The sequence below is a fragment of the Mastigoproctus giganteus genome, chromosome 7 (assembly GCF_048544385.1).
Source record: "Mastigoproctus giganteus isolate SK-2022 chromosome 7, ASM4854438v1, whole genome shotgun sequence".
NCBI lineage: Eukaryota > Metazoa > Arthropoda > Arachnida > Uropygi > Thelyphonidae > Mastigoproctus > Mastigoproctus giganteus.
Genome location: NC_143581.1, coordinates 26,117,089 through 26,405,446, shown reverse-complemented (window position 1 = coordinate 26,405,446; position 288,358 = coordinate 26,117,089). Strand labels below are relative to the sequence as shown.

Sequence of the window (288,358 nt, the reverse complement as noted above, 5' to 3'; positions counted from 1 at the left end):
CTGTTGCACATGGAAGACTGCTGCACAAATTGGAGCAGTGTGGCATTGGAGGCAAGTTGCTGCTATGGATAAAGGGGTGGTTGAGGGGGAGAAGACAGAGAGTGGTAATCAATGGACACTGCTCATCGTGGACTAATGTTATTAGTGGAGTCCCTCAGGGTTCAGTATTGGGGCCTTTATTGTTTTCTGTATTTATAAATGATATTGATGATGGTATATCAGGCTTAATGTCCAAGTTTGCAGACGATACGAAGGTTGGCAGGGTTGTCAAGGACACTACTGACACTATGCTGCTGCAACAGGATTTGGAAAGGTTGAGCAGATGGGCTTCGAGGTGGCAAATGAAGTTTAACATTGACAAATGTAAAGTACTACATATGGGAAACAGCAACCCCAGAGCAACGTATCAACTCTGTGGTACTACACTGACAGTGGTAGAGAATGAAAGGGACCTGGGGGTGGTGGTGCAGGCAGATATGAAGTTCTCTGAGCAGTGCAGACGAGCTGCAAGAGTAGCTCATGGTGTATTGTCAATGATATATAGGAATTTTTCTAGCAGGGATAAGGAGGTGATTATTCCCTTGTATAAGGCAATGGTCAGGCCACACCTAGAGTACTGTATACAGGCCTGGAGGCCTCATTTCAGGAAGGATGTAGAGCTGCTGGAACGAGTACAGAGAAGGGCAACTAGATTGGTGAATGGGACAAAGGGGTTCTCTTACGAAGAAAGGCTTAAGTTTTGCAAATTACAGTGTCTGGAAACTAGGCACCAGCGGGGTGATCTGATAGAGGTGTACAAAGCCTTGAATGGTTTGAGCATGCTCAATGCTGATGGGATTCTTCCTCTAGCTCAGAAAAATCACCTGAGAGGGCATAAATTCAAATTGAGGAAAGACAGATGTAGGATAGATGTGCGGAAATTTGCCTTTAGCCAGCGGGTGGTTGGTGGGTGGAACAGACTTCCATCCCTTGTCGTGGAAGTTGATAGCCTAAATAAGTTTAAGGCTCAGCTGGACAGGTATTTCGAACGAACAGAGGGGTGAAGTGGAAGTGGTTATTTTTATTTATTTATGTTACTTTTTTTTTTTTTTTTTTTTTGGCTGATGCTGCATAAGCTTGCTTTCTTGCATCAAATGCCTCTACTAATGCTAATGCTAATGCTAATCTACCAGCTAGTGTTAGTAAGTATTAGTATTATATTATGTGTTATATTATATTGGTATTAGTAGTGGTGGTACTGGTTAGTATTAGTAGAACCATGCATTGAAGGAGTGGGGGAGGCTGGACTCTTTGCTCTTGAAACTAAACAGGTTTCCCCTACTTTGAGGCTCCAATAAACAAAGCGATAGTATTAGTAATATATTAGTATTATATTATAGTATTGTATTACTAATGCTATTTTATATTAGTAGTGGCAATAGTGGTGAAGGTAAAGAAAGCCAACATGAGAACCACGGCAAACTTTGGGAAACTTACTGGATAAACTGGCTTGCCACTATCACACTTCAGTGCTGCTCACTCGATAAATAGACGGTGGGTGTTAAATCGGTCTGGAGAAGAAGTTGAGACAATATATTGATTGACAGGTAGGCATGACAAATGATGTACTGACTGGTGTGTGAACACAACAGATGATATCGGTTTGGTCTTACTTGCCCTAATCTCAGAAGCACTAATGGTCACTTGCCCCAATGATAACTTGCTGTAATTGCACTTGCTCTAATGAATGCTTCCATAATTGTGAAAAAAGGTCAGGTTACCCCACTTGAATCCCATGGGAGCTTGAACCCCTTCCAAAGTAGAGGGGTAACCTGACCTTTTTTCTTTAGAATCATGGGTGGACTAGTGGATAAATTGTTTATTAACAAAAAATTATTTTTATTACTTTATTTTTATTTTGTTGTTATTTCTGTTTATTTTTAAAGACACTTGCACAGAACATTTTTACAATGTCAGAACTTTCCACACGACTCTGTTCATGATTCAATTAGTTTAAAATAATCACTGCACTGAAAACAGTACAGTTTCAGCCTTATTAATTTAGTTTTCATCGAAAAATCTTGGTAAACACCCAACGTCTGTTTACCAAGCGAGAAACACTAAAGTGCAGTTGCAGAAAACCAGTTTGTCTGGCAAGTTTCTCGAAGTTTGCTGTGGTTCTCGTGTTGGCTTTCTTTACCTTAGCTGCTTGAAGGAAATGAGGAGGATGCCAAAAACTTTGCGCCTTTAAGCAATATCTCTTACTTGGTATAAAAAGTTTAGCAGCTCCTACAATTATGTATCCAAAATACCTTTCATTTAGGATTTGCAATTGATATCACTTGGTCTCACTGTAAAGAATGAATTTGAAACTGAGTTCCAATGCAGTCACCTTTGCAAAGGCAAGATCCCTTTCCTTGAACTTTGAAGTAGTAATACCTTTAAATAAATGCCACATCAACATGCTATAATCACTGCCATCTAGTCATTGTTTTATTTGAAAATTCTTTATGCACGAAGAACCACTGTGGGTAACTAGAATAAGAGTATTGTTTTCCTTTGTTGCCAATCTAACATGCTGGTATAGAAAAATGCTCATCTAGTAAATCCACATATGTTCTACTAGTGTGGTCTTAGTGTGAGTGAGTGACCAACCCACAAATTCAAGTGGAAAGTTACCTGGAAAGTTAAAATTACTCAATTAAAAATACACATTTTGATTTACTGGCCTACCCTATCTGTTCTGTTCATTACACACATCAAAGGCATTTGGCCTATAACATACTCCTGTCATTTTTGTTTCTAAAATGCTTATGGCAGCCAGAACAAAATGTTCTAATCAAGCACAGCACTAGTTGTAGCCTAACAGGATGAATGCAGTAAGATTCCATTTGGTTCCCCATATTAGCATTAGCATTAGTAGAGGCATTTGATGCAAGAAAGCAAGCTTATGCAGCATCAGCCAAAAAAAAAAAAAAAAACCCACTTCCACTTCACCCCTCTGTTCGTTCAAAATACCTGTCCAGCTGAGCCTTAAACTTATTTAGGCTATCAACCTCCACCACAAGGGATGGCAGTCTGTTCCACCAACCAACCACCCGCTGGCTAAAGGCAAATTTCCGCACGTCTATCCTACATCTGTCTTTCCTCAATTTGAATTTATGCCCTCTCAGGTGATTTTTCTGAGCTAGAGGAAGAATCCCATCAGCATTGAGCATGCTTAAACCATTCAAGGCTTTATACACCTCTATCAGATCACCTCGCTGGTGCCTAGTCTCCAGACACTGTAATTTGCAAAACTTAAGCCTTTCTTCGTAAGAGCACCCCTTTGTTCCATTCACTAATCTTGTTGCCCTTCTCTGTACTCGTTCCAGCAGCTCTACATCCTTCTTGAAATGAGGCCTTCAGACCTGTATACAGTACTCTAGGTGTGGCCTGACCATTGCCTTATACAATGGAATAATCACCTCCTTATCCCTGCTGGAAAAATTCCTGTATATCATTGACAATACTCCATGAGCTACTCTTGCAGCCTGTCTGCACTGCTCAGAGAACTTCATATCTGCCTGCACAATCACCCCCAAGTCCCTTTCATTCTCTACCACTGTCAGTGTAGTACCACAGAGTTGATACGTTGCTCTGGGGTTGCTTTTTCCCATGTGTAGTACTTTACATTTGTCAATGTTAAACTTCATTTGCCACCTCTCAGCCCATCTGCTCAACCTTTCCAGATCCTGTTGCAGCAGCATAGTGTCAGTAGTGTCCTTGACAACCCTGCCAACCTTTGTATCATCTGCAAACTTGGACATTAAGCTTGATATACCATCATCAATATCATTTATAAATACAGAAAACAATAATGGACCCAACACTGAGCCCTGAGGGACTCCACTAATAACATTAGTCCACGATGAGCAGTGTCCATTGATTACCACTCTCTGTCTTCTCCCCCTCAACCACCCCTTTATCCATAGCAGCAATTTGCCTCCAATGTCACACTGCTCCAATTTGTGTAGCAGTCTTCCATGTGCAACAGTATCAAAAGCCTTTCTAAGATCCAAGTATATAATATCAAAGTTATTCCCTGCATCCAGTTCTTTTGTGACTGCATCATAGTATCCAATCAAGTTGGTCAGGCAAGACTTCCCCTTAACAAAACCATGCTGTGTCTGAGCTATAACTGAAGTCTTGTCTAAATGATCCTGCAGTGCTTCTTTAACCAGTGCCTCCATTAATTTTCCTGGAACAGAAGTTAAGCTCACAGGTCTATAATTACTTGTGTCAGCCTTTGATCCTCCTTTGTGAATTGGGGTCACATTTGCACATTTCCAGTCTATGGGTACCTCCCCTGAGTCCAAGGAAGCTCTCATAATTATGGCTAAGGGTTTGCTTACTTCCTTTGCTGCTTCCTTTAATATAACTGGATAGATCCCATCCACCCCGGGTGCCTTTCTTGTGTTTATCTTCAACAGTTTCTCCTCCACTTTACTCCCAGTTATTTCAAGATTCTGTAGCTTACTGCTAGAGTTGAATACACCTCTGGCATTCCCCTTGCTGAATAACTCCTCATGTGTGAATGTCGATGCAAAATATTCATTTAGTTTGTTAGCTACCTGAGCAGGATCATCAACAGTTGACCCATCAATATCAAGTGGACCAATCTGATTCATCCCCTTCCTTCTAGAGTTTACATAAGTAAAGAACTCTTTGCTGTTTTTCTTTGCATCCCTTGCCAAGGATTTCTCGTAATCTGCCTTCGCCTGCCTAACCTCCTTTGTAACTTGGTTGCATATCAACTTGTATCTATCATAGGCTTCTGTGTAATGTGTTAATTTGTAAGTATCCCATGCATTTTTCTTCTCTGCCATATGCCTCATTAGTTCATCTGACATCCATTTTGGTCTAAACCTTGAACAATATTTCTTAGTTGGTATGTAAAGCCTAGTAGCTTCCAAGATAAGTTCTTTGAATGCTTCCCATTTTGAATTTGCTGTTGGTAACATCATCAGTTGGTCCCACTGTATAGAATTTAAATACTGTCTCAGTCCATCGTAGTCGCCTTTACGGAAGCAATAACCCTTCCCTTTACCCCTAATGGTAGTTACCTCTTTCAGTAAATCCCACTTCAGCACACTGTGATCACTGCCACCTAGTGGTTCATTTATCTGCCGATTCTTAATGCATGAAGAATCACTGCTGATAATCAAATCAAGAGTATTACTCCCTCTAGTTGCCTCCCGAACATGCTGATGTAGAAAACAATCATCCAATAAATCCACAAAAGCCCTGCTAGTGTGTGAGTAACCAGCCCCCAAATTCCAGTCAATATCTGGGAAATTAAAATCTCCCATTATAAGACTCTCTGATTTACTGGCCCACTCTATTTCCCTGTACAGTTCCTTATTATACTCATCAGAGTCATTAGGCCTATAGCACACTCCTACTCTCAATTTTGATCTCCCAATGCTTATGTCACACCAAACTGACTCAACACTGCACTGTCCAGCGATGTCGACTGGCTTCACTTCCTTGGTTTTTATGTGTTTCTTAACTAATAGCATAACCCCTCCCCCCCTTCCTATCCTGTCTATCCTTTCTGTAGACGTTGTACTCCCCAAATTGCATTTCTGCATCCCTTATATCTGTGTGACACCACGTCTCTGATATCCCAACAATATCTGCCTTTGATGTTTTGAGCAATATCTCAAATTCATCAAATTTATTTACTTAACTCCTAGCATTGGTGTACACGCAAGTATACCTGCACCTGTTTCTATTCTTAGCTACCCTAACACAACCCATGTGTTTACTTGTACCGCAATGGCTCCCAGCAGTCTCTGAAATACCATGCATCTTGTTTTTCAGGCTTCTGCTCATTCTAATAGAAGCAGTGCAAGAATCTCTTTCACCTCTGCCAGTGGCTACTGTCAATCTATTGGTCTTTGTCTCCCCCCAAGCTAGCAGTTTTCCGACCCACCTAACACTGCCTCGATAGCATCAGCATATGGAGGACATTTTCTATAAAATTCTAAGAAAGTGTTTACTATAGGATTACTAATGTCATTAAAGCCTATGGGGAACAAGCTCAATATTAAAAATTTCTTTTTTCTAACCAGATGTTTTCTCATTTAGTATCCCAATACATGTTGGAGGATAGTCTATGTTTGTAATTCGTATTTTAATGTTTTTTTAAAACTTAATAATAAGTTGCATTATCTATAAAAATAAAAACTTAAAATAGCTATTAAAATTGAGTGTAAATTTTAATGTGTCTCCATTATGGTTATCAGTTTTGACCTACATCATTATTTTTTAATTGGAGAAGTATAACCATAAAAAAAATTCTTTATGGCACATAGTGTTCATATAAAAAAAAATGCGTCACCTGCCCATTACTCATGTTAATTTTCTACAGCATTCTGGTTTCAACTTCTACTTTTCCCAAATCTCCAAAAATATTTGGGAAATTTTTAATTATTTACTTTTTGATAACAAAACCACTATTACTAAAGATTTTGTTCTTATTATATAATACAGTGTCAGAATAAACAATAAAATTTTAAAGTGCACTATTTTAAACAATTTCTTGCTTTTTTTTTTTTTTTTTTTTTTAAACTGACTGGTGACCAGCACATAAAATGCATATGTTGGTGCAATTTTATTTGATATATCAAACCAGTAGATAGCAGAAATATTTTTGAATTTCCTAATGAAAACTAATTTTGTTATAAAAGTTGGAAATGACAAAATAAAATTACTTACAGGAGCTGATTTGTTAACAATCTGATCTAGAAGTGCTACAATTGTTTGGGGTGCTGGTATTTTTTCATTGTCAGCTAATGCAGGGAGGTGATATTGGTAATTTTTAGAGTTGATCACAATAAGACTAGGAATTGGCAGTTCCTTCATAGCTACTGAATTAGCAATATCTGGTTGACCTAACCATCCAAAAATAAAGTGCCTTGATATAAAAAATAAATAAAATAAATTCATTAACACATGACATGAATACAACTAACATGAGCACATCAAACTATAAAGCAGAGGAAATAAAAATTATATTGGAACAATTCTTATAAACTATCAGTATGGGCAAGATCTGTTATGGTGATTCTTTTTCAGACCAGCACAATTTTTTCTACTTCTCTCTGAACCATTAAAGTATCTATTTGCTTCTTTCATCTTGTGTCATCTCAAAATAAATTTAGTGACTTCAGTTTTTTGAAATGTCATTTCCATAATAACAAAAAAATAATTTCTTGGTTCACAATCAAGAAAACATGTTTTGTAACTAGACTACATAGTACAATTCTGAAAAATGTACAATTATGTGGAAAAATTCAAAACAGGTTAAAACTTGAACTCATTTAATTTTAAAATAAATTTATGATATGTATATAAAAATGATATTTAACAAAATGAAAGTAATATTAATATTTTTATTTTCGAACTTTGTATATATGTACATGCCATTCTCTTCAAAAAATGAACTGTTTGAAGAACAAGCTATTACTCACTCATGATATAAATCCCTGTTATTAATAGCGATCGCCTCAAGTAGCTCACGAAATCTGAAATTAAAATTCATAAGAATTATTCTTTAATGAGAAAGGAAATTCTTTCTAATATTAATTTTTTTGCTAACTTATATGAAAAAAAAATATATATAGCAAAAGATAATGAGATATTCTTAAATTTTCTTCATTACATTAACTCAATATTAGGTATAACTAGGGATGCCAGACATCTTTATTTCCAACGACAATCCTTTATTTCAGCCAAACTGTTCTTGTCCTTTATTGAAATGAAAAAGGATGTAATTTGTCATTTATTTTCATTTTTCAATGCCCAAAAAGAATTTTTTGGGTATCAAGTTCACCAGCATTTTCAGAAATTAAACCCTGTAGTTAAAAGCACAGTAATTAAATGATTTCAAAGCATTTAATAATGCTGCATTCAAATATTTAGGAAAGAAATTTAATTTTAATGAAAATACCCTTTTTGAAACTCAGCAAATTAAGCTTTAAAAATGGTTGTCCTAACTATGACTCATTTGTTGAAGTAGCAGAATATTTTAAATTAATCCCCAAATAAGGCTAGCAACCTCTCACCCACTCTCATTTTTTAAAATTTATTTATTTATTTTTCCTAACCTGCTGAAACCTCATCAAATAAATCATTCATAAACTAAAGTTGGATATGAATGATTTATTTGATAAGGTTTCAGTACTGAAAACAAATTATGAAACTGTGTCAACCTCTGAAAAATTTAAAACTTGCTGGGGACTTCGGCAAATTCAGAAAGGATTTTTAGTGTAGTGAACTCCAAGTGGAGGGAGGGACAAAATAGATATTCAGTTTCACTCATAAAAAGTGAACTAATGATCTACTTCAATTTTTAAAGATACTTCAATTTTAAAGAAATTGTGAGCCGACCAGGCTAGCTGGGTGGGTAAAGTGCCTGCCTAGCAACCCAAAGGTCACGGGTTCGAATCCCGCTTCGGGCTTGGATCAAAGTACTGCAAAAACTTTGGGAGGTGCATTATGGCCACAGAAGCCGATGTGCCAACAACTACCAAAAAAATAATAATAATAAAATAAAAAAATAAAGAAATTGTTTAGATATTTCTGAGAAAATTATGCTGATGTTCTTAAGGCTACTCGAAGTACTACAAAATATCTTCAATGTGAATGATTTCTAGCTATTAAACCAGTACATTTTTTTCTTTTTTTCACCTACCTAAAATTACTTTAGCTTGATGTCAATTAAACTTGCATTAAAATATTTGGATTAAATATTAAACTAAACTTGCATTAAAATATTTGGATCAATTCATGCTTTTAATATCATCCATATCATTCACTATCCTTATATATCAATTCATATCCTTCTCCATAGAAAGCTATGGTTTACCATTAAATATTTTAAATTCTAAATTAAACTAAAATTTGCAAATATTTATAGTCAATATGAAAACTATAATTTTTAAACCAAAATCTAAAAAATATAAACAAAATTTTTAATTATTAACTACAAACATCATTAATTTTTCCTTTTTTGGGGTGGAAGGGGGTGGAGTGAGAGTTGGAGAGTAGCATTAATTATTTTTGAGTGTCCTTTAATTCAGTCACAGAAATCTGGCAACCCTAGGTATAACTGCCAGGGTAAAAAGTTAATAATGTTTTAGAATGGTTATTAATTTTTTCATGGCACAAAACATGATGATATACAAAGGGTACTAGGAAAGTTTTGCAATATGACGCAACAATGAATCACAGGAAGCTGCTTGTTGCTGCATGTTGAGACATGTTCATACGTGCATAGTAGCCGCCGCGCCAAGTCGATGGGCTCAGTTATTCATTAGTAGTGAGAGTGTAAAGTGCTTGCGATGGCATCGTGGTCACCAAATGAGATAAGGACAGTTTTGTGGTATAATTTCGTGCGTGGTTTAACCATAGACCAGTGCTTAGAAGAAATGACTCTTGCACTAGATGATGATTGTCCACATCCTACAACGATATTCAGGTGGTATAGAGAATTCCAAAGGGGAAATTTCACTCTGGAGGATTCTGAGAGGCCGGGAAGGCCACGAACGTCAGTTACGGAGGAAAACGTTACTGCTGTGAGGAAAATGCTTGACGAAAACAGGCGAGTGCCTACCAACAGATAGAGGATACTTTGGGCCTAAATGCACCAGCAATTCGTTCGATTCTGCAAGATCATTTGCACGTGAAGAAACTTTGTTCTCTCTGGGTGCCGCATCAACTGACTGAAGAGCAGATGACACGACGTGTGACTTGGTGCCGGGAGATGTTAAAAAAGTTTGATAAGGGACAATCTCGGTACGTGAACAACATCGTGACAGGTGACGAGACTTGGCTGTACTATTACGATCTGCCGACCAAGGCTCAAAACAAAGTTTGGGTCTTTGATGATGACGACACACCCGTAATTGTCAGAAAATCCCGATCTGTAAAGAAGAAAATGATAGCTGTATTTTTCAAATCGAGTGGAATTGTGGAACGTGTCGTTTTGGACAAGCAGAAGACAGTCACAGCTAAGTGGTATACAGAACAATGCCTGCCTAAAGTCATTGGATCTATGAAGAACCTGCAGCCAAAGTCAAGAATGGACACCTGGTACCTCCATCACGAAAATGCTCCAGCTCACCGTGCCAAAGCCTGCACCGAATATTTGACCACGACAGGACTGAAACTTCTCGAGCACCCTCCCTACAGTCCAGACCTTGCTCCCTGCAACTTTGCACTGTTCCCGCATGTGAAAATGAAGCTAAAAGGGAGGCGGTTTTCCAGTGATGAGGACCTTCTACGGGCTTGGGACAATGACTGTGCTTTACTCCCTACTGAAACTTGGCAGAACTGGTTTAAAGATTGGTTTCGGAAGATGGAGAGGTGTATTGAATGTAGAGGAAATTACTTTGAAAAAATTAAATAAACAAAGCTGTATTGCAAAACTTTCCTAGTACCCTTTGTATATGTTGGAACTAACAATATTAAACATAACAGATAGAAAGATTTACTTCACAGGTATAAGGCAATAGTCAGAAAAGCTGTGAGTTCAGGTAAAATTTGAAAGTTGGAATTCTGTATAGGTATGAGAGGAAGGCATACATGATGAGTTCTGTAAATCAGTTTGGCTGTGGAGAGGTTGTGCAAGGCTCATGACAGAATTTTCCCAGCATGAACAGTATGTGTTAACAGGAGGATCTGTTTTTACAGGCATGGGATAAGCTTAAATAGAAGAGGTGCAAGAATATTTGCTGATGCTATCAAAGCAGTATCAGTGAAGTCAGAAAATTAATAGTGTGTATGGGGGGGGGGGAACTTAGACTAATAGTTTAATGGCAGGCAATAATAAGCAGAGGCAAAATTGATTATCATATACTTCTAATGGGAAATGCAGCAGCCCACTCTGCTTAGAGTACTCAAGAGAAAAGTAAATATATGGGGTGTGTTAGGGTACTGTGGTTACATAGAGGCACACATATACTTGCTCCTACACTAATGAAGAACAAAATAAATAAATTTGATGAATTTATTTCATCAAATTTAATGATGAAAATAAAAATGAAAGTGGATGTATGTTAATGGGATGACTAATTGTGATGATTATACATACAACAGAGTTTGAAAATTTTTGCAATAGTTTAACACTGTTGTCCAACCGGTGGCCTTCCCATTGGTTTCATGTGGCCCACAAAAGTAATCTTCCATTTCCTAAAATATGTTAATGCTCTTCTCCACTAAAAAAAAAAAAAAAAAAAAAAAAAAAAAAAAAAAAAGGCCACAATCTTGACAAAAACACCTTACAAAAAAGTGCTTACTAAATATTGTGTGCAATTTTTCTAATTAATTTCACATAACTAACTAGAATTCCTTCTTTAAATTTTTCCAATATTAGTATGTAATGTTACAATTTATTAAATGTAAACAAATGGTTTACACTTTACGAGTTCCATCCCATTCTTACTTGTGTGCTTGTGTTTCATAAATTTAATCATTGTAAAGTTAAATCATTGTAAAGTTAATCATTGTAAAGTTAAAATAACAGTAGTAAAACATGCTGCAGTAGCAACAAAGAAGTGATGACCTTTGTAAATCTATTGTGATGCAGTAAGTAGACCTTTCAATTTAATTTTCATTGTCATTAAACATATCTTTAGATGTTTTTGTTAAAATTCTTTTAGTCTTATCAGTGTTATGGTAGGAACCTAAACACAAATGGCATAAACTAACACAAATTAAGGAATCCACATTTAGTGAATTTGTAAATCATACAAATTCACTAAAACATTACTTAGCTAACTGTTTAACATATAAGTAAATTCAAATGCCTGTAAATTCATTAGATTGTACTAAGGTTGTCACTTTCATTTTGCAGCTGCAGCATATGGGAACTTCCTACAGACACACACTTCATTTATTTAACAGTGTCAAAGTTTCTATATGTATAACTGCTAACATCATGCTGCTCTCAGAATACACCTTGAATTTTGTTAAAAATATCTTTGTGAATATGTTACATTTTTAACATATCCACAATAAACTTTCATTATTTGAATCTATTTTTAATAAAATATGTTGGTAAACAGCCACACAAGTCTTGTTATCAGGAATGCCCGGAAGGAATAGCCATCGGTGACTGTTTTCATTATCAGTGATTATGATGGACAACAGTGGTAATGAATGCCAAGTATGCATTTAAACCTATATTCTTTAAATAAGATAATATGTAACTTCATAAAGCAATGTTGTTGTTTGTTATTTGGTTTTTAGGAGCATTAGCAACTAAAGCCATATTGCTCCGGGATATGCGGTGGTCATTCCCTGACCTTTCCACATCCTCTGTATTTGGTGGTGACGGGCTCGAACCCCGGTCTAATCAAGAAGCGTGTGCTACGCACTGCTGCTCCTTCCCACCTGGCTACGGAGGCGCCTCATAAAGCAATTAAATGCTTCATAGTTGCATTAATCCAAAATAAGGTAGCAAAGTAAGGTAGTAAAGTCAAAAAAATTTTTGATGCATTAATAATTCAGAGAAGGTTCATATAAATAATTTATGTTGACTTATCACAAGATTTTAACTGTTATACATGACATTTTAATGGAAAACTTAAATTCTATATTTTATGACATCAGAAATCCTTTAAGTTGCTTTAAGGGTTATATAGCCAACAAAAATTTGCGAGTTTTTATGAACAGACTTAATATGGATGTATTCTCTCTCTCTCTCTTCCTTCTCCCCCATTTCTCTGTGTGCTTTGCCCTCTTCTTTTTAATTGTTTATCTGAATGATCTAGTTTTATGTTTTAAGGGCTCCTCCATTTTATTATTGCTATATGGCAACAATGTATCAATATCTGAAACTTTTTTCAGCTATTCATTTATCTAAAAACTTTGTCAGGCTGAATTATGCTAGCCAACTGAAATTTGACTGGCTGTCAACTAACAGTTAAGATTAAAATATTGTTAAATGCGAAGCCACAATGTTCACTAATCCTAAAAAGAAAAATGTGTATTCCAAATATGCTATATATAACTTTATTATACATTGAGTTCATAAGCAAATGGATTTAGGAATTTTGTTCACCTCTAATGCTCCTTTTAGTGCCCACATTGCACAAATTCCCAAGACTGGACTACAAAATGCTAAGCTCCATTCAAAGATTTTCAGTTTTGCTTAATAATGTAACCATATTCCATTACCTATACACTACACTAGTTCTTTCTATACTGGAATACATAGTGGTCCCAGGTGGCACTACTACCATTCAAGTATTGGAAAGGATACAGCAAAAATTTATTTGAGCTCTACTGAGAAATGATGGAGCCTCTACTTTTCACAGAAGATTTTATATATTTTACAAAGATTTTCCTTATTGCCATTATACAACAGACATGTTTTAGTAAAATTAAGATTTTTATATAAGCGATTACATTACAAAGTGACAGATATTGCACACAGAGCAGACTTAGTTTTTTAACATACCCAAAAAAAAAAAATAAATAAAAATTCTTATTTTAATCTATTTTTAGTAAAACATAAGACAAAGCTGGTCTTATAATTCCTGTCATCAGGAATAACTAGAAGGAATTAGCCATTGATAACTGCTTCCATTATCAGTGATTAGAGTAGAGGACAGTAGTAATGAAAGCCAAATATTTGTTTGCAATAACAGGCTGTTATTCGCTATAACTTGATGAACAGAAAGTGTTCTGATAGTAATTATCATGCATTTTATTTTAGTTGTTAGAAACAAAGTCTGTATCAGTGTGTATCAGCTTTTGATGGTGAAGCAGCACAGTCAAGATGTAAGGACTATCACACCAGAAAGGTATAAATTTCTTGAGTTCGCTTATTACTGGGAGTGAGACATGATCTTTATCTATGACCCAGAAACTGATAACTCCTATGATCCTATGTGGCCATCCCAGAGTATAAATAGAAAATTTATGATTATTTATTTTATTTATAAGAGACAAAGTGTCTTGTAAAAAAGCCAATAAGATAATCCTTGAATGCATTGCTTAAATGCCATATAATATTGTAAATAAATTATATTATTATGTAAATCTCACTTTAATCACCAGTCATTCTTCAGTGTATTATTTATTTACTTTTTTATGACTTTGTCTGCTTGCCACGCAACTGTATAAAAAATGCCAATTTGCAATAAACCATATATCATTATTATAAGAATGGATTTCATAAATATTCACTTGTACTGTATACATCTAAGTTGTATTTACCTGATCTGGAAGTAACTATGTTTATTAAACAATAAATTATTATCTATAATCAAAAAAAATAAAAAATAAATAAAAATTCTTAATTGAAATAAATAAAGCTTACTCTTGCATCTTCAAAGTTAAGCCTCCGATCTGATTTTCTGCAAGTACTGCAATGGCAATGTATTTGTCAGTTTTAATAAGCTGATGAAAATTGCCATTAGTCACCTTAAAGAAGGTAGGAAACCGTTCTTTATTTACCCAGCCATAGAGAGTAGTGTTGTCCGAGATTTCATCTGAAAAATATTAATGGCACTTCAAATACTATTTAAATATGCTTCATATGCACCCTATACATGTACAGAATGCATATGGTGACATATGAGAATTTATACAATCATCATTTAAATCACATTTTAGCAAGGGCATAAATTTGTAAGCCTTAGAGCAAAAGCGTTGCCATAAGACTTACAAGTCCATTACTATTAGCATGGAAATGGTACATAATGAAAAATACTTAAGTTTGCTTTAATTGTCCAATCAGCTTCATGTAAATTTCAGACCATTCTTACTGCAATTTTTAAAATAATTTGTGATTTTGGTGACAAAAATGTTGCTGAATAGTTAGTTAAAATTTCTATAAAGTTGTTTATAAATTTTGCGATGAAAAGTATTTTTTAACAATTTTCAAAGCTGGAGTTGTCCCGGCAAGGAGGTACTCAGAGAGCCAGTGTTGAGGCGGCAGTGGTGGGTAGGCACCTGCACAGCCCTCATCTGCCAGTCGCTTCTCCCCTAAGACTTCGCTTCTCCAGGAAGAAGTCGGAGTCACTTCCCCACCCTTGTCATTCACAACAACTGGAAAGGCTCAAATAGACGTTTTCATTAGTTCCTCAGTTTTAGGCCAAGCCAGGGTACTAGAAACATTTTTCAGTTACCATAAAGCTCTCTATTTGAGATACTACACTAACGACCATTCGTGACTACAGATCCTTCATCCTGAGTGCCCAGCACTCAGTAGTCGACTGATTTATTTCATAACAGCTGAGTTGACATACTTAAGTATATTGGAGGGGGGGGGGAGTTCATATACTTTTGAGAAAGCACAGCGTATATTAAAATTTATGAAATAAAATAGCAGTAATACTTTCAAACTTGTAACTCCTGTTATCCTTAAACACATATACCGCAGGATCAGACTGGGACAATCCTTCTGTTGATAAACAACGAGGAGGAGCTGTGTAGAAATACATAACTGGCTGGAATTCTTCAGCTATTCTTGTGAACTGATCCTGTAAATATAAATAAATAAATTTTCACTTTAGGCCACAATACGGCTATAGAATACAGAATCCTCTGGCTCCAGCCAGAGAAGTCTATATTTTGATATTTGTGGAAGAAATTGTATACACATTTATAGCATGCAGATATGAGAATGTAATGTGTATAAGTATTTGTTGCATACCTGGGTGCACAGTAAATAGGATTATGCAAAGAAACCCAATTAATTCTACACTTATTATCTAATTCCTAATTTTACAACTTACTGTCCACAGTTAAATTTACTGACATCAAACCAAATAGAGCAGAAAATAAGATATTTATCTATACTTTGAAAGATTATAGCGTTATAATCCATTTCTTTTTATTATGCTATCCATTTTTAAGAAGGTAAAAGGTTTCCATATAAAAACGTTTTCTACCATTCTGTCAGTATTGTGAAAGCATCTAAGAAAGTTTCATGTTCATTTTATGAATTATTTAAAGAGTTTAAAGTTTACTTTGCAGGCTATTTCTATTAAGAAATAACTAATAATTATTATGCTTCATACATCTTAATAATTAACTTGTTTTCAGCATACCATTCTGAAACCTCTGCTGGCTTCTTGGGGATGTAGATACCAGTTGTGCATGTGGTCAAAGCCATAACATTTTTATATGGCAACCATTAACACTCTTAAAAATGGATAGCTTAATAGGATTAAGCTATAACATTGCAACATATGGGTTTGATTTGATTTTGGGTTTACTGGTGGAACAGCAAACTAGGCTGTAATGGCAACATACAGGTAAATGTATTATTAGCTATTTTTCTGTTTGGTTTATTGTCAGTAAATTTAACTATTGACATAATGCAGTTGTGCAGGTGACTAAAGAACCATCAGAGGTTTTGGAACCTAATGCTGATAACAAAGGGAATTATCACAGCATAATTGTAATAACTACTTGTTAACTTAACTTTTAGTCTAAAAGAAATGTGTATGCACATGTACAGCAACACAAGTGAACAGCATTTGCTGTTGGTAACATCATCATCATCATCATCATCCTCAATTTGCTGTTGAATTTGCTGTTGGTAACATCATCATCATCATCCTCAAATTCATCAAATTTATTTACTAAACTCCTAGCATTGGTGTACACGCAAGTATACCTGCACCTGTTTCTATTCTTAGCTACCCTAACACAACCCATGTGTTTACTTGTACCATGTGTTTACTTTACTTGTATAGGAAGTAAGCAAACCCTTAGCCATAATTATGAGAGCTTCCTTGGACTCAGGGGAGGTACCCATAGACTGGAAATGTGCAAATGTGACCCCAATTCACAAAGGAGGATCAAAGGCTGACACAAGTAATTATAGACCTGTGAGCTTAACTTCTGTTCCAGGAAAATTAATGGAGGCACTGGTTAAAGAAGCACTGCAGGATCATTTAGACAAGACTTCAGTTATAGCTCGGACACAGCATAGTTTTGTTAAGGGGAAGTCTTGCCTGACCAATTTGATTGGATACTATGATGCAGTCACAAAAGAACTGGATGCAGGGAATAGCTTTGATATTATATACTTGGATCTTAGAAAGGCTTTTGATACTGTTGCACATGGAAGACTGCTACACAAATTGGAGCAGTGTGACACTGGAGGCAAATTGCTGCTATGGATAAAGGGGTGGTTGAGGGGGGGAAGACAGAGAGTGGTAATCAATGGACACTGCTCATCGTGGACTAATGTTATTAGTGGAGTCCCTCAGGGCTCAGTGTTGGGTCCATTATTGTTTTCTGTATTTATAAATGATATTGATGATGGTATATCAAGCTTAATGTCCAAGTTTGCAGACGATACAAAGGTTGGCAGGGTTGTCAAGGACACTACTGACACTATGCTGCTGCAACAGGATCTGGAAAGGTTGAGCAGATGGGCTGAGAGGTGGCAAATGAAGTTTAACATTGACAAATGTAAAGTACTACACATGGGAAACAGCAACCCCAGAGCAACGTATCAACTGTGTGGTACTACACTGACAGTGGTAGAGAATGAAAGGGACTTGGGGGGTGGTTGTGCAGGCAGATATGAAGTTCTCTGAGCAGTGCAGACAGGCTGCAAGAGTAGCTCATGGAGTATTGTCAATGATATACAGGAATTTTTCCAGCAGGGATAAGGAGGTGATTATTCCCTTGTATAAGGCAATGGTCAGGCCACACCTAGAATACTGTATACAGGTCTGGAGGCCTCATTTCAAGAAGGATGTAGAGCTGCTGGAATGAGTACAGAGAAGGGCAACAAGATTAGTGAATGGAACAAAGGGGTGCTCTTACGAAGAAAGGCTTAAGTTTTGCAAATTACAGTGTCTGGAGACTAGGCACCAGCGAGGTGATCTGATAGAGGTGTATAAAGCCTTGAATGGTTTGAGCATGCTCAATGCTGATGGGATTCTTCCTCTAGCTCAGAATAATCACCAGAGAGGGCATAAATTCAAATTGAGGAAAGACAGATGTAGGATAGACGTGCGGAAATTTGCCTTTAGCCAGCGGGTGGTTGGTTGGTGGAACAGACTTCCATCCCTTGTAGTGGAGGTTGATAGCCTAAATAAGTTTAAGGATCAGCTGGACAGGTATCTTGAACGAACAGAGGGGTGAAGTGGAAGTGGGTTTTTTTTTGGCTGATGTTGCATAAGCTTGCTTTCTTGCATCAAATGCCTCTACTAATGCTAATGCTAATGCTAGCATCAAGTAATAAAAAATTGATTTACATAAACACCACTTTGTAAAGCTGTTACCAAAATAGAATCAAAAGCATTCCAGAAAGGGTTTTTTATTTTTATTTAAACAATTATACTATTTACCATAATTACATATTTTATTTTTCAAAACCCTTGGCTATTGTTTCTACTGGCCACATAACTGCATGAAAAAATAAAAAATGGTGCCCTTCTTTTGAAAGTTATTTGATTGTTTTCAGAATATTTCCTTTTAGTGAGTTCTTTACGTTCTTTAGTTTGTAAAAAAAATTAATAAATAAATATCTAATGGCAGAAAGTTAGTGAGTAAAGAGGATGGTATGAGGCAGTTACAGTATGTTTGGTAAGGTACTGAGAAATTATTCCTAGCCCACAGATCAGTTCCTTTTTTCTAAAAGTGTTGTTCATGCACCTCTTAAGTGCTTAATGATTTCTAGGTAGATGGTCTTATTAATAGTGTGGTATAAATTGGTTATATAATATCAGTGTAGATACACCATAGTTTACCCATAAATTAAACTACTTAAGTAGTGTCAAAGGCATCATTTTTAAATGAATCTCATATTGTGGCTACCTTCCCAATGAGATACCAGATATTGCACTACTTCAAATAAGTAACGCTTCTCTAGTAGAGAAGACTAATGTTATTTATTTTCAGTGGATACCAGCACCTAGACGGCACAGTTTCAAAGCTGTTGGCCTATCATCGGTGGGTGGGCAGGTATCCAGATAATGCAAAGATAATATGATGGCATGTTTGCATTATCTGGATACCTGACCACCCACCGATGATAGGCTAACAGCTTTGAAACAGTGCTGTCTGGGTGGTGGTATCCACTGAGAATAAATAACATTAGTCTTCTTTACTAGAGAAGCGTTACTTAATCAAAGTAGTGCAATAACTAGTATCTCGTTGGGAAGGTAACCACAATACGAGATACAATTAAAAACAATGCCTTTCACACTACTTAAGTAGTTTAATTTATGGGTAAACTATGGTGTATCTACACCAATATTATATAGTTAATTTAAACCCATATCATATTATGCCTTTTGCAACTAATCTTCAAATATGGTATAAATTCATAATGGATTATGCCTTATAGTCAAGTTCAAGTTATTTGTTTTTTAGGAGCATTAGCAACTAAGGCCATATTGCTCCGGGGATATGCGGTGGTCATTCCCTGACCTTTCCACATCCTCCGTTTTTGGTGGGCACGGGCACGAACCCCGGTGTAATCAAGAAGCGTGTGCTACGCACTGCTGCTCCTGCCCACCTGGCTACAGAGGCGCCGCCTTATAGTAAAAAAATAATAACTTTAGCATAACTTCACTGCTGGACCTGTCAAACAATTTTTTTTTTCTTCCATGAAGATACAAGAGATTTTCATTCAGATTGATTGATTGATTGATTGGTTTGGTTTTTTATGGCGCATTGGCAGCTGTGGCCATAATGCGCCAAGACTAGGTAATATTTAAAAAGTTTAAATTCTCGGTGACCTAATTAGTAAGGCCACCATGTCGAAATATATAATAATGTAACAAAAGCATAAATTAAATACAATTAAAAACTTTTATTAATTTAAAATAGCTAAAAACAGCAGACACATTGTCATTGTCAGATAAAATCTGACTGAGTGTATACGGCTCAGTCAGATGGTTAAAAGCGGTAAAACGGATATTGCTAAAATCTGGACAGTCAATTAAAAGGTGTCTGATAGTTAAAGTTGTACCACAGGACACACACATAGGAGGGTCATCAGCCCTCATTTTCATTCAGAGGGTTGGCATTTTTTGTGGGTTATAAAGATAACATTTCACACTGTTACTATTGTCTTTAGAAATCCTGGTTCACATGTCAAATTTCAAACAGTTCTTTTGAAACTTTAATTTTAATTCCATATACCTAGTCCATCTGCTATTAAAATCATTAAAAGTATATTTACTTCAGAAAGGATTAAGCATGATACTGTTGAATTAATAAATCAAATTTGGGACACTTAATCCTAAAGTTATAGAATGCTATTTTGATGCAATTCAGAAACTCAATCAGTGCTAGATTCTGCATTCAGGTCAAACTTTATACAGACAGTTATGATTTATTCAACTTTAATGACCTCTTTACTGGAATATATTCAATTAAAGATCTAGTTTAGCTTAATACAGTGTAGATTATTACAATTCTGTGAAAGCTACAGCTTAGTTCAACATCTAAGCTAGCATTTAAATATAAACAGAGACATATATTACTTAATAATACACTGCCCAACGCTGATTCATACAACTCACACATAAAACTATAAGTTAATAATACACAATACAGAAAAAAAATATGGATGAGACATATAAGGCTTAATTTTAATCTCAAAAGTAGCAACTGCAAAGTTAAATAAATGCACAACTATTGGTTTCATTTGCAGTAAAAATATTAACGTACTTATGCAGTGAAAAAATAATGGATTTGAGGATCAATCTTTGTATTGATTCATCTTTGCATGGATTTGTCTAATGTTCGAAATGAATTGACTCCCTGACTATTATTGGCTTTCTGGTCCCCTGTCAAGACGAGATGTATTGTTCAGTTTATTTCATTTTCATTTTTAGTTTTGTTGGTCCAGTGTTGTGGCTAGTTTTCGTCTACATTATTAGTGATAATTTACATAATTTGGACCTAGTGCCATCAAGGGAGTGCTGATAAATTTTAATTAATTGGCTTATTCTAAAATATTTTTGTTACTTGATGTCATATTTTGGATTTTCTAAATTACATTAGGAGCATTCCTTCTACAATATTGTTTCATTATATATGATTTACTTTTACTTTCGCTCTACTGGTTTGCCATGCAAGTGGCATATGTTTATTTATATTTATTTTAGTTGCGGTGGATTATGCACTAATGAAGCCACTGAAGCTTGATACTAATTTTCTTTTCTTTTTTATCATAACTAGTTAAATTTCACAATATATATTTTTATATATATATATATATATACAGCAGACTCTCGATTTACCGGGATACTTCAAGACTCCAAATTAAAAAAAAAAAAAAAAAAACCAACCAAAAATCATAAAATTCAAATAATAACTAGGTATAAACAGATGTTTTGCAAGTCGACAAGCGACAAGAAGTGGCATTATAAGTAGTCATTGGGAGATTAATGTACCTATTATCTTGCAACCCCCCGCTTGTCTTCACACCTGCCACTCAAAAAAAAAAAAAAAAAAAATGTTTAGTTTGTTTTAGTACATCGTCTCAATTGTTGTGTTCCACTGCACCGCAAAAAGACAAATTTTGTTTCGTTATTTATGTCAGGGATGTTGAAATTTTTTTTATAGTAATTTTTTTTTTTTCTGTTTAAAAATCGCAAAAATTATGGATAAATGCAAAAGAGTTGCTCTTTCAGTTAAACAAAAACTTGAAATTATTCGAAAGTTTGAAAACTGTGCATTCGTTAAATCTTTAAGGGAACATTATAAAGTTGGTGACCAAACCATACGCAACATCATAAAAAATACAGGGAAGCTATTAGATTTAAAATCTAGTAGCTTCCCTCTAATAGCTTTCCTGTAGATTTAAAATCGACATCACAAAAAATAAAGGGAAGCATCGTATTGGACACGCGAGTAGTACGTGGTAAGTTTTTTTCATTTTTTTATCTATTGCCATATTTTTTACTTAGGTTGCTGAACATTTTTCAATATAGAAAGTCCCCGACTTACGGAACTATGGATTTATGTAAATTTATTTTTCACTCAATTTTTTTTTTTTTTTTTTTTTTTAGGATTGTAAAATTTAAAACAAAAAAAAAAAATAATAAGCAATCAATAATGACGATCACAGCATGCACAAATTGCACAAGTGAGATACGGAGTAACAAGCAAAAAAATAGGAAAGAAGAGAAGATTCTTACAATTTATTTATGGTTTTATTTTTTTATATGACTAAAGATTTCAGCGAAGGGGACACACATTTCACCATAATAATGTAAAAACCCACAGAATTCCAGATATCGGTATTTTCGCAAATGCAATAAGATCGAGTTTACTACCCGTTTATAATTAAATGCACTAACAGAAAAGCCCAATGACACGGAAAGTGCAAATTGTTTTTATTGTTTTATGGTCGTGACCTCCAGAAATGTGTTTTAGTAAAATGTGAGCTCACACGGGATGATAATAAGTGAGTTTTTGCCTTAACCCTGTGAAGTTCTTCACAGAAATTTTCACTTTGACCGTTATCATGGTGCCGACTAAGAAAATAAGTGACAGCAGTACTAGTAAATCTACCAAGAAAAGGAAAGCGATCAATTTGGATCAGAAAATTAAATTAATAAGAATATATGAGAATGGTCAAACATTAACAAGTATCACGCTGAATTCAGATTTGTCAGTAATAATCTAGTAGCAATATGTTACTATATTATTATTGACAGTCCCAAGTTACGTAAAACTCAATGAAGTAAGAAGTCCTGGAACGTATCTCTTATGTATGTCAGGACTTCTGTATTTTTGGATTAACCGGGATTTGTTTTTTACCATCTATCCTGGAAAATGGAGCGTCTACTGTACACACACACACAGTAGAAGCCTATTATGAAGTTTTCCAGGTAAGTGGAGGTTTAGAACTTCTTAGAAGGGAAAATGACCTAAAGGCATGAAATATTAACTACCCAAATAAAAATGAAAAGATACACATACATAAGTTATAAATGATTTTTAAGCACTATTTTCAGAATTTATAAATATTGTAATCTACCTATGGGAAACATTTTTAAACTGAGGATTTCTAATTGCTTAACATTCTGTTCATTAAACTCATTACCAAGCAGGAAGGAGGAACTCCAAAGTTCATGCTTCCATTTATAACCTTTCAAATTAGAAAAATATAATCAGTACAATTAATAAATTAATATTTGCAGCGTTAAAATAAAACTGCCAAGGAGATGATGGATAACTGGGGCCAACATGGTAGATAAACAAATATACGGTTTTATTTAGAGAATACTACAGAAAATAATCTACAGAAATAAATAAAAGTATTATAAATTCAGCTTTCAACATTCAGAACTGTTCAGAACCATCAGAAGTTAACAGCAAACGCTTAAAGTAGTCAACATTATCCAATTATGGATATCAATGAAAACAACTGCAATACGTCACTTCCATTATATCAAAATGTTTATACTAAAAAGATTTTAGGGCTAAAAACCTCAGACTATTGAAAATTCATTAATTGAACAAGTTAGTGCAGAGCATAATTTTAGACGGTATCCATCGGTAACCAAAAGATGCCATTTCAGCTACTTCGGTGATTTACTACAAACTAACATGACATTCGATTACGAAACATGATTAAAATGATGTTCGATTACCAAAATGTTTATACTGTTTAATATTTTTTTAATATAAAAATAAAGAATTTCTATATTTTAAAAACGTATTAAGTGGGAAAATATCGTTATAATAATACACTGTGTATTCTTTATCTTGTACTTTTTATGTGGGAAAGCTTTTTACCTGGGAAACTAATACATTACAATATATAGAGCTGAAATTGGGAACTAAAAACCAAACCTAGTACAGGGGAAAACTTCTTATGCAGGAATTTCTTATCCAGGTTCTACTGTATATATGTATTTATTATGCACAAATTTTGATTTGCCATTATAGTTAAAGAATGATACATTTGTGCCACTTGTATTATGAGTTTATATATCTTCTGTAGCTTGAAGCTTTACATCTACACCCTTTTGCAACTCTCATACTGTTGAGACTTATGACTCTTAAGTTGCCTCTTCCTACACTGAAAATACCCAGTTACTCACTGGTGAAGGCATAATAATCTTTGAAATGATTCATTTAAAATGGTACTCACTTAGAATAAACAGCAATATGCCATTCTTTATGGGAAAGTGCAAAGCTTTTATGCACAAGCTTCAATATGTAATTATAGTAACATATAGAATGATTCTTCTGTACAATAGCCATATATTGCATTACTAATAAAGAGTAAATATTAAATAAAAATATAACTTAATTATTTGATTAAAAATATTTAGTTGCATAATTCTTTTACTGTTTCATTTTAAAGTTCTGTATACTAAATAAGACGATGAAAACATTATGGAAGAATATACCTTTATTTCTTCCTTTTCTGTTGTTTTCTCCCCATCAACATACAAGAAAAACACTTTATGAGATTTCCTTGCATTTTGAAAATCATCACAACTGAGAAAATGCCGAACAGTAGGGCTGTAAGGAGGAGAAAAAAAAAACCTATGTGATATAGTTGGTAAAAATTTTTATTAAATTGTTCAAATAATATCTATCCATCTCTCTTTTCTATCTATGGAATGGCTACATAAAATACAAGAAATGCATATTTTGGCAAATACTTTACAAAAAGTACTTTACACACATTCACTGTTCTTTTGCTATTCTTTTCTGACATTAATATATATAGAGATACTTATAAATACAATATGAGCCAAAAGTCAGGATAATAAAAAAAAAAGCCAATAAAATATAATCTATTAAAAATTTTACAGTATAGCTCGAACCCCGGTCTAATCAAGAAGCGTGTGCTACGCACTGCTGCTCCTTCCCACTTGGCTATGGAGACGCCTCCCTGTTTTTGTAACAGTTCTTATGCAGGCAATAATATGTACATAAAATAAATATGCAAGTAAAACAAGCAACTACCACTTGGAAATATACATATGCAAGGTTTAATCAGAGTTCAGTAAATGTTGTAAAAAATTAATTTTATTCAATTATAAATGCTTACACTCTTTCTTCTTCCAGTCACATAGCTCCCTGAGAAGCTGTTGTGACCACCAACAAATTTCTCCAACTGCATCGATCATGTGCTCTACGAGCAGCATCGCAATATGTCATGCCCAGAAGTTCACTGATCCCATCCTTCCACCTAGTTGCACCTCTTCCCCCACGATTTTTCCTTCAATATATTCTTGAACAGAAAGTTTTCCCTTCTTACTACATGACTAAAAAACTTCAGTTTTCTTTTGTTGATGCTATGAAGAATTTTAGGCCTGCCAATTTTATTCAATACCCACTCATTTGTTCTTCGATCCAAGTAAGCAATATGCAGTATTCTCCTGTAACACCACATTTCAAATGCCCCAATTTTCTTCCTGTCAACTCTTTTCAGATTCCATCCTTTAGATCCATAAGCGGCAACTGGAAAAATTAATGAATCAATGATTCTCGGTTTCATCTTTAGGGGCAGATCTTGATCTCTCCATAATTTTGTTAGATCAGTGACCAATGTTTTAGCAATTGCCTGTCATCTCTTTACATTGCTTGAGCAGTCACTATTTTTATTTATTCTTGAACCTAAGTAATCAAATTCATCAACTTGTTCGATATCTTGCCCATTAACCTTCACTTTAGTGGAACCGAGATTATCACCAATCACCATAATTTTAGTTTTACACACATTCAGAAACAATCCTTTTTTCTTACTTGCTTCACATACTCTCCTCAAAGTTTCTTTAAGATGATCCTTAGAATTGCATATTAGCACAGTATCATCTACATAACAAAGGTTGTTTATCTTTAGTCCTCCAATTTTGATGCCAGTCTCTAAATCTTCCAAAGCTTCATGCACGATATTTGGCACAAAGATTAAAAATAAAAAGATGAGGTGACAAAATGCAGCCTTGCCCGACACCGTTACCTATTGTAAAAAAGTTGGCATTTCCCATGTTGGTTCTCACAGTTCCTTCCTGTTCCTGGTACAATAGCTTAATCAGCTGAATTATGGATTGGGAAACCCATATTAGTCATCGTTTCCCATAATTTCTCATGTTGAACACAATCAAATGCTTTTGCATAATCTATAAAACACAAAACAACTAGAACATTGAATTCTTTGCAATTTTCAAAATTTTCAATAATCAGTCATAGAGATCGGATCTCTGGTTCCTCTGCCCCTTCTGAAACCTGCTTGCTCTTCTGGCATTTCTTCTAGAAGTTTTCTTGAGATTCTGTTTAATATGATTTTAAGAAGAATCTTGCTAAAGAAACTTTTTACACTCTTAACATACTTCAATATAATCTCCTTAACATACTTGTTTTGGATGATAGAACATTTTTGGAAGTCTTCTTTAGTGAATACTTTTAGGCAGTTCACGTTTGACTAGATTTCTTGAATTGACTCAAACTGTTCTCCTTTCAAGGTCTGTTTTAATTTTGAATAGCTGAGAGTTACATGTTGCCAAATCATGCAAATAAAGTAAGCATGGCACAACAGGAATGTTTTTGTCCTCAAAAATTTTTGTTGTTCAAATTTAATTTTTTTTTTTTTCAGTACATGCAACAGATAAGAAAACAAGTGTTCATTCAAAGCAACTTTTGAATAGACTGACATGTAGCAATAAGTTAAAACTTGGTGCATGCATATTAAAAAGATGTTGTAAACTAATCTTGTAATCCTTGAATGCAAAGCAGTAGCTTTGCATTCAAGGATTTGGGCAAACAATCTTACAATTCTTGAATGCAAAGCCACTGCTTTGCATTCAAGAATTGTTTGTTTGTTTGTTATTTGGTTTTTAAGAGCATTAGCAACTAAGGCCATATTGCTCCGAGATATGCAGTGGTCATTCCCTGACCTTTCCGCATCCTCCGTATTTGGTGGTGACGGGCTCGAACCCCGGTCTAATCAAGGAGCGTGCTACGCACTGCTGCTCCTTCCCACCTGGCTACGGAGGCGCCTCAAGAATTATAAGATTGTTTGCCAAAAGTTTTGATCAAACCTTGTAGATTATATTCTATCATTCAGACTTTTCACTAATTCGGATTACTCCTTCCTCTCCTTAGACTGGGTCACTAAGGTTTTATCATATACCCATCCCATGCAATTTTAAAGATATTTCCTGCCAGAGGTGTCACTAAGAAATTTTTCGTGGAAATCTGGAAAATTCTTCAGTGAAGCAAGTATACTCACAGTATTCTGAGCATGAAGTTGAACAATCCATATAATGTAACACTTTTGAAATAAGAGAAATATGCTTTAGAAGGCACTAAAAAATGTCACATATCTTTCAATTTTCTCAAAAGTCCCTTAACAACTACAGTAACACTACCCTTCTGTACACTGTCAGCAATGCTTTAAAGGTGCATAATGATGCAATGCCAATTCTTAACTAGGGCAGCTAGAACACTAACTTTATTGGCAATCCATCTCACAGCATGGAGGTACAAATTTCAGAATTTGCAGTTGCAGAATTTTTTAAATAAATTCTTTAAATATTTCCTCCTCAGGAAAACTCATAAAATTTGTATATCTCTTTCAGAATGGAATCAACCTCATTGATGTACTTGGCATTTTTCAGCCAGAATTCAGGGGGTGAGGAGGAACTTCTCTCTGTAATTTGCTTTGTCTGAGTCCACTGAAGCCTGTCTACCATCCAGAACTTTTTAAAGTTTTCATCAACAGCAATAAAATTTGTTTATCTGTAGTTGCAATGGAGGAAAACCACAGATGTCTTTCAAAGATGTCCTTATTTTGCTTTAGTATATATAAAATCCCTATTGCCAAATTCAAAAAAAAAAAATAGTAAAGACAATGGAAGTGAAATAAAAGTAGGAAACCATCAGAAATCACACAAAGAAAGTCTCTCACTTGTTTATATTGTGAAGACCCAACCACATGGAAAACAGAGACACAAAGGGAGAGGGAGAGGGAGAGAGAAAGGGGTGACAGCAATGTTTGTGACATTATGTAATACTACCATTCATGCTAGTATTTACAGGAACCAGATTATATTGCTTTCATATATGCACAAAACACCAATCATGGGAAAAAACACTCAGGGAAAATTGTTTATTTATTCATTTGATATCATAAGCTACCTCAGTGAAAGTTTTCCATGAGACAATGACAAATGAGGTTTCTAAAAATGGAAGGAATGATGCTATGAAAAAATGCTTTCAGACGTTTTGAATATTTAAAAGGGCATCAAAATTCTCAATGAGAAGCCAACTTAATCATGTAACTGTTTCAAATACAGTGGATTCCGGTTATTTGGGCCACCGGTTAATCGGGGCAGCAATTTATTTGGGGCAAATCTTAAAAAACAGAAACCAATCGAGAAAATAGCCAGGGTTTACTTCGCTTAATTGGGACAAAATGACGTTTAATCGGGGCAGGAGACCGCAGCAATGGAAATTACCCTACGATTGTCTCCGATGGTACCACGTGGTTCGGTCGAAATTCTGGAGGTCACAACCATAAAACAATTAGCAGTCACCTGTTTATTGGTCTTTTCTGTTAGCGAAATCTATCATAAACGGACAGTAAACTCGATCTTACTGAATTTGCGATAATACCGACAGCTGGAATTCTGTGGGTTATTATGGTGAAATGAGTTTACACTTCCATGAAATCTTCAATCATATAAAAAAATTAATTTTTAGATCTTCTCTTCATTCCTATTTTTAAAGCTTTGTAGCTCGTTACTCCGTTCTCACTTGTGCATATCGTGTTACTTGCAATTTGTGTGTGCTGTGTTCTTTGTTATTGATTACTTATCTTTTTACTGTTTTAAATTTTAACCCCCACCCACAAATGTCAGTGAACAGGAATGTCAACTAGTTCGTATGTACATATTAATTATTATCACGTATATTCTTCCGATTTTCACGTATCATTTAATTTTTTAATTGGTAAGGTAATAAAGGGTAAATTTGTGCTTAATATATCTTTACTTTTATAGCCTGTGGATAATATTCCTCATATTTTATCTAATTAGAATCGCTGTGTAATAGAATTAAAATTCAATTCACAAACATGATCACAATGAGTGCTTACTACACATCATATGGTGAACGGTACTTTACTATCGTGAGTTCGTCGTAAAGTGATTTGATTGTACAGTGAACTAATTGTAAGGGGGGGGGTACATTGTATTTTTAACTATTTACGTGAAACTTCGGATAATTGGGGAAGCCACTTAATCGGGCCAAAATACACTAGTCCCGATGTGTCCCAAATAACCGGAATGGACTGTACCTGAAATGATTATCAATCAGGTTTTTTCTAAAACAAAAAAATTAAAAAACTGGGCAGATATATTATAAATAAAAATAATATATCATTAATAAAATATATTATAATTAAAAATATATTATAATATTATATTATATTATGAATATTTATATTTATACTATTATAAATAATTTATATTTATATTATATATTAAAAATAAAAATAATTTGGTTGTGCTTACGGCAATATCATCAATCACAGTGATTCATAAAGACAGCAGCAAATCTCAAAAAAATTAAAAATTCTGCATTTAAAAAAAGTCTGAAAAGTCAAAGGCCAAAAATGAGATGCCATAATAGTCATTTAACCCAAATTTTCATAGGGTTTGTGGTAGCACTATGGGTTGCTGCATGCTTATCTCTTATGTTCGAATTTTCTCATAAATTACAATTAAAGTCACCTCTAAACTTTCAAATATAAATACTTTTTATAAGATCTTGGCAATTGCTTCAAACTTTTAGTTAAGAAATTCCATGCACATTTATTTTAATGAAATAATATAAAAGTAAATAAATATCTCTTCATACCCAGTATGGCCACTTGACCAAAGAAGTTCACAACTTCAGAGTAACTGTTTTTTGTGTATTTGTTAAGAGTAATAGTTAAAAATGAGTCACACTTTTTTTGGTAGCAAATGAGGTCAATCTTTCAATGTGCATGTGTCCATATGCATTAGTCACAGTCCAAAAACTAATGTGGCTTGCTATTTTTTGATAGTGAAAAATAGCAAGCCACAAAAAAAAAATTAATTTCATAAATTCAATAATAATAAAAAATAATTGTCATAGCTAAAAGTCTGTTTGAAAATAGTGAAAATCACTATAAACTAATGAGGATAATAGGCACATAATTTTGATGGGTATGATTACTTAGGTGATTATTTTTATTTTTTTTCTAATGAAATACAATGAATTCTAGTAGAGTACTTTTAGATATGGAGATGGTAATTGAAGCAATGATTCCTCCATAATTACAGGTTTTCAAAAGTAATCTAACAATAAAAAGTAAAACATTAAGTAAACAAAATTTACCCATTCATCCTCCTAGCAAAGTCCACCATGTCTTCTCTTAACCTGTCTCCTTTGTACTCAATTGTTTTATGCCCTTTAATACTGAAAGAATTTATAATTCATTTAATAATACAAAATGTTTTATTCATCATGTTATTCTTAGCAAATATATCAAAAAAAAATTATTAGTATACAATGAATAAGAAACTGTCCTATGAACAGACATCTCAGAACTTCACAGAGAGAATGTGGAAACATTCTTTCCTAGATAATTTCTATGTTCTTGAAAACAAAAAAAATTTTCTTTGACTCTTTTAAAATTTTGTTAAAAAATTAAAAACTATGAGTAATGACTGTTAGATGAAAACACAGGTATATATAAAAAAATTTAAAAGGATTCCAAAAACAGCATTTGAATCATTTTAAAAGTGGGCTCAATGTTGAGAATGATGCATTGAATCAGAGAGAAAGTGCTCTGAAGATTTATAAATACAGATTTCATACAATATCAGCAGTTCTTCCTCGGGACTATCAGTGCATATGTGTATGCACATACATATACTGCAGAAGTTGATGACGAATGATGATGACAGAGGGCGCTCTGGTCGCAGAAGAGAACAGTCAGTGGATTTTTGGCTGCTGTAAAGGGATAAGTATTTTTGATAATTTTACCGTATTCTTCATTAATTAACATATTACATTGTGTTTTACAGAGATATTAAACAGGTTTAGTAACATTCGTTAGCTTCTTATTTTGAATTTAACTAGTGTTTTTTGGAAGTTTGGCGCCAACACTCCTGGTGTTGGCGCCAATATTGTTGAACTATCCGCCATATTGTAGTTGATAAGAAATAGTGTAATACGAAGCACTGTATTAGGAATCTGGTAGCTTATTATATAGTATTATCAATTAATCAAAAATATTATCTTATTAAATTTCATTGTTAATTAAATTGTATTTAAATGGAAATCATGACCCAGACTAGAGCTGCAAAGCAAAGATCACAGACTAGCGAGAATGCTGTGACTCGGGAGAGAGAATTCTCCAATGCATCACAGTCTCAGAAAATGCGCAAAATATGAAATGTTTGCTGAAACAGGACATGATCTAGCCAAGGAGGATGTCTTTGTGTGTGCTAGGTGTCTAGAGTGTCAAGAAACTAGGCGCTTACTCAGTGTTTTGATGGGAGTCTATGAGAGCTTGAGGTGTAGGGTAAATGCCCTCAAAGAAATTAATATGAGGGGCCCATCAAGCTCTCAGCTGCCCAGCTTATCAGCACAGCTCCCTCCTGTGCATCAGGCAGCACAGAGGCAATCTCCAAGGCAGAATGTGCTGGTCCCACAGGAACTAGTTATTGTTGTTGACTCTATTGTCAGGGAGATGGGGAATATACTATGCAAGAAGGCTAGGTGGAACAAGACCAGAGTATGTCTGCCAGGGGAAAAAATTGATGACGTTGTAGAGCAGATATCTTTTAAGGGCACAAAAGGTGATATTATTGTACATGTTGGAACTAATGACATTAAGAGATCTGCAGATTTACTCAACAAGTACAGGTTAATGTTGAAAAAAATGTCGCAAGTTAGGATTGAATGTGAAAGTGTCTGCAATTCTGCCCAGACACAATAGGAGGGAATATATGATGAGAGCCTTGTCAATCAATTCGGCCCTGGAGAGATTGTGCAAGGCTCAAGGCTTTGAATTTTTTCCACCCTGGTCTGTGCTTGCTGACAGGAGAGACTATTATTACAGAGATGCGGTACACTTAAATAGAAAGGGTGCAAGAATAATTGCTGATGCTATTGAGGCATTGGGTCGGAAAACTGCTAGCTTGGGGTGGGGGGGGAATACCCAGACTAAAAGGTTCACAGTGGCCGCCAGGCAGAGGCAAAAGTGATTCTTGCACTGCTTCTATTAGAATGAGCAGAAGCCTGGAAAGCAAGGCAATGGAGATTTCCAGGACTGCTGGGAGTCGTAGTGGAACAAGTAAATGCATCGTCTGTGTTAGGGTAACTAAGAGTAGAAACAGGTGCATGTATACTTGCATGTACACCAATGCTAGGAGTGTCGTTAATAAATTTGATGAGCTTGAAGTGCTAGTCAAGACATCAAAGTCAGATATTGTTGGGATATATATCAGAGACTTGGTGTCACACAAACATAAGAAGTGCAGAATTGGAATTTAGGGAGTACAATGTGTACAGAGAAGATACACAGGACAGGAAGGGAGGAGGGGTTATGCTGTTAGTTAAGAAACATAAAATCTAACGAAGTGCATCCAATTGATGTTGGTGGACAATGCAATGTTGAGTCTGTTTGGTGTGACACTGGGAAAGGAAAAATGAGAGTAGGTGTGCATTATAGGCCTAATGAATCTGATGAGTATAATGAACAATTGTGCAGAGAAATAGAGTGGGCCAGTAAATCAGAATGTCTAGTAATGGGGGATTTTAACTTTCCAGATATTGACAGGAACTTGTGGGTTGGTCATTCCCACACTAGCAAGACTTTTGTGGATTTATTGGATGACTGTTTTCTACAGCAACATGTTCGAGAGGCAATCAGAAGGAGTAATACTCTTGATCTGATTATCAGCAGTGATTCATGCATTAAGAATTTGCAGATAAAGAAACCACTGGGGGACAGTGATCACAATGTACTGATGTGGGAATTACGGAAAGATGTAACTACCATTAAGACTAAAGGGAAGGGCTTTTGCTTTCGTAAAGGTGACTACAGGGGTCTCAGACAGTTTTTAAATTCTGTACAGTGGGATCAACTGATGTTGAATTCTAAACGGCACTTAATTTTGGAGGCTACAAGGCTTTTCATTCCAACTAAGAAATACTGTTCAAGGTTTAGGCCTAAATGGATGTCAGATGAATTAATGAGGCTTGTGGCAGAGAAGAAAAATGTATGGGATACATATAAAATACCATGCGACACAGAAGCCTATGGCAGATATAAACTAGTCTGTAATCAAGTCACAAAGGAGGTTAGGCAGGCGAAGGTAGATTATGAGAAATCTTTGGCAAAGGATGCAAAGAAAAACAGCAAAGAGTTCTTTACTCATGTAAACTCTAGAAGGAAAGGGATGAATCAGATTGGACCACTTAACATAGATGGGTTGACTTTTGATGATCATGCTCAGGTAGCTGATAAACTGAATGAGTATTTTGCATCTACATTCACACATGAGGAGTTATTCAATGAGGGGAATGCCAAAGGTTTATCAAACTTTAACAGGGAGCTAAGTGATTTTTTAATTAACTGAGAGCAAAGTGGAGGAGAAATTGTTGAAGTTAAACATAAAACACCTGGGGTGGATGGGATCTATCCAGTTATATTAAAGGAGGCAGCAAAGGAAGTAAGCAAACCCTTAGCCATAATTATGAGAGCTTCCTTGGATTGGAGGTGTTCAAATGTATCACTAATCCACAAAGGGGGTTCAAAAGGTGACACAAGTAACTGTAGACCTGTTAGTTTAACTTGTGTTCAGGGGAAAATAATGGAGTCACTGGTTAAAGAAGCATTGTAGGATCATCTAGACAAAACTGCAGTAACAGTTTGCCCTACATAAACAGCTTCAAATTCTCAAATATCCACTGCCAATTGCTGATCTCCAGGTAATTTTCCAGTGAGACAAATGTAAAGTCGCTATCAATGCTTCTAAAATTCAGTCCTGTTTTATATCTCGCAAAAATCCCACTTCACCCCTCCGTTCGTTCGAAATACCTGTCCAGCTGAGCCATAAATTTATTTAGGCTATCAACTTCCAACAACAAGGGATGGAAGTCTGTTCAACCAACCAACTACCCGTTGGCTAAAGGCAAATTTCCGCACATCTATCCTACATCTGTCTTTCCTCAATTTGAATTTATGCCCTCTCAGGTGATTATTCTGAGAAGAAGGATCCCATTACGCATGCTCAAACCATTCAAGGCTTTATACACCTCTATCAGATCACCTCGCCAGTGCCTAGTCTCCAGACACTGTAATTTGCAAAACTTAAGCCTTTCTTCGTAAGAGCAACCCTTTGTTCCATTCACTAATCTTGTTGCCCTTCTCTGTACTCGTTCCAGCAGCTCTACATCCTTCTTGAAATGAGGCCTCCAGACCTGTATACAGTACTCAAGGTGTGGCCTGACCATTGCCTTATACAACGGAATAATCACCACCTTATCCCTGCTAGAAAACTTTCCTGTATATCAATGACAAGAAACCATGAGCTACTCTTGCAGCCCGTCCGCACTGTCAGAAAACTTCATATCTGCCTGCACAATTACCCCCAAGTCCTTTTCATTCTCTACCACTGTCAGTGTAGTACTACAGAGTTGATACATTGCTCTGGAGTTGCTGTTTCCCATATGTAGTACTTTACATTTGTCAATGTTAAACTTCATTTGCTACCTTTCAGCCCATCTGCTCAACCTTTCCAGATCCTGTTGTAGCAGCATAGCGTCAGTAGTGTCCTTAACAACCCTGCCAACCTTTCTATCGTCTGCAAACTTGTACCACAAAATTAGTCCACGATGAGCAGTGTCCATTGATTACCACTCTGTCTTCTCCCCCTCAACCACCCCTTTATCCATAGCAGCAATTTGCCTCCAATGCCACACTGCTCCAATTTGTGCAGCAGTCTTCCATGTGCAACAGTATCAAAAGCCTTTCTAAGATCCAAGTATATAATATCATATACTTGGATTTCAGGAAAGCTTTTGACACTGTTATACATGGAAGACTACTATACAAATTGGAGCAGAATGGTATTCTGGGTAAGTTGCTACAGTGGATAAAAGGATGGTTGAGTGGGAGAAGACAGAGGGTGGTAATCAAGGGGTGCCACTCTTCGTGGACTAATGTTATTAGTGGAGTCCCACGGGGTTCGGTGTTGGGTCCACTGTTGTTTTGTATATTTATCAATGATATTGATGATGGTATATCAGTTTTAATGTCCATGTTTGCAGATGATACAAAGTTTGGCAGGATTATTAATGACAGTAAAGACAGTATGCAACTCCAACTGGATCTAGATAAGTTGGGCAAATTGGGCTGAGAAGTGGCAACTGAAGTTTAACATTGATAAATGCAAAATACTGCATATGGGTAGCAATAACCCAAGAGAAACATACCAACTGTGTGGTACTACACTCAGAGAAGTGTAAAGAGAAAAAGACCTGGGGGTAATTGTGCAGTCGAATATGAAGTTCATTGAGCAGTGCAGATGGGCTGCCAGGGCAGGTCATGGAGTCTTGTCAATGATATATAGGAATTTTGTTAGCAGGGACAGGGAGGTGATTATCCCATTATACAAGGCAATGGTCAGGCTCCACCTAGAGTACTGTGTACAGGTCTGTAGGCTTCATTTTAGGAAGGATGTAGAATTGCTAGAACGAGTACAAAGAAGTGCAAGACTGATGAGGGGAACAAAAGGGTGCTCTTACCAAGAAAGGCTTAAGTTCTGCAAATTGCAGCACCTGGAGAGTAGGCACCTGTAAGGTGATCTGATTAAGGTCTATAAGGCCTTGAATAGGTTGAGCAAGCTGAATGCTGATGGGATTCTTCCTCTTGGCATAGATTCAAATTGAGGAAAGACGGAAAGACAGTTTTTTTTTTTTTTGGTAGTTGGCTGTGTTTGGTAGTTGCAGTACTTTGATCCAAGCCCGAGGAGGGATTCGAACCCGCGACCTTGGGGTTGCCAGGCAGGCACTTTACCCACCTGGCTAGCCCGGTCGGCGGAAAGACAGCTGTAGAATAGATGTGCAGAAACCTGCCTTTAGGCAGTGGGTAGTTGATTGGTGGAACAGACTTCCATCCTTTGTTGTGATGGTTGATAGCCTAAATAAATTTAAGGCTTAGCTGGACAGGTATCTGGAACGAATGGAGGGATGAAATGGGAGGGTTTTTTTTTTTTTGGCTGATGCTGCATAAGCTTGCTTTCTTGTATCATATGCCTCTACTAATGCTAAATTTTATTGTCATTAACTTTTCAAAAGATGCCAGTTAAAGTTGAAGAATTTTAGCATCTGAACTGAAGAATGAGAACTAAACTATTCAATGAAATAACTTCAAATCAATGTAAATCAGGATATGCACACCATAAGTGTTCAACTGAACACCAACCTAAAACAGCAGCCTGATACTAGCACAAAAACTGTAAACAGTAGTTAAACACCAGCACACCTTTTGCCTGCATGTGCTAGAAAAAGTATAATATCTTTAATATAAGTGTAATCAGTTAAGTAGTTAAGTGTAATCTTTAACGTAAGTGTAATCTCTTTGTGCACATCAGGAAAATTTCCTGCTCTTACAGTAAGCTTCTTTGTCAATACTATAGCCTTCTCATTATGGTCTGTGACAGCTTCTGTCATCCCATTAAATGTCTACAAAACTGGTGGCATTCAGTTGTATGAATATGCAAGACATATATAACATTTGCATAACATCTATTGGGGTAAATTAGAAGAATAAGAATTTCTATACCCTTTCAATATGATTAAAACTTATACACAGCAAAACAGTTCTGCATATAACACAAAGAAAATTTCAAACTAGGAGTGAATATTTCATCAGGCATTTATCCTACTTATCTCTGTTCCATTTCTTATTTTAGGCTTACACACCAAAGAATATATAATGCCATAGATGTCTCATAAGAAGCACTTTTCACATCCCCTGATTCTGGTCCACCTATCTTTAATACAAAAAACATTACTCATTTCCCTGACATTACAGGCTACCAATAAAACTAGATCACCTTCAAACAGAGCAATATGCACTTGACTATTCTTATCTGGGACCTTAATTTGGGGGGGGGGCATCACTTGACAGGTCACAAGATACTTGAGACCCTGACGAGCTCCCAGTTACATTTGTTTCTATGACAAGTACTTGAGTAGGTGTGTATTATAGGCCTAATGAATCTGATGAGTATAATGAGCAATTGTGCAGAGAAATAGAGTGGGCAAGTAAATCAGAGTGTCATATAATGGAGAATTTTAATTTCCCAGGGATTGAATGGAAATTGTGGGTTGGCCACTCACACACTAGCAAGACTTCTGAGGATTTATTGGATGATTGTTTTCTACAGCAGCATGTTTGGGAGGCAACTAGAGAGAGTAATACTCTTGATCTGATTATCAGTAGTGATTCTTCAGGAATAAAGAATCTGCAAATAAAGGAACCACTAGGTGGCAGTGATCACAGTGTGTTGAAGTGGGATTTACTCAAAGAGGTAACTACCATCATGGATAAAGGGAAGGATTTTTGCTTTCATAAAGGCAACTACGGTGGTCTGAGACAGTATTTAAATTCTGTACGGTGGGACCAACTGATGATGTTACCAACAGCAAATTCAAAATGGGAAGCATTCAAAGAAATAATCTTGGAAGCTACTAGGCTTTTCATACCAATTAAGAAATATTGTTCAAGATTTAGGCCTAAATGAATGTCAGATGAATTAATTGGACATGTGGCAGAGAAGAAAAATGAATGGGATACATATAAATTAACAGGTGATACGGAAGCCTATGACAGATATAAGCTGGTCTGTAACCAAGTCACAAAGGAGATTAGGCAGGCAAAGGCAGATTATGAGAAATCCTTGGCAAAGGATGCAAAGAAAAACAGCAAAGAGTTCTTTACTTATGTAAACTCTAGAAGGAAGGGGATGAATCAGATTGGTCCACTTGATATCGCTAGATAATCTTGTAATAATTGAGAGTAAAGTGAAGGAGAAATTGTTGAAGATAAACATAAGAAAGGCACCCGGGGTGGATGGAATCTATCCAGTTATATTACAGGAGGCAGCAAAGGAAGTAAGCAAATCTTTAGCCACAATTATCAGAGCTTCCTTGGACTCAGGAGAGGTACCCATGGACTGGAAATGTGAAAATGTGACCCCAATTCACAAAGGAGGATCAAAGGGAGACACAGGTAATTACAGACTTGTTAGTTTAACTTCTGTTCCAGACAAATTAATGGAGGCACTGGTTAAAGAAGCACTGCAGGATTTGTTTGTTTGGTTTTTATGAGCGTTAGCAACTAAGGCCATATTGCTCCGGGATATGCGGTGGTCATTCCTTGACCTTTCCGCATCCTCCGTATTTGGTGGTGACGGGCTCGAACCCCGGTCTAATCAAGAAGCGTGTGCTGCGCACTGCTGCTCCTTCCCAACTGGCTACGGAGGCACCAGCACTGCAGGATCATCTAGACAAGACTTCAGTTATAGCTTGGACGCAGCATTGGTTTGTTAAGGGGAAGTTTGTTTGTTGTTTGTTATTTGGTTTTTAGGAGCATTAGCAACTAAGGCCACATTGCTCCGGGATATCCGGTGGTCATTCCCTGACCTTTCCGCATCCTCCGTATTTTGTGGTGATGGGCTCGAACCCCGGTCTAATTAAGAAGCGTGTGCTACGCACTGCTGCTCCTTCCCACCTGGTAAGGGGAAGTCTTGTCTGACCAATTTGATTGATTGGATACTATGATGTAGTCACAAAGGAACTGGATGCAAAGAATAATTTTGATATCATATATTTGGATCTTAGAAAGGCTTTTGATACTGTTGCATGGAACACTGCTGCTCAAATTAGAGCAGTGTGGCATTGGAGGCAAATTGCTGCTATGGATAAAGGGGTGGTTGAGAGGAAGAAGACAGAGAGTGGTAATCAACGGACACTGACACTGCTCTTCGTGGACTAATGTTATCGGTGGAGTCCCCCCAGTGTTCAGTATTGGGTCTATTGTTGTTTTCTGTATTCATTAATGATTGATGATGGTATATCAGGCTTAATGTCCAAGTTTACAGACCATACGAAGGTCGGCAGGGTTGTAAATAACACTAATGACAGTACGCTGCTGCAACAGGATCTAGAAAAGTTGAGCAGATGGGCTGAGAGGTGGCAGCTGAAGTTTAACATTGACAAATGTAAAGTACTGCATATTAAAAGCAGTAACCCCAGAGTAACATATCAACTTTGTGGTACTACACTGACAGTGATAGAGAGTGAAAAGGACCTGGGGGTAATTGTGCAGGCAGATATGAAGTTTTCTGAGCAGTGCAGATGGTCTGCAAGAGTAGCTCATGCTGTCTTGTCAATGATATAAAGAATTTTTCTAGCAGGGATAAGGAGGTGATTATCCCCTTATATAAGGCAATGGTCAGGCCATACCTTAAGTACTGTATACAGGTCTGGAGGCCTCATTTTAAGAAGGGTGTAGAACTGTTGGAACGAGTACAGAGAAGGGCAACAAGATTAGTGAATGGAACAAAGGGTTGCTCTTACGAAGAAAGGCTTAAGATTTGCAATTTACAGTGTCTGTTGACTAGGCATCTACGAGATGATCTGATTGAGGTATATAAGGCCTTGAATGGTTTAAGCAAGCTAAATGCTGATGGGATTCTTCCTATTGCCCAGATTAATCACCTGAGGGGACAGAAATTCAAACTGAGGAAAGACAGTTGTAGGATAGATGTGCGAAAATTTGCCTTTAGCCAGCGGGTGGTTGATTGCTGGAACAAACTTCCATCTGTCATTGTAGAAGTTGATAGCTTAAACAGATTCAAGGCAGAACTAGACAAACATTTGGAGAGAGTGGATGTGTTTAAATGAGAAGAGGCTGTGTGTATTTTTTATTTTTTTTTGGCTGATTCTATACAAGCTTGCTTTCTTGCATCACGTGTCCTTCCTAATGCTAATGATAGCTGTTTTGATACTTATTAGTCTCTCACTACACAATGGATAACTTCTATTAGCAAACTTATGGAAACCAGCGAACACCATATAAGTCTAGGTAAGCAGTAAAATGGTGTATAGAAGAAAAGATTCTAGTTAAATATGTAATGAGATCTGTGTACCTTTAACCCCTAATACCAAGCAATATTTGCCCTACACAGAAAATAAGTAAAGTTAGCAAAATATAAATGCAAAGAATAAAGCAGTAAAAAAAAAAAAAAAAAAATATATATATATGTGGCAGGATTAAATTTAATATTTGAAAGTATAAATGGAGGGTTAATATAAAGTCCTTGTGCAGTTTTAAATTTTCATAACTTCTGTTCTGTACATGATAAAATCAATCTGTAAAAAAACATTAGAAATGTAATTTAGTGCAGTTTAGTATGTACTAAGAGTGATTACTTTATTTTATTGTAGTTTAGCAAACATTTTATTATTATTATTTTTATTTTTTTTTTTTTGCAAAATTAGGCTTGACCAAATTGCTTCAATAGAAGAGAAAGTAAATTGTGTGCTGTGGTTGGTCAAGCTAAAGTCTGTAATCACAGTACAAAAAAGATTTAGACCCCATTAACAACAAAGATGCACCACACAGGAATTCCATAACTAACTGGATGAAAAGGTTTAAAGAAACAGGTTCTGTCAATGATAAACCACGATCTGGAAGGCCTAGTGTAAGTGAGGAAAGTGTGGCATCTGTAGAACAATCCTTTACTGCAAGTCCACGGAAATCAATAAAATCCCAAGAATAAATGTATGTAAAACTGTAATAAATTCTTTCACTTACCCTTTTTACAGATTGATTTCATCATGTATAAAATGGAAGTTATGAAAATTTAAAACTGCACAAGGACTGTATAATGACCCTGTATATTATATTATATTATATTTAATTTGCATTGGAAGTAAACTGAAATGTTTTTTTAATGCTTGATAAATAAACATTTTACCAGATGAGAGAGAATTTAAAAAAGTAAACGTACAATAATATAGTAGGAAAACCATGAACTCCAAACTCTGTTGCAACTCCAGTAAACCTGGTACAATCCAACCGTCCAACTCTGATGTCTGTATCCACAAGACTCTGAGCTACTTGGTTCCATATAGGTTCAAGATTTTTGCAGTGACCACACCAGGGTGCATAAAACTGAAATTAAAAATGGTACCAAAATAAATGTGTTATATATATATCAGAATTATATATTAAAACATAAATGCACATAAAAGTTTAGAAGTAAAATCAACACTTCAAAAATTTAATGGCAGATATCTAAACTGTTTATTTTATTATTAATTTATTTTTTGACTAGACAAAAGCCTACACTGGTGTATTCTTAAAAAAAAAAAATAATAAAATATATATATATATATATATAGACACACACACACACAGCCCAACCATTAATATCTGGACACATGCCTTTAGACAAAAAAAAAAAAAAAAAAAAAAAAGAAGCTTTTATTGTGTCATTTAATATTTTGTGCTGAAACCTTTTGCTTTTATGATGGCCTTCAATCTTCGTGTCACACTCTCAACCAGCTTTTTATAAATGCGAGGTGATACGTTCTTCCACTCAGCCTTAAACGCAGCCACCAGTTCAGCTTTGTTCTTTGGGCGATCTCAACATGCACATACCCAACGATCCAATACATCCCAAGATGCTTGATACGGTTCAGATCAGAACTCTCGGCTGGTCAATCCAACTTTTCCACACCATGTCCTCAAACCACTCTGTTACAACCCGACCAGTATGGCATGGCATGATATCTTGCTGATACAGGTTTGCCTTCCCCAAAGCACTGCCATAATGTTGGAAGTGCATAATTGTCCAGGTTGCCCTGGTATTGCACAGCATGCATGGTTTTGTCAATAACGACTAATGGGCCCAAGCCAAACCATGAAAGGAGCCCCATACCATGACACTGCCTCCACCAAACTTCATTATTGGGAGGATACAATCAGGAAGGAACTGTTCCCCTGGCATTTGCCGCACCCAGGAATGGCCATCAGACTGCTTCATATGCACGTTTCATTCTGGCAGGTCCTCATTGCAGGTCCTCGTGCAGCTTCTCATTGTAGGGTCCGTGTAGTTTTTGACAGAAATTTAAATTTTCACCTAACACCATTATATTTTGTACATCATATCACACTAGTGGAAAAACAATTTGGAGGCATTAGTTTCAGAGTGGTATCTTGTAGATGCAAATCCATATTACTAGTTTGTTTTTTTTTAGGAGCATTAGCAACTAAAGCCATACTACTCCGGAGATATGCGGTGGTCATTCCCTGACCTTCCGTATCCTCCGTATTTGGTGGTGACGGGCTCGAACCCCGGTCAAGAAGCGTGTGCTATGCACTGCTGCTCCTGCCAACCTGGCTACGGAGGTGCCATATTAATAGTAATACATAATGTTTTATATATTATATCTAATATTGCATAAAATATAATGTTGATTTTAAAAACATGAATTAAAGATAGATGTCTTGCAAAATTCTCATTAATAATAATAAAAAAATACTATGAAACAAAGTAAAGTCAGATGATATTTGTATTTTTACTCAGTTGCCTCTGGATAAAATACATCTGGAAAATAATTGGCCACTCAATGTTTAAAAAATATTAATACCAAAATATCTTACAAGCTGGGAAATAAAAACTTTTTAATTGCCTTTATCTTTAGAATATAAACCCTGTATTGATGTGATTATATTGTATTTATTTCTTGGCCATTGTATGTCAGAATCAAAATTACTTTTGTAACTTTAGCCCTGCCCTACCATGTGGGATTATTAGTTGATGTTTTTCTCATATATGCCTGCACGTCTTACTTTACCAACGTCATTCATTTAAGGCATATGCAAGATGCTTTGTTTATTAGGTGAGATGGATGTCTTGTGCGATGAAATGTTATTTGGTTTTTAGGAGCATTAGCAACTAAGGCCATATTGCTCAGGAGATATGCGGTGGTCATTCCCTAATCAAGAAGCGTGTGCTACGCACTGCTGCTCCTTCCCACCTGGCTACTGAGGCACCGTGCGATGAAATGACTTTGACAGACAGCTGAGACTGATAGTTTCAAAGATTTCAGATATGCAGTTTTAAATCCAGACAATTATAAATTGCAGAGACCTCAGAAGTAATTGCAGGTAATGATTCCTATTCTATAAGATAATTAGGATATATCAAGGTTAGGACAATTTTAAAATCTGGATGCTGTGGTAAACAGAGAATAATTATGGTGGTACAGAACTGCAAGTGTGAAATCCAAGATTTTTAGAGTTCATTTGGAATTTTTAGGGCAATAAGAAGAATATCAATTTAACATATCAGCAAAGAGAGTGCAAGAAAGATGAGAAAGACCACCAGAGAAAGATGGGTAGTGGGAAAATACATTCTTCACTTTCAGACACTTGATATTTAGACAACTCATTATTTTGGACATTATATACTGTTACCTTTAATTGACTTTCATATGTGGTCCTCAGTCTTTTCGATGTTGATGAGCCAACAAACAAACTGATCACTACAAACAAACTGATCACTGCATTTGTGTGTCCTGTCTATGAACAGCTTTGCCACCTTGGTCTGTACAGCAAAATTTATTTAATTATTTGACAGTTTTAGTGCATCTTGCCCTTATTATTTTATAAGAATGTGTGGCAAAGTGAAAGTGCTAATAATAGTGATAAGAGGGGATTAAACTTGAAGCAAACCTTTTATTAAGTAGGCATGCCAGAAGTGGTAAATCTTCATTCTCACCCAAATCCCAGTAGTCTCAAGCCAGTCAAATGTGCAAGTCATTTGTGAAGAAAAAGGATAAAATTGAAGGCCATGTGTGAAATGCTGGAAATATAGTTGCCAATTATGTTAAAAAGGTGAGATAGTGTAATCCAGATAGTTTGAAAGATCTTTAAAATTATGGATTGAGGATCAATCCATAAAGGAAAATTTATATATATATATATATATATATATATATATATATAAAACAAAGAAACTCTCCAGTTTTTTGATCATTTGGGGTACAATTTTGAAGACTGAAGAAACAATTTGATTTGGGTGAAAGTTATACTAATTTCAGGATCTATGATTGCATTGATTGAATGAAAAAGAGAGTTTACAAAAAAAAAAAAAAAAAACAATCACACATGCATGTCACTCGCTCATTAATGCACAAGGTTATTATAAAAAGGAAGTCTGTGTTCAGTGACAGAATCTGGCACTACTGCTAAATTATTTTTGCCATCTGTCTCCTACATAGTAGAGAGAGTGCTGTCAACTATCTAGTGGCCAGTTGGCAAAGCTCTCCAGTGTCTCCATTCTGAACCAAACAGTAGGTTGGATGTAGTATCTCATTTGAGAATGCAAATGCATATCATTAAACTTTCTTATAGAATTTTATTTTTCAGTGTTAAAATTAGAATAGCATTTGATAAGTTCTTTAATGGCCACCATAAACTCTAAAACACTGATGGGTACCATTGCTTATGTTGAAGATCAGTGATCTAGAATGTTTACCAAATTTGACCCTGTGTTTTTGAAACTGTTTGGATATAGAACTGCCGATAACTTAAATAGGTGTGTCATTGAGTTCCTAAATGCAGAGAATGTTGTATACATTAAAATTCATTAATTAATGAAGAATGTTTATGGGGATATGACAGTCAATGTGAGCACAGTCAGGCAATGAGTTAAACATGTCAGTGAAGGTGGTAGTGCTGTCAGTAGACAGAGAGAGGATTAACTTATTTGTGAAGACATGTATTATAACCTGGAAAATGTGTACAAGAGTAGCAATAGACTTTAATGCATTAAAAACATATGAAGCAGTGGTGTGTTATTGAGTTCCTAAACGCAGAGAATGTTGTGTACATTAAAATTCATCGATAATTGAAGAATGTTTATGGGGATATGACAGTCAATGTGAGCACAGTCGGGCTGTTGTTGTTTGGTTTTTAGGAGCATTAGCAACTAAGGCCATATTGCTCCGAGGATATGCGGTGGTCATTCCCTGACCTTTCCGCATCCTCCGTATTTGGTGGTCACAGGCTCAAACCCCGGTCTAATCAAGAAGCGGAGCACAGTCAGACAATGGGTTAAACATGTCAGTGATAGTGGTAGTGCTGTCAGTAGAGAGAGAGAGGATTAACTGATTCATGAGTTTAATGCACAAGACTTTAATGCATTAAAAACAATTCTGAATAATCTAAGATACAGAAAATTGTGAGCTAAGTTTTTTGCTAATGCCAGGTCACAAGGAGTAGGGGTGCATGCATTTGCTGATCAGGCTTGGCTTGTGATGATCTTCTGGAGAAAAAAGAGACCATAGACAATTTTCCTGACAATACTGTCAATGAAGATGAGATCTGGATGACACCACTATGAACCAGAGTGAAATCAGTAGTCTGTGGAGTGATGATACAAGGATTCACTAATAAAGAAGAAATTCAAGGCTCAGCCATTTACTGAAAAATCATGTGCTTCATTTTTGGGACAAGAGAGCGATTATCCTTGTGGATTTCTTGGAATAGAAACACAATAAACTCAGCTTGCTACGGGAAAACACTAAAGAAGTTTACATGACTGCAAGGTTGAAGAAAGAGAAAAAAAGGAAGATTTCTTCTCCACCCCAACACCATAATGCTTGATCCCATATCAGCATCTTAAGGATAACCACTGGGTAATTTGGGTAAACTGCTCTGCCACATTCCCCCATACAATCCAACCCTACAGAATCAGACTTTCAACCGTTTGGCTCTACAAAGGATGGCTTTTGCGAAGAACGCTTCACTGATGATGATGCTGTCATTGTGGCTGTCAAGAAGTGGCTTTTGGAGGCTGATAGTAACTCTTATGTGGGAAGGATGAAGTCTCTGGTTCAGCAATGCAGAATTTGTATATAAGGTGGTGTGAATATATTGAAAAATAAAGACTTGGATAAACGTAATGTACAGTTTAAATTGGCATGTCTACAGTTGATATCCAAGAAAAAAATTTGGAGGCATATTTTGGAACAACCCCTGTATTACTATTTCTATTTATTTTATACTGTTATTTAATGTCTCTACAATTATGTATTCATAACTATAGCTCTAAATTTTCATTTATTATTTAATATGTGCATTCAACTGGTAGCCGTGTGTGTATTCATCAGCCATGACTTTCATATCCTTTACCACCTGTGCATTAACATTTAAACATTCAACTAATAAGATGTTTGAAAAGATGAGTCATTGTGACTCTCAAAGGTCAGTTATAAATTATTGAGTACCTGCCTTTAGTGCATGATGCATGGCTCAAAATATCCACAAATAATCACCACTACAAGTGAGACACACGTGAACTCTGCTCCACCAACACCCACTCTGAATTTACATATGAAGTGAAAATTAAGAGTAGAATTTTTAAAAACGAGCAAAAAATTTAGAATATTCATTAACACTCCTTTTAGATAAAACTTTAAATTCAAGTTTAATTTTGACTATTAATCAAACCTGCCTTTATGATCCAAACTCCTTCGTGTCTTACTTCCAGAAATCTGCAAGCAAAGAATAAATCCTAAATGTATGTATATATATATATATACACATTAAAATATATAAAATTCCTCATTACAAAATTTCTACATCATAAAATTACTATGTAGATACAAAATGTCAATGAAAATCAAAAATACTAAGTCTATACTAAAACACATGAAGAGAATGAAATAAATTTTAATTCTGAAAATACATTTTAATACATAAAGTTATTTTTATATCCCATTAATTCCTAAAACATAAACTGACATACATGAGCAACCTTTCTATAAATGAAGGTCTGATGGAATTTTCACAAGGTACCTGTAGGTTAGAGTCTAAAATATCACTGTTATATTAAAAAAACTTATATAAAAATCACAAATGAAAACTTTACTATTGAAGTATAGTGGAGAAAAATGCAATTATTGATCTGAAATAGAACAAACATTTCATAAATAACATGAAATGACTAATCCAAAATTTGTAACGACCCATACTAACTGCAATGGAATACACTAACTATATATGACCTAAACTTTATTAAAATAATATAAAAATAAAACAGGATAAAATTTTATGTAACAATAAAATACACTCACAACTGTAGAGTTAAAAGCGATAAAATATAGACAGAATTAAAATATACATAAAATATTACAAATTAAAAGTGATAAAATAACACCGTAGCTTTCAAAGGTGACTGCCTGCTTTATCAACAGTGGAGCTTTACTGTCATGGCATATCCTAAAATAACATCAGCAGGATCACAGCTCATGGCACATATTACTGTAGAAACATGGGAATTATCCTCCACATGTGCAGGGAAACCAGAAATGGCTCAGAAGCATGCCAGGCAGAACCGTTCATCCTGTCCAGTTGGTACTCAACATGCAGTGGCACATATGTCAACTGTAATATCATGTGATTCCTGTTGTATTGTCTCACAGTTCTGTAAGAATTTCAGTCCTTGAGTTTTGCTACAGAGATTCTCTCAGGTACAACAAACTAGGACTTGCTACTTGAAAGTTCAAACTGCTGATAGAAATGATATTCCAGTGACACCCATGAATCAAGTGGAACAAATTTCACTGAAATCATTTGGTCATTCTGCTTGAACCCTCAGTGTTGGCATAAAAAATGCAACGTACAAACCTGATCATACAATTTATTTGTGGAATAATGACTTACAGTATCTATAACTAATCTGTGATTCCAACTTTCATTTACATCACTCTCTATGGCAGAAATGAGGCATCCAGAAGATAAACAGTCAGGCTGTTGGATAAGATTTCTTTTTTTTTATGAAAACCCCAAACACGAGAGGTATTGGAACCTATGGTACTTAGTACTGTGCTTGGGTTGGAGATTGAGAAGACGAGAGAAGATATTTGTTGACATTAGACTTGAACTTCTGCAGACTGTAATTTTCAGGAAAGACACAAGAAGGAAGTTTGTTCCAGAAAACGGCAGTTGAATGAATAAACAAGGAAGATGAAAAGTTGGTTCTGTGAGTTTGAAGTTGGACAGTAAATGGATGTTGTCTGGTGGCAGCACGTGTTCGGACTGTTTTGAAAGAGAGAGTGGGAATAATAGAAGCCAATTCAGAAGAACAGTGCCAATGGAAGTATCTGTAGAAAAGGCATGCAGCAGAAACAGTACATCTATGAGACAGAGAGTGGAGACATTGTTAGAGATGAGTCATTAATTAATCTAAATGCCCTCTTCTGAATGGAATCTAGAAGCCTGAGAGAGGTTTTGGGGGCACTGTTCCAGATGTAGGAACAATATTCCATGGTAGGGCGGATTTGCGATTTGTACAGAGTGAACAGCTGTTTGGAAGAAAAGTAACGGCGAGAGCGAAACAGAAACCTGAATTTTTTAGATGCAGAGGAAGTAATATTTGTAATGTGCTTGTGTCAAGAGAGATTAGAAGTGAGGGTAATCCCCAAAAGAGATATATCAACTTGCCTAGAAATTGGAGTGTCACCAAAGATAAGCATAGGAGCAGAAGAATCCTCTTTGCGAGATATAAGACAAGACTGAGTTTTAGAAGGATTGAAATCAACTAAGTTGTCTTTGCCCCACTGGAGAATTACCTGGATGAGAAAATTTCCAAGCAGAACGAAAAACACCTTTGGAATAAGAAAGTGAAAAAAGGCAGCAAAGAACAGGAGTAACTTCAGCAGCATGGGTTTTGAGAACAAGTGGAGAAATACCACCAGGACCTGGAGCTTTCTTAGCATCAAGATTCGCCAAAACCCTTCTGACATCATTTTGACGGAAGACCACAAGATGCATTGAATGGAGCGTGTTGGGAGGTGTTTTACCAAAATCATTAATACACGAGTTGGAAAAAATGGGATGCTAGCAGATCAACTTTATCCTTGGCTGAAGTGACAACAGAACCATCTGGTTTTGACAGAGGTGGGAGCAGAGATGGGCAAAAGTTGCGGCCAATAGCTTTGGCAAGAGACCAGAATGCTCTGCTACCATTAGGGTAAGAAGCAAGTTTTCTACTTTAGCCTGTTCAAAATCTAGTTTGGACTGATTAATAACTGCTTTACAATTGTTGCGAGCTTTGGTGTAGGCAGAAAATGAAACTGAAGAATTGGAAACAAGCCAATTACGATATGCAACATTCTTCTCCTCAACGGCCTTAACACATTTATTGGAAAACCAAGGTTTAGATAAAGGACGAGCTTTTAAAGTGGAGTGTGGGATAAAGGATTCCATTCCTACAAGGATAATTTCACTGACACGATCCGAGCAAACATTGACATCAGAAGTTTTGAAACAGTAGCCCGACCCAAGGAAAAGAAATCTCGCAGGTCATCCCATTTTGCATTCTTGTAATGCCAAACAACACGAGGTTGGGAACTGCCATGAGATAAAAGCTCCATTGGAGAAGAGACAATCACCAAGTTGTCATCTGAGGTGCCTAAAAGACCACTCACTTCAACCGTGTACTTAGAAGGGTTGTTTGTGAGAAAAAAAAAAAAGGTGGGTCGAAAAACTGCTAGCTTGGGGGGGGGGGGATACAAGGACTAATAGATTAACAGTAGCCACTGGGAGGTGAAAGTGATTCTTGCACAGCTTCTATTGGAATGAGCAGCAGTCTGGAAAACAAGATGCAGGGTATTTCAGAGACTGCTGGGAGTCATTGCGGTACAAGTAAACACGTGGGTTGTGTTATGGTAGCTAAGAATAGGAACAGGTGCATGTATACTTGCGTGTACACCAATGCTAGGAGTTCGGTAAATAAATTTGATGAATTGAGGTATTGCTCAAAACACCAAAGGCAGATATTGTTGGGATATCAGAGACGTGGTGTCACACAGATATAAGGAATGCAGAACTGGAATTTGGGGAGTACAATGTGTACAGAAAGGATAGACAGGATAGGAAGGGAGGAGGGGTTATGCTATTAGTTAAGAAACATATAAAATCCAAGGAAGTGAAGCCAGTCGACATCTCTGGATAGTGCAGTGTCGAGTCAGTTTGGTGTGACATAAGCATTGGGAGATCAAAATTGAGAGTAGGAGTGTGCTATAGGCCTAATGACTCTGATGAGTATAATACGAAATTGTACAGGGAAATAGAGTGGGCCAGTAAATCAGAGTCTTATAATGGGGGATTTTAATTTCCCAGATATTGACTGGAATGTGTGGGTTGGTCACTCACACACTAGCAAGGCTTTTGTGGATTTATTTAATGATGGTTTTCTACATCAGCATGTTCGGGAGGCAAATAGAGGGAGTAATACTCTTGATCTGATTATCAGTAGTGATTCTTCATGCATTAAGAATCTGCAGATAAAGGAACCACTAGGTGGCAGTGATCACAGTATACTGAAGTGGTTTGTTTGTTTGTTATTTGGTTTTTAGGAGCATTAGCAACTAAGTCCATATTGCTCCGGGATATGCGGTGGTCATTCCCTGACCTTTCCGCAACCTCCGTATTTGGTGGTGACGGGCTCGAACCCCGGTCTAATCAAGAAGCGTGTGCTATGCACTGCTGCTCCTTCCCACCTAGCTATGGAGGCACCATGTGCTGAAGTGGGATTTACTCAAAGAGGTAACTACCATTAGGGGTAAAGGGAAGGGCTTTTGCTTTCGTAAAGGGGACTACGATGGTCTGACACAGTATTTAAATTCTATACAGTGGGACCAACTGATGATGTTACCAACAGCAAATTCAAAATGGGAAGCATTCAAAGAACTTATCTTGGAAGCTACTAGGCTTTACATACCAACTAAGAAATATTGTTCAAGGTTTAGGCCTAAATGGATGTCAGATGAACTAATGAGACATATGGCAGAGAAGAAAAATGCATGGGATACATATAAATTAATGGGTGACATGGAAGCCTATGATAGATATAAGCTGGTCTGTAACCAAGTCACAAAGGAGATTAGGCAGGCAAAGGCAGATTATGAGAAATCCTTGGCAAAGGATGCAAAGAAAAACAGAAAAGAGTTCTTTAACTATGTAAACTCTAGAAGGAAAGGGATGAATCAGATTGGTCCACTGGATATTGATGGTTCAACAGCTGAGGATCCTGTTCAGGTGGCTAACAAACTAAACGAGTATTTTGCATCTAAATTCACACAGGAGTTATTCAGGAAGGGGAATGCCAGAGGTGAAGTAAACTCTGGCAGTGAGCAAGATGATTTTGTAATAACTGAGAGGAAAGCGGAGGAGAAGTTGTTGAGGATAAACATAAAAAAGACACCCGGGGTGGATGGGATCTATCCAGTTATATTAAAGGAGGCAGCAAAAGAAGTAAGCCAACCCTTAGCCATAATTATGAGAGCTTCTTTGGACTCAGGGGAGGTACCGATAGACTGGAGATGTGCAAATGTGAACCCAATTTACAAAGGAGGATCAAAGGCTGACACAAGTAATTATAGACCTGTGAGTTTAACTTCTGTTCCAGGAAAATTAATGGAGGCACTGGTTAAAGAAGCACTGCAGGATCATCTAGACAAGACTTCAGTTATAGCTCGGACACAGCATGGTTTTGTTAAGGGAAAGTCTTGCCTGACCAATTTGATTGGATACTATGATGCAGTCACAAAAGAACTGGATGCAGGGAATAACTTTGATATTATATATTTGGATCTTAGAAAGGCTTTTGATACTGTTGCATATGGAAGTAAAAAAAGGTAAACTGCAGCCATTATCAACCCACTGCAGGATGGAAGTCTACTCAACAATTCATGCTGAGGGACATGGACCATAATCTACCACGCTGGTCCAGTGCGGGTTGGCAGATTGACCGTATTTAGCAGTCAGGGGCTAGAACCCCGGTCTACTTAAAGAGCGTGTGCTACTGCACTCACGCTCTGACCACTCGGCTACGGAGGCCTGCTGCACAAATTGGAGCAGTGTGCAGTGTGGCATTGGAGGCAAATTGCTGCTATGGATAAAGGGATGGTTGAGGGGGAGAAGACAGAGAGTGGTAATCAATGGACACTGCTCATCGTGGACTAATGTTATTAGTGGAGTCCCTCAGGGTTCAGTGTTGGGTCCATTGTTGTTTTCTGTATTTATTGATGATGGTATATCAAGCTTAATGTCCAAGTTTGCAGACAATACAAAGGTTGGCAGGGTTGTTAAGGACACTACTAACGCTATGCTGCTGTAACAGGATCTGGAAAGGTTGAGCAGATGGGCTGAGAGGTGGCAAATGAAATTTATTCATTGACAAATGTAAAGTACTACATATGGGAAACAGTAACCCCAGAGCAACGTATCAATTCTGTGGTATTACACTGAGAGTGGTAGAGAATAAGCTTGCTTTCTTGCATCATATGCCTCTACTAATACTAATGCTAAGCTCAAGCGTGTTGGCTTTATGATTAGGATTGTCCAGTATTCTTGTAGGTAAATGAACAATCTGTGCAAGGTCATTAGTAATTGCAAAAGCCTCAGCATCTCAACCAGCTGGGTCAGTGTGAATAGAAAATGGAAGCCAGCTGGAGTTGTGAACATTAAAATCACCAAGGAAAATTACCTTACTGTTAGGAAAGTTGGACTGGACAAAGTCAAGTTGTAAAGAGAGGAAGTCGAAGAGCTCCAAGTGATTAGTGGAGTTGGGAGAACGGTAGAGACAACAGATGAATTTGACACAATGAGGTAGAGAGATTTTAAGCCAGAGAAGAGCTAAAAGAGAAGATTCCAAATTACAAAGTCTCTGACAGGGAATATCGGAACGGACATATGCACAAGTACCACCTTTGAGGCGAAAGGAATTATACAGCAAATAATTTGGGCAACTGAGATGAACCAGTAGTTGAATCAACCAATAACTGAGATTCTGTCAGAAAAAGTACATGGGGTTTGGCAGACTGCAAGTGGAAATGGACATCATTGACATTAGAATTGAGACCATGTATATTTGTGAAATGAACTAGGAAGTGTTTGGGAGGTTTAGATCTTTTTGCAGATAAGCTTACTCTATTAGTTTGACAGTTCATGGTATATTCAATAGTAAGCAAAAGTGGGGGGACATGCTGTATGAAGTAATGAAATTTTTGGATATGGCGTACATATGGTAAGAATATACCCAGATTCCTGACATAACTTGGCCTCGACAATGCCCCCGGCATACACACTACTTGGACTCCCTCCAGTCACTGTCTGGCAGAGTAGAGGTAGCAAGATTATACACTAGCTGATCTGGAAGCCTCCTAAAGAGTTACCAATAATTTCGGTCCGGTGTACTAACTAGCAGCTGGCCTGCAAACGCCGTTTTAGAGCTGTACCCTCAAATGTAAGGAAGACTGGATCTTGTCATGATATCCATCATAACCTCAAAAATCATCAGTCATACTACATGATGGAAGAGATGGGGTAGGGTTGACCAGAACTTAGCTCTGGAGACTAAACATGGGTTCCACCACTTCAAGCCTCCAATAAGCAAAGTGGTGGTATTGCACTGGTTGATGACAGTCATCTACCACCTAGTATTGCCTGGTAACACAGAGGGGCGGCATTCCTCCATGTGGTGTGGGCGCCACACCTCGACCCCTGCTTACGTTGGTTCACACCTGGGTGGTCACCCACAGTGTGTTTGTGGGTTATATCCAAGATTACTAACAGTCCCACCATTGTGAAGGTGCAAACAGAGGATTTGGCTGTCACAGACCGTCCGGACTTCGCCGAAATTGGGTCCACTTGACTTGAGTGTCACCCGAATGTCAGTTCCATCAGCTGACAACCAAAGATTGCTATTATTAAATATATCTTATTTTCTACCTGATATGTCAAATTAAAGAATAAAATTATAATGTGCATAATAAGATTGCTATTACTAAATATTATCTTTTCAGCTTTAGCATTAGTAGATGTATATGATGCAAGAAAGCAAGCTTATATAGCATAACCCAATAAAAAAAACCTTCCCATTTCACCCATCCATTCACTCCAAATCTTGTCCAGTTCTGCCTTGAACTTATTGAAGTTGTCGACCTTCACGACAGATAGAAGTTTGTTCCAACTATCGAAAACCAGCTTGCTAAAGGCAAATTTCTGCACATCTATTCTACTATTCTCTTTCCTCAATTTGAATTTATGTCCCCTCAGGTGCATAATCTGGGCAAGAGGAAGGCCCAACAGCATTGAGCTTGCTCAAACCATTTAAAGCCTTATACACCTCAATTAAATCACCTTCCAGAAGCTTCAATTTGCAGAACTTAAGCCTTTCTTGGTAACAGCAACCCATTGTTCCATTCACCAATATCACTATCCTTCTCTATGCATTCCAGCAGCTCTACATGCTTCCTAAAATGAGGCCTCCAAACCTGTATGTAGTACTCAAGGTGTGGTCTGACCATTGCCTTATACAAGGGGACAAACACCTCTTCATCCCTGCTAGCAAAATTCCTATATATCATTGACAAGACACCATGAGCTACTCTTGCATACTGTCTGCACTGCTCAGAAAATTTCATATCTGACTGCACAATTACCCCCAGGACCATTTCATTCTCTATTACCCTGAGTGTAGTAACACACAATTTGGTACATTACTCTGGGGTTACTACCTATATGCAGTACTTTATATATGTCAATGTTCAACTTCAGTTGTCACCTCTCAGCCCATCTGCTCAACTTTTCTAGATCCTGTTGCAGTAGTGTACTGTGATTAACAACCCTGCCAATCTTCGTATCATCTGCAAACTTAGACATTAAACCCGATATACCTTCATTAATATCATTGATAAATACAGAAAACAACAATGGGCCAAACACGCCGAACCCTGGGGAACTCTACTAATAACACTAGTCCTCAGTGAGCAGTGTCCGTTGATTACCACTCTTTGTCTTCTCCCACTCAACCACCCCTTTATCCATTGCAGCAACTTGCCCTTAATGCCATACTGCTCCAATTTGTACAGTAGTCTTCCATGTAAACAGTATCAAAAGCTTTCCTAAAATTCAAGTATATGATATCAAAATTATTTTTTGCATCCAATTCCTTTGTAAATACATTATAGTATCCAATCAAATTTGTCAGATAAGACTTCTCCTTGACAAACCCATGCTGTGTCTGAACTACAGCTGCAGTCTTGTCTAGATGATCCTGCAGTACTTCTTTAACCAGTGACTCCATTATTTTCCCCAGAGAACAGAAGTTAAACTAAGAGGTCTGTAATTACTCGTGTCATCCTTTGATCCCCATTTGTGAATTGGGGACACATTTGCAGATCTCCAGTCCATGGGGACTCCCCTGAGTCCAAGGAAGTGTTCATAATTATGGCTAAGGGTTTGCTTACTTCCCTTGCTGCCTCCGTTAATATAACTGGATAGATTCCATCTATCCCAGATGCCTATCTTATGTTCAACTTCAACAATTTCTCCTCCACTTTGCTTTGCTCCCAGTTATTACAAACCATTTAGCTCTCTGCTAGAGTTTGATAAGCTTCTAGCCTTCGCTTCCCTCCAGATTTCCTCATGTGTGAATGTAGATGCAAAATACTCATTCAGTTTGTCAGCTACCTCAGCAGGATCATCAACAATCGAACCACTGATATCAAGTTGACCAATCCAATTCATCCCCTTCCTTCTAGAGTTTACATAAGTAAAGAAGTGTTTGCTGTTTTTCTTTGCATCCTTTGCCAAAGATTTCTTATAATCTGCCTTCACTTGCCTGACCTCCTTTGTGACTTGATTACAACTAGCTTATATCTACCATAGTCTTCTGTGTCACCTGATAATTTATATGTATCCCATGCATTTTTCGTCTCTGCCACAAGTCTCATTAGTTCATCTACCATCCACTTAAGCTTAAACCTTGAACAGTAAAAGATATGCAAAAATAAAGAATAAAATTATAATATGCACAATTTTTAACCATTTCTTGCCTTTTATTCCAAATACAAGGTGTAGCAATAATGTTCCCGAGTGGGTGCTGTTGCAAACATAATCAGTTTGAAAATAAACAGAAGTGGTATGTTGTAGCTCAAAGTTCCTCCAACAGATGGCAGTACAGATATTTTCCAGCAAACTGAGAGGTGCAAGTAACAACCAGTTTCATTAGGGGTGTTAACGTTCTGTGTCACGATTTTGCAATTGAGTAATGAATGAATATAAAATTTTGATTTAAATGGGAAAATCTGCAACAGAAACATATGTTAAAAACTGTTTATAGTGATAAAACATTAAGTTGTATGAGTGTGGCTGAATGGTATAAACAGTATACCATTGGTATAAGCTGTTCAAAGATAAATGCGAGGATGTTTACAACTCAAGAAGTGGGCACCCATCAAACTCTCAAAATGAGGAGAGAGTTGCAAAAGTTTAGGAAATTATGGCAAAGCGATTGTGCCTCAGAATGATGGTTGATGAGTTGGATATGAATAAGGAGATGTTTTATCAAATTCTGCATGAAGATTTGGGGAAAAGGGAGATCTATGCAAAATTTGTGTCATGCAGCCCCTCATGGATGAGCAGAAGTAACGAAGAGTATCATCATACAAAGACTTTATCCAGACTTGTCAAAACAATCCTAATTTCCTCGACTGCATTATAACTGGAGATGAGTGTTGGGTGTTTCAGTACAATCAAGAAGAGACGAAGTATCAAAGCAAGCAGTGGACTTCAAACTTATCACCAAGGCCCAAAATGTTTTGTTTGCAAAAGCCCTAAATCAAGATGATGCTGATCATGTTTTATTGACAAACAGTGAATTTGTACCTGAAGGGGAAAGAGTGGATTCTACATAGAGGTGTTTCAAAGACTATTGAAGAGCATTTCCAGGGAAGGACACAATTTTGAGAGAAAGGCAGCTCATTCATGTTGTACAACAATATCCACGCTCATTTTGCACTTGCTGTGAAGACATTTATTACAAAAAAATATGGCATTGTACAGATCAACCAAACAATCTAATCTCACAATTTAGCACCAGTAGACTTCTTCCTCTTTTGTTCAGTAAAAACTACTCTCAAAGGAAAGAGATTTGGAGATGTTGAGGACATAAAGAAAAACATAACTGCCAAACTGAGCATCATCTCTAAAAGTTTCTGAAAAGAGTCAGAAAAAGCATTTGCTGACTCTTTTCAGAAAAATGTAATAAGTGCACACATTCAGTCAGGTGGTGATATCATAGTTTGAATGAAAATAAAACCATTTTTGAGCACCTTTACTATGTGCTCTTTTTATTGCATCAGTCTCAGAACTTTATTGCCATAACTTGTATACTAATTGGCATACAACATGCAACAAATGCCCATTTACTGTTTTGTAAACTGTAGGGTCAATTAACATCAGATAAGAAAGACTCTCTCACAATAATGAGGGAATGATAAGGAAAATAACAAGTGGATACAGTTCTAATATAGTTAGGGAAGAATGTTACATGGTTGTTTTCCATGAAAATTAATTGTTATGATAACCACTCTTTTACCATGTGAGATGATAATATAATTTATTAAGCTTATTATGCATAATAAGCTTAATAAATGCACAACATTAAACTTGTGCATACTGGCAAGAGGTGCTGCCAAACAGTTACATTATAGGATTAAATCAATTGACCAATAGTAGGGTGACGAGTTTCACCATCCTACATCCAGTGGTTCTTGTTTAAGGCATGCTACTTTCATGCTCAGATCACCTGCAGGGTGGTACTGGGGGTCTGGAGGGTAGTTGTGTGAGAGTTGCTCTTCAGGATTTTCAGAGTATTTTCTTTTTTGTTTTTCTAAATTTTCTTGTTGAATAGGTGGAAATACTGAGGGTTGAGTTCGATTCCTTGTTACCTGTTAATTGACAAGCCTCCGAACATTTTTATGAAAAAAAGTTTCTTCATACAAGTATAGTGGTTTGGGTTATAAGCTTAATAAACTATATTATTATTATCTCATGTAGTAAAAGAGTGGTTATTATAACAATTTATTTTCAAGTGGACACAGATTTTTCTGGGAAGCATATATCACTTATATAATATATGTAAGCAACAAATAAGTGATGATTGAAATTTCTAATTTTCTGAACTTTGGCTCATCCCTAGGCCAGATTTAATAAGATGCAGGAGTGAAGTTACTCCAGAGCTTTAAGGTCATAGATACCTACAACTGTGAAATTATTGTTGGTCCAGGATCTCTTAGTTTTAGAACCTGTAGGAACATGTGTGCCAGGGGGTACAAACTACCTAAATTTGGCCTTGCCCATCACATTTATTTCTTATGTATGTGCATCATTCACCAGTATGTGAAATATGTTGGGAGCTATAGGTGCAACTGATTATATATATAAATTCTAGTCTTAGTGGGGTGTTTAATTCAAAGGATGCATGATGCATTATTGTGACTGCTCGCTCTGAATGTCAAGCCCATATCTGCTATTAAGGAAAAGATTTCTGATAACAGCAAACTGATACAGCTACAACCAGAGCTCTCTACCAGATGGGTTAAATATCCTGTGATGCCTTCCCTTCTTTCCCAGTTGTCATGTGCTGTTAAGGGCAATCACTGTACAACTGCTTTCTTAAAAAAGGAGTGATACTCCAGATAAAAATTACTGATACTTATTATATGATGACTGTCAATGAGAAGTTTTCAAAGATGAATATGAATTCATTTTCCAAGTCAATGTATGAAGACAATGCACCAAAACATCCAAAATGTAATGTCAAGTTTCCATGTTAAAATGAAAACTGCAGTTTCATTAATTCATCTTCTGGAATAAATATAAATGAATGAGAACCATTTATAAGCATCTTCAAAATATATAACAGTTGGCAACCAATTATCAAAAAAATAAATTTAAAAAACTCAGCTGGGTTCAGTATTATTAATTCATGCACATATTTTAGTTGAAAATGTGTTACTATATACAATGTGCCACTATTTATAAGAGATGAGCTTATTTATTTAAATTAAAGAGAATTTTTTAAATAATGATCAAATGTGAAAACATCCAAAATCCTTACCGATCACTGAGCTCCAAAACACGGCTACTATAAACCTGTTGCAATAACTGAAAAATTCCTAAAATTTGATAAAAGCATCCTATTAAATAAATTACATTAAATAAATTACATTCATATAAAAAAAATCTATTTCTTTCTAAAATGCAGTTTTAATAAATTAACATTATATTTAAATAACTGAATACAATACAATATTAAAATTGTACCATAATAGATATTAGGGTATTTCAATGAAAAGATACTGGGGATTTACCTAGCTTATTTTCAGGCTTGGGTTATTTATCATCTGTACAATTTTTGTCATATTCAAGCTGAAATTTTTGAATCTGTTATAACTGGACTAAAGTTACCATTTAGATTTTATGATTTTTGCTTAATCAACTGCTTTTTTCTCAATGGGGGAGATGTTCCCTGTACTTAGTTTAGCTCAGAAACATCAGAGTATTTTTGAAATAAACATAAACTGATTTCATTTGAAACAAAAAAGAAGCCTATAATGGTTGTATATGATGCCCACTCTTCAGTGTGCATTTAGCTGTGTAATTGCATCACCTCTACTCATGCTACAAGTGTGGTGTATGAGTGTGTGCGTTTTTTTTTTACTTTTTAATAAAATCAGTTAATATTCTCTTAAAAAATACACTGATGATATTTTCAGGCTAAACAGAGGGTAAGGAATAACTTTTCCATTGAGAAAAAAAACAGCTGATTTGGCAGTTGATTTAAATTTAGAAATCATAAACATCCATATGATAAATAACTTAAAAATCCCAGCACCTTTTAATTGAAACACTATATGGCAAGGGGAGAAAAAAAAAAAAAATGAAAATGCAGTGTGTAAAATTACATCTTTAGCTAAAGATTTAGGTAGAAAATGAGTACAGAAATTTATTACATATACTTTTTCATTCTTTTTATTACCGGTACGAGAACTGCTCCAAATAGTGCCAACTTGTTTGGCAGTGCCCCTCTTGTACTGACCTATGGAATCAAATAATACTACCCCAATTTGTGCTTATTTCCTTCACTGACATTTCAAGAAAAATGTTTTCCTAGTAGCATTCAGACAGACAAAGAAAATAACACTACACTGTTTATAACAAAAAAAAGTTAATGTTATAGCCATTTCTTATGTTTCTTGTGTGCTGGAGTCAACAGTGCCAATGGGTTTTCTCCAGTGCCAATACTTTGCCAGCAACTGAAGATTTATGTTTCTGCAATATTTATATATATATATATATATATATATATTACATAAGTGTGTCTGGGTTATATAAAAAACTGTAGTATTTCCACTAAATTTTGCAGCACATATGAAACCTATTTGGGAATATCTATAGGCAATCAATACAAGTTGTGGCCAACACATTTCTGCTATGGAATTTGCAGTTTAACATTAGAGGAATGGGTATGGGTTCACATGGAAATACAATTTTTAAATAATGATTGAATCTGAAAACAACCAAAATCCTTACCATGCTGCTACTCCTGGTGAGAAGGAAAAGTAGCAAGGATTAAAAAGATGTAGTCTAATTACATACCATCCTCTATTGCTCTGCTGCTACACAATGAAGACATGTTGATTCTTAATCCACCTACCAGAGGTATTCAAAATTGGATGAATTTGGTAAACAAGACAATGGAATTATCCCTCAGAAGAATGTTCAAGTAACGTGTCAAATTTCTCTAATCAACTAGAATTAGACAACTAATGAGGGACAGGGGTTTAACTAAAATAGAATGCAGAACATCTGACAACTCATTTAAAAGAGTCAAATCTACTGGATTCAAGCTGCAAGACTTCAAAATACAGAAAAAAAAAAAAAAAATGTCACTTATGGATATTTTTACTGTTGATAATTCCTGTACTATTTTTTTTTGAGTTGACTTGTCTTTATGAAGAAATGGTAACAGTTACAATCCAGAAGAGTGGCATCTTCTCATAGGCAGTTCAAATAAGAGTTTTAAAGCTATGTTATTTCAAAATGGGAATATGCACCCAAATTCCTGTTCATATTAAAGAAGATAAGGAAATATAAAGGCTGACTATGATGTGAGAGAGAGATATTGTTATTCGGTTTTTAGGAGCATTAGCAACTAAAGCCATATTGCTCCGGGGATATGCGGTAGTCATTCCCTGACCTTTCCGCATCCTTTGTATTTGGTGGTCACGGGCTCGAACCCCGGTCTAATCAAGAAGCGTGTGCTATGCACTGCTGCTCCTGCCATCCTGGCTATGGAGGCGCTGAGAGAGAGAGAGAACTTTACATATAATAAACCTTAAATGATGGAAGTCCTCAATACACTAGACGTACATATCCAAATTTCAGATGTGCACATCACCATCAGGAATAACCCTTTCCTTACCAAGGATTCATGTTTTTTTTTTTTTTGTTAGTTGTTGGTGCATCAGCTTCTGTGGCCATAATGCACCTCTCAAAGTTTTTGCATTTTACTCTGATCCAAGCCCGAGGTGGGATTCGAACCCGCGACCTTTGGGTTGCCAGGCAGGCACTTTACCCACCTGGCTAGCCCGGTCAGCAAGGATTCATGTAAACCCAGTCACTGGGTCAGTATTATTCCAACCATCCTGTTCAGTAAAAACAGGAGTGGGATAAACTGAGGGCTTTCCATGCCTGTTGCTCAAAAGATCTACAAGAAGGGCTGAACATTACCCTTATTAGCTCTATGACAGGCCCACTCAAAACACCATAGATAACTGTAGTTCTACTGTCTCCTCCAGAAGTGTTGGACATAATGCTGGATGTCAACCTTTCATCATTACATATTTCTCCATACTAGGTGAGAAAATAACTCGACTAACAAAACAGAAAAACAAAGATTTTCTAAGCAAGAGGAAGTCCTAAACATCTGCCTCTATGCATCCCCTAGAGCAATCAAAGATATTTCAAAGTGAGAATAGAATGCTTTAATCATATGAAACTGGGATTCTAGAAGCCAATGGCTTTTCATTCAAGTGCTCAAAAATTATGCTGAAACTGGCAATTCATAATAAAAGGAGAAATGAATTTGTTGGAATATGGGATACAATCAGACCTACCAAAACAGAGGAAGAACAATCATTCCAATAACGGTGATTCCAATCACTGCTATTCTCCAATCTGCTTAATAAGCACCGACATACACTTCACCCCCCCCCCCCCAGCTTCTTCAGAATATATTCATCAGTTTTGATAATGTTAATAACTGCCATATCACAACCTCAAAGAAAACTAAAAAGGTTGGGAGAAAGCCAAAATATCACCACTAATAAACACACATCAGATCGCATCAAACAGTCACCACCAACAGCATTCCAAATAGTAGTTTTAATAATTTTTCATATCTATTCAGAGACAGTCTATCAGTATGAAATTTCCAACTATGACGGTAGTTCAGCTGGAGCAGACTCCCTAAAAGAATCACAGGGTCGATTTGAAATGCACATCATTAAACAATCAATTAATTAAGCTGTTAATAAATCAAGTAAGCAGTGAAGTATCATTTTATTAAGGCAAACTCTGACAACCTTTGTATAATAGCAAACTTTATCAGGCTTGCAACACTTTAATATAAGTTATTAATGAAAATCAGACTTGCTTAAAATTTAAAACAGCCTCGAAAATAAATAAGTAAATAAATTTTTAAAAAAGTACAAAGCTACTCTTTGCACTCTTTTTTGGGGCTAAGTCTCATCCAATCTTGTCCAGTTTTCACCAGCTCCATTAACAAGTGGAATAATCTTTCTCACATGTCATTCATCCAATTACATTTATTCTGCTGTTAATTGGGAGGGGAGGAGTACAGTAATTTTTCTTAATTTTTTTTTGGTTAAGTCACCTTGTTGACCTAGCTGCTCCAGATTTACTCGGACATGGTTGCTCTAGCACACCTAGGTAGCCTGGACAGTGGCAGAAAAAAAATGACAGGAGGAGCATCATTTGTGATGGGGGGGGCACCATTTTGTACACTAGAATGGCGATCACATTAGCATCAGTATTGCCAACTGCAGTCAGTTGAAAATAGCTGAGCTACAATGCAAAAATAGATAAAATCCTATGTTAACAATGAAAAAAAAAATTTTGTGGCTAAAGGGAATTTAAATGATTGGTGTATATTTTCTGAAAAACAACAGGGGGGACACTGCCCCAATGTCCCTACGCCGAATCCGCTAGTGAGCCTGGGTAACTCCAGACCAGCACAATTACTGTAAGCGGTAATATGTTTTAGGTTTTAATATTTATGTGTACTAAGCTACCTAAAACTGGAAATACATGTATCCTTCAAAAATTGCTAAAAGCCACTTGTAACTAAGATATATGAAAATTAAACTAAAAGCCACACACATATATATTTACTTTTACTTCTTGTACACAAGTTTATTATTATATTAAATATTTATATGAAACAAAACAAAAAACTGGGTACCTGGAACCATAACTAAGAATAGAAATAAATAAAAGTGTTCATCCTTTTTTTTTTTTTTATAGTTGTTTTATATGGAGAATCCTGGGCTATAACAAAGAGGGGCTGTAAAACATAGAATCTGATGAGATGTTTGTTTGTTATTTGGTTTTTAGGAGCATTAGCAACTAAGGCCATATTGCTCCGGGGATATGCGGTGGTCATTCCCTGACCTTTCCACATCCTTCGTATTTGGTGGTCACTGGCTCGAACCCCGGTCTAATCAAGAAGCGTGTGCTACGCACTGCTGCTCCTGCCCACCTTGCTACGGAGGCGCCGGATGATGATGATAAGATGTGATATTTCTTGGATGGCCAAGAGAAAAAATAAAAGCATTTTTTAGCAATCAAGACACATCAAAGACAATAAACTCTACATCAGGGGTGGACAACCTCCAGCCCACGAGCCAACTCTGGCCTGCATATGTGCATAATCCAGCCCGCGGTCATTTTCAAAATACTGTATATATATTTTTTTGAATTAATGGAATTTCTGACGTAAATTTAGAAACTACTCTGTGCATTGTTACAAAAAATATTGATTCGCTGATAAAAATAAACAGTATCAAATCTCTCATTAAATATTATAAAAATAAAATATTGCATTTTTTTACTATAATTGTAAGTTTGTAATTTTATCTTAAGTTGTATTTCGTTTTTCTTATTAATAAAATTAATTATACAGTGGCGGACAAAAAAACTGCATCACTTGTGAATTTTGCAAATAATGTGTTTTGTGCTGCATTGTGGATTGCAAAAATGTTCCAAATGCATTTGTTATATGGGATATATATCTCTGTGAATGAAATCCAATAAAAAGACTCCACCTGATATACCTAATTGCCATAAATATCTTCCCAAAGGGTAAAATGTGTAATTAATGGAAATATGAGAAATCATGGAAATGGCAATCATGACAATAAAACATACATTTTATTGCATTTATGTGTAAACTGAAATTACAAGCTAACGTAATAGTATTATGTACTGTAAATCAGCAAAATAAGTCCTCAATATTTTGTTGTTCCTCCTCGAGCTGCAGCCTTGAAAAGATCTGGCATAGAGTTAATCAACTTCTGGATATAAAGTTGCCCAATTTCATTGTACCACACCCTTAAGACACTTTCCTGCAGCGAAATCTTACATGTTGGCTTCTTCTGAGCAATTTTAGACAACATTAAGTACCAGAAATTTTCATTAGGGTTCAAATCCAGACCAGTCCAACACTGTAATGCCAGCATATCTGAGGTATAACTGCAGCTTAAGGGAGAAAAATGAGGGAAAACATTGTTTTAAGCCTTGTGAAACACGAAGACAAACTCATCATAAATCTAAATAGCATAAAACTTACCAATTTTGCTGTGTGGCAAGGTGCTGAGTCCTGTTGAAAAATGCAGTTTTGGACGTCTGTGTCATCATCATCAGCCATTTTCAATCCACTGCAGGATGAAAGCCTCTCCAGCAACTTTCCAGTTCCTTCTGTTTTGAGCACTGGCCATCCATTTACTACCCAAAAACTCATGAATTTCATCTATCCATCTCCGCCTTTATCTTCCAGGTTTTCTTCTAGCTCCTCTTGGGTACCATTCTGTTATTTTCTTAGTCCATCTGTCATCACGTCTTCGAGCTATGTGTCCTGCCCAAGACCATTTTAGTTCTTTAGTTTTGATAAGAATGCCCTTTACTTGAGTTTGCTGCCTAATCCATGTGTTTCTCTATTTATCTAACAGTCTGATTCCCAATATAATTCATTCCATTCTTCACCGTGTAGTTCTCAGCTTCTCTTCCATTCTTTTGGTGAGTGCCCAAGTTTCGCTTCCATAAGTCATGGTGAGGAGTATACATCGGTTCATTATTTTACATTTCAGACAAACTGGGATATTGCTCTTCAGTATGTGACTATATTTCCTGAATGCTATCCATCCAAAATTTATTCTTCTCTTGACTTCCAGCCATTTATCATTATTACAGCTAATAACTTGTCCCAGATAAGTATATGACTCCACCTTTTCAATTACTGCTCCTTCAATCATTATTTCCCTTTCTGTGGCATACTTGTTCATCATTACTTTTGTTTTAGCCATATTCATCTTTAGTCCAAAATCCTTACTAACTCTGCATAACTGATTAAGATTTTCCTCTAATTCTTTGGGATCGTGGCTTATGACCACAATGTCATCTGCAAATCGTAAATGGTTTAGGTACTCTCCATTCACATTGACTCCTTTCTGCGACCAGTCTAATCTTCTGAAAGCTTCCTCAAGGGCAGCAGTAAACAGCTTCGGAGATATTGTGTCTCCTTGTCGAACTCCTTTCTCGATTTTAAATTTCCTACTGTCCTTGTCTAGTCTAATAAAGGAGGTAGCACTCTCATATATTTTCTTCAAAATCATAATATATGGGGTATCAATGCCTAGTCTTTCAGTGCCCGAAACATTGCCTTATGCTGTATGGAGTCAAATGCCTTTTCATAATCCACAAATGCCAGGCATAATGGTGTTCTATATTCATTTGCTTTCTCCATTAGCTATGATATTACGTGAAGGTGATCCATAGTTGAGAATCATGTCCTAAAGCCAGCTTGCTCTTTCGGTTGATTCTCATCAAGTATTCTTTCTAATCTGTTAGTAATGACCGTTGGGAACAACTTGTAGATGTGGGATAACAAGCTAATTGGCCTATAATTTCCAATTTCTGATTTATCTCCTTTCTTATGCAGCAAAACTATGATTGCATTATTCCACTGCTTAGGCGTCACACCTTTTCTAATGCACTTTGTGAAGAGCCTTGCCAGTTTTTGTGTTATGTCTCTTCCTCCCAATTTTAACAACTCTACAGTAACTTCATCTTCCCCCGGGCTTTCTGATTCTTCATTTTCTTCAATGCATGTTCTACCTCATCAGGAAGAATATCGGGTATGTCGTATGTGTTGCTACTTTGCAATCCATCTTCCCCACTGCGGGCATCATTCCCTTGCTCCTTGTATAATTCTCTATTGGATGATTGTTTTCTGCAGCAGCATGTTCGAGAGGCAACCAGAGAAAGTAACACTCTTGAGCTGGTTATCAGCAGTGATCATTCGTGTATTAAGAATTTGCAGATAAAGGAACCACTAGGTGGCAGTGATCACAGTGTGCTGAAGTGGGATTTACTCAAAGAGGTAACTACCGTCAGGGGTAAAGGAAAGGGTTTTTGCTTCCGTAAAGGGGAGTACAGTGGTCTCAGACAGTTTTTAAATTCTGTACAGTGGGATCAACTGACAATGTTACAAACAGTAAATTCTAAGTGGGAAGCATTCAAAGAATTAATCGTGGAAGCTACTAGACTTTATATACCGATTAAGAAATATCGTTCAAGGTTTAGGCCTAAATGGTTATCAAATGAACTAATGAGACTCGTGACAGAGAAGAAAAATGCATGGGATGCATATAAATTATCAGGTGACGCAGAAGCCTGTGGCAGATATAAGCTAGTCTGTAATCAGGTCACAAAGGAGGTTCGGCAGGCGAAGGCGGATTACGAGAAATCTTTGGCAAAAGATGCTAAGAAAAACAGCAAGGATTTCTTTACTTATATAAACTCTAAAAGGAAGGGGGTTAATATGATTGGTCCACATGACATCGATGGTTCGACTGTTGATGATCCTGCTCAGATAGCAAACAAACTGAATGAGTATTTTGCATCTACATTCACACGTGAGGAATTATTACAATTTGAAAATGGAAGAAGGTTATCAAATTGTAGCAGTGTGCTTAATGATTTTGTAATAACTGAGAGCAAAGTGGAGGAGAAATTGTTGAAGTTAAACATAAGAAAGGCACCTGGGGTGGATGGGATCTATCCAGTTATTTTAAAGGAGGCGGCAAAGCAACTAAGCAAACCCTTAGCCATAATTATGAGAGCATCCTTGGACTCAGGGGAGGTTCCCACGGACTGGAGATGTGCAAATGTGTCCCCAATTCACAAAGGTGGATCGAAGGGTGACACGAGTAATTACAGACCAGTTAGTTTAACTTCTGTTCCGGGTAAAATAATGGAGTCGCTGGTTAAAGATGCATTGCAGGATCATCTAGACAAGACTGCAGCAATAATTCAAACACTGCATGGGTTTGTTAAGGGAAAGTCTTGTCTGACAAATTTGATTGGTTATTATGATGTGGTCACAAAGGAACTGGATGCAAAAAATAATTTTGATATCATATACTTGGATTTCAGGAAAGCTTTTGACACTGTTGCGCATGGAAGACTACTGTACAAATTGGAGCAGAATGGTATTAAGGGTAAGTTGCTACAATGGATAAAAGGATGGTTAAGTGGGAGAAGACAGAGGGTGGTAATCAATGGGTGCTGCTCTTCGTGGACTAATGTTATTAGTGGAGTCCCACAGGGTTCGGTGTTGGGTCCACTGTTGTTTTGTGTATTTATCAATGATATTGATGAAGGTATATCAGGCTTAATGTCGAAGTTTGCAGATGACACAAAGGTTGGCAGGGTTGTTAATGACAGTAATGGCAGTGTGATACTGCAACAGGATCTAGATAATTTGGGCAGATGGGCTAAGAAGTGGCAACTGAAGTTCAACCTTGACAAATGCAAAGTACTGCATATGGGTAGAAGTAACCCCAGAGAAACGTACCAACTGTATGGTACTACACTTAAGGTGGTAGAAAATGAAAAAGACCTGGGAGTAATTGTGCAGTCAGATATGAAGTTTTCTGGGCAGTGCAGACAGGCTGCTGGGGCAGGTCATGGGGTTTTGTCAATGATATATAGGAATTTTGCTAGCAGGGAAAAGGAGGTGATTGTCCCTCTGTATAAGGCAATGGTCAGGCCACGCCTTGAGTACTGCATACAGGTCTGGAGGCCTCATTTTAGGAAGGATGTAGATTTGCTTGAGCGTGTACAGAGAAGAGCAACACGATTGGTGAGGGGAATGAAGGGATTCTCTTACCAAGAGAGGCTTAAGTTCTGCAAATTGCAGTGGCTGGAGACTAGGCACCTGCGCGGTGATCTGATTGAGGTCTATAAGGCCTTGAATGGGTTGAGCACGCTGAATTCTGATGGGATCCTTCCACTTGTTCAGATTACCAACCTACGGGGACATAAGTTCAAATTAAGAAAGGACAGATGTAGAATAGATGTGCGGAAATTTGCCTTTAGCCAGCGGGTGGTTAATTGCTGGAACAGACTTCCATCTGTCGTTGTAGAGGTTGATAGGTTGAATAAATTTAAGGAGGAACTGGACAAACATTTGGAGGGAATGGTGTGATTTTTTTTTTTTTTGGCTGATGCTGCATAAGCTCCTACACTTGCTTTCTTGCATCATGTGCCACTACTACTACTACTACTACTATAGTAGTCTTCTGCTATTTGAATTATGCCTTCTCTGCTGTTTATAAGTACACCATCGCTATTTGTCAGTTTCAGTATCATTTGTCTTTCTGTATTACTGCTCATGGCTGCTGTTTTAAATCCTTTGTTTTCCCTTAATGCTTGTTCTACTTTTCTTGTGTTAAATCTTCTTATGTCCTCTCTGAGTCTCTTTCTAATGGCTTTGCATAACTCAGTATACTCAATTTTCTCCCTGTCAGTGTTTTTCTTGCTCTTCATTTGTTGTCTTCGGTTCATCATGACAAGTGTTTCTTGACTAATTTTTTCTTCTTTGGATTTCTTTTTCCCTATAGGTTTCTTGGGCTTTATCACTTTCAGAAAGTTGTAATATTCCTCGTCAATATCTTGGTCCTGAGCAGTCTGCAGAAGCTCAAACTTGTTCTTAAGTTCCAGTACATACTGCTTTTTCTCCTCCTCTGTTATCTCAAAGACCTTTGTATTATTTACTCGAGTCAGTTTTTTCCTTTCCTTTCCTACATCTATATCAAGTGTATATCTTACCATTCTGTGATCACTTCCAACATTTACCTTATTCAGGACGGTAACATCATTCACAATATATCTTCTGTTAGTGAGGATGAAGTCGATTTCATTAGTTGTTAATCCACTTGGACTCTTCCATGTCCACTTTCTGTTCACCCTTTTCTTGAAAAAAAGTGTTCATTACTGACAGTCCTTGAGATTCTGCAAATTCCACAAGTCTTTCACCTCTTATTTCTTTCACCAATTCCAAAATTTCCTATAGTTCCTCTTTCTGCATTGTTTTGCCTTTTTCCAACCTCAGCATTGAAGTCCCCCATAATAATAGTGTAGTGGGTTTTCTGCTCATCTAGAAGACTCAATTTCGGTGTACATTTCTTCAACCTCTTCATCATCATGGCTCGATGTTGGTGCATAAATCATTATAATCTTTAGCTTGTACCTCTTAGAAATCTTGAGTATTAGTCTTGACACCCTTGGTGATGTACTTTTGAATTCCAAAATGTTGTTTTTAAAATCTTTATGGACCAGAAATCCAACTCCACTTTCACTCCTTTCACTGTTTCCATTGGTGTACAGCAGATTTCCACTTGATAAACTTATAAGTGATTCATTTCTCCTTCTTGTTTTAGCCAAACCAATGTGAAATATTCCAATTCACATTTTCTAATTCCTTTTCCAGCTCTAACATCCTGTCTTCACCGATGAGTGATCTTACGTTATAACAGACCAAGTTTAGTTTCTGTGCATAGCAGCCTGGTAGTACCCAGAGATTCTTAGCACCCTCTGCTTCCACTCTGATCCTCTCGCTGCCGTAAGAGGGAGAGTGAAAGCTGCTGGGGACTGAGGGCCATTTGTTTTGTCGTGCTGTCATATGCTGGAGGGTTTGGTCTTTTCCTCTTCACGTTGACCAGGTGCCTTGAAGAGAACCACTCTACACGTTCGTTGCCACATAAGTGACGTAACAGGGCTTACCATCGAGAAGGTGTGCATGAGTGGATTTTAGGGAGGCAGGCCAACCGGACTTCTCCTAAATCTTCTGTAATAGAGAGATATTGGATCCATCAGTGTTTTAGGCTGAGTGTCTGATAACACACAGGATACCTGTTCCCCTCTAAGCCCCTTCTGTGTGGGGAGGCAGGCCAACCGGACTTCTCCTAAATCTTCTGTAATAGATTAGGGAGGCAGGCCAACCGGACTTCTCCTAAATATTCTGTAATAGAGAGAGATATTGGATCCATCAGTGTTTTAGGCTGAGTGTCTAATAACACACAAGATACCTGTTCCCTCTAAGCCCCTTCTGACGTCTGTGTGGTGATCCCTAATAACGGGTTTCAGGCACTCCTCCAAAATAGCTGTGTAAGTTTCTGCCTTCACTGTTCCGTTAATAAACTTAATTCGCCCCACCCCTTTGCTTGTTATGTATCCCAAGACCATCTGACTGGCGGGAACTTTACAGTCAGTGTTATGCAGTCAGGATGGTATGGCTCCGATTTTCGTCTTCTGAAATATTGCTTCCCATCCGAGCTATGCAGGTTGAATTTTGATTTGTTAGAAAAGATGATAGTGTCCTATGCTCTTCTGTCCATGAAACATGCATTTTAGCCCAAGCAAGTTGCTTCTTCCTCATTTGTTGGGTCAACAAAGGCTTGTTCTTGGGGCGATAGGCATGGAGACCGAAAGCCGTCTTTGGATAGTTCGTGCACTTGTTTCAACACCAGAGGCCATCTCAAGTCCAGTTTTAGATCAGGAGCACTAGCATGGCAATTACGAAGGCATAGCCTTTCAAATATCGATCTTGGGAAGACATAGTCACTCTTACGGCCTGGTCCAGGTCTTCTCTTAACATCACCGGTTTCATGCTTTAATTTCAGCACCCAGGATACTGTTGACTGGTGGCAGACTATTTTATCAGCGATAGCGCATGTAGAAAGCCTTTCCTAGGACAGAGCAACAGCTGCACTTTTTTTTTTCTTGGTGTCAACTGAACATATGGAGCATGCTTACATCTCCGTAAAACAGGATACTAATTAGCGTGCATACCTTTACAACACTGTATTTATAGAAACGGCTGATGCAATACCTTGCAATTACTGTCTGATACAATAGAAGTGTTATCTGATTCAATACCTTTGCTTTGCAACAAACAAAATGACTGTAACAAATAATATCTTATACATTTCACTACAAATGTTACTTTTTTTGTCCGCCACTGTATGTAAGTGTATGTATAAATATTACAATAAATAACATAAAAATGTTTACGACGATTTTTTCATTATACACCATTTTAATAATCCTAAAAATCGTGGAAAGCTAAAAAAAATTTGGCCCGCATGTACCTCACAGACATTTTATTTGGTCCGCCATTTATAAAGGTTGCCCACCCCTGCTCTACATGAATGGCCAGCCAGATAGTGCTGCTGATTGGCTGTTCCATGGCTAGAAATTTCAAAATTTCCTGTATTGCCCTGCATGGACCACATAACCCTGAAAACATAATTATCCTAATTATGTCAAATCAGGGACACCCCCCCCAGGTAAAAAACCTTCAATTAGAGTGCAAAGTAGGACAAAACCCGCTTAGTTAATGTAAAACATGACAAATGCCTCCATTTTTTTCCCATCTTTTAAATAAAAATTTTAAAGAAGGTCTTTAGAAATAGAAACAAAAACTAAAATTTAAGTAATTTTTGTGATCATGTGACCTAAGGCCTTCCAGTCCTTCAACATCAGGTATATCCTCTATTCCATTGGCCACTTCGCCTATAGGTAGAAAAGCCAGTCCTTCCAACATTCCACAAAAACGTTTCACTCGATCATCACTCCAGTACGCAGCAGTCAGCCCTAAATTTTGTACCTTTCTCCATGTACTTTGAGTCAGATGGCCCATGTGGTCCGAGGACTGTAGAAATAGCATTCATCACTGCACGTTCAAAATCAGTCATCACAGTGGTGGGATCTGGATTGAATCCAAGACGATCACATTCATAAAAGATTTCCCAGAGGAATCCCATATCGGTTGATTGAGACTTTGCAGACAGAAAGGCATACATACGTTACAGCAGATAACTCAAGAGCAGCTCAGATGATGTATAACTGCTGGAACAGTTTTGGAACTGTTGCAAAAGTCTCATCCATAAACCATGTGGTACTGCAGGATAAATGTTTAAGTACCGGTTGGTTGCAAACACTATAATTCACTCTGTCAACTCAGGTCCATTGTCATAAATGAGGAATTTCTGGTATTCTGGAGCCCCTGTAGTTTTCCATTCACCACTGATAAGCTCCACTTCTCATTGGGTCCTTTGGCAATGCTCCTTTCAGTAGATGTTGAATATTACATTTCAAAGAGTCAAGTCGACGAATGGCACAACAGACTTCAAGTGGTTGTTGACATATGGCATCTGCAACAGTATGTCCAGGTCTTTATGGTGTTCTTTACTTCGGCTGTTTTAACCTTGTTAGGATCTGGGTCGTGGCTGTGTTCAGTCACAGAGAGTAGTTGCATCTCACCTCTAAATCTGTATGAGTACAACCTTTGCAAGAAAGTGCATTCCTCTGAGAATATTCCCAACATATTCGTGTACTGTTGAGCTCTTCTTGGTGTATAAGTATCCTTCTGCTCACAGTTTAGAACCTCCTTTATTGTTCTTGATGATCTCCATGGTGGTTGAAGATAGACTGATTTTTCGGGTCACTCAGAAAGTATAACCAATTTTTAAAAACACTACAAAGCTCACAACAACAGTATATTCCCACAGACATTAACACCATGGTAGCTGAAGTGGAACTGATGCCTCATATTAGATCTAGCAGCTTTATATACATACCTGACTTGCCCTCTCCAGCAATGGCCTAATTCTGATTTAAACCATGACAGCAATGGCCTGAAGTTAATTCTGATTTAATACCAGTTTGGTTATATGATCTCTAAATGGTGACTTGAGTGCGTCAGGTCACTTTTGGAGGATATTCAGGGAGACAAAACAATGATCAAGTAGAGGGAACCAACATAGACAAATATTATAATATTTTTCAGGATTACTTCATTATTAAAATTACTTAAATTTCAATTTTTTTTTCTATTTCTAAAGACCCTTCTTTAAAACTTTTATTTTAAAACTGAAAAAAATGAGGGCATTTGTCGTATTTTTACTTTAACTAAGGGGGGTTTTGTCCTAGGGGGGGAGTTTGTTCGGACCCAATATCGAATATTCACTTCAAGACAGCAATATTCCTAAATATCTTCCGAAACAGCTTATTTTGTCTAATACATGCAGAAAATTCCATGTACGTCTCCCAAATCATCTTTGGATGACACCACTACACTACACTGCATTACCAATCCTTCAAAATGGTGATGCAGTATGGCATTTGTAAACAAATAAAAAATAATATACAGATATACTTACCGAACACACATAACACAAAACTTGGCTGATTTCTCTTGACTAATAGCATATTCGTTACATGTATGCTTACTCAGAAGAAAAAATAGGCCATGTGATGAACAGAAAACAGCAGGATTTCAGTTAATATAATTCAATTAGATGGATATATGGTACAAGATTAGATTTTTTTTTTATATACATTTAAAACAAAATTTTCTCAGGACCTTCCACTCATTTGTTGTGGTCATTCAAACACAATAAAACTGCAAGATAATTAATTTACCGGTTTCTTCAATTACAATCTAATAAATCAAACTTGTTCATCTTGCTATTAGCTTGAATGAAAGGTTCTCTGAATATTCCACGTCTATTTTCACATTCCTGTTACTCGGCATGGTTAGAGAGCGAGAGTGTAATAAATATGGCTGCTACAACTAGCGTTCCTGCCGGTTCTTTTCATCCTGTAAGCATTTTTATATATGTTTTTACTACAATCAAATTAAATTGCTTAGTCATTGACTTATGTACAAGTATTTACTAAGTTCTGAAAATATACCTACATTTTAATTATGTTTTTTTTTTACATGACATCCATATTCGTTTCCAAAATGTGTAGTGCTTAATACGATCACATGTGCTAGAACACATCTGGTTGAAATATAAAGATTATAATTAAGAACACTGGAATCTTATAAAAGCGAATGCAGTTAATCAGGAAGTTTACTTCCAAAGTCAATGGATATTGGAAATGATGTTTGCAACAAATCTGTATTTTGACTGGTTTCCACGTTTTTTACAGTCCACTGTTTGGACGATATGAAAACGCAATCGCATCAGTTAACATACTCAAGCACTGGGAAGAGTACATGGAGAAAGAAAGCTAGTTGGAAAATCTGGTTACAGTAAGCCAAGTGCCTTTTAGAAAACACTAAAATGGGTAAAAACATGTATGACAAAATGGCATTCCCCTCTTGAATCCTTTGCCATGGGACTGGTGTAAAGGGGAACGCTATTCCATGCTGCCAATATTAAAATTATTTGTCTACAACAGAATTACCCATTGTTTGCTGGGCAAGTTGCACTGATTACAGTGGAGTCCGAATACATAAGTGAAAAGAAAGACATACAGAGAGACCAACTTTATTTTTTTGTAATTTATTTCAGATTTTATTTCATCTATTTTTAATTTAACACCCATAGTAGTGTGTAAATCATTTTTGGCTAAAGCAAATGTTAAACTTTATCTCCTGGTTATTAGCTACACACCTTTTTTTTTGTGTTCTCAACAATATTTTTTGTTTTCCCATTAGGGACAAAAATATACAAATTCTTTGCTGTTTTCACCCCTGTAAATTAAAGTTGAATAAGGCAGTCATGGTAGCCCAGTAGCAGCTATAAGGATTTCTCTATAAGTCACAATCAAAAATAACTTTGTAGCCTAGCCCAGATTGATAGTGATTTCACCATTTATCACTCATTTGTCTGGGATGAAATCTTGTCAAAAACTGGAGGAATTCTTAAAGACCTCTTCAATCACAGCTGTAATTAGATGATATCAGGTAGAGCTGTGATTTCAAGGTTTTTCAGCCCATTATTTATTAATTTCTTGTTAGTTATTCCAGTCTTTCAAAAAAAAAATTTCATGAAACAAAATACACCTGTATGAGTGCTAAACATGTGAATGCACATTTATAGAACATATAACACCATCATCTAGCGATAACCTTAATAGGATTATCAAATAAAGTACTAAAATAAAGTTATAAGATTTTCAAATAAAATTGCCATACTGTTCTCAAGAATGGTATTTGTAAATTTCGGGCAGTCATCTGCTTGGTAACATGTAAATTATGACAATCCATTCAGCTCAACATTGAATAATTTTTGAGACATTTTGTCTTTGAAAATACATAATACAGTAAACTCTGAATTTTATGGGCTAATAGAGTGAAGGAGCTATCCATTGTTGATGAATGTGTGTTAAATCAAAAGTTATTTTTCAAGACTCAACATAATTGAAATTTAAAGTTACACTTTATATGCATGTATTAGAAACCTGAAATAAAGTAAAACAATGGAAATCATGCTTTTGTTTACCTATACTTTATTGGTTAATTAATGGAAGATAATTTACTGTGAATATATAATGATACTTCCTTGCCAGTAAAATTTATTTCATTCATTAAATCTGAGGTCCATAAATTCGAGGACTTACTGTACAAAATAAAAATAATCATAGCCAGATACAAAAATTGTAATGCCGTTGTAGAAGGCATTACAATTTTTGATGTTTGTGTTAGCCTTCTATAATTCAAAGTTTTTATTAGTAATTTTGTCAGAATTAAAATGGGAAAACTTACATCTATATTTTAGAGAGAGTGGAGGTGGGGTGCAGTCCATTCCATTGTTGGTGCTGCTATGTGGCTAGTCCTAATAACAATAATAACAGAGCCAAAAAAGACTGCTATACAAATTACAATGGTGGCATTAAAGACAATTACTACTATGGATAAAGGGATGGTTGAGAGGGAGAAGACAGAAAGAGTGCTAATTAATGGACACTGCCCTTCATGGACTAATGTTATTAATGGAATCCCATTGTTGTTTTTTATATTTACTAATAATATTTATGCAAGTATAGCAGTCCTGATGTCTAAGTTTTCAGGCGATACAAAGGTTCTGCCAACCTTTGTATGGTGGTTATTGACAGTAATCAGGTATGCTACTGCAACAAGATTTAGAAAAATTAGAATTAGTAATTCCATATTAATTTACAGAGTGTGTGGTATGACACTCGGGTAGTGGAAAATGAAAAGACTTGGGGTAATTGTACAGTCACAATTCAGATAAAGTTCAGTGCAGACAGGTTATCAGAACAGCTCGTTGGATTTTGGCAATAACACTGGAATTTTGCTAGCAGGGATAAGGAGGTGATTATCCTATTGTATAAGTCAATGGTTAGGCTGCATCTTGAGTACTTCATACAAGTCTGAAGGCCTCATTTTATGAAAGTTGTGGATCTGCTGGAATGAGATTGGCGAGGAGGAGGAACAAAGGGTTTGCTCTTACGAAGAAAGAGCTTCAGTTCTGTAAATTGCAACATCTGGAGACTAGGTACCTGTGAGGTATTTAAAGCTTTGAATGGATTGAGCAAGCTCAATGCCATGGCATTCTTCCTCTTGCCCAGACTACATGTGAAGGACACATTCAAATTGAGGAAGTATGGTTGCAGGATAGATGTGTGGAAGGTTGCCAGCAGATACTAGACTGTTGGAACAAACTTCCATTCATTGCTGTGGAGGTGGCTGGTTTGAATAAATTCAAGGAAGAGCTAGTGAGCTATTGTAAAAGTTGGACAGGTGATGTGGGATTTTTTTTTTGGCTGATACTATATAAGCTTGCTTCCTTCCATCATTCGCTGCTACTAATACTTCAGCTGCTGAAGTATTAGTAGCAATCTGAATATTGCTGAAGAAATAAGATAATTCAAAAAATTTGCTCTTTGTATTCTCTTACATGAATGATTTCTTATATTTCCCTCCGTAATTGTCTCAAGAAATGTATATGTTTTCATTATGAATCACATATTTTTGGTTGAGCATAAATTTTTTCATCTTTAATTAGTATGTTTTGTGGATAAAACATGGCAGTAGGTGTTAAAACAAAAAAAAAATAATGTTACTATAATGCAAAGCATAAACAACATTATGGGTAGGCATTTGAATACTACAAAGCAGTTTTAAAGTGGTGCTGGAAATCTGAAAATGAACGTATGATTCAAAGATAGTAGAGATGTGAATTTGCCCCATCTTGAAGAACAGTTAAGAATTTGCAATAAATTTGAGACACAGTACTGTAAAATATTTGTAAAAGCAAAGATCTAGGAGACCTACTAATCAACAAGTGAGGAAAATTCTGATGTGGTTTTGTGGCAGTTTGCAGAATCACCACAAAAATCTTAGGCAAGCTGCTTGTGAGACTAGAATTAGCACACAGCATTTTCAAGAGAGCCAAGTGGAAATCTTATGTGCCAAGATTGCTACACAATATGAATGAAGATGATCATCAAGTAAGGTTTTGTTAATTATTTAAAGCAAATTTGGATGAGGACGCAAGATTTTTGGACAACATTGTTCAGACTCGGTGGTACAGTACAATCACTAACATGATTGTGTGTATTTATTGGTTTGATAATCCAAACATGTATGTAGAGAAAGCAATGAATTTATCATGAGTTATAATCTAATGTGGTTTCTCATCCAGGGAACTGTTTTTTTTTTTTTTTTTGAAGGAACAGTTACTGGTGATATATATCTCCATATGCTTAATGTATCTGTTGTGCCCACTAGTGAATATGCCAACAAGAAAGTGTCACACATCCTCCATATTCACCTGATTTAGTCAGACTGAATTTCTACTTGTGAGATTAACTGAAGGTTGTGTATAGTAGAAAATCAGTCACACTTTGACAGTAAAGGATGAAATTAAACAAGCATGTAAAGCAATCAAAGTAGTTATACTGAAGAATTTACCATTCATTTGTTTGCCACTATGAACAGTGCCTGGAAGCACTGGCTTTCGAGTTCGTGAAGTTCACCATATGTCAGGCCCTGGGGTAATTGCACAGTCAGATATGAAATTCTCTTCAGATTTCCATTAATAAGGCATACAAGTAGACTAATTTTTATAATGTTGTTATTTTAAAAGTTGAATTTCTAGTTAAGTTGTATTTTGAATTTTGTCTAGTTCTGTACTATATTTACTGTCTTCAAGGGAAGGTTGCACAGTTATCGATGTTCCCTCAACTGTCTAGGATACGGATTGGTGTAGGTCTAAAATTCTTTTTTCCTATCGGTTTTTGTCATCAACATGTTTCTATATTTCTTATTACTATACAGTTTTCTGTAGTTGAGGTTAACTGTATTCCACAGTTTCAAGGCATTTGTGGGAAACATAACTTGTACAAAACTCAGTTGGGTGCATTGCAAGATGGTTGACAACAAAAAGTACTTGTGAGTAATTATACAATTTGACATAAAGTTTTCTGATATAAAATTTAAGCAAGCTGCTAGGACAGTTCATGGGGTTCTGTCAGTGATATATAGGAACTTTTCCAGCTGAGACAAAAAGGAGAGTATTTGATCATATCAAACAGTGGTTATGCCACATCTTGAATATTGCATGCAGGCTTGGGGATTTCCAATTTTAGTAAATACATATATGGACCTATTTGAGAAGGTACAGACATGAATGTGTAGCCAGGTGGGCAGGAGCAGCAGTGCGTAGCACACGCTTCTTGATTAGACCGGGGTTTGAGCCCACCAAATATGGAGGATGAGGAAAGGTCAGGGAATGACCACCGCATATCCCCAGAGCAATATGGCCCTAGTTGCTAATGTTCCTAAAAAAAAAAAAAAAAGACATGAATTGGCTAAAGGCACAAAGAGTAATCTTATGAAGGAAGATGAGGTTTGTAAGGGAAAGTGTTTGGAAATGAGGCTTCTGCAGGGGACCTGATTGAGGTGTTTAAGGCTTTGAAAGGCTGAAGTAGACCGAACGGTTCAGCATTTTACATTTAGTCATTTGGTATAGACAAGGAGCATCAGTTCGTATTGAAAGAGGATAACATTGTAGAATAGATATCCAAAAATTTCTTTAAAAGTGAGTGGCTGTAAAATAAACTCCCACTTACCCTTGTGTAGGATGGAAGTTTATCTAAATTTAAGAAGGGACTCTGAAATGCTGATGGGATTCTTCCTCTTGCTCAGATTACACACCTGTGTGAGCATAAATTGAGGAAAGAAAGACAGTTGCAAAATAGATGTGCAGAAATTTGCCTTTAGCCAGTGGCTGGTTGATTGCTGGAACAAACTTCCATCTGTTTTTGTGGAAGTTGCTAGCTTAAATAAATTCAGAGAAAAACTAGACAATCTTTTGGAGCAAATGGATGGGTTAAATTGGAAGGTTTTTTTTTTTTTTTTTTTGGCTGATGCATTATAAGCATGCTTTCTTGCATCATATGCCTCTACTAATGCTAATACCAAATTAGTTTTACATTCACTTCTGAATTTTATACTTCCATTCTTACAGTAATCTGGGATATGTAATCTGACTTTTGGCACATGTACACAGACATATCATTGCAAAGTGCTTTCAGTTTATGTTCTGCCTTTTTTTATTTACAGTAGAGTGTCGATAATCCGAACTAATTGGGACTGCGGGTAGTTAGAACTTCCAATTTATTTGATTTTCTAACTTATCAAAAATACTGTTCTGGAGACTAAAAAAAAAAAGTTTAGCAAGTTCAGAAATAAAAAAAAAAAAAAAAAAAAACACTGGCTATAATATCTGAGGGACCACCTAATTTTTTGTTAAAATCCAGTGCCTGTTCATATAACAAAGATCCAGATAAGGGTTCTCCTAAACTTCGTCCCTGTGTGAACCACAAATAAACAGAATCTTCAAGGGATGGATCATTATCTGTTCTTATGGTTTTTCCCTTTTTTTTTTTTTTTTTTTTTTTTTTTTGGCACTATCTGAATCAAGTTTCAATCTGAACTTTAAAATTTTTTCCTTATTGTTTTTAACGTCTGTTATGGTTGACTTTCCAACATTGTAAAATTTTGCTATAGAAGATCTGCTTTCTTCCTTTGAGTCTGTTTAAAATCTCAATCTTAGATTCAATTGTTAAAAATTTCTTCTTCCTTTTAAAAGACAAAGAAAACTGCAGTACAGTAAAATAAAATTCTGTAAAAACTCTGTTCAGAATCTTTTTACCCCTTGTAGATTTTACAACCCCAAAAAAAAAAAAAAAAAAAGAAATGTCAGTGAACAGAAATATCAGACTACAAAGTGTTATGTTTAGTTAGTACTTTATATTAATTAAGCTAAAAGAAAGCTTTCGAAAAAGACGTGACCTCAGCGCTCGAAAAAGGCACTGAGGCCACAGGACGAACAGCACTAAGTTATTCTTATTAATTCTTATTATTCCTTATTATATCTCTTTTATCTTAACTCCCTTCTTTGTTCACCATGATAGTGATTTCTGTTCACCCTTTGTTCTCCATAATTAGTGTTACTAGTAACGTAACGTTAGCACATTGCCTTTCACTACTACTAACTTATGTAGCAATTATTGTCGTTGGGTACTTTCTGCATATGGCAGTGTCCCAGGTCCTTAATCACTTATTAGAATTGCCGTTTAGTAGAAGGGCGCCTCCGTAGCCAGGTGGGAAGGAGCAGCAGTGCGTAGCACATGCTTCTTGATTAGACCGGGGTTCGAGCCCGTCACCACCAAATACGGAGTATGCGGAAAGGTCGAGGAATGACCACCGCATATCCCGGAGCAATATGGCCTTAGTTGCTAATGCTCCTTAAAACCAAAAAACAAACAACAAACCGTTTAGTAGAATCAAATTCAATTCGCAAACGTGATCACAGTAACTGGCACTTATTGTAATTATTTTATGACACAAGCATTAAAAATAAATAAATGCTGGCTTGTTCATATTATTGACATTCGGATTTTCGTGTGTATATATATATATATGACTGAAGCATATGCGCCTCTGTAGCCAGGTGGGCAGGAGCAGCAGTGCGTAGCACATGCTTCTTGATTAGACCAGGGTTCGAACCCGTGAGCCACCAAATACAGAGGATGCGGAAAGGTCAGGGAATGACCACCGCATATTCCCAGAGCAATATGGCCTTAGTTACTAATGCTCCTAAAAACCAACGACTGAGGCATATATATATATATGTGCCTCAGTCATTTAGATTTTTGCACCCAGAGCATCAGTCCAGCTGCTTATGCATGCTAAGCGTCAGATTTATCAAACCACAAATCTCTCTATGTAATCTTATATATCCATTATATGCCATAGTTTCAGCTCCTCTATAGTCATAGTAATAGTCTCAATATGTGAACTTCTTTGCTGAAAGATTCCAAAGCATTCCATTTAATTTTCTCTTATGCCTCAACGAAATCTTTCATATATCAGACCATTGGAGTACTATTTAATCAATTCTCCTATATTGATGAAATCTACCAAGATAAATGTTGCCCTCCTGATGAATTTAACAGGGTTTTTTTGCATCTCTATGCATACAAGAGTACTGGGTGTACTACAGTTGTGTCTTGGTTGCTGATGCCAGGTTGCTGGATGCTTCTTTCAACTAATATAAGATTATGCTTGTTTATGCGATTTTTAATTGAAACTCTCCACTTTATCTGACACTGTGATTATATGGCTTTCCTTGGTGACCTGATTATCAATGTTTTCTCCTGATTTTAACTTTGCACCTTGTCTCATCATGGTGACCAAACTTATAGTTTGCTCTCTCTCATAGCTTTCGTATGTGGTGAGCAAATGAATTACCCTTTTCTGTTTTAAATCCCTCTAATAGTATTAGTGTACTGGGACCATTGGAATGTGCTGGTTCTTTCAGAGGAGGAGTAAAGGGACATGCAAGCACCAGTTTCTCCTACTTCATTTTGAGACTGCATTCTTTTGAACAAAGCAAGGCATATCAGGCTTGTCCAGGTTTGCAGATGACACAGAGATTGACAGGATGGTTAATCACAGGAATGATGGTATGCTACTGCAACAGGATTGAGAAAAGTTAGGCAGATGGGCTGAGAAATGGCAATTGAAGTCTTAACATTGACAAATGCAAAGTACTGCATATGGGTAGCAGTAACCCAGGATAGGAGAAAATGAAAAAGACCTGGGGATAATTGTGCAGTTGGAAATGAAGTTCTCTGAGCAATGTAAACAGACTGCTAGGATAGTTCATTGAGTTTTTTCGATGATATACAGGAATTTTGCTATCAGGGATAAGGAGGCAATTATCCCATTGTATAAGGCAGTGGTCAGGCCACATCTTGAGTACTGTCCACAGGTCTGGGGGCCTCATTTTAGGAAGGATGTAGTGCTGCTGGAATGAGTACAGAGAAGGACAACAAGATTGATGAGAGGAACAAAGGGGGTGTTCTTACCAAGAAAGGCTTCAGTTCTGCAAATTGCAGCATCTGGAGACTAGGCACCTACGAAGTGATCTGATTGAGGTGTATAAGACTTTGAATGGATTGAGAAAGCTAAGTGTTGATGGGATTCTTCGTTTTGTTCAGAGTGTGCACACATGGGGGGGGCACAAATTCAAATTGAGGAAGGATGGTTGCAGAATAGATGTGTAGAAGTTCGCCTTTAACCAGCAGGTGATTGATTGCTGAATAAACTACTGTCTATTGTTTTGGAAGTTGATAGCTTAAATAAATTCAAATGAAGAACTAGACAAACTATTGGAGGGAATCAATAGGTGAAATGAGAAGTGTCTTTTTATTTTTTGGCTGATGCTGTATAAGCTTGCTTTCTTGCATCATTTGTCACTGCTATTATCATTGTTTTATTAACTGCTCTTTCGGAACATTCACACCTCCATTCCAGGTTAAGGATACAACTTCAAATGATAATCATTTTCATGCTTAATAACTGTGAGATAAAGAATTTTTGCACATATTTATTACTTTTTATCTTATTTTGGACCATAGAATCCATCCAAGAATTTTTTGGGAATTTTTATAATTAAGCTTGCACTATTTATAAATTAAATGTTTACTTTTCTCTTAATGTTTATGAGCGGTATTCAGGTCATATAAATTGCATGGAATAAAATTAGTATTACAGACATTTTTAACGATTCTGGCATTTGGAATTTATGCAATATAATTTTAAAACATAAAATGTTTAAATTATATTGCATATAATGTAATTCTCAATACTAGTATAGTTTGTAGTTAGATTATAATGAATAATAAAACAACATTGCATTTTACCTTGTATAAGGCATAGTGTTTCTAGTCTGTGTTAATTTTTTTTTTAATCTTATTGACAGGGAGAATCTTATGACAAGCATTTATACCAGTTAGCTGTATAGATTTATGTACACTATTTGTATAAAAAAAGTGGAAATAAAACATAATTGTTTCTTCTATTTTTCATATATATTATTAGGATGCCGATGTAAAAGTAACCTTTGAGGATCAACAAAAAATAAACAAATTCGCTCGACAGAATGCTCGACTGGAAGATATTTTAGATGAATTAAAAGCTAAAGAAGTAAGTTAGCATATTTTCAGATATCTGATTAACCTTTCCCAGAGTATGTATATATACATTTTTGTAAAATAATAAGAGGAGTTTACCTCAATATAGTACGTAGAACACTTCCATATGATACTCTCCAGAAATTAAAACGAAAAAATTAAAAAACTTACATTAGAGTAAAAGATAATTGAAAAACTTACATTAGAGTAAAAAATAATTAAAAACCAATTAAACACAATTAAAATCAATTTAATACAATTAAATCAATTTAACACAATTAAAAATCAATTTAACGCAATTAAAAATATTAAAAAGAATCTAATGAAAATATTCAAAGTGATTTTCCTTCCTGAAACTGACAACAGTTTTCGACCATATGTCGTGATCACAGGAATGAAAATTACCGAATAGGGTTGAACATGAAACTTAAATAGTGATTATTTGTCTTCGTGCATGTGTGTAAAGGTCCAGGCATCGGACATAACTGGATAGGTCCCATCCACCCCAGGTGCCTTTCTTGTATTTATCTTCAACAATTTCTCCTCCACTTTACTCTCAGTTATTACAAGATTCTCTGAGAGTAAAGTGGAGGAGAAATTGTTGAAGATAAATACAAGAAAGGCACCTGGGGTGGATGAGATCTATCCAGTTATATTAAAGGAGGCAGCAAAAGAAGTAAGCAAACCCCTAGCCATAATTATGAGAGCTTCCTTGGACTCAGGGGAAGTACCCATGGACTGGAGATGTGCAAATGTGACCCCAATTCACAAAGGAGGATCAAAGGGCGACACAAATAATTATAGACCTGTTATTTTAACTTCTGTTCTTGCGATGTTTTCACAGTACCTCCATTTATTCCTATGGGATGCAAAATATGTTTCCGTTTTCACAATTTTTTTAAGTTTGCACCAGCTGGCAAAAATTTAGTAAAGTTGAGTATTATGTAAGTTGGGGAGTGTCTGTGCTGTTAGTAGGGGCAATGATGCAAGAAGGCAAGCTTATACAGCATCAGCCAAAAATAAATAAATAAAATTTACATTTTATCTATCCATCACCTCCACTAGTTTGTCTAGTTCTTCCTCGAATTTATTCAGACTGTCCACTTTCACAATGGGTGGAAGCTTGTTCCAGCAATCACAAACTTCTGCACATCTATTCTGCAACCATCCTTCCTCAATTTGAATTTATGTCTCCTCATGTGCATAGTCTGAGCAGGAGAAAGAATTCTATCAGCATTCAGTTTGCTCAAACCATTCAAAGCCTTAAAAACCTCTATCAGATCGCCTCTTAAGTGCCTACTCTCCCAAACACTATAGTTTGTAGAACTGAAGCCTTTCTTGGTAAAAGTACCCTTTTATTCCCCTCACCAGTCTCGTTGGCCTTCTCTGTAACTGTTCCAGCAGTTCTGCATCCTTCTAAAATGAGCCTCCTGACCTGTATACAGTACTCAAGATGTGGCCTGACCATTGCCTTATTGAATGGGATAATCGCCTCCTTATCCCTGCTAACAAGATTCCTGTATATCTGACTACATAATTAACCCCAGGCCCTTTTCAGTTTACACTACCCTGAGTGTAGTACCACCCAGTTACTGCTACCCCCATGCATACTGGATATGGGTAGCAGTAATGTACCAACTATACCAAGAGTAATGTACCCAAGAATTTGTCAGTAACTTTGAGAAATGCAAAGCATTTGTCAAAGTTAAACTTCATTTGCCATTTCCCAGCCCATATGCCTAAGCTAAAACTCAGCTGAAACTTCAAAGTTATTGACAAAAATTCTTTGGTACATTACTCTTGGTACAGTTGGTACATTATGCTGATATTACTGCTACCCATATGCAGTATGCATATTTGTGTCTGTAAGTTGCATGTATTTTTCGGTTATGTATGTATGTGTTCTCTGTCTAGGTAGTACCTAAGGATTCCCTTATTATAACTGAATGGTTTGAGCATGCTCAATGCTGATGGGATTCTTCCTCTTGCTCAGAATAATCGCCTGAGAGGGCATAAATTCAAATTGGGGAAAGACAGTTGTAGGATAGATGTGCAGAAGTTTGCCTTTGGCCAGCGGGTGGTTGATTGCTGGAACAAACTTCCATCTGTCATTGTAGAATTTGATAGCTTAAATAGATCCAGGGCAGAACTAGACAAACATTTGGAGCGAGTGGATGGATGAAATGAGAAGGGTTTTTTTTTTTTTTTTTTTTTACTGACGCTGAATAAGCTTGCTTTCTTCCATCATGTGCCTTTACTAATTCTAATGCTAACTCACTGATGTGCTGCATCTCTGAAGTGTGTTGTCAGTTTATATGTTTAGTGATGTTCTCTACTGTACTGTTAAATATTTATCAACCAGCAAAAATCATGTAGTGCTTTGCTGACTGGCTCCCATCCCTGCTGCAGTGAAGCAAGTTGTCTTTTAAAAAAAAAACTCTGTACTGAGCTGCATCAGGTTTTGGAAGTCAAATTCTTGAAGATGGTTCAGAAAGAAATTGGAAAATGGATAGTGTATGGGTGTGGATGGGGATAACAAAATAAACAGAAGGTGAGAAGAGTAGTAAGTGCCCTCTTAAAAAAAAAAATCCCTTGACCTGAGAGGCCACTATCTCTTGGAAAGCAATTCCCCCAATCATCACCTGAGGCACAAGGAGCTGGGCTGCCTTAGTCCATTCAGTGGCATGGAAGAATATCCCTCTGTAATGAAAAGGATAGTAGTTGAGGCGGAGTGGGATTACAACCAAAAGCAGTGGGGAAAGTAGTAGACATCCCCTGAGAGAGAGAGAGAGTTGGTTTTCACAACATAAGTGGACCAACTCTCTATTTATCTGAGTAGATGAGCAGCAGTACTAATAAATTTTATGCTGTATTTGTGTATCTGGGTGTTTTAATGTTGCTTTTTTTTTTTTTTTTTTTTTCTATTTCATTTTGCATACCCACACACATTCTTTGATTAGTTCCGCTATTTTTTTCTGGATGAATAGCATGAGTTTCTGGGAGACGAATGATCTGTCCTCCTCAGATCAACTAGTCAGCTGCCATTTAAAAAATTCCCATAAATAAATGTGCTTATTTGTTGCACAGGTCAATACAAAATTGACCGGAAACAACATGCCTTATACTGCCAAGGCCAGAAGGAAATCACATCACAAAGTCTTATTTACATCAGGGGTCAAATATAATAATAAACAAACACACAGCTCTACAGGTTAGGGAGAACTCCAAAGCATTTCTCAGAGTTAAACTTCAATTGCTATTTCTAAGCCCATCTGCCTCAGCTGAAACTTCAAAGTTTTTGACAAATGCTTTGTCAATAACTTTGAAGATTCCCACAGAAAACTGATTTTACTGACTGCAGTTCAGTAAGAATGGTAAGATTAAAAGGAGAGATTTTCTTTGATAAATAAATATGGGCACAGTTATTAGCATTAGTATGAAGGCCAAAAAGGCTAAATAATTAGTAACCATAGCAATGGCATTATTAATAATTTTTGAGTTGTTTTGCTGTGCCTTCTGAAGTAAGATGGAGATAGACAAATTTTAATATCATCAGCATAAGTGATGAGCAGCAATTGCATTAATGGTAGAGAATGGCAAAAGAGTACTACCCTGTGGAATTGAAATATTGATTTAATCATAAGGTGCTGACATAATTGGTTTAATCATAAGATGCTAGCATAATAGATCAGAAACGGTTTCTTAAGCAGAATTTGAATATACAGGGTTGTTAAAATTAAAGTATCCATATGTAGAGGGCTCTGAAACAAGTTCTAAGGCTTGTACTAAAGAGAAATTTGGACAATGGGTACAGTAAAGAATGCGCTCGCCATTTATTGGGAAAAAAAATTTTCTTACAAAATTTGTCACTATATGGTGCCGTGGCAATACAAATCACTTGAACAGCGCTACAATTGTTCAATGTGTCCTCCATTTTGGTCAACAACAGTTTTCATTCGAAGAACAGCATTTTCTACAGCAGAATGTAACATGTCAACTGGAATCGTCAGCTCATGACGTCTAATGCTGTCCTTCAGATCTGACAGATTTTGACATCCTTCCTGATACACCTGGTTCTTCAAAAAACTCCACAACCAGAAGTCACATGGGATGAGGTCTGGTGATTGGGGTGGCCAAGATATCTGGAAACAATGGCTAAAGACCCATTCATCTGTAAAGTGTTGCCTTGGCAATCTTTGGACACAACGGTGGATGTGGGGTGGCACACCATCTTGCATAAATATGGTATCCTGAAGGCACCCACACTGTTGCAGCTCTGGTATTGCGAAATTTGCCAACATTTCATAATATCGCTGTCCAGTGACGGAAAAGGTGCTGGGTCCAGTCGGTGTTACCTGTTCAAAAAAATATGACCTAATCATCAATGTGGCCGTAAATCCACACCACACTGTCACTTTTGGAGAATGCAATGGGACCTCTTGGATAACTCGGGGGTTTTCTGTTGCCCAAATGTGACAGTTGTGCATATTCACTTGTCCATTTAAACAGAAGTGGGCTTCATCACTCCAAAGAATGTTCCAGGGCCAAGTGATATCCACTGTCATTCGTGCCAGAAACTGAAGTGCGTATGTGAAATGAATATCTGCATCACCATGCTTTAGCTGCTGTAGCCTGTGCATCTTGTAAGGATAGTACCACAACACCTGGCGCATTACTAGCCTTACAGTGGAATATGGCATGTTCACTTCATGAGAAACAGCTGGCATACTTGCACTACCACTTGGAGATTGACTTGATAAATCTACGACAACCATAGCCACATCTTCAACACGAGAGGAGTTCACTCGTTTTCGACCTCTACCTGGTTGAACACCAAGATGTCCTGTCACTTAAAATTTCACAATCATTTTGCGGACAGCACAAACAGTCATAGGTCAAATCTACTGTATGATTTTGAAGAGACTGCTTTGCTTTTATATAGTACAGTAGAACTGAGTAGTGGCACTGTGGCAATAACTTACGATTATGCAAATAACGTACGTTATTTTCATAATCGAAATTAAGATAGTTATGCGCCATATAGTGACAAATTTTGTAACTTTTTTTTTATTTTTTTATTTCCAATAAATGGTGAGTGCATTCTTTATTGTACCTGTTGTCCAAATTTCTCTTCAGTACGAGCCTTAAAACTCGCTCCAGAGCCCTCTATATAGGGATACTTTAATTTTAGCAACCCTGTTGATTGTACAGAGTACATAACATACAAGCTTATAATATTTTTCTGAAATTTATTAAGTGATGAAATTTAAATTATGTTTTTTTTTTTTTTTCTTGTCAAAATATTCAAGCTGTGATCAGTATAATTTTGATTTACAATCATACAGTAAAATAAACAAATACAAAGTTTAGTTGCACAAATTGACATAATTTCCAACAGCAAATAGCTTAAAGGAAAAGTAAAATTTTGTGAAAATTATAATTCAGTGTGACTAATGAAAATATTACCTTGCAAATGTGAAAAAAATTATTTGAAGCAAACCAAAACCATTTGTTCAGTTGGCTTTGGCTTTTATTTCAAATCATGTGTGCTCAGCAAACTTGATTTCTATAAAACAAATATAGGAGCATATTCTACAGCTAAAAATAAAAAAAAATTCCCATAGACATCTGTCAAATGTCTTTATACTGTATCCAAGACATTGAACATTAATCATAAATTACAAAGAAACTGAAATAAACCTCTAAAAGCAAAATATCTAAAGCAGTTCAAAGTTATTTACATTTTGTTCAATGCAGTATTCAGCATGATGAATCTATGATTCTCTGTCATGTTTAATCATTTCAAGGCTGTTCTTAATGGTTTCAGCACTTCCAGAATGTGATTTCTCAGTTTGTCTTGCATGATAATATGAGTGGAATGATATACAGATTTCATGTGATCCCACACAAAGCAATCTAAGGGCGTGAGTGAGATCTGATGATTGTTAAAGCCATTGTCCAGTGGGTTAGTGTACTGTTGGGAGTAAACCAAGACCTGTGCCAATTTCCTTCTTTTTTTTTTTTTTTTTTTTTATGAAAATCCCAAGCATGAGAGGTATTAGAACCTATAGTACTTCGTATCATGGATGGGTTTAAGGTTGAGAGGATGAGTATGTCTTCGAACAGTTCCTGCAAATTGTTCCACAGAAAACATAGGTATGCCATTCCTGAAACCTTGCTGACCGGCCTAGGTATGAATGAATTTAGAGTTGAGAATTCCATTTGCTGTAAGGCATGATTCATCTGTAACCAGAACATGGCTGGGAAATTGGGGAGTATGTGTACACTGTGAAGCTAACATACCATTTACTTATGTATGGATTAAAATTCAGTGTGTTTATCATTTGGGGGGAACAGAATCAGTAAATCACAAAGGGAATAAAAAGAGGTAATTATGAAATTGACTTTAAAATCAATTTCATATTTACATTTATATTTTCATGTACTGAAAAATAAACGTAACATTTATTTTTCAACATAATCACTAAAAACATTTATACACTTGCCACATCTGTTCTTCAGATTCTGACTTAGTGTGTAAAAAGATGTTGACTGCTGTCATAACTAGGCATATGCTGCATCCTTTCCAACCTCAGCATTATCGGTGGAGAAAACAAATGGAAATTGCTAGGTGCAAGGTCAGTGGGAAAGATGATTAAAATATTAAGAACATTTTCCTAGACTCAAGTTCATGACTTCTCAGTGAGGTCATGAGCTTGATTTTCTTCTAGACTGAGGAGGGCAGAGACTGCTTTGGGCTTTCTTCTCACTGTGGCCAAATTAGCCAGCCGCTGGTGAAAGTTGCTTGACCAATGTATTCAGTTTTCATCTAGCAAATGGGAAGGAAATGGTTCTTAAAACCACTCCAAATCATGAATGATCCCTAGGATTACTCATGCTATATGCAGCCTTGCAGCAGTGTACTTATGTCTCAATAGCCGTTCTTTAAATCAAGTTCCTGTGTTCCTACAGAAGTGTGTAATATCATGTAACATATACTATTTTTCTAGGCATTTGAAAATGTATAAGGATGCCATGCCAGTCTCAGAAAGCAGTTGCTGTTTGCTTCTCTGCTGATGGCACAGCTTTAAGCTTTTTTTTTTTTTTTTATTAGACTTCTAATTGAATATCCTGCCTAATTAAACTTCTTTATTGAGGGTTAACCAGGATGATGCCTCTATTGCATTGATGCACATTTGAATTTCAGTTGCAAGTGATGAATCCACAGTTCATCACTGTTAACTGACCTATTCATCGATCCCCACCAATAGCAATGGAGATGTTCCAGCTGAAATTCATTTTAGGTTTAGTTCCTTGGGAACCCATTTCTTACACAGTTTTCAAAAGATGAAGTAATCATGCATTATGCTATACACTGAGTGACCACTGAATTATGACCACCTACTTAATACCATATTGAGCCATTATTCACCTAGGCATTGACTCCACTAGATGTGTGAAGACATTTGTAGAGATCTGCAATCATGCTACCTGCAAGATTTTCCACAGTGTCAGAATAGATGACCGCTACGTGTCCATGTACCTCACTTCCCGTTCCAAAACATCCCACAGGTGTTCGATTGGATTGAGGTCAGGCAAATTTGGAGGCCAATCTAGATGGGTGAAAAGCAAATAGCAGTTGCTGTTTGCTTCTCTGCTGATGGCACAGCTTTAAGCTTTTATTATTATTATTATTAAACTTCTTCCTAATTAAACTTCTTTATTCGAGGTGAACCAGGATGCTTCTATTGCATTGATGTACATTTCAGTTTGAATTGCAAGTGATGGTCCCATAGTTTATCACTGGTGACTGACCTATTCAGCTTGTCATTGATCTCTGCTCATAGCAATGGAGGTATTCCAGTTCAAGTCCCATGCAGTTCATTTTAGTTCAGTTCCTTGGGAATCCATTTCTTACATGCTTTTCAAAAGTTGAGGTAATCATGCATTATGCTGAATTGTGACTACCTGCCTAATACCATGTTGAGTCACCGTTCGCACAGATAGCCACTGTTTGCCTAGACATTGACTCCACTAGATGTCTGAAGACATCTGTAGGGATCTGCAGTCATGCTACCTGCAAGGCTTTCCACAGTGTTGGAATAGATGATGGTTATATGTCCATACATATCACATCCCATTCCAAAACATTCTACGGGTATTCAGTTGGATTGAGGTCATGCGAATTTGAAGGCTAGTCAAGGTGGGTGATATTTTTACTGTGTTCCTTGAACCACTTATGCACAGTGCAGGCTCAATGACACAAAGCAAGTTATCATCTTAAAAGATCCTGTTTCTGTCTGGGAAAAATTGCAAAATAGCAGAGTGTGCATGTGGTCTCCTAAGAGTTGCCAGTAGACCTCACCAATGAAATGTGAGTCCTTATGCACCAGGGGTCCTAGTTCTTGCAAGCAAAACATGCATGATGGGTCCATAGACTTGGGTTGCTTGCACCACACATGAAGGCAGGCCGCCTCCATAACCAGGTGGGCAGGAGCAGCAGTGCGTAGCACACACTTCTTGATTAGACTGGGGTTCAAGCCCGTGACCATCAAATACGGAGGATGCGGAAAGGTCAGGGAATGACCACCGCATATCCCTGGAGCAATATGGCCTTAGTTGCTAATGCTCCTAAAAACCAAATAACAAACAAACAAACATGAAGGCATCCTTCAGCAAGTTGCACTAGGTATTTGGATTCATCTGACTAGCACATTTATTTACAATCCTCTAGTGTCCAACCAGCATGTTGTTGACACTACAGCATTCACTGTTGATGATGATGATCAATGGTGAGGAGAGGGTATCTCTTAGGTCATTTGCTGTGGAACTCCATATGTCTGAGTGTGCGGCGTGTTGTCATTTAGGAAATTGTTCTTGCATTCCCCATATTGTATTGTAGTGTCAACTGTTGCCCAGTGACTTGCCATTTATCCTATACAGTACACTGCACCCTTCGCTCACCAGGAACATCCACCTAGCGTAATCCATCACAGTTCTGTTGTCGGAGGTGGTTTGGCCCATTCAACACCATTGTTTTGCACTTAACCACAGCGTGCTACGAGCAACCGACAAGGCATGCCATTTCTGATATGGAAGCACCCGCCACACAATCTTCCACAGTCGTGCTCTTTTGAAACTCTGATATATTTGCTACGTCTCTTAACTGCTACTTTATTACTTTGGCTTGCATTACGAAGCAAATTGCCCCTGCTGTAGCATGTGAAGCTGTTTGGCTTTTTATACTGCGAGCTATGCAGTATAAAATCCATTATAGTTAGAGTGATCATAATTCACTGATCACTGAGTGTAGACCAAACCATAGATATATCGAGCACTATATCATCAGTCCTTACATATCAGTTGAGATCATTGATCCCACTAGAACCATAGCTAATTACTTTCAGTTCAACCTGAAACCCTGATCTGGCGTTGTCCTGAAGTATCAGATGTCCTTGTGAAATTTTTCAATCCAGTTGTAAACAGCCTTCATGATAAACAGTTCTTGCCATACATGTGAAGCATTTTTCTGTGGTTATCCTTGGCAGAATGACAAAATACATTCTGCTGAGGATATATACAGACTCATACAGAAGACACAACAGCACACTGTTCTTCAATTATATGCTTCTGCAAGTGGAGTTGCTGTCTCTCATGGTGCAAGAATAACATTAACTGAAGTGATTACATAAAAGAGTCTGCTCCAATGCCATCCTTGATAATACTCACGATTTCTAAACAAAATCACATCTCTTTGGGGATTACCCTGACTTGGCATAAGCACATCACAAATATTGCTTCTTCTGCATCAAGAAGATTGGTTTTATTTTTGCGCTTGGCATTATTTTTCTTCTAAAAAATTACTACCCACTCTGTACAACTCTGCTGATCACAAAACCATGGAATGTTGTTCTCACACGTGGGGTGGTGCCTCCAAAAGCTCTCTTAAGCTTCTAGTCTCCATTCATAAGAGGGCAGTCTCATTAATTAATGAACTGTCTCTTTATGAAGGCTCCTCGCTCTGTCTTATAGATGTTCCAGTTTCTGCTGCATCTGTTTTCCATGGTCACTTTCTGATTTGGAACAACCTGGAACAACCTTTCTTCACATATTTCCCAAAAATGTATAGTTTCTTCTTCTTCTCCACCTTCACCCATGCACAGTACTGTAGGTTCTGATGGTTCTAATACCATTTGTTGTTTGGGAATTTTCATTTTGAAAAAGAAAAAAGCATTCTTTGGTGCTGTCACCACAGAATACTCTAGTATTCCCCCTAACGGTGGCTACAGAAACCACAAGAATATCACTAAGCCACATACAGCTTATAGGTTATATAATACTGTTGCAGTGTGTTCACATTTTGATTACTGACCTATCAACAGTAATCTGTAATACTAATGTATCCAGTGTAATATCTGCAAATAAAAAAAAAATTAAATATTATTTTATAGAAAGAGCTACAAAATTTGGAAGATGCAGCTGATGAACTCATCTTAGAAGAGCCTGTGACTGTTCCATATCCTTTATATTTTAATACCTACAGTTTAAAAAGTTTTTTAATCTGTTTCTTTAAAAATAATTCTTGTTTCAATCATTGTTGCTCTAGAATTACATACTTGAATGAACAATTCTAGACTTGAAAAACCTAGAATCGTTTGGATTATATTACTTAGAAAATGTCTTTTGATATTGTTTTGTGGGAATATTACTGATTAATATTCATCGTACAGTAGTGCATGTTATTTTTAGTTCCAAATGCCATTAGCAAAATGAATTAATATGTCCAAGAAATTATTTTCACACTGCAAATTTTTTTAGCATTGCAATTTGTCTCTGATAAATTATAAATATCTTTAATAAATTACAAATTAAGAGGGCCAAGGAAGAGTTATTGCTCTTTTAAACTTGTAAGTCATTCTTGGTATATAAAAGTAGAAAATTAGTTCATATTTTGAGAAGAGATTTACCGAAGCATGCCACTTTATAACGCAATAATTTTCATAATTTTAAGGCAAATCTTAATCTTAGTAGTTTAGGTTTAAAAATTACCAAGAGAAAATTATTTCAACAGATTTCGTACACAGGGGGGAGGGATGAGCACACTTTGCTTCTTTATCCCACTTTATTTATTTATTTTTTTTTTTTCTGTTTGTTAACTCATATACTGATTTTGCAGATGTTTGTTAATTTATAGTGGTAGAATAGCATCTTCAGACTCCACCTCTGCTTCATCAGAAGAAAATTCATTCAATTTAACATCAAAACTGAGTTTAAAAAAATCACCACTTTGAAATATACTTCATTAGCAGTTTTAAACCTGCACATATGTAAAAAAAATTCTAAGAATTGGCATTATGAATATTTGCTTAGGGCTATAGCAGTCCTAATTACCATTATAGCAAATATTCAGCCCAAATCTTTCAGTAAATGTTATTGCTTGGGGGGGGGGGGTTTGAAAAATGAGTATAATTTGGCACTAAGCCAGTAGGAAAAGTTATTCATCAGCTTTTAAAAATGACAAGCCTATACATGCATCTGTTCTTATTGTTAATGCTGTTTAAGCTAAACCATAATGAGTAGAGACCATACCACTTTATTTGCTATTGCAAAAAAAAAATATGTATATATATATATATATATAAATCACTAAATGTTGAATTTGTTTAGTTCCACAATAATGCTCATGAACAGTAAATCTGCATCATAACCTCTAAATATCTTATGATGTTTAAGTGTGTTTCATTGTGTTACTTAAAATGCTGAAGTCTGCAGAGTCTATAAACAACCATTTATTAAACACTTAAGAATTCTTTAAAAGTGCTCTGCTAAACATACATGTTGTGCTATTGAATGTCTACATCACTCCACATTAGTCATAATAAAAATTAAATACATATTGTTTAGTAATTACGTTGACGAATTATTAAGATTACTATAAAGGTTGACCCACTAATCACATGCCAAAAAAATTAACTTAATAAAATTATAAAATTAAATTGGGATATCAAAAAATAATTTAAAAAATACGAGGGCTCTCTTTATAGATAGCCTCAGTGACAGAAGTGAAAACAGAAAATGAGGAAGCTTATGCAAATATTATTAGAACCCCTTAGTAATAGAGTGTGTCTTGTAGGTTCATATTTTTGTTGCATTATATTTGTAATCATATTATTAAATTTATTATCTACATTTATTATGCAGTTATCAAAAAATAATCCACTTTTTATGCATGGTATTTTACAACCTTAACAAATGTGAACTTATTTATTAGGTGAAGTTTTTGTAAACATGGTTATGGATGACACACAACAAATGTTAGATAATACCAAAGAAGTTATAAAGGGTGAAATTGAGTATCTACAACTACAGAGGGATGGTATCAAACAAGTTATGTCAGACTTAAAGGTTCAATTGTATGCTAAGTTTGGCAATAACATTAATTTGGAACCAGATGAAAGCTAATGGAATAATATGGTATGTAATTGCTTTAAAAATGCCTAATGTAATTTAGAGCCTAATAAAATTAAAATAATATGATTATATATAAAGTTTAGGAATGCTCTTATATTAAAGCTTTGATGCCACCAGTTTTCTTGTAAGTTTTAAATAAATAAATTTTTTATTTATACTCTGTATAGTTGGTACCAAATGGGTTTATAACTTTATTTTAAATACTTTATTACAGCTGATATATCAGCGCAACAGTTAATGGGCTGCGCAGTTTTTTGTGGCAGTATATGGATTTGGTTGTGCAATGTGCATGCTAGTGTACATAACCAGGATCACAGCCCTACTTTATATTTATTGAAGTTGTGCTCTTGATATGCTTTGTAAAATAACATTTTTATCATAGAATGTGGTTTTTAACAATAAATTGGCATGCATATAGTATAATAAAGTCTTAATATGAATATTTTTCAATGTAAAATGCTTCATATGTAGTTTAAACCATGTCTCCAAAGTTGCTACTATAAAAGATCGGTTTAACTCAACAGTTCTTAACCTTTAGTTTTTACATGCAGGCATATTGATGTTGTTTAAATTTTTAAGGATTTTGACAATGTTTCAATGCAAAAGTTTAGCATTCTGGTTCATACATACTATAAAATGTGTTTTCTTCGAAATTCTCCCTTTCAATCGTCTTAATTTTCTCTGTGCCTATAAAATTAGCAAATTAAAAAGAGCTAGTGCTAATATCACAATTACATGTAAAATATTCTACCAAAACAGCATTTCATTTTGTTTTTCAGAACCGATTATAGGATGTATTATAATAATTGTAATATGGATGTATTTTTTTGGTCAAATGAAATTCTGTCAGAATTAGCTGCCTTTTTTTTTTGTTGATTTTTATTCTTATTCAACTAACATCAAAAGAGACATGAGACATATCAAAAATCATATGTTCATAACTTTTGTTGTAGTTGTATCCAATTTCAGTGTATTGGTAAATGTAATGAAATATTTTAAATAAAAGTTTTAATGTTAAGTTGCGACACATTATCTTCAATCTAGAAATAAAGTAAATGTGACTTAAGGCAAGTTACATTCTTAGAAATTATATTCCTGATCGTGATCATTTAGATATTATCAAAAATGGCATTTCTAATTAACTATGAATCATATGTAAAGTAAGAGTGTTCATTATAACTAGTAAATAATTATAACTATTATAATTATTTTGTAAATTCACACACTCACTAAATGTTATCACTTTTTCCCTTCACTGTATTGTAAAGGCCTTTATGTTACAACATCTGGCATTAAAATCTATTTATGCTTAAAAAAACAAAAGAAAAAACCATACAGGCATTTAGCAATATAGTTCTTTGCCTCCAGTCTGTATGCAGTGCTGTAACGCTGTGTAAATAAATGAATTGACATAGACCATTGTGTACCTTGCTTTCTGAACTTTCCTTCTACAAAGAGTTTCTTGAAGAAAATGGATTTATTGTTTCTTAGTGGATCTCTTGTGCAGATTGGTTCCTACACTTTACACAGGCTGAATATGGATAGCTATGTCACTGTGGCACAGTAAAGTAAGAGTTGCTTTTTATATGGTATCTGATAATATCAGTTGAATTTTTCATGGTAGTATGTGTTTTAATGAAGTTTTATTTCTTGTAAAAAAAAAAAAAAAAATGGGTGATAAAGTCTTAATCAGCTTAAATTTTTAATGGATTGGAGAAAAAGCCTACAAGTTTAGAAAGAATAATGTAAAGATTACAGCAGTGAGTCTCAAACTTTTGAATGCTTTTTAAAGTTTTTCTCAAGGTACCCTTGGAGTGAAAAGCACTGTACAGGTGACCCCTGGTTAACGCTGATAATTCGTTCCAGAAAAACAGAGCGCTAAGTGAATCCGCGCTAACCGAGCTCCGCATTCCCATAAAGTAACGTATGTATTTGTAAGTTGCGGTTGGTGACATAGGATATTTCCTAATCAACAATAAATGGTAGTGAAAAGATGCACAGATGTCGGTCAAAATATTTAATATTCAAATATTTGTACATATAAAATATTCTGCATTACATACGTATATAATTATGTGGTAGCTACTTACGTATCAAAATTAAACTTAAAATTCCAATAAAATCATGAATTTAATTGATCTAAATTAATTTTAATTGATTTAATTTAATTGATGAATTTAATCATGAAAAATGTGTCGATTTTGGGTTGAACTTTGGCCCTCTTCTAAATAAACTAAAGGGGGTATTAATTTTAAATCCCCCGCAGCGTTACCACCCAACAATAAAGTCACCCGATCCTTCGCCGCTTTGAAACCTGGCATGTTTTTGATTCTTTCAATATGAAACTTCTTTTAGGCATTTGTTTCCACAAAAGTCCTGTTTCATCTATGTTATAAACTTGTTGAGAAGTATAACACACAATACCCCTCTTCAATAATTTTAACAAGTTCTTTTTTGAAAGTTTCAGCTCCTTCATCTTGCTGCTTCTCCCTAGATTTTAAATCTATTCAACCAGCCGTTACCAGTTTGAACGGTTCCACATTTTTTTTTTCTTTAGGTGAATTTTCTTCATATCATCATATTGACTAATCTCTCTCTCTCTCTCTCTCTTTCTTTTTTTTTTTTTTTATATAATATTTAACTAAACTGAATTCTGCATTGGATATTATCTTCAATAAAATTAGTTAAAGTCTTTCCATTTCAATCCTAATAACCAGCCTAGCACTAGTTGCTTGCAGTGGAATAGCTATCTTTCCTGCTGCTAAAGTTAATTCTTTATTTTTTTATAATTGTTCATACAGTTAAATTTGCAAGTCTTATGGCACACATCCGCTTGTCTTGGACCGGAATCGATTCGCTTCAAAACGTCTAATTTAATTTTCAAATTCAGTCTTTTTCTTAAATTTATAGTCTTCGTACTGCACTCAGACATTGCTTTTTCATTCTTATCGGCCATTATTAACTCTTCGAAAATGTAACTGCGTTGGTTGCATTAATTAAGATACAATGTTCAAGTAAACTGTCCGTTACGCACGATGTCTAATACTGTACAGTGTGATGACTATACTTCGGATAAATGCATATAACGCAAATATTACAAGCAATATACTTGTTCATTTTTTAAAATGTTGATCTCGGAATACGTAACAAGTCATGGTACTACAATTTAATTAGTGTGCGAGAAAATTTCACTGAGCGTGGGAAACGTTTTAATGCTGTTTTGCTATTCATTTTCAAGCTATCGACTCCATCAAATGAAACGATTTCGTTAAATATTCCAAAAATGCAATCTGTAAAAGAGCGTTATAGTGATCTGTGACAGCGTTATAGTCAGATACGGGTTATAATATAAACACAGCGTTATAGCGAATCAGCGTAAAGCGAACCGCGTTATAACGGGGGCTTGCTGTATTTGTGACATACTTCAAGAGCAATTACCATAAGAAAAGTTTGAATTATTGGTTTTCAAAAAGAATGCCAATAATTCAAACTAAGGAATAATCTATTCACTAGTTTGAATAGAGTATTTCATAATCTGGTGTCATCATGGTTGAGAATCTCTGGCCTACAGCTTTATTACTGTTACTGTACTTATATTTAGTTACAACACCTGACCAGTTTTGCTCATCACAACAACAACAACAACAAGCCCTGGAGCAGTTCTAGGTGGATTTAAGAGATTTCAAAAACAGAGGGGATGATGGGCAATTATCCATTTGACAGAGATGATCCTGCAGAAAAAAGCTGGATTTGCCATGCATTTATTATGCTAAATAAATTCATGGCAAAGTTAATGTCATAATGCCAGTATGCTGATTTCATTTTCTGATAAGGCAATTGTCCATAATGAGCTTCTTGTTCCATAAAACAACAGTCAGTCAAGGATTATACCTTCAAGTTTGGGAATGTTTCCCAAAATATATCAAACAGACTGAAACTTTGGCTAAAAAAGTGGAATTTTGAATCATAACAAGGTTTATTTCCACAAATCTTCAGGTGAGCACATTGTTCATTTCTAAAGATCTTCAGGTGAGTGAATACAGATTGTCAGGTGAATAGACTTTGACCTAATCTTGTCTAGTACATCTTTTTTTAAATCTAATTTTATTTATTTATTTATTTTATTTTATTTTTGCGCTTCCAAAACAAAAAAAAGTTTAAAGGAATCTCTCAGTTTTAATAAATTTGAAACATTCAGAACAAATTAGCTAATTTGCACATAGTGTTACAATTCAGATGTATGAGAATAGTAATAGTTTATGATATATATATATATATGTATATATATACTATCATTGAAATATATTAAATAAAGTTAAATTATAATAAAATGAAGAAATAATTAAGCATTCATTAGAGGCAGCGACATGCAATTCCTCCATATGAAGCTGAAATACATCCATTATTTTAAATTAAATAAAACATAAGCCAGTAGTATGGCAAAAACTGTAGAGCGAAAATTAACATAAAAATAACCCAAATAAACAATCGAACGAAAAGAAAGAATAGATATAAATAGTAGCCCAGAAACCCTAATATAATTTTGATCTTTAACTCCAATTAACAAAAACTATACAAATTTTAGAATAATGCCAATTAGTTATTAATTTAGCGGTACCCCCCCGAGAGGTACCAGTTCCGAAAGACGTGAAATATCACCCAAAGAGGGTTAAAGGAACTACCAAACGATAACAAAATCAAAATAAACTAAAATAAAATAGAATAGACTGACCATCATGCCCCATATCGACAGAGGACCACGAGGCCAATAATGGTCATGGAATCGCTGCATTTCAATCGTCATACAAAACATCGCAAAGGCGGAAATATCGAAGAACCAAACCACCCTTCCATTCTCCGATAGATCAACCAATGCAGAGGATTTGCATGGCGGTGGTCCTTATGCAGCGAAAATAAACTATAGAACAGACAGCACTCTAAAGCAGAGCCACACTACTGACATACTGTAAGCTGAATCAGCTTATATTGAAGAAAAAAGGAAATAGATGGCAGCACAGGCGTTGCTAAATTAGCATATCGACCCATTACTATTGAATTATAATAAATGTTGACGAAAATTAAATTATAATAAAAATTAAAATAATTAAGCATTAAGTCCAGTCTATTCTATTAAGTCCAGTCTATTCTATTTTATTTTAGTTTATTTTGATTTTGTTATCGTTTGGTAGTTCCTTTAACCCTCTTTGGGTGATATTTCACGTCTTTCGGAACTGGTACCTCTCGGGGGGGTACCGCTAAATTAATAACTAATTGGCATTATTCTAAAATTTGTATAGTTTTTGTTAATTGGAGTTAAAGATCAAAATTATATTAGGGTTTCTGGGCTACTATTTATATCTATTCTTTCTTTTCGTTCGATTGTTTATTTGGGTTATTTTTATGTTAATTTTCGCTCTACAGTTTTTGCCATACTACTGGCTTATGTTTTATTTAATTTAAAATAATGGATATATATGTATATATATATTTAAAAAAAAATTATCAAAAAGCAATGGCTTTTATGCACGAACCAAGAGCATTTAATTTTTGAGTGTCTGCCATATTGCCCATTGATTCCTCTAACCAGCACATGGCAATGAACATAATATCCAGTGCATCAGCTATAATATACAGTATGTGGATAGCCTATGTTAATTCCATGGGAAAAAAAAAGAAAAATAATTGCGTGATTTCTATTGGTCCTATTTTAATCAGATTTGAGAAAACACAAATCATTCTGAAAGAGCTGAATATAAAATTTTATGAAATACACTAGGAGTCAAGTTATTATTTGTGGACATGTGCACAAATGGACAATATGTAGGCACTTTATGCATATATGCTAATGCACCTAATATCAAGTGCTTAAGCTATAATAATGGTACATGTATATGGATAACCTATATGATATGTACTAAAAAAGAAATAATAATTGAGAGATTTCAACAAGTCTCTCTAAAAAGAACTAAATATAAAATTTCATCAAAATTCATCTATTGGGAATCGAGTTATTACATGCAGATAGATAGACAAAGAAATAATAATTGCAGGAATCCTGTTTATCCAATTTTAATGAAATTGGGATGGCTTGACAAAATTTTCTAAAAGAGCAAAACATAAAATTTTATGAAACTCCATCCATTAGCAGTTGAGTTATTACATGCAGGTGGATTGACATGGCGGAGAAAATGAGCACTTTACACATATATGCTAATGCATGTAACAGTGTTATGGTCCACTAAATTGGCTTAAGAAAATGATGAATTTTTCTAAACATGGCAGAGATATTGGGATGTGTTGAAAGTCAGAGAGAGGGTATTTTGAACTTTGAAATGACCAATCTCAAAAATATCTTAGTGATTTTTTTTTTTTTTTTTTGTACAGAATTTGTCTGGTTTTTTTACTGGCAGACTTCCTATGCCATAAATGAGCTTGAAAATTTCATCAGAAGTTTTTTTTTAAACACTGGACTGAGAATTTTTATTTAATTCTTTTTTTAAATTCACTGATCTGTTGCATTCTTAGAGCATTTATTTATTTTATGTATGTGTGTTGTGTGTAATTTTTAATATATATATAATATATATATTTCTTTTTAGGTAATGTTACTCGCAGCATTCACTACTCATTTCAACTATTTAGAACTTCACATGCAAGTGGAACATTCAGAAAAATCCATTAATCTAATTTTGTTTTTAATTTATATGACAGCTTTTTTGGTATATGTTCTTTTTGTTTAAAAGTTAAAACATTTTCAGTATCATTTTTACAGGAATATGAATTATAATGAAAGTTATTGTTATCCCTCAAAAACATTAATTATGAAACTTCGAAATTCTAAAAAAAAACTCATACACCGACTGAGCCTGAATAAATAAGATATAATAATTATAAAAATTCTTCATGAATATAACAATTTACCTTTGTTATTTCAACCTTTATCTCGATTTATTTCTCTCTCACTCGCTTTCTTCATTTGTTGTTGCATGACATGCTGTATTCACTTCAGAAGCATTAAGTTATACATTTTTAATGAGCAGCACCTCTGCAAATTTTTAAGTTTTTGAATCAGACTATATTAAAAGAAAATATATAAAAACTAGAATTTAAAAAATTAAGTTATCCCTTCCAAAGAACATCTGATAATGTGGAAAGATTGATGATCAAAAAATAATACTATATTGTGACTTTTATTTATTCTTATTTCAATACTGTTTTGGAATTTATAATAATTTTGAAATGCTTAACTGTTCAGCTAATAAAAATTAACTTGTGTGTGGTGCTTGTTAATTGTTTAACAGACATTTTTTTTTTTTTTTTTTCCATAATTATCATCATTGATTTTAAATGCTTGCAGTTAACAGCACGTTTGGTAGTGGCAACTATTGTTATTATGATTTGCTTTAATTTTGTTTCTCTTTTAGCAAATTGTGTTATGATGAGCTGCCTTTTACCTTATTAAATAAGCTAAAATTATTTGCATGCAATGGCTATATGATATTTTTTTGTTATAGATGCTATGTATTTAGGCACAAAAGCTATTTATGTAGCTGATTAGAATATTCTGACTGTCATTACCTCTGTAGTAACTAATGGCACAGTGTGTCATGTCATCATCTGCCACTCATATGAAGAAGTCTGGGTTTGATTCCTGTTGACTGGTTAAATTCTAAAGTCTAGCTGTTGCTAGTCTATTTCAGGTGAGAAGAATAGTGAGTTATTCCAGATATACATTTTTACATTTAAAAAAAAAAAATATATATATACTTTTTTTTTTTTTCTCTTACAAATATCAATCAATACTTCAGCCTTGATGTTTAGTGAATTGTAGTTAATAAATTCAAAACAGTATGGTGATTCTCACTTCAACATTAACAAAGGAGAACTATTTGTTGCGTACCTTTCAGCACATTAAAGTTGAAATGCAAGTTGAAATTTCATCCACATTTATAGGATATGGAGGTGGAGTTTACACTTGAATTCCCACTTATGCTTGAAGTTAGTGTTGTTATTCTCAAAAGGAAATGTAAGTGTAAACTACATTGGTCCAATTTTAATGAAATTTGGGAAGGATCAACAGACTCTTCTAAAAGAGACAGATATAAAATTTCATGAAAATTGTTTCTGCTGAGAGTTGAATAATAATAGTTTTACTGCAATGAGAATGAACTCTTGGTCATCACCATACACAGTCTATGCCAGCAACCTCTACTTCTTAGTAGAGGGATATTACTGCAGTAGAGTAAAAGAATATGAATGAAGATATATTTCTATTATCAACCAAGACCTAAATTAGATCAGAATCAATTCTATACATTATTTCATTATACATTTACATGATTACTTTCGTTTAAAATTAATATAAAAATTAAAGTATCTGCTAACCCCATTGCCCCTTTACTTGTGAAATAGACTGAATCTGGTAGTGACCCTGTTCATTACCGTAGCTGTATGCCTATATGTGTGGATGGACAGACAAAGAAATACTAATTGCCAGATTCCTATTAGTCAAATTTTAATGAAATTTGGGATGGTAATAATATGCAATAATAATTTATCTAACTTGTATGAATTTTTCAGCCAATGAAAATGTCTTTGCTGAATAATTAGATATATCAGATCATGTTATTCGTATATTTAGACATTTTGGTTTGATTATCTTTTAATCTGTTTACCACACATAATTTTAACCATTCTCTAATATTATTTTGATATTCAAACAAAATCTTTATGACACAGAAGGTCTGTATACCATAAGAAGCATCTGTTATTTAACAATATACTTGATTTTTTGCACTACTAGTGTATGTAGTTCATTCACACAATTATCATTATATAAATCTGGAACAGTACAATGCAAGAACCAATGAGTAGTGTCCAGCAAAAGTTTTATGTCAAAGAAAAAGGTGAAAGATACAAATTTTTTTGAGTGGGGATGGACTATGGCTGATTGTGGTATTTCTTGGACTTTCTCACCTGGAAAGGTGACTGTATGGAAGTGTTTAAAGCATTTACCCTGGAAGATACTGACACATTCATTCTACTGGAAAAAATAAAGGTGTAGAATTGGATAAAAAGAGAGCTGAAAGGTTAATTGAGGAATAAAAGAGAAAAGCATGGGATAGTTACCAATTATCATCAGCCACTGAATCATAAGATAATTAAAGCATATTTGCAAGACAACTATTTATGGGTTAAGACAGCTGAAAACTGACTACAAGAAATCATTGTCATATAGACTTAAGAATGAGGAAAACAGTTTAACTTATGGTCATCACCATAACATATACCTGAATACAAAAAAAAAAGAGAAAATTAAATAGACAAATATCAAAATCATTAAACAATTGTTACAAAATCAAAATCATGCTGAAATTGTAAATCTTCAGACAGAGTAGCAAATAAGGCATACAGGATTGAAATAGGGAACAGGCTTCATCCTGCTGTAAAATAAATAAAATGATGATCCCTGAGAAGCACCTCTAATAAAAGCTACTGAGGCTAAGGGAGGGTAATGTCTCCCAAAGGTAGGTTGCATGCATAGCACTAAAGACATAATGAAGTTATGGGAAGTTACAGACCAGTGAGTTTGACTTCTACAGCAGATTGAGTGTGGTGTCTGTGGTCAAGGACATAGTACATGACCACCATGATAAGAATGGAATCCTAAAGGAATTACAGCATGTCTTTGTAAAGAGGAGATCTTATGGTATTGATCTGGATAATTATTACAACAAGGCCATAAAAACAGCTGGATGCAAAAACAACTTTCACATTATATACCTAGACTTCAGTTAAGCACATATCCCATGAGTGGCTATTTTATAAACTGCAGCATGTTGAAATTACAGGGAAGATCCTTAGGTTGATCAGAAGCTAAAAGGATAGGGAACATAGTTATAAATGAAATTCTTCATACTGGACTGGCACAACAAGAAGTTTATCAGAGATCACTGCTAGAGCCTCCCCTCTTGTTTTCTTCATTAATGACATTGACAAGGGATCTCCGGCACTAATTCTTGAGGACTTCGCTTGTTCTTCTAGTCTGCTATGAAAAATGGCATTTATAACTACCCTCTATCTTTCAGTTAGCTCGTCGTCACCCTAAGGTCTTGGTCCTCAAATGATGACAGCTTTCCTTGTACTGTTTTGCCAATCATATGGAAATTGGGAGGGTAGTAAATTAGCATTAGCATTAGCAGAGGCATATGATGCAAGAAAGCAAGCTTATTCAGCATCAGCCAAAAAAAAAAAAAAAAAAAAAAAACCCACTCCCATTTCACCCCTCCGTTCGTTCGAAATACCTGTCCAGTTGAGCTTTAAATTTGTTTAGGCTATCAACTTCAACAACAAGTGATGGAAGTCGGTTCCACCAACCAACCACCCACTGGCCAAAGGCAAATTTCCGCACATCTATACGACATCCGTCCTTCCTCAATTTGAATTTATGCCCTCTGAGGTGATTATTCTGAGAAAGATGAAGAATCCCATTGGCATTGAGCATGCTCAAACCATTCAAAGCCTTATACACCTCTATCAGATCACCTCGCCGGTGCCTAGTCTCCGAACTCTGTAATTTGCAAAACTTAAGCCTTTCTTCGTAAGAGCAACCCTTTGTTCCATTTACTAATCTTGTTGCCCTTCTCTGTACCCGTTCCAGCAGCTCTACATCCTTCTTGAAATGAGGCCTCCAGACCTGTATACAGTACTCAAGATGTGGCCTAACCATTGCCTTATACAAGGGAATAATCACCTCCTTATCCCTGCTAGAAAAATTCCTGTATATCATTGACAAGACACCATGAGCTACTCTTGCAGCTCGTCTGCACTGCTCAGAGAACTTCATATCTGCCTGCACAATTACCCCCAGGTCCTTTTCATTCTCCACCACTGTCAGTGTAGTACCGCAGAGTTGATACGTTGCTCTGGGGTTACTGTTTCCCATATGCAGCACTTTACATTTGTCGATGTTAAACCTCATTTGCCACCTCTCAGCCCATCTGTTCAACCTTTCCAGATCCTGTTGCAGCAGCATAGCGTCAGTATTGTCCTTAGCGTCAGTATTGTCCTTTGTATCATCTGCAAACTTGGACATTAAACTTGATATCCCATCATCAATATCATTCATAAACACCGAAAACAACAACGGACCCAACACTGAACCTTGAGGAACTCCACTAATAACATTAGTCCACGTTGAGCAGTGTCCATTGATTACCACTCTCTGTCTTCTGCCACTCAACCATCCCCTTATCCATAGCAGCAATTTGCCTCCAATGCCACACTGCTCCAATTTGTGCAGCAGTCTTCCATGTGCAACAGTATCAAAAGCCTTTCTAAGATCCAAATATATAATATCAAAGTTATTCCCTGCATCCAGTTCTTTTGTGACTACATCATAGTATCCAATCAAATTGGTCAGGCAAGACCTGCCCTTAACAAAACCATGCTGCGTCTGAGCTATAACTGAATTCTTGTCTAGATGATCCTGCAGTGCTTCTTTAACCAGTGCCTCCATTAATTTACCTGGAACAGAAGTTAAACTAACAGGTCTATAATTACTTGTGTCAGCCTTTGATCCTCCTTTGTGAATTGGGGTTACATTTGCACATCTCCAGTCTATGGGTACCTCCCCTGAATCCAAAGAAGCTCTCATAATTATGGCTAGGGGTTTGCATACTTCCTTTGCTGCCTCCTTTAATATAACTGGATAGATCCCATCCACCCCAGGTGCCTTTTTTATGTTTATCCTCAACAATCTCTCCTCCACTTTCCTCTCAGTTATTACAAAATCATCCAGCTCACTGCCAATGTTTACTTTACCTACATCATTCTCCTTCCTGAATAACTCCTCATGCGTGAATGTAGATGCAAAATACTCGTTTAGATTGTTAGCCACCTGAGCAGGATCCTCAACTGTTGAACCATCAATATCCAGTGGACCAATCTGATTCATCCCTTTCCTTTTCGAGTTCAAGTATGTAAAGAACTCTTTTCTGTTTTTCTTTGCATCCTTTGCCAAGGATTTTTCATAGTCTGCCTTTGCCTGCCTAATCTCCTTTGTGACTTGGTTACAGACCAACTTATATCTATCATAGGCTTCCATGTCACCCATTAATTTGTATGTATCCCATGCATTTTTCTTCTCTGCCATATGTCTCATTAGTTCATCTGACAACCATTTAGGCCTAAACCTTGAACAATATTTCTTAGTTGGTATGTAAAGCCTGGTAGCCTCCAAGATTAGTTCCTTGAATGCTTCCCATTTTGAGTTTGCTGTTGGTAACATCATCAGTTGGTCCCACTGTATAGAATTTAAATACTGTCTCAGACCATCATAGTCGCCTTTACGAAAACAAAAACCCTTCCCTTTACCTCTGATGGTAGTTACCTCCTTGAGTAAATCCCACTTCAACACACTGTGATCACTGCCACCTAGTGGTTCATTTATCTGCGGGTTCTTAATGCATGAAGAATCACTACTGATAATCAGATCAAGAGTATTGCTCCCTCTTGTTGCCTCACGAACATGCTGATGTAGAAAACAATCATCCAATAAATCCACAAAAGCCTTGCTAGTGTGCGAGTGACCAATCCACAAATTCCAGTCAATATCTGGGAAATTAAAGTCCCCCATTATAAGACTCTCTGATTTACTGGCCCACTCTATTTCCCTGTACAATATCTTATTATACTCATCAGAGTCATTAGGCCTATAGCACACTCCTACTCTCAATTTTGATTTCCCTATGCTTATGTCACACCAAACTGACTCGACACTGCCCTGTCCATCGATGTCGACTGGCTTCACTTCCTTGGACTTTATGTGTTTCTTAATTAATAGCATAACCCCTCCTCCCCTCCTGTCCTGTCTATCCTTTCTATACACATTGTATTCCCCAAATTCCAGTTCCGCATTACTTATATCTGTGTGACACCACGTCTCTGATATCCCAACAATATCTGCCTTTGATGTTTTGAGCAATACCTCAAATTCATCAAATTTATTTACCAAACTCCTAGCATTGGTGTACACGCAGGTATACATGCACCTGTTTCTATTCTTAGCTACTCTAACACAACCCATGTGTTTACTTGTACCGCAATGACTACCAGCAGTCTCTGAAATATCCTGCATCTTGTTTTTCAGACTTCTGCTCATTTCAATAGAAGCAGTGCAAGAATCACTTCCACCTCTGCCACTGGCTACTGTTAATCTATTAGTCCTTGTATCCCCCCCAACTAGCAGTTTTCCGACCCACCTAACACTGCCTCGACAGCATCAGCAAATATTCTTGCACCCTTTCTATTTAAGTGTATCCCATCCCTGTAGAAGCAATCTCTCCTGTTAACAAGTACAGTCCAGGCTGAAAAAAATTCTACCCCTTGAGCCTTGCACAATCCCTCCAGGGCCGAATTGATCGACAAGGCTCTCATCATATACTCCCTCCTATCGTGTCTGGGCAGAATTGCAGACACTTTCAAGTTCAACCCTAATTCACGGCTTTTTTTCAACAGTGACCTGTACTTGCTAAGTAATTCCGCCGGTCTCCTACTCTTAATATCATTAGTGCCAACGTGTACAACTATATCACCTTTTGTGCCCTTAAAAGATGATATCCGCTCTACAACGTCATCAACCTTTGCCCCTGGCAGACATACCCTGGTCCTATTCCACCTATCCTTTTTACAAAGTATGTTCCCCGTTTCCCTGACAATAGAGTCACCAACAACTACTAGTTCCTGTGGGACCAGCGCATTCTGCCTAGGGGGCTGCTTCTGTGTTGCCTGATGACCAAGTGCAAGCTCTGGCGTTGATGTGGGCAGCTGAGAGCTTGATGGGCCCCTCAATTTATTACCTTCGAGGGCATCCACCCTGTCCTTCAAGCTCTCATAAAGGCCCATAACAACGCTGAGTTGTCGCCTGATTTCCTTGCACTCCTTACATCGTGCACACACAAAGACATCCCCCTTGGCAGTATCATGTCCCGTACCCGACTGCTCCGCAAACATCAAGCAAACAGTGCATTTTAATAGACTGTGATTCAGAGGGCAACTGCTCCCCTCAGGTCTCCCCTGAACCACAGCACTCCCATTAGCTTGAGCCTTTTGCTTTGCTGCTCTGGTCAGAGTCATGATTCCGATTTAATTCAATAAAATTCAAAACAAAAATTAAATCCTTAAGTTATATCCCAAAACAGTTATGTTATATATATTTTTTTTTCGGTATCTAGTGTTTTCTACGAGTTCCCTTTATACAACTTCCGTATCACGTGCACCACTATAGTTATGTATTAATTATTTGTTACGATTAAGTCGTTATATATATATATATATATATAGAGTTAAAAGTACAATTTAATTGACAATAAAGTTTATCAAGATTAATAGATTTACTGATTAATTGACAATATTATATTATGCACTATACGACACTAAGCTTATGCTATCGTGTAAAAATGGCGGGAATTCACGAACGGTATTTCTACGGACTCGTAAGTATTGATTAGCTTCCAAATCTCGCTATCTCAATTTAGAATAAACTAAGGATCCTGACTAGGTCTATAATCTACTTATAGAAGATAATTTGATATAACAGTTGGTTAATAATTCGACTAAATTTGGTTAAAAAAAAATTTGGTTTGTGACACGTGGATTTGATACCGTTACCGATACTAAGTAATATCTACAAAATCTCTCATCAGGAATAGGGTATATTGATTCAAAATGATTTGAACCTGTTCCAGATATTGTCTGAAAAGTGGTAAGGGGGGTTGCCATTTTCATGCAAGAATAATATTGTGGCATTGATGATGATGCTATTCTGAAATCAGCAGTTTCATGGTATTGGATCCGATATTTTTCAACAGAATAATTGCCTTGTCTTAGAGCTTGGTGTTTTAGAAAGCTTGATATAAGAATTATGCATGCACTAGTTAGCTCAGAAATATGATCTAAGTCCAACAGAATCATTGTGGGATAAATTGAACAGACATAGTACATAAGGAAGTATCAAGGTAAGGGCATATCCATAGGACAACATTTAGGAGCATACCTATAATGGCCCTTTGTGCCATTATAGTTATGCTCCTGGGTGTTATGCTTAGCCCCATGCCTCAGAGGGTGGGGAGGTACCTCTTAAAGGAATTATATAATTAAAGGTATAGCAATAAACTATAGCAATTCCTGTACCAGCACAGGAATAAACTCAAGGTCATCACCAGACGGTGTTTTGAGAGTAAAGGAATTCTTGGTATTATGATTAATACCTATTAATCATAATGAGATTATCTGTTGGCTAGTGATTTTCAGTTACTTGAAGTAGGTACAAAACAATTTTGATATTGTTTGTCTTATGTATTATTAATATTGCTATTATATTATAAAACTAATAAATTTAATATCTGCATATATTTCCTTTTCCTACTTCACATATCCCTTTCTAAAATAAATTGTCTATGAGCTGACCTTGGGTTAATTCTTGTGGTTGTTGGACTGTAGAAATCTGCTTTGGTGGGCACATTTCACACTTGTGCCTGAACCCTTGTGTACCTTGATATGCCACTGCCAATATCTCACTCAACTAAAAACTTCTGTAGTAATGAGGAAATCTATCAATTCAAACAACTTGATAGAAGCCTTTGAAAAATCTTGTTTGTATTACAGGCCAAAGGAGGACCTACACTATTAAAGTCTAAATTATAAATTATCTTTTCTCTTAGTGTTCCTTACTTTTGATAGAAGGGTGTGATTAAGCTCTATGAAGTACTCAAATCCCCACACAACATTGGGTAACATCTTAGCTAGGGTAACCAGATTTTCCAGAATGAAAATAGGGACAAACCTCACTGAAGAAAATAAATCAGGGCATTTCTGGAACCCATCTGTAAAAGCTAGTGATGTAATTTTTACTTCCCTGGAGTTTCTAGGATACCTAACATTAGTATTGTGTTAATTCATAAAACAGCATAAAAAGATCTGTAATTTTATTTTTGGTTCAAGTAAATCCAGGTATAATTACATTTTATATAAGGAAACATTAACTATAGAAATGCAAAAATCAAAATATATTTTATGATTAAAAAAACAGATAATCCTATTCATGACACTTGTGTTCTTCACTTAGACACTCTTTAGCTTAGATTTGCTGTTTTATGCAAAGGTTAAACTTTCTAAACAAATTGATTTGTAGTAATCATTTGCTACTTTCCAAATCACTTTCAGTGTAGATTCCATTTGATTTTGCTTTTCTGTTTCTGTACATGTATGTTCAAATGAAAATATTATTTTAACAATTGGCATGATTTTGAGGAATTAGAGGAGGGGGCAGATGACTCAGCTTCAAGTCTTGATTAATAAAAGATCTGTGTTCAAATTCGTCTTTTCAACAGGAGAAACTTTTATTAACTTTGCACAACTTGGCCGAGTTAATTGGTCTCCAACATGGGTTGTATGATAAGTGGAAATTCAAATTTTTCATTCAGCAAACTGACCAAAGAATACACATCATCTCTTGAACTTTGCATTATTTGATTTTTTTAAAAGAACAGTATCCATTCTCAACAACGTTACGGAAAATGGATGAGAATGGTTGGCCAGCACTTCATTTAAATTCTTCATTGGAATACTGTTTGTTAAAAAAAAAATGATCGATTCGTTTTTGAAGAATGTGAAATTAGGCCTTTTAACGCTACAGCAGCACTACAGCCTGTGAAAGCTCATGCTCTTTTCGTGTAATAAGTGATGGCATTTGCTTTTTGCATTTAGGGGTTGGAATGGCTTTACGCAGTCCTGCCTGCAGTTGATAAACTACAGTTCCTCGAGATCTGCCACCGTGGAGAAGCCCAAAAAATTGAGAGAACCAGATGGTTTTGTATGGTTGCTAAAAGAACATTAGGTTATCCTGTTGAGGGAGCACAGCATTCGTGGTTTCTTCTCTCTGCTGTTTTGTTTTCTTCGAATAAGCTTTTATATCAACATGAACACAGCCACTGCTGTTTTAAAAATGTCATGCAGACTGCAACTTAATCAAGGTGATCTTTTGTTGCTAAATGTCCATTCTTTCAAATATTCTTCCTTGTAAACATATTTTACTGAATGGAAGAAAAAATATGATGTTCTGTTTTATTAATAATTTTAAGGCTTATTTGCTTTCTTGATTAATGCATGAAAACAGTGCATAAGCCAGCTAAACATACATTTCTTACTGATACTTTATTGTAATGATCTCACCCTCGTGGGTAGCACAGTTGATAGAATCACCATCCTCCCCACATGTAGAAAAGACCTGAGTTCGAGTCCCACTGATGTAAAGAATTTTTATGGATCTTTTACACATGGTTGAGGTAGTTGGTCTGAGCCAAGAGTATCATGGTTTCTCATCCAGCAAACAAAATCGACCACAGAATGCAGTTTGCAGACAGTATACACAGAGCAGTATAGCCTTAGGTGCTGATGCTCCTACTATATAACAACATCAATGACCTTGCACTCCAACCAGCCAGGTGGGAAGGAGCAGCAGTGCGTAGCACACGCTTCTTGATTAGACCGGGGTTCGAGCCCGTCACCACCAAATACGGAGGATGTGGAAAGGTCAGGGAATGACCACCGCATATCCCGGAGCAATATGGCCTTAGTTGCTAATGCGCCTAAAAACCAAATAACAAACAAACAACAGCACTCCAACCATGTTAGGTGTTAATGTTAAATTAACAAAATTATATATTAATTTTAACAGCATGCATTCAGTTCAGGAAATAGCTTTTTGTGAAAATCGGGACAAAGCAGCATCTCCCAAACTTTCTGGGGACACCAGCACTGGCTCAAAATCGCAATTTCTGATCTCCTTAGTCTTAGCAGCTGTACTCAGAAAGTGAGAAATGCTGCCTTAACCATTGGGCCTTTTATTAAATTGGCTATAGGGGCCAGCCTATTAGGGCACCTTCCTGTGTTTTTTTTTTTTATATTTTCTATTTTGTTGTTTTTATAAGAATTTCTATTGTTTTTATTTATGAACAATAAAATCTATATTTACTTTTAAAATAAATATTTAGGATTACTCACAAAAAATATGTATTTCACTAATTGTTAAATTAGTGAAATAGCCTAGGGCATCAAAATTTCTTTAAATGACTGAGTATGAGCTGCCATACAAGTGCCACAAGAGCATCAAGGACACCTGTAGTTGCCAGTACTGGTCACAGGTTGTACCTTATGGAGTTTCAAAGAAGTCTTTTGAATGGCATATTAATTTTTTCTTGGCCTTTACTACTGAAATTGATTTCAGCCTTTAAAAGGCAACTGTGCTTCATAGGAGAATGTCCTATGCAAATTGAGAAACCACCTGATAGGCCAAAAACATATTGAGAGGTTGATATCCTTGAAGAATGTGGGTTTGTACCCCTAACACTTCTCTGCACAAAGTGACGACAAATGTGCAAACATCAATAGGAGTGAGCCCACTTCTTTACATCCTTGGGCTTGCTTTGGCACTACCATGACAGTTTGCCTTCAGCAAAGGGTGCATCTCATGAGGTACTCGAACTCCCCACACAATAAATAACATATGACCTTAATGCTAAATAAGTTATTTGTTAGTTCATTCTACTGCAACTAAACCAATGCTGAGTTATTTTGGAATTTCGAATTACAGAGAAATTGCCAAAAAGAAATTTAAACAACATTAAAAACCCAGCATGAACCAAACATTTGTTATTTTACAATTGATCCTTATTTTTAAAATAACTCAGCATTAGTTCCATGGTGGAGCAGCAAGTGTGTATGTATCAAGGGCTAAAGCAACTAATGTGTGTCAGTAAGTATGTTGTGGCTGTAAAGTGCACATATTCACTTTACAGCTATATATATTGTGATCAATTTGCTAGATGAAAAACCTGGTTTTTTGGAGGGAAAAACCGCACTATCCTTGCCTGAGACTAATTCAGACACTTTGTGAAGATAGTCCATAGAAATTCCTTGCATTATTGAAAATTTGAACTCAGGCCTTCTCCATCTGGTGTTGGTAGTTAGCCTTAATATGACCTCCTGTTTGGCTCTCACGGTTAACAGTGATTGCTATGCAACCACGAGGGCCAAGAAGGCAGTCCCTTTGAGGGGTGCAGTGAGGGCATTGTTTTTGGACTCTGAAAGGATAGAACTAGGTTGTAGATGACATCATCTGGTGCAATACCACCACTTTCCTTATTGAGGATTGAAGTGGTAAAACCATGTTTAGTATCCAGGGAACAGCTCCAGCAAACCCCCACCTGTTGGATCATACAGAGGGTGTGATATCTTGAGGTTATGATGGGCATCATTGCAAGATCCAGTACCCCTTACATATTGAGGGACAGTGCTAAGATGTTTCAGTGCCCTAAATGGAACCTATTGGCAACTGTAGGAGACATCCAGATCGGGTAGGTATAAACTTGCTTCCTTTACACTCATTAATCACTCAAGTGGGTACAAGTAATGTACCCACTTGGTTTCAGCAATGCCTCCTGCATTGCTGAAACAAAAATCTTAACAGAATTGGTTATATATTGCTATATGTATACATCATATCCAGAAATTTCATTAATTCATACACGTTCCCTTATCTACTTCATCTACTGAATACATCGTGAATAGTAAAATGAATATCCTGCTTGACAAAATTAACAGAATGTGCAGAAAACGCGTAGCTCGTGAAGTTGCGATGAAGCGGGACAAAATTTGGCATGACTATATACTGTACACTAATAATGAAATGAGACTGCTTGAAACTTCAGACAAGTGTAGGGGACATTTATAGGGGTATAAGAATTGCCAAAAAAAGGTCACATTACAGAAGTCAATACAAGATGATCAAAAATATGATCACATGATCATACACGATCATGTGACCATGTTTTCATGGTGCATCACCCTGTCCAATGCTACACAGGCCTGATGGAGGTGACCATGCTCAATATAAGGGTATCTATATGATTCTGGGGCAGCATCCCATTCTTCCACCAGCACAGACTTTAGCTCAACAAGTGACTTGTGCAGTGCCCAAGGGTCCCACACATGTTCGACTGGATTTAAGTCTGATGATCATGCTGGTCACGGCAGTCATTGGATATCTTCAGTTTCAAGATATCCAATTGCATTTTAATATATTCCTCCACCAGCTATGTGCAGTGGTGTGCATGAAAAGAAAACCTGGGCCACTGCACCCATAAAAAAACACCAGGATTCAAAGATCTGTTCTCTGTACCTCTACACAACTACAGTGCCCCTATCAAAACGTGAAGGGGGTGCGGCTGGTAATCATCATTCTACCCCACACAAAAACTGCCTCCACCATAAGTGTATCTTTCTCTGGAGGGATGGTACCGCATTCTTTGTCTACAGATGAAATAACATCTGGAATCTAGGCTAAAACAGGACTCGGAACAGAACTGTACCCCGTTTATTAGGGCTCCAAGACATGTTCATGGCACCACTTCCAACAGACTCTGCTATGGTTTGGGGTTAATGGGACACAAACTACTAGCTTCCTTGCATAGAGTCAATTTGAATTGATCCTTAATACAATCAATCCAGTTGGAAATGTTTTTACCTGTGGCCACAGAAACCTCAAGAGACAATTGATAAGACATAATAGAGTTTCATCTTGCTGTTAGAGCCAGTTCTGGTGGATGTCACCCTCAGATGAATTTGGCCGACTTGTAATTGTTTCTGTCTCCTGAAACTGCTTCCATAGCACCTAGACAACACTGCATGATACATTAAGCCAGTGGGCCACGTCACCTGTGACTGCTTGGCTTCAAGTCATCCAATGGCCTGTCATCTCAAAAATCATCTAAATGGAAATGACTTGATATCCTGAGTACTGGAGATGTGGCTATCCCACTGAGCAAGCCAAAAAAAATGAAGTTATGTGGTTGCAGCCCGTGTTTTTATAGGCAATAATTCGCATAACATACAGCTGTGAAAGGTGGTAGATTGGTTTCTATTGGACTACTCAGAATTTGTATGCTAAGATGCCTAAAATTTCAAATATTTACTTTCAGCAACATTGTTTTCTTAATTTTGTTGAGTAGTGCAGAATATCTCCCCAGGGGCTCACATATGGTGAGTATGGGCTTGGCACACCCAGGGTCCTAAGCTGGATGTCATTCTTCTTTTTCTTGGTGATTCTCTCTCTCTCTCTCTCAGGGTAATTTGGGATTTTTTTTTTTTTTTTTTTTTCTGCCTGGTGCAGCATAATCCTCAGGCTTACTTGCACCCTATAGCTAATAATAATAATAATAATAAACTTTTCTCTGAAAAGACAAATCACACAACAACATCCACATTCATTTTGCAAGTATCATGGTCTCATTTCTAATCTCAATGCCCCTTTCCACCTATAATCTGCTCCATTTACTTTTTCTTACAGTCCTTTGTCAGAGACTTCCATCTGGGATCTTTATGATTTCCTCTGGTTTAAAATCTTCCTATCCCATTCTGTAAAATTAGTCTGTTTTTATTGTTCTTACAACTCTACTAATCACTTGCAGTTCTGATTTTTTATTTCACACTCGACTCTTTAGATTAACTTCTGTAACTTCTCTTCTCTAATGATATTAAGAGTAGGAGACCGACAGAATTACTTAACAAGTACAGGTCACTGTTGAAAAAAGCCGTGAATTAGGGTTGAATTTGAAAGTGTCTTCAATTCTGCTTAGACATGATAGGAGAGAGTATATGATGAGAGCCTTGTCGATCAATTCGGCCCTGGAAATATTGTGCAGGGCTCAAGGGGTAGAATTTTTTTCAGCCTGGTCTGTACTTGTTAACAGGAGAGACTGCTTCTACAGGGATGGGATACACTTAAATAGAAAGGGTGCAAGAATATTTGCTGATGCTATCGAGGCAGTGTTAGGTGGGTCGGAAAACTGCAAGCTTGGGGGAATACAAGGATTAATAGATTAATAGTAGCCACTGGCAGAGGTGAAAGTGATTCTTGCACTGCTTCTATTGGAATGAGCAGCAGCTTGGAAAATAAGATGCAGGATATTTCAGAGACTGCTAGGAGTCATTGGGGTACAAGTAAACACATGGGTTGTGTTAGGGTAGCTAAGAAAAAGAACAGGTGCATGTATACTTGCGTGTACACCAATGCTATGAGTTTAGTAAATAAATTTGAGGTATTGCTCAAAGCATCAAAGGCTGATATTGTTGGGATATCAGAGACGTGGTGACACACATATAAGGAATGCAGAACTGGAATTTGGGGAGTACAACGTCTACAGAAAGGATAGACAAGATAGGAAGGGAGAAGGGGTTATGCTATTAGTTAAGAAACACATAAAATCCAAGGAAGTGAAGCCAGTCGACATCGCTAGACAGTGCAGTGTCGAGTCAGTTTGGTGTGACATAAGCATTGGTAGATAAAAATTGAGACTAGGAGTGTGCTATAGGCCTAATGACTGATGAGTATAATAAGAAACTGTACAGGGAAATAGAGTGGGCCAGTAAATCAGAGAGTCTTATAATGGGGGATTTTAATTTCCCAGATATTGACTGAAATCTGTGGGTTGGTCACTCACACACTAGCAAGGCTTTTGTGGATTTATTGGATGATTGTTTTCTACATCAATGTTCGGGAGGCAACTAGAGGGAGTAATACTCTTGATCTAATTATCAGTAGTGATTCTTCATGCATTAGGAATCTACAGATAAAGCAACCACTAGGTGGCAGTGATCACAGTGTGCTGAAGTGGGATTTACTCAAAGAGGTAACTACCATCAGGGGTAAAGGGAAGAGTTTTTACTTTCGTAAAGGCGACTATGATGGTCTGAGACAGTATTTAAATTCTATACAGTGGGACCAACTGATGATGTTACCAACAGCAAATTCAAAATGGGAAGAATTCAAAGAACTTATCTTGGAAGCTGCTAGGCTTTACATGCCAACTAAGAAATATTGTTCAAGGTTTAGGCCTAAATGGATGTCAGATGAACTAATGAGACTCGTAACAGAGAAGAAAAATGCATGGGATACATATAAATTAACGAGACACAGAAGCCTATGATAGATACAAATTGATCTGTAACCAAGTTACAAAGGAGGTTAGGCAGGCGAAGGCAGAGTACGAGAAATCTTTGGCAAGGGATGCAAAGAAAAACAGCAAAGAGCTCTTTACTTATGTAAACTCTAGAAGGAAGGGGATGAATCAGATTGGTCCACTTGATATCGATGGGTCAACTGTTGATGATCCTGCTCAGGTACCTAACAAACTAAATGAATATTTTGCATCGACATTCACACATGAGCAGTTATTCAGCGAGGGGAATGCCACAGGTGTATTCAACTCTGGCAGTAAGCTAAAGAATCTTGTAATAACTGAGAGTAAAGTGGAGGAGAAATTGTTGAAGATAAACACAAGAAAGGCACCCGGGGTGGATGGGATCTATCCAGTTATATTAAAGGAAGTAAGCAAACCCTTAGCCACAATTATGAGAGCTTCCTTGGACTCAGGGGAAGTACCTATAGACTGAAGATGTGCAAATGTGACCCCAATTCACAAAGGAGGATCAAAGGCTGACACAAGTAATTATAGACCTGTGAGTTTAACTTCTGTTCCAGGAAAATTAATGGAGACATTGGTTAAAGAAGCACTGCAGGATCATCTAGACAAGACTTCAGTTATAGCTTGGACACAGCACGGTTTTGTTAAGGGGAAGTCTTGCCTGACCAATTTGATTGGATACTATGATGCAGTTACAAAAGAACTGGATGCAGGGAATAACTTTGATATTATATACTTGGATCTTAGAAAGGCTTTTGATACTGTTGCACTTGGAAGACTGCTGCACAAATTGGAGCAGTGTGGCATTGGAGGCAAATTGCTGCTATGGATAAAGGGGGTCGTTGAGGGGGAGAAGACTGAGAGTGGTAATCAATGTACACTACTCATCGTGGACTAATGTTATTATTGTAGCCCCTCAGGGTTCAGTGTTGGGTCCATTATTGTTTTCTGTATTTATAAATAATATTGATGATGGTATATCAAGCTTAATGTCCAAGTTTGCAGACGATATGAAGGTTGGCAGGGTTGTTAAGGACACTACTGACGCTATGCTGCTGCAACAGGATCTGGAAAGGTTGAGCAGATGGGCTGAGAGGTGGCAAATGAAGTTTAACATTGACAAATGTAAAGTACTACATATGGGAAACAGCAATCCCACAGCAACGTATCAACTCTGTGGTACTACACTGACAGTGGTAGAGAATGAAAAGGACCTGGGGGTAATTGTGCAGGCAGATATGAAGTTCTCTGAGTAGTGCAGATGGGCTGCAAGAGTAGCTCATGGTGTCTTGTCAATGATATACAGGAATTTTTCCAGCAGGGATAAGGAGGTGATTATTCCCTTGTATAAGGCAATGGTCAGGCCACACCTTGAGTACTGTGTACAAGTCTGAAGGCCTCATTTCAAGAAGGATGTAGAGCTGTTGGAACGAGTACAGAGAAGGGGAACAAGATTAGTGAATGGAACAAAGAGTTGCTTACAAAGAAAGGCTTAAGTTTTGCAAATTTCAGTGTCTGGTGACTAGGCACCGACGAGGTGATCTGATAGAGGTGTATAAAGCCTTGAATGTTTGAGCACGCTCAATGCTGATGGGATTCTTCCTCTTGCTCAGAATAATCAGCTGAGAAGGCATAAATTCAAATTGAGGAAAGACAGATGTAGGATAGATGTGTGGAAATTTGCCTTTAGCCAGCGGGTAGTTGGTTGGTGGAACAGACTTCCATCCCTTGTTGTGGAAGTTGATAGCCTAAATAAATTTAAGGCTCAGCTGGACAGGTATTTGGAACGGAGAGGTGAAGTGGAAGTTTTTTTTTTTTTTTTTGGCTGATGCTGCATAAGCTTGCTTTCTTGCATCATGTGCCTCTACTAATGCTAATGCTAACGTTCAGGTAATTTTCCTTGATGATTTTTAATGTTCACAACATCATCTGGCTTCAGTATCCCAGATGATGAATCGAACCGATCGAGATGCCAAGACTTTCATGATTGCTAATGCCTCAGTATGTTATTTTATTCACCAAAATCCCAAACAACCCTAATTACATACCAACACCTTTAATTATTTCGTTGTCAATAGTCCTTCAAAATACATAGTCAATATTAATGATCCTCTGGACACTTTACAATCCTACTTTGTCGTACTCTCTTCTTCAATGGGTCCTGCCATGGCCATTCTCAGCCTTCCACCTCTATCTGAATCTTGGTTTTACAATAAGTGTGCTTTAGTTGGCCAAGATAACAATGTGCCATATTGGCTCGCATGTATCCAAATATCCAGCTTCATTTACTACTTACACTAAAGCTTGCAGAAATTCTAAAATATCAATCCAAACTCGATTTTGAACAGTCTGAGAGTAGAAAACTTGCTTCTAATCCGAATAATAGTCAAGCATTCTGGTCTCTTGCCGCAACTTCAGACCATCTATATCCTCACTTCTGTTATAACCTGACGATTCTATTACATTCTCAGTTAAAGAATAAAGCCGATTTTATTTTTTCCTAATTCGTGTGTGATGATCTTGACAAACCGCCTACCATACCCAATATATCCCACTCAATGACTCCCTTGGTCTTCCAGATGAAGTCTTGATATTAAGCAAGTTCCAGCTCCTGATGGTAATTTTCCCTTTATTCTCAAAACCTGTGCTCCTGAGCTTACTCTTGTTCCCTTTTAAAACATTTTTATTCCATTGGTGTTTATTTTCCTTTTGCAAAGAAATTTTCTCATATCCAGCCAGTTCCTAAAAAGAGTGACAAATTCCTTCCTCCCAATCATCATCCCGCATTTACGTCTACTCTTTCAAAGTAATAAAGAATGCACAAGCTGCCAACTCTTGAACGATTTCGAAACTTTTCATCTGCTCAATGATCGTCAATACGAATTCCGTCAGTATTGATTCACTGGTATTGATTCTGGCTTATGCTAAAAGTCAAGTGCTTGCTCTTAACATTTCTACTTTTGATGATATTTCACTTAAATGCCTTCTGAGCTCCCATCTCATGGATTGCAGCCCGTTTTTCGCAATTTGGTAGCTGGTTTTCTCTCTGACCACTGCCCGCTGGTAATGATAACTAACTCTCTGCCTTCTTTAACTTACAAATGGTGTTCTCTTAGGTCCAAAGCTTTGTATTTTCTCTTGCATATTAATGACTTTCTTCTATTGAGTGGAAACCTTTCCATAGTTAATTTTTCTGATGATTGCACACTATGTACATTGGTCCTTCGAGTTTAAGAAAGAAACTCAGCATGTACAAGCAGCTTCAACTCGAATATCCACCACCAATTCCGTTCTCCAAATTAGCGAAAAAATAAAACTTAGTAAACTTCAATTCTTCTAAACCTAAAACCTGTCGTATTCTTCTCCAAAAAGAGTGCTACTCCTAGGATCATCTTTAAAGATACCAAGATTTCTCTATTTGGTTGACCTTTGACCTTTAGTTCTGATCTCTCTCTTGTCAGAGGCACATCACAAATACTGCTTCCTCTGCATCGAGTATTTGCAGCAGCACATTGGTATAATCCCCGTATTTCCCATATTGGGTGGAACCAAATCCTCTCAAAGACGAGAGGGAGAGTAACTTATATGAACTTCTTTCACTCTGTGGCTGACTTAGTCTCAGGGAAAATAATGAAGTTTTATTCCTTTGAAAACTCGGGGTTTTTTTATTCGCAATACAGGCAAACCTACCAAAGAATACACTCAATATACTGACATAATACACAGGACAGATGAAGTAATTTATGAATGGCCTTAATGTGTCAGTTCCTCTATATCAAAAAGCAGGGCTTTGATTTTCGCTCCCAGCGTTACCTTTCTTCTTCGCAACTATACACTCTGCAGAAATTGTAAAAACAACCTAACCAAATTCAAAAGAGAATAGTCTAGAAGTTCGAGAAAAATTTTGCCTGATTTTCTGAATGCGCTACCATCAATAGATACCAGAGCACATATGCCCTTCCATCTAGATGGCACCATCCTCCATTATACTCTTATGTTCATTCAGAAACATGTCATGATTAATTTCCTCTGAGATTGTATTAAGCATTTATGTTTGCGAAAACATGTATGTGATGGCCTCAACCATTTCACTACTGGTGGGATGGTTGAGGTTTATTTTGAAGAAATACACAAGAAACTAACATTGTCAGAAGTTCTCATCGCATACTAGGGCTGCCCATGAGTATTATATCCAGAAATTACTTGTAGTCTGGTCGATGTGTGCCTGTTTTGCTGGACAAAATACCAGAGTTTTAAGGGGAGGGAACCTTTCTGTCCACGCCTGAGATTGACTAATTGCAGCTATGGAGTGAAAAACCCTAAATGTTCCTCACATAATTTACGGAATTCGAACCTACTCCCAATAAATCCCACACAGAACATCAGAAGTTCTTTATGGCTCCTTTTGCCCCTGTAGTGGCTGTCTGCCACTACAGGGGTTAAAGGAGCAAGGGTATGACAGTTTGGATTTTGGTTTGGATTAAAGAGACCAAGGGTACCGTTTGTGAATCTCCATTGGAATCTGTAGTTTGCTACTTGAATTAGAATTGTGCAGAAGCAACCATGGCCCTGAGCTTCAGTTCAATGTCTGTAAATTGTATGTATTCTGTGGTGGATTTTTCCGGTTTACAGAAGGCTAAACCATTTCTGAAACCTATACATTGCTCATATGAGACCCATTAACTCAGCCAATATGAAAATTAAAAGGAAGGCAATAGCAGTTCTTCTGATATCAAAGGAAAATATTTATCAACATCGACTCACGACAAAAGTCGGGTCAGGGCCATTTTTTCACAATATAGAAAGCAGCGACGGATTACTCGTGAGGACTCCTTATAGACTGGTGTGCAAAATTTAAGGACCAGCCAGATTTTCACCTGTAGCTTCTCATGGGAGTGGCCTGGATGTGGGAAAAGCATACCAGAGGAACCTCGTGAGGTACAGAAATGATGAAGGAAACAATACGACACAGAAGGACTTTATTATTCAAAAATGGCAACGTAGCACTGGCTGCCATGATACAAATGCATCTCTGTCAAAGATGGAACAAAGGTTGGTCCTCAGTAAGAGATATGGCCACCCTAATGTCGATGCAGGCTTTACATCACCTGTCCATACTTAGAACAATGTTGCCACACCTCTCAAAAATCGCCTTGACTTTAGCAATCTCGGTGCGCCTCTCATCTACAGAACTAGAGTGGATCCAGGCACGGGTTAACAAGGTTCGTGCAGTGGCAAGAAGATGGCTGCACACATATGCTGACCGGAAGTTGGTAAATTGGCCAGCGCACATTGGTTTACGATAGACAGTTGTCTTCAAGCGCGTGCCCTCGCGTCGGACAAGGGTATCTAAATATAGTATGCTATTGTCCGACAGAGGTGACTCTGTCACCTTTCATAAAATTCAGCATCAAGCTAGAATCGGACAATACCATACCATACCATATTTAGACACCCTTGTCTGACGTGAGGGCACGCGCTTGAAGACAACAGTCTATCACAGCCACAGGCTTCAACATCCAACAATTAACCATCACATCACGCAGTTCATATACATGACTGGCAGTACACGCCCTCATGTTCCATACTCTTAACTGTCAGTTTGACTGATGAAGGTTAACAAACTAACCGAAAGCTTTTGTATGTATTTAATTTAATATATGTGTGTTTTTCAATTAATATTAAACTTGTCGTTATTTATTCTGTCTCCATTTCGCTCTGTGTCAGGCAATAATCCCCAATAATAATATTCATTAGGCCCATAACACACTTCTTCTCTCATTTTCTCTTTCCCAGTGTTTTCATATCACCAAACTGACTCAACATTGCACTGCCCACCCATGTCAACTGGATGCACTTCGTTAGATATTATATGTTTCTTAACTAACAGCATAACCCCTTCTCCCTTCCTACCCTGTCTATCCTTTCTGTACACATTGTACTCCCCAAATTCCAGTTCTGCATTCCTTATATCTGTGTGAGACCACGTCTCTGATATCCCAACAATATCTGCCTTTGATGCCTTGATCAGCCCTGAAAATTCGTCAAATTTATTAACTATACTCCTAGCATTGGTGTACATGCAAGTGTGCATGCACTTGTTTTTACTCTTAGTTACTCTAACACAGCCCATGTATTTACTTGTTCCATGATGATTCCCAGCAGCTCTTGAATTCTCAGCAACTTGCTTTCTAGGCTGCTGCTCATTCCAATAGAAGCACTGCAAGAATCGCTTTCGCTTCTGCCTGCGGCTACTGTTAATCTTTTAGTCTGTGAATCCCCCCAAGCTAGTAGTTTTCCCGTTCACCTAACACTGTCTCGATAGCATCAGCAAATTTTCTTGCACCTTTTCTATTTAAGTGCATTCCATCCTTGCAGAAGCAGTTTCTCCTGTTAACAAGCACAGACCACGCTGAAAAAAATTCAACTTGGTCTGTGCTGAATTTTTGCTCTCATCATATACTCCCTCCTATCGTGTCTGGGCAGAATTAAAGACACTTTGAAATTAAACCCTAACTCGCAACTTTTTTTCAGCATTGACCTGAACTTGCTAATTAAATCTACCAATCTCTTTCTCTTACGACCATTAGGGCCAATAATATCACCTTTTGTGCCCCTAAAAGATGATATCTGCTCTACAGCGTAATCAACTTTTGCCTTATGTGGTAGAAGTGGAGATAAAGAGAAATTTAATTAATTATTTTATGAAAAAAAGTCTATTACTATAATTCAATACATTCCCTCAGAAATAACCAAATAATATCCACATTTCAGGTTCTGCAATATGCAGACATGAAAATACAGCAGCGGTTGCAATAGTGAATGCTGAAACTGAAAACTGGACAATCAGGATATTGATGGCAACTTCATCTTCCATTCCAGCATCAAAATGGTATCTGCATTCCCTACACTCACCATTTGTGCAAAAACAATTGTTTTGCAAGCAATGGTAAACTCCATGTAATCATGTCTGAATTCAGTCTTCCCTAACCAGAGCTATATTAAGCAGAAAAGTTCTTGAATCTGTACATTCAGAACCTATTACTCCAATTCATCCCTCGTTGGTAGCACAGTTGGAAGATTGTAGTCCTTCTGACACTGGGCGGAAAAGACCTAAATTCGAGTCCCGCGATGAGGGGAGGGGTATTTATGGGCCTTTTTCAAAACTTAGCTGAGTTAGTCGGCTCGGGAGGAGGGTAGCATGGGTTTTTTCTCTCCCGGAAACTCGGATTTTTCTTCCAGCACAGAAAATCGACCATACACGCCATTTACAGACAGTGTATATGGAGCAATATGGCTTTAGTCGCTAATGATCCTAAAACCCAAATACAACTCCACTCCATATTTTCAATTCCATCCTTAATCAGTAAGCAAGCATTCCCGAATCGATGGATGCGTTACCTCATTGCAAATATACGAGGGGATATCAAAAAGTTCGTACCCTTACCTAGAAATAATATCACAAACTTCACAGGAACTTTAATCCTTTTCTGTGTACTCTCCACGATAGTTACACATTTCTCCCATCGATGTATCAGTTGTTTAATTTTGCCTGAAACTACAATTCCACTTAATTGATGACTTCCTGAGACGAATCAAAGTGGCGTCCGCGCAAAGGTTTCTTCATTTCTCGAAACAAGAAGTCTGATAGTGCTAGGTCAGGAGAATATGGATGCTACAGTAGTTCGAAGCCGCACTAGGCAACAAAGTTGGTGGTGGCAACAGCCATGTGGGCCGGTGCATTGTCTGACAGAAGACGGACACCTTTGGTTAACATTCCACACATTTTCACCTTCAAAGCATCGTGTAACCTTTTCAAAAGATTTCTGTAGTATTATTCTCCGGTAACTGTAGAACCACGAGGTAGGTAATCTGTTAGGATAACCCCTCTTCTGTCCCAAAATAAGGTAAACCTCACCTTCTTCGCGAATGGAATGGTCTTTGCTTTTTGGGAGGTGGAAAGGTGCGTTCTGCTGTTTTGACACATCTTTAGTCTTCGGATCATACTGGTACACCCAGCATTCGTTATTTGTCACCAATCGATCAAAAAAGTTCTTAACATCTGCATTAGACAAATCCAACAGTTGGCGAGAACATTGTATTCGACTTTGCTTCTGCAAAGACGTCAGCAATCTTGGAACCCACTGTGCAGAGACCTTAGACATGTGCAGATGGTCATGTGATATGGTCAGCATGTGTAGCACAGTGGTATCGTCACTGTTCTTCCCACACCGGGTGGAAGAGGCTCGGGTTCGAATCCCGTCGGTGACGCGAGGAACTTTAATGGGCTTTTTTCGCTCTATGACTGAGTTAGTCCGTCTCAGTCGTAGGTAGCATGGTTTTTTTTCCCTGCAACTCGGGTTTTCGTCCAGAAAATCGAGCAGAGAACACATGCAATTTTTACGGACATGATACACTATGCTCGGCAGATGAATTTAATTATTCGAGTAGCCTAAAAATAATAGTTTGGTTTGGTTTTGGTCATGTGAAATTCTGTGAGCAGACCCATAACTAATTCCCACTGCATTTGTTATGAAATGAATTGTCACACGTCTGTCACTCAGCACCAGCTGCTCGACCTTTGCAACCGTCTTACTGTCTGTGGATGTTGATGGCCTTCCTTTTCTTGGCTCGTCAAAGACACTTGCACGACCCCACTGGAACTCCCGTTCCCACTCTTTTTACGGTGTAATAGGATGAGCAATTCTGCCCATACACAACTTTCATTTCTTCAATTTCCTGAGCTGCAAATGCAGGAACTTGATCATTGTTCAAAACTCCACTTTGTCAACTATAGTGTCCTTCCTCAGATTCCAGGTTCCACCTCTGGTGTACGATCACCCACGGGAATGAAATTTCACATGTTACTTATTGAATATGTAGTCTTTTGTAGACAACTTATGTTAAAAACGGCATCTTCCTACTGGTGTTTTGTTTAGGTCAGGGTACGAACTTTTTGTACCCCCTTGTAACTTACTCTCCTATCCTGTTGAAACTTTTTTGCCAGAACAGCTTTACTGAAACTCTTGGAAAAATGACCTTCCAACGTTAGTTATCTAACTCCAAATTACAATGCAACTTCGGTTTTCTCTGCCCAGCAGTTCACCTCTTGAAACCTCTATTCTCTATGCCCTTGAAGCCTACACTGAATTTTGTGTCACTTTTGTTAACCCTGAAAGCGCTTTCAACAACCCATGCATTCTGTCTTCTAAAATATTTCTTCAAAATCGATGGTGATTTGGTTTATCCAACCAGTACTGCACAACAGAAACATCCATCTACAAAAAAGATTCTTGACATTCGTCCGAAGCCTATTGGATTATTCACCAAGGTATTAGCACCTATCTGGACCTATCTGGATTATGCACCAAGGTATTAGCACCTATCTGGACTACTATTCACTGCTTAGAGAGATAAATATCAATATATGCAGATGAAATTAAACTTATAACCTTCATCAATCCATGCTTAGATGCCATCAGTGCTACCTTAGCTGAGAATCTACAAGTTATTGAGTTAAAATTTAACCCAGCTAAATCTGCAACGGTGGTATCCTTAGGCAACTTCCCATCGTCGAATTAATTCTAAGACGAACAATTGTATACCTGCGGCACAACCTGTATAAACACATGGGAATCGCCTATAACAAGAAACTAAGGTTCATGTCCCGTATAAAGACATCTTCCAGCGTTTCAGCACACCAAATTGGCATGCTGAGCACACCATTTTATATTCAAGATCCAAAGATGGTAGCAAAATATATTAATACGATAATAACACCTGGTCTAAGATTAACTCACATCGCTAACTTCTCAGAGGATGAATCGTATTGTTCATCAGACGTATTCAATATCGCTTTCTGGCGCCTGAAGAATATAAGTTGGAGTTAAATTAGGTTCACTATATACTCTGGTTCATGACGAGCAATATAGTCATAGAGGCGATTAGTGAAAAAATTCAAGTCAATTTCAGATGGTAAGGTTTGGTAGGTGATCAATGTCTTAGGATTGCAGAATTAAAAGAGCGTAAATTGAGATATGAAGGATGGCAATCATCTAGAAGCACCGAAAGTAAGATTTAAGATTTTGAAAACAAAATTGTCCCTCTCTTCGAAAATTTTGAGTAAAATGAAATTGAGATTATCTGTCCATGGAGGAGGAGGAACCAGGCTATACAGATGGTAGAGGCCTTAAGGATATTCTTAGATGAAATTTTAGTTATGTTCTGAGAGAGTTACCATTTGCATAAATCAAACTACTTTGAAAATGTAGAGAGCAGTTATAACCATTCTGAAAATGATTATGTCGAAGAGTTAAGGATGTTTAGCTGAATGCTACCATTCTCAAATCGCCGATCAAGTTTATAGGGCGAATCACAGATTTAATATGTTGTCTTTTCCGTTTTCTGCATGAAATATTATACGTAATACTCCTCGGCTTATCAGCCATGGTGGGTAAATCTGTTTTACAATAGTTTTTATTAGTAATAAATAATTAAAGAAATCTCGGTGTCTCAGCCGTTTCTTCAGCCTCGCTAAGGCCCTCTCAACGCTTCCCCACAGATCTAATCGACAATACTTTTATTTTCGCGTTTCCTTCCACTCTACCCCTACAAGATGTCTGTGTACATTCGTATGAAATGAAATGTATTTCTGGATAAATTCCCTCAAGTGGGATGAATTGATAATTAAAGAAAAGGACATCGGTCTTCGAACTGATTTAATTTAATAAGCTCAAGTGAGCCAAAAAAAAACAAAAAAAAACTGACAGTGATGGATTTTGTAGGTTCCAGAAAAGGTCCTCAAGTAGCGCAGTTAGTAGAATCATCGTCCTCCCCACACTGGGTGGAAAAGACCTGGGTTCGAGTCCCGTCGATAAGAGAAGGAATTCTTATGGTCCTTTTTCACAACGTGGCTGAGTTAGTTGGCCTCTGGATAGGATCGCGTGGTTTTTCCTCTCCTGGAAACTCCAGTTTTTTATTCCAGAAAACATAAACAACAGGACCTTAGCCGCTAAAAATCCTAAAGCACAATATATTAATTCCGCAAAAGGTTAGTTAGCATAAAATGCTACAGTAGTGAAATTAAAACAATTTGGAACAGGAAAACGAATTTTAACGTAGCCGAGTAATCAAGTGCATGGGTAATAAGTACACGTGCTCAGGATTCAAGTCCGTGTGACTACTAAATATCGTGTTTTTTTTTTTTTTTTTGTATTCTTTCGATCTTGTGAACTCCTCTGTGGTCGTTCCAGAGTATAAACAGAAATTTTATTTATTTTAAAAAGTTTCAAATTTTTGAACCACCTTACAGCAACCAGTTGACCACTCTCATATTGACTCATACCATTCTTTAACTCAGTCTTCCAGTTTTGCACGTAACTTTTCTACAGTTGTTTCGCGGTCATTGTTCTTTGCAATGAACTGTAGATATCACTTAAAAATCAGGTGGTAGATGACTTTCATCGACCGGTGAAATACCACCACTTTGCTTATTGGAGGCTTGAAGTGGTGAAACCCATGTTTAGTCTCTAGAGCAAAGTTTCCGGTATCCCCCTCCCCCCCATATTTCTCCTTCAACCCATGCACGGTACTAAGTACTATAGGTTTTGATACCTTTCGTGTTTGGGGTTTTCATAAAAAAAAATGGCATCTATAATTCTTCCGCTTTCCTCTAAGTCGCCATATTACATGCTTTCCTTTTTTTATCTATTCCACCAACGAAACGTTATTTTTGTGTCTGAGAATTGTTTGGTTTTGTTGCCATAAGTTGGAATAATATTCTGATATGCACTGTTATCAACCTGGAAACCACTTCCATTTCAAGTGACTCGCAGAGTTAGTCAGAATCAGGAGAGAATTACATAGTCTTCTCTCCCGGGACTTGTTGAGTTTTAATTACATCAGCCTAGACTAAATTGCCCCCTATATATCATAGCTGTAAATTGCATGTTTTGTGGAAGATTTGCCTGTTTGCTGAATGTAACCCTCCCCTTTTTACAATGCCTTCCTCGCTTGAGACCAACTAACTGAACCACGTTATGAAAAATAGCCGAGGAAAATTCCTGTAGTCATTGACCAGATTCGAACTCAGGTCTTTTCCACTTTGTATGTGAAGACAGTGATTACAACTTATCTGCATTGACGCTTGCCCTCGTGGGTAGCACAGTTGGTAGAATCGCCGTTCTCCCCACACGGGGTGGCAAAGACTTGAGTTCGAGTCTCGTCGATGACGTGAGGAATTTTTATGGACGTTTTTTCACAACATGGCTGAGTTAGTCGATCTCAGACGAGGACAGCAGGGTTCTTTCTTCCGGAAACTCAGGTTTTTCGTCCGGCAAACAGAAAATCGGCCTCAGAACACATACACGGAGCAACATTTTAGTCGCCGATGCTCTTAAAACAGATAATAATAATAAATATTACTGCTCTTATTACTACTGCTTTCGTACTTAACATACACATAATGCAATCTAAGTACATCTTAATATGGTGTAGACCTTTCTTTCTGCTGTGGTAGGGTTTTTAGGAGCATTGGCTACTAAGGTCATGCTGCTCTGTATACCGTCTGTAAATTGCGTGTTCTGTGGTCTATTTCCTGTTTGCTGGACGAAAAACCCGAGTTTCCGGGATAAAAACAATGCTACCCTCGCCTGAGACCAACTAATTCAGCCACGTTGTAAAAAAGTACCATAAAAATCCCTCACGTCATCGACGGGTCTCGAATTCGTCTTTTCTACCCAGTGTGGGTAAGAAGGCGATTTTACCAACTGTGCTACCCACGAGGGTGCAGTTAGCTGTTTCTCTATAGAATTGTTATTGTTGAAGTTTAGTATGTACATTGAGGAAACTAAGAACCATGGCATTTTATATGTAAACTGGGTGCAATCTAAGGTCGACTTGTCTGTTTTTGGCTAATGAAAAATCCAAGTTCCTGAGAGAAAAAAACATGAAATTCTCGATGAAGATAAACTAATTAATTGACGGCCATGTTGTGAAACAAAGGCCATACAAATTTCTTCTGTGTGGACACCAGGTCTGCCCGTCTTTCTGAATAAGTAAATCTAACGATATCACTTTACTACAAAGACAAATCGGATTATGTCTCCAAGATAACTGTAGAACTCCAAAGTTCTACACCCTCAAATACGAGAGCACAGGAGTGCGTGCATTTAACTTGTCCGTGGTTCTATTCAGGTGACTACTAAATATGGTGATGTTCTTGCTTCCTCTCTATTTTATAACCTCCTCTGACCCTGTATGGTTGTTCCAGACTATAACCAGAAAAAGTAATTTATCATATGAGTACGGCAACACGTAATTTCACATTTCTCTCCAGTCTCTGGCCTGATGACGGTATTCCAAAAAGGATTCGTAAACGTTGCCTAAGAACTAATTAGTTTAACTAATGAGTGTACTAGGTAATGATATACATTTGCAATGAACCCTTATCTTTAATATTTAATAAACTAATTAGTGATATCCGTATGGTGCAGAGTGTTTCATATATGTGCGTAGATATTTTTATTTTAATAATATAGTGTGGGGAAATTAAATCGATTTCTGGCACGTAATAACAAGATCACTGTTTCGTTTTTGCCTCCAATAATGGTGGTTATAATGGTGGCAAAAACTTTGGTTTCTGCGGAATTAAATCTACTGTGTACTCGTTTAAGTTGTTTTATGGAAGACATTAACCATAAATTTAATAAATTATATATTTTTTTCAACTAGCCATACCCACATTCAGCATTTTCAGTCACCCCTCCTTGCTCATAGCTATTTAAAATGACTGAGTCACGAAGTTTACTGAATAATCGATACAGAAAAAAGAGAAATGTCACCCTTTTTTAACACGAATTCTTAAAGACGTAATTTTGTTAAACTTACGTCTTTAAACGTATTTTAAAACCACGTGTTCTTCATTCATTTAGCTTATCCTCTGCAACCCCTTTTTAAGCATCTTAAGGTGGGGTTTTGAGCGGTATTCGTGTCGATGGTTAACATCTACTTCAATGGTTGCACAATAGTTGAGGGTCTCTTGATGATGGTGTTAGATCAAAGAAACTGGTTCTGACGCAATCATTAATCAAGAATTTAAAAGTTACATATCTCTTTTCGATCATTTCATCATCATTATATTTCAATGGTTACGATTTTAATTAAACGTTCAATATTCCTCGCTATTAATATTTGAATCCATGGAATCTTTTATTCCATCTTTCAGATAAACGCAGTTTATGGAATAATCGTTAACTTTTTTTTAAATACCATTTGCGCTGGAGTGCGTTTATGAACAGTAGATGGAAAGTGTAAACTGCAATTTCAAAATTCTTTGTTTTAAGATTTTCAGTTGCTGGAGATGGACGGAGTGTTGGTATTACGATGGAACTCGATAAAGCAGACTGACCATTGTGATTAGAAACTGGTTTAATTGACGTTACAGTAAAATAAGGCAAAGTGGAACCAGCGGGAAATGAAGGTCCCATTCTTTGCCTTATAAGTACAGGCGTAAAGTCTCTATTCACAATGACACTGAAAACTTGGCTGGTACATTTTTGCACAAACCTAGATGGTTGCATGTACATCGAAATAAATTTATCCTTAGCAAGAAAACAAAAAATATTTGAGGGTTTGGGAAGGTAAAGGTGACCGCAACAGTAATGATACGCTACAATCAATTCTGCCTTTGGGTTAACGATGTCGTACCCGTAATAAGCAGTGCTAGAAAGGCTGCCAAAACGGTCTATGCGAACATTGAGCATGGCGACTGCAGAAGGGGAAAAAAATTAGGAGAAAAAAATTTGTATTGTCACGATGGCTCCAAAGATGAAGATAGGAAACTTAACCAGCTACTTTGTTTATATATACATCTTGACGATAAAACGGCGACTCCGACACCGCAGGTGGGTAGGAGTAATAGCTCACGCTGAAAACTGTTGTCGGATCACCTAAATTCATCCACAGCGGGTTGGATATGCGAGAGGCAAGACTAGAAGGAAGGCCGAAGATTTCCATTCCCGATGCCTCTGCGCATGCGCGTGCACAGTCACACGCGCGCACGCACACACATACACACGCACACAATACACACACACACACACGCACTCATTCATGCACAGAAACACTCACACACTGGTCATTTCAGCCCAGAAAATGAAAGAATGTGGGAGACTTACTTCTCATGGACTTGAATCGTCTTAGCGAGTTGCCTTCTTTGCTCCCACAAATACTTTTCTATCCGTGCATGGGCACGAATGAGAATAAGTTTAAACTGCAGATACTGCATACCGAAAAAATAAGAAAAATGCACTGAACGGGAGAACTAGCTATTTTTTTATTTTTATTTTTATTTCTTTTTTTTTTTATTTTTGGCAAAATCCGAAGTTTGACTGTAGATCTGCCAGCATATCAACGCAGGAATCGTGGTCCCAGTGTTTGTCTCCCAGGTCCTAAGACTACGTTCTTGGAGAAAGGCTTTGCCAAAAAGACTGGTAAAACTATGGATGTATATATAACTGACCGAGCGAGTAAATAAATAAATAAAACACTTAAGAACGCTACTAACATCTGCTACCAAAGCCAACGCCGACAATACTAAGAATTTGTAGGTACTTGGGAGTTGCGGGGGGTGGATCTCCGATATGATATTTTTCGCTGACTTCATTTAGAGCTATTTTTTTTTTTTTTTTTTTGTTTTTTTTTTCTGAGAAGCGGTTGTTAAGAAAATGCGGGAAGAAACAATACACGGTTGACCACAGACATACACAAGAGCCTGACACAACGGTGTAGGTTGGTTACTGCTGCGAGATTTTCTTTTAAAAAAGTCATAGCTGAGATTAAACGGATTGTGCTTGTGTCACTACCCGTTATCGAGAAGAAACACATTTGGGAAAAGATTTTTGTCACGTTCGTATTAACTTTGTCGCCATCGGGAGGAAATTATCGGCGAATTGCGTGTGTCCGCCAATCCATGGCCGATGTTTCCTACGAAAGTGTGCTGTCTGTCACAGTAGTCGAAAACGGGGTTCCAACGTTTTTGAAAGTAGACGAGAATACATGGAGACAAGTGTCGAAATTGAAAGGCACCTGAACAGATTAGTGCCCATGATACGAAACATCAGAAAGAACACAACGGATATGCACATACTCGACACGGGAAACTAGAACGGGAGGAGGATGGTGGAGAAGAAAGAGGGAAGGATCTAATGACTTACCAATCGCCACTCGCAAAAAGGCACACTTCAGACTTGGGGCTCTAAGCCTGAAGCAGAGTCTTTTTGACGCTTATTCCGTCGCTAAGGCTACGAGCTTGACCTTCCCCGTACCGATAGTCATCGTGTGATTGGTAGCGACACACAACGCACAAACGAATGCATCAACAGACGAACATCACAAGCAAACCAGTACGGGTGTCGAGGGGGTGCGTGAACGAGACCGTAGAGGGGGTCAGAGATGAAAAGGGTGGAATAAATAAAGGGGTCGTGTACTGTGGGGAGTTATGCAATGGGAGACTCGGTATGGTGAGAGCAAGAAGTGGTGCACGAAGGATTGCACAACACGACGAGGGTGAATACGGCTATGGACAAGCCCGCCTCAGTACAGCCCGCATCCTCGCAGGTTGTTGGCAATGATCACATCCGTAACGGCGTCGAATACGAACTGGATGTTGGTGGTGTCGGTGGCACAGGTCATGTGGCAGTAGATTTCTTTGGTCGTCGACTTGTTTTTGGCCTCAAACTGTGCTTGAATGTAAGCAGCGGCTTCGCCATATTCTTGGGCTCCTGAACGAGAAAACAGATGAATATATTAGCGCAATGAATAAAGAAAACAAAATAAGCAACTTAACACTAAAATATGTGTAGTGCAGAAGCGTCGTTCTTTACGTGGCCAAAGGTCAAACTAAATTTCACCCTCGTTCAGTCAATTGTCATTACAGGTGCGTTAATGTTATATGGCTTAGATTGAGGTTTGTTAGCTCTAAATAAATTTAGCAGTGAATACAAAATGAAACTCGTACATACTACATTATTGGAGATACAGAAATTACTAATACACTGCGTGTTCACTTTATTAGGAACATGGAGATTTAGGGCTACGCGCAACGATCTATTCAAACTATATAAATCGAAGCGGTGTGAAAATTACGAACTGCGAAGAGGTATGTGGGGAGAAAGGCGATCGATCCACTCTGCCACCCGTAATGGCCAGTGTTCAAAGACTAATGCCATTCGAGTCTTTGGGATGTGATGGTTCGAAAATATTAGAATTAGTAGTGACATTAGTAGTTAGAGAAAGCAAACTTATAAAGCAGCAGCCAAAAAAATTAAAAAAAGGACCCTTCTGCACTTCACCACCAATAATTTGTCCAGTTTAGTTAAACTACCCACTTACACAACAACAGACGAACTGTTTCATCCAACAATCAACTACCCGCTGGCTAAAACCAAACCTCCACACATCTACCCTGCAACCATTCCATCCTCAGTTTCAATTTATGTCCCCTTACGTGTGTAGTTTGAGCAAGAGGAAGAATTCCATCAGCATTGAACTTGCTCAATCCATTCAAAGCCTTAAACACCTCAATCATATCAACTCGCAGGTGCTTAGTCTCCAGACGCTGCAGAACTAACGCCTTTCTTGGTAAGACTAGTTCCGTTCGCAAATCTCTTTGCCCTTCTCTGCACCCGTTAGAGCAGCTCTACATCCATTTTAAATGAGGCCTCCAGATTTGTATCCAGTACTCAAAATGAGGTTTAACTATTGCCTTGGTACAATGGGATAATCACCTCCTTATCCCCGCTAACAACGTTCCTGCATATGACTGACAAAACCTCAGAAGCTCTTTTGGCAGCCTGTCTACATTCTCAGAGAATTTCATATTTGACTGCACATTTTCCACTACCGAGTGTAGTATCACACCGCTGGAACGTTAACCAAGTGCCATACCCTGGATTTTTCAATATTAAACTTCAACTGCCATTTCTCAGTCCATCTGCCTAATTTTTCTATATCTTGTTGCAGTAGCTTACCCTGATTACTGCCATTAACTATCGTGGCAACCTTCGCATCATCGACAAACTTAAAATTAAGCCTGAAATACTTTCATTATTATCATCAATAAATATAGAAAACAACAATGGGCCAACACTGAACCCTGGGGGACTTCACTAATAACATTAGTCCAAAAGAGTAGCATACATTAATAACCACTCAACCATCCCTTTATCCAGAGGAGTAACTTGCCCATAATGCCACATTGCGCAATCTGTACAACATTCTTTTATGTTCATTGAACAGACAAGATCACACTTTAATGTTCCTGTATTACTTCTTTAATCAGTGACTCCATTATTTTTCCTGGAACAGAAGTTAAGCTCCCAGGTCTGTAATTGCTGGTGTCACCCTTTTTGCTCCCCTTTTGTAAATTGCGGATACATTCGCATATCTCCAGTCCATGAGGACCTCCCCTGAATCCAAAGATGCGCTCATAATTATGGCTAAGAGTTTGCTTACCTCCTCTGCTGCTGTCTTCCTTAATATAAATGGATAGAACCCATCCACCCCAGTCGCCTTTTTATATAAAGCTTCAACAATTTTTCCTGTATGCTCCTCTCAGTTATCGCAAAATCACTTAGCTCCTTGTTAGATTTTGATGAACTTCTGGAATTCCTCCTCCCTAAACACCTTATATGTGAATGTAGATGCAAAATAATTCTTCTCTTTGTCAGGATCACCAACATTTGAACCATCAACATCAAACGGACCAATGTGATTCAGCCTCTTCCTTCTATTGTTAATATAAGTAAAGGCTTTGCTGAATTTATATTTTTATGGTATATCCGAAGTCCCCTGATCGCAGTGGAGGACACCTTGAAAGCCCGAATATAAAAAGTGGACACCACTGCTAATCACGTTCAACCGATTGCATTCTTACCTCTATGGGCGAGTGCTGATTTTTATTTCTTGTTTCTGTTAGAACTATAGGCAGATTTTATTGGAAAAGGTGGACTTCCAAGTAGCCATGCCTGGTTGGTTGAAGAATCGATTTGGAGATGGCATTGTTGTTGTAGAGTGCCAGGCGTATCAACAATTTAGGCCACATTGTGCCAATCTGTAAACTGCGTGTGTTCTGTGGTCGATTTGTCGTTTACTGGACGAAAAACCAGAGTTTCAGGGAGAAAAAAAAACATACTTTCCTCGCCTGAGACCAATAAACTCATCTACATTATGAAAACGACCGATAAAAATTCCTCGTGTCATTGGAGTTCGAACTCAGATCCTCTCCACCCGATGTGGGGATGACGGCGATTACACTAGCTGTGCTACCCACGAAGGCTAACGCCAATGTATCGTGCCGACTGAGCTGCTATGGTCGACTCTCGTTCGGTGGAGTAACCAGTCACGTCAGGATTGTCAGTATCTGAATAATGTGAAATTTTTGGTGTAGAGTTATTGGAAAGCTCTTAAAACTGGTCACTATCAAGCAGTTGTAGCCAGAAGACTCAATGTTGATTAGTCAGTTGTCAGACTTTTTCTCAACATTGCCCTATACCTGTTGTGTAAATCATAAGATCGCCTTAATATCATTAGTATTGACGTGTACATCAATACCTCCCTTTGTACCCTTAAAAGATGACTGTTTTACAATAATATTAACTTTTCTTTTTATTTTAATTTTAATATTCGGATCGATAATTTGTGGAAACTTACCTGTATATTCAGGGAAGCAAATTGTTAAAGGAGATTTTTTTATCTTTTCCTCAAAGAGATCTTTCTTGTTAAGGAACAAAATGATCGAGGTATCTGTGAACCATTTGTTGTTACAGATAGAATCGAAGAGTTTCAGGCTCTCCTGCATGCGGTTCTGCAACAAAATAACAATAAACGGTATTACACATCTGAACTCAAGTAAAGATATCAAAGATGCAGTATATACGACAACTTGAACTAACTCAATACCAAACAAGTTAAATTCTAAAAGATAAAGGCAACGTTTACATCAAAACAAACAAACTGTTTTGTTATAATATTTAAAGATTATATAACTATAAACAAAAGATGAAACTATATGAAAAATTGACAATTACAGACTTTTTACAGTTCTATCCAAGGTCACTTACCCCACCGAAAGGTCTGGGCTCAGTTGCTGTTAACGATGGAGGGACCTATTATGGACTTCTCTCAAGAAAGCAAAAGCCTTTCCTTTAACCCCTGACAGTATTTGTCTTTAATTAAATTCCACATTATTACACTGTGATTACTGCAAACCCGTGGGTCTTTTACTTGCAAATCTTTATGCATGTAAAATCACTGCTGATAACCAAATCAAGAGTACTGCTTCCTCTTGTTGCCTCTCTAACATACTGCAACAGAAAACAATCATCCAAGAAATCTGCAAAAGTCTTGCTAGTGTGAGAGTGACCAAACAACAAATTCTAGTCAACATCTGGAAATTTAAAATCCATCATTATGAGACAATTTATTTTGCTGACCCACTCAATTTATCAACATAACTGTTTGGTATACTCATCACGGTCTTTAGGCCTATAACACACTCCTACTCCCGGTTTTGTATTCGCAGTGCTTATATAACATCAAACTGCCTCAACCTTGCACTCGTCACCCAAGTCAACAGGATGCACTGCCTTAGATTTAATATTCTTCTTAACTAAGAGCATAACCTCTCCACTTCTCCTCTCCTGTCTATCCTTCCTGTATACATTGCACTTCCCATATTCAAATTCAGCATCGCTTATGTCTGAGGGACACTACGTCTCCGCTGTCCCTACAATGTTTGCATTTGAATTCTTTATCAGTACTTCAATATACATGCACAAGTTCTTGCTCTTAGTTACCCTAACAAGCCCATGTATCATTTGTTCCATGATGACCCACAGCAGGGTCTGAAATCCCAAACACCTTGCTTTCCAGGCTGCTGCATGTACTAATATTAGCAATGCACGAATCACTTTCACCTCTGCCTATGGCTCTATTTAAAATATTAGCATTAGCATTAGTAGAGGCACATGATGCAAGAAAGCAAGCATATACAGGATAAGCCAAAAAAGCCCTTCCCATTTCACTGATCCATTCATTCCAAATGTTTGTCTCGTTCTGCCTTGAATTTATTTAAGCTTTCAACTTCCACAACAACAAATGGAAGTCTGTTCCAGCAATCAACCACCCGCTTGGTTGATTGCTGGAACAAACTACGGGCATAAATTCACTTTGAGTTTATGTCCGTAACTGAGCAAAAGGAAGAATCCCATCAGCATTGAGCCTGCTCAAACCATTCAAGACCTTATACACTTAATCAGATCACCAACTCGCAGGTACCTAGTCTCCAGACGCTGCAATTTGCAGAACTTAAGCCTTTCATGGAAAAAGCACCCCTTTTCTTTCTTCACCAATCTTGTTGCCCTTCTCTATGCTCGTTCTAGCAAATCTACATCCTTCCTAAAATGAGGCCTCCAGACCTGTACGCAATACTAAGGTATGGCCTGACCATTGCCTTATACAAAGGGATAATCTCCTCCTTATCTCTGCTATAAAAATTCCTGTATATCATTGACAACACCATGACTTGCATACTGTCTGCACTGCTCAAAAAATTTCATATCTGACTACACAATTACCCCCAGGTCTATTTCATTCTCCATTACCTCGAGTTTATTACCACAGAGTTGGTACATTTCTCTGGGGTTACTTCTACCCATATGCAGTACTTTGCATTTGTCAATGTTACACTTCGGTTGCCACTTCTCAACCCATCTGCCCAACTTTTCTAGATCCTGTTGCAGTAGCGTACTGTCATTAACAACCCTGCCAACCTTTATATCATCTGCAAACCTCGACATTAAGCCAGATATATCTCCATCAATATTATTGATAAATATATAAAACAGCAATGGGCCCAACACCGAACCCTGAAGGACTCCACTAATAACATTAGTCCACGAAGAGGCAGTGTCCATTAATTACCACACATTAGTCTGTGTGAAGATACATACAGAGTAATGTGTGTATCCTCACATTAGCCTGTGTATCTCCCCAAGCTAGCAGTTTTCCGACTCACTAACCCTGCCTCGATAGCATCAGCAAAATCCTTGCACCCCTTTTATTCAAGTGTATCCTATCCCTATAAAAACAATATTTCCTGTTAACAAGCACAGACTATATTGAGAAAAATTTTACCCAGTGGGCCTTCCACATTCTCTCCAGCGCCGAACTGATGGACAAGACTCTCAACATATACTCCCTCCTATTGTGTCAGGGTAGAATTGCAGACACTTTCAAATTCAATCCTAACTCACGACTTTTTGCCCCATTGCTCTGTACTTGTTACGTAAGTCCTCAGATCTGCCCTTAAAAGGTGATATCTGCTCTACAACGTCACCAAATTTTGCTCCTGGCAGACATACCCTGGTCCTATTCCACCTATCCTTTTTGCACTATATATTTCCCGTTTTACTGGCAATTGAGTAACCGACAATAACTAGCTCTTGTGGGACCAGCGCATTCTGCCTTGAAGATTGCCGTTGTGTTGTCTGATGCAGCTGACAGCTTGATGGGCCTCCTCATTTTAATTCCTTCCTTAAACGTCCATCATAACGCTGAGGTGATGCCTAATTGCTTTACACTCTGTGCACACACAAAGACTTGACACACAAGGACATTATCCTAGGCTGGATCATGTCCTGTTCCACATTGATCTGCAAATATTTCAAAAGTAGCACATTTTTTTAGGTTGTGACGGGTTGAACAATCGCTCCCTCGGTTCTCCTCAGAACTACAGCACTACTGCTACTTTGTGCCCGTTGTTTTGCTTCTCTAGTTTGGGGCATGATTTCTGTTTAAATACAATTTAATTGATTAATGGACAATATACTACACTAAGCTAATAGATTCTTAAATGCAGTGATAGGTATTACACTATCTAATTTTACATTATATCTTACGCTATGCAGTTCAAGATACCATAACGATTGCCATGTTAAATTAGTTATATCCTTGCTGAAAAGTAAAAATTCCTTAGCTAAAAGCAAGAAAGATATATGCCCAAGAAGTGATTATCACAATAAAAATCCTACTATTTCTCTGCACTACCCGTTACGTGCTACGATATTCGCGCCAAAACACCGATACAGTAGCGGTACGAATAGTAGTAAGTCGTAACCTACAAAATCACTCTAACGAATGTAACTAAGACTATATAAAATGATCGTTCTGATCATTTTAAGCCTGAAGCGCAATAAATTTGTTCGAGACTATTAGAGACACCCTATTGACTGTAAGAATGAAGAATTTATACAGGAAATCGAACAGAAAAAAGAATAGTTTCAGGAAAATGGATAAATTTTATGATTTCAGCGATTTCCAAATATGATAAACTGCTTATATAAAGAAGGCTTTCTTCTAAGCTTTTTAAATTTTATTTCTTTTTTTTAACACACACACACCATCTCTGAAGGTCTCAATCTAACCCTCAATATTTGTGTGAATCACAATTGTAGAAAAAAAATTTATACCAAAAGCGAATATAAAATAAACTCAGTAGTTACTTACAGTCGTCTCATCTTCATGCAGCACCTGGTCGTATTCACTCATCGCCACACAGAAGATAATTGCCGTGACATCTTCAAAACAGTGGATCCATTTCTTCCGTTCCGATCTTTGTCCGCCAACGTCAAACAATCTGCAACAACAGAAACAGTTTTACACTTCACAGTTAACGTGTTCACAAATTATCTTCACAACTTCGGACTGTTTTAAAGATAATTAAAGTGAGACACAACGATCGTATTCGTTGCATTTCACATGCATCTGTCAAAAGGTTTAATTTCGATTTTTTTTGCATTTTATGAAAACTTCATATGGTCTTCCATATACTCCATCAAAATTTCTTAGAACATGCCATGTCTGGTTTATACACACGAATCAGACAGATTCAAACAAAGAATTTATAGTGTAATTAAAGGTCATGCACAACATTAAGCTTTGAAAAATACGTATTCTACCTATTGTCCACGAACACGACTTAAAAATTTTCGTTTGTCAAAATATGACGTTTCCTAATGACTGTTACATTAAACACTGCCCTACCATTGATATCCGGACACCTGCCTTTAGACAAAAAAATAAACAAATAAATAAATAAAAAATGAGCTTTTATTGTGACATTTAATATTTTATGCTGAAACCTTTTGCTTTTATGACTGCCTTCAATCTTCGCGGCATCTCTCAACCAGCTTATAATGTGAGGTGATATTTTCCTCCACTCGGCTTTTAACGCAGCCACCAGTTCGGCCTTGTTCTTTGGGCGATCTCGACGTGCAAGTACCCGACGATCCAATACATCCCAAAGATGCTCGATAGGGTTCAGATCAAGACTCTGGGTTGGCCAAACCAACTTTTCCACACCCATGTCCTCAAACAGCTCTGTTACGACCCGAGCAGTATGGCATGGCGCGTTGTCTTGCTGATACAGTTATGAGCCTTTCCCGAAGTACTGCCATAATATTGGGAGTGCATAATTATTATTATTATTATTATTATTATTATTAGCCATATGGTGCAAGGAAGCCTGAGGCTTATGCTGCACCAGCCAAAAAAAATTCACAAGTTACCCAGAGAGAGAGAGGGGGTTTTGTCCAGGATGGCCTGGTATTGCACAGCATTAATGGTTTTGTCGATAACAACTAATGGACCCAAGTCAAACCATGAAAGGAGCCCCGTACCATGACACTGCCTCCACCAAACTTCATTGCTGGGAGGATACAATCAGGAAGGTTTGGTTGGTTTGGTTTGGTATTTGGATTTTAGGAGCATTAGCAACTAAGGCCATATTGCTCCGGGATATGCGGTGGTCATTCCCTGACCTTTCCGCATCCTCCTTATTTGGTGGTGACGGGCTCGAACCCCGGTCTAATCAAGAAGCGTGTGCTACGCACTGCTGCTCCTTCCCACCTGGCTACGGAGGCGCTAATCAGGAAGGAACTGTTCCCCTGGCATTCGCCACATCCAGGAACGACCATCAGACTGGCAGAGTGCGAACCTCGACTCGTCTGTCCATAGGGCTGTTTTCCACTGCTCTACAGTGCAGGATTCGAGCTCCTTTTACCATGTTAATCGGCGTCTAGCATTTGTTGAGGTGATCAATTCTATTGAACTGTTGAGGTAATTCTGTTGAACGTGTCATATTGCATACCTACTTTTCAAATTGTCTGTTCGAAGCTCAGTGCATATTTATAGCAGGTTCTGTGATGTGTTGCATGCATAGGACCTGTTTTCCCGTTCATGGAGGGGTGTCTGGATATTAATGGTAGGGCAGTGTATTTATAGAGTTTATCACTGAAAATCGTAGGTTGTCAAGCTTTTTTGCTAATGAAAAATTTTCATGCACACACACATATAAGTCAAGTGCTTCACAGTTGTTCAAGAGATGCTTCCTAATCTTAAGTTATTCAGCCATTTTGAACTCCCAACGTTGTGACTAGTTTTTTGTTTTAGATTAATTGTTTTTAGATACTGATCTTTCTTGATTAGAAAAACATCATGGAAATTAAGAAAAATCTGATATAGCACAAATGCTTGATCATATTTTTTAAGAGTTGCCATGAGAGTGAAGAAGGAAAAGGTAAACATATGACTATCCACTCCAGTCAGGACTCGAAGATTGCAGGTGGAAAGCGTCCGCGTTTTCTTGCATCATGTGGAAATATCTAAGTGCAATCGCCGTCCGAAGTGCAGGTTTACCGTCCTTCTGTCTGATGACAGAATTGCAAAGGAGAATTCAGAAATTTCGGAACTTAATTTAGTAACTGGGACTGTTTAGGACAAAAATGTAAAATTTTTATCCTGATTGCCAATAAACTAAAGTTAGTTTTGTCACGCGGAAGAGCTTTTTTCAAATTAACAAACTTTGAGATTTTCATCCCGCAAAACTTACGATAATCGCAATTCAGAGGCGTGATATACTGATTAATTATGAGTGGAAACTCTAGTGGTACATATAAACATCCACAGCTCACTTCATCCAGTGACAGTTCAGACGAGCAATGATTGTACAGAAAAAAGAATTATAGATGAGGTGTGCAAGAGAGGTGTCCAACTTTAAACCTAGTATGTGGGACTTTATTTCTGAAGACTTTCTTGATACTGTTATGGAAGGGTATGGTATCAGCCATACAGTGCAAGGAAGCCACAGGGTTTTGCTTCACTGACCAAAAAAAAAAAAAAAAAAATATATATATATATATATATAGTATAAAAGAAAATACAAATTATGTGCTTCCCTCCTCACGTAGGACCCGCGTGGGTAGAACAGTTGGTATAATCATTGTCCTCCCCACACCAGGTCGAAAAGGCCTGGGTTCGAATCCTCAATGACATGAGGAATATTTATGAAAAAGAATAACGTGTATAGCACGATTTTCCTCCCGGTAACTCGGGTTTTTCTTCCAGAAAACAGTAAATCGACCACAGAACACACGCAATTCCCAGACATTATATTCGGTGCAATATGGCCTAAGTTGCTGATATGCCTAAAAACCTACAATAACCAACCAGCCTCTCACATGAGTGAGAGGCTGGTTGGTTTCAAATGAGCATTCAGCTCATTTGAATTTCTTCAAACTGTCAGGTTCAACTACCTGCGGAGACAACTTGTTCCAGAAGTCCACTGACTGGCTAAAAGAAAACTTCCTACAATCTAGTCTAAAAGTTCTTCCCGTGTAATTTGAATTTATGGCCATTGATTCTGTAACTCTTCATAAAAGTGAAAATTCCTTCAGTCATTTTACTAGTCCCTCTTAGTGCCTTATAAACCCCATTGGGCCCCCTTAATGGTGCCTGATTTCCAAGCTATGTAGCCCACATAATCGAAGTTTTTCCTACGGTAGTCCTTAAGCCAATCTCACCATGTGTGTTACTCGTCTTTGGACCCTTTCAAGAAACTAAATGTCTTTTTTCAGACGAGATCTGCATACTTTGGACACAGTATTTCAAGTGCGGTTTTACAGTTTCCTTATACAGTGGGATTATAACCTCCCTATCTCTATAGGATCTTGTCCACGAAATCATCGACAGCACACCATGGACTTTTCTAGCTGCCTGTTTACACTGCCCAGAGAATTTTATATCTGCCCATATCATTAACTCCCAACTCCCTTTCTTCCTCTGCTGTTTTCAAATTAATCATACCACCAAGTAGGGTGGTATGATTAATTTGTGGGGTTGCTGTTACCCAAGTCTACGACTTGCATTTTGCCACATTAAAACAGAGCTGCCCCTCTTCTGACAACTCTTGAAGCCTATTCAAGTCATCTTGAAGGAGTGCTGCTTGGCATTGGTCCTTAACGACTTTTCCAATCGTTACATCCTTTGCAAATTTTGACATCACGCTCTTTATACCTTTGTCGATGTCGTTTATGAAAATCAGAAACAACAGTGCTCCAAGAACCGATCCTCGGGGGACTCACTTATGACGTTATATCAATTTTAAGAATTCCATTAATCACAACCCCTCTGCCTTTTGCCCTACAGCCATCCTGCTAGCCTTCGTAGAATACTGCCAGTAATCCCACCATGTTCGAGCTTATGCAGTAACCTCCCATGAGGGACTTGGTCAAATGCCCAGTTAAAATCAAAATAAACTATGTTGAAATTGTTCTAACTCATGAGTAACTATCAAAATAGTAAGAAAGGTCACGTATTCTGATGACTTTCTCGTCCATCTGAAAGGGAACTGAAAAGTTAAAATACAGAAAAGATCACATATAGTCTTACGAAATAGTATAATTAGGTGCAACCATAAGATTCAAATATCAAAGAAAACTTGCTGGGTAATAATGAAAAGAAAGTTTGATTCACAATGACCACCAGTAGTCAAAGTTATTCAATCAACGGTAAAGTTCGTTAAGAGTGGGAAATATTTTTAGGATTTTAGCTCGATAATGAAATATCGTTTCCTGATTATGTAGTTTATTGAGGCGTAACTAGTTATGCGACATGTGCTAACAGTGGCACATTCAGCTGGCATTTGTTTCAAACAAATGGAGAGAGCAGCACCAAAAAACTTAGTTTAAAGATTCATGCTAGTAACATATTATCAGTGACAATAACAAGGACATGCGGAACCGTTTCGACCGAAGTACTGAGCCTTATAGCTAGCAAATTCCCAGCCCACCTATTAATGATGAAAGGACGCGAGCAGTGGATAAAAGAAATATCACTTGAATAATTGAGGACAAAGTGGAATACCGAATTAAGTCACGATCATAAGTGGTCAATATTAGGCTCATAAGAGAGAAAGTGGACAAGGGAAGAGACGTTTCTCTTGAGCAGCGCAGCTGAATTTGTAAATAACTGGGAGAAGACATAGTTTAGCAAGGATTTTATATGACATGCTTGCTAACTGAACACGGATTCATTAAGAAGAAACTTCAGATCATTTGTTTTATCAGAAATGTGCCGGTGGAGAAGTTGAGGCTGATTTTACCTTTTTCATGATTTTTGCAGATATAAAGAAAGTGTTTGGTATCGCTGGATGAATGAAAATTGGAGAATGAAAAATGACGTGTTTTGAAATTTGAAATTTATGATGTGTTTTGAAATTATATACACAGTTCCAAAACCGGAAATCCTGGTTTCAATTAGTAATGCTCAATTAATAATTGTACACTGGTGTGCAAAATTTAAGGACCAGTCAGGTTTTCACCTCTGGCTTCTCATAGGAGTGGCCTGGATATGGGAAAAGCGTATCAAAGGAACCTCGTGAGGTACAGAAATGATGAAGGAAACAACACCGACACAACAACGGAAACAAAACGGTACAGAGGGACATTATTCAAAAATAGCAACATAGCACTGGCTGCCATGATACAGATCCATCACTGTCAAAGATGGAACAAAGGGAAGAGGTGGTCCTCCGTAGGATATATGGCCACCCGTAATGATGATGAATGCTTTGCATCCCCTGTCCATACTTAGAACAACGTTGTTGAGAAGTTCTTGCAGTAACATTGTACATTCCTCTGTCAGCGCCATCTTCAGCTGGTGAACATTTCCTGGTGGGTGTGGACGTGCCGCTAGGCGTCTCCCCAGAGCGTCCCATATGTGTTCGATGGGATTTAGATCGGTCGGCGGAACGAGCAGGTCAATCCATACGAACAATGTCCTCACTTTCCAAAAGCATATCAACAGTGCAGTGCGATGGGGTGTGGCGTTATCATCCATAAACACGAACTCGGGGCCAATGGCACCTCGGAACAGACGCACATTGGGAAGGATTACCTCAGTACAGTAGCGTGCACCGGTTACAGTACCGCCTTCCAGTTCTGGAGTTGTGTACGTCAATCCAAGATAACGCCTCCCCAGACGAGAACACCTGGATCGGCATATCGATCCCTTTCAGTGATGTTTGCGGTGTGATACCGTGTGCCAACCTCTCGCCAGATTAGCTGACATCCAGAATCGCTGCTGAGACTGAAGCTACTTTCATCAGTAGAAAGTATCTTAAGTAAAGATTTTGTGGTTTTAATCTTTATAAATGGTGTTGGTCCTTAAGTTTTGCACACCAGTGTATAAAATATTGTATGTACGAATAATATGTTTGGATAAAGCTGAAGAGAGTCTGCGTTCTTGTTTACAGAGAAACAAAACTCTGTTGATGTTTGGAACCGCTTCTTTTAATTTTTGTTCCGCAATTTATTACCATTTTTAAGTCGGTTTCGGTGCGCTGATTTTTCCAATTTCATTAAGGAAAAAAGCATGTTCTCAAATAATATGAACAGACTTGATCCGAATAAATATACATAGAACACTAACTTCTGGGGTAAGTTAGAGGAACTTCATCGAATCCACGTCTTTGAATTTTGATTTAAGTTCGTCGTGATCTGCAACTAAGATCAATTAGCTCCAGTTGTAAACTGGGTTAGGTGGAACAGTTTGCACCGAATAAGTTGGTTGGTTACTCGTTGTACGGTTTTAGGCGCATCAGCAACCTAGGTCATAATGTGTCGTATATAATACATCTGTAAATTTCGTGTGTTCTGTGGTCGATTTGTTGGACGAAAACTCTAGTTTTTGGTAGGAAAAAACCATGCTACCTTCGCTGAGACCGACTAACTTAGCCATGTTCTGAAAAAGACCATAAAAACTCCTCGGGTTAATAACGGGATTCGAACTCAGGTCGTTTTCACCGGTATTGGTAGGACGGTGGAACAATGGCAATAATATAACGTAAACTGCTGAACATGAATTATTAAAAGCAAATGTAAGGGAAGTTATAAAAAAAAAAAAAGTAAGGATCTTGGTTGGAAGGAAAGGTAAAAGAAGCCAAAGTTGGCAGGAAGAGGAAAACAAACATCGATAATAAATATGGAGGATAAGGGAGATTATGTCAGAGATATAGACTATCCTCTCAAAAGTAATGGGACAAGTACTCCATGACTTATGATACAATAGTGTGGAACTACATGGGAATTATAGGGTCCGGAGGGAAGAAATATGATTAGAAAAGAAAGGAAACAGAACAATAAGATATATTTGTTTATACGTCTGTGTGTATTCGTGGGACGTGCAGGCAGGAAAACTCCAACCAGCCCATGGAAAAGCTCTGCTCCACCTAAGATCTGCTAATTACAACTCTTCGATTGAAGAGGCCTAAAGAGTTCCTCAAACCTCCGACAGGAATCGAACCGAGACCACTGGCAGGTAGGGATGTATCGCGGCAACTAAGCTGGCACGGAGGAGTGCTTTGGTATAATTGCAGAAAAAAACGAGAGCCAACTAGTTCTAAACTAGTAACTTCTGATTATTTCTGGAATATTTTGCTTTGTTTCTTAACTCGTCTACGGGGTAAAATACAATAAAATGCGAACCGAAAATCCCAATTCAAATTATCAGTTTAATGAGTGATGTATGTTTATGGACAACCATTTAAATTACTTGAATGCCAAACAGAAGCAGACCAAGTAAGCTACAAAGAGTCTAAATTCGATTTAAGATTTTATGATTTACATGGTGGTCTTTTTTTTTTTTTTTTTTTAATTTTACATATCATGTTAGTTAAAATAGATGCTTAAATATTTCTGTTGTTATCTCTTCACACTTACATTCGACAAAATTCGTAATACTTACTTGAAATTTAAATTTTTAAAGGAGAAATGCACTTCTACAATTCCGGTAGTTTTTACTCTCGTCCTCAAAATGTCTTGTTCTGTGGGCATGTACTCCTTCTTTCCAAGACGATCTAAATCATCCAGGAAGCTAAGAAGAAAAATTAAAATTCAGATACATTAAATCCATCTTCCTACATACACTATTAGATACAGTAGAATAATACTGTATTAGTATTAGCAATGGCCACATGGTGCAAGGAAGCTTATGGCTTATGCTGAACCAGTCGAAAAAATAAATAAAATAATAATAATAAATAATAAAAATAATACAAAAATAAATAAAAATAATAATAAAATAACAAAAAAATAAATAAAATAAAATGATAAGAATAAAATAATAATTATAAAAATAAATAATAATTAATAAATAAGAGAAAAGGAAAAGAACAACCTAAGCGTTTTCCTCCTCCCGTAGGTAATTATCCAGCTGACCTTTGAATTTCCCCAAACTGTCAACCTCTACCATCTACGTAGGTAACTTATTCCAGTAATTTATAACTCGCTGGCTAAAATAAAGCTTCCTGCAATCCAGTCTAAATATCTCCCCCGTAACTTGAAATTATGGCCCCTAGTTCTAGAATCTTTTATAACGGTGAAAATTTCGTTCTCATTCATTTTGCTTATGCCTCTCAGAGCCTTAAACACCTCAATCAAATCTCCTCTAAGGTGCCTAGTTTCCAAGCTGAGCGATCCACATAGTCGAAGTCTTTCCTCATATGGACGCCCTTTTGCCGATCTCACCAGGCGAGCTACCCGTCTCTGGACCCTTTCAGGAAGCAAAATGTCTTTCTTTGTGTATTCCAAGTGTGGTCTAACATAGCCTTATACAATGGGATTCATCATCATCATCATCAGCCATTTTCAATCCACTGCAGGATGAAGGCCTCTCCAGCAACTTTCCAGTTCCTTCTGTTTTGAGCACTGGCCATCCATTTACTACCCAAAAACTCATGAATTTCATCTATCCATCTCCGCCTTTGTCTTCCAGGTTTTCTTCTAGCTTCTCTTGGGTACCATTCTGTTATTTTCTTAGTCCATCTGTCATCATGTCTTCGAGCTATGTGTCCTGCCCAAGACCATTTTAGTTCTTTAGTTTTGATAAGAATGTCCTTTACTTGAATTTGCTGCCTAATCCATGTGTTTCTCTTCTTATCTAACAGTCTGATTCCCAATATAATTCGTTCCATTCTTCGCTGTGTAGTTCTCAGCTTCTCTTCCATTCTTTTGGTGAGTGCCCAAGTTTCACTTCCATAAGTCATGGTGGGGAGTATACAATGGTTCATTATTTTACGTTTCAGACAAACTGGGATATTGCTCTTCAGTATGCGACTATATTTCCTGAATGCTATCCATCCAAAATTTATTCTTCTCTTGACTTCCAGCCATTTATCATTATTACAGCTAATAACTTGTCCCAGATAAGTATATGACTCAACCTTTTCAATTATTTCTCCTTCAATCATTATTTCCCTTTCTGTGGCATACTTGTTCATCATTACTTTTGTTTTAGCCATATTCATCTTTAGTCCAAAATCCTTACTAACTGTGCATAACTGATTAAGATTTTCCTCTAATTCTTTGGGATCATGGCTTATAACCACAATGTCATCTGCAAATCGTAAATGGTTTAGGTACTCTCCGTTCACATTGACTCCTTTCTGCGACCAGTATAATCTTCTGAAAGCTTCTTCAAGGGCAGCAGTAAACAGCTTCGGAGATATTGTGTCTCCTTGTCGAACTCCCTTCTCGATTTTAAATTTGCTACTGTCTTTGTCTAGTCTAATAAAGGAGGTAGCACTCTCATATATTTTCTTCAAAATCATAATATATGGGGTATCTATGCCTTGTCTTTCCAGTGCCCGAAACATTGCCTTATGCTGTATGGAGTCAAATGCCTTTTCATAATCCACAAATGCCAGGCATAATGGTGTTTTATATTCATTTGCTTTCTCCATTAGCTGTGATATTACGTGAAGGTGATCCATAGTTGAGAATCCTGTCCTAAAGCCAGCTTGCTCTTTCGGTTGATTCTCATCAAGTATTCTTTCTAATCTGTTAGTAATGACCTTTGAGAACAACTTGTAGATGTGGGATAACAAGCTAATTGGTCTATAATTTCCAATTTCTGATTTATCTCCTTTCTTATGCAGCAAAACTATGATTGCATTATTCCACTGCTTAGGTGTCACACCTTTTCTAATGCACTTTGTGAAGAGCCTTGCCAGTTTTTGTGTTATGTCTCTTCCTCCCAATTTTAACAACTCTACAGTAACTTCATCTTCCCCCGGAGCTTTCCGATTCTTCATTTTCTTCAATGCATGTTCTACCTCATCAGGAAGAATATCGGGTATGTCGTATGTGTTGCTACTTTGCAATCCATGTTCCCCACTGCTGGTATCATTCCCTCGCTCCTTGTATAATTCTCTATAGTAGTCTTCTGCTATTTGAATTATGCCTTCTCTGCTGTTTATAAGTACACCATCGCTATTCTTCGGTTTCAGTATCATTTGTCTTTCTGTATTACTGCTCATGGCTGCTGATTTAAATCCTTTGTTTTCCCTTAATGCTTGTTCTACTTTTCTTGTGTTAAATCTTCTTATGTCCTCTCTGAGTCTCTTTCTAATGGCTTTGCATAACTCAGTATACTCAATTTTCTCCCTGTCAGTGTTTTTCTTGCTCTTCATTTGTCGTCTTTGGTTCATCATGACAAGTGTTTCTTGACTAATTTTTTCTTCTTTGGATTTCTGTTTCCCTATAGGTTTCTTGGGCTTTATCACTTTCAGAAAGTTGTAATATTCCTCGTCGATATCTTGGTCCTGAGCAGTGTGCAGAAGCTCAAACTTGTTCTTAAGTTCCAGTACATACTGCTTTTTCTCCTCCTCTGTTATATCAAAGACCTTTGTATTATTTACTCGAGTCAGTTTTTTCCTTTCCTTTCTTACATCTATATCAAGTGTACATCTTACCATTCTGTGATCACTTCCAACATTTACCTTATTCAGGACGGTAACATCATTCACAATATATCTTCTGTTAGTGAGGATGAAGTCGATTTCATTAGTTGTTAATCCATTTGGACTCTTCCATGTCCACTTTCTGTTCACCCTTTTCTTGAAAAAAGTGTTCATTACTGACAGTCCTTGAGATTCTGCAAATTCCACAAGTCTTTCACCTCTTTTATTTCTTTCATCAATTCCAAAATTTCCCATAGTTCCTCTTTCTGCGCTGTTTTGCCTTTTTCCAACCTTAGCATTGAAGTCCCCCATAATAATAGTGTAGTGGGTTTTCTGCTCATCTAGAAGACTCTCAATTTCAGTGTACATTTCTTCAACCTCTTCATCATCATGGCTCGATGTTGGTGCATAAATCATTATAATCTTTAGCTTGTACCTCTTAGAAATCTTGAATATTAGTCTTGACACCCTTGGTGATGTACTTTTGAATTCCAAAATGTTGTTTTTAAAATCTTTATGGACCAGAAACCCAACTCCACCTTCACTCCTTTCACTGTTTCCATTGGTGTACAGCAGATTTCCACTTGATAAACTTATAAGTGATTCATTTCTTCTTCTTGTTTCAGCCAAACCGATGATATTCCAATTCACATTTTCTAATTCCTTTTCCAGCTCTAATATCCTGTCTTCACCGATGAGTGATCGTACGTTATAACAGGCCAAGTTCAATTTCCGTGCATGGCAGCCTGGTCGTACCCAGAGATTCTTAGCACCCTCTGCTTCCACTCTGATCCTCTCGCTGCCGTAAGAGGGAGAGTGAAAGCTGCTGGGGACTGAGGGCCATTTGTATTGTTGTGCTCTCATTGCTGGAGGGTTTGGTCTTTTCCTCTTCACGCTGACCAGGCGTCTTGAAGAGAACCACTCTACACGTTCGGTTGCCACCTAAGTGACGTAACAGGGCTTACCATCGAGAAGGTGTGCATGAGTGGATTTTAGGGAGGCAGGCCAACCGGACTTCTCCTAAATCTTCTGTAATAGAGAGATATTGGATCCATCAGTGTTTTAGGCTGAGTGTCTGATAACACACAGGATACCTGTTCCCCTCTAAGCCCCACATTGGGATTATGACGTCCTTATCTCTACTAGTAATTGTTCGATACATTATCGATAGGACACCATGGGCCTTCCTTGCAACCTGTTTACAATGCACAGAGAACTTAAAGACTGACCGTATCGTAACACCGGCTTTAGTTCAATTTTGGGGTTACTGTTCCCATGGTGCAATATCTTATGTTTGTTTGTTTATTTGGTTTTTAGGAGCATTAGCAACTAAGGCCCATATTGCTCCGGGGATATGCGGTGGTAATTCCCTGACCTTTCTGCATCCTCCGTATTTGGTGATCACGGGCTCGAACCCCGGTCTAATCAAGAAGCGTGTGCTACGCACTGCTGCTCCTTCCCATCTGGCTACGGAGGCGCCTGCAATATTATTATTATTATTATTATTATTATTATTATTATCTGTTTATTTCTCTTACGAGACACCCATAGACAGCACGTGGCTAGAGGGTGTGATTTGTACATTATATCAGTACTTACAAGCATATTTACACGAACTTATTTACAATATTTGGAGATGAAAAAACACAGAGTATGTGTTAATGGATTAATTGCGAATGGTTGTTAAATGCTGAATATTATTATATAGATTATTAAATTAGTCTTCTTATTATATTTGTACCTGCCGGTACACATTACCAAATATTTCTGTCCTATACATTTTGTCTGTACATAGTTTCTCTGGATCTATATTTAAATTATTAAAATAATTCACAGTATTTGCTGGGAAAAATCTCCCCAGAGAGTCCAATTGAGTCAGTTGGCACTTGAGACTTGGGTCTTCTCTGTTTATTCTCGGTCGTATCATCCGAGGGCGAGTGATGACGTTTCCCACTTTCGGCGCATCTATTCTCTCCGTTAGTAGCTTTGCCAGAGTTAAGATGTTTCTGATTGTGATGATATACTTCCAGGGTGTGATGTCCAGATTGGCAGACAAGAGCGCTCTTGAGATGGTAAACGGTTTCCCGGCGTTCTTGTTTAGCCATCTCAGGAGCCAGTATTCTACTCCTAAGAAGGCCTTGATGTTGTTCTCGGGGGCCGATGACCAGATAGTCGATGCGTACAACGGAATCGGTGTAACGCATTTAAGGATGTATTGAATCATGAGATGAGGGCTTCGGAGACCGGTGAGTTCTTGTCTAGTGCTCCAGAGTGCTACGTATGTCTTTTTCCTAATGTGTTCGAAGTGAGGTATGAAGTTTAATCCTTCATCCCACTTAAGGCCAAGGTCAACATGTGCGGGGGATTTTTGGACTCTGGTATTATTCACTAAAATCGTAATTTCATTTTTCTTCTTTTTGTTGGTGAAGGTCATTTGGGCAGTTTTCTTTTCATTAAGTTACCTTATACTTTGCTGGAATAAAGCACAGTTGCCATTTTTCTGACCATCCCTGAAGTCTATCTAGGTCATTCTGAAAAATGACCTAGATCGCCGTCATGCTTTGCGGCGATCGTTAACTACTCTACCAATCTTTACATCTGCAAATTTAGACGTCACGCCCTCTATCTCTTCATCGATGTCATTTATGAAAATCAAAAACAACAGTGTCCTTGGGGAATCCCACTTTTTACATCAACCCAATCTGAGGAATAACCATCCATCACAACCCTCTGCCTCCTGCTCTGAAACTATCCAGCTATCCAGCTAAGGATTTTCCCTGTGATTCCAACCTGTTCCAGCTTATAAAGTTACCGCTCATTCGGGACTGAGTCAAATTCTTTGTTGAAATCCAAATAAACAATGTCAAAATTATTCCCAAAGTCCAGCTCTTGAGTGACTCTGTCAAAATAGTTAACCAGATTAGTTAAACATGATTTTCCCTTTACAAAACCATGCTGAGCATACTTCAGAATTCCAGTTCTATCTAAATGATCTGAATTCCAACTTTGATCATTGTCTCCATGATTTTCCCTACTACTGATGTTAGACTAACCAGCCGGTAATTTCCCACTTCACTCTTAGAACCGTCCTTATGTATTGGAGACACATTGGCACTTTTCCAATCCAACGGAATCACTCCCGAGTCCAGCAGGGGCTGTATCTTCTGTTACAGAAGAATGGAGCACAGCAGTGCACTTCCCTACTTCATGCATCCCTTCGGAATTGAATCAGCTGTGTGTAAAACTGCCTGTCCCAAAGGTTAGCAGGAAGAAACTGGAGTTCCCTATTGATGCTCGCATAATTAGCCTCAGTGGTTCAATGCACTCACTTGCCGCCTCTCTTAAGATTATAGGCTATATGCCTTCAACCCCAGGAGCCTTACTGGCCTGTAAGCTCGAAATTTTTTTTTATTAAATAAACATGTGAAATTTCAACATCATTAATTACATTTTTTTCAACTTCACTCCCATACTTTCTCATTGAAGTGAAGGGTTTTTATTCTGTAAATATCGATGCAAAGTAACTTGAGTTCATTTGCAACTTCAGCTGGGGTATTTAATACTGTCCCACGTCCATTACATAAGGGTCCGATCTGGTTTGTCCTTCTCTTATTTGCATTTATATATGTGAAGAATTCCTTATCCCCCTTCTTTGCCAGTGATTTCTCATAATCTGCTTTTGCTAGCCTAACCTTTTCTGTTGCACTATTATAGGTCAATTTGTAGCTGTTATAGGCTTCAGTACTTTTTGTTTCTCTGTAACTTTTCCATGCCGTATTTTTCTGCTTAAGTAATCTGGCAATTTCATTATTCACCCAACTTGGAATCCTCCTCTTGGAGTATTTTTTAATGGTATATACGCATTCAAGGCTTCTGTGATTAATGTTTTAAAGGCATGGTTCAATTGTATTCGCTCTCTGTGAGATATCTACCCAGTTAACAGAGGCTGTGTAGCACCTTAAGCCATCATAATTTCCTTTCCTGAAGTTATAACCCATTCCTTTGCCTTTAACTACTGCTACTTCTTTCTTCGTCGTCCAGCGTAGAACTCCGTGATCACTCCCTACTACTAGTTCCTGTACTGTCATCTGGTTCATGGGTGATGATGAGGTCTAGAGGATTGTTTTCCCTAGTACATTCCCTGACATATTGATACAAATAGCTATCACCTAGTTGATTTAAAAATTGTGTCCCCCATGTGGAGTTTCCCTCCAATTTGCTCCAGTCAATTAGAGTCAAATTAAAATCACCCATAATAAGACATTCACGCTTACTTGCCCATTCCATTTGCACGTAGAGGCTCTCACCATAATCTTCACAATAACTTGGTCTGTAGATTACTCCCACTCTCATTATACCTTTGCTTCCAACTATCTCACACAATACAGATTCTATATTAGCATGCGAAACGTCTGAATCCAGAAGGCTTTCGTCGTGCTCAGGCTGCTTTTGATAAGAAGCATGACCCCACCACTCCTTTTATCATCCCTATCCTTCCTAAATACATTATACATACCGTAATGAAACTCGTCATCCCCTATCTCCGGTGGCACCACATTTCCTATATAATATATAGGATATATTATATATATCCTATTTGTCATTAAACAGGGGTTGTATCTTCTGTTATAGAAGGATGGAGCACAGCAGCGCACTTCCCTACTGCATGCATCCCTTCGGAATTGAATCAGCTGTTTGTAATACTGCCTGTCCCAAAGGTTAGCAGGAAGAAACTGGAGTTCTCTATTGATAAACCCCATCACTAACTCACGATACCGACTATAGTAACACAATTTTCTAGAAACGTTCAAACTAAAGTATCATGAGTAAGGGACGAAGCAGTATATTACTGGAATATTTTTAAATTCAATAAAATGAACATACGATTGAAATTCTGCATGAATGCACAAAGAATAAAAAATATGAGACCCATCCAAGTTTCTAAAAAACGACCACAACAGATATATATGAGCCTACTGTATTACTTCTGACAGGTCTCAAGCCTCCTTCTACCAGAAAAAAAAAACATTAGAATAGCTTACTAATGCATTATCCCAATGGAGTTATGCTTGAGCCTCTGCGTCCATTTATATACCAGTACACAATGCAAAATTTGTTTTTGCCAAAACCAATGATCTTGTATGTATAAATATAAACCACAATTTGGCAACCAGAGTTACACAATTGTCTGATGTTAGGAAATAAATATATCAAACGAATAGTGAATTAGGTACTCTGCCATTATTTTTCTGTGGTTGATTTTATTAAAGTATATATTTTATTGAAATGTTCACATTGAAACATTAATATGTTACTATATCATTAATGTAGCAAATGATAATACTTTATTTTTTGACAACTGAGTAAGTATGAAATTCTGGAACAACGTAGAATGGTGGAAAATCACTAGTTTTCATACAAGAACTCCAGATAAAGGTGCTGTTGTTACCTTTGTTAGGAATTACCAATAAGTCATTGTAATACATGTTTAAAGTAATTTTGATGGTTACCAATACACGAAGAATAGTCAGTAAGTCACAAAATAAGAGGAAAGGACAGAAGTAAGAAAGAAAATGGACTGATCCCATCTTTTAATCAAATTTTGGAAACCCAATACATAAAATTACGTAGGTTGCTGTCAGAATTAGTGTCATAACATCATTTGAAAACCTGTATTGCCAGAAAAACGTTGGTAACCATACCGTTGTTTAAGGATTAAGAGCTATAGGAACTATGTTCAAGAGCTTCACACTTATCTCAACAGTCCAGGATGTTTTTGACGATTGAGTTCTTAAATTATTTCAGGAGTATACAGCATTCACGTTATCTCCTGACTTTTGAAAATGCACAGGAACGCCATAACAGTCTCTAAAATTAGTCACCATTAGCTCCCTTGATGATAGCACAGTCTAAAACGTCTTTGCTAGGAGGTAAACCAAGGTGCTTGCAATACATTTATGGTGTTTGGATGGTTGAAAATGTTACATCCATGATTCCTCATTTTGGGAGGTTTTACGTAACAAAATAAACGTAGCTATATTCAACAGGATATACCGATTAACGTACAATAGAGAAACAAAAATTTTAAATCGTAATAAAATTTTATAAATGTCCAAATAATTCCTTAGAATAATCATTACAATTACTTTATTCAAAACAAACACAAAACAAAAGCCTTCACAGGCAACCCAGTGGCTACCTTTGCTGTTCTTTCACACCATCTAGAAAATGTCAGGGTTCGAATTCCTTCTAAAGGAGGATTACTTTTATAGGCTTTTACGCTGTTGCCAAGTTAGTCGGTCTTAAGCAGTATCAAAATACATACCACAATTTACATTCTACTACAAACGGCTGGTGACGTTAGTTACCTCAGCCTTTAATCTACAACCTCTAAAAACACATACAATAAATTTTTCAAAATCTGGCACACTCGGTGTCCCGGATTTCAAAATACAGTATTCTGGATTTTATAGGTGTATAAAATGTATAAGACTACTTCTCCAAAACTACTCAACCTAGCGGTTGAGTAGTTTTGGAGAAGTACATTTTAGTGAATATTAAGCATTAATAACTGAACTAACAATTTAAGTGGTTGAAAAGGCGGTTAAAAGCAATTTACAAAAAAATTGGGTTTTTAGGAAAAAACTATTCTTCTTAAGGAATAATTATAACGAGATATGTGCAATATTTATCAAATTACATGACATTTTGATTTTAATAGAGCACTGCGCACAAATCAAATCAGTCTTGCACGTAAATTACAAGTTCCTTAAGTTTCGTTTTTGCATCCATTATAACTTGTTATGCAGTTGACAAGCTGTATGACTATCACTTATTCATAATAAAGCTATGAAAGAGAAAGCCTGGCGAGTGACCTTGACTACGTAATTTTTTTCCCTCCCTGCTATAGTTATAAGGACATCAAAAACCATGGTTGTGTGGAATTAAAGTCGCTGTTTATAGAAAGGGATCAACCATAGATTTAAAGAAGCTTGCTTTTTTTTACTGTTTCATACTAAGTATTTCCAACCTTTTTTTCTCTCAGCTGTCCTAAAGTCAACGACTTTCAACACCAGTCAATGGCTCACCCAGGTGCTGTATGACCAGCCACGTTATACAGCACCTGTAATGTCGACTGGGCTAGCCGGGTGGGTAAAGCGCCTGCCTGGCAACCCAAAGGTCTTGGGTTCGAATCCTGCCTCGGGCTAGGATCAGAGTAAATGTAAAAACTTTTGGAGGTGCATTGTGGCCACAGAAGCCGATGTGCCAACAACTAACAAAAAAAAAAAAAAGAAAAAAAAGTAGCTGTAATTTGCAAGGACAATTCGCGCTAAGTTACGAAGTGTATTGAATGGCGATAGCACTAAGAAAAAGACGTCACACACTTTTTTTTGCTTGGCTTTTTAAAGACAAACGTAGATTTGAATTCAAATCTAATCATCGACCTGAATTTCAGATTGCAAATTACCAGATTTTATAGTTTCCTGTACTTTGTAGCAACACCTGAACAATATTACAGGATTATGTATAAATTATCCAATAGAAAAAATTTCATCCCTATTTCTTATTTGAGTTCGAATCCCTGAGTCTAATTCCGTTTGTTTTCTGCTGGTGAGCTAATTAAGAATAACAAAAAGATAAATTTCTTTTTATAATGATATTCATTCCTACCTACCTCTAAAATATAAATTGTATTTTAAAAAACTAGAGGAACGAACATATTCTATTTAACACTAATTCCGATTATTTTTTCTCTCAATTAAAAGAAGGAATAAATCTAAATCAGTTACAAGGCATATAAAATTGTCCTTACAAATGCTCCAAGAGTTATTTGAGAAACAAGAATATCTTATCTGGAGCGCGACAAGAGGTGGTACCGTAAATGCATTTTATATAAGGTATTCCCAGCTTACTGATAAAATAATGAACATAGATTGCAGAAAAAGATTTGAATGAATTATCTTGGGTGAAATACGAGGACCCAGTTATTCATTATCGAAATCATGTGAAAAGGTGAAGGATTACATTTTTGATTCACAAATCCTCATTTTCCCATGAATAATATCAGGCAGCCATATCTGACCGTGACTAATATTCAATCAGTATAGCTCCTCTCCTCAACATAACATTGAGGAGAAGATTTATTAAGTGAACTGGGGTAGTAAAAGCAAAATATCTTTTAAACATTTAAATAAATATCGCTTGACATATACACCACGGTACCAAAAGTGATAGATATCCTTCTTAGGCCCATATTTTGGCCTATAAAGGTGGACAGCAGTTAGCGCTAAATTTATTTCAATTTGGGGCTGACTGCGAAAAAATCTGGATGGTGTGTAATTTCTCAGGAATTAAACATATTACAAAGCAAGGATTGTGAAGGCGCGGTTTGAAAGTTAAGTATAGTCGAGTTTACACACTTACCTCTTGTAAATCGAAATGAAACCAAAAATAGAAAATGTAGCAAGTAGAGAGAGATAATAATACAACTTATTCCATAGAAAGCGTAATCTCGCCAGATACCCACATGGTAGAACGTTTTAGATTCAGAGACAGCAGTTTGTAATTCCAATTCATAAGTAACAAATTCCAGTCAAGAAGTTTAGACTTTTATGGAAGTATTAAACTAGATCGTATGTATAGCTTAGCTTAATTTTCAGCACTCACCTCATTTCAGCACTCACCAGCTGAAAATTAAGCTAAGCTATACATACGATCTAGTTATTACATTACAGCACATAAGGACTCCTTAAAAAATCAGGAAGTATTAAACTTAACTGAACTTAATTATTATAATGTGGATGGCAGTAATCTAAAAGTAGCGAAAGTTTAATAGATAACTTTTTTAGTTATCTATTAAACAGATCACTTTTAAGTTATAAGAAGCATTGCATTACGAAAGAAATTAAATGTTATTTGACAATCAGGGAAAGCTTGTTACAGCTTTATAAGATTAGCTATATGTAAGAAGCTGTATATGTGGATTTGAAGAAAATATGCATAGCGTTTAATCTTCCAGCTTAAATTACGTCAGTTATGCTTATTTTATTTTCTATAGTTCGCTTATTCAGTTAAATCAACTAAATTAGGAGCACATAACATAGTACTTGTAGCAAGAGATCAAAATAATGCTAACAAAGTATAGTGGTAAGACAATTCTTTGACACTGACTGGTTTGTTCATTAAATAACACAGCTTCCACTTGGAATAAATGAACAAAGTGAAAATAAGTGTGAAAATACGTATCCAAAAAATTAATAACGTCTATGTCCAGAAACCCCCTTTGGAAAAGTTGATGCATGGCATTGGCAAATAGTCTAGGCATTATCCGACTACTGAGGTGCGGTCCTCATAAAGAGCACAGTTATAAGCACCGTTCTCCACACACAGGGTGGAAAAGACCTGAGTTCGAATCCCGTCAATGACGTGAGAAATTTTTATTAGCTTCTTTCACAACGTGGCCGAGTTAGTCGGTCTCGGGAGAGGTAGCACGGTTTTTTTCTCTCCCGGAAATTCATCCAGTAAAAATAACAAATTGACCACAGAACACATGCAATTTACAGACATATTGTATACGGCGCAATATGGCCTAAGTTGCTGAAGTACCTAAAACCCTACAACCAACCAAGGAGCAGAGTGGAATATCATTATCTATGACAGAATTCTTATCCACCTGTTGTGTAAGTCCCTGTTTTTTGTAACTACTTCTAGAGATTTGTGGGGAAAAACATTTCTAAATATCTCGGTAATAAACGTTTTGGTGTTATTTATAGCCGGTGGGTAGTAAGTTGTTGTTTTGATTTATTAGTGCAAGGGCTACTAAGGCCATAATGCGCAAGGAGCAGTAAGTAATCGTTCTTATAGGCTATTTGTTTGACGTGGCTGCTCTAAAATTTCATTTATTAACTGTGGAACAGAAGTTTGCATTTCCCAATAGATATTTTAATGTTTATACCAACCATTTTTTATAAGGTGGCATATAGGTAGCGCATAGCATAGTTCTTAAAAACAGGAACAAATACATTAAAGCAAAACACTATTTTTAAAATATAACGAATAAACAAAATCGCAGCATTTTACAACGCTTTCACTGATGTATGAATTGAGAGAAACACATAATCTAGATATACTTTTTTGCTTATAGTCACTGTCTAATCTAAAAAATTTCCAATAGTGTAATTATATCTCCACTTTTCAGAATATTTTTTACTGTAAAGTAGAAAATGACTTTTAAGTCTAAGACAGCGCTTTTTCCAAGAGCGATATGAAATATTGTAGATATAGGAAAGCTGCATATCTTTAATCCTATCTTGATACGCAAAGTACCATGAGTGGCGTAGTACGAGTAACATGCTATCTGCACAAAATACAGCTCAACTCATTCGTTCTTCAATCTACAGGCTGTTTTACAAAAGGACGTTTATTTTTAAGTCGTTGCCATATGGCGAGCAGATGTATTTTCGCTTTGCCACAATAAATACACTACTTACGATTAAATGTAACTGCCAGAGAGTTTGGTAAGAGTAGAAGTGATTACGTGTGCAGGAAAATAACTAAAAATTCGTTCCAGAGACATCAGTTAATTCCAAACAGACTCAATATATTTTGACTATAAATAAACTTACTTGAAGGTGGAATTTTATGTGCTTTGACCTTTGGTATATACATGGGTGAATAATTTAATTATAATTACACTGAGCAGGCGCTTTATTAGATACATTAACCTAATAAGGAGCAGGCCGCCCCCTCCAGCACTCAGAACAGCCCAGATTCATCATGGCATGCATTCAACGAAGAGTCTAAAGCATGTCACAAGAACGTTGGTCACTTTTGATTCAAATGCTTGCAGAAGTCGTTGCAAATTGGATGGTTGTGGATTTCTACTCCGAAGAGCTCGTTCCACTTCATCCCACAGGTGTTGAATTGAATTGAGATTTGGTTACTGGGTAAAACTATGTAAATGGTGACTGCAGTAAGTTAAATTCACTGTAGTGTTCCTGGAACCAGTTGTGTACATTCTGGGCTTGTGGGATGCCGAATTATTCTATCGGAAGAACATAGTATATATTTAGAAGCGGAACCCAGTTCCTGTCACCGGCTGCGATACCCCATCCCAAGATAAAGTACGGTGAGGTCTGCATTTAGAAACACCTCTTGTTTACCACTCTTTTACTGAGTTGTTATTTGACTGACTGTAGCCTTTCTGTTATTCTGAACAAGTCTCGTCAGACTCCCTTTTGGCCTCTCGCATCAAAGAGCTGTTTCAAACCACAGGATCGCCTTTGGCGGATATTAATATTACTAAAGCTAAATGATGCAAGGAAACGAACTTTTCTGCATCAGCCAAAATTAAATAAATAAATAATAATAATAATTTGCGCGATGGCCCACTGGACTACCAGCCTGATGGACCCGGATTCGAGTCCCGCTTTGGCGGAAGCGAACTCTTCTCCATCACGCTGGGAGACTGGTATAATAATAATAATAGTAATAAATTATAATAATAATAAAATTAAAAAAACATCGCGAAAGTTGCTCCAGCGGACCTACCTTCTCTAAGAACGGAGTGACGGCTAAGGCAGATAGTAGCGCTATCTGGTGTCACTCACAAGAGCTAACGGTACCACTGGACGTAAGCCGAAACTAAACTGGCCCACCTCCATAAATGGATGATGTCGAAGAGAAATAATAATCATACTGCATCGAGTGTGGCGCAGGATAAAGTCACTCGCGTCAGGCCTTAGGCAGATGGGTCGGTTTGAAAGGGTCGGAGACAGTCTACCGAGTAAGGCAGTGCAGCAAGTGGCGCTATCCCCCATATGGTTACCACAAGAGAAGGGCATGCCCATCCAGCCCTACCAAATGGAAGTGCTTCCTGCGCTTTCTATTTTATTTCTATTTTCTACTACTTTCTACTTTATTTATACTTTCTATTTTAAACAGGACGGCTTTATAGTTTGTTTATCTGTTATAGAGAATGAAAATCGTGACAACTAACTTGGCAATTAGTGGGTGGAAAAACCAGGAAAAATATAATTCCTATAAAGCACTAGAGGGTTTATTCCAGATTTTTTTCCCTCAGGATGCTATGCTTTATTAATCTACTTTTTATGTGGCTTGAAAATAATTTCATATTAAATATAGCTAACCAGTTCTAATATTAAAGCGAAGAGAAATTAAGTAAATGTGCGAAACAATTTCAGAGAAATGTGATCTAAAATGAATCATAATTACTGATAAAAGTTTCCGTTTTTGTTTCTTCCATTAATCGAATGGAAACAGAGCATTCATTTTTATTGCTATTCGCCGTGTATTGCAGTGAAGTTTACAGTTTCCTTTCTGTTCTTTCCTTTTCCTTTAGCGATATATGACGCAAGAACAGTTACACCTATCGATGCAGTCGCCATGGAAACAGATGCGAACAAGGTTATTTACTCCTTGCTCATATTTCCAAGCATGAGAATCAGTAGAAACACACACACACACGCACACGCACACACACACACACACACACACACACACACACACACACACACACACACACACACACACACACACACACACACACACAGGGGTCAAGCAGCAAAAGGAAGAAAAAAATGTAGAGGTGGTAGAGCAAGCAAGAAATTAAAGGGTCATTTAGAAATTGCTAGTATCAGTTTCATCCAGAATGTTTGTTTATGGATCGCTCTATGCCAGCAGATAACATTAAAAAGCCGGATGTGAGGCGTGTTGGGTTAGAAAAGAAAGGAGTAACTTGGAGTTATTCGTGTGACAAAGTGTCGCATAATTTGTCTTCACGTACGTAGGATCATTAACTGCCAACGTATCACTGGGGGCACAAAAATATAATGTACAGGCTGGAGCTGCCTATAAAGCTTCTGTTTTCCAAGTCCATCAAACATTAGCAGAAAATATTAATAAATATTATATCTCGGTTACACTGATAGGTGAACAAAGCAGGTAAAGAAAATAAGCAAAATACACTTACAAAAAAAAAAGACACCTTTATTCAATAGCTAATAGGGCGACCTTTTGAGAGTTACAGTCAATACACGTTGTGGCATGCTCCTAAGTGTCTGAGGGAATCTAGCTCCACATTTGATCATTCTTTCATCAAGACACTGGCTGTGTCAACGGCTGTGTTGTGGTCGGTAGAGAACAGCAAAACCGAACTGTCCTTTCCAAAAATCCCAGACATTCTCAGTTGGATTCAGGTTGGAGAATAAGGAGGCCAGCGTAGATGTTGGAAACCTTGAGAGTGTTTCTCGAACCAAAAAAAAAATTTTATTTATTTATTTTTTGCACAGTGGATAGTTGCGTTGTCGTCTTGAAGGAATCCAGCGCAATCCCGGTAAAAAGAAGTACTGCAAAGCGAACGTCATCCGATATGACAGAAAGATATTCATTGGAAGTAACACGAACTTCTAACGGTAAGAGCGGACCTAGTCCGTACCAACAGAACATACCCCCGCACCATGATACCACCTCCAGACAAATGAGTGGTGGACACGAGACAGTCTAGATCCACGGCTTCATGCCACACGTTTATCTTACCACTGTGGCAAAAAAAAAAAAAAAAAAGTGTACATCGAGACTCGTCAGACCACATGAACTTTTTCCACTGTTCCACAGTCGAGTATTGGCATTGGCGGCACCACCCCAATCGAATCTTTCGATTTTTTACAGAAAGAAGTGGCATTCGTATAGGCACACGACTAAAAAATCTCAGGTTCTTCAACTCCTGCCACAGTTCAGTTGGAAATAGGTCTGTCTTTGCTTAAATTGAATTCTTCGGTCAATTCCTATACACTGAGCCTTCTATTCTGACCTACAATTCGCTTTAAAAAAATTTTTCGTTCTCATTTTTGGAGTACCGATCTCTGCCGCATTTCTTCCTTTTAAAGCTCTATTCTCCTTTCGTCTTCCACTCATCGTATACTTTTAAGATGATTGCTTTCGACACACCAGTGATTTCCTTTGTTTTCTTAATCGTGGCTCCCGCCGAACGTGCTCCAACAATAACACCTTTCTGAAAATCGGAAAGATTACTGTCACTCCCGTGATCAGACCAACTTAGAAGCTCCAAGAAACCGTAAGGTATTTAACTGATTCCAAGAAACTTGAAATAAATAAGAACCTTTCTCAAGAAATGTTAAACAACCCAATAACCCAGTCGTACTAGATATCGAATTTGGTTTAAGGAATACAACGTTCGTATTCCTTATATTCCATTCCATTTACAGCAGTACTACCATAAAGTATGTTATAGTCTCACAGAGGATTAAATTTGAGTTTTCCCTGGGAGATCCTTTGACGCTTGGTATTTTGTGTTTTTATTTCATTCGGTTTGCGATTCCCTTGAAACATGCGTTGCAATAACAAATCAAATGATCCTGTCATTCTCAGTTTCACATGTTCGCCGGTCACTGACATGAAGCAGAGATTTCCACTGAACTTTGAGTAAGACAACGCAATGTCCGTTGTTGAGTTTATAAGAATTCTGTGAACACAACTGTTCTTTCGTACAAGTGGGGGTATGATGTTTTCGAATTTTCGGTTACAAGATCTCATGCGCAAGTTTCAATTTTGGTAATTCCTCTTCACAGTGAACAGAATTGATGTTAAAATTACTGTTATTTGTAATTTGGGCTGGTGCTTTTACGTATAAATATTTTCAATGGAGGTAAACAGAAACGACTTCTTGATGGATTCGAAAGTCCCGAAACAGTTGGAAACTGCAAGAGTCCCAATGTGCTTTGGTACAGAAGAACTGTTGAAAATGATGTTATTAGACGTTCCAGAGGTTTCTAAGTTCGTTTCAAAGTCCCATAAACCACAAGCTTTGCAGCGCATTCAAAAACCAGTTCGTGGAATGCTTATGTTCCAGAAAGAAAATAGATTTAGGACATTTTAATCCGACTAAATTTCGGATTTAATATAGCGATAATACGAATTCGTTTAGCATAAAATTTATCTGATTATTGAAGGGAAGAAAAGTCAGCGTTTACTCGGCCCTAGTTTATTTCAATATCTATACAACCTTTGAAAAAGAGTGAAATGCATACATGATTGAAAAGTAAGCTGTGATTCATCTTGAAACACTACCCGCTTTCAAACTAAATAAAAGGTCATTATAGCATTACATGCTCGCATCGGTGATAGCATCTATTCACAGAAATGTAAGGAAGTCTACAAACGTCACTGAGATAAAAAAAAAAAGAAAAAGAAAAGAAACTAAAGTTTACTTCCCCATCATGAAGGCTACAGTTTACTGGAAGTAAATTCTAAATGTAATAATATTAATACAATATTTTTATTTACTCAATTTTCTAGTCCAGTGTTTCTTTTGTAAAATATATTTATACATTTTGTTTAACAACATTTCTTAGAAGTCCAAAGCTTTTTAATTGCCTTAAAACATTTTAAATTTACATCCAGCTATATTTGCGATTGGCTTCAGCTGGGAATGAGATTATTGTTATCCAGAATAGAATTTTAACAATATACTGTACATCAAATGAAGTACGACCACATGAGTTATATTACCAAATTGGATACGACTAATAACATTTTATGCTTCTGTCCTGCATCTACAAACATTGCAGAATGCAGAATAAAAGCAGAGAGGTATAAATCAAGTGCAGAAGTTATACCGCAGAATGGATATTTATTTACTGTACAGAACTTTGCATCAACGGACTGGAGAGAGGGTACACGAAAAGCTACAATCCACAAACCATAAATCACGAAAGTTAAGGTAATGATGCGATGATGTATTCGGAGGAAATGTCCTCTGGAAGAATGAAAAGAGGATTCACGCAGCAAAAAATCTTAATATACCTTAATAATAATAATAATAATCGTGTGTTTAGCTTGTTAGTTGGGGACTGATAAAGCTACCACGGAGGACATCAAGAGAGAGGAAAAGTGTCTCGAAGGCAAGTTTCAGATCAGCTAAGGGTTACAACTACAAGATCCCAGGATGACCGGTGACTGAAACCAACAGCGAAACATCATAGGTAAATAGTAGTCAGTAAGCACGTTATCTGTCTCTCGGCATTCACAGGAATGATAGTTTTGAGGCAAATAGAAGGGTTCAAAAAAGAAGACTATATGAGAGACGGCCCATGGTTTATTTTTCCATTGCACTTCTCCAACAGGGACTTGCGTCTTCTTGCAAGCAAAAGCGTCTCCGAAGCCAAGAGCAATGGGTTGCAAATGAGTCAAGATTCTGTTCTGAATTTCATTCTTGTAGTGTTTTCTTTTGAAAAAAGGGCTCGTCGCCCTCTAACATCAGGGAAAAGAACAGCTGGCACCGTAGCGATAGTCTTGGGAAGCATTATAATGAACGGTGGCACCAGTCTCCAGATCTTTGAAGGATGGAGGGATCCTGATTACTCAAGTCCACAGAAAGGCCATGGCCACTACATTTCTTTTCATGAGTGAGAATCTTCAACTTAATACTCAACTGGTCGTCAAATTCCTTCAAAAATGCAGATATTCTTTGTATTTAATGGCCAGGCAGATCTCTGAAACTAAATTCAACTGAACATGTCTACGATCTATAGGAGATGAAGCTGAGATAAAATCTGGATTGGTTTGCAACTAAGGTCAGAGAAGTCAGTATATCGTGTCTATACAATGAATGGCCACTTTATTGGGTACATCCTAGCCCTTTCATGAATTGGAACGCTCATTTTTAACAGCATCTTGTGTTCGTGCCGTGCGAAGCAATGCAGTTGAACAGATAAATACAGATACTGTATGTTTGCAATTCAGTGCGAGAATGGACAAGACGAAAGATTTAAGTCATTTTGAAATTAGCACAGTAATTGGTACCAGACGCGCCGGTATAAGTATCACTAAACTGCAACCCTCTAGGGTTTTCAAGTGCGACAGTGTATCGGGATTGGTTCGGTAACTAAAAAAGTCCGATCACTGCCTATCCTGTGGTTGAAAACATCTAATTAATGCGCGATGCCAAAAGAGGCTTTATTTGGTTGTTATTTGACTGAATGTAGACTTTCTGTTAACCTGCACAAGACTGGTACAGGTTAATAGAAAGGCTACATTCAGTCAAATATCAACCAAGTACAACAGTGGTAACCGAAGAGGCATTTCACAACGCACACCTCGTATTCTATACTTCGAATGTATGCTCCATCCCTCGGAAATCCGCCCAATCCAGATGCCATATAGCGCCTTAAACTGTCAAGGTCCCCTCTTCTGAAGTTAAAACCCGCGCCTTTTTCTTTAACTACTGCAACATCTTTCTTCATCTTCCAACTGATGATTGCGTGATCACTTCCTGACAATGGTTTCTGTACTTGTAAGCCCTGTAATGTCATCTGGTTCGATAATAATAAAAAGGTCAAGAATATTCTCACCCCTAGTACTATATCTAACATGCTGGTACAAATAATAATCATCTAATTTATATTTAAAAAAGTTTTTTTCCCATCGTGAGTTTTCCCAACTTATTCCAATCAATCTGGGGCAGATTAAAGCCAGCCATAATAAGAAATTCACGCTTGCTTGCCCATTCCATCTATGTAAAGATTCTCCTTATATTCTTCACAATATTCTGGTCTGCAGATTACTCCCACTCTCATTGTTCCTTTGCTTCCAACTTCAGACTCAGCAAAAGCTCTTTTCGCGCTGAGGCTGCTTTTGATAAGAAGCGTGGCCTATCCACTCCTATCTTCCCTATCTTTCTAAATATGCTTACGCCAAAACCGGCCATTTGCATGTAGTGTGTTGGGCGTATAAGCGTTATGATGTGTTCTGTTGTGTTTTGTTGTTATGTTTTCAGCCGGTGCCTAGCTCTTAGCAGGTGAGAAGCAGTAACACCTGGTCACTACGTCCCACCCCCATCCACGCCACGTGGAGGCTGCCAGGATCTACTGTCTCCTGCTGGGCAAGACCAGGGCATATGTACCAGGGTATAATAATACTGTAGACACAGTTGAAACTAAGTAATCGTCTATAGTTTTTTCCACCCAATTCAGGACAGCGACTCTACCAACTGAGTTTACCAAAAGGGCCCTTCGCGAGTATCACAGTGATTAATGATGACACTATACCGTGTTACATATTATTTGGAAAAGATCTGGCTTCGAATCCCGTCAAAATGAGAGGAGTTTTATGGGCTTTTTTTTACACCGTTCCAGAGAGTTACTCGGTCTTGAGCGAGGGTTGCATGGTTTCCTCCATATTATACGAGTTTTTCATTGGGTCAAACTGTTTTTCTAAGAAACGCACTCACTGCTTATCTGAATAGTTGGTGAAAGGTACACGGAATGAGGGAGAAGAGGGCAACTAATAAATGACGTTCAACCGCCTATAGAATTTATCTCCACTATAGCTGCTTTGGCAAAAGCAAACGATCCGTCGAAAGTTGACTTTTTGTGACAGCTGCTACCTACAAATTCCACATCACATCAAGGAATGCTAAACGTCGTTTTCAGGACTACCTAACCCATCGTCCTTGGACAATGTAACAGTAGAAGCAGGTCCTATGGAGCAATGAGTCACGTTATATAGTCTTGAGTTCAAGCAGCCGAGTGTAGGTTCGGTACAAGATTGTCTGAGGGATGCCATCTACCGCAGTGTACTGTGCCCACAATACAGTTCAATTTGTAATAAAATCTTTTTTTTAAACTGTTTAAAATAAAAATAAAAACGGCAAAATCCGCAGTTCCACGTTTCATGAAACATGTAATAGTTAAAGAAAACTAGCAGGGAGATTACATTATTACAGATTTATCACAGGTATTACACATATCTAGTTCTCTGGTTTGGCTGGAGAACTTCATAATAATCCTCGCGGATAGCACAGTGGATATAATCACCGTTCTCCCACACAGGGCGGAAAACTCCTGGGTTCGAATCCGTCAATGGCAAGGATAATTTTTATGGGCTTTTTTCACAACTTGGCTGAGTTAGTCGGTCTGAGATGAGGGTGCTTTCCTCCGAAAACGCGAGTTTTTCGTCCAGTAAACGAGTGAATGGACTAGAAAATACATGCAATTTATAATTACAATGTACCGACAAGTCGCTTAATGCGCACACATACACAACGTCTTCCCAGAGAACTGTATAAGACGTGCTCAAAAAGAAAATGGTGGGATTGAGGAAATTAAATCAGACTATGCTTCAGAACTTTAATTTCAAAGAGATTACAATTCTCTATTACAATCCGCAGTATACATAACAAGAAATCTCGCATACTTTCCTTTTTTTTGGTTCCCGTGCAATATCCGGTTATGTACGCACAGCTAATGCCGCAGAACTCACCACTGGAAAGAAATTATCGATAAAGCCTACCATGAGTGAGTTCTTCAAGTTATCGCTCTTCAGCAGAGTCGCGTTTTCTCTTATTCTTTCTTTCAGTTTCCCTTTCATCCTTATGTTTTAATCCACTAAATATTATACAATGAGTGCAAGCTTTTTCGAGTAACAAGGGCATCTTTATTCGCAAATGAAAACCAGAGATTGAGCACAGAAATAACCCTTGTAAATATGCACATACGAATGTTGGAGCGGATTGCACTTCAACTAAATATCCGTAAACTAAAAAAAAAAAGAAAATCTGAAGGTAAAGAATGGCCATCTTTTAGTTTTTTTAAGAAAGTAAGTAGATGAAATGGCTAGTTATCTTACCACAGAACACTTCAATGCACATCCGGGCAGAAGATGCATGTGATACACAAAACATCACAAAAAGTATCTGGACGTTAAGTTAGCTAATTTGAGTGTATTTTTAAACAGTCCTATAATTGTAAAAGATCTCTACTTGAAGGCTGGATGAGGAAGAAACACATTCTCAGTGAGGAAGTGCTCAACTGTTATTTTAACAGAACGTATTTTGAGGACTTTCTTCTGTAAGCACGATAGGTTGAAATGGCAAATACGAAGTCACGCCAGAACCACTGTTACCAGTTTTTTTTTTTTTTTTTTTAAGAAACTGAGTGCCCATAGAGTGCAAGCATACATAGCTGCTGGTTCACTGAAATATTTAGGGAATTTGCATATTCCCTAATAGAGACTTTGCACTGCTTGAGACCCATTGAGGAAATCTATATTGGATAAGTACTGTAGAGACTGTTAAGGGAAGGGTCGTGATATCAACGCTTGAAGAGAAGGCATGAAATGTAGTTATATTCCGAACGTTTTTTTTGAGGATACATGGAAGTTTACTTTATGGTGGACTCAGGGGGATCATATGTTCAGATTGCACCTTTGCTAACAGTCTGATATTAGCTTTTGTCCTCCTAATGCAGAGAGGTTTCAGATTAAAATTTCTGCAGAGTGACTGGTATTGGAATAACAGAAAAGCGAGTTCCTGGGGGTGATATATCGAACAAAATTTGTGGCACTGCTTCGATTTTGTCCGAATATGTTTTCTAATAGGGGTTCCACACAGGGAAACCAAACTCGGGAACGAAGAGTACAGTCGTTTAGTAGAGTATTATTGCACATCTGTAGTCTTTAAAACTAAATGTGTTTTTATTTTTATAAAACTAACGATTTTAAAGGCCTTTCTAACAGCGAGAGAGAGAGAGAGAGAGAGAGAGAGAGAGAGAGAGAGAGAGAGAGAGAGAGAGAGAGGAGAACAGGACATATATTTAGTTGGATTTATAGTGAGCTCACTGAGTAGAAACCAAAGAGAGAGAGCTGTCTAGAGTTCTTTATATTCGATGATGATCAAGATGCTCATTAAAAGTATTATTACAAAAACTACCTATGTACTTATCCAGCAGGCTTTGAATTTCCCCAAGGCGTCCTTCCGAAGATTATAAATTCGTTGTATGAAAGAAAAGCTTTACAATCCAGTCTTTAATTGTTTATCCTTAGTTATGCCTTCCTGGCTCCAGTATCACTTAATACAGTGGAAATTTCACCTTCATTATTTTAATGCCTCCTCTCAGAGCTTCATAAACCTCAATTGTATCCGCTCTAAGGTACCTAGTTATTAAGCTCTGTAACCCACGTATTTGAGGTCTCTCCTCAAATATGTATTATTTTTTTTTATCTCAACAGACGTATTGTCTCATCTTTGGACCTTTTCAAGAACATCAGTGTATTTTTTACACTTCCATGCCAGACACGATATTCCAGCTGTTGTCTCACAATTGCCTCACATAGCAGGATTATGACCTTCTATCTTTAACAGCAACTGTTCGATAAATCATGGACACCATGCCACTGGTCGTAAAGACTGTTCCGGTCTTCACATCATCTGAAAATTTTGACATCATACCCTGAATCGCTTTTAGCATTAGAATTCTTTTAGCATTTTAGCATCAGCCAAAAAAAAAAAAAAAAAAAAAAAAAAACCTTCCCACTTTACCCATCCATTCGCTCAAAATGTTTGTTCTGCCTTGAATTTATTTAAGCTGTCAACTTCTACAACGACAGATGGAAGTTTGTTCCAGCAATCAACCACACACTGGCTAAAGGCAAATTTCAGCACATCTATTCTACAACTGTCTTTCCTCAATTTGAGTTTATGTCCCCTTTGGCGATTAATCTGGGCAATAGGAAGAATCCCATCAACATTTAGCTTGCTCAAACCATTCAAGACTTTATATACCTCAATCAGATCATCTCGTAGGTGCCTAGTCACCAGACACTGTAATTTGCAAATCTTAAGCCTTTCTTCGTAAGAGCAACCCTTTGTTCCATTCACTAATCTCGTTGCCCTTCTCTGTATTCATTCCAGCAGCTCTGCATCCTTCCTAAAATGAGGTCTCCAGACCTGTATACAGTACTCAAGGTTTGGCCTGACCATTTCCTTATACAAGGGGATAATCATCTCCTTATCCCTGCTAGAAAACTTCCTGCATATCATTGGCAAGGTACCATGAGCTACTCTTTGTGTTTGTGAATGTTATTTAAGAAAACAAATCAAAAAAAAAAAAAAAAAAACCAGGAGTCGTCTAAGAACAGTTCGCTGAAGAACGTTACTTCCCACTCAAACCCATTCTAAAGAGGAACGATTACTCACAGCCGTTTGCCTCTTGTGGGGGCTCCTGCGGTGGATTAGACCACCAATGCGAGCCTGCCGCTTGTAATGGCGATGGTTGAATAGCGAATCGTTGCTTTGCTTCTTGGAGATGTTGGTTCGGAATGAGCTGTGTATTTCTTAGTAGTTAATGAAAGGATGCTACATTCCCTATTCATTTCATTATTGTATGGACTTCTATATGGATTGAGTTCCATTTCCTGAACAGTGCTATTCTTGATTGCAGGTTCACCATTGCTATGTGATGGGTACATCAGCTGTATATGTTGTTGTGGGAACAAAGTTCTTGATTTATCCTGATTGTGATTTTATGTAGTGAATGCAAAATCGACTTCCTGTGGCGAGGTGAAGCAGTTAAATATTTCCTCATGAAGTCACGATCAACTTTAGTGCGACGTAGCTGTTTCCTCGATATATGAACTAATGAACTGACATATCCTCCAAATTGGGGGCATTATATTGATGCTGTTTTGGTATTATCCGTACGCTGGCAGACGATCACTTGACGTCTCCATGTGCCAGGAATGATAACCAACTGGTGGTACTATATGTTATGGTAGAAATTATCTGTAAAGTATTGCGATAGATTGTGGGGTTACCAGGAAAGCTGGCTGGGATCTTCTTTAATAAATAAATAAATAATATGTCCAGCGTTGCTTAGTGGGCTGGGAAAAGTTTTTGAACGGATGATAGCTGCGAGAATCAGATTATGTGCGTAATAACTATTGCTTGTCAGAGGACCAGTATAGTTCACCAGGACAACTATCCGAAACTGTAATAAAAATAATCTCTGAGTATGTTCGTAGGATTTGCAGGTGCATTTGATACTATTCAATGGGACAACGTTTTAATGTTGTTGCGCACGAAAAATGCAGCTCGCAGATCTATTGTGTGATAAAAGGTTTGTCACTGTAGTCATTTCCTGGAAGCGTTAAGAAAAGAGTGGTCAGAGGTTGTCAACAGGGACCCATTTTTGGCCCGTTAATGTGGAATCTAGTGTTGAACGAGTGGTTGCTGCGAACATATCAGGACCTGTCCATGGTAGAATATGCCGATGATTTGGCTTTGCTGATACAACGCAACTCAAGACGATAGTTGGAGGAAATTTCCAATTCTGTGTTGATGGAGCTGTGTCGTTGGAGTAGATTGCATAGGTTGACGGTTTCACAAAGCAAAATTACAACAATCCTCCTGAAAGGACATTTATCTGTAAATGTGGTCTGTGGTGTATGAAATTTCCAGTTAACACTGAGGGATAACTGACCCTGCAAACTAAATAATGTTCTCAAGTGGTGTCAATTATCCATTACTAGATATTGGTTCCTTACGAAAGTATTGAGGATGTTCGTTTTTGCTTTAATGTCTAATTTAGCATAATAAGAGCTATTATCTGCTCAATATCTCCTATATTTTTTGTTACTTTTAGTAAATAATATAGGGTTACCTTGAGCTCTTTACAGGAAGGCTTCCTATAAAGAGATCAAGGTAATCCCTGTATTATTTACTAAAAATTTAATGTCTAATATATCCAATTCTGTCGAAACTCATACTGATTTTTGTTCATTAAATTACGTTTCCAAAAACCACCAGAGTCTCTGTGAATCAGTTTTGAAAAAACATTGCCTATGCAGCTAATAAGCAACAAGACCTATTATTATGTTCGGGGGAGCAGGGAATGATCTTGATTTTTTCCTGAATTTCAGAAGGCCAAGTTCAGTGGTACGAGAAGCAGTGCTGCGCAACTTTTTTTTTTCTAAAAAAAATCCGATTACACAACTCATTATTATACGTATAATAGTATTATGCGTAAATACAATAGTAGCTTTTACGTCGTTCAGCGTATTATTTGAATTGCTGAAAGATTCAGTTGTATGCAGTGATTTTTGGAGAATGTATACAAGATAAATTGATTAGTTTATTAACCCCATCCATAGCCAGAATACCAAGGATTTATGTCATTTATTCACAAGTCATTACTTATGGTCCATTGGACTAACTAATTTCTTTGTGAAATTTCCATGTAATACAATGTAGAGGGCGAGGACTTGTCCGTGTTTGAAGTTTCCAAATTATGAGAGAATGATCAGTGTTAATTGGGCCATTGCGTACCGACCACTCAAAATACATGGAGGGTGAACAAATACGGCAGTCGTGGTTCCATTATTTGCTTGTAGAGGAAGAGGGTGATAAACTGTTTTTTCGACAAGGATTGTCAGTTTTGATCTAATTTTTAAATATTAGTACAGGTTAGGAAAACCTGTACATCAAGAATCTACCGTACGTATGTGACCTACAATTTTAAGTGTAAGTGGCCCGCATCGAGCAGAGGTTCTATAATTTTGTTCTTTTAGTCACTGGAGATCCCCATACTGAGTAACAGCCATTGAAATTCCCACGTAACCAAAATGGAGAGGGTAGATAGTTTATCTATTATGTGTTCCAGATCGTTTATGGAGTATGAATAATTGAGAGAGAGAAGTGTTGCCACTTTCAATTCACGACTTCTAAAGAACTCTAAATGGACCTCTTTAGAAGTCCATTTAGACTACTCTTTTAAGGACCGTTGACTCTATACATTCACCACATCTATAGGTGTATAATTTTGATCTTAGGAGGCACTTGGGGATTTAAAAACGTTATTTCAAGCATATGCCTACTGGGAAATAGCGATGAACAAAAACATGTACAGTAGATAATCAATCAACTGCCTGCGTCCACTAAAGGAAACGTTCCGTTATTTGGTATTATGAGAAGAGGTTGAATTTTACTGTTTTTTCAATGATAGTTGCTTGTCTCGATCTAAATTTTTAAAATCTTTTAAGGCAAGAACGTTTGGTTTTTTAATGAAATGTGGATGTTTTTGAAGTTTGCATTAAACTCTTTCAGAACTTCAAGGGCAGCGATGGAATTATTGTAATAGGGAGTTTTTAGGAGCATCAGCGACTAAGGCCATACTATTTCGTGTACGCTATCTGTAAATTGTGTGTTCTGTGGTCGATTTCGTGGCCAAGTTAGTCGAGACCGACTAACTCAGCCACGTTGTGAAAAAGGCCCATAAAAATTCCTCACGTCATCGACGAGACTCGAACTCAAATATTTTCCACTCGGTGTGGGGAGAACAGCGATTCTAACAGCAATGGAATCTGTTTTTCACTGATTGAAGGGATTTTGGCCACCATAATGACTTGACTTGATTTTACTTCACTTCTTTTTTCCTGTGGCGAGCACGTTTTCATACGCAATCCATACACCCTGCAGGAATTACAGGACCACATTACCGAGCCTGGTAATGTCACTATCAGACTCGGTAATACGTCGGCGTATTTGAGATAATGTCATAAATAAAATTCCTCCCTCGATTCCATTCTAGTTTATAGCAAAAAATCTGGGATTCGAAAGAATTCCCCTATATCTCTTAGCTGACAAACGTTTTGAATGCTCCTCATAGTTAAACTTCTTGAGAACAGTTATTTCTCACCAAACTTTATAAATGGTTAAATAAAGTGAAATTAACGATCAAAATTATTAAATCGAGATTTATTTAATTAAAATCTTGATTATTTCATGCAGAATTCTTTCCACTTAATTATAACTTACTATTTGGCGCTGTCATTCAACTGATATTCGTTAGACCTGCCAAAACATTCCTGAACTCCAGTATCGATCCATAACCGTTTCATAGCACTCAACAGTTCTTCAGAGAATGGTTCCGTATCCTCCATCCGGGATACAACATCGAATACCATTTTAGCATCAGCCTGAGGAAAAATAAAGTACCACATTGGGAACGCTCTTATATCAACTATAATTCGTATCTGAATGCGCACTGACAATAATATTACCTTTGAAAAAAAATTAGTCTCCAGTACGTTAATCTTTTAAATGAAATTAAGCAGAGCTGTTCATTAAAAATCAATGAAATGATAAGGTACAGGTTTATAAGGTAATAAAATGATAAAGTACAGGTATGATAAGGAAATATAGATATACTGGTTAGAAAATTAGAAAAAAAAAACAAAAAAAAAACACTAGAGTAGTATTTTGAAAACGTCTTCCCTTATGGCAATTATCTCTGAGAAAAAGAACACCAGCTTAATAACATTTTCATTATAATACTTGCAACAAGAATATTTTTATATATAGTTAAAATTGGCTTTGGGTGGAGATTACAAGACAAACGGTAATTATCAAGGGAACCTGACTGAATGTCAGCCTACTGACTATGACGACATGTTCACCCCCATTGTGATGGTCACACAGTGATGCTATTGAGACCATTCCATCACCCTACTTCCATATCTGCCACCAAGAAGGCCAGATTGGTGACAACCTTTTCCAAGTGTAGATGGCTCACTGCCACACTGACTTCCTCATCTGATAAGTTTAATCTCAGAGAATGCCAAACTACGCCTAACAGTTGATTAGAACAGTTACCACCTGACAATGTTATACCTCCAGCCTAACCTGTTTGCTGTTTTCTTTCTTAAAACGGATATATCCTAAAACGCTGTATAACCGCATCTAATTCTTTTAGATTTTATATCATAGAAGCAAGCTACAAGACTGCACTGCCAAACAACCAATATTCTTAAGCATTATCCCAAATGCAGGAGTTTAAAAATGTGTGTTTGTGTACTAAGCTCTTGTTATTGTTTGTTGTTTTGTTCTTGTTTTTACAGAGTTTTTGCGTGCCTTCCGAGATCTGGGATTACTGCTACCCATATGCAGTACCTTGAATCTGTCAGTGTTAAGCTTCAACTGCCATTTCTCAGCCCATCTGCCTAATTTTTCTAGATTTTGTTGCAGTGGCATACCACGATTACTGTCATTAACAACCCTGTCGACCTTTGTATCATCTGCAAAGAAATGCTAAAACCTACATTCACTTGAGGTACACTTCTGAGGTACGTGGATGCGCTATATGGCGTCACTCGTTGCTATTCTTTCTACAAGACGAGAAAGGACCTAGATTCTTAACAAGAGGTGTGTGAAAGTAAATTGCCACATGGTACTTTATTAGCCAGATAGCAAAGCGAGAGTAGGTTGCCACAGAGCAAGCATATCCATTCACTAGATAGCTGAAAGAAAGGGACACCCAAAATCAACTGTTGGAAATTGATTTTGAAATTTAATTTGATTTTGGGTGTCCCAATTACCCCAAACCATATAGACTATCATTAATAACCTTCCAATCATGTCAACGGCACTCTTAATGTGCGAACTCGAGAAACAGTTAACAGAACTAAAAAAAGAGCAGAACCATCAGGGGAAACCTTCATAAAATGGACTACCATGATCAAAGAACTGTTCATAAGCCGAAGCTGTTTCCCAGAGGTGCACATCACCACCTATCCTGATTCAGAGAACGGATGCATTGGATATTACAGCTGTGTCAGAAAGTGATGTGAAGTGAAGAATCACGCTACACAGTCCAAGCATCAAGAGGATGCACACAGATGTGCGTATGCCTAAAAAATGGTTCTATCTAAGTATTTCATCAACAGTGAAGGTGGTGGTAATGAGAAGATATAGGCTTGTTTTATCATTTGGATTTGTTATCGCTAAAAGCATGAATACATTCTCATTGGCTAAAAGTTGTGCAGGTGTATGCGTGCGTGTGGGTGCGTTCGTGTTAAAAGCCAAGACAGCCAACGCATGAGGCGTTTGAACATAATGTCACTGTAGAAACTGTGACATTATGAACAATTCTCTCCTATCAACGTTGTGATAATTCTTTGCTGTATTTGTATCAACATGACAATGCTCAGTATCACAAAGCACTGTAAGTACAACACTGATTCAAGGAAAATAATGTAGTAAACATGCCATTTCCAACCAGAGTTCTGATATGACTCCAACTGAATACCTTTCGAATGGTTTGGAATAACACTTGAGAGCAAGAAGACGCCTTAGTTGAAGGACAGAACTAGCCACACCAATTCATTTTGAGTCTGAATATCTGTTGGAGGATAGTGTATATATATATCTTGTTATATAAAGAGGAGTGTGCATACATAATCTTGGTACATAAACAGGAAATTATATAAATAGGATGTATACACCTCTGGACGCAGTCAATATTTTATTTCGGTTGTAAGGTGGTAAGATAAGCAGCAGCCATTATCAATCTACTGCAGATGGAAGCCTCCTCAACAATTCATGTTTGGTTGTAGTCATGCTTAATTATTTATTTAGCTTATCGGATTTTTAAAAATTATATAAGGTTCAAAAAAGCCAAAGAGCTAAATGGACAATTAGACACAATGCAATTTCCAACTAAAATAAAAGATTAGTTCTTAAACGTATCAAAAGATGTACCCTTCCACTTATGCCATGTACGCTCCAGAAATCTGGTCGGGAGCAAGGAAACTAGCTTAACAGAAATTCCTGGCACAATTCTACAACAACATGAATACAAATATTTGCATACTTCATGGAGAACTCAACAGTGCAATTAATCTGTTTTCCATACTCTTCTGCGGAGAGTATTTTATCAACTCAATACAGAGAAGAATCAAGTTTATTTATTTACATATTTTTCAACCACAGGGCTCACAAGTCCAAAAATCGCAACTGCAGTAAAATTAGAAGATATCTGAATGGTGGGAGGAGGCTTCATACAATATGTTAAGCTTACCAAACTTATTCTTCAATTATCTAGTAACCAGGAAAGTCTTCATTACTTCTAATAATTTCAACTGAACCGTAATGCATTTATATATCTAAAAACTGTGGAGATAAAAGCATCGAGACTTTTTATCACATGAGCAAACTGTTCGCAGGACATGTTGCTGAATACTATCCACTGTACACTAAGGAACTGTCCAAAACTTCCTGTAAACAGTTTTACATTAAGACAGTTGCTAAAAATACATGCAAGCAATAAATAAATTTTACCACTATTATGCCAGTTGTTTAAGAACCTAACATAATTGTGGTACTATTTATTTATTCTGTATGGTCAGATGGCTTACAGTATGACCTTCATAATTTTTAAGAAAAATGTTGTGGCACACCGAAACTTTTCAGAAATCACTTTTTTCAGCGTGAATCTGGAAAGAAATTTTAATACACGGAAACCACCAATTTCACTTCCATAGTCTAAATACTGAGGCGCATCAGCTGTTTCGACGCTAATTGGCGTCTCTTCAGAGGGTAGGCAGGATTACTTTCTCATCCATTCTCAAAATCCTAATCCTGATGGTTCATAAACAGCATAACTTTAACTTTTATAATGCAGGTATGCTCTCCTTCTTTCTTTCAGGAAATATGTGATGTAAAATTCACACAAAGTAATTTATGGATGAAACTTAATTTCTTTGAATAAAGTGAACTTTAATATAATTTTAAAAAGAAAAAATGGCTTAAAGCTTTGTGTCAAAATCGCGAGTGTTTTTCATTTGGTCCAATTTTCATTATAGGTTTCTGCAGCCTTGCGTATTGAAACACTATGGTATTTCGCATTGAGACAAAACTGGCGATCATGAGAAAAAATCCACTACCCTTACAGCTGTTTTTGCGTGTTTTGACACCCACTTTTGTGTATCAAACAAAGACTCAAGCTTGTAGTTTATTCTTACTGTAGAGCACTAGGTAACTCTACGATTAACACTGTATTTTAAAGTACTTTCAGATCAGATGAGCCGGGTGGGTAAAGTGCCTGCCTGGCAACCCAAAGGTCGCGTGTTCGAATCCCGCCTCGGGCTTGGATCAAAGTACTGCAAAAACCTTGGGAGGTGCACTATGGCCACAGAAGCCGATACGCCAACAACTACAAAAAAAAAAAAAAAAAAGATCAGCTGATTTAACAACCACCTGAACTGAAAGATTCATGGATGAACCTACTGATGCTTTTGTTATTGTTTTATTTTTGTGCTGAAACAACCAGCGCTAAGAGGTGCAAGCGCATTGCCGTAAAACTGTTTGTATTATTTTTATGTCAAGTGTGCCTATTTGGCTAGATGAAAACCGCAATAATAATACACACATTGGCCAAAAAAAAAAAAAAAAAAAGAAAATCTTTATTCAGAATCGAATCGAGCTATCTTTGAATAACAGCAAATGTGCGGCGAGGCATGAATTCTATAAGGGTGCTTTAGTGCGTTTTTGTCCAAATGTAACCATTCTTCCAGCAAAATATCGCGTATCTGCGAAAAAAAACATATCCAATACATACTCAATAGGATTGAGATCAGGTGAATGTGAGGGCTCCCAAAAGATGATGGAAATCCATGTCATGTTCTTTGAACCATTCTTGCATGATTCTCGTACGATGCGCTGTTGCGTTATCATCCATAAAGTGGCAATCTCCGTCGGATAAAAGTGCAATATTGCAGGATGCAGTACACCTGATACAAAATTCAGGTACTTTCTGGATGACATTCGATTTTGTTCGCTCGGACTGCATTCGTTGACACCGGTAACAACGAACCCCAGTCCGTGCGAACAAAACATTCCGCGTACCATGATATCACCTCCAGTTGATTCGGTTGCCTTAACAAGGCAATCAATGTCCATCACTTCGTGAGGTTCTAGCCACATTCTCTGCCTACCATCAATGCAAAACGAAGCGTACTGTGATTCGTCTGACCACATTCTTCCATTATGCTACTGTCCAATCACGACGTTCTCGGCACGACAAGAGAATTTTTCTGTTTTTCTCTGAAACAAGTTGGCTTCCAAATAGGCAGGCTACTGCCAATACCCAATGTCTTTAATTCCCTGCCAAATATCAAGGTTTGAAATATGGGGCAGTTCTGGGCTTGGTTGAATTCAGACGTTATTTGCTGCACACTGGATGCCCTATTTTTCCGCACACTCCTACTTGGAGTAAGACAGTTTCGCTCTTGAAGCATTGTTTTTCTGCCACATTTACGCATTTGAAATGTGGAAGAAACACTTACTTTCCAATCACTAAAAACCTTTGAGATTGATGCTTTTGAGAAACTTTCGTTTCTTAATCGTGGCTCCTGCTAAGCGTTCATCAACGATAAGACTTTATTCAAAGTCTGATAGCCCAAGCGTTTACCCCATTCTGGCATCAAATTACTGTAGTTGAACAGCCTGTACAGACTCAACAAGGCAAGAAGTCATCATCACACGTCACAGTCAGTTTTCTTTACAGCCATTTGCATTTATTGGCATTTATTTGCATTTCTTCTGTCTATGACTGTCTTAATAAAAAGGTTCGCATTTTTTGTGTGTGTATTTGAAAACTAGTGTGGTTAACTTTGGAAGAAATTGGCAGGAAGCTGTATAGTAATGAAACTTGTTTTGTATTGGTTGTATATTATGTATATTAAATTGCGTGTGTTCTGTGATTGATTTGCCTGTTTGTTTTACGAAAAATGCTAACGCAGCCAGGTTGTGAGAAAAAAAAAGCCCATAAAAATTCCTCGGGTAAGGGATTCAAACCCGGGCTTTTTCCATCCGATGAGGGGAGAACGGTGTTTATATCCAACGAGGGACTCCAAGACCTTAGGAAGGTGCAATATGGCCAAAGTAGCTCTTGCGCCAGAAAACACCACAACAACAACCAAGACCTTACACAAACACTAGACTTGGCTTAATAGTGAAGAACACAATATTGCTCAAGAATTCAGTAATTTATTATCACTGAGGATCGAAAGTAATTACCCATTCTGCAGCTTTGCGTATTGTTGAGGGCGAATAAATTACTTGGGAAGAGAAATGTGTAACTACACTATTACTTGTTAACTAGTTAGTGTATGTTACTGACCACTTAGGTATACTACCTGTCTGAAGTGATAAAAATTTGATGGTTAAAGTTGGAAACATAATGAAAAAATTTAAGTATGTGACTTTTTATGTTTTCTATTTTTAAAATAAATTCAATCATTTTGTGATAAACGAGAGAGGAATGGCGTAGCAACATGATGCTTTTATTTCAAAATCAAAATAGAATGAAGACAAAATATGCTTTAAAAAATTAAAATAACAAAAACAATCACGTCCTGTCCCTCTTTAGATGCAGACTCGTTGTCATGGATGCAGTCGGGGGCGTTTGCAGTCAATGAGAATAACTTCTTTATTGCATCAACACTCCCACTGCCAGATGTATTTGACAGAATGGAGTAAACAGATTTTAAAGTAGAGGAGACTGTTGTTGTTACAGTATGGTTTTAGGAGCATAAGCGACTAAGACAATATTGCTCCGTGTATACTGTTTGGAAATTGCGTGTGTTCTGTGGTCGATTTTCTGTTTGCTGTACGAAAAACTTAGGTTACTGGGAGAAAAAACCATGCCACCCTCGCCTGAGACAAACTAGCTCAGCCACGTTGTGAAAAATGCCTCACGTAATCTACAGGACTCGAACTCAGATCTTTTCCACCCGGTATGGGGAAGACCGCGTTTTTACCAACTGTGCTCTCTGATAAGGAATATAAGCGCGGATACATGCACATGTATCCGCGATAAGAGCGGATATGTGCACATGTTTAAAGCGAAAGGAACGATAGAGCAAATAATTAGACAACTAATGAGACAAACCAGATTAAATGATCTCGCTATACTTGTACTCCTCCAAAATTAAAGAACTGCGTAGTACTTTTTCAAAGATAAAGGTAAGGAAGATGAATTTTGAAATATGAACCAAATTTTTAAATCAATTATAACTTTATAGATTGTAAAGTAATTACAACGTTATAGAACCTATTACAACGCTATAGATTATTAAATGTTCTTTTTTTGATGTACTAACTTTTAAACCGTTTTTTTATAGTTTAGATTTGTCGAGTGTTATCTAAAATGTACATTATAAATAATATTTTTATAATTGGTAAAGCATTGGAGTTTCATGTTAATAAAAATAGAGAAGGGTCCTTCGGTGGTCTTTATACAGGGACCCAAAAATTCTAGCTATGCCAATGGATTGAGGTAACCAATAAAAAGTAAATGGAACTTAGCAGATTGTAGGTACAAATGGACATCAATGAGACTGAAGTGAGACTACGTACATATTTGTGAAATGAAGGAGGAAGTTTGGGAGGTTTCGATAGATCTTTCTGCAGAAAAGCTTGTTCTATTTATTTATTTATTTATTCATATTTATATTTTGATGTGTATACAAATATGTATGTGTACTTCTATGTACGCGTATTACGAAATTCATCTCGGCTCAATTAAGGTCTCTTGTAATTACAATGGTGCCCCACAACGTTCTATTTTATTAACTGAATACAGTCATATTGGCAGCATCCATCTCACCCACATTCTATTAATGGTTTATCCCACTGTAGCGTGATCATAGGCACAGTAGTTGCTGGGATGAGTGGAACAAGTTTGCTGCTTGCCTATCGTGAGGGACGCCTTTCCGCGAATGTTGCTATAGCAACAGGTGGCTGCTGGTGACAAGCCGTTGGCTAAACCTGGGTTGTTGAGCAGTTGCTTCCATTTTTAAGGTAACAGTGCTTTTATTAAAGATATATCTGCTCTTGCTATGTTGTATGTCAACTACCACAACGTCCAATAAAATGAATGTATTTTTCACATGTACTGAATTACCCAGTGTTACAGTTTCCCAAATGTATATCACCTTATCACGTGTCATATACACTGTTTCTATGAGCCAAACAATTCGTTGTAAATTAAGTTGTTGTCACATAATGTGTAGGTGAGTTCTCTATAGACCAGCCTCTTACTAAAGAACTGAAATTAACTTGGGCAGGGTACATAGCTAGAAGACATGATGACAGATGGAACCCAAGAGGAGCTAAACGAAAACCTGGAAGACAACAACGGAGATGGATAGATGAAATCCACGAGGGGTAGTAAATGGATGGCCATTGCACAAAACAGAAGAAACTGAAAAGTTGCTGGAGAGGCCTTCATCCTGCAGTGGACGGAAAATGGCTGATGAGTCAAGAGTTTACGCCAATTTCTAGACTATTCAATCCCCATCTGTTCCTTGCATGTCAGACGGATATATGAAGCAAACCTCTCAGCCAGGCCAATCAGTTAGAGTTATAAGTGCGTGAATTAACGAGTTAACGTTGTTACATATTAGTAAAACTCGTGCTCTTTTATAGTTTTTGATGCAATTGCAGTTGAATTGCAGGCAACTCTCGTTATGAATTGCAGGCAACTAGCGCTTATTACACAATTAAATCTCACAGACAGCCTATAACGCCACTTAATAAAACCGCCACTTAATAACGCCACTTAATAATAAATAAAAAATATGTACTTTACCTTGGATACAAAATTAGGCGATCAGGACAATAAATGGGCCTGATATGTATATGCACCGACCGAGCTAGCCGGGTGGGTAAAGCGCCTGCCTGGCAACTCAAATGTCGCGAGTTGGAATCCCGCCTCGGGCTTGGATCAGAGTACAAAATTCAAAAACTTTGGGAGGTGCAATATGGCCACAGAAGCCGATGCGCCAACAACTAACAACAAAAATATATATATATGTATATGCATATGATGCACTAATTGTCTCAGAAGCTGGTTAAAAATTTAACGTAACGTATCGTTGACATTTGCTATTTTTCTATAAGTAAAATTGAAAATGAGAAAAAATTGAGTATTTGAATATCCCGTCAGCCATTAGACCAGTTATCGCAGTGAATAAATACCTGTCTCTGTTCTTCCAAAAGCCCGGTCATTAGAAGACGAAAACACACGGATGACCCAGTGGAAACAGTCTGTATGAGCCATGAATCACAATACCAAAGTCCATTCATGGCTCATACAGACTTAAACAAGCTTCATTTTATAACCCAAAGTGAATTAAACGATCTGTGCGTGTCCTAATTCTATCTAAAGCACAGGCAGTGCTTTTGGGATTTAGGCTGAAGAAATGGAATTTACTGATAAAAAAGATACAATGATATCTGTATTTCGTAACGAGCGAAAGAGCTTTTTTCATATTTTGCCATGGAAGATTCGCTTTACTGCTGTGGTTATCGTGATGAAGTACTTGATATCCTTATAAGAGAACATAAACCAGAAGAATGGACAGTTTTTCATCGATTTTTCAATTTCAATTGGAAACATGCGTCCATCTGTATCAATCGGTCATGGTGTTCACATGAGAAAATCCCATGAGAACATTAAACTTTTTTATAAGAAAAGTACAGTATAATAAATATGTGGTACATCTGCGGATATTTCAAAGTTATCCAAGATCCTTTTTTTATAGGTCTACAATACAAAATAGGTATTGTTGCTTTTTGTGTGTGTGGGGCAGTCCAAACAAAACCAGTCGTTACGAAACGAAGATTACAATGCCCCCCCACCCAGAGCCGGTCATAGGGTTTGTGGGGCTGTGTGCGAAAATAAATGCGGGACCGAAAAAATAAACTTTTATTTATTCATTAAAGATACATGTTTTTTTCAAATCTAAAAATAATTATTAAAATAAAATCACAGAAAGTTTTATAGCAAAAGTAACAAAAGCAATTTCTATACCTCTAAACAAATACAATATTAATATAAACAAAAACAATATTAATATAAACAAAAAATATATATTTTTTATTATTTAATTAAAATTGTAGTACTTTACTTACTGTAAATTTTTTTATTATTATTTTAGGGTTGCCCGTAATTAAATACATTAACCCGTATTTGTGTCTGTAAATTGCGTATGTTCTATGGTCGATTTGCCTGTTTTGCTGGACGAAAAAACCCCAGTTACTGTGGAGAAAAACCTTGCTAACTACGCCTGAGACCGACTAACTCAGCCACGGAGTGAAAAAAGCCCATTAAAGTTCCTCGCGTCATCGACGGGATTCGAACCCAGGCCTTTTCCACCCGGTGTGGGGAGGACGGTGGCGATACTACTGTGCTACCCGCGCAGACTACTTACTGTAAAGTACATTTTATTTGAATCAAGGTTCAATGTAAGTAATAAAATTTAGGCTAATATTTTAATTTATTATAAAAAAACATCGCCAGCCAGCGCGGGGTCGGACTACCCGCGGGGGCCGTGTGCGGTGCACACCCTGCCGGCTCTGCCCCCCCACAGAATGAACCTTGTACCAGGAAAGAAATATCAACTATAAGCCGCTAGTTGATCAAATAACATATTTTTTTTCCAATAAACATATTTTTACATAAAGCTAGGCTTAATGAAGAATTTCGTAAAAAGCGACAGGAACACAGATGGGCTAAGGTTTAAAACTAGTTTCAAAATACTAACAGCATTAGTATTTTGAAACAAAATAATAATACTTAAATTGTGTATAATAATACTTAAATACAGTTGGTAGGATAACTATTTTCCCCACAACGGGTTGAAAAGACCTGAGTTCGAGTCCCGTTAATGAAGAGAGAAATTTTTGTGGGCCTTTATCGCAACGTGCCTGAGTAGTCGGGATCAGGCGAGGGTAGTATGGTTTTTCCTCTCGGAAATTCTGGTTTTTTGTCCAGCAAACAGAAAATCGACCTCAGAACATACGCAATTTACAGACAATATACACCAAGCAATATAGCTTTAGTCGCTGATACTCCTACGACAACTTAAATAGTAACAAAATTTTAAAATAGTACATATTAGCCATATAGTAAAATACAGCCTATAACGCCACTATTAAAAAATTTGTTTTGGTGCACAGCCAAAAAAAAAGGTAGATAAGAAAATGTAAATTATGTCCTTCCATCTTGACGTAGTTGACCTTTTGTATTTTTCAAACTGACGTACGAAGGCAAATTGTTCAGTAATCAAAAACTCGCTGACTAAAAGAAAACTTTCTACAAATCTACTCTAAACCTCTTCTCCTGTAATTTGAATTTATGGCCCCTAATTCTAGAATTCTTTATAAAAGTAAAACTTCTGCATTCGATGATTTTACTAACTTGACTAAGATTTATAAGGCTCTCAGAGCCTTATAAATCTTAATCAAGTTCCCCCTCTGAGGTGCCTGGTTGCCAAGCTCCTTGTACGCTCCTCGTAAGGTCGCCCTTTTGCTGATCTCACCATGCGAGTTGTCCTTCTTTGGACCTTTCAAGAAACTCAAAGTCTTTTTTCAGATGAGGTCTCCATACTTGGACAATTTCCACATGTGGTCTTAGTAAGACCGCCTTACAATTTCCTCGTACAGTGGGATTATGATTTCCCTATCACTACAGGATAATGTTCGATAAATCATCGATAGGACACCATAGGTTTTCCTGGCCACCTGTTTATACTGCTCAAAAACCTTCATAACACTTAGCATAACTCCCAGATCCCATTCTTGCTCTACTGCGTTTAATTAGATCCCACCAAGTTATTTTGGGGTAGTTATTTCCCGAATACATTTTGTTGCATTAAATCATAGGTGCCACTTTTCTGACCATTCTTGAAGCCTGTTCAAGTCATCCTGAAGAAGAACTCCCTTGGCGCTGATCATTAACGACCTTAACATCAAAGTTGATCATTGTCTTCTTCTCAATATTTACGTAGTCTGCAAATTTTAACATGATGTCCTTTATCCCTTCGTCGATGCCGATTATGAAAACTAGAAACAACAGTGGTCCAAGAACCGATCTTTGGAGAGTCCCACTACTGACCTTACACCAATCTGAAGAATATCCATTAATCACAACTCTCTGCTTCCTGCCATTCTGCAGTGCATCTTAGAATCTTTCCAGTAATACCAACATGTTCCAGCTTATGCAGTAACCTCTCATGAGGAACTGAGTCAAATGCTTTGCTAAAATTCAAATAAACTATGTCGAAATTGTTCCCTATATATATCTCATGACCAACTGTGTCAAAATAGCTTTTCAGGTTAGATAAGCATGATTTTTCCTTAACAAAATCATCTTGTGTGTCCTTCAGAATGCCACGTTTATCTAAACATTCCCTTCTCGGACTGCACTCTTAATCATTGCCTCTAAGATATTCCCTACCGCTGAAGTTAGACTAACCGGTCTATAGTTATCGACTTCGCTTCTAGAACCGCTTTTATGAATTGGTGATACGCTGATACGTCTCTAATCCAAAGGAGTCTCTCCCGAGTCCAAAGATGCCCTCATCAACTTCAATGGTTCAATACGCTGGCGGCCTCCCTCAATCAATATTACTGGGCATATGCCATCAACTCCAGGAGTCTTACTTGCCTTTAGGCTGGAAAGTCTTTCTAATCAATTTCTAAACTACTAATTTCATACGATCCAGCCTCACTCGTACAGCCTCTCCTCACTATAAACGGTATTTTGTCAGCAAAGACCAATGCGAAGTGCCTATCCATTCCTCAGCAATATCAGCTAAGTATTCTAAGACTTTGCCAAATCCATTGCACAAGGGTCTAATGTGATTCGTTTTCTTCTTCGTATTCACATACATAAAAAGCTCCTTGTCACCATTCTTTGTTCTCTTAGCTAGTTCTTTCTCATACTCAGCCTTGGCCTCCCTAACCTTATTTGTGGTATTATTACAGATCAACTTGTGGCTGTTGTAGGCTTCAGTACTTTTCATTGCTCTGTAATAATCCAATGCTCTCTTTTTTTGCTCTTTGACTGGCCAGTTCTGTATTCATGCATCCCGGCATTCTCCTCGTGCTATATTTTCTTAATGGTATATATGCATCCATGATTTCTTTAATTATTGCTTTTTTTTTCGATTTCATTTAAAACATTTTTTCTCAAAAACTTAAAAGCTGAAATCGAATTGTTTTATCTGAAAATAGATTTTCAGATAAAACAATTCGATTTCAGCTTTTATTTTTAAACAGGATTAAAAATAATTAAACAGGATTAATTATTTTTAATCCTGTTTCTCAGGATTAAAAATAATTTAGCCTTTCTTTGGAATATGATATCCGTCATTCGTTCTAATTGAAAGGTGAACTTAAGTATGTACTGCGCAGCTTGCATTTATAGAGGCAATAGTGTGTCCAGATTTATGGAAATTTTATTAATTGTACATTCTTATTTACTTTACTTTTTATTCTTTCTTTCTTTATTTATTTTAGGGTAGTCATGACAGTTAAGTAGGTTGAGAAGGTCAATGGTCCATAAATTGTTTCCTTCCGTGTGCGCATTGCATCCGGTGGGAATAGCTTCATGTCCTAGCTTCGGAAGAGGTTCTATCACAAATAGATAAGATCAGGAAACAGAATTTTTATAGAGAAAGTTCCAAAATTCAACGTAATTAGTTATACTGTCTCTTAAAAGAGGACTTTGCGAGATAATTTAAAATTTCGAGCCTTAATAGGGTTCTAATAAAACACTCTTTTTTTTTCTATTAAGGTGTAGCTGCACGCAAAAGTCTAGTTAAGGACACATTATGAAGATAAAAAGTACAACAGATCTTCCATCTTCAACAGACTTCATTGGAGAAGGACATTACTATACTTGATGCGCGATCGTTAGTAAAGCTTGGCCATCGTTAATGTAGCCGAGGGAACAATACCCTTGCATAGTCAATTGCTAGCTTAATTAATGCTTCTGTGGTAAGCATTCATTATCCTTGACGAAGAGAAAGCGAAACGAATGTAAGGACAGAATGTCTGCAGTAAAGTAAGATAAAATTAAAGAGGACTGAAATTAACTGGAAGGAAAAGGTAAAAGGTTATGATATAATACTGAAGACCAAACTGAGACGTGTACAGGATTCCATACTTTTCCTTTCTTTTTTTTTTATCAATCTTTCTCAAATTAATTCTCCATAATATTATCTTATTTATTTACTTTGGTAATTATTCTCAACCGTACGTGCACAGCGTACTGTATGTACTGAAAGGATCCATAATCAAATGTGTAGTCCAGTAACTAAGAAAATACAAATTTGCTTAGTTACTGACCACTGAATTAAGAAAAATTTTATATGAGAAATAGAAACTTTAAGAAAGAAAGAAAAAATGAAAAAATATTAAGAAGAAATTCATAATTAAGTTTTCCCTTTTTGGTGAATAAAAAAGTGAAACGTACTTTACTTTTATCATGAAAAAACAATATATACATTGCTCTACCATTAATCTTTGGACACCCCTCGTAGCTCATAAAGTATGCTTCATGTGAGAGGGTACTGTTCAAAAAACAGGGCTTTTCTTTTTGCAGTATTCTTCCATAGCAGTACTAGAACAGTTGTGGTCCGCTTCCTCATGGCATGGACGGGTACTCGGAAGCAGCCTTCCTGGTAGTGAAATAGCCAGAAACAACACAACATACACATATAGACATAGCACTACACACATTTCCGGCCTTTTACAGTGTACCACAGCTGAGTTGGGAACCGTCCTACATAAAATACACACGTCCACGGTCGGGAACAATCGTACCATCTACAACCTCACACAATTAATCACTAACGTCTTTCAGGAAATGGAACTGTTTTCTCCACCATGTGTAAGTATGCTAGGGTAGAAGTGGTTGCCCAGATGACTGAGCAAAACTGTCTACCATGATATTAATATATCTGAATAGCTCTTGAATACGAATACCAAAGGGACGGTTGGAAGTCTAACGGATACTACAAAAGTTTCTCCCATCGTATTGGAGAAATGTCCATATGACGGTGATCTGGCATGTATTCATAGTAGCAAGCTTACAAGAAAAAATTTAGGAACAACTTTAATAATTATATCAATTAGTCTATAAAACAGCTTTCAAGTCTATAATAGGTTGAGATTTACAGGTCAAAGACCTGAGAGATATTTTAGACGATATTACACGAATTATAAGAATACTTTGATTTTAAATTACATATATACATTAGCAGTTATTGACAAAGATCGTACTGAATTTTTAGAAGTTCTGACTGCGCAAAGAACCAATTTTTAAGTGTTTGTTCTTCGAGACTTCCCCCTTATGCCGGTAAATTCAGAAATGACATTGGGATGGTCTGAAGGTTTTAGCTAACTTGCCTTCGGTTTGAGCCCTCTAAAATTAACTATCTAAAATTAATATTGTGCATTAGCACGAAAAATCTTCTGCAGTTATAATTGCACATTATTTTCAAAAAAAAAAAAAAAAAGGAAAAGAGGATTATACGGCTGGCTGTTTCACAAACATTTCATTTGTTTCTTTCTCTCCTTCTTCCAGAGCCACTCCGAGCGATCTCTTAGTCTGTCTAATAGTGAAATCGGCTTTGAATAAAAGACCAGCTGGAATTAATCTAATCGACTGGCTTCTGAAGTCTTATTAATAACTTAAAAGGCAAAGTGTTCGCAGATTACTTTCGTAGTTTAAAACCTTAAATAAAAATAATTATTTCGATCTTCACCGTCAATGCTGGAACGATGGGCAGACAAGAAGGGTGGAGTATAAGATAAGTTTGTTACATTTATAAAATATCTCAGCCTCCAAAAGCATGCATCTCACTTCGTTCCTTTTATATTTTTATTACGATTCGAAGTTGTAAAGGTAGACAAAAAGGTCTACCAAAGCTGTCTGAATTCATTCAAAATTAAAATTAGATAAACATAAATCTCCTATAGCAACAGCGATAACAATAACAAAAGAAACCCACCCTCTCTCTCTCTCTCTCTGAGTGAAGGTCTGTGTGTGGCTTAGAGAAGGCTCTTCTGGCCACTTTTATACCTGTACAAACGACAGTGAACACGAAATACGTGGACACGCGACATAGAGGTCTGAATAATTCATTGTGACCGGGAAGTCGAATGGCTACGGAGCCTACCGTAAACAGCTCTTTCCGCCTACACTCTTCACAGGGCTCAGTCATTATTGCTGACTCGTTGGCGCCACGTGTTGTTCCTCCGAACACGTGGGACACACGTCACCCAACTGCTCTGTACTCCTTCAATAGTTTTCGACTCCTCTGAACTGCTACCAGTACGATAGTCGCTGTAAAGCTTAGAAAGCCAGAAGGTATCGATCGATGTATAATGGTATTTATAGATTGTTTAGTGAGTTGCTACTGGAAGAAGACTAGGTTGGTATCTTAATCTTTGAAAATAATGATTCCCATGACCAAATTATACAAACTTGTATTCGGTCCTATCAACACTATTGATGAAGAGTAAATCTGATAGTATTTGTAAGTTGAAAATTACTTATCTGCTCAAACAGAATTCAGGTCCAAGAAAAAACTCTACTTGTTCCATCCTGGGAACAGGAGGGAACACGCTTTATTACAAACAACAGTCAAACATGGACTCCGAAAAGGGATTTATGATTTTTTCCGTGGTCATTCCAACTGGCACTCGATCTTAAACTTCTCACCACCGATCGATCTCTTCATCTAGGATATCTGAAAAGAGGTTGAGGTTGACAGTTATAGTCAACTTTTCAGAACGAAAATTTTCAGAGTGGAGCCTGAAGCTTATAGTGGTGTGTTGGCTGACGAAAGCTTGGCCGGTATTATAAGGCTATAGATACAAAAAAAAAAAAGAAGTTGTAAACCAAGCGGAAAGAAAGTCTAAGGCTACGGTGCAAAATCTTGACTGCACCTGAGGAGAGCAGACAAGCTCCATCCCAAAAGACGTTACCGGTAATTAACCCGACATTGTCCCAGTGAAAGGCCACTCGAGACGCGTATGCGTGTAGCTGTGCTCCACAACGGGGAGCTTAACAAAAGTGAAAGTATTTCTTTTCTTCCATTCATTAAGAGCAGATAACGACAAAAAAAAAAGGGGGGGGGAGGTAGGAAAGAAAGCACTGAAACGGTGAATAGCTTGCTCCACTATAGGATAGCCCCAATCTCCGGCATAGAAGCTATACGAGAAAATTCCACGAACTCTTCTAATTATCTTGAAACTGATTCTTGTGGCTCCATAAGACAATCCAATTATTTTTGTTGCTGTTTTAAAATAACAGACACAACTAGTGTTTTGTGTCCTTAAAGTTTTGCATATTGCACAATGAAAAACAAGAATGGAGAAAAAAAAAAAACACTCAATCCTCTTCCGAGCACGACTAACTCTGTCATGATGTAAAAAAAAAAAAAAAATCATGAAAACTCCATCGACCGGACCCTTTTCTGCATTGAGTGGAAAAACAGCGACAAACATCTCCTACTAAGAACTTACTCGCCAACAACTTTTAAGACAGGCTTCTTTAATATTCGAAATACCAACTTAAGTAAATATAAATAAATAAATAAAAATAGTTTCCAGTTACTTTGACTGTAATTAGACAAACTGTATAAATAATAAGGAAGAAAGGTCTAATGACTTTAAGAGGTCAAATGAACAAAATGTGTAAAAAAAGAAGAAAACACGAAAAAAAAAAATCTCACTCCTCATACCATTTCTGTAGCCAAAATTACATTGGGTATGCAGCACCAGATGCATCATGAAACCGACGTAAATACAATCTTGGGTTTCTCTGCAACCGTGGATGAGATAAGAGGAAATTGCTACAGAGTGGAGGGAAATTAGATATAGCATGCAGTAGAACCATCTGTCATCACAGTAAATAAAATATATACATATAAGGTGTAAGGTATATTGATGTCATGCAGCACCAGGGGTTTCCCCCATCTCCGCGTTGCTTTCATTGTGAGTGTAGCAGTTTGCTGGAAATGCCAGAGATTTAAAAGTGTGTGGGTATTGTACATGTGTAATGTCATGTACCGTTGTTCGTCTGGTCATTTAGCCGCTGAACTCCTGCTGGAGCCCAACGTTGCCCCACCTTCGCCCCGTGGAGGCAGACCAGGAACCCAGTAGACAGTTACTCTGGCAGGTCCTGCCGCTTAGTTTCCTGAGATTTCGGCGGCTAGGACCTAAATAATAAAAAAATATATAAGTAAAGTGAAGTGTAAAGTGCAAAGTGTGTTTAGGGTCAAACGGCACCAGGGGTTTCCCCCCCATCTCCGCGTAGTTTACATTGTGGTGTGATACAGTTCACTGTAAAGACCAGAGATTTAAAAGTATATGGATCTTGAGGTGTGTGATGTCGTGTACCGTTGTTCTTCTGGCCATTTAGCTGCCAGACCCCTGCTGAGGCCCGACGTTGCCCACACTTCGCCCCGTGGAGGCAGACCCGCCAACGTGATATGCGATATGTCATCAAAAGGAATCAGAACGCATTAATTTACAGGTATTACTGGTGGCAAAAAAACAAACTATTACATTTGGGTGACCAGGAAAGTTATTTTATATACCAGTGTGTATTTGTGTTTTAAATTGCATGTGTTCTCTAGTCGATTTGCCTGTTTTTCTAGACGAAAAACCCCAGCTTCTGGGGAAAAACCTTACAATCTATGCCTGAGACCAACTAACTCAGCCACTGAGTGAAAAATCCCATAAAAGTTCCACGCGTCATTGACGGGATTCGAACCCGGGCATTTTTCACCTTGTGTGGGGAGAGCGGTGACGATACCACTGTACTACACGCGTAGACTGGTGGCAGCACCAAAACAGTGGTGAAACTGCTATACCGCACGAAAAGGCCTGATATTCGGGCCCCTTTACGGTAAAGGGTTCATGAACAATGGGTGCCGGTTCGCAAATTCGTCAGGATGGGATATAATTTGTAGTTTCGCTATTGCAGGAACCAAAAGGCTTTGACTAACAAGATATAAAACGTTTGATAAATAAGCGGAAGTTCTTAAACAGTTAAGGATATTAATCAGAGAAATCACATATTCTGATTGGCAAGCCATTATTTTGCTTTATTTGACTCGCCTCATCTCGCTTCATTGGACTCGTCCTCACGTACAGATACTGCTATCATTCATGGTATACCCGCGCTTCTGGCAAACTTAACCTCAAAGAACGATATTCCAAAACAAAATTGTATAACAGCAATTAATTTCTTCATAATGAATCATCACTAATTTTAATCGACAAACTATCTACACAACAAAGAAACACTGACCTATCTTACGTATTTTCTGTTCACATATGGGATTTACATTACTTAACAAAAACTCCTTTTTTAAACAGATCATCGTGATTTTTAATCTGTCCTTTTATTCCAAACAACCTGTCTGAATTAATCTACATGTGAAAGCCATTGTTCTAGCTCGTCTCTTTAACATCTATACAAACGACTAGCCCATTCTGAGATGGATTTGCAATTTTGTGTATGCCGACGATTTATCTCTTGTCACACAGGCTAAAGGTTTTCTGACTACTGAAAACACTGTGATTCAACTCTTAATCAAAACTGGCGAGTACTATCACAAAAATGCCTTACCAGCAAATCAAAACAAAATGAAACTCAGTTTGTTTCACCATAAAACATGGATGCTAACAGATCGCCCATCATCTCTCGGGATGGTATCCAGCTTAATTTTGGTAAACAACCAATTTACCTAGGTGTCACGCTGAATCGCACCCTTATCTTTAAAAGATACATAGAACAAACAAACAAAAAAAAAACTATAAGTCAGAGCACAAAACAACATTCTTCAAAGGCTTACATCAGCTAAATGGGAAGCTGGTCAACATTTCTCAACTGAAGAGTATGTCATCCTGTCTGGGCCAGATCCTGTCATGCAAAAAAAAAATAGCACTTGTATTAAATCAAACTTGCAGCCTTGTCAAGGATGCCTAAATTCAACGTCGGGTTAATGATCTTTACGTGCTGGCAGGTATTGCCCCTCCCTCTACTAAAAGAAATGTTAATAGTGAAACACAGAACAGTACAGCTACTTGCTCCCAATGTCCATTGTATGGCCAGAAACCTGCTCCACACCACAGGAGTTTTTCTGCAAGGGGCACCACTGCTTTCCTCTCCTCTTTATATTACTGGATTGACTCTGGGAAGAGACCATTGCCAAACAACAACCTAACAGACTTTATCTGCCTCCCACTACTGGAGGCACTTCCACCAAGAGCCATGCACACGTGAAAAGTATGAATAGACTTCGGAGGTTTATCGGAAGTTCGAAATTTGATCAGACCCTTGGGGTTACTCATGTGATCCTGTAGAATGTGGCTGCAGTGCCATCCAAACCATGGAGCATTTGTTGGACTGTCCTTTGAGTGGTCAACTATGCTCCACAGAGGACCTTGCTGCATGACGATGAGTGACTTCTGAGGAGCATAATTGACCACTACGCTCCTCAAAGTCCCCCACATTTATTTCGGTGCAATTTTGCAGTTTGTGAAGGTGTGTTGTTAGTAGTATAAACATAAAACAGTATTTATTTTTCAATCTTAAATCCCATTTATCTGAAAAGAGGTTGAGGTTAACGTCACTTAAAAATAAACTTGTAATACAGTTACCTGAATTAAAGAGCTGCTAATTACTTTCTTAATTTACAGGTTTCTCTGTAAACTTACCTCCCGTTCATTGTTGCTGAAGCTGATACCTAAGTTGGGCATAGCACGTAAAATAGCCACCATGGATTGGATTGTGTTGCTATAGACAACGGGTTTGTACTGTTTGAAATCTTCCTGTGTGAAGCCGCTGTCGTGAATAATCCTGAAAAATTTCAACCCATCAATTAGACAAAAATGCTTTTTGTGATGACCAAACTTATATTAAATATGAAATATAAGTACTGGAAATATTCTCGATAATAAAGAATAATATCGACAAATAAAACAAGCAAAAAGAATTCATCGAATTATATTTTTCAGGATAACGAAGTTCTGTAAACTCTTCTCTGTGTTGATTAAATCACCAACAGAGAGGCAATTATTGTCAAAAATAAATAATAGCAACAATTTCTATATCCTGCCCATGAAACGAAAGCTCTTTTGAATGGCAACCTGTCACCATCATAAAATTGCAAATTGTACACTGGAACTCGCAGAGGATGGTCACAAAATAACTTAACGCAAATGTAAATGTTTTGACGTAAGCGCATTAATCTACAAAGAAAAAACAATAATCAAGCGATATTTCGGGGCTTCAAAGGAAAAGGCATGCAAATAGGGAATACGTCTTCGTCAAAGATAAACATCCTATTCTATGTGTGTGTGCGCCCAAACTGACTAAAAGCTATGAAGCGTTCTATATATCATGGTTTTAATAGGTGAATACTTCGGTAGGTTTGCCTGTTTGCTGGGCGAAAAAAAACCCAAATTTTCAGGAAATAAAACCAATCAAGCACACGCTTGTTCGAGGGGTTTCTTGATTGGTTATCTGGGCCACACTGTGAAAAGAGCTGATAAAAGCTCTCTCAGCCAAGAGGAAATAGGGAATGGATGGTAAAGCAGTGAAATTGATACTTGGTAAAATGATGCATTGTTCGCTGTTGCTATTAAAAATATAAATATGGGTGCTCTCAAATCATACAGAACAGAGGATGAAAAACAAGTAAGATCCTTGATCATTTCGAAGTTTAAAATAGGGGAATTTTCCATAGTTTCACTTTCACTCTTAGAGGAATGCATTGCAAGAGAGGTATCCAGGCATTTAGAAGTGTTCAAGCCATCTGAACTCAAAACAATGACAAAGTACTAACTGAACCCCTATAAGTTCAAAATAGTTCAAGGTTTGTCCTCCGACCTAGAAGTCTGTCAGAATTTCTGAAACCTCCATATCGTCCAACATGAATATGACAAATAATTGTTAAATTGTGTTTTATAGTCCGATGAAGTCCATTTTTATCTTCATTCATTTTCATTTTAATGGGGCTGTTAATACGCATAACTGAACCAGGTGAAATTTAAACAGGTTGGAATGCCCCATATCAAAAAATTACTGCATTAATAAGAGAAAAGTTTCGTGGAAAAAACAAAGTGACCACACCGTAGTCTAAAGATAATATCTAAATTAAAGTGCAGGTGCCTCTCAGTTAAAAAAAATTAACAAATGACTTCATAAATTCAAAGCTTTTGACAGCGTACTGTTGAAAATGAAATATATAAAGTGTTATAATCAGTCTTATAGATAAGCACAGATACGCATGAATGAAATTCATTCTTTCATTCATTAATTAATAGATGTTGCTTATCTTCGAATGTGTTTCCACAAAAGCACAATATAAATATATTTAGGTGTTTAGATGCCTGTTTAGCACCAAAGGGGCCTCCGTAGCCGAGTGGTCAGGAGCGCGATTGCCGGCACCCACCAGTCTTGCACTACCACTGGTGGGTGAGGGATTTTAGTGCTGAATTGCCCAGACTGATTTAGTAGACCCAGGCTCGGATCTCCGTGCCAGGGACGAGCACCAAGTGGCACTTACCCATGTGGTGCCTGCTATTTGGTGGCAAAGTAGCCTGATGTTACATTATACCACATTACACTAACACTACCTACACATACACTTTCAGGCTAACAGTTTAAGATTATTTTTCGCCCACAGAATACGCAGGTGGATATGGATGTAAGTCTAGGGGCCACCCTGCGACAAGAATGCATATAAGTACTGGTTTAGCGAGAGGATGCTCATGCAGGAAAATTCCCGATTTATTTAAATAAAGTGCTTTATATATAGGATGTTCATTAACACGTAGACCGTACTTTCAGGACTGATTCCGGATCCGAAACAATGCGTGCGTAGTGTGTGTGCAAGTGTGTTAAGCCATAAAGCAATTAAAACTGTGATGTGTCAGTATACTCAGTCTGTAAATGCATGTAAACCCTGTAAACCCTCGCCTGAGACTGACTAACTCATCCACTTTGGTTGGTTGGTTGGTTGTTGATGTAGGGCTTTTTGGTTGTTGGGCTAAGGTCATGTTGCTCCGTGTGTACTGTCTGTAAATTGCGTGTGTCCTGTGATCGATTTTCTGTTTGCTGGACGGAAAAACCAAAGTTTCCAGGAGAAAAACCATGCTACCCTCGCCTGAGACCGACTAACTCTGCCACGCTATGAAAAAGGCCCATAAAAATTCCTCGCGTCATCGCATCCACCTTGTGAAAAGTTCATAAAAATTCCTCTCGTCATTGATGGCATTTTTTCTCAGACTTTTTCCATCCACAGTGATTATAACCACCATCCTCGAGGGCCTGGAAATAATGAAAAAATTCATGTCAACGCGTGTCCGCAAGCGCTATATTTGCCTAAGGCCCGTAAAATCATGGGATTAAGTCCCCTCGAATCATAAAATAAATATTTTTATTTACAATTCAAAAAAACACAAAACACAAAAAACACGTTTCTCGGCAGAGGGAACTATTCTACCATAGTTCCCTCTGCCGCTGAGAGAACCTTAGAACTATGTATAAGTAAAGGGGACGCCATAAAGGGGACGTATAAGGGGACGCCAACTGTTCTTTCTCGACGATTACGGCCGCACAAAACGCCTTCTTCGGGAAAATTTCATCTGTATCAAATGACAAGTATTCAATTCTATGGTACTGAACAAACAACCACCTCATCTTAGAGCAGAATAGTTATAATATCAGTAATTTAAAATGCAGTTTAAAATGAGAATTATTGAACAGGATGACTTTTTGAACGCGCCATTGGCGCCATGACTTCGAAAACGGCACCAAACCTATCCATTTATCCATTTATCATTATTATTAATAATCCAAAAACATTAAATGTCATTTCGTAATAAACATTTTCACAGGGGTCCCAAAAATACTTTTGCCTAGGGTCACATATCCTCGAGGCCCTGCGTGTTCGATTCTCAACCGTTACGGAACTCTGGTGGGCTATTTGAATTTTAAGATATGACTATGGATTTTTCAGTGGTAAAAATAATAAACAAATAAATAAGAATAAGTATAAGCAAACATTTACCAAGAAAAATGTTTGTTCATACTAGGTAGATGTTTGCTTATCTTTATTTATTTTTTATTATTTTTTTAGCATTGAAAACTTCATAACACCATAACAGCTAGGAACAGCTGCTAGGGTGCTAGGGTGGTCTAAATCAGCTGTTATGATCATATTTTCTGATCCTGAAACTACACCTCTCATGTTATGAAATACCCTGTATACTTCATAAGAACACAATGAAAAACAGTTTGAAAAACGGACAAATATGCACGAAATTAGAGAATTTTTATGGGGGGAAAAAGGAGCTGGAGAAGATAAATATTGGCCATGTGCAGCGAACATTTTGAACATCTGTTTTCAAAGCATTGCGTGCACTAAGACTATCCAATCATAATGAGCCTTAAATCTTAACACACGATCTCAGGAAGTCAAGCAATTTATCAAAGTAATCTATTGCAGAGTCACTCTGTTAGCCCTCTTATCTTACAGCTCTATAAATTTCCTTCTCGGGTGGAATTCGTCTAAGAAGAAAATGTACAAATGGAAAATACTGACGTTAACAACTCGAGATTAAAAGACTCTACAACTAGCTAGTCGATGCACAGATAACAGAGTAAAACGTCAGTCCTTAAATGAATATACACTGGTGTTCAAAGAAAGTGCATCACCCCTTAAAATTGTAATTGCCGTCCGAATAACGTAAGTATATGGCAATATTTCTTACAGATTGCATCACATAGGATTGACACGCGTAAGTGATGACGTAATATTGCATCAGCTGTTACTTTCAGCTATATAAGCACGTTCTCAAGAGTTGCAGCCATTCCTTGCTTGTGTCAGGATGGCGAGTTACGTGCAGTTGCGCCACGAAGAAAGAGTGCTATTGTTGCTTTACGTGAAGAAGGATGTTCATCTCGTCATGTTGCTTATAGAGTGTCTTGTAATCAGTCGACAGTGAGTAGATTTCTTTCCAAACTCAAGAATACTGGTTCTGCTGATAGGAAAAAAAGGAACCGGATGCAAACGAGTCACTACGCCAAAGCAGGACCGCTTTTTGAAGCGCGTATGCCTTAAAAACCGTAAAGCTTCTTCGTCTGAGCTGAAAAGAGAATGGGAAGAACATACAGGAGTGGTAGCAAGTGCAGTAACAGTCAGAAGACGCCTCTTCAAAAATGGACTTGTAGTCCGTCGTCCTAAGAAGAAGTCCCTCCTCACACAAAAAATGAAAAAGGCCCGATTAATTTGGTGTAATGAGCATGACAAATGGACCCCCGAGCAGTGGAAGTCAGTTATTTTCTCGGATGAGAAGAAATTCAACCTGCGTGGCTCTGATGGGAGACAAACGATTCGCCGTAGACGTGAAGAATACCATCCAGACTGTATGGTGTCTACAGTGAAATTCCCTACCAGCTAAATGATATGGGGATGCATTTCGTATCGCGGAGTAGGTCACCTGCAGTTTAGAAAAGGTTCCGTAAATGCCTGGATACCTGGTTATATTGGAAGGCAAATTACTGCCAACCATTAGACACCATTTCAACCTGCCAAGTAACTGCATCTTTCAGGACGACTCTGCTCCCTGTCATCGGTCGAAACGTGTAAGTAGGCATTTCTGTAGTTACTTTAGCTTCATTTCTGCATTAGAGGTTCAACAGTAGTGTGTTTACATTTGTTACAGGTGAAAAAATGGTTGGAAGAACGGTCTATTACAACTGTTAGCTGGACAGGAAATAGTCCAAACCTAAATGCTATAGAGAACTGTTGCCATCGTGTGGAATCTGCAGTTGCCAGAAAGAAACCAAAGACCCTTCGTAGTGGAACTTCAGGAAGCCATAGTTCGTGTTTGGAACCACGAACCATCAGTTGATTATCTTTTTTCAGAAATTGATCTTGTCAATGCCTCGACGGTGTGCTGCTGTGATCTGGGCCAGAAGCGGTTCAACCAAATATTAGTTCGCACTTGGTGAACTTTTCATTTTGTTTTCCATTTAAAATAATAAACTGAAGCAAATTGAGGGCCTCTGATAACATTTAAGCCATAATTGTCGTGTTTACCAAAACTGTTGTATAAAGGTTTCCAAAGCTCATTTTTGAATATTTAGAGAGCACCTGTCAAATATTACTTAGTTTTGCCTTAACTATTAATAAATATCTTTTGTTTATATTTCTATTTGCGATGCTAGTCATTAATGTAACATACCATTGCGAAAAAGAGTTAGAAATGTGAAATTCCTAGGTGATGCACTTTCTTTTAACACGAGTGTATATACGAAGCAGACAGAAGCTACGTGAGTATATAAATCTGAAAAAAATGAAGTTTTAAGTAATACAGGTTTTAAAAAAAATCAGCATTCTGTACTAAACTGGCTAGTTGTTTTAACTATGCGTTTAAAATCACTATGGGGATGTTGCCAAATGCATTTGTCAGGACCACTCTACTCCACGTCATAGAGCCAAAGTACTATTTCAAAACAAAATAAGCAAAAGTTTTAAATTTATGAAACGTCGCACTTTTTCTTAAATAAATATAATTCAGTTCGCTGTCTCTACTGTCCACAAGTTCGAAAATGGTTCAAAGATAAGTCCATTCGTACAATAACATGACCTGAGAAAAGTCCAGACTCCAATTCAATTGAAAATTATTGAAATATGATTGTTTTGGTAACGCAAAATAAATAAAAAACACACAGAGAGCTTTAGGAGACATTAAACCGTGTTTGGCGTCATGAGATTTCCCAAGAAGACATTCAGAACCGTCGATGCCACGACGATGTGCAGCAGCCATCAAAGCAAGGGGTGGACCAACGAAATATTATTGTCCACTTTGTTGTGTTTTTTCGTTATACAGCTGCCTGTCATCCGACTACGACCACTCGTAGTCGGATGACAGGAACACGAACAAAGTAATGAAAAAAAAAATCACTGCTTTCATAGAATTTCTGTTATTATGTATATGAACCATAACAACATGCAGTTATTTTGAGAGAAAAAGTACTTATTTCATTATATATTTATCCATTAGGCATAAAATCAAATTTTCCTGCAATTAATAGTTTCATATGTGTATTGTTATTACTTACATTCTTTCAGCTATTTCTCAAAGATTGCCAGTATAAGGAAAAACAACCTAAAACATGAGGTGATGAATTTTTTAAGGCGATGCAATTTTTTTGAGAACCACTGTAAATATTTTCCAAAGTGCAGATAATGAGCACTTTGAGAAATATTTGGTTACTCGGGAAATGGGTTGGTTGATGGTCAGAACTAGGATGGCAATATCCCAGTAAATTTTATTATCCTGGAAAATGTGCAAGGTGAATTTTTTCTATTTTTTTTTTCTATTTACGTAAGGTACAGTATTTTTAATGGGATTACAGTGCCACAGTTTAGAAAACCTTACTTTTGAAATTCACGTGATATAAAGTAAATGATTACAGGGTGTCTATAAAGTTCTTGCACATTTTTAAAAATTAATAACTTTTGATCTACTGATGATAAAATAAAACTGAACAGTATTTTAATGGTTACCGTTAAATTAAATTTTTGACTTTGCTTCAAGAAAAGCGATTGAAATTCTCTGGCTAGCTGAATTTAAATTTATAACCATTGTTCAAGGGAAATTTGCAAAGGACTATAAAAAATCTCTTCCACATAAGAACTCCACATTATGAATTCAAGTTGTGGATGAAACATTTCACAGAATACAAAACATCGACAGTTCGGATGACTTCTCATCTGTCAAAACTTCAGATAATTGAACAACCCACTGTTAGATGAAAGAAGAAAAAGTAGATGGAGTAGGAGAAATATATTACAAAATATCCCAGTAATATTACGAAAGGTATACAGAATTTCGGTGACACATATTTATCCTGCTGACCACTGCAAAGTTATAAAAGTTATGAAAAAAATTTGTTCAGTCTGAGTTAGTTCTGCAAGTGAACGAACAGCTAGCAACAGGATACTGAAAAAGTGGTACAGAATCATACATGTCTCGTAGTATAATTCTTAGATATAAAATACAAATTTGTTCTAACGCAGAAAGGAGCACTCATTTTCTTAACGTTAAAATTCCAGAAGAATACTGGTTACTTGCATTGTGAACCCACAATGAAATAATTCCCAGCCTTTTTATAAATTAATAGAAGTTAAAAAGAAATAACTAATTATTCTGTTACTAATTAATTATTAACCAATTAACTAATAATACCTAAAAATAATTACTGTATTTTCACTTCGCTCACAATGTAATCTTTTACTCCCCATTCTTCCTGGATTTTAATAACAATGGAAATAAAAAGTATTAATGTTCCTGCTATGATTAATATAATAAGCAAATAGTAATATAAGCAATTAAACAAGGTAAATACACTGTTACATCACTTGAATAAGTTTCAGAATGTTTATTAAAGTGTTATCACATCAATCTACACTTAATAAGTTGGCTACGTTTCAAGGTTACGCCCAACCCCGTCATCAGGCCTCTAAACAGGGTTCAGTTGCTGTACAGGAACAGACTAAACTACGTTAACAGAATTCTGTTCCTATACCAGCAACCAATTCTGTTTAAAGGCCTGAAGAGGGGTTCAGCAGAACCTTGAAACGTAACAACTATAAGTTTAGATTGATGTGATAACACTTCAATAAACATCTTAAAACTTACTCACGTGACGTAACTATATCTATTTCTTTCGCTTAACCACGTATATATACAATTACTAACCACATATCGCCCCCCCCTTTTCCGACAAATAGTAATAATTCATGATTTCTGTAATTAGTAAACTGATAACAAAAACGAGCAAAAAGCAACAACAAATTTTATTCGGGAACCGAAAATATTTCCTTTCTGTGCATCCGCCATATTTCCCATTTATTCCTCCAATCAGTGCACGGCAACAAACATAATATCTAGTGCTTTATATGGATAGCCTATAATATAGGCTATCCATGTGAAGCATATAGGCCCTATATATGCATAAAATAATAATAATAATTTCCAGATTCCTATTTTTCCGATGTTAATGAAATTTGGAATGGCTCAACAAATCTTTCTATAAGTCCCAAATATAAAATTTTATGAAAAGCCGCCGTCAATTGGTAGTCGAGTTATTACACAAGGACGGACGAACAGACAGAATACATAGTCAAATATGGACAAAAATCACGACCCATCATGGCAGCAGACAGTTCAGTATGGTAGACATATTAAAGTTTACAAAGTATGCTGACCGAAAAGCTGGAGTAGATTCCAACATACCATCCTCTGTTGCTCCGTGCCACACAGCGAAGATCTGCTAATTCTCAATGATGCGGCTTCCAGAAAAGATACTTCAAAATTTGATGACGAATCTGGTCAGCAGGACGAGTGGAATTAGGCCTCAATATGCCCACTAAAGTAATTGTTGTAGAGTTTTAGGCGCATTAGCAACTTAGGCCATATTGCGTCATACATATTATGTCTGTAAATCAGTGTTCTATGGTGATTTGCTGGACGAAAAATACCAGATTCCAGAAGAAAAACCGTCCCTCCTTCACTTGACACCAAATAACTGAAACCCTTTACGAAAAATGTTCATAAAAATTCCTGACGTCATCGACGCGATTCGAGCTCAGGTTTTTCCCGCCCAGTGTGGGAATATGGTGATTCTACCAACTTTCTACCCACGAGGGCCTGTTAAAGTAAATCTTATTTTCTTAATTAGCAAGAATTGGATGACTTAGTAGAGAGTGAAATTTACTGTATTCCAGCTGTAAAATTTCCACTTAAACACGTTTTACACTGTTTAAAAATTCCTATGCTATTGCTTTGATTTCATTGGTGTTTATGAAGAAACTGGTATTAATGGCAGTCCAGAAGAGAGGTGTTTTTCACTTCAAGTAAAAGTCTGAGCTGTGTTACTTCCGCCCACCAATTTCTATTGCACATTCTGTTCTTATTAAAGAAGGCTACGATAATGCGAAGTATGTGTCAGAGAAGATCAAATGGGGCGCCTGCGTAGCCAGGTGGGCAGGAGCAGCAATGCGTAGCACACGCTTCTTGATAAGACCGGGGTTCGAGCCCGTGCCCACCAAATACGGAGGATGCGGAAAGGTCAGGGAATGACCACCGCATATCCCCGGAGCAATATGGCCTTAGTTGCTAATGCTCCTAAAAACCAAATAACAAACAAACAAACAGAAGATCAAATATAACAAATATAAATGGGGTGTGTGGGGATTTCAAGATGCTGGGGACTCCTTCTGTGTGCAAGGTGGTTTTACTGAGTTCTCTTGCTTTCTCTTACTCTGGGACAGCAGGGCAGTAGATCAGCATTGCGGTTGACGAGGATGGTCTGTCAGAATTGAGTTGAAGCACAAAATGTAGTAAACAGTCCCTTAGTTGCAAGAAAGAGACTTACTTCCACCGCTTCAGCTGGGACTGGACAGACAATTTGTTAAAGCAACAGATCCTTAAGATGACACCTTCGAGCATATACAGTCTACGTTTCCAAAATTGTTTGCACATTTATTGTTCTCCAAGTTAAGTAGATATTGACTTGTTGTTGTAAGGTTTTAGGAGCATCAGAATACACGGAGCAATATGGTTTATATAATAAGGCCATATTTCTCCGTGTATATTGTCTGTAAATTGCGCATGTTCTGAGATCGGTTTTCTATTTTATTGGACGAAAAACCCGAGTTTCGGGAGGAAAAAAAACATGCTACTCTAACCTGAGACTGACTAACTTAGCCACGTTATGAAAAAGATCCATAAGAAAAACCATAAGAATTCCTCCCGAACCGACGGGACTCGAATTCGGGTCTTTTCCGCCCGGTGAGGGAGGACGGCAATCCTACCAACTGTGCTACCCACGAGAGCAGATGTTGACTTTATGAGAACTGGAAGACAAAATGACAGATCCTGAGCGAAATGCCAGGCAGTTGTTTTACCTTTTAGTGAATGGCTCTTTTGATAGCATTTAAGAGTGAGCATGACAAAAAATTAGTAGACAAAGTGATTGACAATTACTGAAAATTAGGATACTCAATGTCAATCAAGTTCTATTATTTGCCTCTTTCTTGGATACTTGGATTTTTTCAAAGCAAATCTGGCAATGTCAGTAGAGGCATATTTACTTTTCATTTCTGGAAAAAAAATATTAATACTGTGCAGAAACTAAGGTCATATTCAGAAGGTGGAGCATGTCAAGAGCCAAAGAAATTAAGGCTATGAGGCATCAGTATATTGTGCCTGCAATTACGTGCATTCGCCGGTCATCTTGCGGTTTGCTAGATACCAAAGTAACAGGGCGTGGACACATAGGTTGGGAACCATTGATATAGGCTACCAGCAATTGCGCGGATCGACAAGCCAGCAATGTGGCGTCCGATAGCTCCCACTCTAAGAATCAGTCAACTGGATTCGAGGTAGCACAACAAGAACAACTTGTGCAGTTTATACACCTTCCTTATATACCGCACTTAGTCACTTGTTTATCAGGGAAGGCCCAATGGACTATGAAAACAGGGGTGCCCAAGTACTTTTTGGAGGGTTGTAGATATCGGACAAACTTTTAAAATACAGAAGGACAAACTAGTATACACTATGTTTCCTAAAAATGTACTAGCGTGAAAATCATGTTCCTTGCTTCTGTCACCAGTTTTTAATTTGAAGAAAAAATCAAAGAGCCTCACTATTAACAAGAAAAGTTAATTAAAAATGAATAATGAAAGAAAATAGCACGAACACTTAACCCATAGCGAAATTATTTATTCACGGAACAAGAAAGTAAATCAAAAGCAACTGGAGAGACCATTAAATGTGTTTGACTCACGTTAAGTGCTGATTTGCTTCGGATGAAAATTTGTCTAAAATCAGCTTTTGGTTTACAGGTTAGCGAATTTAACTCTTTAATTAAATAATTACTAGAATCGGAACATAACAAATATGACATTTTAATAATTTGTTAAGTATTTATACATTATTTTATGCATCTATATCAATATATTTTTGTCATCATTCTTTCCAACTGACATATGGACTGTATTAAAAGATGACCCTTCTGTTGAAGCCATTCACTGACTTTTTCAGTACTCAAAATATTTTCCACGAAGATATCCCTTCGTTTGTTCAAATAGAAAAAAACAGACGGAGCCAGGTATGGGCTAAATGCCCTCGTGGATAGCACAATTGGTATAATTACCTTCCTCCCCATACCAGGTGGAAAATGACTTAAGTTCGAATCCCGTCAATGACCTGAGGAATTTTCATGGACCTTTTTCACAATATAGCTGAGTTAGTCGGTCACAGGCAAGGGCAGAATGGTTTTCCCACCAGGAAACAATGGTTTTTCGTCCAGCAAACTGCAAATCGACCACAGAACACACGCAATTTGCAGACATAGTATATATACAAATATTATATATAGCGCAATATAGTCAAAGTTGCTGATGCGCCTAAAACCTTAAAGCAAACAACATGGCTAACAAAAATGCTACATGCAGGATAAAGCAACATCTCCATCTGAGGTCTGCAGTTTTTATCTAAGATTCGAACGGGCAATGTCTTCCTTTTTTGTTTTGTATTAAGCTTATCAAGTGTTTGGCAATACCTTTCCTTATTTATAGTCTGACCTTTCCCTAAAAGACTTCTACCTGAACTTTCCCTAAAAGGTGTTTTAAGGTAGCTCTGGCGACTTAACTGAAGAAGATTAAAAACAAGTGTCTAGTAGGCAAAACGTTTTGTTTAAATTTAATATCTGTTATTTTTAAATTTTATTTCAATAATTTAATGAAATTAATTTCTATAATATTTTGTAAATTTAATTCATAACTTTTTCTATTAGGTTAAATTCTTTCTGGTTACTTCGGTAACTTAATTTTAATTTCACTGGTCCATGAAGTTTTAATTTCTGTAATACTTAGTTAATTTAAGTTCTGTAATACATTGTAAATTTAAATTCTGTAATACATAGTAATATTTCTTGAGTTCAAATTTTACCTAAATGATCCACTTTCAATACCTCATCTAAGGACATGATTCAGAAAGAAATACCTAAGGACATTTCCCGTGTCCAGTCATGAGTTCGTCGCTTGTATAGCCTGTGGCAATTATTCTAAGGTTGGTCTATCAGACAAACCAAGCTCAAGTTTCTTTGCACCCGATGTAAGGAGTGTACTGATCTCAAAGTAAAATTTGGTGCATTATTAGAAGAATCTGAATCACTGAAGAAATGATTGCTTGCCCTAGAAATAAATGTAACTGGAAGCTCGTCAATGACTCAAGTATCTCGTGACCAGCCAAGTGATGCACACCTGATTAGGGTCCCTGAACAGAACAAAACAGTCAAGCACCTATTGTTCTGGTTGAAGATCCAGTTTTATTGGTCGACTTTGTCGGGGAAACGGGTAACAGTTTTTGTAATAATGACAAGTGGACCAGAACCAAGGTGTGTTTCTTGGGAGCAACAATTGATGTTACCAACAGAGTGTTAGATTTTAAGAAGGTTGTTGTTGTTGTTGTTGCTATTTGGTTTTTAGGAGCATTGGCAACTAAGGCCATATTGCTCCGGGATATGCGGTGGTCATTCCCTGACCTTCCCGCATCCTCCGTATTTGGTGGTGACGGGCTCGAACCCCGGTCTAATCAAGAATCGTGTGCTATGTACTGCTGCTCCTTCCCACCTGGCTACGGAGATGCCATTTTAAGAAGGGGGGGGAGGGGGTTGAAGAAAGCATATTATTCATGTGGAGACTAACCACATTAAACGAACATGACCTAACGATTTGTTGGATAAATGGTGAAAAAATATGACGAGTTAGGTTAGTTGTTGTTGTAGAGTTTTAGGAGCATCGGCGATTAAGGCCATATTGTTCTGTGTATATTGTCTATAAATTTCAGTGTTCTGAGGTTCATTTTCTGTTTGATGGACAAAAAACCCAGTTTCCGGGAGAGAAAAAAATCAATCATGCTACCCTCACCTGAAACCGACTAACTCAGCCACGTTGTGAAAAAGGCCCATAAAAATTCCTCACGTCTTTTCCACCCGATGTGGGAAGGACAGCGATCCTACCAACTGTGCTACCCACGAGGACAGTTAGATCAGATTGTACATGTGTCTACAATTCGGCCCAGACACGATAGGGGAGATTTTATGCTGAACGCCTTGTGGATTAACTCAAGACTTGGGGGACTCTGCAAGGCTGTGGGGGCTGAGAGAATTTTTATCAGTGTCGCCCGCATTTATAGGTAGAAAGAATCTATTTTGTAGACTGGACCAGCAAGGATGAATGTCTTATTGTATGTGACTTCAATCCGCCCCGAAATGATGGGAATAAGTGGGAGGGAAACTTATCTTGGGGAGGGGGCAATCTGTGTGGTCTGAGTTAGTTGGAAGTAAAGGTATAATGATTGTAAAAAGTATGACGACAGTCTACACATACAGATGGAATGAGAAAGCAAGTGTGAATGTCCTATTTTGGGTGACTTCTATCTGTTCCTAACTGATTGGAATAAGTGGGACGGGAAACTCAACTTGGGGACAAAAGTTTTAAATAAACTAGATGGTTATTATTTATACCAGCATGTTAGAGAAAATACTAGGGGTAAGAATATTCTTAACCTCATCATTACTCACGAATCAGATGACATCACAGGTCTTAAATTAGAGGCACCCTTCTTAAAACTATCAGCAGGTAGCGATCACGCAGTTTTATGTTGTAAGACGAAGAAAGATATTGCAGCAGTTATAGCTAAATGCAAGGGTTTTTATTTTAGAAAAGGGGACTATGACAGTTTAAGGCGCTACATGGGACTATTAATTCTATTAATTGGGTGGACTGCAGAGAGAGGGCGAATATATTAGAATTATGGAACACCTTTAAAGAAATAATTACAGAAGCGATGAACGCATATACACTGAGTGGACAGGAACCATGGGACACCTACCTAGTAACGGGTAGGCCCACCTTTCGCCCGAATAAGGACAGTCACACGGCGAGACATTGAGTCCATTAGTTCACGAAAGCGTTCCATAGGTATTTACATCCATGCTTGCTGCACCGCTGTCCATAATTCCATCGCTTTCCTGGGTGGAGGATCCAAAGCTCGAACGGACCTTTCCACAGCATTCATGTTCGGCGAACGGAGAGGCCATTCCATGGTGATAAAATTTGCGGAATGCTCTTCGAACCATGTTCTAGTCACCACGGCTCTGTGGGGAGGTGCAGTGTCCTGCTGGAAGAGTCCATTTCCCTGTGAGAGCACGATAACCATGAAGGGATACAAATGGTCCTCAAGGATGGACACGTAACCTGGACTGTTCAGAGATGCGTCTAGACGTAGCAGAGGTCCCAACGTGTGCCAGCTGAACACGCCCTAGACCATTAACGACCGTCCACCTGTCTGAACAGTACCTTGTTGACATGACGGGTGCACAGCTTCGTGCGGTTTCCGCCAGATACGCACCCTCCCGTCCGCTCGAAATAACTGTAAACGGGACTCATCGACCAGGAGACCCATCTCCAATCATCCAAGGTCCAGTTCCTATGTTCATTCGCCCAGTTGAGGTGTAGAGTCCTGTGTCGTGGTGTTAGCAATGTGACTCTGGTGGGTTGGCAGCTCCCATAACCTATTGCGGCTAATGATCGCCTGGTGGTCGAGACGTTTCTGGCAACTCCCTCTTTGAAGTCGGCGGTGATTTGTGCCACTGTCACTCTCCGGTTGGCTAAACAATGCGAGACAGACGTCGACGGCCATGTTCATCCATCACCTTTCTCCGCCCACAGCGCTGTCCACGATGAGATGTTATTCCGGAATGGCGTGTTCCCGATACATTCTTGATACTGTCGAACGAGGATAGTGCAATTTCTGTACCACCTCCGCGATTGAGTGACCCATGCGTCGGGCACCCACTATCATCTCGCTTTCAAAGTCGGTTAACTCACGACGTTTATCTGTACCGCCATCGAATTCCCGTCTACGTGATTGCAGTGTACCTATATACCTGCCAAGCGGTGGGTTCGTCCACTAGCGAGAAGGGTGACAGCGTGGCGTTGCCCAGGATGAATGAATACGTTGATGGATGAATACGGAGCTGGCCAGTCAAATAGAGCATAAAAAGATAGCATGGGAAAGTTACAGAGCGAGGAAACACACTGAAGGTTAAATGTTTTTAAATGAGACATTTCTTCGCGGGCGATATCCACTTGGAAATAAACAATTCCAACGCTTTATACACCATGATAAATAATATTTTAATAAATGAGCATCACGTTACAAACCATGCATGTGAACAAGAACCTGGTAAAAGGTTAATTTCTCATAGGGAGAACGAAAGATATGCGGCGCCAGTATATCGTGTCCATAAATTACGAGTGTTTGAAAGCGGGTTGGTCTGCTTTTCGAGATAAAATGCACGCAATCCTCGCCCGACAGCTGTAAAATACCATAAACGTTTCTTCCGTCGAAAGAAGATTCGCGACGTCTCTCATAGCCGCCGTAAATAACACGGTAAATAAAATATCGTTGACTTTTTCACTATTTATGTCCACAGTTTTTATCAGTTATGCAACATTAAGAAAACGTATGCTACAACTGGAGTGATTCACGTGAATAATCTCAATCACGAATACTCCATCATAATTACCACCTCCTGAATCCGTGCATTCAGGAGGTGATAATTTGTTTTTTATTTTCATATATCTAGTAGTCCTAATTCGCAATATTTTTTAATATTTTGATTAATTACTGCTAAAGAGCATTATTCGCTTCCAACCATGGAACGTGCAGCTTTACTAACAGAGAGGTAATCTTGGCTTTCAGCTCTGAGTTTTGCTTCCATTTGATTCCAAAGCTATATATTTTCACAATATATTGCACAGGTTATTTTCATCTAAATATCTGAACTAAAAGCAATTCACTTGCTTAAAACTTAAAATCTATTTAATGTTAATAGTCAACAAGACAGGTTTCGCAGGTGTTTTTCCTTCCGCATCTTCTTCAGTGTAATTGAGCTTTCAAACTATCACAAAAAAATACATCTGCGAAACGTATGATTTATAGACTATTAACAGTAAACATATTCTAAACGTTATATCTAAATCCTTAAATTGAGAGCACAGGAGAGGTGTTTTAAAGTATTTATATGCCTAAGATATCTAATTATGACAAATTTGAGCCGCATTACATGATCACAGACACTTTCTGTTCCATCAAAAGAACCACGCCAAGGACTAGGAGATAGGTTTGGTCTTACGTCTTATTTTAATGGCCAAATTTTTACATTTTTCGCAGTTAAATACAATTTTAATTAATTAAAACTAATTAAAAACAACACTAATTAAAAGCTTCTAATTAGTTTTGTTCGTTTGTACGTTCGGACAATTAAGAGCATAAAACATCGTGTACTGTGTCTGTAATAACGCGTATTCTACAGTCATTTGCATATTTTGTTGGATAAAAAAAAAAAACAAAAAACATGAAACCTTATCGTGAGACTAATAATGAGATCGCAGATCCACTACAAGGTAAAATTACAATAAATTATTACCATTTGTTCCACACTTTACGTAAATTAGCGGGTCTCGTCTACTCAAGTTGTCTGTCCAACAGAAATCAGAATGGTGAGAAACCCAACTAATCTCTTAAAATAGAAACTGAACATTTGTGTTAATCCTGAAACAGAAAATGGATACTTGTAGAAAACTAGAAATAAGTCAAAATCGTAAGGAGCATAATCTTGCTAACACGTCATGATATAGAAAACATAATCGTTGGTAATTTTTCAGTGATAAGAAGTGTGAAACGAAATATTATTTTAAAATTAAGCCAAAGAAATAAAGTGTAGTGCATTGGTGTGACTAAGAAGCTTAATTTCACATGGCTGCATTTTATTGTATAATATGAGAACCTATAAGAGTAATGCTTAACCTCTATCCCCAAACACGCTCGATAACTGGGATTATATACATAAATAAATAATAATAGCATGATAATTATAATTAAATACAATTCACTTTCATTTAAAAATGCACAAGTTTCACTAATATATCAGTGCAAAGTTTCACATATTGTACGAGGGTGGGTTTAAAAAAGATCTGTATTCACCCAGAAGTAATTGGGTTAGAAGGTTGAAAGCAGATAAAATGGTACATTTTGAAAATCCTCTGACTGACCTTCAAACCACGACTCGGCAGCAGAACTCACTTCTTCATTAGTGGCAAAATGTCTTCCACGAAGAAAGTAAATAAAGAAGAAGAAAGAGAAGGTAGGATTAAAAAAGAAGAAAACCGAGGGTGCAAGGTCAGGGGAATGAATAGGATGCGGCAATATTCCAAACCCACATTCGTGGGCACACCTCACTGCAGTATGCGCGAATGTGCAGGGGCATTACTTGGAGCAGGCGCGCACCTTTTGACAGCTTTTCACGTCTTTTTTTCTTTTATACCAGCGCGTAGCTTTATGAGGAGGTTGAAATAATACTTCGCAGTCACAGTATAGCCCTTTTGAAGGTAATCTGTTAGTAGTACACCATGCTGACCCAAAAAACTGACAGCGTCACCTTGCCAGCACTTGGTTGCACGTTTGCATTTTTGGGTGGAGGTGATTCTACATGCTTCCATTGTTTTGACTGTTGTTTAGTTTCTGGATCATAGTGATGGATCCGAGTTTTAACTACCATGGTGACTAGCCATGAAATAAAAGTACTCTTGCTTATCCTGGCATATCGACAACATTTCATGTGCGCACTGTGCTCTTTCCTTCTCCTAGTAAGGAGTCAAAAGTCTGGAACCCATCTAACAGACACTTTACTCATATGTAACTGCTGATGGACGACTTTCTCCACAGACCATACAGCAGAACTCTGCAGCTAGTTCTTTGGCACTAATGCGGAGATCTTCCAGTATTAATGCCTTAATTTTTGCAACAAGCTCTACTGTAACAGTAGTTGCTGGGCGTCGTGGGATTATTTCATCATTCATTAAGGTTCTTCCACTTTGAATTGTTTATACCAATGTGCAACAAACAGAGTAACCTGGGCAGTCTTCACCAAGGACAGCAACCATGTCTTCGTGGATTGTTTTGGGTGTTTTCACTTGCAGAAAGAGGAACCAAATTACTGATCTGTATTCCACTTTATTCAATGATCTGTATTCCACTTTATCAGCAAATGAGACTGCCACGAATGTGCTAGTGATGCATATATAGATGAGGCGCAATGTGCGAAGGAGAGCACCATTGTGCACCAATTATCTGTCAATCTGCCTACACACACACATTGCGATAGCAAGGTTACACAAATGTATCCAGATTGCTACAAACCTTATAAGTAGTTGTATATGAATACTGATAAATTTAAAGAATGAACACCATTCTTTAAATTTTCTTTAAAGTGTTCTAGGAATGAGGAAAAGAAGAAAACAGGTTACATATAAGAAAATATGGTTATGGTAAATATAAGATAAACTGTTATGAGTGTGGACCGAAGACAAAAATACTGGATAAAAAGCCTGAGTGACAACGACTTAATTTCGGAATTGAGAAACTTCATACTTCTCCGTGTTTAGTGAGGATTACTGTGGGAAATACTTGGATAAAGCCTTGCTCATAAATAAATAAGTATTCTTTATTGTAGAGATAATATATAACACCTGCAATATATTCTCACGGCCAGCTTGACCAGGAGGTATGCAGTTAGCTTGGATGATCCAACTGGCAAAGTTTGATGGACCAGAGTGCTCTGCCACTTTTAAGATTTACTGCTACTGTGGTGTGCATAGTATTAGGGTCAGGCGCCCCCTGTGGTTCCCCACATCTGCGCCATATGTACACTGTGAAGAAATACAGAACTACAATAAATGACAGAAAAGGTTCTGTGTTGAATACGTAGTATTGTGTTGGGTTCTGTTGGGTGTCCTGGCATTTGGCCGCAGGGCACCTGGTGGAACCCCACGTTGCCCGCACACACCACATCCCTAGGAGGTAGCCAAGCTGCCCATTATTCTCTGGCTAGTCTCTGCAGGGTCGCCTAAGCTTCCTGACAGAGACCAATGTAAAAAAAAAAAAGAGTTAGAGCGGGTGGGCTTTAGAGTCAAGAAAAGGGGGGAACAGGTAGAAATATGGGGGATGAAGAAGAAGAAGAAGGCATCCCCCAGGTACAATGGAATACATCCATCAGGCGAAAGTAAGGGATGGAAGTGGGACAAAAGTTGCCGTGCAAGAGAGCACAAGCGTGATCGCCATTTGGATTTGGCACAATCTTCTTGCTCTTCTCATTCAGGTCCGGTCCGGTCGTGATGTCAATTTCAGTGGTGATGTCATCCAGTGATCTGTGTCTAAGTCAGTAGGGATATAAATAGGAATGCAGCTGTGGTTGTCCTATATTGGATCTTCTCAGATTTGGTGGTGGTGTAGTCTCATTTGCTGGTAGGCCTCTGCATTGATTCCAAATATAGGTGGTTGTCTTCTCTTGGTTTTGATGATGATCCGGATAGTGACTATATCCATGGTAAGGTCTTCCGTCGTGCAAATAAGTCTTGTGCGTAGCGCGTAAAGGCGTTACGCACAAGTTCTTGGTTTTTAGGAAAATAATGTATCCTAGTCAGGAGGAGGCATCTCAAATCTTCATATATTTCGCACTCGTACATCCGGTGGTCCCAACTTTCAAGGGAACCACAGAGGCCTTGTTGGTTTTCGGTGATCCCGAGTGCAGTGAGCTTTCCTCTGATAGATCCATGGCCAGTTAACAAAAAAGTGACGTATAGGCCAGGGGAGAACCATTTGGGAGATTTCGGGTATACTGTTGCTATTGTAGGAATGAATTTTCTGGTGACTTCTCCTTTTGTAGACTGTGTCCACCTAGACTGCCAGACCTGCTGCAAGTATGCAGTGAGGCCTTCTTCTCGGCCTTGATGTTATCTGAGGAGTCGGTGGTAAAATCCAGACAGAACATGGCTTTACCTTTGGAAAGCATATAACGCAAACCACATTTGATTATTTCTAGATCTAGAGATAGCATGCCAGCCAACACTTGCAAGGCATGTGTGCTGACCGTGCAGCAGGCCCGGGTAATGGTGAGCAGGATGACGCGCTGAATCGAGTCAAGCTTCCTCTTGTTAACTGTTGTGGTGGCCTCTGAAAACTAGATTCCGGATGCATAAGTATTATGTGGGTGAACATAGCCTTATAGAAGAGAGTAAGCGAGCGTAGCTTCAATCACTAGTCCCGACGTGCGATTTTTGCCAATAGTGCAGTATATTTTCGAATCTTGGTATGTAGATATTTCAGGTGTGGTGTGAAAGAGAGGTTCCTATCCAAGATCACTCCAAGATATCTCATCTCAGTTGTTAACCGGATAGTTCTCCCTTGGATTTTAATTTGTGGTGGCCTCGCTACGTTCAGAGAGCCTTTAAGCAGAATGGAGTTTGTCTTTACTGGTGAGATTTCCAGGTGGTTGTGCCAGACCCAGTCCTGTAAAGTTCCGAGTGCTCTATTTGCTGCGGCTTCCAGTTGGGATCTAGTATCAACGGCAAGTGTAAGGACTAAGTCGTCTGCATATGCTTGAGATTGAATATTCTGCAGGTCTATGTTCAGGAACTCATTAAGTACGATGTTCCATAGTAGAGGACCCAGGATAGAGCTCTGGGGACATCCTCTGTAGATCTGGCGCGTAACTTTGCTATACGGTGTCCTGACGTTTATGCTCCGCTGTGAAAGATAATTTTTTATGCATTGGTGCAGGTTGCTAGGAAGATTTGCTGTACGGAGTCTGCCGAGGACGCTTGGCCACCAGAGTGCGTCAAACGCCCCGGAAAAAGTCCACTGAGATTGCTAAGAAATATTTTCTGTCCGTGCTCTTTGCACCTTCAATCATGTTCTCCAGGGCATCAGCAATGGAACGACCCTTTCTGAATCCATATTGATTTGGGGATAGTAAGTTGGCATTGTTGTAATATGTTTCTATTCTTTGTCTTAGAAGATGCTCAAACAACTTGCTTATTACTGACAGGAGAGCGATGGGTCTATAGGAATCTAGTTGGTCATGGGGTTTGCTGGAATATTTCGAAATTAGCCTGATGTTAGCCATTTTTCAGTCTGTTGGGAACCATCCACACTGGAGGTAATGGTTAAATAGATTAAGGAGAAGCTCTGGATTGTACTTCACCACCTTTTTCACAATTTCCGGCTCTAGCAAGTCTAATCCCGGTGATTTTCTGTCTCTCAGTTTTATATGCTGCGATACTGAGTTCTTCGGTTGTGAATGGAGGCTCCTGCTGTTGCGTGGTGTAATTTTTGTTGTCTTCACACAGTTGTATTTGTTGCGGAGTGGATGGAGCAGCTGGCTGTTTGAATATTACATCAAGTATGTTATTTATCGATGCGTGCCAACTCGTGGTTATAGTTCCAAGAGGGGTCTTTGTGGATGGAATCACTTCACTTCTGGGGAGCTTGTTGGTAGTTACCTTGAAGACTTCACACAGTTGTATTTGTTGCGGAGTGGATGGAGCAGCTGGCTGTTTGAATATTACATCAAGTATGTTATTTATCGATGCGTGCCAACTCGTGGTTATAGTTCCAAGAGGGGTCTTTGTGGATGGAATCACTTCACTTCTGGGGAGCTTGTTGGTAGTTACCTTGAAGACTATCCCCCAGGGATCCGAGTTGCCAAAAGTAAAAACAAGGTCTTCCCACGATTTTCGTTTGCGCTTCCTAATTAATGCGGTGTAACTATTCCGGACTTCCCTGTACTGCTGCTTGAGAGCTTCTACCTCAGCCTCTGGCCATGATCTGCGAGCGCGCTGGAAAGTTTTTCGTCTGTGATTTACTTCGCGTCTTAGGGCTTCTAGCTCAGGACCCCACCAAAGGGACTGCACCCGGTTTGGGGTTCTTCCTTTTGATGAAGATGTTGCAGGCCAATGTAATCATGTCTGTGACAGCACGTTGGTGTTGGTCTGGATTTAATGCTTGGAAATCACTTACTTGAAGCCTGTGAGAGAATTCGGCCAGCAACTGCTTGAAGAGGTTCCAGTCTGCCTTGGCGAGGGCATATCTATGCATTATCTGTCTGATTATTGGTGAGCAAGCAATGGACTGTTTTAGCTGGAACGTAATAGCCCGATGGTCGGATGTTGTCCATGAGTCATGTACCGTGCAGTTCGAGAGATATCGTGCCAATGATCTGGTTGCAAGGGTCACATCGATTGTGGCCTCCCAAAGTGTACTGGAAAAGGTTGCATGGTTGTTTGTTTGATTTATTACGGTGAGAGTGGAATTTGCAAGGAATTCCTCCAGTCGCTGGTCATTCCCACGTCGGTCTTCAGTCTCACTGTGCCACAGCTGAGAGCGGCAATTAACATTAGCGCCGATGACGATTTTTGCGTTGGGAAGTTCTGCTAGGACTGTCTGCATATATCTGATTGCAGATAGGATGTCTTCTCCTGGCCTACAATACAGCGAGACGACATATAATTCTCCTAGAGGTGTAATAAAGTGCACACATGCAGCCCAGGCCGAGCAAAAGTGTACGATTTTCGTGACTGTAATATTAGGATTACGGACCGCTACAGCTGCACATGGGGTATCTCCATCCACTTGGGCGATCTTGTAAGTTAGGGGGTACCCCCTGACTTCCTTATTATGCGTGTAGGGCTCTTGTATTAGGATAACGTCGATGTTCGCTTCGTCAGCTTTCTTCCTTATCTGGTCTACTACCCCTCGAGCACGCTGCGCGTTAATTTGTAAAAATTTAATCCCCTTGTTTTTATAGCATTTATGCGGCGTACCCATAATCGGTTCGGGCCTGGTATATGCTCTTGTATTTTAGGTGCTACCGTGCTATTGCAAGTCAGAAGAACACAAGCACAGGCACTGTCTTGGCCAGGAGTCGAAGAGCGAATGGCAAAATCTTAGGAGTTTTTAACCGCAGAAGGATACATTTTTCTTCACATCTAAGTAGTTTTAAGGGTAACACTGCCTGATCTTCCTAAAGGGCTCTCATCAGTCCACTTCAGCTCTCTTTTAACTGTAAATGTATCAGATGTGAATATCTGCAACATAGCCTGCCATAAATACTGAGCACTACTAAGGGCATTGTAACAGCAGCACAAAATAAACGTCAAGTATCCAGGTATGTTTATTTTATTAATTTTCCTACAGTTAATTGAAAATGTTAATTTATTTTCTTCATTTTAGATACTTGCATCCCAGAACAGCAATATGCCACACTGCCTGGGCACTTTGTTAGCTATGAATTAAAAGCGTATTGGACCACCGTTACTAAATATACGCTGAGTTGCTTTGCATTAGTAACACCCCCTTGTTTAGAAACGGACTTGTCTGGCGAAGGCCCAAAGTCAGGAACTGCTGATATAAGGTTGTAATTCGCACATGTGGCGATAAGTTTCTGAATTCTACGAAGAAGAATGGATCGGAGTCGAGATCTTTCCGACTTTAAACGTAGAAAGATTATGCGGACTAAACTTGCAGGGGCCAGAACGAAGCACTTAACCATGTTGGCTGTTGTCGAGCATCTACCGTGAGTGGCGCAACAGCAGTCGAACAACCAGCCAAAGATTAGACGTCGGACTGCTACGTGTGGTCGATGCCACTGGTGAGCTTCGTATGTCTCGTCTCGCAATACAGCAGCGACGCAGCAGTGGCCAAGCTAACCACCCACTAGAAAACAGGAACAGCAAGACCAACATAGACATGGACTATGCACGTGACATTACCTCGTATAGGTTATGGCAGTCGATGGCTGACATGGGTACCCATGCTGTTTGCACGACACAAGAAACTGCTCATTGCATAGCCCATGTCAGCACCAACACTGGATAACCGATATGTCGAAATCTGTTCTGGTCGAATGAATCGTGTTTCCAACTCTATCATGCTGATGGGCGCATGCGAATTTAAAGAAATCAACATGAGGCCATGGCACATGGATTCTGATTGATTGATGTTGGGTTTTAGGCGCATCGGCCATGTTGCTCCGTGTAGATATATTGTCTGTAAATTGCATGTGTTCTGAGGTCAATTTTCTGTTTGCTGGACGAAAAACCGGAGTTTCCGGCAGAAAAAACCATGTTACCCTCGCCTGAGACCGACTAACTCAGCCACGTTGTGAAAAAGGCCTATAAAAATTCCTCACATCATCGACGGGACTCGAACTTAGCTATTTTCAACCCGGCGTGAGGAGGACTGCAATCCTACCAACTGCGCTACCCACGGGGGCAGATTACCGCAAGAGTATCCGTGTACCCAAGGGTAGATATGAATCATGCTTTTTATTATTTACTCCAGTGATGTTCATAGGACAGTTAAGTATTCGATGGTTGCTAATGTGTGTGGACTCGCTCGATTGCACAGCATATGATAATCAGAAATAAAACCGTGTGAAGGTATTTTGTCTCAGTCTCTTTCACTCATTACCACGTCGAACACTAGAGTATAACAAAATGTTGATCAGTCTTCAAATATCCGATTATGCAGCTCGCAAAACTTCACACTTACAGGAAGTAAGCTACGACCACTTTACAACAAGCAGACATGTCAAAACTTGCAACTGTACAAAGTATTTTTGGACATGAACTCTCCTGCCATCTACCTACAGCTGGCCGAAACTTGAACAGTGGCGCTGCTTTTTGCGAATTAAATGATTAAACTGCATGATTCGTAAGAAACGATTATTGTAGGATTTAAGATTTGGGCATGATGCACATAGCTATCGGAACGTTCATGGAGGAAAGTCTTGAACAAAACTCGATCTAAGTGCAATTTTTGACAGAGAAAAAAACCAAAAGCCATTAAGTTTCAGTTCATTTCGTTATCAACACTTAATCAAAAAAAAATTAGTTTCTAGTCTACCCATACATGACTGAAAAAAAAAAAAAACCTCAAGAAAACCTTTTTAGCTTTCAGTTTTTTCTACTACTTTTTTCTACTACTTTTTTCTTACTATTTTTTTCCCATTAAGCCAGTGATTTTCGAAACCGCGAAATAACTTTTAAACAGAAGTTTAGTCAGAATGAAGTTAAAAAAGAGATTTTTATCCTTAATCAAGTGCATGGTTTAAAACGTGTAATTTGTGCCCCTTAATTAAGGTAGCATTCACTGATTATATGGTAAAAAATGGTTTCAAGAAGAACTTAATGAAGTGGCAGAATTTGTATTTAACTGCTTTTATTCTAAACCGTTCTCCATTACGGTTTTTTAAATTACATTTATGACACCGATTTCGGTAAAAGCATTATCTTTGCACAACAGAAAAACATAGTAATTTAATTAAAGTGTGTAGCCAATTACTTAAATTTATGTAAATACTTCTAACAATAAATTAATAGTTGATGCCTTAAAACACAAATTTAAGTTTAATGAAAATTAAAATTTCTGATGACTTTAAATCTGAAATTCAACTTTTCTCTTTCAGAAAAAGAATCGACACAGTGTTTATATTTCAGGTGCGTTAGCAAATAGAAATCATTCATGATTTATAACACAAAAAAATGTGCAAAAAACAATCATTTCTATGAACAAACCGAGAAAATTTCGTTTCTGCGCATCCGCCACATTGCACATTCATTACTCTAACTAGCGAATGACAACAAATATAATATCCAGTGCTTCAGCTACAATAGCCTATGTGATATAAAAAAAATAAAATAAAATAATTGCCGGATTTCTATTTGTACCATTTTAATGAAATTCGGAAAGGATCAACAAATTGTTTTTAAGAACGAAATATAAAATTTCATAAAAATCTATTCACTGGGAGTCGAGTTATTGCATGTGGACGGATGGATAGACAAAGAAATAATAACTGCCTGATTTCTATTGTTCAGATTTTCATGAAATTTGGGAATAGTTGACAAATCATTCTAAACGGCCCAAATATAAAATTTCATGAAAATCGATTCACTATATCCAGGTCGATTCCCCAATCCAATCTTGAAACTATCTCGTGAAGTCAAATACTTTCAGTAAATAACCTTATTATTCTTTGTAAACATGTCTCAAGGAAACTTGATTATCGTGACCAAATATCATCATGGAACCCAGAAGCAACAGAAAATTTCAATATGGGCTTGCGCTACTTCACCCAGTTCTCATCTAATTTAAGGAGCAATCAGAGAAATTCTGCACAGACAAGGGATATAAAGTGGAGAAGATTCAAGAATTATACCTAGACGCTCAAATTTAAGCCTCTAATTGACCTTATTATGTAAGACTATCATTGCATTCTTAAAATGTTACATTACTTCGTACATTATGTTGTAATCTGTTACGTTTTTGTAAAATTTATTTTCTCAATTTAACATACACTGAATGATCACTGAATTATGACCACCGCTATGAAAACTGAATGCGACCCGTTGACCACCTGAGGTACGAGAGTGCGCAGTTAGTCGACCTACGCTACGCAGCATAGATGAGGTGTCAGTGGTTCAGTAGGTATTAAAATTCCGAGCGTGATGGGTAAAAGGAAGGATTTATCGGACTTTGATAAACGACAAATTGTGGGTGCACGACGAGCTGGTGCCTCCATTTCCCAAACGGCTGAACTGGCGAGGTGTTCGAGAGCCGCCGTAGTTAAAATGTACCAGGACTGGCGTCAAATTGGTCAAACAACGACCCGACGGCAAAACTGCAAAGGTCATCGAAAGGTTGATGTTAGAGGTGAGCTCCGGGTCCGACGAATCGTACAGGCAAACAGGCGCAGCACTGTTGAAGAGTTGACTACCCAATACGACATGTGCCAACCTGGAACAATATCTGGCATGACCATGCGTCGCACGCTCGCATGTTGTATGTGCTATACCAGCAGACGACCCCTACGGCATCCTCTCCTAACCAAAGTTCATCGGCGTAAAAGACTCGCCTGATGCAAAGAGCATGCAAGTTGGACGTTAGAAGACTGGAAGAAGATCTGCTGGTTGAGTCACGTTATTTACTCCACACAGTGGATGGTCGTGTGCGGATTTGGCGTCAACAAAATGAGACTCTTAATCCATCATGCATGGTATCAAAAGTTCAGGGCAATGGAGGCGGTTGTATGGTGTGGGGCATGTTTCACTGGCAGGAACTTGGACCCCTGGTGCATGTGGAACAACGTATCAGTGATCTCCGCTATCGTCAACTGCTTGCTGACTGTGTACACCCCGCTTTGTTACACTTTTTTCTGAATAGCGATGGTGTCTTCCAAGATGACAATGCGCCGAGCCATCGGGCACTTTTTGTGTAAGAATAGTTTGAGGAGCACAGTCCTGACCTCCAGCATATCGATTGGCCTCCGAACTCCCTCCGATATCAATCCCATAGAGCACTTGTGGGACACTATGGAAAGGCATATCAGGCGTCTGGATACACCAATCACCTCCATACCTGCATTTCTGGGCGCATTACACACAGCTTGGTTGGCCATACCTCCCGAACGCTTCCGACATCTTGTTAAATCAATGTCACGTCGGATAGCTGCTGTACTGAGGGCAAAATGAGGACCTACGAAGTATTAGGTAGGTGGTCATAATTCAGTGATCACTCAGCGTATACCAGATGATGTTCTGAGTGTAACTAGTAAAACACACCGATTATGATTTTCAATCTGTTCAAATTGCTCTTTCAGGAGGAACGTCAGTGATATCAATTTCAACGTAGTAAAACTCACGTTTGAATACTTCCTCCGGTTATTGCCACACTGATTCTCCTTGTCCCTCACCATCATCAAACATTTTTCGTCTACGCTTTCGTTGAGGTTCTTTGAATACAGCACTGAGAAATTCTGCACGAATTATGCAACTACTGCAAATAATCATTTAAACATAATTTTATCCTATCTGGCTTCTCCTTCCTCTTTTTTTTAACCCTTGTGGGTAGCACAGCTGGTATAATCATCATCCTCTCCACACCGAGAGGAAAGGGCCTAAGTTCGCATCTCTTCAATGACGCAGGGAATTTTTATGGGTCTTTTTCACAATGTGGCTGAATTAGTCGATCTTAGACGAGGGTAGCATGTTTTTATCTCCTGAAAAACATGCTACCCTCAGGAAGAAAGGGATCTAGGAGTTACAATACGAGCATATATGAAGTTTTCTGAGCAGTGTAAACAAGCAACCAGGAAAGCCCATGGTGTCCTATCAATGATTTATCGAACATTATCCTGTAGAGGTATGGAGGTCATAGTCCCACTGTATAAGGAAATTGTAAGACCACATTTAGAAAACTGTGTTCAAGTATGGAGACCTCAGCTGAAAAAAAAAATCCATTGAGCTTCTTGAAAGGGTTCAAGGACGATCAACTCGCATAGTGAGACGGGGGAAACGGCGACCATATGAGGAGACTCCGTATATGTGGGCTACAGAGCTTGGCAATCAGACACCTCAGAGGTGACCTGCTTGAGGTTTATAAGGCTCTGAGAGGAGTTAGTAAAATGAACAAAGGCACTCGGGGTGGAGGGCATAAATTAAAATTACAGGGGAAGAGGTTTAAGTTTGTAGGAAGTTTCTTTTAGCCAGTGAGTAGTTGATTGCTGGAACAAGTTGCCTTCGCAGGTAGTTGAGGCTGACAGTTTGAATAAATCCAAAGGTCAACTGAATAATTAACTATATGAGAAGGGAAGCAAATAATTTGTATTTTCTTACCTACTCGGTTTTTTTTTTTTTTTTTCCACTGGGCCTAAACCTACTTTTCCATTATTTATTTTCAGTATATTCCAGTATATATTTGCTTAAGGCTGTACGTTTTTGGAAAGCCTATCCCGTTAAGCGGTGACTACTGTAATTATTAATTACAGTGTTTATAATAATGAATACTGCACTCTGCATACTTCATACACTTTCAAGCAATCATTGCTGTTTCGAGTACAAGTTTTCTGTTTCGAGGTTGTCAAGAAAATCGTAATTATAATTTTCCTACGACCTTGAATACGCGGAGCTAGCGACACTTAGGCGTCATCTGAAGCGCTTGTATTCCAGAGAGTAGTTATGGTATTTCTTCGAGCAATTCTGTAATTTAAGAGCACAAAGCAAGCGATGTTGATCTGAACCTTATATTACGCGAGAGAACAAGTAAGTATTAAGAGACATTGAAAGATTACCAAGTAACAACACTCATTACGTATCATTCAAATGTTCAAGTGCCCAAATCGGAGTAAAGTCAAGTTGAAGTTTTGAAGGACGTCTTATATTTTCTTTAATACAAAAATATACTCTTCTTGAAAGTTTTCCTTTTCTCGCCGTGCAGACAGAGAACTAAGTCGATCGAATAATTATGTAAAATCATTAAAATCGTTAAAAAAAATTTCCTCTGTTTCTTGATTATTATTGGACCTAACCCAAAAAAGTAAAAATCAAGTTACTGAGCTCGGAGCAGTATTTCAAAAAGACTGCGTGCTGCAAAGGCTTCTGGGGTCAATTAAACGTAGCAGCCCATTCAACATTCGCCCTCGTGGGTAGCACAGTTCGTATAATCGCCGTCAGCCCCACACCAGGTGGAAAAGACCTGAGTTCGAATCCATGACGCGAGTAATTTTGATGGGTCTTTTTCACAACGTGGCTGAGTTAATTGGTCTCCAGCGAGAATAGCAAAGTTTTCTCTCCCAGTATCTTGGGTTTTTCTTCCAAGGACAGAAAACTGACCACACACAATTCACAGACATGTTACATATAGCACAGTATGGCCTTAGTTGCTGATTCAATAAGGCTGCAATTTCATCTGACTGCTGAACTTGTAGCCTTACTTTTTATCAACAAAGCCCACGAGTTAAAATAACTATAACACGAAACTCTGTTCATCTACTATGGTTCTTTAATCATATCTCATTGATAACTCCAATAAAAGTTATATTATCTATAAGTAACTATTGTAGATGACGTCGTTTTGTTATTCCTGACATTGCAGGTAGCATAGTGTATATAACCGCTGGCCTCGTCACATTCGAAATCACACCTTGAGGAAAAGGGCTGATTTCGAAAATCGTCAATGACGCCAGGAACTTTTACGGGCTTTTTAAAAAAACGTGTGGCTGAGTTAGTCGGTCTCAGGAGAGTTTTTATTCTTTTTTTTCCATGAACTCGGGTTTCTCGTCCAGCAAACAGGCAAATCGAGCTCAGAATATAGGTCAGATGTAATGCGAATAATGTATAAATAGTTGATTCTGAAAAGTTCAACGCAGCTCTCCTCCCTCAGTTAGTTCAAAAAAATTTCTGCTGATACAGAATACTGTAAAGGCATCCTGGAGCAATTAAATGTAACAGCCCATTTCTGAACTTTCATCTTTAAATGAAATGGCCTAAAGATTATAGGAAACATTCGTTGCTTTAATGTTATGATCTGTATGCGAGCTCTAGCAAGGAAGAATATCTTTAATTTGTAAATTAATTGCTTAAGCAGTAAGCAATTAATTGTTTAAGCTAACTGGTAGGAGTTGCTATAGTGTAACTTGTATCAGTTATGTACACCTGACCACGATTGTTCGAGCAATATTTTCATGATTGTTTGAGAAATATTCTGATCAAGAAAATATTACTATATTTTCTACATAGTTCTATGCATCAAACAAACACGTAATAAGGATTTATTAATGATAGGGTCAAAGATGGGATTAATTAATTAATCCTATCATATTAATTAATTGATTAATAATTAATTAATAGGGTCATTTTAAGCGTTTAAAATGAACGCTTAAAAGATTACAACACAACGGATTATGTAAATTATTAGTATTAGCATTAGCCATATGATGTAAGGAAGCCCCAGATTTTTTTTGCACAGTAATAAAATGAAAACAAAAATAATAATTAAAAAAAATAAACTACCTATGTGATTCCCTTCTCATGTAGGTATCTATCCATCTGATCTTAAAATTTCCACAAGCTGTAAGCCTCAGCCACCCATGAAGGAAACGTTCCAGTAATTAACAAATTGCTGGCTAAGAAAACTTCCCACAGTCCAGTCTAATCCTCTTCTCCCGTAATTTGAATCTATGACCCCTAATTCTGTTATAGTCTGTCATATTAGGGACACCTGAGAGCCTATTCATCTGCCCATGTATATTATGTCCATTAATTGAGTGTATTCTCTTTGTCACCTCCTTTGTGACTTGATTACAGACAAATTTACATCGACCATAAGCTTCTGTATCACCCGATAATTTAAATGCATCTCATGCACTTTTCTTCTCTGATACGTGTGTCAATAGTTCATCTGACAGCCATATAAGTCTAAGCCATGAATAGTATCGCTTCGTTAATATGAAAGCCTAGTAGCTTCTTTCATTACTTCAATGTATGCTTCCCATTTAGAATTTGCTGTTGGTAACATCATCAGTTAGTATCACCGCATAGAATTTAAAAACTGTCTGAGACCAGTGCAGTCACCCTTACGGAAGCAAATACCTTTCCCTTTACAGTAGTTATGTTTTGAATTAAATTCCACGTTAGTACACTGTGATCGTGCCGCCCAGTGAGTCTTTTACCTGCAGATTTTTAATTCATGTAAAATAACTGCTCATAACCAGATCAAGGGTACTGCTTCCTCTCGAATTCTGATGAACATCTGGAAAGTTAAAATCCCCCATTATAAGACATTCTGATTTACTGTCCCACTATTTCTCTATAGTTGTTTGGTATACTCATCACAGTGATTAGGCCTACAACACACTCCTGCTCTCAATTTTTCTCCCCAGTATAGTGCTTATATCACAGAAAAACTGACTCAAAATTTCACCGGTCACCCATGTTGACTGGATGCACTGCCTTAGATCTAATATTCTTCTTAACTAAGAGCACAACCTCTCCACCTCTACTGTCTTGTCTGTCCTTCCTGTATACATTGCATTCCACATATTCAAATTCACGATAGCTTATGTCTGGGTGACACCACATCTCAGCTGTTCCTACAATGTCTGCATTCTATGACTTAATCAGTACTTCAAATTCATCAAATTTATTTAAAATACTCCTAGCTTCAGTGTACATGCAAGTATACATGCACGTGTTCTTATTCTTAGTTACCCTAACACAGCCAAAATATTTATATGTTCCATGACGACCCACAGCAGAGCCTGAAATCCCAGACACCTTGCTTTCCAGGCTGTTGCATATATCAATAGTAGCAATGCAAGAATCACTTTCACCTCAGCCTGAGGCTCTAGTTAAACTATTAGTCTGTGTATCCCCCCAGGTTAGCAGTTTTCCGACCCACTTATCACTGCCTCGATAGCATCAGCAACTATTCTTGCACTACTATTTAAGTATATCCCATCCCTATAGAAACAGTCTCTCCTGTTAACAAGCAGAGACCACGCTGAAAAAAAATTCTACCCCATGAGCTTTGCACATTCTCTCTAGGGCCGAATTGATTGACAAGGCTCTCAACATGTATTCCCTCCTATTGTGTGTGTGGGCAGAATTGCAGACACTCAACTTCAATCCTAACTCGCGACTTTTACCCTGTACTTGTTAAATAAGTCCTCAGATCTCCTACTCTTAATATCATTAGTGCCAATCTACAACAAAATCACTTTTTGTGCCCTTAAAATATGATATATGCTCTGCATGATCTACAAGTGTAAACCGTTCACTTGGTAGCTTTTCATCCCACAATTCAGTGGATAGAGGGAGCCAAACGTAATGAGGATACTCTTTTATCTTAAGGTTCTCAGAGGAAGTGTATTAAATTTTTTTTTTTATTTAATAAACCCCCGAAAAATTATGCCAATATGATGCAAATAAAACTATAACTTTATTTCTTCCTGCAACAAACATAAAAATATAGCTGTCTTATATAATATAATATAACAATTTTTTACGTTAAAATAGTGTAGTGTGCATAATTACTGGATCTGCTACTGTATAACTTTTAAGTTTAATTCTTGGCACGCAGGTTTTTAAATTAAGATACATATCTCTCATTTCGATTGAGACTCAATTTGTTAAATCTTATTTCGTGAATGAATATAGAGTATATTTCGTTAATAATAATAGTATATATAGTATTAATTTATTTTGGGGGTAGGTTGTTCAGGTTAAGATAGTGGTCACCAAAATATATTAACTGAAAACTAAATTCTATTGTCAGTTTGCTTGTTTATACGAGATTAAATGCCACGCAGCCATCTTGTAAGATCGAATAACCTGATTATGGTGTGAAAAAACCATAAAAGTTACTGTTCTTCTATACAATGTGAAAGAACAGCGTTTATAACCACTGTTCAAGCCATTAGGGCGTTAATTAACCATACTGTTAATTTAAAGACACAGTTTACAATGTCTTTCGATTTTGTAACGTCTCGTTAGCATTTTTTGAATTTTAAACGTATATTCATTATTATGAATGCAACCGAATATTTCTGTTACAAAAATGACCGTGTCAGCTGAAAACTCAGCCAGTGCTAATAATTCAACATCATTAGCGATCATTCATCATTCGAGACCGGCAAACTAGGCCACAGCGTGAAAAAGGACTCATAAAAGCTCCTCCCATCTTAAAAGTACATCTCTAAAGGCTACAGCGTGAAAAAGGACTCATAAAAGCTCCTCCCATCTTAAAAGTACATCTCTAAAGGGGAAGTAACCTCAACGTCGGTCGGTGACTGAGAATCAAATTCAGGCCATATTCCATGCTGTGCGACAGAGCAGTGATCGTTAACACTAAGCTACCAGTAGTCAGTTATCTTTAGATATAACCAATTTTAAAGCTACCTTTTAAGTGAGGCCCTGTATCATATGGTCACACATTCTTTAGCTGTATTAAAAATGGACAAAATTAGAATTCCTGAATTTTTAAACAGCTATATACATTTCATCAAAAACATAGGTCCATGAAATGTAGAACTGAAACCATTAGCCAATCTCACAAAACATTTTGTTTCAAAATGAGTGCATAGCTACTCACTTACTCATTAATATAATAATATAAATAATAGTATTATATTATATTAATTAATATGATTAATAGTTGAGAAGAGGATTAATTACTGCGAAATTCCGGGATCCTGTAAGATATAACTTAAAATTAATTACAAAATTAAGATTTTATATATAAATTAAAGAAAATTACTGTGTGAGTTTAGTTTCATTTTAAAGCTCACATTAAATAATTTGCTTTTCAGGTAAGGAAATATCGTATGGAAAATATTTTAAAATATAATACAATACGTAATGCATTTCACTGTAAATGTTGATGAAAAAACCAAGCAGCAAAATATAACTTATTAGTATTAAAATACCCAAACAAGGCAAAAAAACACTTTCCAGGATCTGCCAAAAAAAAAAAAAATAATAATAAATAATAATAAAAATTCCCACCATCAATAAGTGATCACCCAACTCTGTCTTAAATTTGCTAACCTTCCTAGTTGGGCCACATTAGGAGTATTTTATTCCTATGTTCTACAACACTCCGTTTGAGGATAAACTTTATAAGATCAAACTTTCTGTTACTCTCTAAGATTTTATATTTGTGACACTCCCCTGGTTCTTGAGGACCCTTATACGCCTCAGTCGGGTCTCAAGCAGTCTGCATCTTCTATGTCATTTTTCATATGGACATCAGGACACCATTCCTTGAACTCGCCAGAAGTTATATACTGTATTTTTAGGTACGACCTCCAGATGTGAATTCCAAATTTAGTCTCGCTATCATCTTATACATTCTTCTTCCTATTTGCAAAGGTCCTAAAAATCATCGGCAGGTTATTATATGCTTCCCTTGCCACCTGTTTACACCGCTTTGTTCTATTTCTATTTACATTTAGGAGCACTAAACAATAATTGTCATTTATCGTGGCAGATATAGTTGTCACTATATCTGCCACGATTAAAGTCATTTTGAAGCAACATAGCCTAGTTCTGGTCGGAAAACGAGTTCAAAAACGTTATACTTAGACCACTGAGGTTTATTGTTCTCTTAGCATATTTCTACAGGGTCAGAACAGATGCTAGGGACGGATTTCCTCAAGGGCTATTCTCCCATAATTAGTTTCAGTCAAACTTTGACAGCTTCCTCTACTCCCTCACAAAATCATTAAGATCAGAGGAAAAGCACTGATCTCTAGGAGACTTCATTTTCTGCACTAGCCCAGCCTAAAGAATGCCCAATATTTTATCTAGCCTAGTGCATTGTGCAACCCATTTTGCAATATGTGCATTGTAGAATCCACGACATCGGCTCCACAATGCATTTGTGATTGTATGGCGTGTGTATTCCATTGTCCGTTGTCTGTTTCAAGGAGGGAAAACCTTGAAACTGGAGGCAAAACAACTGATTCAACCACGGCGTGAAAACAGTCCATGAAAAGTTTTGCAGTTCTGATGGGAAATATTCTGTACTATAGTAAGTTGTTGTTGTTATTGAAGTAGGGTTTCAGGAGCATCGGCGACTAAGGCCATATTGCTCCGTATGTACGGTTTGTAAATCGCGTGTGTTTTGTGGTCAATGTTCTGTGTACTGGACGAAAACCCCGAGTTTACGGGAGGAAAACCATGCAATCCTTGCTTGAGACCGACTAACTCAGCCACGTTGTGAAAACGGCCCATGAAAATTCTTCGACGGGACTCGAACTCAAGTCTTTTCCACACGGTGTGGAAAGGACGGCGATCCTACCAACTGTGCTACACACGAGGGCCTATAATAAGTAACTCAACTGCATCATTCATTGTGCTACTACAAAAGTCCTCATAAGATCTACTCTAGCCGTTGCAATGTATTCTGACAAATTGATCACAAAATCCGATGTATCTCCGGGAAACAATAAAATTGCTCCTTGCATGTGTCGTATTAAAAGAATAAACTTTCGTATAATCATTGTAAGATCTTAACATTTATCAAGAGGCATTCTGAAATTCTCTTGAATAAAATCAATATTTCAAAAATACTTTTATCAAATTAGACATATGGGTAATTATTATCAATTAACAAAAGAAATAAAAAGTTAAGCCTTTGGACATGATGCTTGAATTTTACTTCAGTTTATTTACAGTGATCAACAGTTTTTTGGTGACACACTCGTTAAAGGGAAATAATCTTTTTAAAGTAATTCATTATGTTAATTCTTAACCTTAGCACAAATTTTACAGCAATTCACAGTTTAGGGGGAAAATATAATTTATTCTCATAGCAACGTCAGAAAAAGAAGCAATGTTTGCTCATAATTACGAATTATCTGTTATATAAGAACCTGTTATGAATATGGTTTGTGCATGCTAGCTGACAGTCATCATCGGCACACATTTGTGATCGGATCTGTTTTATTTTGTATAAAGTGATTTTTTTGACAATCAAAATAGAGACACGACAACACCACCGTGGCTGTATGAGTTAAATTTTACTTTACAACAAAATATTAAGTCAGTCTATAAAAAAAAAACGCGACAGAAGTGATGACCAAAGTCACCAACCAAGGTTAAAAATGCTTTTTTTATCCTATTTTGAATGCTACTTGAGAGGCTAGGATAGAAAAAAAAATTAAATATAAACATCAAAACGTTGCTTCTGAAATGAAGTCAGCCCATATGGAAAAATCTTCCTACTCTTGGGGCACCATTTGAAAAGAACCGCCAATTCCCGATGAATAATAAGAGTATCCAAAGAGAACATCCAAGTTATATTCTACAGACCAGCATTACCTTATTAAAGGTTAGCCAGCGTGGCAAGATTCATTACTTTGAAAATTAATGTTCAAATACGCGATATTAGTGGATAATGTTTGAAAATGTACAGTAAAATTAAATTCTATTTCGAAAAATGAGTAATTACTGTAATTACTGGCAGGAAACTACGACTAATTACGCAGTAATTAATTTTTTCAGACTGCCACCTTCAGTATTTGATCTGTTTTGGCCCCTAGAGTGGACGACCCTGCTTTAGGGGGATTCAATCGGCGTAAGCAAGGTCTGTGTGTGTAGAGTTAGGTTCTCATGTAAGTATATAATATACAAACCATATGTTGGAATCCCAATTAAAAGCACAAAACACGGTACTTGTTCTTAAAAGTTTACAAGACAGAAACTTCTTTATGTATGGGGTAAAAACCAGAAATGTGTGAGACAGAAAATCCTTAAGTACGAGACCATTCCGGGATATAAACAGAACCTTTATTTTAAAAGTATTTATAATCAGATTAGACTAAAATTCAAGCATCCATGCTAAATTATTATTCCGTGGAAGCTACTGAATCCTACTGAATCATCATTGGATTTAGCGCCATCGAATCTTTCTTCTCCTACTGAATCATCATTGGATTTAGCATCATGGGACCTTTCTGCTCTTACTGAAGCCCACGGCTGAGTTTTCGACCTTAAGCTTTGAGTTAAGTTCAACTTAGAGACAAATACCGTTATCTAAGGCTCAGTTAAATTATTAATATCTTTTTAAAATTGTATAGTCGCCTGAAGAGGCGAATCCAGCTGTTTCAAAGCTTAATATCAAGCGGCGAATGGTTTCTATACTGAGCATATCCGAAGTGTGTATTTTATCTCAAAACAAAATTCATACGCTTTACTGCGTTCGATTTCAATCATAGAGCTCTTTCTGATCCTAATAAAGACCGAGGTAGAATATTCGACCTTAAAGCTTGTGCTTATGTTCAACTTAGAAAAAAAATACCATTATCCACGGTACTGCCTAAGCCGCTATCTTTTTAAATTTGCCTGAAAAAGCTAATCCACTGTATATTTAAAAATGGAAGACGCCTCTAGATCAGCTGTTTCAATGCTAATTGGTTTCTCATCAGCTGTTAGGTGGCAGATGTTTTTAAACTGTCCAGTCGGTGTCTTAGATTTTTAAAAGTATCGCGGATTAGCCATTTTAGGTGATGCTATGCAATTTAAAAAGATATTAGCAACTTAGAGAAAATTGTGTTTATCTCTAAGGAAAATACATTTCATTGTATAATTGGTTATGCAATTGTTATCATAATAAGTCTACACACATTTATAATTTAATTAATATATAATTATTTATTATTTTATTTTTGTCTTTTATGCAGCTAATGTGCAAAAAAGAATCAAACTTTTTGGATTACTATATCGTTGTTTCAACTGTTTCAAATCTGTTCGTTTCTTTAAAATATTACTAATTTTGGTAGACCGTGAAAATGTTAAGCAAATGATTTATATAAAAATGTAGATAAAAGTCATTTATTCCATAATCAGTTGTAAAAAGATAAGGATACTAGTGTCTCGATATCATTTCCCACTAATCCTTCGTCATGAACGTTAAATAATGAGGGCTGCTTTTGATAAAGGCACGAAATGATTTTGAAATATATCTGCTGTTGCTAAGTTACGCTCAGTTAATGTTGCTCAACCACAGTGATGTATCAGTTCTCTAACTTCGCGTGTGGCATTAAATGATTTCGAGTAAAAATTAAACAGAGAGCTTGCTTAGAACTGAATTTACATCATAAGAGAAGTCGTGTGGAGATAATTTTTTCTCATAATATGCGTTATCAAAAGTTCAAGTTTAAAGTTTCATTTTATTGTTAATTAGTTCTAACAGAGGGTGTCTTAATGCTATAGGGACATTTCTGCGCTGAGAATGAAGGAAAAAAACCGAATAAATGAGCGAATGAATAGCCAAATTATATGCTTATAAATTTCCAAGGTTTCCAATTTTTATAGGGATACGCGCATGTGGGAGAGGAAAGTGGATAACGTTCTCACATTCCACCTATTTGTTGACCGAAATAACTTATAAAATGATGCAACCCCTGAAATTTTATCCTCTGATGTTCTTATTGCCTTCGAAGATAATCAAATGACAATAAAGCAAAGACTACTGTCGTTACCAAATAAGTACTGATTATAATAGCAATCATTTCAGAATCAGAAATAAAGTCGAGTTCTTCCAAAATTGGAAGAACTTGACTTTATTTTCGGTTTGAATTTAAAAAAAAAAAATTTAATGAATTTTCCTTTCTTCATATCATTTCAGTGAAATTTTACTGCATAAAAAACGAATCTAAATGAAAATTCGATCAAATGCAGAGACGTTTTTCCCTTGAAACAATGCTGTTTGCAATTTGTGAAGACAAAAAAAGCCTACATGGACATTATCTGAACATTAAATATTATTAAATCGGAAGACTTAATTCATAAAAATAAAAGCTATATTAGTGTTAGCATTATCATCAGTAGTGGCAAATGAGGCAAGAAAGCAAGCTTATAACAGCATCAATAAAAAAAAAAAAAAATTCTACTTCCCACATCATTTGTCCGATCCCACTTATAATTCGGCTAGTTCCTCTAATTTTTTTTTTTCAAATTAGACACTTCTACAGCACCAGATGGAATTTTGTTCCAACAATCAACTACCCACTGGCTGAAAGCAAATTTTTCCACATCTCTCCTGCACCCATCAGTCTATTAAAAGCATTAAAGATCTCAATCAGATCCCTTCGCCGACGCCAAGTTTCCAGACTCAACAAGTTGCAAAACTGAAGTGTTTCCTGATAAGAGAACCCTTCTATTCCTCTCATTAATCTCATAGGCGCCTCGGTAGCCAGGTGGGAAGGAGCAACAGTGCGTAGCACACGCTTCTTGATTAGACCGGGGTTCGAGCCCGTCCCCACCAAATACGGAGGATGAGGAAAGTTCAGGGAATGACCACCGCATATTCCCGGTGGTAGCAATATGGCCTTAGTTGCTAATGCTCCTAAAAACCAAATAACAAAACATAACACTAATCTCATTGCTCTACATCCGTACCAACAGACCCACATCCTTCCTAAAATGAAGCTTCCAGATCTCTAAGCAGTACTCAAGATGTGTCCTGGTACAACGGGATAATCATTTCCTTATCCCGTTAACCTTCGTATATCACTGGCAAAACCCCAAGAGCTGTCCTAGCAGCCCGTCTGCACTACTCAGAGAACTTCAAACTTGGCTGCACAATTATCCGTAGGGTTTTTTAATTATCCACCGCCCTAAGTGTGGTACGTTAATCTGGGATTACTGCTCCCCATATCAAGTACCTTGCATTTCTCAATGTTAAACTTCAATTACCGTTTCTCAGCCCATCTACCTAATTTGTTGCAGTAGCATACCGTCATTAACCACTGCCAACCTTCGTATCATCTGCGCACTTAGACATTAAGCCTGATATCATCAATAGCATTAATAAATACTGAAAACAACATGGGGCCCGCAATGAACTCTGGGATACTCCGCTAATAACATTAGTCCAAGAAGAGTAGTGCTCACTGATAACCACTCGCTGTCTTCTTGCGCTTAACTATCCCATTATTCATAACAGTAACTTCCCCCAACGCTTCAACTGCTCCAATCTGGATAGCAGTCTTTTTTGAGGAATAGTATCAAGTTTTTCTGAAATTTACTATAAGATGTCAAAATTATTCCTTGATAACTGCGTCATAGTAATCAGTCAGATTGGGCAGATCCTTGATCACTGCGTCATAGTAGCCAGTCAGATTGGGCCGACAAGATTATCCCTTAATAAATCCATGCTGTGATTGCCGTATTATTATTGCATTCCTGTCTGGATAGTTCAGCATTACGTTAATTAGTGACTCCATTATTTTCCCTGGAAAAAAGTCAAGTTAACAAATCTCTAATTGCTCACTTCTATAACTGCTCACTTATAATTTATCATTTCACCAATTTGATACCTCCCCCCTTCATGAACTGGGAGATACATCCGCACATCTCTAGTCCATGCGAATCTACTCCGAATCCAAAGATTCTCTCATAATATATGGAGATATCGCATCCGCCCCATATGTTGAAAATAGAAAAACTACTGTTTTAGAATCAAATGAGCAGAACTGGAAAGGTTTCTGCTACACCGAACGCCATCCAAATCTTCAGAAAGAAAACTGGAAGAATCGGATTCCAGGGAACTTGATAACCATTTTATGCTTTTATGCTAACTGAGGTGACATATAACCGAAATTCCCTATATGCCTAAAATTTCAGAAACCGAACCGCAGTACCTTGAAAGATCTCTACATGCCTTAATTAGTTTTAATTTGGCGTTATTTAGATTCAATTAGATGCCTAAAACTATTCAGTGGAATTTTAAGCCATTCCTCTAGCATTAATTTCACAGAGTTTCAGTGGGGCTATGCTGTAAATACTGAAGGTGGGAAAATAAATAAATTCGTCCTTAAGCCCTGAAACCACTCACAAATAGACCTAGGGCAGAGGATAGTTACAGTATCAGCTTAGGAATAACCATCACTTTTGGACTAAAACTGTAGCATTTCAGGTACGTAAACTGATAAATTTCTTAAATATGAAGTCTTTATCCTTCTTTCAAGCATATTAGCGAAACCAATACAAGCTATTAAAACATTTCTCACACACCTCTTCTGCCTAACACAGCTTGTACAATAAGGGACCTCGCGGGTAGAACAGTGGTTATAATCGATGTCCTCCCACTCAGGAAGGAAAAGGCTTGAGTTAGAATGTCGTCAATGACGCAGGGAATTTTTGTCGGTTCTTTTTTTTTTTGCCTCGTGGTTAAGTCAGTCGGTCTCAGACGAGGACTGCGTGGTTGTTTCCAGAAACTCGAATTTTTCGTCCAGAAAACAGCAAACCGACCGAAGAATACAGAAAGTTACAGATATAGTATATTAATGCCTCATAGACTTAATTACTCTGAAGTTTAACACGCACTCCTAAGAAAAAGTACAACGAGGGATGATATATAATGGATCCAATCACCTCATATGGTTGCCTTCACATTCTAGCGCTACCATGTGTACAAATCTGGATTAATCAATTCAAAATACTTGTTTCTATTCTCCGTGCTCTACTCCAATCACGCTGACTCAACACCACGGAGTTTTATTTCCAAGTTTTCGCTGAAATTAGTTGTTTATGGATAGGGCAATGGCAGTCTTCGGAGTTCCATGAGTACTGTCAAGCAGGGATGGGCTGATTTCGGCCAAGGCTGAAAGTATCCTGCAATTTCTCGACAGTGTATTGATTATGATTCGACATAACCGTCCAATATGCAGCCCTGCGGTTCCTCTCCTATGTTATTTGCTTCTTGTATTATTCTTCCCAGAAAGGGATGAGCGGTTTCGAAAACAAATTCTGAATTATGGATATTTTAACCTTAGTCTCGCGATTTCCTTAGTATTGTTCGTTTTTGCAGTCCAGGCCAAGTTTACAGTTTTTAAGCCAATAATATTTAAGGTTGAAATTTTACCATATCTTGTGATTCCCAGATTTCCCTGCACTGTGTCAGTGCAAATGGAGGTTTCTTTTATTTCTGGTATTTTAGGCAAGAAATGCATAACAGCAATGAAATGAAAGAAAAGGAATGAGATAGAATTAAATCCTCTCCCAGTGACTGAATTAGATCTCCTGAAACACCTGAATAGATATTTGTGACCATATTCGGTACCAGAAGATCAAATGGGCAAAGAGAAGCTAAAAATGCCAATTCAGAGAAAAGCGTTAATATTGCACAAAAAAATTACCAACATCTGCAATACCTACGCTGCTGTCAAAAGAAGTTTCTGCAGTTATTTGTATCAAACAAAATATTTCTTCCTGATTCTGAGTCATCTATGCGAAAGTTAAATAACTTAGTTTTAAGAACAACCTATTGAAATGATCAGAGGAATGCTCGAAGGTAAGCCGGCCTCCTTACTTTTCTATACTGCTCTGTTTCCTATTTCTCAATAATTAAATGAAACATCTGCTGGATATAAAATTCACAGGTGGCATTATGAAATATTTCATCTGTTACATATGACCTGAAATCGGCTGCTCGAAATGATGTCGAACTGTAATTATAACCTACATCAGCAGGATATATATTTATTAGCCAAATGGCATATGCCTTCAACAATGATGGTGTAATTTCTTAATGTTGAAAAATGGAGGAGCCTTGCTCTTGAAGATTACGCTGAAAACTTGAGAGCTACAGACACTACAAAAAGCAATATTCGCAGTAATAAACCAACGGATACAACTAGATGATGAAACTAAGAGATGAAATGTTTTCAGAGGATCAGTAGAATTTTCTGAGATAAGATTACAACTAACTGGCATATTAAGTTGTAAATGGAAATGGCTGTAGTAGGGTTTTAGGTTCATAAACAACTTAGCCCATACTACGCCCTATATAATAGGCCTGCAAAGTGTGGGTGTTCTATGGTCGATTTGCTGCTTGTTGGAAGAAAAACCCGAGTCTCCTAGAGAAGAACTATGCTACCCTCACCTGAGACCCACTAACTATAAAAATTCCTCCTGTAATCGACGGGATTCGAACTCAGCGTCTTTTCCACTAGTGTGGGGAGAGCAGAGATTATACTAACTGTGATACCCACGAGGGTAAGTTAGAAATGTATCTAATAAATTTATTGTTTGATGGTAAGTCGTTGGCCCTCATAATAATACCAAATAATAATAAAAGCTAATAGCAATGGGGTATATAAAAATATTAATAACGAAAAATACATCTATTAATCAGTAATAAGAAGTTGCTAACACACAATCTCATACTGAAGCTTTTCTTTTAAATTTTCATTTTTCTAATAAAATATTCCATAATAAGGAATATAAAATCAGTGCACATCTTAATAAATATTTTGCAGAAAGAAAATTATATTTATAGTAGATATCAAAAATATCCAATGCCTAAAGGGTTAACTGTTTCGAATTTGCGAGATTGTCAGGAATAGTTTTCTTAACGAAAAAAAAAAAAAAACAACAGTAAAAGAAGTGATAATTACTCAACGCGAAGAAAATCATTATATCCTCTTTATTGAAAGGTTAGCGCCTCCATAAACTGGCTAAATTCCTGTCAAGGAGAGATAAGCAGATGTACGAACAATATTCAGCAACCTCTGCGTGTGTATGTGTGCGCGCGCGTGCGTGTGTATGTATGTGCATACCGATCATGCTTTATCGTTGCAGATAAACCTCTCCTGCTCTCTACCTCGTTACCATGGTAAGCCCTGAGTATCTTCACATTACGGAAATGTCAAAGGTTGAGAGACGCGTGACGTCGCTAGCTCTATCAGGACGGTAGCTGGCCGTAAAAATAGCCGTATATTTCCAGGTACATCGCTGGGAGACTTACTTTGGAATCTGATGAACCTTTCTTCGTCTTCTTCCATTAGATTCGCGTATACCTAATGCAACAAAAATTTTAAGAGATGTAGAACGAATTCAGTAAAATAATGTGATGAAATTTCTTGGGAAAATAAGAAAGGTCTCGACCTTTCGGCAGCGAAATCATTAAAGGCGCATGGAACGTAACTGCTTTTAACAAAAGCAAAGAATACATAGAAATATTCGGATTTGAAATTGAAGGTTCAAAAAGCAATTATATAGTAAATATATATCGCTGTAGTTAAAAAGGATGCAAAACCATAACATCTGACTAACGCATGCGCATCTATTGCAAAAGCTGTAGACGCGCTCCGATGCATTACGTACAAATAAAATGGAGACACCAGGAGTCTTACTTTTTTTTGAAGTTAAGGCCTTTGTGTAATCTTGTGAGGGAACAAGTGTAAATTTAAACTACAATAATGCTAGTACTGAATATAAAACATATTATCACAGCAGTGACAACTCAAGTACAGACTACTGTAAAATTAACTATATATATAAATACGAAAGCTTCCTCTTATTTTATTTTTAACTGTTAAATTGTCTTTACTTCCTCTCACCCTCTATGCAGAAAACAAAAAAATTATTTAAACCAAAATACATGCGAAATTATGAGAATTAACAAAATAAAATGTCTGACGCATTTTCTTTCGATAATTCTCTCTTTTTTTAATCGGAATGAAATGATATCAGAGAGCATAATGCAAAAATATTATGCCATGTTAATTAGGATATAGATAAATGTGGCAATTATGTACTAATTTCTTGAGTTAGATATTAAATTAAATTTACTTGAAATGTGTAGCGACCGTAGGAATGTCTACAGTGATTTTTTATTGAGCAGCCCTGTAAAGACAGCTCCTCTGTGTAACTTCAAAGCATTCGTGGGAAGCAAGATTAACAATAATACTGGACAGAAAGGCACTGAAACCAATTACGTTTTTGAAGGGAACAAGAAAACTAAACGTAAAACTGGAGTAAGTGTAATGTGGATGTTTTTTGGAAGAAATTGCCTTTAAAAATTCCTTAAATTATAAGGGTATTTGGACCCAAATTTTGCAGTGTACAAATTTTGTGTAATTCGAAGTAAATGTTTATGCGGAAATATGCAGGAAGATGAAAGAAGAGAAATAGTTAGACTCCACGAAACCCCCAACTTACCACGTGATGAGATCTACAAAATTAACTTTGATCATGTCACTTCAAATTTAGATAATAGGGACGAACCAGGAGTTTTTTGGTCAGTCTTAATACATCGGTTACTGATGCAGTACATCCTTATCACATCTGGATACCAGAATGAGAAAGCCTTCAAGTTATAGTACCACAAAGAACAATATTACAATAATCCATGATAAAACGTCGATTTTAGCAAACTATACCGATGACTAGTTGGTACAGAGGATCAAAATTCTTTCTCATCACCATATTAACTCCTGTAAGGTTCATCTGTATGTAAGGTATCATCACTGTAAGGATACTGTGACAGATAAACAGCAAAGATACAGGACTTAAACCTATATTATTTTACTAGAATTTTTCCGGCACCGATGAAAATACAAGTTAGGAAATATTCGCAGTGCATTACAGTTCAGGAGGGTTTGATTTTTTAATAGAAACTTAATTTTCTGTGAAATGAAGAACAATAGAATTCTCTCAATATTCTCTCAACTTTTTGTAATATTTTACTTAATTACTCCTGGGTTTTAATAAAAATTGAAATGCAACACGTGATTCACGAGCCTTCCGTGATTTAATAAAATAAACAAATAGCAAAAGTATCTCAGGTCTTAGTATGCATCAACGCTTTAATCACACACTTATTTTTCCTGCACTGTAATAACTATTGAAACAGTAAAGCACGTACTAAAAATCGTATATAAAACGTGTAAAAATAAGAGGCATTTCATTTCTGTTGTGATTAATCTAATAAGAAACTAGTAATAATACACAATTTATGTATTTAGTAAACTGATAACAAGAAAAACGAGATAAAAACATTAACGACTTTTATCCGCCATAGTACCCATTCATTCGGCCAATCAGCGCAAGGCAACAACCAGTGCTTTAGCTAGTGCTTTTCATAAACATGCGTTTATGAAAAGCTTATGTAATGTGTATGAAAAATAAATAAATAATAATTTACAGCTTTCTATTGGCCCTATTTTCATGAAATTTGGGATCTCTCGACAAATCTTTCTTAAAGAGCTGAATATAATATTTAATGAAAATCTGTACATGCGGACACACCATGAACAGACAGGCGTATGGAGATGATGTGAACAACAGGTGTTTCATATATGTACATGCGAACGCGCCTAATAAACATTGCCTAAAATCAATGAGCGTAAAATCCAAGTTTTATTGTAATTAGCTCTCTTAGCACGAGAAATGGGATAATACCAACTTTGGAAATGAGCCAATAACACAGACTGTAGCAACATTAATAACAATAAAAACTGGCAGGATGTCCAACCTACATAACAGAGTAAGCACACACAGCCAAGAAGATTCATCCATCACCAAGAAAAAACTGCCAGTTACTAAATAAAATTGTCCGGAATTACTTGTACAAATTAAAACACAATCACTAGATAAAGAAAACGCCAACTTATTCTATGCTGGAAGTATAATAAAAAGCAAAGTCTAACCAACGAATGACAATTCTCCAGAATAATAATCTTTTGGAGAATATTCCCATTCTCCAAGAAGATTTTCTTATTGCATTACTAAAGGAGGAAGATAACTACACAGACAGTATATTAATAATGCAGCTTAAAATACATCTTCGCAATTAAAAAACTGGAGAAATTAATATTAAAATATGCAGGAAGGAAATTATTGAAAAGAAATTAAAAATGCTCAAGCTAAAAGATATAAATATTATGAAAACAGTGCATTCACCAAAAATTAAATAAAAGTCAATGTGAATATTACTGAATGAATACTGAAAAGCAACGAATATGATAATAAATTGGAGGGAAAAAAAGCTGCTCTACGGATATTTTAGATAATGACCAAATCCATGCATCAGCATTTTAAACAAGAAAATGGTAATAATTCGCGATAAGTAAAAGGGTCTTATTCACGTGCATCCCAAATGGTTCTCAAACTTCCAAGAACTGATTTTTTGGCCATTTTTGAGTTCAATTCAAAAGTCAACCAATTATTAGAATGAGGCATAAATTCTGGAACTTTCAGCTTCTTTCCTCTGGACAAATATTCCTATATTCCTGCAAATAAACTCTAATTCTACAGCGGTGACAATAAGAAAGCCCAAAAATCTATTAGATCGATCTGAAGCTTGCCTTTCTGTTAAGGATAACTACCTCGCAGTTCATGCCTAAACAACATGGTAAATGGAATTTGCAATTTTATTCTAAATGCTATTTATTATACTGCGCTCGCAGGACAGTCTTCCCTGATGCCCTGCAAGTTATGGCTAGTGTCCTTCCTCTCGATCTCCAGGTAATCTCTAGAGTAATTTGTCACAGAATAAAACACTAAATACCAACGTATATCTTGGAAGAACAATAAAGGTCAATCTGGATCGAAAAAAGGAGAGATTAAAAGACCATGTATTTTAACCAAGGTCAAAGTTCATCAGAACATTCGCTTACTGCCAAAATTTGTTCTGCTTTGTGGAAAGTTATATTACAACAGACTTTCCTGTGTCAAAATTAAAATAAGTCCAACTCTTCTTCCAAAACAATCCAATCCCAACTAATCTTAGGTCTTTTAATGCGCTAATATAATTGTTTTTAACCTTTATATGTATCACAGATGTGCATATAAATCTATCAAAATACACACACTGGCGAAAAAAATAAGAACCTTTGTATTAAAACAGTCACGAACAGAATAAAGGCAAATAAATGCAAATAAAACTGTGACATGGGGTGATGATGTGTTCAGTATAAGACTGCACACTGTTCTACCGCATCCAGAATGGGGAAAACGCTTGTGCTATTAGACTTTGAAACGGGTCTTATCGAGGGTGAAAGCTTAGCAGGAGCCACGATTCAAGAAACGAAAGACTTAACTGGTTTCTCAAAACAATACTTCAAGAGCGAAACCGTCGCACTCTGAGGAGAACTGTACGGAAAAATAGGACATCATGTGCTCAGCAAATAACATCTGAATTCAACCAAGTCAGAACTACCCTATCTCAAAACGTACCATGCGCAGGGATTTGAAGATATTGGGTATTGGCAGTTGTCGCCTGCCTATTCAGAAGCCATTTGTTACAGAGAAAAACAGAAAAATCTACTTCCAGTGGTACCGAGAATGTAGTGATTGGACAGTGGAACAATGAAAGAAAGTCATATCGTCAGGCAAATCACGATGCACTTTGTTTTGCACTGATAGTACGTACAGATTTTAGCGAAAACATAACGAAGCGATGGACTCTGTTTGCTTTGTTAAGACAACCCAGGCATCTGGAGGTGGTATCATAGTATGGGGAATGTTGTTGTAATAAGGTTTTATGAGCATCGGCAACTAAGGCCATATTGCTCCGTGTATACTGTCTGTAAATTTCATGTGTTCTGTGGTCGATTTTCTGTTAACTAGTTGAAAAACCCGAGTTTTCGGGAGAAAAAAAAACCATGCTACCCTCGCTTGAGATCGAATAACTCAGCGACGTGTAAAAAAAGCTCATACAAATTCATCTGTTGTCTCTACAGTTCTCCCAACTCCACTAATCACTTGGAGCTCTTTCACTTCCTCTCTTTGCAACTTGACTTTCTCCAGTCCAACTTTCCTAACAGTGAAGTAATTTTCCTTGACGATTTTAATGTTCACAACTCCAGCTGGCTTCCATTTTCTAGACACACTGACCCAGTTGGTCGAGATGCTGAGGCTTTTGCAATTACTAATGACCTTGCACAGATTGTTTATTTACCTACAAGAATCCCGGACAATCCTAACCATACAGCCAACACGCTTGATCTTTTTCTCACAAACAACCCTTCTAAGTACACAGTTGAAGTGAGTGGTCTTTTCAGCACCTCAGATCACAACTTGGTGATTGTCGCTTCTCCAATGGAGGCTTTCTCTTATGGCTATTCCCAACTTCGTATTGTTTGGCATTACGAGAATGCAAAATGGATTGACCTGCGAAATTTCTTTTCTTCTTTTCCTTGGTCGGATTACTGTTTCAAAACTTCTGATATCAACGTTTGCTCAGATCGTGTCAATGAAATTATTCTTGTAGGAATGGAATCCTTTATTCCACAATCCACTTTAAAATCTCGACCTTTATCTAAACCGTGGTTTTCCAATAAATGTTCTAAGGCTGTTCAAGAGAAGAAAGTTGCATATTGTAATTGGCTTGTTTTCAAATCTTCAGTTTCATTTATTTTCTGCCTACACCAAAGCTCGCAACAATTGTAAAGCAGATATTAATCAGTTCAAACTAGAGTTTGAACAGGCTCAGAGTAGAAAACTTGCTTCTTGCCCTAATGGTAGCCGAGCATTCTGGTCTCTTGCCAAAGCTATTGGCCGCAACTTTTGCCCATCTCTGCTCCCACCTCTGTCAAAACCAGTTGGTTCTGTTGTCGCTTCAGCCAAGGATAAAGTTGACCTGCTAGAATCCCATTTTTTCCAACTCATGTATTAATGATTTTGGTAAAACACCTCCCAACACGCTCCATTCAATGCGTCTTGTGGTCTTCCACCAAAATACCGTCAGAAGGATTTTGGCGAATCTTGATACTAAGAAAGCTCCAGGTCCTGGTGGTATTTCTCCACTTGTTCTCAAAACCTGTGCTGCTGAAGTTACTCCTGTCTCTTCTTTGCTGCCTTTTTACACTTTCTTATTCCAAAGGTGTTTTTCGTTCTTCTTGGAAATTTTCTCATAATCAGCCAGTTCCTAAAAAGGGTGACAAATTCTTTCCAACCAATTATCGTCCCATTGCAATTACTTCTACTCTTTGTAAAGTAATGGAGAAATCAATTAATCGCCAACTCTTAAACTACCTAGAAACCTTCTGTCTGATCAACCATCGCCAGTATGGATTCCATCAGTGTCGATCCACTGGTGATATTCTGGCTTATGTTACCCATTTATGGACTAATTCAATGGAAAGATTCGGTGAAACACAAGCAGTTGCTCTTGACATCTCAAAGGCTTTCGATCGTGTTTGGCATAAAGGTCTTCTAAACAAGCTTCCATCTTTACGGTTTGACAACTATTTTTTGCAATTGGTTATCCAGTTTTCTTTCTGATCGCTCACTGAGGGTGATGGTAGATGGCTCTCTGTCTTCTAACTGCTCCAATAATGCCGGTGTCCCCCAAGGTTCAATTCTTTCCCCCACTCTTTTCCTCTTGTAAATTAATGACCTTCTTCCATTGACTGGAAATCCTATCCATAGTTTTGCTGATGATAGCACATTGCATTCTACTTTCCATTTTGAGAAACCTTGCCCTGCTCAATCAGCTTCAACTTCTCGAAAATCTGCTACCAATTCCTTAAATGCTGATCTTCAGATAATTCTCCAGTGGGGCAAAGACAACTTAGTTGATTTCAACCCTTCTAAAACTCAGTCTTGTGTTATATCTCGCAAAAAGGATTCTTCTGCTCCTATGCTCATCTTTAGTGACACTCCGATTTCTAGGCAAAATGATATATCTCTTTTGGGGATTACCCTGACTTCTAATCTCTCTTGGCACAAGCACATTACAAATATTGCTTCCTCTGCATCTAAAAAACTTGGTTTTCTCTTTCGCTCTCGGTGTTACTTTTCTTCCAAATAGCTGTTCACTCTGTACAAATCGCAAATCCGCCGTACCATGGAACATTGTTCCCACATCTGGGGCAATGCCCCCAAAACCTCTCTCAGGCTTCTAGATTCCATTCAGAAGAGGGCAGGTAGGTTAATTATTGACTCCTCTCTAACAGAGTCTCTGCACTCGCTGTCTCATAGACGTATTGTTTCTGCTGCATGCCTTTTCTATAGATACTTCCATGTGCACTGTTCTTCTGAATTGGCTTCTATAATTCCCGCTCTCTCTTTCAAAACCGTCCGAACACGTGCTGCCACCTGCCAACATCCATTTACTGTCCAACTTCAAAACTCACAGAACCAACTTTTCATCTTCCTCGTTTATTCATTCAACCGCCGTTTTATGGAACAACCTTCCTTCATACGTATTTTCTGAAAATTATAGTCTACAGAAGTTCAAGTGTAATGTCAACAAATATCTTCTTTCGTCTTCTCAACCTCCAGCGCAAGCACGGTACTAAGTACTATAGGTTCTAATACCTCTCGCGTTTGGGGTTTTCATAAAAAACAAAAATCTGGGTCACTGGGGCGCAGATAACTTAGTTGACTATAATCCTTCTAAAACTCAGTCCTGTCTTATATTTCTCAAAAAAAAGATTCTTCTACTCGTATGCTAATCTTCGATGACACTCAGATTTCCAGACAAGATCATATATCTCTATTAGGGATTACGCTTACATCCACACTATCCCCCGTCAAAGGCACACCACAAATATTGCCTCCCTTGCATCTAAAAAACCGGGTTTTCTCTTTCGCTCTGGGTTACTTATTTTCTAAACAACTGCTCACTCTGCAGAAATCTCAAATCCGCATTACCATGGAATATCGTTCCCATATCTGGAGCGGTGCTCTATAACCTCTGTAAGGCTTCTAGATTCAATTCAAACAAGAACAGTTTAGTTAATTAATTAATGACTCATCTCTAACAAAGTGTCTCCACTCTCTTTCTCATAGACGTTCTGCTGTTTCTGTTGCATCGCTTTTCTATAGAACTTCCATGGGCACTGTTCTTCTGATTTGGCTTTGTAAATACCGCTCTCTCTTTCAAACCAGTCCAAACATGTGCCGCAACCAGTCAGCCCCCCCATTTCACTATCCACTTAAAACTCACAGAACCAACTTTTCTTCTTCCTCAGTTATTCCTTGAACTTCCGTTTTGTGGAACAATCTTCCTTCTGCGTATTTCCTGAAAATTACAATCTAAAGAGATTCAAGTCTAATGTCAAAGTATCTTCTTTCATCATCTCAATCTTCAACCCATGCACGGTTCTAAGTACTATAGATTTTAATACCTTTCGTGATTGGAGTTTTCATAAAAAAATTACACATGTTTAGGTAATTTAAACTGCTAACTTGAATTTCGAAAAAATAACTGCGTATCGATATTACTTATCAGAATTTTTCTCACTAAAGAAACGTTTGATGTAAGATATGAATTGTACAATGACTCTTCTGTCACATTACAAGGTTCACGCCTTAACGCAGTTTGCGCAGGATCTTTTTACTAGAAGAAGAACATACCCACAACCTTAGCAGGAATTTTCCCACAAACTAACCACTCATCATCCAGAATAAAGATCCTTAGATGTGTCAACCAAACAAAAACCTAACAGCTACAATCTGAAAATCTAATCATTAACTTAACCTGGATCTGACCACTGGCTTAAACTGGAGTCATTATCTGGATTTGACCACTCACACGGACGGGACAACATGTCCCAGGAATGGCGTACGAAGACCTGACAAAGACATTATGCAGTTTGCTGCCGAAACATCATTAGGCGATCTGAACCGGGTACCCTCACTCGATTCACTTTCTTTCCCTTCCCTTGGCAGGGGATGGTTACTCTGTACCCTCCCCCCTGCCATCCCCTATCTTCACCTGGTGAGGCATGGGCCTGCCCCGCCGACTTTTGGGGTTATCTTCACTATTGACTCCATATTTCTGTCTTTCACCCCCCAGTCTTCAGTCTCCCTTCCCTCTCTAGCTATCTTGCGACTAGCGTTTGACCCTTGCCAAAACTACACAAGCCCCACACAAAAATTTAAAAAATAAAAAAAAAATAATAATAATAAAAAATGAACTATAACCCGTATAACTTATATCTCTTTCGGTCTGACCCAATTTCTAGCGTTTCTCCCCCCCCCCTCCACTTTTTTTTTTTTTTTTTTTTTTTTTTTTTTTTTAAGGTCCTAGCCACTGAAATCTCAGGAAATTAGGTGGCAGGACCTGCCAGAGTAAATAGTAAATTTCTAAAATACTGGTGTACCTGGTCTGCCTCCACGAGGTATAGTGTGGGCAACGGTGGGTCTCATTTGAGACCCAACGGCTAAAAGACCAGATGAACAACGGTACAAAACATTACACACTACAATATCCATACACTTTTAAACCTCTGGCCTCTACAGTGTTCTGTATAACACCACAATGTATATTACGCGGAGATGGGGGAAACCCCTGGTGCCGTTAGACCCTAAAAACACTATACACTATACAAGGTTCACGCTGATCAAAAAATTTATAATGGATTTCAATTCTTAACTATAAGAAACGGGCTCTTAAAAATATTCTCAGAAAATAAGAATATACTCTCAAAATCAGTGACTGAATAAGACTAACAGTAAATCTATATAAAGGTTATATAATTTAAATATCCAAATAAAATCAACTAATGAAATAAGAGCTTGGCAGAACAACACTTTCCACTACAACCTCCAAAAAGCCTTCCTTGAATGAAACTGTGTACTTCTGAAGTCTACTTTAGATACTATATTTGCGGTTCGTTATTGTGAATTCTTTAAGATTCCACCCCTCAGCTGTTACACACCCACACACCAGTAAACTGCAGCTTAAAAACTCAGAACAGCTAACTCACCCGTGTATAAAAAGGCTTACCCGGTTTTGAACAACAAACTTCCATATCTTGCCACGTCAACAAGAGGCAAGTTAACAACTTGGTTCTCTTTTAGGAATTTACCATGAAAGCCTCAATATTCGCCAACACGAATCATATTTTTACAACAGTAGGATGAAATGTTTTTATTCCAACCCACAAAGAAACTGTAAAATTTTTAGCAGTTCTATTTCAGTACAGCGAATTTCATACTAAGGAATGTTCAAAGAATAAGTACCATGGTCTACCGGACTAGCCGGGTGGGTAAAGTGCTGCCTGGCAACCCAAAGGTCGCGGGTTCGAACCCGCCTAGGGCTTGGATCAGAGTACAAAATGCAAAAACCTTGGGAGGTGCGATATGGCCACAGAAGCCGATGCACCCACCAACTAACAAAAAAAAAAAAAAAAAACCATGAATACTCAAAACTGACGATATCGCCATTTTCATTCGAAAATTGAAATCCCACTCAAAATTCTTTACTATGCTCTTCGAGTAACTGCAATTGTTCTGTATACACTGAGTGATCACTAAATTATGACCACCTACCTAATACTTCGTAGGTCCTCCTTTTGCCCTCAGTGCAGAAGCTATCCGACGTGACATTTGATTCAACAAGATGTCGGAAGCGTTCGGGAAGTATAGCCAACCAAGTTGTGTGTAATGCGGTCAGCAATGCAGGTATGGAGGTGATTGGTGTATCCAGACGCCTGATATGCTTTTCCATAGTGTCCCATAAGTGCTGCTGTTGTTGTTATTTGGTTTTAAGAAGCATTAGCAACTAAGGCCATATTGCTCCGGGGATATGACGTGGTCATTTTGACCTTTCGGCATCCTCCGTATTTGGTGGTCGCGGGCTCGAACCCCAGTCTAATCAAGAAGCGTGTGCTACGCACTGCTGCTCCTGCCCACCTGGCTACGGAAGTGTCCCCACAAGTGCTCTATGGGATTGATATCGGTGGAGTTCGGAAGCCAATCGATATGCTGGAAGTCAGAACTGTGTTCCTCAAACCATTCCTGTAGAACAAGTGCCCGATGACTCGGTGCATTATCATCTTGGAAGACGCCATCACCATTCGGGAAAAAGTGTAACACAGTGGGGTGTGGGATCCGGAAAAGTTGCCCCCCGCATTTCTCCCCTCGCATCTCGCCCTCCGCATTTCGCCCCCAGCACATTTCGCCCCCCCCCCGCATTTCGTCTCCCACATTTCGCCCCCAGTAGATAATGAATAGGCTATAGAAATGTAAATAATACACCTAATTTTTTATTAATTCTAATTTATTTTGTTTTAATAGAATGAATCAATCAAAGGTAAAGGTAATCAAATCAAAGGTAATCAATCATAGAATAAATGCACATTATTATTGTTTAAAACTCGAAGTTGTATGCAATGCCTCTAAGGTAATCAATCACATTACGATTTTTGAAAATCTTGGACTAGATTCTAGCAGAAATTGCAGCATACTTCTTGTTCCATCAGAAAACCACTCCTGGGTACGCGCCAATAACTGAAGATTGTTACTAGTGGAAAAAATAAGCATGCGACCCGGGAGCAGTTCGTCCTGAGAATCATACATTAAAAACTGTTTAATAGATTTGATAATTGAGAGCTATTAAGTGTTCGATAATTCCTATACAGTATTCTATTATATTATAAATCAACAGGGATTAACTTTATTTTAGATATAGGAAGCTTCTTTTCCAACTCTCCTAGTCCAACTCGCTAATAATCCTTGAGGATGGCAATATCAATTTTGCATAACAGGTGGGACATCTTCCCCACTGTCAGAACCGTAGTGTTCAGACCGTGCGGTCTCAACAATGAGCGCTCAAGACTTCTGTCTTCAAACACAATACCTCTGGCAGCAAGGAAACCATTACGTGGATTGGCATAAAATTAGATTTTTGAAGGTCTAAACTGTTTAATAAATATGGACCGATTATTTCTTTTGGTCCTGTAGCTAGACTTTAGAGTTAAATTTAGGGGTCTACTCATTATCTACTGGGGGAAAAATGTTCCGGGGGCGAAATGTGCGAAGCGAAATGCGGGGGGAGAAATGTGCCGGGGACGAAATGCGGGAGGCGGAATGCGGGGAGCGAAATGCGGGGGGCCACTTTTCCTTAATCCGGTCATAATTCAGTGATCACTCAGTGCATATAGATTGCCTTACCATTAATATCCGGACACCCCTCCATGGATGGGGAAACAGGTCCTGTGCATGCAACACCACACAGACCCTGCATAAATATGCACACTGGGCTTCGAACAGACAATTGCAAAAGTGGGCACGTGAGATGACACGTTCAACAGACTTCCAACGTGGAATGATAGTAGGATGCCACATAAGCAAGCGTTCTGTATGAGACATTGCAGCCGCTCTGGGGATCCATAGTTCAACGGTTAGTGACGGCATATGCAAATGGCAGAAGAATGGGCTTGAATCTGCCAAAATACGGCCTGCTATACCCAGAAAACTAACAGAACGGGACAAGAGGATTCTACGAAGAACCGTGAGCCAAATCGTAATTTGCCATTGTCTCAAGTCAGAAAAACCCTCTGTGAGAGTATTGGGACTATTATCAGCATTAGTACAATACGAAGGATACTCCATGATATGGGCTACAATGGTCGTGCAGCTGTTCACAAGCCATTAATCACCTCAACACATGCTAGACGCCGATTAACAAGTGTAAGGAGCACGAATCCTGGACTGTAGAGCAGCGGAAAACAGTCCTATGAACAGAAGGGTCGAGGTTCGTACTCTACTAGTCTGATGGCTGTTCCTGGGTGTGGTGAATGCCAGGGGAACAGTTCCTTCCTGAATGTATCCTCCCAACAATAAAGTTTGGTGGAGGCAGTGTCATGATATGGGGCTGCTTTTCATGGTTTGGCTTGGGTCCATTAGTGGTTATCGACAAAACAATGAATGCTGTGCAATACCAAGACAATCTGGACAATTATGCACTTCCAACATTATGGCAATATTTCGGGGAAGGCCCATACCTGTATCAGCAAGACAACGCGTCATGCCATACTGCTCGGGTCGTACCAGAGTGATTTGAAGATATGAGCGTGGAAAAGTTAGATTGGCCAGCCCAGAGTCTTGATCTGAATCGAGCCCTATCGAGCATCTTTGGGATGTATTGGATTGTGTGGGGATGTATCTGGGCGAACTGGTAGCTGCGTTAAAGGTTGAGTGGAGGAACATATCACCTGACGTTTATAAAATGCTGGTTGAAAGTATGCCGCGAAGGCTGTCACAAAAGCAAAAGGTTTCAGCAAAAATATCTTTTTTTGTCTAAAGGCAGGTGTCCGGATATTAATGGTATGGAAGTGTATATATCAATGGTTTAAATTTTCAAGGAACACAATATTACCTGAAATAAAAAATTAAAATGATAATCAAAGCTTCTTTTTTTTTTTAATGAAAACTCCAAACACGAGAGGTATTAGAACCTATAGTACTTAGTACTATGCATGGGTTGAAGGTTGAGAAGATGAAAGAAGATACTTGTTGTCATTAGACTTGAACTTCCGCAAGTTGTAATTTTCAGGAAATGCGTATGAATGAAGACTGTTTCAGAAAACGGAAGTTGAATGAATAAATGAGGAAGAAGAAAAGTTGGTTCTGTGAGTTTGAAGTTGGACAGTAAAAGGATGTTGACTGGTTCCGGCAAGTGTTCGGACTACTTTGAAAGAGAAAACGGAAATTATAGAAGCTAATTCAGAAGAACAGTGCCCATGGAAGTATCTATAGAAAAGGCATGCAGCAGAAACAAAACGTCTATGAAACAGAGAGTGGAGAGACTCTGTTAGAGATGAGTCATTTAACTACTCTCTTTTGGATGGAATGAGAGAGGTTTTGGGAGTATCGCCCAAGATGTAGGAACAATGTTTCATGGTACGGCGGATTTGCGATTTATACAGAGTAAACAGCTGTTTGGAAGAAATGAAACGCTGAGAGAAAAAGAGAAAACCTAGTTTTGCTCTTTGGAAGCAATTCTGGTTCCGAGGAAGCAATAATTGTAATGTGCTGATGCCAAGAGAGATTAGAAGTCAGGGTTATCTCCAATAGAGATATATGATATTGTCCGGTAATCAGAGGGTCATCGAAGATAAGCATAGGAGTAGAAGAATTCTTTTTGTGAGATATAAGACAGGACTGAGTTTTAGAAGAATTGAAATCAACTAAGTTATCTTTGCCCCACTGGAGAATTACCTGGAGATCAGCGTTTAAAGAACTGGTAGCGAACATTCGAGAAGTTGAAGCTGTTTGGGCAAGGCAAGATTTCTGAAACTGGAAAGCGGAATGCAATGTACTATCAGTAAAACTATGTATCGGATTTCCTGTCAATGGAAGAAGGTAAAGAATATCTGTACTGCATCGTTTCTTAATTCACTGCACAAGAAATCTTTTCAATATTTCATGTAAATTTTAACAAAATTATCTGTGGTAACCCTTATGTGTAATATATTTAAGGATGGCAAATTCTGGTTCTAAGAACACGAAAATGGGATAAAAATCAAAGTCCTGATTCCATGTATAACGACTCACTAATCAACGAAACTGATAAAAAGTTCAGTTGATATGGGCTAAGTGCGAAGTTTGGTAGTTATATCCGCTATCACTAATGGCTTAGTAACAACCTATTTCGTAATTGTGTTCAGAAAGGTTCAGAATTGTGTGAAGGCTTTGGTTTTTTATTTAATTTTTATAACAAATTGAAATAAGAACTGTTCGTTACAAATTTTAAATACAAAGGCACAAATTTAAATATATAAGTGAATATCAATCATGGAAAAATATTAGAGAGAAAAATGCTCCAGTGAAGAAGCAATGAAGAATATGTTACAAGTCTTTTTAAAGTAAGCAAGGAAAAGCATGCAAAGGAAAATATTTTTTCATAGTTCCAGAACTGTACGTCGGTAGGTTGGCATCCTGCCAGGCTGATCTGTAAAAACATATTTTGCACTCATTTTAAACAGCAGTAACCTGAATTTGGTGTTTTTCCTGTTTTATAAGGCAAAAATAATGGTTAAATATACGCTACTAATGTAGAGTGAAAGAATAAATTCTTGCATTATACTCGGAAGTAAAGAAAGTAGCCGAAATGTTTAAAGAACATAGTATTAGTAGTGGCAAATGATGCAAGAAAGCAAATTTATACAGCATCAGCCAAAAAAAATCCCATTTCACCTATCCATCCCCTAGAGTAGTTTGTCTAGTTCTTATTCAAACTATCAACTTCCACAACAACGGATGGAAGCTTGTTCCAACTATCAACAACCCGCTGGCTGAAGCCAAACTTCCGCACATCTATTCTGCAACCATCCTCCCTCAATTTGAATGTATATCCCTTCATGTTCATAGTGTGAGCAAGAAGAAGAATCCCATCAGCATTGTGTTTGCTCAAGCCATTCAGAATAGTGTTCGATGAGTCTCGAAAAAATTCTTTAAAATTTACTTGGCAAATATACACAATATTCTTAAGAACAGAGTAAGTAGTTTTAAGTTGTTATAAAACAAGAATTATGAAGCGACCTATAAAACAAACATCTAATTTCTCTAAAACATTTTTTTTTATTTATATTTTTATTAAGCGATATTTATCGATATGCTGACTTCCTATGGCTTTGAGGAGTCAGCATATCGATTTGCCTACTTGCTAGATGAAAAACTCGAATTTCCGCAAATAAAAACCATGAAAACCTCGCCTCAGACCAACTAACTCAGCCACGCTGTCAAAAAAAAAAAAAAAAAAAAAAAAAAAAACCGATAAATATTCGTCGTGTCATTGATGAGATTCAAAAAGGAATCTTTTTCACCGGGTGGGAGAAGATGGTGATTATACCAATGTGATACCGCAAGGATCCTGAAACAGATAAGCCATTTATGATCTATGGTAGTATCTGCTGTGCAGCGTGTACTGTACAATACGCCATTTCTCAGATGAAAATATTTAAATTAATACTTTACATCAGAAACTGAGTAAAAAGGGCAGGGAATATATTTTCGCAGTTCAGCCTGTCATAGCAACTTAGATACAGTTCTGATAAAACTTAAATTATGTCTTCTCTGCTTCTAAAAGAACTACCGTGTTGTCCAACTTTCCATATTCAAACATATTCTCTTTTTTGTGCTTTTTAAAGTAAGTTTGCAAATGAATAAGTTCTGCTAGTCCCAGGAAAGGTTTTAGAACCGCTTCCAATTCCATAGTCTTCTTCTAACTTCCCTTAAAAATCCATGTTATGTTTCGGATGTTCTTAATTACTACAGAAGGAAAAATGGAATGATCCAATTTTCAACGTACAATGTTCTGCTGCCATCTGGTATGGCTTTTTATGTCGGTTTTCGAATCATAGCCATGATCAGTGTTTGGATATTATTCTAAAAAGGAAAGGTAGACCGACAACACATTTTCATCGTATGCTCTATGTCGACATATTAATGCAATTTCCCTGCTCACCTTCTCCATTTAAGAAATACTGCTACACAAATCTCACATCACCGCTAGCTTTCACACGAGCATCACGTGGTGAAGATTTCTTCAACTTCTCTTGAGTACAGTAGTTTTTAACTGGTGAGTACGTTAGTGGATAATCAAACGTGTCTCAAATGTAACGCAATGAGTACATTATCATCTTCCGTCCTAATATTGAATACCGAGATATAGGAGTACCAAAACATGTCAACACCATAAAGAACCAGCAGACACTCACGTGCAAAGTGATTTTGATGGCTAGCAGCGAATACTCCCTTAAGATGCGTTCTCAGCCAGTGCTTTATTAGTTTAATAACCGATGCCAAGTGCTTTATTAGTTCGCCACCTGACGACCGTGCGAGGTGTCCTATGCTATTTTACTACAAAAAAGTGGTGTTTGTATGATTCTACGATTAACACCTTCTTCCACAAAACAAGCTGTATATATAAAGAGCATACCTTTTTACTATCACCGAAACCATTAAATTTTAGACCGGTACAATCATTGTAAACCCACAATGTTCGGTTTCCAATGATTCTACTAACAGTTTGGCAATATCTTGATACCATAACATGTGCTTCTTTCTGTTCAACAGCAAAAATTACAACAGTTTCTCTGTTAATTAATCCTATTCACCAAATTCGTGCTACTTTATCCTATATGAGAATTTGCGTACGTTAATGAAATGATACTAGATGATTAATATCTTCTATATATGCATTAAATTTACATCAAGAAAATCACTGAGAATCATATTCTCAGCGATGTCTTCCTACTTGAAGATCAGTCACACTGAGTCAGGCAAACGGACATGTAGTACAGTTAAAAACTAAGGTTACTAAGATAAAATAAAGATATCAGTATATTATGTTTATGAACTTCCTATATTCAAGAATAATTTCAGACAGAAAAAATCCCTACAATCTCGCTGAGAGCGGAAAATTATAGTCACACTGAATGGATAAAGAACGTGTACAACTTGTAGATTCATATAAAATTAGGTAGTCTTCATCATCATGAGACAATTGTACTGTACAAATTTTCCAGCATATTTTCTCTCCAGTCTCGACCAAATGCTCTCAGGTCATCCGCTTTTCCGCTGTCCTTCTACATGCATTATTATGCTTCTTTTAACTCCGCTCTTTGTTAGCAGACAAAATTATAGATTGGTGTGATATGTGGTCGAATCTGTTTGAAAACATCGTATGAACTGATGAGTCAGTTTTCCACTGATCATCCTACGCTTCTGCAACCGGAACTACCACGAAGTTCCCTCACGTATGCTCATTCCGTATTTATTCTTTCTTTGTTCAGGAATACATATATCTTAAATGCTGATGCTGACGTGGATAGTCAGCATTCGCGATCGATAAATACCTGCCTTTAAGTCTCATTGCAACTATCTATCACAGAACACACCACTAACCTGTTTTCACTTCAACCGCCCCATTCAATTCTGTTTCTTACATCCAAAATACTTTCATCCTACCGTTGACACCTGGTCACTTTGCTCTATTATCTATTTTTATTAATTGAAAGATTTTATTTGAGCATAATGAAAATTTTTGGGAATGCTCATCCCAGAAAACTTTTCTATAATATCAGTTTCAAGTTTACTCTGCCCCTTATCCGGTAAATGAAGGCTATATCACCTACAAAGAACAAACACCATCCAAGTCAAAATGAAGAGGCGTGATCTCAAAGAAAAATCCGCATGTAAACCTAGGTTTATTGAAAATGTTGAAGTAACTCCACATGAACTCATCACACAAGTTTCTGATCCCTCGTGCACATCTTGAAAAGTTCTGATATACTCGTACTATTTTTCTTTCAAGTATTCAGTACCTCAGATCTATTCTTTTTCTATAAATTTCTTAATCTATTTCCTTAAAATGAAAATAACTTTTGATGTTGTTCGTTTAAAGACAAAGCTAAAATGACTTTATTCCGTTTCCATTTCTCTCTCCTTCTCTCACTGGACTAAATGTTTCAAGATCACGGTTGACTTTGATTTGATTTGATTTGATTTTTTATGGCGCATCGGCAGCTAAGACCATAATGCGCCAAGTCACTCACGGTTGACTGTATCTAGATAGAATGCAAAAGTTGAGTTGTCGAATAAATTAATTTTTAAATATTTTATGATTTATGAGACTACTGGCTTACAGTGGATGGATTACAGTAATTTTCCATAGCATTCTGAAGATGAGCATGGTCAGTTGAATTCGTAGGAGAAGAAAAGAGTTTAATATCATCCTTAAAGTATGGAAATATGAACTAATTGAAGAGCAAGCAATAGGTCAAAACATAAATTTTAATTTTAGTATTAGCATTAAAATCATGGAACAATGCAAAGAAGCAAAGTCTGTGTAGCATCTGCCGTTAAAGGAAAAATATCCTATTGTGAGACGTAACTGTTGATCCAGTTCAGAACTGGGCGTCGATATTTCTAAAAGAAAACCAGAGCTCACCCCACTCCATGAGTAAATTAAATTTCTGTTATGTTTAAAATGTTTGAACTGGTGTAAAGTAAAGTGATATACACTCGTATGCATTAACATCTGGATATACTTGCTATGTTCTTTGATTGGTTACCCTGTCGGATAGAATTGTGATTATAATCACCGTCCTCCAACACGGAGTGAAAAGGCTTCTTTTGTGAGTAAATTAGTCAGTCTCAGTGGAGAGTAGCATGGTTTTTCACCTGAAAAGTCTTGTTTTTTTTGTTAGTTTTTGTCTAACAAAAAACAAATCAACCGAAGAACACACGCAGTTATAGACACAATATACTCAGCCCCATAGCCTTAGTTGTGTTGGCACTTAATACACACTGAACCAAACTAATCTTCAGATGATTAACGCTGAATGGACGTTACCATTGGACGTACTCAGTGGCCTAAGCAGTAGTGGATTCAACTACTGTTTAAATCTAACTGATAGCTTGAACGCCAAGCCATTTCATGATATGAGATGTTATAATAATAATGCCTAATATACAATCTTCTATTTATTTTAATATTTAGCAATGATGTATTTGCATAAAACTATATCAGAGTAACTGTTACATTTAAGAAAGTAGTTAATGAATTAAAAAAAAACTTAAATTTCGTTTTTAAAATAGTTTTAAAAAAATCTCTGCATAATGAATGTAATGAGGTCTCTGTGCTTTAATTTTAATATGAATAACAGAGCCAAATCACGTATGAATAACAGAGCCTTGACGTCTTAATAAACATATTAAGACGTCTTAATAAACATATCTTAAACTGACGACAACAGGGATTCTCAACCATCAACCATTTTCCGCCAGGATAGAAACCTAGCAATCCATTTTAATGAGTTAGCTTTCCGTCATAACATATAGTTAAAATGGAGATGGGCTGGCAAGTAAGCAGTGAACTCGTGCTCACGTGCACCATTTAAGCATTTAAAATAGCACTTTATATCCAAACGGTCGATCACAATCGACTGGTAGATCGTGATCGACTAGTCGTTGAGCGCACAGAAGATACCCATTTAATTTAGGAGGATGCAAAAGAGAACAATTCAAAAAACGATGGGCTATAGCGAAAATAAATAAATTTTCGTCATGTGATGCTGTACGAGCTTACTCCCTTGGATCATTTTGCCAATACTAATACTAAAAATATATTTTGAATATCACTACTAAGAATACATTTTGAATAGTACTATAAAGAACACGTTTTGAATCCTAACACTAAAAATACATTAATAATCACATGATATGTATCGTTTTGCTATACTGGGTGGACCTGTAGAAAATCTTTCCGTTTCTTTCTAGTACACTTATGGTCAAATTTTTAGAAAATAATAATAATAATAATAATAATAAAACAATGACAGCAGCGGCTGTAATCAATCAAAAATACTAAAATCTCCATTGATTTTGATAAGCTGGCTTGTAAAACAAGTGAAGCAGAAGCTTTTTTTAATTTTATTTTGCATATATCCATTCATATTCGCCACTGCAAGCGAAAGCAGAGCATATTTCAAAATTTCATACACTAAAAAATAGGTGTATACAATCATGGTGGAGATGAAGATGAAGATGAAGTAAACATCGGAAAACTGTATTTAAACAATGTTTTTGTTTACCTTTAGCGGAAAATTTATTTAAAAACAATTAATCAGCCATGCTCCCTGAAAGTTATTTTATCAACCGATAACTGAAACCGTTATAAAAAGTATAATTATGAAGCTCTACTACACTTCACCTTAAACTAACAGCGCGTTAGTCTTTCTCCATCTGTTACCACGGCATTGAACTCCAAGCCATTTATAAACATTAGTTACCCGAATAAACTTTAAAATAAAAGAGCTTAAACATCCTCCACGACGTAAGTCTATTCAAAGAGCCAGACCTTTGGACTTCATTCCATAATGTTCTGTTGGTTTAAGCTTCGAAGGATGGGAGCAAAATCTTCGAGCTGCCCTTCAAAAAATCCGTACGCATTTCAAGTCCGTTAATACTATAAACTGTTCAACTGGACAACGCTATCACAGCGGAGGAAAAATTGGAGCATTATTAGGTGGTGCACCCATTAATTAGAAATTTCAGATTTGGAAGGAAAGAAACAGACCAGTTCTAGATTATAAAATTATCACCGTCACCGATCTAAGTTTTGTCTATGGTGCTCAAGGTTCATTCTGACACACACGATCATACTGCTTTCGAAGTCAGTTGAACTCGGAGTCTGTCCATAGTTGCTTCTCTCTATAGTACAAATGTAACCGAGTCTGCTTATTATCGATTTCTGTACGAGTAGAAAGTATCACTCTTTCAGAATGCTCGAACACTGCATCAATCAAGTAACAAGGACGTCAGTACGAGGAGTGGTCAATTTAAATTAGTTTATTTACGTAATAAGCAAGATTACATAATTATTTGTATAACATTTTCGTACGTTAGGGACTATATTATAAAACTATACATTTAACACAAAATTTAAAATCATATTATTTGGCCACGTAACCCGAGTATTTATCTAAGAAATTTAGATTTCACTAACCATGTTACCGCCCCTACCATCAGGAAGGTGGGCCTCGATTATCTAACAACACACCACAACACATATAAAAAGCATCAAATACAGAACTCCTAGAAGCTGGATTACAGCAGCACGCTACAACCTCTGGTCATATCAACAACTCTATCATCAATACCATAAACTCCCATTCTGCTTACTATTGGTAAAATCTTGTAAAGAGCAAAAATCATAATTTACTATACAATTAAAAGTATGAAGTAAAACGGATAGGTATATACACTATACATATTTACAAAACTATTTACAGTTCTGTATACAATATTTACACTTAGACTTTACTAGTCAAGGTCGACTACCTTCTTATAAAACCTTCCTAATAAATTCTTTAAAGAATAAATAACTCTAAATGCACTCAAATACCACACATGGTTGAATTTCACCAAGTTCCACATACAGTTTCCTTCTTAAATATTTACATAGCACACTGTGCCTTGTAATACGTTCAGATTTTTAACCCATTCATACGAGCAGAGTCCGGACATTACAGCTCTCAATTCCGACATTCTAGCTTGGAATCCATGTCCCGTTACTACCATGGTTACATATATAATCCCAAGTCTGGCCAACCAACACATTTCCTGATTTTCGTAACATCAGGCAGACAGCCATAAATCACCCTCCCCTGTTTGGAACTGTTCCATCTATACTGCCACACCGGATCTATCTCCAACTGAAACCTTTTCTTTTCTTGCTTAGATCATGCATAGTATACATCTTATTTTGATTTGGACCAATTATAACTCCCATTATTTCTAGTGAGATATTTCCTGATGTAGCATACTCTAGAAATCTCTTTATAACCACCAGATCAGCAGGTTCTTTCCCTGCTAATACCTGTAGGACATCATTTGAAACAGTCTGACTGGCTCGTGTCACAGGGCAAGTCCTTGTGCTAAAATAAGATATTTATGTATAATACTGTTTTCAGCTCTAACCTCATACTCAAGCAGCATAGGTGATCATTGGCACAAAGATACATTTGCATAATAGGTCGAAAGACCTCCCTTTCACACCTCATTCCACTCTTACTGTCCTTATTTTTGAATATAAAACCAATTTCTCTTTTATTGAAGAGAGATCTTTCTACGTGGTAGAAAGATGTCTCTCTTCAATCACATTACCTAAATATATTACAACAGAAACGTATTTCAAGGAGCCGGCAGGAGTCTAGACAACAGGAGCTCGGCTTACATTCAATTTTTCTTTCAACAAAATTATTCGTGATTTAGTAATTGACAACTCAAGTTTATTTTCTTCGGTCCATTTATAAACAGATTTCATAATCTCTTTTGCCTTTCCCTCTGTTGGCTTTGAGTTTCCTTTGACTAAAATTGCCAAATCATTGGCATAATCGCCACAGTCGTCCAACGCCCTCGTGGATAGCACAGTTGGTAGACTCGTCGTCCTCCTTAGATCGGGTGGAAAAGACCTTGGGTTCGAGTCCCATCGATGTCATGAGGAATTTTTATAGGCCGTTTTCACAACGTGGCTAAGTTAGTCGGTCTCGGGCGAGGGTAGATTGGTTTTTTCTCCCCGAAACTCGGGTTTTTCGTCCAGCAAAATAGAAAATCGACCAGAGAACGCACGCAATTTACAGACAATATAACGGAGCAATATGACCTCAGTCACTAACTCCTAAAACCCAACAACAACAACCTTGTCCAACAACACGTCCATTACTGTCTCCAAAGATAAGTACCAGCAATAGATCGCTGCGGAGATTCTCTGGTAATGTGCATCAAAATTTCATCAAAGTGAGTTCTAACAACTGCAGTTTCCTCACTTAAATAGCTTCGCATTACCTGATACAATTTTACTGACAAATCCATATTTCTAAGTCTCCTTAGAAGATTCTCCATCAGATCTGATCAAACGCTACCTTAAAGTCAAAAATATGTCCAAGACATATTTCTCTAATGAATATTTTGTGTCATCCACCATTTCTTTAACAGAATCTTCAGAATCTTCCGAAGAGGCGACCTGCTCCTACAGAAGCCATACTGCCTGATAGATAACATTCCTTTACCTGTATATGTGTCCATTATTCTCTTCATAATCAATCTACAGCTAACCTACTACAGAGAATAATGAAATTGGCCTATATGGCCATGGCTCCGCAACATCACGATAGACTCTTTATCAAAATTTTAACCCAAGCAATATTTCATCTCTTAGGAAATACCCGTCTTCTATGAAGGTATTACAAAACCCCGGAAGAATATCTGGCCAATTTTGCTGAATATTTAACCACCTCTGCCTCAATTAGATCTAATTCTGGGGCTTTACCATTCTTAAAAAGCTTCACAGCTTCTTCGACTCTGCCAGATTGAATTCAACAACTTTATCACTTCCCTTATAATTCTAGTCCATTCTTCTTACATCACTTGATATTCAGAATCACTCTGCTCATTATCCTGTGGAAAAAGTGAACTTAAAATTATTTTCACAGTGTCATTCCAACCTGAAGCGCTATCTTCCCTATCAGATGATCTTACAGTATAAAAAACTTATCTAATTCCAACCTATATCTTACAATTTTTTTAGAAAGACCCCGAACATCCTTATTTCCGATTTCATTTGCAAAATTCTTCCAAGATTCTTGTTTACATTTCGTAATCATCTTATTATACTCTATTTTTAAGTAATATACCTCAATTTAATTTCACCACTCTCTTCTTGCAAACCTGACTCTGGTATTCTGGAGCTTTTCGTCCCCCATGATGGAAGACACACCTTTTATTAGTGAGTTCATTATTCCACCAGGGCACGGTGTGCTTGTATCGTCTTTTCTTCTTCATTGAACCATGTAAAACACTTACCGGCATTTGCTCAAGAAGTTAAGCCTTCTCCTATGCTCAGTTGCTATTCCATTCTAATTCTGATTCTGCTATCAATTTCTCCTTCACAAGATTTCCATGTCCGTCCCACTACACTGTTCGGATGCATATCCACATCATATGAAACATTTCCTTCTTGCCTGTCCTCGATCTGATAGGTGATACAGCGGTGGTCAGTCGTAGTCTATCCTCTTACATACCAATTCCGTACCTTAGTACCATTGATTAAATTGCTAAAGTAACATCGAGTAACAAATATAAGATTCAGCAAGAATCGTAGAATATGTAGCTATGCGACCCATTTCATTTGAAACATGTAATCTGTTACTTTATATCATTTCTTCAAACAACTTTCCACGCACATCTGTCTGAGGACTACCCAATGTAACAGATTTAGCGGTTGAATCCACCATTATAATCACCCTCTCTGCACCGAAGACAGCATATACCCTATCTGTATAGTGCAAATAGAGATATAACTTTTCACAAAATTGACAAAAAATACTTATTAGAAAAATTATTCCCAATTTACTTATTACTTCAACATACACCATATGGGTTGTGCACATTTCTACAATTTGAGTGACTACTGGATCTTGATTTCGAATAACAATAGCTGCATGTGCATTAAGTCCAGCCTGAATCACCCAATATTTTAGAGGAAAACCTTTAACATAATCTTTTTTCGTCGTACGGATTCTGCACCAGGAGAATTTCAATATCTTTTCTTCCATTTTCTGTGTCAGCTGTAAGGCTACATCACATGCTTTTCTAGCATTGACCTGTAATATTTTAATACTACTGTATTAAAACGCATAATAGCATTATTCATAACTTATGCGCTTCTTAGTCAGCTCCAAATTCTTAATACATTCAGGATATAACTTGTTTACCAAATGATCAACATTTTTACCTTTAACCTTGCAATTAACAAAAAGGTCTTTTATTTTTCATAGTTACCTATATGGGTGATTGAGGCTGACAGTTTGGGGAAATTCAAAGGTCAGAAGGACAGTTACCTAAGGGAGGAGGGAAATGCATAGGTTATCTATTTCTTTTTATTTTATTATTTATTTTATTTTATTTTGTTATTATTATTATTATTTTACTCTTTCTTTTTGGCTGGTGCAGCACAACCCTTAGGCTTTCTAGCACCATATGGGTGTTACTAATACTAATACTAGTACAATCCTTATATACATGATCCGTCCGGGCACAGTGCCGCACGTCAGTTCGCCCTTGCAGTACTTTGACACATGGCTGTAAGCAAGACACTTAAATCATTTAGATTTAATTTATCCACTATTATTATATCACGTACTCGGTAAGATGTTCAATTCAAATATATCCACTCTCTGTGTATGAACAACTTTCCAATTCCTGAAGACACTTCACCAATCAAGTTCTTCACTGTTTTGTCCACTAGTTTATTTATTGATCTAAAGGCAATTTGCTCCTTGATATCCTCGTAAGAATATCCATTGTCCTTCAGATTCCTCTCATATAACTGCTCTATAAATGTCTCTTTATCAATCTCGGGCTCAAATCCATAAACAATAAGTTTTCTTCCAAGTTTTCTTGGAATTTCTGTTTTCAGGCCTATTTCCAAAATTGTATTACGATTCTTTATCATGCCCAGATCCTTCAGCGAGTCAGTTTCGATCACTACACTTCTTAATTCTTCTCTGATTTTCATTGTTTCCAACGCAGATTTTACTTTCTTTATAAGATTTTGTTGCACCTCTTCACTGGTAGTGATTTGAACCGAATCAGACTTCACTAACATAGATTATATCTGTTTTTCTCCTTCTTGTCAATAAACTTGCCTTTTGCAATTTGTCAATAAACTTGCCTTTTGCAATTATAGCTCCATAAGTCCCTTGCAGCTCCATCTCTGTTGTTTCCTGATAATCTTTCACTTTAGCCTTTAAAACTTGATTTTCTATATAAATGCATATAGCTGTCGCTTCCGAAACATCCCACATCTCAAGGATGGAGCTCATCTCTGCTCTCGTATTTTTATTCATATCACAAAACAAAAATGCGTTGATACTTTTTTGTAAATGCTTCAGATGAAAGGCTTTCAATCATTCAGAATTTGCAATATTTAAATTTCTTCCTGTCTGCATATAACCGAAAGGCCAGCAAAGAACAATGGATAAAGAATCACCAAAACAGGAAGCTTGAAAGAGCATAGTCAGATCCAAAGAATCCGTGTTCCAGTTGCAGCATGCAGTGGCAGGACCAGAGTATAAAGGAAACACGATGTCATGAGCCAATCATACTTGTTGGAGACACTGCAGGCTTGTGAAGGAGGAGAGTGTTATGTGATTTTATTATAAAATTTAGTAAATAAAATTATTTATTAAACTTAATTTTACTATTTAATACCAATTTAAGACAAATATATTTAGGTACAAAGTCTACATCAAACTTTTTCTACAAGCCACCTGAAACTCCAATCACAATACACTTTATATCTTGTCTGTTCAAAAATTAGAGACATATGCTATAGAAAACCATAAAATACACGCTTCGTCTCAATACAGTACTTTCTGAACTGCCCTTCTTTCAAAATTCCGATAAGTTGTAAATCATACTCAGCTCAACTGTACATCGCTCTCCTGTGTAAAATCTACCCAACCATTTATTTCACCTACAGATAATTCAAATATTTTCCTAGTTCAATGCACTTTTACTAAAAGATACTTCCCGACTGAGTAAAATTTATCATTTATGATTACGTCATGCTTCACAGCTGAAACACTTCTTAGAATACAGAGAACGCCAGTAGCAATTATGGCGGTAACACAAACATTAAATAAATTTTTATTTATCTTTATTTCTATTCATAAATAACATCTTCCAGAATTCAAAATAAAAGAAGAAAAATCTCAATTTTATTTTATTAAATACGAGCGGAACAAAATACCCTTTAAAAGAAAAACTAGAAAAAGAAAACCAGTGACAATATACAGTAGTGGATATTCGCATTTGCCCGTTGGAGGCATCACGGTTCAGTAGTGATGGTTTGAATAATATTACAAAGAACGATACTGAAATCACACTAACGTTTAAACCTAGAAAGTTACGAATATATTGTTTCTTTTAATATATACAGTAGCTCCCACAAAAATTGCGCTGGCCGTTTAAAGTTCACCATTTCATTAGGGTCTTCCTGTACACGTAAATTACGTCACCTGAAGGCATCATTATCGTATTTCATATCCTGCAATATTAACAGGGTACTGCATCATGCTGAACACTTCTCGTTCGCAGATGGTGCAATACACTGAGTGGCCATTTTATTCGGTGTACCTAATAGAGTGGCCCCTTATTACCCTTTTCGTGAAATGAAGCTTTCCTTCGGGAAGAGTATCGCGTATTAGCCACGCGATATAAAGCAAGCTGAGAATTACGTACGGATGCTGTATGTGTGCAATTGAGTGCAAGAATTGGCAAGATTTAAGTGACTTTGAACGTGTTTCCAACATACCCATACCGGCGCCAGACGCGCCGGTATGGGTATGTTGGAAACTGCAACCCTGCTGGGGTTTTTCCCAACGATTGTGTCTCGGGTGTAACGAAATTGATCTAATAACCAAAAACCCTCCTGAAACCGCTCTGCCTCTCCTCGCTTCTGCTATTTCCTCATCACCGGCCACAACCAGAACTGAACGAATACCCAACTGGACATCCTCCTCGTAATAAAGACGGCACTGATCTGAAAGCACCATCATACTCACTCTTCCAGCTAACAGGGAATACCACCCTAATCATTAGGTCGACCACCCTAATCATTCCATCCGAAAAGTCTCCTGCAACAGTGAATCAACTCTTCTATAGTCAAATTCAACCGATACCCCAACTTTCCAGATGACCTTGCAGCAGGCAGAATTTCTACTCACGCTTTTGCACTTTTTCTTTCTTTCCCCATCCCACGCCCTTCTCTAGGGACATCCCTTTGCACTAAGCATTTTCCTCTCCTCTGTTTTCGCCTTGGAGGTGCCTTCCGCTATGCTACTTCCATATGTCTTCCCTGCCTTCATCTTTCCTGTAAAATGCTCCTTTCTGCTGGCTCCTTTCACTCTCGCTATTGCAAGCGTGCATACAACCCGACAGGCGTTTTCTACAGTCCCTGGTCCGGCTCCCGGTGCCGTGGACGGATGCTAGTGATCGGGACACCCGGTAACTAAGAGACGAGTCAAACAACACAAACAGCACACTACTCACGTACCCCACGCTATTCACACTGACTGGCTTTGCAAGTTGTGCATCATCACAGCGTATTTAAAGCGGATTTGTGAAAAACCACAGGAATCGCCTAACAAATATACTATGTACACTATGATCTAACAACTAAAAATTGTCTAGTCTGTAGAATCGAGTCCATGTAGCAATCCCAAGTGTCATCAATGAAAGCTGGTGGAAGTGGCGAAGTAATAAACGGTATGTGGAGTGTTTTCGTGGTGCACATTGGGTCCCTTGATACTAGTGAGGCAACGTTTGGATGCTACAGGTTACCTTGTAGGCTATCTTGTTTCCGACCAGGTGTATCGCTTCATAGCTGCAGTGTAATTCTGTGACTTTCCAAATTCGAAGGGGGAGTTGAAAAGTTGGTGGCCTGTAGGAAAGGATAGTGGTAAAGTGTAAAAACTCCTGTACTTAATGTAAAATACTTCAAATAGTAACTCTGAAAGTTTCATGCAGTTTCAATGAAGTCTTTTTGATTGTTTGTTTTTAATTATAGTTCCTGAAGTCAACAAAGTTGTGTGAATGAGGAAAGATGGGCAAATGCAATCACCGTACGGTCAACCAATATTTGAGAAAAAAAGGACTAACGCCAAATGCAATTCATGATGATATGGTTAAGACATTGAGGGAGAATGCTCCTTGTTCCATGGTTAAAAAGTGGGCAGCAGAATTCAAACGAGGGAGAGAGCCTGGAAGATGATCCACGCCGTGGAAGACCTGCAACGTCCATCACTTCAGAAGTTGTTGACAGTGTGCATAATCTGATGATAAGTGATTGACGAATGACAGTTCGGTATATGCACTGCCAGGGTCTTGGGAACCTCATCTGAACGTATGTACCACATAATAACAGAAATTCTCGTTACGAAAATGTATCAGCTCGATGTGTCCAAAAGTTGTTGACAGCATATCTAAAACGCACAAGAGTTGTCAAGTGAACATTTGCATCGTTTTCAAGATGATACAGCAAATTTCCTTGCCAGGTTTGCGACTATGGACGAGACCTGGGTTCATTACGTTCAGCCAAAGACAAAGGAGAAGTTGAAACAGTGGAAAGACTGCTCTTCTCCCCTCCAAAGCCAAGTCGATTATTTCTGCTGGCAAGGTAATAGCAACGATTTTTTGGGATGCTGCTGGAATGTTGCTTGTGAATTACCTAGTTCCTAGTAGATTATCTACAGATAGTCATAGAAACATATTATGCAGACCTTGTGAGGTGTTTTCATGAAAATATCAAACACAAACCCGAAGAAAACTCAGCAAATGAGTCTTTTTCCACCAGGATAACGCGCTTGCTCATATGTGTTATTGAAGCATCGGTGGCAAAATGTTGGAAAATAACATGTCACCAGACTCCTCTAATAAACCCTTCATAGTTAGGCCATGAATTTTTCAAACGCCCCTCGTAATGTTTTTTTTTTTATTTCTTTTTATCAATACTCGTATTTAAATGGTTTGAGAAAACTCTGCAATGATGCCATTTATTTGGCATCTACTGTATAAAACAGCGATCTACTGTAAATTTTTTCCTCCTAGAGGATGGATGAACTATGACGTCATCGGGTTAAGCATTCACCATTACTCAAAAAAAGTGACAAAATTCAATTTTAACTCGAACTCACTTAATAATTAAGTTAAATAAATAATGTTTATAATCCGGGAAGAGCTAATATTGAATAAGTAAAACTTTTTTGTCCAAATGAATGCAAACACTAACATACGAAACCGCATCCTTAGCATGTTATTCAAAGATGTCTTAAACATTTCAAGAGCCCTGTTTTGTGTTTATATAACTGTGTAATCAAAACACTTAAATATAACGCATAGTTAAAAACTGTTTATAGTCAAGGTGCGACATTTAAGGAAATAGTTTCAAATTCACAACGACAGAGGAGACTTCATAAATGAAGAATGTCTATGAATTTCAGAAGTCAGTACACGTGTTGGAAAATGGAGTCTTACTTTACAGTCGTCGTGAGGAAGACCTCAATCTTTACCCTTTGAAGCCTATTTATTACTCCGAAGTCTTTTGGCTGAGAGCCAGCTTTCATCCGGAGTCGTGAATTCGCAAGTGATGCAGTGTTTGCGAATGGCGCGTGCAGTGGGCTCAGCTGAAGAACGGGATCAGAGTTCTAAGTTAGAGCTAAGGATAAAAGCTGAACGAACGACTTGGAGAAAGTAATCAAATACAAAACTTCAGTCTATGTTCTTTCTTATATTAGCAGTCCCGTTAAATGACATCTTTAATTCATCACTTCCATCATGTAAGTGCACTTACTGTGCAAACATTTTGCGTGACTGTGGGTAGTCTTTAAATAAAGAAGAAAATTTAAGCAATTTATTTATACCATGTTTTCGAATTAATTCAATCAATGGTGGAACGATGAAAAATCCTTCAAAAACTATCTTCGTTATTTTTGGAGATGGTTTAAGGATTTATGGCATTTTTTTGGGGGTATTTTAATAAATAATAAATTCGATTCTAAGTTTGGAATAGTACATAAGGAGAGGCGGTACTTAAAAACACTGCTATTGGATGAGCTGAAAAAAAAAAAAATGGCAACTCGAATAAAGACAGCTGACTATGAAAATATCTTTATTATTTAAATAATCACGAATTTCATTATTAATTCATTAAACAAAGGCGGATCACAAATCATGAAAGAAAACCGATAGTTTAGTATTCAGTGATAGCCTAAATTGAATGTGAAAGTTGTTCTAATTTTATATCCTACATTACACTGCTGCCTTTAATATACACTGAGAGGCCATTTTATTGAATACACCTAGGCTTTTCATAAAATTGAGCGCTCCTGCAGTAACACCATCACGTGTTCATACAATAAAATATAAAACAGGTGGGCAGATAAGTAGGGATGCTGCATGTGTGCAGTTCAGTGTAAAATACGAACGATTTAAGTGACTCTGAGTGGCATGGATACACTGCAGCTTCAGGGCTGCAGTGTATCCACAAGACCAGAATTGCACAGAACTGGTTCCAGGAACCTGAGAACGAATACAACCTGCTACTTTGACCTCCCCATTCACCAAGATCTTAATCCAATGGAGCACTTCGGAGCAGAGAGCCGCAACGATCCAATTTGTAACAACTGTAGGACGCAAATGAGTCAACGTGGACCATCATCCCTATGGCACGCTTTCGTCACCTTGTGCAGTTTATACCAAGACGAATCTAGGCTGTTCTGAGGTCTAAAGGCACACCTAAGTTTTTAAAACGTATTTTAAAAGCATGTGCAAAAAATTTGGGATGTATTTTAGGATTAAAATGAAAAAGTCAGATACACATGTTTGATTCTGAAAAAGGTTACAGAGCTATGGCTTTTTGAATTTTTGAAAATGACTACGAACTTTTAGATGGTATATTTTAGTAAAATGCAAATAAGAATGTGTAGACATAAACCTAGTAAAACGTTTGCGTTTCCAAACCCGTTCATGTATGAACAAGTACACACTTCTGATTCTGAACAATCCATACCTGTTAAGAATTGGACACGTTTATCTGATTTTTTTCTTATTTTGTGACCTAGAATACCCTAGAATTTGTGCACATACTTTTTAAACACCGTATATACCATAAGGTCGAAGCTAAGGCCATAAAGCGTCGGTATGCTATAACTATAAATTGCTTATTCCACTGGAGGTTTGCTACTTTCAAAGTGAAAAACCTGAGTTTCCGGGAGAAATATTCATGACTACATTATGACAAACCCTGAAAAAGAGAGAAGTTGTTTTAGTTTTCGAGAACCTATCCTCTACTTCCTGTGGTACGAAGAAGCTTTAGTTATATTTCAGTTGAATTAAATGCATATTTTTATACACATTTATTTCACCGTGATTGACATAACAAATAAGTTGAAAAAACTTCAAGGAAGTAATCAAATATAAGACTTCAGTTTATATAATAAGGTTATTTAAACGTGAAATTTTCAGATCGCTGGAAAACTTAGGTTTCCAGAAAGTGCCAATATTTTGAGGTCCACATAATATTCGCAGTGCGTAGTAGGTCCAGAACAATAGTCATATCTCATTTATTCTTCACGTGTTCTGATTATTGATTGCTGTACGTCTCTAGAGACGAACGTCTTTCCTTCTTAAGGTATAATAGTTTAAAGGGACGTGGGTTGTGTTATTTTGAATTATCGCATAGGCAACTCGAGCCACGGGTTTTAGTGATGCTAACGCTTGCTCTCTAAAGGACTCTTTGCAGTATAAAATAATATATATATATATATATATATATATATATATATATAGAAACAAACCTGGCATTTTGATCTGAAAGTGATAACTCGAATCCACTTAACAGTTATTGACTACATTGAAACTCCAATCATTTTAAATGGATGGAAATAGCAGCAGTTACTAATAAAAATAATACCATCCCACTGGTTCACCGTATTTAACTGCATCGATCGACGAACTGGATGAAAGTTTAATAGAGAAAAATACGAACTTGCAGTTATAACAGAAAAAAGAAGCCAAAGAAGAGGCGAAGGGATGAAAATAATTTTAAAAGACATTTACAAGCAGTAAGCATCAGAAATGCGACACTAAGCCTTCATTAGAAATAAAGAGAAATGATTTAAAATTTAACATTATAAATATTCATCATAAAAAGGGAAAAAAATTGAAAAGTACCGAGGAAATCTCTCGCGAAGCCTTGGTTTTGTTTCGTCAGAAACAAAACAAAACAATGAAAAATTTTAAGTTTCAGAAATATTAAACAAATTAAAGGAGTGTTTTTTTTTTTTTTTTTTTTTTTGAAATCGATAATTTGAATGGAAATGTTTTTGCAATATTCCAATTGCTTCAAATATAAGAAAGTTTGGAGAACTGTGTTATTGGAATAAGATTATACAATCATAATAATCTAAAAACTGCGAATACATTCTGAAAGCATCTTTACAATCCGAAACTAAAAAAACGAGAAGGAAAGTATATCAACGAGACTATAACCACAGATATAAAGATAACTGAGATGGCAATGCATGTTATTTATTCATCTTTAAATAAAGAATTGTTATTAATTAATTATGTATTATTATTTAGACAATTAAGTCTAGGAGTTGGCTTTCAAAATTTCAAATGAATAAAAACAGAAACAGTTCAAAATTAATTACTAGGCAATTAATTTCGAACTGTTTCAGGCAGGTTCCACGTGCAACATTGGGAGAAATTCCAACTATCATGAAAAAATAACCCTGGAAATTCCTCTGGAATGGTTAACCACAGCATAAGGAGCTTTATAGAGAATTTCTCCGGCCTATGATGGGAATCGACTCTCGTAGACCTTTTACAAAATGGGCTGAAAGACTGACTGACATTGTACTGCGAGGGAAGTGAGATAGAAAAGGGGTCATATCAGATTATTATATTTACCCAATAGTTAATTAGATAAATATCAGAAATACACTGTCAAAACTGCTTAATGCTACCAATATTACTTAATATTTACTATTAATATTATAATAACTAAATTATGTGAGAGCCTTTTTCATTATCCGCCAAAAAAGGAGAAATTTTTCTATCATTCATCCCTTCCCAGTCACCAAACAGTGGTACTCCAGTTCCGTTTTAACTTTATTGCCTCGCCAACTATGGCAGGTAAATCATTCCAATGACCAACAAAGTGTGCCCGAAAGAAAACTTCATTAGACCCATCCTTCTGTTAACCCCAAAAATTTGTATTTGCGTCCCCCTGATTCTTCTCTCTTCTACTAGCGTAAATATACCTCCCTCGTTCAGTTTACTGATTCCTCTCAGGTCTAATGCCTCTTCCACCAAAAACGTCTAGTTGTTAAGTTTTACAATTCGCAACAATTAAACACTTTTCCATATGGACATTGATTAGCAATCCTTACTAATCTGATTGTTCTGTCCTTTGAACCCTTCCTAGAAGTTTTATGTTATTTTCAAGTATGGGTCCTCAGATCTGAACATAAATTCTAAATGCGGTCTCACCATTGTCTTGTAAATAAACAGTGACATCGTTTTCCCTACTTGGAAAGGCGCCTCCGTAGCCAGGTGGGCAGGAGCAGTAGTGCGTAGCACACTCTTCTTGATTAGACCGGGGTTCGAGCCCGTGACCACCAAATACGGAAAGGTCAGGGAATGACCACCGCATATCTCCGGAGCAATATGACCTTAGTTGCTAATGCTCCTAAAAACCAAAATAACAACCTACTTTGGGAAGGTCTTGTATATCACAAACAGAACATTATGTTCTTTCCTGTTTACACTACATGAAAAATTTCAAATCTGACTGAATCGTAACCCCCAAGTTTTTCGTCCTAAATTACTTTACCTCCCCCCCCCCCCAACTCTACTCTTGGATTTCCGTTCCCTAGGTACAAAACCTCACATTTTGAAGGATTAAACTTCAGTTTCCATTTTTGATACCATTTATACAACTGATCTAGGTCATTTGGAGGAAAATAGCCTGGTTCTGGTCGTTATCCATCCTTCCTACCTTTAAATCATCAGCACGCTTTGATAAATTTCCCTGCACCCCCTCATTAGTATCATTAAGAAAATAAGACACACCAACAGATCCCTTAGGGACTCCACTTTCTATACTGATCCACCCTGAGGTATGCCCATTATGTTCCTTGATCCAATGAAGGATCTCCAGTTTATATAACAACCTTTCATGAGAAACCGTATCAAAAGTTTTACTGAAGTCAAGATAAATAATGTCGAATTTATTTTCTTGCATCGAACTGTTTTATGACTTCGTCATAATAATTAACTAGATTAGTCAGCCAAGCTTCCCCTTCACGAACTTAAGCTGTGATCCATTAAGGATACTATTCCTGTCTAGATGGCTCTGTAGTTAAGGATACAATAACTGTACGCATAAATTATAAGTTCGCAGTTTTGGGGGGGAAGAATGCAATAATTGATTTTCATAACATAAGAAAATATGGATCGCTTAGGGAATATGGGTGAAATAGAAGAAGAATCTTGACGAGAAAAAAGAAACTTTCATATTATGGCCGCCACCCAAGAACCCATTCAACTGATCATGATTATTATGTCCATAAATTACGTGTATTCTCTGGTCTATTTGCCTGCTTTGCTGGACAAAAACTCGAGTTGCCCGGGGAAAAGTGGATAAAACCTTACTCTCCACGCCTGAGCCACAGAGTACAAAAAGCCCATAAAAGTTCCACGCGTCACTAGCTGGATTCGAACCGGGACTTTTTTATCCAGTGTGAGGAAGGACGCTGATTATAATCACTGTGCTACCACACGTAAGAAGTGGAAGTGGTGACTTAATCTTAAGAAGAGTAGAGACATAATTATGCTTCGTCTATTATGAGAACCTGTTATATAATAGGGTCATGCATGTTAGTCTTCAGTTGTACTCCGTGAGCAATTGAGACTGGTTGTGGTTTATGGTTTATTATCTTTCTTTTTTTTTCAAAATATGGTTTTTCCAACAATCAGTATGGAAAAATAATACCACTGCGGCTACAAGAATTCACTGAAGAATATTTGTTTCCTTAGGGATAATTCAGAGCAAAATCAATAAGTCCATATATAAAGAAACGATGAAACATGCTCCATTACCGCTACTTTGGTTGCCCAACTGGGAGATCAAGCCAGAAGTTGGCACCTTGACAGAAAATAAAGAATTTTCGCTAGCTGTTCCCATGATATGGCACTAACTAACTAGCCATTATGAAACCTGCTATTTTTCGAGGAACAGCAGAAATAAAACAAATATCCAAACAATGCTTCGGCAATGAAGCAAATCCCGCATGAATATTTTCTTACTCCAACCACCAAGTAATTGGAAAGAATGTTTCATTTTCGATACAGAAGAAGACGAAATGAAAGATCAAAATCACATTCCACAGGGTAGAATGTCAGCTAATTGAACAAAGTGAGTCTAATAATCTGGTATGTACTTTAATCTGTGAAATCATTATTGGTGTTAACACAACGAGAATAGACCTTTCTTGTTGAAGGCAACAGAACATTTTCCGTATTTTGAAAGAGAAATTAAAAACTATCAACATTTTGTGGGCAGCATTTCGTCTCCGTACACTAACATATTAATGGAATGATGAAGAACTGGGACTTGAACATAAGTCTAAAGAATGATGATTATATTCATTGGTTTATATAAAATAAGCTAAAAGTTTTATTACGTAAAGGAAACACAAAGCCTTCAATACCTACAGCCCATTCTGGTGGAACGAAGAAAGAGGGTATGACCCAAATATTTAGTGCAATCAAATATAACGAACATCAGTGGTAATTATTGTGGTGGTTTTAAGGTCATAGCTTTTAGTTAGCGTATAGAGTGGATTTACCAAATATTGCTTTTTCCTCGATTTGTACGATAAAACTGTCATATTTAAGGCACTGAACTGATAACGTGATGGTTTTAGCTATTTAAAGGAAAAAAATTCCATAATTAAGTGATGCACTTCCCAAAGAACCTTTGGTGGACCGAAAATTATTACACCAATACACGCAGGAAACTTCTTAGTTTAGAACAAAAACTTATTTCCATTCAGTTGGCTGTATGGCAGAATTTTTAAGTTCCTTAAGACATACCTTCACAATATAACCAATATCTCAAGAATTTCTGACGAGATTTCGGAAGACAAAAACAAAATTTTAATTCATTCTAAAAGACCTTCCTCAATTCACCATAAAATTATTATAGCCGAAGACAAGTACACACCCAATTTAAAGAGAATACCCTCACGCCTCGTGGCCTTGGTTCCCATTGCGCAAAAAATTAGCTAACAAACGTTATTAACAGATATAAGTTAAACGAGGGGGCTGCTTCTTCGGTTGAATTATGTCAGCTTAAATTTAAAACAAAATTTTGGCAACATTTTAAATAAACAAAAAGAATTGTAAAGAAAGAAATTTTAAGGACAATCACGATATAAAATATAAATGAAATATAAAAGATGAATAAAATAGGCAAACATATACTAAAGACGTATAAACTAAATTGTTCTAAACAGAAGAATTCAGCTAATATTTTTGAAATTTTCTAAAAAGACTGCTTTCTTAGTTTAAAATAACTGAGTTTAATGGTATTCGACTATTAATATTTGAGTTTAGTATTAATATTATCCACTGAATGTCTACTATATCATATCATATAAGAATTTAAGCGCACCTTTATAAGTTCTAAAATTGTTTTATAATCTATAAAACAGCAAGGTGAAATATGGATTTCTTAATTCTAAATAAAATAGAATTTTCTTCAGAAATAATGTACGAATTTACTGTTCGTGGGTGAAAACTGAATATTTCATACACTGTGAGATTTTAATTATTCAAGCAACTAATATTAATTAAGATAAATTTAATTTTTGCAACCATTACCTGAAACTCATCTCTTGCCTTGTGTAAAAGTTTACAGGAAAATAACCATTCCATTATTCAACAGAAAATACGAAATACAGCAAAATAAACATTCTCATTTTACCTAACACTAAAAAAAAACACTAATTAACAAGCGTCTTCTGTAAACATTAGAAATTCAGCGCCCTCTGATTTCACAGATGGAATAATAAAATAATAATAAATTACAGAAGATAACATTAAAAATTCAGCGCCCTCTGATTTCAGAGATAGGATAATAAAATAATAATAAATTATAGCAGAATATAAAAATACAGAAATTAAAAAACCTCATTTTACGTAATCGTAAAAAAAAAACTAATTAATATAAAGTGTCATTTAAAGTATCTGCTGAAAACAGCGCTCTCTGTTTTCACAAATGAAATAATAAAATAATAATAAATTGCAATAGAATATATAAATTATAGCAAATTTTAGAAAAGTTGGAAAAATTGCTGTATCATTTAATCCATAAATTATATTCTTCGAAGAATTCGTATAATAGATAAATAATTTAGAATATTCTAAGAGATATTAGCTAGCACAGATTTTTTTCGTATCATTCATTATAATTCTATCGACATAATTACTCATATACGGAGGGATTTCTGCATATATCGAAAGCAACTGGGAAACCAAACAGGCTAAAATAACCTGAACCCTTATTTTTCATTTCTGCTGTCAGTAAATAAATAAATAATAAATAAAATAACAAAATAGCATCCATTATGGAATTGTAAGAAATGAACACTACAGCAGTATGGATCGTACTATAATTAAAGAATGGAACGTAGTTGGTTGTTTATAATAAGCAAAAAATCCCGTATTAAATAAATTAAAAATATATAACTTATGCATAACAAAATTTAAACTACAGCTGCAGAGTTAACGGTTAAGGTTCCGCCCAAGTTACATAAGTACTCAAGGACACAGAGTCCAATTTACTACTTCAAGTAGGAATTATCAGTGAATTGCCGTTGGCGACAGAAAACATCCAATCTATTGCTGTTGTCAGATTACGACTAACGTATGCACTCTTGTTAGACATACTGTACAGACAAGTTGCTGGACCGTTCTCTCAACCTCGGGTGTTGAGTGTTTGCGTCGGGGAAGCCTTACATGACCTGTGACAGTCGATTTGCTACGCTGATCTGCACCTCCTACAGATAAGGAACGTTTATCTACTAATAAACGTGTCAAATATCTCCTATGAAGGGTACCTTAATTCTCTCCCTCTATTAAAGTACTTCCGTTTTGCTGTAGTGGTAATAATAGAAATTTTCTCTCTCTCTTGAATTAATGAAGTTCTTTTTTGCTACAGTAATTTTAGAAGAAAGACTACCCACAATATGCATTTTTATTCAAAAAATTAGAGCACTGCTTTGATAGATCACTAGTATAATTAAAAATGTTAAATGAACAACAGTCAGTATTTTCAAAAATCAAGGTTTAAAAATCTCGATTTTTAGTTAATATACTTCTATTGATAGCAAATCAATAATTGTTCTTAATAAATATATAAAGAAAATTGCAATACAAATTGGCCAATAGACATTGAAATCCTAATGGGAGACCAGCAAATAATATATATATTATTAAAATCGTCTAAGAAGGTCGAAGACCTACATGGTATTTAGAAGTGAAGTAAAAGCTATAAAATGTTATTGGAAAAACAAATCCGCTTTAAGAAAAATCATTGGTTGGAATATCACGAAAACAAGTTACGCAAGATGATTAAAACCGTAGAAATTGTATAAAAATAGAAAAACATTACTTAATAGTAGATAATTAGAAGGTAATTAAAACAAACTGATTAAGAAATAAAAGAATGTCTGACATCACTCGTTTCTTATGGAAATTTTAAAGTATGAATATATCTGAAGTGAAGTTATTTGGACGGCGACAAAATCAGCTTAAACTCCATAATATTCAAAGTAACCAATTAGCTACACGATTCACTCATATGAGAACTTAAGGATAAAGATAATCACTTATTTTTCTTTACGCACTTTAATGGTTATTCAGATTGAAATGTAGCGCTCACAGTGTTGATTTGGGCAGATAGAAGAAATAATAACAATGACCGTTCAAAATATTTAGAAAAGTGTATGGTGATACAAAAAATATTCATAAAAAGGCAAAGTATTGAACATTTTCTTGAAAACATTTCTCCTCATGAAAATAAATACACTGTTTCAAAAAACAATAAACAACAGAATAAAATAATAAAAATCTCACAGCAGATGAACAGAACGTTTTCATAACAGAAAGTAAATTGTTCATTAAACAATTTATTTTTTTATTAAAAAAGATAAAATGAAACCTATAAATTAGCCTACAGAGAAATAATATTTTTCGAGTGTACTTTTATTTCTCATCTTCCAGATAAATAATACAGATAACTCTGTTTTATTACTGGTAGCTATAAGTACTAGTGTAACGCTGTCAAAATGTGGAATAGTGTAATTAATTAAATAAACATTTGAGACCAAAGGATTTAATACGTTCCCTTTAATGGAACCTAAACCTATTTTACTCTAAGTTATCTTACTATTGTAATAAAGTAGTCTCAACATATAAACGTTTGTCGTTTTTTTATAAAGCCCTCCACTGTACATGTGGATGGCTTTATAAAAATTTGTACATGTAATGTGAACATTTTAATGTATTTTATATTATATTTACATTTTAATGCTCATGAAATATTTGGTCCAAATAAATTTGGTATTTATTATTAATATTTTTGTTATATCATCATCATTATTTTACTAGTAAAACTACACGTCATTGGCTGTTTCGAATATATAATTACACCAAATAAAAAGGTAATATTTGTCAGCGTATTATTGTAATATATAATAAGTAAGAGTACAATAAAAATACATAACATAAAACCTTATACTATACATTTTTGTTTGAGTATTAATTTTATAGATGTTTGTTTAAAAATATAATTTAAATAAGCAGAAAGTTATCATAAGATCTAACTTCGAAATACAGAAAAATACTAATAATTACTTAAATATAAGATAATTAACACTGGAGCAGAATTTATGGATTAAATAAGCATACATTAACTCCTGTAATTCGCAGTGTATCAAAATATATTTCCTATAATAATAAAAATATATATATATATATATATATATATGTATATAATGAATACTGCACAATTCCTAAACCTGGCAGATTTAAAACTAACTTAAAAGACTCAAATTACAAGTTAAATAAAAAATCTAGCGCAGTCTGTATTCAAGTACTACAGAGTTAAGATCTATATATGAAAGTATTTGGTTTGCTTTCAGTCCTAGTAAAGCAGAAAGACATATTGGTCTTGTTGTGATCTTTGATTTTCTCAATATATGGATTTAATGGCATCTTAGATATCATTATACGATTAATACAATATTAAGTATATAACGAATAGAGCTCGGAAGGTTTCTATTTTAGAAATTTGTAATGAAAATTAACATTTTAAAATACAGATATGAAATAAATGATGAGCAATACAATAATAAATAAATGGACAATGAATAAACTTGTTTCATTAGGCAGGAAATGTCGCTTAAGGTTTATGAAAATGGACAAGAAAAGCCAGAATAAGCTTAAATGAAAACAATAAATACTTATTATGACAATGTCATGTAAAACTGGGATATCTCCACCACAATTTATAAAACTATTAAGGAACATAAGAAAACAGTGAAGAGAGATAAAACAGAAAGCACATGCTTAGGAAATGCAACTCATGATTTCAACAGTGAAATTTTAAGTGGAATCCAATATTTCTATACTCCAAAAATCTCTAAGTTCAATGTAAATTTAAGGATTTTTTATCCCACCTTGGTGGTGGCGATATTCAAATAATACACTTTGAAAGAGAAATATCTCATCTACTCTTAATTTTATTAAAGTACATATGCTATATTTGCGTTCGAAATTGGCACACTGAATCAAATACTATTTTAAAATGCACTTTAAAATTTCAATCATTGTTCAGTGGGCTATACTTCTGAGAGAAAAGTTGTATATGTTAAATATGCATTCCTAAGGCATATTCAAATATTCCAAAACAAGTATCACATGATATCTCCTATACACTAAGAGTAATAGTGTTCATTCATTAAACGATATGGGTACCGAATTTTTATCACTGTTGCTTCTTGCTGAACTGAAGAGCCGAATTAATAGCATCTTGAGAGATGCATGTTTTATACATTAAAACTATACGCTACAACTGTATGCTTTCCGTACACCCAGCTCCGCTTTGCCGGCAAGCCATACTTGCGCGTGGCCCGGCAAAATGGCGACCAATGCTGCGTCTATCGATTTCCTATTTCGCAAAAGGGGAAACGGGAGAGTTGGTTGTGTGCAAGTAATCGTATTCAAATAAGAAATCCAGAGTTAGCTAAGAATGGAAAGAGAAAATTCAATTCTTTTAATAGATTTGAAAAATAGGTTGCATCGGACATCCAAATCAATGCGATGCTACTGTACGAAGTCAATGGCTTCATCCAGGAGAGTAAACTGAGACTGACACTTCATGCGAGATGTCTTTAGGCGCATGTGACACTCATTAAAGTAACAGGATGTTATGTAATACCTGAAGATGTGGGCAATCATCAAAGGTGGAGACGATAGAACGTGTAGCCCGGTGCAAAATTAATTTGTTCGCTATCTGTCTGTGCGCGTATCCGTGTGTATGTGCAATGATGGCCACACCCATTTGACATGGCGGCCTCGATAGCTTGGTCAAGGCCTGCGTAAAACAGATAAACACTACTTAATTCTAAAATAAATGCGAGAAAGAAGAATGCTTACTTCATTTGTTTCACTATGGTGCTTTTTCCAGATTCTCCGGCACCTGCAAAGGAACACAGAAACAGATGAGAAAAGGGTAAACATTGTAAATGCCGGTAACACCGGTAGAGACGCCATGATTTTTGTAAAGGGGAGGGGAAAGAGAGGGGGGATGTAGGGACATGCCAAAAGCTTTCAGCACGTTCCTTAATGTCAACTGCCAGTAAAGAAACACATTTAAAATGTACGAAGAATATCCTGGACACACTGGTCGCTTGCAGCGATTTGAATCGGTGGAGGGATAGATGGAGACTTAGAGCAGCGTACCGTAGCAGTGGTAACACTAAATATGGCGAAGGAAAGTGAAGCGAGTGTACTTACCCAGTAGCAGAAGTTTGATATCCTTTGCAGCTTGTATTCCATCTTCTTTGAGATTCTTCTCAATCTGCTTGCTTCTGGCCAAAGCGGCCCTTTCTTCGGCACTCATGGCACAGCCCATTGCTGCGACAGAACAGGCTGCTTTCCCGTGCTCACTGCCGTCACACTCCGCACAACTGGACACAAGAGGGGGGAATCCTTAAACAACAGACGACAGTGGCTGCACCTTCGTAAAATCAGGATCCACACGTCCACACTTTGTCTGCAGGCCTATACAATCCTCACTAGAATGGGAAAGAATCCTTGTGTGTTGTGGGTACAGAATGTTTTTTTTCTTGTTTTTGATTCCCCCCACAAGGAACGCTGTCACAGAGCCACTGCTTGCCAAGCCGACCACACTGCACAAGGCTATGATAAAGAGAAGTAGTCGCGATTGGCTTCGACCAATCACCACTCAGAACAGCGTCCCCAGTTTACGGTTGCCATAGTTCCGCATCATGAAGACTCACGGGTTGATGACGTCAAGATGCCGCCATTTTGTGTTAGTTTAAAAATGCCACAGCGAGGGTTGTCAAAGTCACGTCGTCCTGTGTTTTAGAAACCTGTCGACAGGGGAAGGCTCCGGCACTTCCTACTTAGAAATGCGGCAGTAATTACGCACTTACAAGGGGGAGATCTGGTGGCACGGGTTATATTACGCGTTCTAAGTGCCCTCCGACGAATGCTGGGCGACGGTTAAAGCGTGTCTGCCGCACACACTGTCCGTCGATAGCTATGGACTGACTTGCCACACGGGGCTACGGCGGCTTTGTTAGTCTATCCAACGCTACACTACCGCCACGCCTAACATCTGCTCCTTACTGCGTGAAATAAACGCACGAGCCACTGCCACGCACTCTTGAGTAACGGTGTTATTTACAGTACGGGGAAGATTAAGGTGGGCCGTCCCTTATGACGAAATGATCACAAATGATTAAAAAGGGAAAAACATATTACATAAGAACACAGATAGCGGATACATGGTTGACGTATGTAAACACAGGGGCGGGACACAAAAATAGAAACCCTTAACCGGAAACATTTAATAGGCTTCAAAATTCATCTGGGATAGAATGACTTAGGATATTTCAGAGGGTGTTGTGATGGTTAACAACGACTCTGAACTGAATTTTATAAACACTAGTGAATGTTTTATGCTCTTCAAAGACGTTGAAAAGAAGGGTTCCAAATAAGTTGTTAAAACTTCAAAGAATTCACTTCTTAACCATAAATGTTTGTAAAAGTGATGTAAAATGTTTACTTGATTTGGTAACACCATCTTCATCTCGATAAGGAAGTTTTGCGTTGAAAGAAATCGGTCACCAATATCTC

At 37.2% G+C, this 288,358-nt stretch overlaps 3 protein-coding genes across 4 annotated transcripts in view; 1 reads left to right on the top strand and 2 right to left on the bottom strand.

Annotated features, from left to right (window-relative positions):
- Tmx3 (Thioredoxin-related transmembrane protein 3) overlaps positions 1 to 74,178 on the bottom strand; it is a 98,783-nt gene extending 24,605 nt beyond the window's left edge. For both annotated transcript variants that reach the window (XM_090378761.1, XM_090378760.1), the window contains exons 1-10: positions 73,774 to 74,178; positions 59,025 to 59,082; positions 46,566 to 46,605; positions 41,049 to 41,212; positions 30,349 to 30,429; positions 24,384 to 24,498; positions 15,374 to 15,518; positions 14,354 to 14,525; positions 7,497 to 7,550; positions 6,742 to 6,940 (exon numbers count right to left, since the gene is read on the bottom strand). In XM_090378761.1, coding sequence (XP_090234887.1) covers positions 6,742 to 6,940; positions 7,497 to 7,550; positions 14,354 to 14,525; positions 15,374 to 15,518; positions 24,384 to 24,498; positions 30,349 to 30,429; positions 41,049 to 41,212; positions 46,566 to 46,605; positions 59,025 to 59,082; positions 73,774 to 73,822 — 1,077 coding nt within the window. In that variant the 5' untranslated portion in view covers positions 73,823 to 74,178. The remainder of the gene's footprint in view (positions 1 to 6,741; positions 6,941 to 7,496; positions 7,551 to 14,353; positions 14,526 to 15,373; positions 15,519 to 24,383; positions 24,499 to 30,348; positions 30,430 to 41,048; positions 41,213 to 46,565; positions 46,606 to 59,024; positions 59,083 to 73,773) is intronic.
- On the top strand, positions 74,159 to 103,396 carry Pfdn4 (prefoldin subunit 4). The gene is made up of 5 exons (XM_090378762.1): positions 74,159 to 74,215; positions 83,766 to 83,870; positions 94,309 to 94,373; positions 96,118 to 96,331; positions 102,928 to 103,396. The coding sequence occupies exons 1-4, from the start codon at positions 74,174 to 74,176 to the stop codon at positions 96,317 to 96,319; spliced, it is 414 nt and encodes a 137-aa protein (XP_090234888.1). The 5' UTR covers positions 74,159 to 74,173; the 3' UTR covers positions 96,320 to 96,331; positions 102,928 to 103,396.
- A 30,383-nt stretch (positions 103,397 to 133,779) lies between these two features.
- On the bottom strand, positions 133,780 to 287,791 carry LOC150082701 (guanine nucleotide-binding protein G(o) subunit alpha). The gene is made up of 8 exons (XM_090377573.1): positions 286,991 to 287,791; positions 286,631 to 286,673; positions 199,683 to 199,824; positions 179,133 to 179,293; positions 150,511 to 150,639; positions 142,936 to 143,065; positions 139,081 to 139,234; positions 133,780 to 136,151 (listed from the first exon to the last, which is right to left on the bottom strand). Exons 1-8 carry the CDS (start codon positions 287,106 to 287,108, stop codon positions 135,964 to 135,966), a joined length of 1,065 nt encoding a protein of 354 aa, XP_090233699.1. The 5' UTR covers positions 287,109 to 287,791; the 3' UTR covers positions 133,780 to 135,963.
- Positions 287,792 to 288,358: the final 567 nt, after the last annotated feature.

Bases quoted from the DNA above. Each gene is read 5' to 3' on its own strand.
- Pfdn4 (XM_090378762.1), top strand. From the start codon at position 74,174: ATGGCTGCTACAACTAGCGTTCCTGCCGGTTCTTTTCATCCT. The intron at 83,871-94,308 runs GTAAGTTAGCAT...ATTATTTTATAG, and splicing joins ATGAATTAAAAGCTAAAGAA to AAAGAGCTACAAAATTTGGA. The intron at 94,374-96,117 runs ATATCCTTTATA...ACAAATGTGAAC, and splicing joins GAAGAGCCTGTGACTGTTCC to TTATTTATTAGGTGAAGTTT.
- LOC150082701 (XM_090377573.1), bottom strand. From the start codon at position 287,108: ATGGGCTGTGCCATGAGTGCCGAAGAAAGGGCCGCTTTGGCCAGAAGC. The intron at 179,294-199,682 runs GTAAGTTTACAG...ATTTTTCCTCAG, and splicing joins TCAGCAACAATGAACGGGAG to GCTGATGCTAAAATGGTATT. The intron at 150,640-179,132 runs GTAAGTTATAAT...TTTTCTTCTTAG, and splicing joins TTGAATGACAGCGCCAAATA to CTTCCTGGATGATTTAGATC.